Raw genomic sequence first — 288,358 nt, 5'->3', positions numbered from 1 at the left:
ACTACAATTCCCACCATCCCTGAGCACCGATCCTGTTAGCTAGGGATGATGGGAGCTGTAGTCCCAAAACATCTGGAGGGCCGAGTTTGGGGGTGCCTGGCCTAGGGGAACACAGCAAGAGGTAACTCCTCCCCTGGAGCGTTCACAGATCAACAAGTTCAGGCAGCCAGGGAGGCTGCACAGCACTGGAGAAGGGAGTTTATAATAAGATAAATAATAAGATAAATTCAAAGCACCACGTGGGGGAAAATTCTAAAGTGCCCTGAGGAATGAGGCAGGAAAATAGAAGCCTCTTTTCACAAGAAAGTTACTAACTGGAGGGCAACAGATTTGGAAACCACGCTACCAAAAATGTTGTTCTGTTCTGAGACAAAGGAGACACTTGAAAGGAGCTTTCTGTTGCCTGCATCTACATGAATGTCCACACTGTGAAAGTACGTGTGGATCCAGAATTGGCCTCCACAGTCACTTACGGACTCACTGTTAAAACCGTGTTTATGGAAGACAATCTTACTCGGCTACGAGTGATCGCCAAAGAAGAAGAAGAAGACGGTATAAATTGAGCTGTGCATGGACTTGCATTCTTATTCTTAACTACAACATGGAAAACTGCCTTATAGTAAGTCAGACCATTGGTCCATCTAGCTCAGTAGTGCTTACACGGACTGGCAGCAACTCTCTAGGGTTTCAGACAGGGAGACATTCCCAGCCATATCTGGACATGGTTGGGGATTGGACTGGGAACCTTCTGCATGCTAACACAGGAAGACACTCTCCCTGCCGGTTTGATTGTGATAGATATGATTCAATTGAAGCGAAGGGCATTTAAATCCCATTGATCTCAAGGGAGAAATTAACCTTGCTTGATGAAATCAATGGGATCTATTAAAAGTGCTTCATTTGGGCTGGTTTGTGACCTTTCAGACTCAATGAAAATGTAGCACCAGAACTGTGGAGTGTAAAAATATGCACTTTTAAAAATTGTTCATTCAATTGAAATAGCCCACATTCTGTAAGCTATTTCCTGTATTACGGGCACCGCGGACAATATTCGCAATCTTTTATTGTTCCTTTCTTTTTTAAAAGTCCACATTAGACCTTATTATAGTCACTCGGGGAAATGTCCTTTAGTGAACCAGGGAGCAGGCAGCTGTCTTGTGTAAATGGAATTCCTTTTGAAACTAATCTCGAATTTCTTTGGCTTTACAAAACGCTGTCAAAGTGCAGGAATCGCCTCGGGACCGGATGGCTTCCTATGTGTCAAAAAGCAAGTGGGGTTGTTTTTCTCCTCAAAGTCAGTTTTCCATCAAGGAGCTAGTCCCTGTGTCAAAAGGGTGAGAAGCCAAGTAATCCTTATAGGCCCCATCGATCAGTTTCTCTGCGTTGTTCTTGGCAAACCAGCAGTCCACTTCCTGCTCGCCATTGTAGATCTTCCTCTGCTTCCATACGACGGGAATCAAGCGCCCTTTCAGCTCTAATGCGTTCCCAGCATTTATGTCCATGCTTTTCGTTAGATTCCCACTGGACATTTGGTGTCTCTCCCCAAGAGGCTTTTGGGTAGTGAGCTTAACGTTTTGGTGTAAGAACTGGCCTGTGTAGGAGGAAAGCGAGAGCTTGTCAGAGGTATGAATACAGATAAGTCTTGCAGTCATCCTGCAGCCACTCATAGCAGGGCCTTCACTGTGGTGGCTCCTGCCATGTGACACATTCTCCCCTTAGAACAGAGGGGGAGCAATAAATCACACGGCGTCTGTCAAGTTAACTCTTTATTCAAGGAAACAAGTCGACTCAGGGGGGCAGTCCTACTGAACACAGCAGTTTGTCTCAGTAGATCTTGCACCTATGACACAGTTGGGACTGAAGGTCCTTGTCTTCCCACAGTTGTCCTCCTCCCCCGGGTCCTTCCTAGGTAATCTGAGACTCCCCCAGCATGCCTGTCTCTCTTCCTACCTCTTCCTACCTCTTCTGGTCCTGGGAGACCGGGGTGGGGGAGCTAGTCACAGCAGCAGGAGGAGACACCTCGGCTTCTTCACAAATTTGTGTGATGGCCTGGGATTCAAACTCGGAGGCTGAACCTGAGGAATCCCAGCCTGCACAGAAGTCCCTGCCTCCAGAACCAGCTGAGCCGGGGCTGGGGCCTGAGCCTGAAGGGTCCTCACCTGTGCTGGATCCTCAGGTGCAGGCACCAGCTGAGTCTGCTCTGGCTCCTGAGGTGATGGAGGACCCATTGCCTGCAGGTGCTCCACTCTCAGCCCCGTCAGAGGAAGCTGAGGTTGCCTCTGGGTTTGGTAACCCTCCAGCCTCTCCTGAGCTGCAGAGGCTCAGGGCAGAGAGGCGGAGGGAACTAAGTTCCCGCAGGAGGAGTGCTCGCCTGCAGGCCAGGAGAGGCGAGTCACCTGTGGACCGGGGCCGCCCCATGCCTCGGGGCAGATAAAAGCCAGCCAGCCCCAGGTTGCAGGAGCAACATTGTTGCTAGCCTGTTCCTGCCTGCACCCTATCCTGCTCTTCTGCCAGAGTTCCTGACCTCACCTGACTCCCTGACTTGGATCCCACTTCAGCTTTGACGGACAGCCTCCATACCGCACCCTTGACCTTGGACTGGACTCGAACCTTGCCGCATGGTTAACCCTCGGGACCAGCACAATTTGACTCGTCTCTGCCTCTTGGCCCCCCTCCTCTTTTGCATCTGCCTCTGATTCTGGACTGCTATCTGCCACAGCCTCTTCCTGCTCACTAAGTCCTGTAACCTCTTCTATTAAAACTATAGCGTGATTAGTTTTTAGATGCAAAAAGAGTCAAAGGTCTATCACCCAACCACCACTGACACAGGATTCTTTATAGCTGGGATATATTCCGAAAACATGAATGTGGTAGGATAATGTAATAAATAAATAAAAGAAGGGTGCTCTCTTGCCCCTTAGGTAGCCAAAACACTAGCCCTCTGCTGCAAAAGTGTGGCTTGGTGGAACCCCAAGGATTGCAAGAATTCCAAAGATCTTTGGGCGGGGGGAATCCTAGAGAGGTATACCTCCCATGCTGAGTGGCCACTAAATGCTAACTTGGGGGGTGGGGAACGGGGAGAGAACAGGAGAGGGAATTGAAGGAGGAGCAATAACCCTGAACAGAAGCATTCTACGTTGCAACATTTTGCAAAATGTGCAAAAACGGCAGCTGGGGGGCACAGGAGGGTGAGTTCACGTGCTCTGCTGGACCCCTAGGATCCCCACTCCTCCGTGGGGGCGCCTGGCCCTGGCGCTCACCCCCAAAGCTCTAGCCGCCAGAACCGTGCCGTCCTTTAAGCGGATGACACGGAGCGCGCAGCCATTACCTCCGCAGCGAACCGGAAGTCCCCCATTTGCCTCATTCTTAAAAGGATAATAATAATAATAATAATAATAATAATAATAATAATAATAATTTATACCCCGCCCTCCGCAGCCAAGGCTGGGCTCAGGGCGGCTAACAACCAATAATAAAAACAAGTTGACTGAATACAACTTAAAAACAATATTAAAATACAACATTAAAACATTAAAATGCAGCCTCATCACAGGAGGAGAAAGGAAAAAAGAAAGAGGGGGAGGGAATCAAACTGATTCTAAGCCAAAGACCAGGTGTGACAACTCTGTCTTACAGGCCCTGTGGAAATAAATCAGATCCTGCAGGGCCCTGGTCTTATGAGACAGAGCGTTCCACCAGGCTGGAGCCAGTGTTGAAAAGGCCCTGGCTCTGGGTGAGGCTAATCTAACTTCCTTAGGGCCCGGGACCTCTAGGGTGTTGCTATTTATGGACCTTAAGGTCCTCTGTGGGGCATACTGGGAGAGGCAGTCCCGTAGGTACGAGGGTCCTAGGTCTTAGGATAGGCATTGTACCAACTCATTCTTGCACAATTGGGATCTTCTGATTCCCAGTTTGAAGTTCCCTGTCCCTAATTCTTGGAGAGGGTGCTGGGATAAGCTGGAACATCCGCTCTAATTTAGACTCCATGGCCTGGCACTATAAGTTCTCAGAATGTTTCCCTCTTACCGATCAGCCCATGGGAGCTTGGGGAAAGGCCTTGGCTGTTGGAGATGTAGAAGCCCAGATGATCCTTTTGGTAGGGAGCGGGGTTCTTGTAGTGGTGGATCAGAACAACGAAACCGACGTTGCCCCTTATGGCCACGGTGACGTTGGAACGAGCCGCAATGGACACCTCGAGGTTCCTGCTTGCTACCGTGGCGCTGCGGTCGCAAGGCAGGATGAGCCTCTTCCCATCATCAATGATGACCTTCGTGGGAGTGACCTCCAGGTAGGACCTTTCTGGTTTGTTGCTGAGAATGGTGATGCTTCTGAAGTAGGTTCTTTGCTTCTTATGGCCTCTACGAGGGGCAGGGGCTCCCACCAGCTGGCCATTCACAGTCACACCTTAAGGGGCAAGGAAGAAAGGCAATGGTTTGGATGCTGAGCCAAGAGGAACGTTCAGGAAAGACAAGCTTTTGTAGAGTCTGCAACATGAATTGGATTTCTGAGACACACTTTTATTTTTGAGGATCATAAAATTTCAGAGTTGGAAGGGACCCCAAATATAGTCTCTTCCAACCCCTTGCAATGCAGGAATCTCAACTAAAGAATCCATGGCAGATGGCCATCCAACCTCTGCTTGAAAACCTCCAACGAAGGAGTGTCCACCATCTTCCGATGGAGTCCGTTTCACTATTGAACAGTTCTTCCTAATATTTAAACTTCTTATAGACTTTCTGCATGGAAGGGAAAATGAACTTGTAATATCTGGATTTGAAGACTGACAAAATATTGGTTTATAAAAAATAGAACAGTTGGATGTTAATGAATGAATAGTATATTTAGCCGCAGGACAGAGAACCAAAAATCATTTTATTTTATTTTATTTTATTTTTATTTATTTTATTTTATTTTTATTTATTTTATTTATTATTTTATTTTATTTTATTATTTCTCTATTTTTCTTTTTCTCTCACCCCCACCCCACTTTCCCTCTTTTCTTCTTTTTGCTTTTCGTTCCTTTTTAGGTTAGATTGTTAAAAGCATTTCCTTTATTCTGGCGTATTACAAAAAGAAACTTGCATTGGCTATGGACTTTGGGCAAGTATCGATCAAAATGGATATTTGCAGAAAGTTCTTCCTAAAAGAAAAGCACATACTTGGGTAAAGTATGCATAAAAGGAAAAATTGGAACACTGAATTGTGGAGTGAGTGGAACAAGGTAGAGGTCATAAGATAGATTCCTCTTAAAGGTCTTGTTTCCCTTCTCTTTTGTAAAACTATGGTTGCCTTGTCTTCCTCACTCTCGTGGTCACACACACACACCCCCCCACTGCCCTGGCTGGTCAAGAACTTTGCTGCCATATAAATAATCCTCTTACAAATCACAGGTGCTTAGGAATTCCAGGCCAGATCAGAAGCTCAAGACCTCTAAAACCATTAGGACGGAAACATTTTAACTCAAGAGCTCCCATCGGCTTGATTTAATCTGCTTCTGGAGGCAAACTCTACCAAAGGAATTGGGGGGACGGGGGACACAAGGGTCCAAATCCACACAGATATTCAATGACATAGCTGTCAACATTTCCCTCCCCCCCCCTTATTCCGAATAGGATTCCTCGCAAGAAAAGGTAAAAGTTGACAGCTATGTTCAATGATGACAACATGGTTGCCTTTATCAGGTCATTCAGCCATCAGAAACAGGAAGTGTAGGTGGGGAGGCTTGCCCCCCACCCTTCCCTCCGCGGTGGCCCCGATCCAGATAATTCCCTCTGCATTTTGGAGAAGGAAATTATAGGGAGGTCCAGTCATGGAACTCCACAAAACTCTGGTGTAACATGTTCTTTGGAGGTTCCTGGCATTTGACACTGTATGGCACGGGTAGCAGTTAGTATTCATTGCTATTTTTATCTCCATTCCTTACCTGTTGTTCAGCACAAGGTCCCAGTGTGGGTGACAGCAATGGTTTTGAACCAGTGTGCCATGGCACCCTGGGGTGCCATGACTGATGGTCAGAGATGCCATGGGCGACACTGGCCTCTGTTCCTTTTTCCTTCCCTCGTTCCTCTGATTCCCTCTCACATCTCTACCTCCCAGCACAGCTGTTTGTTGCAGCAGTCTTGACTACAAGCTCCCCAGGAGAATGGTGCCTCTCGGGCTGGCCAGGAGGTGTTTCCCAGGCCCCTGTGGGGCAGTGTGAGAAGGCACCTATCTTTGGGGACAGGAGGGCAACTCAGAGACCCAGTGCTTCCTCCCCAATCACTTTCAAACGAATGTTTGGCGCCACTGCTGAAGGATAAGGAGAATGACTGACTTTTTTTGCACGCTGCTAATCTAGCTCTACTGGGACGTGGGTGGCACTGTAAACCACAGAGCCTAGGACTTGCAGATTAGAAGGTTGGCAGTTCGAATCCCCGCGACGGGGTGAGGTCCCGTCGCTCGGTCCCTGCTCCTGCCAACTTAGCAGTTTGAAAGCACGTCAAGCGCAAGTAGATAAATAGGCACCGCTCCGGCAGGAAGGTAAACGGCATTTCCGTGCGTTACTCTGGTTCGCCAGAAGCGACTTAGTCATGCTGGCCACATGACCCGGAAGCTGTACGCCGGCTCCCTCGGCCAATAAAGCGAGATGAGCGCCGCAACCCCAGAGTCGGTCATGACTGGACCTAATGGTCAGGGGTCCCTTTACCTTTAATCTAGCTCTAGGGACGCGGGTGGCACTGTGGTCTAAACTGGATGAGTTCCTGAGCAAAGATAATCATGCAGACTCAAAATTCACTGAAAAGCTGTGGGCCTACATTACCATCAACCAACTGTTGGCTGAGAGGTGAGAAGGAAAGCACTCAGTGGATTTCTTAGAACCTTCCCAGAAGAGGAAGAATTTCTATAATTCTAGCTCTGAAATAATGCTAGCTGGGACCCAGTACTAGTGATTCTGTGTACTGCACAGTTAGTATGCATTCTATGGAGTGGGATTGTGACTGGCTCAGTTTAAAGGCAAACTTGCTTAAGTCACCCTTTAAGAAGTGCGGGTGGCGCTGTGGGTTAAACCACAGAGCCTAGCGCTTGCCAATCAGAAGGTTGGCAGTTCGAATCCCCGTGACGGGGTGAGCTCCCGTTGCTCGGTCCCTGCTCCTGCCAACCTAGCAGTTCGAAAGCACGTCAAAGTGCAAGTAGATAAATAGGTACCGCTCTGGTGGGAAAGTAAACGGCGTTTCCGTGTGCTGCTCTGGTTCGCCAGAAGCGGCTTAGTCATGCTGGCCAGATGAGCAAGAAGCTGTCTGTGGACAAACGCCGGCTCCCTTGGCCTATAGAGCGAGATGAGCGCTGCAACCCCAGAGTCGTCCGCGACTGGACTTAACTGTCAGGGGTATACCTTTACCTTTAATCTAGCTCTGCTGATACAGAAACTAAACATTTCTTTCTTCTTCCAACATACCAGAGTTCTTATGGTCGGAAACCAATCTGAGGATGTCTCCTGGCTCCCCATCAATGTTGAAGCAGACCGTTAGCTTGCTCAAGGGGAAATCGACGACAAAATGAGGGTCCCCATCCGCTGGAAAGACAAGAATTAAATAAGAATAATTATGGAGTCACAGATTTCAAGGCTCCCACCCAAACCAGCACACACAGCCCCAAACAAAAATGCTACCACCACCAGACCCCATTTGTGGAGAGACCTCTTGCTTCTCCCCTCCATCACCAGCACCACCATGAACATTTTGTAGCTTTGGGGGTAAGGTTTTCCTAAAAGGAAAAACAAACTAGACTATAGTTAAGACTCCAAAGTAAACCATCCACAACGGACTACTGTTGAATATAGGGAAATGAATTTGAGATGCCTTCAAGACTACGATTGGGGCAGATGTTTTTGTGGGTTTTGTCTGATCCAGCTTGGAACGAGCCTCAAGCTCACTCTAGCTTCCAATCTTGGTTGTGTGCACAAACCATAGCCTGCCATGTTTTGGATGAGACAAAGAAACTATGGTTTGTCTTGAAGCAGGATAGGCAGGAGGAGGTCATTGGGCATTTAACAGAAAAGGGGTGAAGAGTTGAGGCTCAATCCACACCCCTTAAAAAAAATTATTTATGCTTTTCAGATTGATACATTTCACTGATTTTACAATCATTTTGACATTTCTAAACTCGACTTCCTTCCTCCTTTTTCTACAGTTCCTTAAATTTATTTTTAATATCGTCTGCATATCCAAATTATCTTAATTTCCTCTTTTATTCATCTACTTTAAATATAAACTCACTATAAAACTGCAGTTATTACAATAATCTTGCCAATGTCCTTATCTGTTTACAATTTATCTGTAAATATTCAATAAACTATTTCCATACTTTTATAAAACGTTTGTTGTCTTGATTTCTTATTCTTCCGGTAAGTTTCACCATTTCTGCATATTCCATAAGCTTCTGTATCCATTCTTCCTTTGCTGGGACTTCTGCTTCTTTCTACTTATGGGCAAGTAACATTCTCGCCACTGTAGTAGCATACATGAATAGATTTCTATACATTTTAGGTAGTTCTGTCCCTATAATTCCCAAAAGAAAAGCTTCTAGTGTTTGTTTTCTACAAAGGTTATTTTAAAAATCCTTTTCATTTCATTATATATCATTTCCCAGTAAACCTTAACCTTACTACAAGACCTCCACATATGATAAAAAGAACCTTCTTTCCATTTCCAACACTTATTTGATTTAGATTTATACATATGAGGCTCATGCTGTTCTTGCGGATGTAACGTTGATCAACCCCACTGTGACATTTCTACACAAAGCTCAAAACATCCGACGAAAGGAAAGCACTTCAGTTATTGAATTGTTTTGCTGCAACATAAGTGAAATGGAAGTTGTGTTCACTTCTGGGTCAAAACTGGTAGCCCAATCCACCATCAACATATGGGAACAGCTCTTCCATGTCACACTTGAGACCAGCAGATGAGGGGTCACGGTTTAAGGTGCTCCCAACCCAACTTGGAAGAAGTGGAGGCAGTGAGGGATTTTACTTTCTTGGGCTCCATGATCACTGCAGATGGTGACAGCAGTCACGAAATTAAAAGACGCCTGCTTCGTGGGAGAAAGGCAATGGCAAACCTAGACAGCATCTTAAAAAGCAGAGACATCACCTTGCCAACAAAGGTCCTTATAGTTAAAGCCATGGTTTTCCCAGTAGTGATGTATGGAAGTGAGAACTGGACCATAAAGAAGGCTAATCGCCAAAGAATTGATTCTTTTGAATTATGGTGTTGGAGGAGACTCTTGAGAGTCCCATGGACTGCAAGAAGATCAAACCTCTCCATTCTGAAGGAAATCAGCCCTGAGTGCTCACTGGAAGGACAGATCCTGAAGCTGAGGCTCCAAGACTTTGGCCACCTCATGAGAAGAGAAGACTCCCTGGAAAAGACCCTGATGTTGGGAAAGATGGAGGGCACAAGGAGAAGGGGACGACAGAGGACGAGATGGTTGGACAGTGTTCTCGAAGCTACCAGCATGAGTTTGACCAAACTGCGGGAGGCAGTGGAAGACAGGAGTGCCTGGCGTGCTCTGGTTCATGGGGTCACGAAGAGTCGGACACGACTAAAGGCCTAAACAATAACAACCCAACTTGTCTGAGGTCTCATGAATGGTGACGAGATCCAAGGCCTTCTTGGTAATATTCTCCTGCGCTCAAAAGAGTCCTGCTTGCTCAGTGTACCAACGCCTTTTGGAGGAAACTGTTAAGATACTTCCAGAAAGTTTGTGCTAAGTTAAGAGAATATGCTGAACAGAAACGACCTGCCTTGCTAGGGGACTTACCTGACGTTTTAGTGACTTCAACTTTTTGTTTCGCTGGCTTTGCAACAACAGGCCCTAGATAGCCAGGAGAAAACAGGGAGGAGAAAACAAACATGATAAGCAATAGCATGGCTATTTCATACTGTAATTTAAGGTTCCCTTTTGTCCAAAGAATATCATAGAACTGTAGAGTTGACTCAAAGAGTTGACTCCAACCTACTGCAATGCAGGAATCACAACTATCTGAAGTTTCACTCCTTTTCCCTTCTCTTCTTTAATTTCTGTGTTTTAATAAAATGCTTAATATTTGGTGCTTATTTCTGTATACTGTTTTTCCTTTGTCCTTTCAAGCTTTAATGGTAGTAAAAAGGGAATTGCAACAATATACTGTATTGGCCTGAATATAAGCTTCACTTTTTTTACCAAATTCTGACCGTGAAAAGTTCAAGTGCAACTTAAATTCGCGACCTTAAAAAAATTGGCTTTTACGATATTGATGCTGAAACAGACATATGGTAAAACGGAACGGGTGTGAGTGCCTGCAGAATATTAAGTGAACGGCTTATATTCGGGTACAGTGAACTTAATTCATTCCTGGGGTCCGCACTTACCCCGAAAAGTCTGCATCCGGAGGCGCCGCTTTTGCGCATGTGCGATAGAGTGCTTCTGTGCACGTGTGAAGCATGCTGACTGTTTCTGCGCATGTGTGTGCGGCAATACCCAGAAGTATACACTTCTGGGTTTGCTGCATTTGTAACTCAAAATTGCATTACCCAAAGGTAACGTAACCCGAGGTACCACTGTATTATCTTTTTTCCTTCCCCCCCCCCTTGAATTTTAAAGGTACGGCTCATATTTGGGTGCGGCTTATATTCAGGCCAATACGGTAGTTGTGGCTCAATTTAAATGAATCCGTTTATGTGGGATTTAAATGACATTGCCTGCTCCACAGTTCTCCATTTCATTTCCCCTGCCATCGAGTTTTCTACTCTCCCCACCCAATGATCGGTCAGATTTCCATGGCCACTCAGCCTTCCTGGGGCTGTTTTGAGGCCTCTGCCCCCACCATATATTTTCCTAACTTCTATAAGCCTTGGGGTCCCCGAACCTGCTGAAACCTTCTCCTTGTACATGAATAGGCTACATAAAGCCCAAAACTTGAAGAACCAGTGTGAGAAGAGCCAGTGTGGTGTAGTGGTTAAGAACGGTAGTCTCGTAATCTGGTGAACCGGGTTCGCGTCTCCGCTCCTCCACATGCAGCTGCTGGGTGACCTTGGGCCAGTCACACTTCTCTGAAGTCTCTCAGCCCCACTCACCTCACAGAGTGTTTGTTGTGGGGGAGGAAGGGAAAGGAGATTGTGAGCCGCTTTGAGACTCCTTCGGGTAGTGATAAAGTGGGATATCAAATCCAAACCCCTCTTCTTCTTCAAACCAAGACCACAACTAAACTGCATGGTGACAGACACATTGCATTCCCACATCATTTGACATAATACCTGCAAACCATTCAGAACATAAGAAAATACGCATCATGCTTACCTGATGGTGCCCGGTGACCTTGAAGTCCCTGTACGATCTCCCCAACTCCTTCGGTTGATGGGCCGGTGTAAACCTCCTTTGGGAGGTCCGCCTGGCTCGCAAGCTCCTTCATCTTCAGCGTGGTGAAGGGGGTGACGAAATTGTACGCGAGGGCCAGCTTCTCGGCTCTCTCCCTCAACGTCTCCTTCTCCTCACTGTCGTCGCTTTTCAGCCAGGAGGTCATCAGCTCCTTGATGGTGAGGTAGCTCCAAGTCCGTTCGACGTAGTTCTGATCATCCGTGGGGTCTTGGGCACCACTGGAGGCCAGTCCAACGTGGTTTTTGCCAGAGAGGTCTACGGCCACGTCCGTTTTCAAGAGGACATACTTGTCGCTGTTGCTGGCTGTCACCTCCACATGTAAGCGGTCGGCTGTCTTGTTGAAGAGCTTCCCGGCGATGACAATTTCAGAGCCATTGAAGTAGTTGGGGAACAGGTTCTGGGTCACTTGCTCCACGCTGTCCGTAGGGTAATCGATCCGGATGTCGGAAAGAAGAGGCGTCCCGATCTCGTCATAGAATCTGCATAGGTAGGTACAGTTTGTTATTAAGAAGCTCCAAGGGGTGACATTACTGATATATAAGCAGAGCATAGTGGAAGCAGACAGGCGTCCTTACAGCAGATAACAAATATAATAGCCCTGCATCAGATTCCTAACGTGTGCAGCGCTGTGGTCTAAACCATTGAGCCTCTTGGGCTTGCGGCGGTTCGAATCCCCGTGACGGGGTGAGCTCCCATTGCTCTGTCCCAGCTCCTGCCAACCTAGCAGTTTGAAAGCACGCCAGTGAGGGGAGCACCCTGTTGCAACAGTTCAAGAAAGATCAGGCTTACTAGCTGCTTTGCTTCTCAATACAGTGGTACCTCGCAAGACGAATGCCTCGCAAGACGGAAAACTCGCAAGACGAAAGGGTTTTTTGTTTTTTGAGCTGCTTCGCAAGACGATTTTCCCTATGGGCTTGCTTCGCAAGACGGAAACGTCTTGCAAGTTTGTTTCCTTTTTCTTAACACCGTTAATACAGTTGCGACTTGACTTCGAGGAGCAACTCATAGCACGCGGTGTGGTAGCCTTTTTTGAGGTTTTTGAAGACTTTGGTGATTTTTGAAGCTTTTCCAAAACTTTTCCGACACCGTGCTTCGCAAGACGAAAAAAATCGCAAGACGACAAAACTCACGGAACGAATTAATTTCGTCTTGCGAGGCACCACTGTATTCTCTGGTTGGCCTCTGTTATTTTCTCCGACCAATGGAGAATCTGCAAAGGACTCTATAAGGGCTCTTGTGTCCCCCATAAGGGAATCAGGGCAGATTTTAGTTTATTACAGACCAGTGGTCTGACTCGCCAACTACCTATGTCCCTATGAGCAGCACAAAGTCCACAGCAAACTGCCTTGTGGAAGTTTTTTGAAGTTTGATAGCTTGCTCTCCTTTCCCAGGCTGAGAGAGAAAGATGGCAGAAGCAGGGTTTTTATGGAGACAGTGTGACTTTTGCAGCTGCTGCTAAAGTTGCAAAACAATGAAGCAGGGACGGAGGAATGGAGAACTTCTGGAACAACAATGGGACACTAGCCCAGCAAGAACTGGCAAAAGACAGACATAATATTCTATGGGGACGGGAAGAAACATTACGGACAGAATAATTGCCACACACAGGAAGGAGTGAGTTTGAATGCTTCACCTCTGTAGGTGTACAAATCATTTAATGTGTTGATACGAATGGAAGTCATTAAAACTGCAGTTGTGATATAAGGGATTGGTATCTTGACTGGAGCGTAATTGAAATTTATAAGAGTTTGGAACGCAGAAATAAAGTAAATCATCAAACCATTAATTCTAGCACCGGGGGGGGGGGTCACCTAGATTGTATAATTTGGCATCTCAGTGATTGCTATTATTAATTTGGCATTGTTATAATGATGCATTGTTATTAGATTGTTGTAACTGAAAACTAATAAAAAATTATTATTAAAAAATAAAATAAAAAATAGTGTAGATTAATGTATTTTTAACCTTCTGTTGGAAGCCGTCCAGAATGGCTGAGGAAACCCAGCCAGATGGGCGGAGTAGAAATAATAAATAATAATAATAATAATAATAATAATTATTATTATTATTATTATTATTATTATTATTATTATTATCCCCACAGGAAACCAGAATGTTTCTCCACAGACTTACTAACTGAAAACAGAGAACTGGAAATATATATTATTAGGGACCGTTTAGGGGTGGAGGGAAGTCAATATATAAATCAGGGAGTTGAGTCAGAAGAAGCAAAAGGAGATATTACTAAAATAGAAGAGGACCATAAGATGGCTTGTATTCCTTATATAAGATGTGTATCTGAGAGTATTTTTCTTTTAGTATTTCTTTTCTTTCTTTCTTTCTTTCTTTCTTTCTTCTATTTTGTTTGTATATGTAATATGGATATGTAAAGGTAAAGGGACCCCTGACCATTAGGTCCAGTCTTGACTGACTCTGGGGTTGCGGCCCTCATCTCGCTTTATTGGCCAGCGTACAGCTTCCGGGTCTTGTGGCCAGCATGACTAAGCCGCTTCTGGCGAACCAGAGCAGCACACAGAAACGCCGTTTACCTTCCTACGGGAGTGGTACCTATTTATCTACTTGCACTTTGACGTGCTTTTGAACTGCTAGGTTGGCAGGAGCAGGGACCGAGCAACGGGAGCTCACCCTGTCGCGGGGATTTGAACCGCCGACCTTCTGATCAGCAAGTCCTAGGCTCTGTGGTTTAACCCACAGCGCCACCCAGGTCCCAATATGGATATGGATATGTACTTAATTTAAATAAAAACAAAAATAAAAAATAAGCTGACCAACGGTCCGACTTTGCAACTTCCTACGTTGCTACGAGCAGCAAGGAGTCCACAACTGCCTCATGACAGTGCCCCAGGCCCCACCAAAGTCCACAGCTGGATTTGCGCCCAGCAAGCAGAACATCCAAACAGCCATGGCGAAAACTGGTTGTGTTTTCTCCACTCACCCTTTCAGCTGCGCGGCAGCATCCTCGTCTTCCTGTATCCGCCGCGTCATCCCGCAATTCTCCAGCGCCAGCCTCTCCAATAGTTGGTAGTCCACGTCGTTGCCGATGCCGATGGTGAAGAGGCAGAACCTGTTGCGGATGGCCTCTTTGGTGTTGCTGACGATCTTGGCGGACTGCGTCTCTCCAACCGTCGGCCGCCCGTCCGTCAGGAAGATGATCAAGGAGACGCTCCGAGCTTCGATGTCGTTCTGGGTGATGTAGTCATTGAGGATCTGCGTGCTGATTTGAAGGGCCCCATTTATGTTTGTGCCTAGGAAGACACAGCAGAATTAACCTTTTGGGGCACGGGGAATAGGGAGTTAGTTGCTCAGCCCCTTCCTCCGCCACTGATACTGCTGTATGGAAAAACACATGAATCTGACCTTTGAAGCCTTCGTAAGTAAACCATTTTTAACTTACCCAACATGTGGTAAGTGGGTAGTTTTCGAAGCAACTTAAAAGGCAATATTTTAAAGGTCTAACACAGAGCTTTCCAAACTATGTGTCATGACTGCAGTGTGTCGGCTGCAGTGTATGGCTGTGTTTTGCGAATGGTCCACACACTCGTCCCAGGGCTGGTCCACTAGTAAAACTGAACTACTGTGTCACAAAATTTTTATTTTTATTTAGACAAAAATGTCTAAAAAGTGTGTCACCAACATGAAAAGTTTGGAAAGCTCTGTTCTAATAGCCTATATTTTCATGCTTTACTTTGCTGCACGTTTTATGATTTTAAATCTCTGCTGGAGCTCTCTCACCAAAGAGTGCTTGCCCCAAACCTGGATCTAGTCTTCCAGTGAAATCTCCTTCTATCAATCTATTTTTTTCCCCTTTAAACAAAATATTAACATAAAGTACATCAGTGCTGAGTTTGCTGTTCCACGGTTGGACTAAAGCTACCTAAGGTTCTTTGGAAATGTCCCACTGGGCGAGAAAGCTAATTCTTTCAGTATGCGTGTGTCAACAACCAAGTTGATTCCACCCTACCCCTTGGCTTCACAGCTCTACATGGTACATGCCAAAAATTATTCCCTCCTGTGATGAGCCAATACCCAGAGCCTCGTAACAATGTCTCTTTTTTGGAGGAACAAGAGACTTTCCTAGCGTTCCAGGAGAAGGCAAAATTCATTTTCACTTGTCTCTGTATGACATGTGGATTTTCACAAAGGGGAATTAAGACAAATTCATGGAGGACAATCCATAGCCACTAGTCATGGTGGTCTTGTGTTCACAGAACCTGGATTTGGAGATGGAGAGGAGACAGGCCAACACATTTGGGTTGCTTTCTCCTCTTGTAGGAGGAGGCAACCCCTCCTTTGTTTCCAAGTTGCAGTACCTTGTCTCTGTGCCTTTAAGATCTGCTCAAAAGGCAGACATCCAACAGGTATAGCTTTTCTCAGCCTAGAGATGCGGCTCTGGAAGAAAGCTGCACCTGCTGAACTTTTGGATCATAAGGTAAAGGTAAAGGGACCCCTGACCACTAGGTCCAGTCGCGGACGACGCTGGGGTTGCGGCACTCATCTTGCTTTACTGGCTGAGGGAGCCGGCGTACAGCTTCCGGATCATGTGGCCAGCATGACTAAGCCACTTCTGGGGAACCAGAGCAGCGCACGGAAGCGCCGTTTACCTTCCCGCCGGAGCAGTACCTATTTATCTACTTGCACTTTGACATGCTTTCGAACTGCTAGGTTGGCAGGAGCTGGGATCAAGCAACAGGAGCTCACCCCGTTGTGGGGATTCGAACCGCCAACCTTCTGATCGGCAAGTCCTAGGCTCTGTGGTTTAACCCACAGTGCCACCCATGTCCCTTTTGGATCATGTTGTTGTTGTTGTTTAGTTGTCTAGTTGTGTCCGACTCTTCGTGACCCCATGGACCAGAGCACGCCAGGCACTCCTGTCTTCCACTGCCTCCCGCAGTTTGGTCAAACTCATGCTGATAGCTTCAAGAACACTGTCCAACCATCTCGTCCTCTGTCGTCCCCTTCTCCTTGTGCCTTCAATCCTTCCCAACATCAGGGTCTTTTCCAGGGAGTCTTCTCTTCTCATGAGGTGGCCAAAGTATTGGAGCCTCAGCTTCAGGATCTGTCCTTCCAGTGAGCACTCAGGGCTGATTTCCTTCAGAATGGATAGGTTTACTTCAGAATGGATAGATCTATGTGGATCATAAGTGTAGTCAAAGTGTAGAGCGCCTCTGTCGCAGAAAGGATTATTATTTAGTAATAATAATAACAATATGGAATTTATTCCGCTGGTGCAGCCTTCCTTTGTGTGTTGTGCCATAAATGAAGTTGCAGGCTCACTGAAAAAGTACAACCCCACCCCCCTGACACCAGGAGTACCTCCAGTAGGTGACATGTTATGGATGTAGATCTTGGCATCTCTTATGTTGTTGAGAGTCACAGGCACCAGCTGGTCTTGTTGCCAGACTTTGATTCGATTGGAGAAGCCAATAATATTGAAGTGATCCTCAGGCCTTAAATCCTGGAGAATAGTGAAGAGGGCATCTTTGGTCTGAAACGAGAGACACAACCTGGATGTATGTTTACACTAGATACAGCAACGTATACATGCACTTTGCAACAGTTTAAAACTGGTTTTTTATTATTATTATTTCAATTTTATTGATTCTACTTTGTGAGCCGGCCTGAGATCTACAAATGAAGGGCAGTGTCTGCAAATTTAATTAATAATAAGAACAATTACCCAAGTACCAAGAGATTACATGTATGCATGAATGTGCAGTCACAGACAAAACACATTACTGTAAGCAAGTTGTGCTTCCTTTTTTGTGGTTATTTGGCTATACCTTTTGATAGAATACAGGGAATTGAACAAACTTTGTTGCATTACATTATTCATTAAATTGTCATTCCGTTATAATAATTTTATGGTGTTACTAAAAATAAAAGTGGTGTTATGAGCCATCAAACCCCAGAAACACACTTTCCCCAAAAGGTTTCTGCAAATTTGGCCACTAGTGTACTTTGATGAGCCTTTCCTGATTCACAGTACGATTACTGCTTTGCAAAAAAAATCCCTACTTTAACTGTGCACTCTCTCCACGCCATGCATATTTTAATTAACCTATGTCATGTCTCCTCTTATTTGCCTTTTCTCGGAACTCAAACATCCCCAACGCTGCAATTAGATTCCCAGGATTCCAGATTTGTCTGGATTCCCCCGCCCCCAATACAAAGATACTTTTAATACTTCTGTAGTCCCATAACCTCTTTTCTTCCCATACAACCCCTAAATCTTCTCCAAGGGTAGTGGGAACCCCCAGAACAGATCTGTGGCAGAAGGAGGGGGGCAGGAAAGTCCCATTGAGCAGCTAAATGTCCTTGAACTAGCAGGGCAGTTCATTTAGAAGGGCTGTAGCTCAGTGACAGAGCAGCGGCTTTGCGTGCAGAGGGTTCTGGGTTCAAATCCCACCAGAGGAAACCCTGGAGACAAAACTGAGCTAAATGGACCAATTGTCTGGCCCAGTATGAGGTACCGTATTTTTCGCTCTATAAGACGCACCAGACCACAAGACGCACCTAGTTTTTGGAGGAGGAAAACAAGAAAAAAAATATTCTGAATCTCAGAAGCCAGAACAGCAAGAGGGATCTCTGTGCAGTGAAAGCAGCAATCCCTCTTGCTGTTCTGGCTTCTGGGATAGCTGCGCAGCCTGCATTCGCTCCATAAGACGCACACACATTTCCCCTTACTTTTTAGGAGGGAAAAAGTGAGTCTCATAGAGCAAAAAATATGGTAATTTGCTTTGTTTCTGGATACCATTTATTTATTTATTTATTTATTTATTTATTTATTTATTTACTTACTTACAATATTCATATGCAATTGATTATAGTAAAACCTCTGAGTGGTTTACACGAAATATTAAAAGTATCAGTAAAAAAAAAAAGTTTAAAAACTTTTTTTTAAAAAAAATGATGGTTGCAGGTTTGATCTGCATATGGGACAGCTACATATTCCTTCACTGCAGGGGGTTGGACTAGATGATCCTCAGGATCTCTTCCAACTCTATAATTCTATGATTAAAATCAACAGTAAAAGAGATGAAAAGGGCATCAACATCTATGTGTCTGGAGAGACTTGCCTTAAAAAAAATTTTTTTAAAGCAAGCACTGAAAAGAGTACAGCAGAAAAGACTGTCTGGTGTCAGTAGGCAGGGAGTTCCAAAGTTTGGATGCCACCACACTAAAATATCAATTTCTTACAACTGTGTAATGAGTATTTTATGTGGCACCTTTCTAAGTGTCCCTACTGACTGATGTGCAATCATTTACGTCACTGGGGTCTTCTAAACCTGATTGGCTCGTCAGCCACATTGACTGTCTCTGGAATCTTTGACATGTTCTTTGTTTAATATAATGTTTTCTTTTCTTGCTAATGATGCTGTTATAAATGTGTATTTTGCTACTCTCAGCAGCCAGAAACATCATAACCAGACACTGGAGAGACCTGTCAGGAATAAGCATGGACCAATGGTACCAAATAATATGGGAAACAGCCCTACTAGAAAAATTAACCAATAAACTGAAACTGACACGGGAAAAAATAGAAGAAGATGCCTTCACCCTGGTATGGCTCCCCTTTATCACATACACAGCCCAACAAGACAATGACAAAAATCCACCAACGGCATACAAATCAATATGGCTAACCTGATCCAAAACACACACACACCTCGCTCACACATGAAAACAAAGACGACCACAGCCGACCACAAATGAACAGCCACACCCTCTGCCAACCCCAACCTCTCTCACCACCGAAGGAACACAAGGGAACAGCAGAGAACCTGCACAAGCGACGCTGACACAAAACCCCACATATATTAAGTATAATAGAAACATCACCACCCGACCCCACCCCCACTCATCTTTCCCCCTATTCTTCCTAATGTCTCAACAAATGAAATTGATTTGTAAAAAAAAAAAAAATGTTACATGGGGAAAAAAATATGAGAGAGAGAGAGAGACATTGCACATACATTTGTAAATCAAGAAAATCTTTAATAAAAAATACATTTTAAAAAAATAAATAAATATATGTGTATTTTATATTTGACCTCCTTTAGCAATGCCTTGTTTTGAAATGTTTAAGGTAATATTTTCAGTTCCCTGTTAATCATGTTGCTTTGAATGTATATTGGATTTTCTTCTGTAATGCTTTGTTTTGATCTTTTAACGTAGGTTGTAAACTGCTTTGAGATTTTTCTTTTCTTAAAAATATAAAGGGGTATAGAAATAAAATGAATTATAATGATAATATTTTCAAGGCGCCTGCAAGGAAAGAGCCCAAAGTCAAAAACGTCCACCCAGATGAACGTTTTCTACATTTGGGGTTATATAATTTGACAGACTCAAGTGCTAAATGATTGCTGCCTGTAATCTGATATTTAACACAACAGCTTCCCTGAAGAGCCCTGTGCCAAGTCCATTCCCTCCCTTTCCATCTTCAAATATTGAAGGCTTCTTGGTCCCAGATGCAAGGATAAATTTGGAGAGCATCCGAAACATCTTAGTCGTCTCTGTTCAGCTTCCCTTGTGATCTCGGATGGAAGCTGATGATGTCATGGCAAAACACATTACCCACCGCAATGGAATCTGGAGTCATCTCACCAGCTGGCGGCCTTGGGGTCAGATCCAAGGGCTATCAAGGACAATGGAGGGGGTTTTTGTGTCTGTGTTTTTTTAAAGAAACTTTTCCAGCACTGATGTGATTCAGTGAAATCCTTGCTCATGTACATGCTGTGTGGCTTTTTGAACCACCCATTCTATCTCTAGCCTCAGTGCTCCATCTCAAAAATGGAGACATAAGACCATAGGGTGTGGTCAAAAAGTAATCTAGTCAAGCATTCTGTTGAAATAAAAAAATTAAATTCATATGTATCACTGCAGATGGTGACAGCTGTCACGAAATTAAAAGACGCCTGCTTCTTGGGAGAAAAGCAATGACAAACCTAGACAGCATCTTAAAAAGCAGAGACATCACCTTGCCGACAAAGGTCCATATAGTTAAAGCTATGGTTTTCCCAGTAGTGATGTATGGAAGTGAGAGCTGGACCATAAAGAAGGCTGATCGCCGAAGAATGGATGCTTTTGAATTATGGTGCTGGAGGAGACCCTTGAGAGTCCCATGGACTGCAAGAAGATCAAACCTCTCCATTCTGAAGGAAACCAGCCCTGAGTGCTCACTGGAAGGACAGATCATGAAGCTGAGGTTCCAATACTTTGAGAAGAGATACTCGTGAGAAGAGAAGACTCCCTGGAAAAGACCCTGATGTTGGGAAAGATTGAGGGCACAAGGAGAAGGGGACGACAGGACAAGATGGTTGGACAGTGTTCTCAAAGCTGCAAACATGAGTTTGCATGAGTTTGCGGGAGGCAGTGGAAGACAGGAGTGTCTGGTGTGCTCTGGTCCATGGGGTCACGAAGAGTTGGACACGACTAAACGACTAAAAAACAACATATATATATATATATATGCATAAATGTGCCGGCCACTCGCGTACATGGATATGTGGACCACATGTCTGGAGCAGCACAGGAAAACCACCCTGAAACCATTTTGACTCCCAAACTGACCAAATGTTTTCTCTGCAAGGAGGGAGGGGGTGAGGGAATCTTCCCATTGTCTCAGGAATTGGGAAATCAACATCTCAAAGCAATGGGCAGGAAAGGCAATCAGATAAAACATCAGATAACCTGACAAACAGGAAAAACAACAAGATTCAAATTTCTGTTGTAGACCACCTTTTCTGTGATGTAGGTATGATGTTTGTGGGGGGTGGTCTTGACCTACACCCCTTCTGTGATGTATGTATGATGTTTCTGGGGTGGTCTTGAGCTCCAAGGAAGGCAATTTAAAATGTCTATTTAGGGGCGGGCACACCTTGGTTCTGGGTCCTCCTCCATTCCTGTTTGTGAGGGGAACACCCTGTTGCAACTGTTCAATAATCATTTAATCATACATCCTTTAAACCTGCTTGTAATTCCTCAGCACATGTAGTATTCCAGAGGTCGTTGTACTCCAGATCCTGTTACCTCTGACCATTTGCTGTCTGGGGCTGATGGGAGTCGGAGTTCAACAACCACTGGAGTGCGCTAGGTTCTCCATCTCTAGTCCAAGTCGTGGAGACCAAAGGCAGTTGGGAGAATGCTAACTGAGCACTTTCCACCTGTCCAAACTAGCAACAGGCTCATTCCCAGAAGCTGAGGTGACGGCATGAGGCCAGACGGAGGTCCCTCTGAAATGGGAGCCGTTGTTGGTGATATTTGTCTCACACAATCCCTCTGTTGTTACGCAGCGTGGGCCGGGGATTGGGGGCGGGGAGGTGGCCCCGGCTGGGAAGTGGAAGTCAAGTCAGTTCATAGGGACACAAGAGTTCAGCTGTTCAGAACGCACTCGCTTTGCCTCACGCAGCAAACTTCCTATGAAGTAATGGCCTGGCAACAATAACCCCATTCTGGTGCCTCGTCCATCTTCTTTCATCCACTCGGAGGCTAAGGGCCACTTTCCTTTGCGTGTTAGGTGACTATTATCTTTCCATTCTGTAGGCAGAGCCAGACCAAAGAAACTTAGGAACACAGGGAGCTGCCTTATATACTGACTCAGCACTGTATACACTGACTGGCTGAGGCGGTTGTGTTTTTTTCAGTCCGACCTGGAGAATGCTGTGCCTCTCTCAAGTCTCAAGGCTGGATAGCCATCCATCATGGATGCTTGAGTTGAGATTCCTGCTGCGGCCTAGACGACACTTGGGGTAGGGTTACCAGATGTCCCCGGTTCCCAGGGACAGTCCCTGGATTTGCAAAGCTGTCCCCGGACAAATTCCGTCCCCACAATTTCCCCAGATTTGCAAATCTGTCCCAGGGAAACATGGCAGTGGCAGTCTCAGCAGCCCGGAGCCAGCCTGGTAGTGCAGTTGGTTCTGGCTGGCTTCAGGAGCTGCTTGCTGCCGTGGCGCCTGCCATCATATGGTGACTTCCAGTGAGGAAAAATGGCAGGTGCCATGGCAGCGAGCAACTCCTGAAGCCAGCCAGAGCCAACTGCACCACCAGGCTGGCTCCGGGCTGATGACTGCCGCTGATGCCACCACTGCCGAAGGGGAACTGGGGACGTCCAGTGGTACAGATCTCCTGCCCCCTTCCCCCTTTGTTTTGACTGATCGGGGGAGGCTCGGGAGTTGTGGGCAGGCGGCCATTGCCCAGTTTTTTAAAAACTCTGGGCATTTATGTTTCACAGGGTGGGAAAGAAGGGCTTTGCACCTTGCCTGGCAGATAAACCGTGCGCCTTACACCCCTCCTGGGCAACGGCCACCCGCCCACAACTCCTGAGCCTCCCCCAATCTGTCAAAACAAAGGGGGGAGTGGGAAGGCTATCAGGGAAGGCTCGGGAGACACAGGTGTGTGAAAGAAGGGCTTTGCACCTTTATACAATATGCATGTTTGCTTGGGCCCAGGGTTTTTTTGCCTCACCATCCCCACTACTGACTCCCTGTTGCTATTCAGCTTCAAAAAAAAAAAAAAAAGGGTCCCCAGATTCACTGAAAAAAATCTGGTAACCAGAGCTTGGGGTCCCTTCCAGCTCTACAGTTCTCTGAGTCCATGTTTCTCAGCTGTCTATTGTTTTAACTGGTGATGCCATGGACTGAGCCCGAGATCTCCCGCAAGGAGAGCATCTGCTCTAGCCCTGAACTTTGTTCCGGAGGCTTTCCAGGGTTTCTGGCAGGGAATATCTCCCATCTCCCCTCTGGAGATGCCAAGGACCGAACCTGAGACCTTTCACATGCAAAGCAGACGCTCTACAATCGAGAGATGGCTATCCTCTCCATAGCTCCTCATTCATCGCAAGACTCGCAGCTTCATCTGTTAGAAACAGACACAGCCGTCGCATCCTTCTGATCTGCCCTTGGGAATACAGTGGCGCCTTGGTTGTCAAACGTAATCCATTCCGGAAGGCTGTCCGATTTCTGAAACATTTGACAACCGAGGTGCAAAGGGCGATCGGCAAAGCCAATGGGAAAAAATTGAAAAAGCACGCAGCGTTTGACTTCCGAGGCGTGTTCAAAAACGGAAGCAATTACTTCTGGATTTTTGGCTTTTGGGTTCTGAATCGTTCAGCTTCCAAGACGCGCAAAAACCGAGGTACCACTGTATAAGAAGAGCCTGCTAATTTGTCTGTTTCTTGGGTCTGAGCAGTTTTTCTTTTGTTCATCCACTTTCCATAGGAAAACCCACAATTTACTGCTCAAGAGAAAACATCCGTACGGTGGTACCTCCAGTTGCAAACGGGATCCGTTCCAGAGGTCCGGCCGCATCCTGAGCAATTCACAACTGGAGGACTGCTTCTGCGCATGCGTGCAGCGTGGTTTAGCACTCCTGTGCACATGTGCGGCATGTAGAGCGCTTCTGCGCATATGCGCACGGCGAAACCTGGAAAAATACTTCTGGGTTTGCTACGTTTGCATCCCGAAGTTTACGTATCCAGAGGGATACGTAAGTGGAGGTACAACTGTACACTGAAAACTCAGTTGACGTTTGTTCCAATTCAGCAATAAACCCAGGGAAAGCAGCGGGGGAAAAGGAAAACCTTTCAGACCTGTGTTTAGAAATCGTGGGGCAAACAGAAGTGGGCATAAACTCCTTGCCCATGGCCCTCACATGCCTCGTGGCACATGTTATAAGAATTTTAAGGTCTTAGATATATAATAAATGTTCATAGATGTACCAAGCAAACACGTACATAAATATATAAACCACATGTCTGGAGCAGCACAGGAATACAGTCCTGAAACCATTTTGACTCCCAAACTGACTAAATGTTTCTCTGCAAGGAGGGAGAGGGTGAGGGAACCGTCCCGTTGTCTCAGGAATTAAGTGATTACCATCTCAAAGGAATGGCCAGACTACCAGGAAAGGCAATCAGATAAGGCATTGTCAGATAACCTGGCAGACAGGAGATAAACAAAAGCACTCAGATTTCTGTTGTAGACCACCTTTTCTCTGATGTAGGTATGATGTATCTGGGGGTGGTCTTGATCTACAGGGTGGCAATTTCAAAAGTCTTTATAAGGCCTTGCGCGCCATTTTTCTGGGTTCCTCCTCCTTTCCTGCGTGTGAAGGGAGCACCCTGTTGCAACAGATCAATAAAGATCAGGCTTACTAGCTGCTTTGCTTCTCAATATTCTCTGGTTGGCCTCTGTTATTTTCTCCTACTGATGGAGAACCTACTAAGGACTCTATAAGGGCTCTTGTATACCCCATAAGGGCAGGTTTTGTATCCCATAAATTTATTTCACCTAGGAAAAGAGGGATACAGTAGTTCATTTCATTTTATCCTGCTAAACCAACTGCATGGGATGACCTCAAATTCTAAGACTGTCACCCTTTTCCAAAGCCAAATCTCCAGTGTCTTTAACAGCAAACTAAATCAGCAAATGCTCTCCCTCATTTCCTGGAAGATTTAAACGTGCAGGAAGCGTCTCCAATTGAATGTCTACCTGGCACACATCCCTGAAAGGCGCAGAAATCCTGCCAAGAAGCCATGCGGATAACCTTTAGCCCCAAACACCTTCCGCAGTCCAGGCGGTTTTCTAATCATCCCTCCAGGCAGGCTATCTGTAATTTAAATTTAACCTCCAGCCCATTTCCAAAACTTGAAATCTGCCTTTCTCAGCACTTCTCACATTCCTCTTCCCGTCTTCGCACTCCCTCATTCGCGCTATCGCTTTCCCCTCCAGCAAAGTGTGCAGAACTGAAGTTAGCAAAGTTTCCCCACGGCCTCTGATAATAAGGGCTTTGTTCCAACTTCCTAGATTGCACTCCCAGGAAAGAAACAGGACCTGCGTCTAGCTGGTAGAGATAAGCCCATTTCTGTATTGTTGCCTCCTGCCCTTAAAATCGCTTCCTAGCAAACATGGCACCTAGACATGATGCTTATTGTGTGGTTGCAATGATCAAATATAGTTTGAAAATAACAGTGGGGTGGGGAATCGGGGTTTTATTCCTTATTCCTGCTGTAAAGGTAAAGGTAAAGGGACCCCTGACCATTAGGTCCAGTAGTGGCTAATTCTGGGGTTGCGGCGCTCATCTCGCTTTATTGGCCAAGGGAGCTGACGTACAGCTTCCGGGTCATGTGGCCAGCATGACTAAGCTGCTTCTGGCGAACCAGAGCAGCGCATGGAAACACCGTTTACCTTCCTGCCGGAGCGGTACCTATTTATCTACTTGCACTGGTGTGCTTTCGAACTGCTAGGTTGGCAGGAGCCGGGACCGAGCAATGGGAGCTCACCCCATCGTGAGGATTCGAACCGCCGACCTTCTGATCGGCAAGTCCTAGGCGCCACCCGCGTCCCTGCTGTAGTTCCAATTAAAATGGCTCCTTCCCCAAAAAGTGTAGTTCACCCCAGAGAGGGAAGTGGTGGAGGCTCGTCTTTTAGGGTGAGTGGCACCATGCCCTACCAATAGAAGTCTGCCCTCAGCCAGACACCCACCAGTAGCCTGCTGTCATTCCAACAACCAGTCAGTGCGTGCTCTAGCGCCACCGAGTGTTGAGCTCCCTGCCTTCTGCCCAACCAGTCCTAATGAGCACTGCCCCCTACTGGAAGGAAGGTTTTGTTGCTGCCTTGGGTGTGAAATTTTCATCAGGGGCAGAAGGGTTAGATCAGCCATAGGCAACCTTCGGGCTTCCAGATGTTTTGGACCACAATTCCCATCATCCCTCACCACTGGTCCTGTTAGCTAGGGATCATGGGAGTTGTAGGCCAAAACATCTGGAGGGCTGAAGGTTGCCTATGCCTGGGTTAGATCCCTCTCATCCTACATTGAGCAAAAGATTCCTTCATTAAAGGAGGTTGTATCAGTTCAGGGCCCCTTACAATGCTACAATTTTATGATTCTAGGAGGATCACAATTCCTCCATTAAAGGACTAATAGGATGAGGTGTGGGTCATTGTTGTTGTTTTGCAATTTTCATTGGGACTACAGGATGGGAATAGGGGTTAACGTTAAACCCCCCTTATGCAGCCTGAGGGTAGCAGGGGTTCCTCAGCACCCTTAAACTACAGCTCCCCGAATTTGGGGGGGAAAGCCATGGCTGTTAAAGTGACATAGCAGTGGTATCATAGCACTTTAAACACATGACACCAATGTGGCCTAAGCGCTGTTCATGTCTATTACTACTACTACTACTATTATTATTATACTCCACCTATCTGACTGGGTTGCCCCAGCCACGCTGGGTGGCTTCCAACAAATATAAAAGCTCAATAAAACATCAAACATCAACAGCTCCCCTATACAAGGCTGCCTTCAGATGTCTTCTAAAAGTTGTATAGTTAACAGGGAAAGATATAAGAAGAAAAGACTTTAAACTCTTCCAGTATGCAGTTACGGCAGCAAGAATTCTTTTGGCCCAGAAATGGAAACAAGAGGAAATACCGACGATTCAAGAATGGAGAATGAAACTGACTGACTATGCGGAACTGGATAAATTGACTGGGAAAATAAGATATGTTCGAAACCAAAAGTTCATCGAAGATTGGGGAAAATTTGTTGATTATCTGAAAAATGTATGTGAGGTGCAAACAACGCTAGTGGGGTTTCAAGAAGCACTGTAAAAACTTTTTAAGAGGTATTGCTGAATGTAAATAAAAAAAGGAGGGAAGACAAATGGCAATGCAATTAAAGAAATGCGCATTAAAGGGTAAAAATGGATGGTTGTCAGGGAAGCTGAAGGAAGTTCAAAATACGAATTTTGTTAAAATTTGGTAAAATTTGGATAAATGATCTGAATGTATGGAAAACTAATAAAAATCTATTCAAAAAAAAAAGTTGTATAGTTAACAGTATTTGCAATATGTTCCTTATCTGGGGGCTCTTGGGGTGGCAAACGCTTTAAGTTCCTCCCTTCCAAAAACATTATACATACATGTTTTGCTGTCTTCATGCTTTAAGATTATGACAACGACTCAGTGCACCATTGAAGCACACACACACCTTAAAAAAATAAAAGCAGCAAGATCAAAACTCACTGCTGGTGTTTGAGCACAGCTCTTTGAGGGTTAACCGGAGACTGTACTGTGCAAACCAACCCTCCTCCTAATCTGAGCCCCAACAGGAGGAAAGTAAAAGTGCTTGCAAAGGTTAATCCCTGACCTAAAACAGAGCTGGCCTGTTCACACCAACTCCTGGCTGGAAAAAGACTTAATCCATTGTTCCCGGCCATAGGTGGCTAAGCCTTTAGTTGTTCATTTCTGCCCTGTTCAGCAAACTGGGTTTAATTGAGGTGAGGCCGCGGCTTAACTTTGGGGAGTGAATTTAGGGGACCCAGAGAGGTGAAAGACCCCTTTGGTCCATGCAAATAACTCCAGAGCAACACAATCTGATGCAAGACACAACACCAACTGCCTTCGTTCTAGCAGGACTTCCTTCATCTCTAGATCATCAGAAAGGAATTTCCTTTACTCCCATCTCTTCACCAAACCATAAAGAAGGCTGATCGCCAAAGAATTGATGCTTTTGAATTCTGGTGCTGGAGGAGACTCTTGAGAGTCCCATGGACTGCAAGAAGATCAAACCTCTCCATTCTGAAGGAAATCAGCCCTGAGTGCTCACTGGAAGGACAGATCCTGAAGCTGAGGCTCAAAGACTTTGGCCACCTCATAAGAAGAGAAGACTCCCTGGAAAAGACCCTGATGTTGGGAAAGATGGAGGGCACAAGGAGAAGGGGACGGCAGAGGACGAGAAGGTTGGGCAGTGTTCTCGAAGCTACCAGCATGAGTTTGACCAAACTGCAGGAGGCAGTGGAAGACAGGAGTGCCTGGCGTGCTCTGGTCCAGGGGGTCACGAAGAGTCGGACACAACTAAACGACTAAACAACAACATTCACCAAACGCAGTGGGAATGCAGGTCCAACACTCCCCCCCCCCCCAGAGAAGGAGCTTTGATGCCATCAGGCAGAGGGTCAGGGTAACGAATTGCCAGAACCCCAGACTCTCACCTGCCTCAGCTTGGTTCCCACCATGGAGGCACTGCTGTCGAGCACAAACACCACGTTCTTCGGCAATGGAGGGAGGTCCTTGGGGGCAAAATAGTGCACAAAGTATCCATTCAAAACCTGGTGGGATGAGAAAGAAAGAAATCAGGAGCTTAGCGCTGTGCCAACCACCTTCAAATCAAATTTTATTAAACGGTCACAGACCAGATTAACTCGTACAGCTAGTCAGCAAAGCATAACACCGGAAAAAACAAAGGACAATTTCAATACAGATTAGGCCATAACAGCAATTTAAAATTTGACAGCATAAATAAAATTAAGTATTTGCCTTCGCCTGCATATTGGCATTGGAAAGCTCTTGTTTCCTGCGCCTAATAGTGGCTACACAGAATTTGGCAACATTGATCGTAATTTCAGGAACCTTATCTTCTACCAAGGCTCTGCCAACCACCTTGTAGAACTTCAGACCCAGGAAGTCCCACACAGCAAAGCCTAAAGGATGCTAGCAGCCCAGGTGTCACTGCAGAACTCTGGAAAAAGGCAATGAAAACTGGTCCATTAAGAGCATAGGAAGAGCCTTTTGAATTTCTCTAATCTTCTTCTAAAGCCATCTAGGTTGGTGGCCCAGACTGCCTCCTGTGAAAGCAGGTTCATCAGTATGTGCTTTTTCATCTCTCCCGAATCTTCCAACAGAATGGGAAGAATAGGGCAAATCGGAATTGGTTGGCTGCGTCTGTTGTTGGCTCCGGCGCCCCCTACTGTTCACCTCCCTCCTTCCTGTCCTACCAATTGCAATGAGCCTCAGTCTCCAGTTATCGGCCAAAGATCTGGGCGTTGCTTAGATCTCAGCAAACTGTCCGCGCCTTCAGATCCATGACTACAAGGTAACTGGCCAGGTCTGATCCAGGTTTGAATAGCAGCTTCTAGGAACTAGTTGCTGTTACAGGCAAGATCAAACTTTGGGGAAGGGAAGAGATTATCTCTATCCCCTTGACTGTGCCCATTGCATAAGAAAAGGTTATGCTTAATTATACGTTCACAAAGTTATTTCCCAGCGTGGTTAGAGGTGGTGTCCATTGCTGCCCTCTGACAGATTTCAGGTTCGTCCTCCAAGTTTAGTCCAGATAATATTGTATTTTGTGGGGAAACAAGGCTGATCCGGGCATTGAAGTCGCCTCCCAAGACAAGCCGGGGGTTGGGTGACAGAATCTATACTTTCGAGTAGGTGGTCAAGTTTTCCCCAATATGATCTCAGTTCCCCACAAGACTTTACTGGAGGTATGTACATGCAGATACAGTAAGTATCTAGGGGTGGTCAACGAGGGACACTGTTGAATTGATACATTAAGAGAGGTTGACACCAGCACGGCCAGCCCCCTGCTAGGCCTTCCATACTTTACAGTTTTAATCATGCATTGCTTCTGGAATTTCCCAAGAGGCTTAAATCTACCAACCCACCCATGCCGATTTGCACTGTGTTGGCCAGGTAGCCTTTTCCCTTCAGAAATCGATTTCACGAATTGCACAGCAAATAATGAAACGAACGGCAGGCCATGCTACCTGGACATCTCCAACACTCAGCTCCCTGTTGACGTCGTATCTGACAACAAAATCTCCCAGGACGCCATTCCGTGCGATCTTTGATTGCTGGACAACGTTGGGGCTGAAGGTCACCTTGGCTAAAGTTTTTGTCTGGCCAACCACCGTCGAGGGTGGCGGGGAGATGTCATCTGGTGGGGAAACACACCATTAAGTACCTAAGACAAGCTTCATAAACAAGATCACAGCATGCTGTAACATTTTGTCGCAGTACCCACTTGTATTGCTGACTCTGGAACCCTGCAGCAAGCTTGTTCGTGATAACTCTGGCCCTTAATTGATCCCTGCATTGCTTTGGGATCCTTCCAACTCTATAATTTAATGATTATTACTGTCAAAAACGGTGGTGCAAAATTCAAAGAGCACTTGGTTGTTTTTTTCCAACCTTAAAACTGGTTCTGCACAATTCTTTTTTTCAATGAAAATTTGAATGCAACAGTTTAGTGCAAAAGTCTCCTAATGTACACATATCTGTATGCTGCCTTGCCTAATAGAAACATTTTTGACAAGACAATTTTCTCTAATTTATTGCATTTTTGTATGACATTTCCAGCGATATATGCATATTGTGCACACCTTACCGTAGTATATACATTCTGGTACACCTTTAGGGTTGCCATAATTTGAAGAGCAAAAAATGGGACACATTTGCCTACTTCTGCTTTTAACTATTCATTGCTACGACAACTCTACCTGGAAAAAGAGGACATGTCCTGGAAAAAGAGGACATATGGCAACCAGCTGGAGAATTGCGAGGCAAGCATCAGATAAGTAAAGGTAAAGGTAAAGGGACCCCTGACCATTAGGTCCAGTTGTGGCTGACTCTGGGGTTGCGGCGCTCATCTCGCTTTACTGGCCGAGGGAGACAGCATACAGCTTCCGGGTCATGTGGCCAGCATGACTAAGCCACTTCTGGAGAACCAGAGCAGCACACGGAAACGCTGTTTACCTTCCCACCGGAGCGGTACCTATTTATCTACTTGCACTTTGACATGCTTTTGAACTGCTAGGTTGGCAGGAGCTGGGACCGAGCAACAGGAGCTCACCCTGTCGCGGGGATTCGAACCACCGACCTTCTGAACGGCAAGCCCTAGGCTCTGTGGTTTAACCCACAGCGCCACCCACATCCTTACAGATAAGTAGCTCATTGCAAATTGGGTAAGTTCAACTTTAAATGTGAACTGAATCTAATTTCATAGAATTATAGAGTTGCAAGGGACTCCCAAGGGTCATCTAGTCCAAACGCCCTGGCAATGCAGGAATCTCATCTAAAGCATCCATGACAGATGGCCACCCAACCTCTGCTTAAAAACGTCCAAGGAAGGAGAGTCCACCACCTTCTGAGAGAGCCAGCCCTGCTGTTGAGGAGTTCTCACCATCAAAAAGTTCTTCATCCATCTATAGCTGAGAATAAAATGACATTTCAGCAGGGATGGAGAGAGGAACTCTGGAATAAAGCCTGGGCATGAGATCATCCGAAAGGGCAAAACATATTGGCTTCAGTTTCCTATCCATCATTTTGTTGGTGGCAGCCCAAATCATTATAATAACTAATTTTTAATAGCCCAACACCTGCCTGGCTAAGAAAACAGTTTTCCAAAAGTTGGTGGCTTGCAAGTTTCCTGCGTGGGGAAAACAAAATAGCTGGGTTCGCACGTATCTTACTGTCCATTTGCAGCCAACTATTTCATCGTCAGTCCTTCCTGACAGCTAATTCTCCCCTGGTCTCCTCGCTGGCCCAAATAGGACTAATTTAGCCAGATAGCCTTGGTGATCATCTAATGTTTATTGGATGGATTTCCCCCCTAAATTGATTTTTGAATTCTAAATTTATTGTTATTCACATTCTATAATGTATTTTATGCTGTTGCATCAATTAAGTGTTTTAAATTTGTTGTTAGCTGCCCTGAGCCCAGTTTTCTGAACCGGGAAGGGCGAGGAATAAATAAAAATTTATTATTATTTATTATTCCTCTTCTTGTTCAAGACGTAGCATTTTTCTATCCCTCATTAATAGAGGGTTTCCGGGACATGTGTGTGCAATTGATGTAAAAGCAAGCCAGCTGGGTCTTAATTTAAGGGTCCATCAGGGAAGGTTCATGAAGGCAGCAGAATTACTATCTGCAGAGGAAGACTAATGGGGTAAAGGGACCCCTGACCATTAGGTCCAGTCGTGGCCAACTCTGGGGTTGCGGCGCTCATCTCGCTTTATTGGCCGAGGGAGCCGGCGTACAGCTTCTGGGTCATGTGGCCAGCATGACTAAGCCGCTTCTGACAAATCAGAGCAGCGCACGGAAACACCGTTTACCTTCCCACCAGAGTGGTACCTATTTATCTACTTGCACTTTGAGGTGCTTTCGAACTGCTAGGTTGGCAGGAGCAGGGACCGAGCAACGGGAGCTCACCCCGTCGCGGGGATTCGAACCGCCGACCTTCTGATCGGCAAGTCCTAGGCTCTGTGGTTTAACCCACAGCGCCACCCGCGTCCCCCAGAGGAAGACTGCAGGAGCCTTTTTTCATGAATGGAGGAGGAGTTCACTGTGGAGGGGCACTGGGACGAGTGAACCCTTCAATTCTGGTTTCTCGCAGTTTCCATTCCTAAGTTCAGTTCTCCATAACATTTCCACTCACTTCCTAAAACCCTCGTAACAACCCACGAGCACTTAAAGGTGAATTTCCCATAATACACAACTGTGTGACACAGTTTTGTATGCAATTTTTGTATACATTTTTGCAAAGCAATTTCCCCTTAAACAATGCATGTCTGCATGTTCCCTTAACCCAGTGTTTCTCAACCTGTGAGTCCACAGATGTTGTTGGACTACAACTTCCATCATTACTAGCCAGCATGACCAGTGGTCAGGAATGATGGGAGTTGTAGTCCAACAACATCTGGGGACCCACAGGTTGAGAACCGATGCTTTAATCAATCAATCAATATATATATATGCAATTTCATGCACAATTAAACCCAGCGTGTGACTTTTTGTGCACACTATTTGGCTGCAGAACTGCATTCTAAATTTGGCAAAGTGTGAATTTTGAAGGATGGTTGCGTTTCGGTTCACGTGTTGCCTCAAATATTCAAATTAGACAGGTCCACCTTTAAATGAGAACGGAGTCAAATTTACTCCCATCCCTGCATCCAGAGACAGGGGTGGAATCTAGACACATATAAAAAAACGCTGTGGAAATGCTTTTTTTAAAAGCGTTTTGAAAAATATATCGAATTTGCCATAAGCTCACCATTGCCATCTAGTGTCACATTTGTATACTGCACTTAAAACATTGCATTTGCAGCTGTAGAACTGAGTCCTGAGTCCATCTGAGCATCTTACAAGCAGAACATGAAGACTACCTTCTGTCTCCAGAGGAAAATTACAGCCCCTTTTCAATGCATGGAAAGGAAGTTTAAGAGTAGGATTTTGAATGGGAAATGACTGGAGGGAAAGGGATTTTTTTGTTGGTTTCTCAAACTGGAACGTGTCCAGAGGAGGGCAACCAAAATGGTCAAAGGCCTGGAAACGATGCCTTATGAGGAACGGCTAAGGGAGCTGGGCATGTTTAGCCTGGAGAAGAGGAGGTTAAGGGGTGATATGATAGCCATGTTCAAATATATAAAAGGATGTCACATAGAGGAGGGAGAAAGGTTGTTTTCTGCTGCTCCAGAGAAGCGGACACGGAGCAATGGATCCAAACTACAAGAAAGAAGATTCCACCTAAACATTAGGAAGAACTTCCTGACAGTAAGAGCTGTTCGACAGTGGAATTTGCTGCCAAGAAGTGTGGTGGAGTCTCCTTCTTTGGAGGTCTTTAAGCAGAGGCTTGACAACCATATGTCAGGAGTGCTCTGATGGTGTTTCCTGCTTGGCAGGGGGTTGGACTCGATGGCCCTTGTGGTCTCTTCCAACTCTATGATTCTATGATTCTATTCTATGATTCTAGATCATAAACACCCACAGTTGTTTTCCATTGTGAAGGCGGCTGCAGCAAAGAGACGATTACACCCATCTGCCATGTAAACATCTTGTTTGACTCCAACACAGCAAGAAGTGAGGATGGGATCTTGGAAAAGACCGTCGGCTAGTTTATTGCCACCGAATTTCTTGCAACAGACACAGGCTGCTGTTCTTGAAATCTGAGCGTTGGCACACGATACAGGTTCAATCCCCACCTTGGGTCGTTTAGCAAGACAGCCTTGCTAATTTAGCACGGTGTTTGCTAGGCTAAGCGACAGCGTCCTCATCCTTTCCCGCAGAGCTGCCAGTGTACAAAGGAACTATAAAAACTATGGACGGGGAAACACAGAGGAGTGGCAGAATGCCTGTGCGTCGCCTGCTGGCTACTGCTTTTGGCAAACAGGGGGATTTCCATCACTGTAGAGCAGCTGGACTTCCTATGCGATTTGGCACAGCCAGATGGAAAAAACAATTTGCTTAAAATAAGCACGTTCCCAGGAGGAGATCAGGAGTCAGGGAGAATCGTTCTCAGATGCCGAAAAGTATTTTATTTCTCTGTTTACGTTTCCATCCCATCCTACAGCAGGGTGACATGCATCTCCCCACTCTCTGCACTTGAACCTCGCAACAACCCTGTGGGGTAGGTACTGCTCGAGAGTAAATAATAATAATAATAATAATAATAATAATACCCCACCCATCTGGCTGAGTTTCCCCAGCCGCTCTTGGCAGCTCACAGGATATATAAAACACAGTAAAATATGAAACATTAAAAACTTCCCAATTCTAATTGGTCAATTTTGGTTTCTCTCAGGGGGTTTTCTTCTTCTTTCAAACTTAGATTCAGTTCCACAAATTTCTGCACCCGTTTCTGATTTATTTGTTTATTTAAAATCCACATGTGGTGCACATCTACCAATTTACTAAAATATTTGTATACCGCTGTGTCGCAAAGCATTCATTGAAGTGGTTTGCAACAATAAAAACCATATAATAAAAATCATTAAAATAGTAAAACCCAGACATTTAATCATTGTGGAAGGAAATATTCTTAATTGCCTGTATAGGCCTGGTGGAATAGAAAAGAAGAAGAAGAAGAGTTTGGATTTGATATCCCACCTTTCACTCCCTTTAAGGAGTCTCAAAGTGGCTAACATTCTCCTTTCCCTTCCTCCCCCACAACAAACACTCTGTGAGGTGAGTGGGGCTGAGAGACTTCAAAGAAGTGTGACTGGCCCAAGGTCACCCAGCAGCTGCATGTGGAGGAGCAGGGAATAGAACCCAGTTCACCAGATTACGAGTCCACCACTCTTAACCACTACACCACACTGGCTCTCAGTGGGCATTTAAAAGCTGGCACAGAAAGCATCCGCTGAATCTCTAATGGCAAAATATTCAACAGTACTGGGCCACTTTCTCCTAATACACAATTTTGTGTCTGCAAATTTGCAAAACACACGCAGGCCCCGCTATATGTCCATGCAAAAATTCACTTATCCAGACACAAAAAATTATACCCAGACCTTGCTACCTGCACAGCTGATTCAGATATCCGAACAGATGGAGCTCGCCATCTTCCTTACTGGGTTGTGCCCTGCTAGTCAACTGTGGCCACTTGTGGGCAAGAGCCATGGAAAGAGGGAGCAGGAAGCGAGAACGGACAAATCAGGGAGCAGAACAGTTTGGACAAACCAGTGTGTCTTTTGCCTCTCTTTTGCTGGTTGGCTGGTTGCCATTTTTGGAAGAAAACATGGCAGTGGCAGAGGTGGAGAAACCATGGATTGGAAATGTTCCCATAGGAAATAAAGGAAGCCATCAGCCCACTAAGCAAACCCTCAATGAATTAACGGTTTCCTGGCAACACATTGTGTTCAGTAAGAGGGACCTGTGCGTATACATATATTTTAGGTTTCCTTGAACTCTGATAGTGCCTCTTGCTTGCCTGGAGGAAGAAACTATCCCACTGTACAGAGGTCAAGGTTGCCTCTGGCCATGCCCTCCTCGCCCAGCTGGCCCCTCAAAGATTGCCTAGAACGGAATTTGGCCCTTGGTGTGATGGCCTAGGACTCAGGCTCGGACTAGGAACCAGAGGAGTCTCAGTCCGCACCGGATCCTTTGCCTCAGGCAGCATCTGAACCAAGTCTGGGGCCTGATCCTGAAGAGTTCGAGTCTGCACAGGTTCGCCTGCAACAAGCACCAGCTGGGCTGAGTCAGGGGCCTGACCCTGCCCTGGCTCCAGATGCGGGGATTACCTCGTTGCCTTCAGCTGAGGAATCTCTTAGAGCTGCTCCACTACTGGTTGGGTCAGGAGAGGCTGAGGCGGCCCCTTGGTCTAGTAACCCACCGACATCTCCCGAGCTGCAGAGACTAAGGTCTGAGAGAAGGAGAGACCTGAGTACTCGCAGGAGGAGTGCTCACCTTCGGGTGAGACAGGGAGGTGAGTCAGCGGGGGATCAGGACCGGCCGTTACCCCGACAGAGATAAAAGGCTGTCAGACCCTACCCCAGGTTGTAGGAGCAACGTTGCTGTTTGCTAGAACCTGCCGGAGTTCCTGTGCCTGACCTTGCCTGGTTTCCTGCCTCATGTCCTGGCGGACTGACTCCTCGCAGAACCCTTGGACTTGGGACCGGGCCTGGACTGCGTTGCTTGGGTCCAGGTTGCCTCTGGGCCCAGGTCCAGCACACTTGGCTGAAAAGCGTTCCTTGCCCCCGTGTTAAGTTCTACTCACCTTCGCTGCTCCCATTGCCCCTGCTCTTCCTGTTTTGGAGAGGCAGGACTTCCAGAGAGACGATGCCTGAATTTTCAAGGATGTTCACCTCCACCCGTAGCTTTCCTACCAGCTGCTGAGGCCGGATGCTGACCGTGTACTGATACTTCCCCAACCTTCTCTGCAAAAGCTCCTCATAGTGCAGCAGGAAGACGGCTTCCGTTTTCCGGGGAATTGTTCCGGAGGCTTTGAATGTCTCAACTCTGTGTTCCCTACCAGGAGAATTCAAAGGTGCAGTTAGCATGTGGGTTTCAATAGGGCGCATATTTTCATATACTTAGGACCTCATCCCCCACAGAGGCAATAGGGCAGAAAGGAGACTACTTTGGTTTATATAGGTCTCAAAAGCCAGGAGGAGGCGGTAGCCATCGAAGCAACCACAGCTCAATGGTACAGCATTTGTTTTGCGGGCCTTCATTGCAGTCAAACCATCAATTCATATTTTGCCAGATAGGCACATGAAGGGCTAAAGCCCACAGAGCTTTCCTGTAAAATTTGCTAGAGAGAGCTCTGTGAGATCACTTCCTTTGTCTGCCTTGGCAGGAAGCTGTAACACTACATCCTTCCTTCCTGCCTGGGCATATCTTTTCTTCTTCCTCATGCCTCCAAGCTGACCGCATGTGCTGCCTGAGCTCTGCGGCTCAGACACTATTTTCAACACAGACTTTTGGGCTTGCCAATCAGAAGGTTGGCGGTTCGAATCCCCATGACGGGGTGAGCTCCCATTGTTCTGTCCCCGGCTCCTGCCAACCTAGCAGTTTGAAAGCACGCCAAAAAGTGCAAGTAGATAAATAGGTACCGCACCAGCGGGAAGGTAAACAGCATTTCCGTGCACTGCTCTTGTGTCAGTGTTCTGTTGCACCAGAAGCGGCTTAGTCATGCTGGCCACATGACCTGGAAAAACTGTCTGTGGACAAACGCCGGCTCCCTCGGCCTGTAAAGCGAGATGAGTGCCGCAACCTCAGAGTCGTCTGCAACTGGACTTAACTGTCAGGGCTCCTTTTACCTTTACCTTTTTTTAAACCTAGATGGTAACCATAAACCTGTCTTCGTATTGCTGCTGCTTCAAGACCTAGCTTATGTAAGTAAATACTACTTTTATTTCTTCACAAAACATTTTCTGTTTGGTTGTTATTTTTAAGGGGGAGAAAAGGGAAAATCCAGTTTGCCATAAAGTAGCCTGGATTATTGTTTCTAGAAGGTTAAATCAGGCAGAGGGCCTTCTCAGTAGTGGCGCCCGCTCTGTGGAACGCCCTCTCATCAGATGTCAAGGAAATAAACAACTACCTGAGTTTTAGAAAGTATCTGAAAGCAGCCCTGTTTAGGGAAGTTTTAATGTTTGATGTTTTATCATGTTAATATTCTATTGGGAGCCGTCCAGAGTAGCTGGGGAAACCCAGCCAGATGAGTGGGGTATAAAATTATTATTATTATTATTATTATTATTATTATTATTATTATTATTAGCCTTGTTTTAGCTTCCAAGTTTAAAGCTGCAAAGGATGGTACTCTGCTGATCTCACTCATGTGAGCAAGAAAGGATAATAACTAAATAATATATCCTCTCCTAAACCCATTCCTACATATTTCGCATGCAGAAGGTACTGGGTTTAATCCCTGACATCTACAGGTCAGGCTGGGAATTTCCTGTCTGAAATCCACGGAGGGCTGCTGCCAGTCAGTGTTGACAATGCTGAGTAGATGGACCAACGCTAATGCTATTCTAGGCTGTGTCAACAGAAGCGTAGTGCCCAGATCAAGGGAAGTAATCGTACCGCTCTATTCCGCCTTGGTCAGACCCCACCTGGAGTCCTGCGTCCAATTCTGGGTACCACCATTTAAGAAGGATTTTGACAGGCTGGAATGTGCCTGAATCCTGCCTTGAAGGTTTTGATTGAGGCATGGTGACAAGAAGTCTCACATGCAAACTGCAAACAGCTTGGTGGTTTCTGAAGCTTTGAAACAGGGTTGTTTTTTTTAAGAAATGGAAAGAGTGAAATCCTTGCATTGCCTTGTAAGTAATGATCCACCCCCTTTTTCACATTTGCATTTCCACATGAATTAGCCAGGATTTCCCCTTAGAAATCTGTCCAGAGACCAGATGGGTCAAGTCCCCCATGTAAGACCTGGAACAGCTCAAACTGCAGGAGGTCTGCCCCTCTCTTTGCAATACCTACCCGTTATCTGTGGGTCTCGAATATCTGTTCTTTCTGTCCGTGCCCCCATACTTCTGGTCCTTCCCGATTACTTCCCCGTGGTAAACCCTCTCACCGATGACCCTGGAGCCACGAAAGAGAGAATGTTAGCTGTTGAAATATACATTTATTAAAAAACCAGAAGCCTTTCTACTTGGAATAATAGGATTGGAATTGCCCAGAAAATATGTTAGATTGTTTTTGTATGCCACAACTGCAGCAAGAATTTTGTTAGCTAAAAACTGGAAATTGCAAGAAATACCAACAGTGGAGGAATGGCAGATGAAGATGATGGGTTTTCTGGACCTGGCCGAACTGACTGGAAGAATCCGCAATCAGAAAGAGGAGATACATCAAGAAGACTGGAAGAAATTTAAGGACTATGTCGCTAGATATTCCAATATAACATAAGTAGAACTACCGGTATTTGTAAGTACCAATTTGGCCTAGGAGTAAAATATGTTGAATTGTATAACATTATGGACTGAAAATATTATGAGGAGAAAGAAAGATAGCATCTTGATTAAGTTAATTTTATTAGAAAGTGGATACAGTGGTACCTCAGGTTAAGTACTTAATTCGTTCCGGAGGTCCGTACTTAACCTGAAACTGTTCTTAACCTGAAGCACCTCTTTAACTAATGGGGCCTCCTGCTGCTGCCGCACTGCCGGAGCACAATTTCTGTTCTCATCCTGAAGCAAAGTTCTTAACTTGAAGCACTATTTCTGGGTTAGCAGAGTCTGTAACCTGAAGCGTATGTAAACCGAGGTACCACTGTATTGGAAAACTGCTACAATGAGATCTATGGAAACTCAGTTAGGGGGGATTCATTTAACAATGAAAACTAAATTCGGCTCTCAACAGATAGGTGTCTATATGTCTGTTTGTTTTTTTCCTTTTAATATTGTAGATTTTTTTATGTGTGTTTTGTTGTAAATTTGGAAGGGGGAACGAGAGAATGTTAGCACGAAGGGGCATGGGATCAAGTGGATTCTGCCAGATTTGGAGGGGGGAAAGAGAGAATGTTAGCACGAAGGGGCATGGGATCAAGTGGATTCTCCCACCACAGCTTTCCTTGTGGTGGTAAGAAGCACTGCAGCTGGGTGAGCATTCCAGCCTTCTTATAAAACTGTCATTTTAAAAAATCTGAAATATTTTTTCCACCAGAAAGGAGATTTTTATGACTGTTTTTATAGGAAGGCTGGAATGCCCAGATGCATCGCATCTCACCATTGTGAGGATCGGCTTTGACCCATTGGCCTGTGTGCCTTCTTCGCCTGCTGATGATGGGCAATTTCAAACTCTCCCTACCCCAGCTTTCCCCCACATAAGATTCTTCACTGTCAAATAAAGGACTGTTTCTGCAAAGTAGGCCACACGGCCATGTAGCTAAGTGGTCAAGTTTACACCTGGGCATTCCAGCCTTCATACAAAATGGTCATGAAAATCTCCTTTCTAGTGGGAAAATTGGTTATTTAAGTACGGTGAGCATTTTTGAATGCCGTTATACGACTGATTCTAGCAGGAGTTCCCAAATTGAGCTGGGGGGAGGCCGTGGGATAACCTGGGAGGGGTGCAAAAGAAGCAATGGGGTACCAGGCAGATGTTGGAGGTGTACTTGACTATCAGACTTTGAAAAGCAGGTCTCAATACATCATGTACATCAGTTTTGATGAATTAAGTACACTGAATAATTTGTATCGGATGCTGAATATTGCTGGCATCCATGTGTCTTGAGAGGCAGTAGAAGATTGCACCATCGGGGGTAAAGACAAACTGTTGGAAGGTTTTGATAAGATGTGCAATTAATTATTACCGGTTTGAAACTTATTGTGTTATTGTCCTTAGCGGGTCATGCAAACTGCTATTCTGAATAACATTTTTTAGCAGAGACATCACCCTGCCAGCAAAGGTCCGTATAGTTCAAGCTATGGTTTTCCCAGTAGTGATGTATGGAAGTGAGAGCTGGACCATAAAGAAGGCTGATTGCCGAAGAATGGATGCTTTTGAATTATGGTGCTGGAGGAGACTCTTGAGAGTCCCGTGGACTTCAAGAAGATCAAACCTCTCCATTCTGAAGGAAATCAGCCCTGAGTGCTCACTGGAAGGACAGATCCTGAAGCTGAGGCTCCAATACTTTGGCCACCTCGTGAGAAGAGAAGACTCCCTGGAAAAGACCCTGATGTTGGGAAAGATGGAGGGCACAAGGAGAAGGGGACGACAGAGGACGAGATGGTTGTATAGTGTTCTCGAAGCTACTAACATGAGTTTGACCAAACTGCAAGAGGCAGTGGAAGACAGGAGTGCCTGGTGTGCTCTGGTCCAGGGGGTCACGAAGAGTTGGACATGACTAAACGACTAAACAATAGGGGCACTAGGGATGAGTTTATGGAACCAAGAGGGCAATGGCCCGGAAAAAACTTGGGGGGAAACTGGTTTATATAAATGCTGGAATACCCGAATGCACTACATCTCACCACGATATACAGTGGTACCTTGGCTTAAGAACAGTCCTGTTTAAGAATGTTTCGGTTTACAAACTCTGCAAAACCGGAAATAGTGTCCCGGTTTGCAAACTTTACCTCGGTCTAAGAACGGAATCTGAATGGTGGAAGGGCAGCGGGAGGCCTCATTAGGGAACATGTGCCTTAGTTTAAGAACAGTTTCGGTTTGAGAACGGACTTCCGAAATGGATTAAGTTCGTAAACAGAGGTACCACTGTATATGAAAAGGTATCCCTACTTTCTATTGTGAGATCAAATTCCAGAAATTTGGTGTGCTGGGGGTTTTTGGGGGGTGTGTGTTACCATTTCAGAAAGTGCAAATATGTTAGGCTTGTCTTTAAATGCAAACTGAGCCCCTCATTCCTAGCCACAAGTACCTAGCTCAGCAAAACCTCTCACCTACATGGTAAAATTGGAGATGAAGGCTGTGATGGGTATCTGCGTCTCAAACTGGCCCTCCCTAGGCTCCGAGCCACTGTTCACCAAAGTGCAGGAGACGGTCGTAAATGCATAGCGAGAAATGATTGTGGATCTCACCGAGAATTCAGACATCCGGGGCCTGGTCTCCTGTTGGAAGAGAGCAGCCATTCCTTAGCGGTATTGCAACGTGTCGCTGCACCTCCAGCAATCCATTACAGCTCTCTGAGCTTTGAGTACAAACGGCTTTCATTCATAACTGACTGCCAAGCAAATCCCTGCATGAAAGGCCCATAGGCAAAGGAGTGTTGGACTCTCCTTGGGTGTGAATGGAAGTTTGTGAAAGGCGGGGAGCTCCGCTTAGCAGTTGCAAATCATTCACGAGAGGTGAAGCCAGGACGTGGCACGTTCCTCAAGATCATTGATTCCGGGTGGGTGGTTCAAAACGCTACGAGAAGAAGTGCAATTGGTTTTCCACGCTGCTGGTGATATCCAACTTTCTCCTCTTATGTTCTGCTACCCCTGGTGGGTGTGGCATAATCGCTCGTAATTATTTCCAAATGTGCCTCTTCTGATAATTGCACTTTTTCAAATGCTTGTAATGTATGTTCCTTCCCCTCCCCAGTTTTTTTGGTTTTTTAAACTGCTTTGAGGTTTTCTTAATTGTAAGCCAGGGATGGGGAACCTGCGATGGTCCAGGTTTTGCAAGACTACAAATCACACAACCCCCTTGGCTCCACTGGCCATGCTGAAAGGGCTGGTGGGAGTCCCGAAACATATTGAAACCCTCAGGTGTAGTACAGGTGTCTCCCCACATGATTGTGTAGATCAGGCATCCCCAAACTCAGCCCTCCGGTTGTTTTGGGACTACAACTCCCATCATCCCTAGCTAACAGGATCAGTGGTCAGGGATGATGGGAATTGTAGTCCCAAAACATCTGGAGGGCAGAGTTTGGGATTCCTAGTGTAGATGCATAGAGAAGGAAACTCCTTCTGGACTAAACAGCCAATCAGAGTGCCTCATGTCATGCTGCCTGGTTGCTAAGCAACACCTCCACCCATCTTCCCCCTTGGCTGTTAGTGTTAAACAGGATTAACCTTTAAGTTACAAACTGAATGATCTCTGCTGTTGCAACACAGGATATTGCCGGCTCGTAACTCCGGGGCTTAAGAGCTTGCACACAGGTTACCAGCTAAGCTCAAGGATCTTGTATTAAACTGCAAGTCTTAACAACATGAGTCCAGGACACCTTGAGGACTTCATCTCCCTACTCAATCACTGAGATCCTCGGAGGAAGTCTCTGTTACGTGCACCCAATGGTTTAGATGTACAGCTTATCTCTACCAGGAGCTGTTGTGGCCCCAATTCTGTGCAACTCTCTCCCAGCCAAGATCAGACAAGCCCCCCTGCTGAACTTCAGATACTTGATGAGGACCTTTCCATTTCAGCAGGAGACTTAAGTAAGTTGCGCTTTATGTTTTCACGTGCAGTTTTTGTTTGTTTTAAGCGTCGTATTACTTTGATGGATGAGTTGATCTATGGGTTGTTGTGTGAACTGTTTTGTGACCCTCTATGGTGAAAGAAGTCTAGAAATATTGGGAACATAACAAGCAAACAAACTTGCAAACTCGTCCTTTCTTTTCTTGCAAAGACAACAGCTTTTTGTAGGGAAATAGTAAGTACTGTGAACCTACCAATCTCTGCAGAAACCGGTTATGCCTTGGGACTCTTCGAGCAACCTGTAAAAGTAGGGACACTGTTATTCATCGTGGATTCCTTTTCAGGAAAAACAATGTGGCAGGTGCCGAAGAAAGATTTGTTGCAAGGAAATCAAGAATGTTAACAAGGTGGCCAAAAAAGAGATCACACCAAGGAAGTACAGTGGTACCTCAGGTTACATACGCTTCAGGTTACAGACTCCGCTAACCCAGAAATAGTGCTTCAGGTTAAGAACTTTGCTTCAGGATGAGAACAGAAATCGTGCTCTGGCAGTGCAGCAGCAGGCCCCATTAGCTAAAGTGGTGCTTCAGGTTAAGAACAGTTTCAGGTTAAGTACGGACCTCCGGAACGAATTAAGTACTTAACCTGAGGTACCACTGTATCATGCAGAAAGAGAGCTCTCCATCTGAGATGGAGAGAAGCACAGCGTTGGAAGGGGCCAAAAGAGTCATCTAGTCTAACCATCTGCAATGCAGGAATTTTTTTGGCCAACATGGGACTTGAACCCAGAATTCTGGCTGGATCTAGACACACACAAAAAATGGTTTCAGGAAAATGTGTTGTAAACCTCTTAATGGGAAATCACGTTACCAAAAGATGGGACTCCACAGCGCCATCTGGTGTCACAGTGTTATAACGTATTTTTTTTAGAAACACAAACATAACGAAGCTGATTTCAGAATTAAAAAGAATTTCAGAAACAGACTTGAAAGAGAAATTGCTGAGTTACAACTTATCACTATGCTGAAAACTATGGAGAGACCTGGTCTGAATAGAGATACAGTGGTACCTCGGGTTACATACGCTTCAGGTTACAGACTCTGCTAACCCAGAAATAGTGCTTCAGGTTAAGAACTTTGCTTCAGGATGAGAACAGAAATCGTGCTCTGGTGGCACGGCGGCAGCAGGAGGCCCCATTAGCTAAAGTGGTGCTTCAGGTTAAGAACAGTTTCAGGTTAAGAACGGACCTCTGGAACGAATTAAGTACTTAACCAGAGGTACCACTGTATTGGATTTTTGTCTCATTACATATGCTAATCCTGCCAACCTAGCAGTTCGAAAGCACGTCAAAGTGCAAGTAGATAAATAGGTACCACTCCGGCGGGTAGGTAAATGGCAATTCCGTGCTCTGGTTCGCCAGAAGCGGCTTAGTCACGCTGGCCACATGACCCGGAAGCTGTACACCGGCTCCCTTGGCCAGTAAAGCGAGATGAGCGCTACAACCCCAGAGTCGTTTGCGACTGGACGTAATGGTCAGGGGTCCTTTTACCTTATGCTAAAGCTATTTTTGGTCATCTGCATACTATCCCTTGATTTTTCCTGTAGGACTAATTGCAGTCGTTAACGGTCAGTGTGGTGTAGTGGTTAAGAGCGGTAGTCTCGTAATCTGGGGAACCGGGTTCGCGTCTCTGCTCCTCCACATGCAGCTGCTGGGTGACCTTGGGCCAGTCACACTTCTTTGAAGTCTCTCAGCCCCACTCACCTCACAGAGTGTTTGTTGTGGGGGAGGAAGGGAAAGGAGAATGTTAGCCGCTTTGAGACTCCTGAAGGGGAGTGAAAGGCAGGATATCAAATCCAAACTCTTCTTCTTCATCATCATCAGCAGATTTTCCATATCCTTTGAGTCAATCACCCATCTCCTACTACCCTCCTGAGAAAAACCCCACCCCACCCCCTCACTATATATAAGGGTCTGGTGACTTCTGTTTCAGTGTATCTGAAGAAGTGTGCATGCACACGAAAGCTTATACCAAGAACAAACTTAGTTGGTCTCTAAGGTGCTACTGGACCTTTTTAATATATTTCTAATGAAGCTGAGTCTCCCAAGATTAAGAGTCTCATGTTCTACCAATTGGAATGGTGATTTCTTGCACTTCTCTGCAAGGGATGGTTGCCCCATTTCGGAATTTTTAGTTTAGAGAGAAAGCGAGTAAAAAGAAACATAATGGAAGTTTGCACAAATTATGCACAGCATGGAGAAAGCATAATATCGCAAGTCTTTCTCCATCTCTTATAACACTAGGAGTCAGGGATAGCACACTGGCAATCCCTGGTGAAGGAAAGAAATCATTTTAACTGAGAAATAAATGGTTGCAGTCATGGACAGTTTTGTACTGAGGAATTGCTTGTTTAACTGTCAAGTTCTCCTTATATTTATACACACACACATGCGCTCAAAGGCAAACAAATTCACAGGACAAAGCTGCGAAAATGGAATTGTGATTGTATTGCCAAGTTATCGCCGGGTTGTGTCCTGGTTTGAATGCTGGAACGTGCAGCAGTCCAGCTCAGGAATGCATGGTCCTTGGCGCAAAGCCAAACTATCCCCATAAAGTGTACACACACACACACACACACACACACACACACACACACACACACACAGCCAGCTATGCAGGGAACCTTTTAGAATTCTGTAAGTCACGTTACAGCCGTGCTACTGCGATCCATGCTCTGGTAAAATACAGATAAGACCCCACGGATCTGTTATACATGGGGCTGCCCTTGGAACAGCTGTTGTTTCTGAGATGTTTTCATATTTATTTATTTATTTATTGCACTTATAGCCCTCTTTTTTCTCTCGAAGGAGCTCAAGGGGAAGGGGTATATGGCTCTCCCTGTTGTGGCAGAGAATGAGTGACTGGGCCAAGATCACCCAGAGAGCTTCATGGCCAGGTGCAGATTTGAACCCTAGTCACCCAGGTCCTGGAGATCTATGGCTGGAGGGCGGTATACAAATTTAATAAATAATAATAGCTATAACAATTGTCCAGTGTGGTGTAGTGGTTAAGAGCTATAGACTTGTAATCTGGGGAACGGGGTTTGCTTCCCCGCTTCTCCACATGCAGGTGCTGGGTGACCTTGGGCCAGTCACACTTCTCTGAAGTCTCTCAGCCCCACTCACCTCACAGAGTGTTTGTTGTGTGGGAGGAAGGGAAAGGAGAACGTTAGCCGCTTTGAGACTCCTTCAGCCCAGGGCTGGATTTAGATTTGATGAGGCCCTAAGCTACTGAAGATAAAAAAGGTAAAGGTAAAGGGACCCCTGACCATTAGGTCCAGTCATGGCCAACTCTGGGGTTGCGGCACTCATCTCGCTTTATTGGCCGAGGGAGCTGGCGTACAGCTTCTGGGTCATGTGGCCAGCATGACTAAGCCGCTTCTGGTGAACCAGAGCAGCACACGGAAATGCCGTTTACCTTCCCGCCGGAGCGGTACCTATTTATCTACTTGCACTTTAACGTGCTTTCAAACTGCTAGGTTGGCAGGAGCTGGGACCGAGCAACAGGAGCTCACCCCGTCGCGGGGATTCGAACCGCCGGCCTTCTGATTGGCAAGACTGAGGTTAAGAATGGACCTCCAGAACGAATTAAGTTCTTAACCTGAGGTACCACTGTACAAACTAACAAACTGCTGGCTTGCATGAGTGTTACTTCTCCCACTCAGCCATCTAGTCACCACATAGATAAGACGCTCTCCACACACAGAGTCAGGCAGTCAGGCAGGAGCAGAAGAGTAGAAGAAGAAGAGTTTGGATTTGATATCCCGCTTTATCACTACCCAAAGGAGTCTCAAAGCGGCTAACATTCTCCTTTCCCTTCCTCTCCCACAACACACACTCTGTGAGGTGAGTGGGGCTGAGAGACTTCAGAGAAGTGTGACTGGCCCAAGGTCACCCAGCAGCTGCATGTGGAGGAGCGGGGAAGCGAACCCAGTTCACCAGATTACAAGTCTACTGCTCATAACCACTACACCACACTGGTTGGTTTCCACCCCTTTTTCTCAAAAAGATCAGGAGATTCTGTCAATGGGAGGGGTGAAAATATCAACACCCACCACCTCCTGAGGGAGTCCATTCCCCTGTCGAACAGCTCTTACTGTCATAAAGTTCTTCCTGACGAGGGTGCAATCTGAATTTCGCATATTATATGCAATGTTCTGGCAAGGAAGAAAGGATTGTGTTCAGGGAAAGTGTTTCTACAGAATTCCCCTCTTAAAAGTGAGCAGTAAGCCCTTTCCCCCTTTCCCTGGTGAAAAGGAACAGGAACTTCAGGAATGTAAGGGTATATTTTGCCTCCCACCGACCCTACAATTTTCCTTGCTGTCAATTTATATCTGCTGATTTGCCTCCCAGAAATGAGATTTTTATGACTGTTTACATGGAGGCTGGAATGCCAAGATGCTAGAGCTAAGTCACGCATTCTCCAGTGTCAAAACACATAACGGCCTCGGTCCAGTATATCTGAAGGAGCGTCTCCACCCCCATCATTCAGCCCGGACACTGAAGTCCAGCTCTGAGGGCCTTCTGGCGGTTCCCTCCCTGCGAGAAGCCAAGTTACATGGAACCAGGCAGAGGGCCTTCTCAGTAGTGGCTCCTGCCCTGTGGAATGCCCTCCTACCAGACGTCAAAGAGAACAACAACTACCTGACATTTAGAAGACATCTGAAAGCAGCCCTGTTTAGGGAAGTTTTTAATGTTTGATGCATTACTGTAATTTTGGAAGCTGCACAGAGTGGCTGGGGAAGCCCAGCCAGATGGGCGGGGTATAAATAATATATTATTATTATTATTATTATTATTATTATTATTATTATTATTATTATTAGACCTCCTCTGCATCTGTTTCCACCCTTCTCTTGCAGACGCAGATTGGAAGTGATTTTGGTGCCAAGTATGGCACCTTCATTCATTTTCTTTCCAGCGATTTGACTCATTGAGGGTGTGGGCTACCTCCATTTGTGGCTGGTGCCTATTGGAACTGGTAGGGCGGAAGGAAGGGAGCTCAACAGTAGGGGGAGCCAGAGCCAAGGGCAGGCAAAGCCGACTAGATCCAGCTTTGTCCTCATCCGCATTCCTGCTGTGTTCTACAAGTGGAACACTGAAAACCAAGGAGGAATCCAACAGCCAAGGCTACCTTCTGAACTGGTTGTAAGAAAGAAGATTGGCAGGTGAGGACAGCCTGAGGCTGTTGAGGCGCTGACCCATTTGCCCTAATGGACTACCCTCCACTGACCATGTTTCTTCATGGTCAGCTGTCATGGATTGGATGGAAGAATAGGAATGGTGGGAGACACCAGCTGCGGAACCCCAGGGGAAGAAAGCTCAGAGCCTGGTGGGACGACAGTGTGTGGTCAGAAGGAGAAGAGGAAGCAGACTGGGAGGAGAAGGAAGCTGAAGAGGCAACAGGGCTTAGTGAGCAGGAAGAGTCTGTGGCAGAGAGCAGCCCAGAATCAGAGGCAGAAGCAGAGGTTGGAGAGGAGGGATGCCAAGAAGCAGAAATGAGTCAGGCTGGTCAGGAAGCCAGGCTGTCTCCCCTTCCTGAAGCAACCAGCTCCCTTCCGCCAGGTCTCCCAGAACCCAAAGAGGTATGAAGAGAGCGTAGCAAAGACAGGCAAGACAAAGGAGCCTCAGATTGGAAGGAACCTGCGGAGAAGAGTTGCTGCGCTCACTAGGCCTGGACTCCTGAGTTGTTTCTTTGAATAAAGAGAGAGAACTTCACTGGCATATGTGAGATATTGCTGGCCTGCTCCTGACACCAGCCCTCCCAGGACTGCATGCCAAGGGTGGTCGTGACCAGAGGCAAAAGTGGAAGGAACATGTTAAGTTGTGGGTGAACATATCAGACGATACAGCGATTCTTCAAACAGCCTTTGTTTATTCACAGGCCAGAAGAGAACTGGGCTGAAGGGTTCAGCCAACCTGCTTATATAGAGCTCAACTACAAAGCAGCAGTAACAACTTTCTGTAACTATCCAATCACTGAACATCACTTCCAATTTCTTATTTGCATATGTGGACCTGAGTGAAAACTATCTACAGTATCCCCCTGCTGGCCCAGGGTGAGAACTTCAGTACATAACAGAACAAACATGATACCTTTGTACAGCAGGCTACATCCCAGCCATGCAAAAGTCACACTCACCTCTCCATCCTCAGTCTGGGCAAGAAAGAGATATTTTCTCAGCTCCGGAACACATGCCGTTGCTGTTTTTAGCTAGTTTATTTTTATTGTCCTGTGTTCTGTGATGATGTTTTTAAATGTTGTAAACTGCCAACTTGGAAGAAAGGTGGAATCTAAATATATTTATAATTATAATAATAATTGCAACGAGACCAATGCACTGGAGAAGAGATAGGAGAAGTGCTGACGGGGGCTGTAGCCCAGAGAGATGGGTGTTGCCTAGGGAAGATTCTGAGGGCCATATAGTGTGGCCTGGGGGGCCGCATTCACACACACACACACACACACACACACACATGGCTGAAGCAGAACACCCTTGTTCTAAAGGTTTTCTAGAATTTGAAGCAGATATCTGGCGTGTGAAAATGTACACTTGCCAAATTATCATGATAGTGCTGTGTAGTGGTTACAGTTTTGGGATACGACTTGGGAGACCCAGGTTCAAATCTCTACTCGGAAATGAAACTCAGCTGGGTGACTTTGGGCCAGACACTGTTTCTCATCCTAACCTACCTCACAGGGTTGTTGTGGAGATTTAATAAGCGCGGAGAACCACGTGCCCCACTATGAGCTTCTTGAAGAAAAAGCTGTGTTTTTAAATACAAAAAATGCATCATGCAATACAACGTTATTAATAAATAAAAAATAATTCTCCAATGAAAAACCCCAGAGGGCAGACCTGTCAGCAATTTGGCTGGCCGGAGGCCCTTTCTGTAGAACTTCCTGCTAAGAAACAAGACCTGCAGAGCAGATGTGTAGAAAACGCAATTGCCGGACCGTTTTGCAGATTGCACTTCTGTCCTTGCAAAGCAATAACCCACAGGAAGGGCATGTGAGCACAGCAGCGGGCCGGGCTGACAGCTTTATAAACCTCGCGCTGGAACAGATGATGTTAACCAGCGCTACCACAACAACCCCTGGCAACAAGTGTGGGCATTTGTTTATTTCTGCCCCGGGGCGGAAAAGTGAATGACGTTAATATATCCTACAGCCAAGTCATTCCTTTGCAATGTCTCCCGCCCAGCTAGCAAATAAGCTGCTCTCTCATTTGTAGTTCTGGAACCCCGTTTTGATTGCAGCGAAATCCCCTGGATTTGGAAAGGCTTCTCTGACTTAAATATAGAATGAACCGGGGGGAGTAAAGCCCCCTCGACTAGGCTGGGGAAACCTGGGCCCAGATTCCAAAATATTGCAAATAGGAAACAGAGCTCTGTAAAACTATTTCAAGCAATCCACATGGACCTGTAGCCTTTCAGATGTGGCTGGAATTGACTCTCATCCTCCCTCCCCACTGACCAGGCTGGCTGGAGACGATGTGTTATGTACTGAGTTGAATAGGATCCAAAATGCAGCAGTCTGATTGGTCCTAGAACAATAGGATCCAAAATGCAGCAGTCTGATTGGTCCTAGAACAATAGGATCCAAAATGCAGCAGTCTGATTGGTCTGCAGGAGCCACCCAATCCGGCTCCAGGTGGAAGTGAATCCACAACCTGATTGGCCTACAGGAGAATTCCGGAATTAGCCAATCACGTGCAGCCCATTGTGTAAATAATGTATATAAAGCAGATACTTTGAGGGGACTTTCATTCCTCCTCACCACTATGAGCTGAATAAAGAGCATGAAATCCACTCTCGACTCCGAGTATATTTCACGATTGGAGTTGGAGTCCACCAACATCTGGACGTGGGGATATAAGAATATAAGGAGAGTCTGCAGGATCAGGCCAATGGCCCATCTTAGTCCAGCATCCTTTCCTCACAGCAGCCAGCCGGATGTCCGTGGGAAGCCCGCAAGCGGGATTCAAACACAAGACCCCTCTCGTCTGCTGTGGTTTCCAGCAACTGGTATTCAGAAGCACTACTGTGGAGGCAGGGCAGAGCCATCGTGGCAAATGAACATTGGTAGCTCTTTCCTCCACGACTTTGTCCAATCCTGTTTTAAAGCCATCCAGGCTGGTGGCTATGATTCCGTACTGTGGAAGGGAGTTCCATAGTTTCGGTTCCTCGTCTTTGATGAATACGCTATAAACAACTTTAGTTACATTAACTGTACCCCAAAGCCACTTCCGCCCTGCAGAGGAGGTGGGATTGCGGGTGTCACAGCCCCACCATGCGCATGGCGGCTGGAACCCAGCCCCCGCACGATTGGAGGAATCCCCGGCCACGTCACTCCCTGGCCAGCCAATCGGCTGGCTCTGGGGGCGTGGCCTGCCCTATTTAAGGCAGGCGCGGCTGGGGATCTCCCTCTTTTCCCGCCTGCCAGCTGCTCTGGGTTTTCCCACCCTCCCGCCCTTAAAGGTTTTTTCGTCTTTGACCTTACTATGGACCTTGGTTGGTCGCCGTTAAGGGGCCTGGTAGGAATTTTTTCCACTTGGCCAACTGGCACCAGCCACTTGGTTTTCGCCTGCCTCGTAGCAAATCGTCACATCTTTCTTGGTATTGGTGGTTAGGCATTTGTATAGTTCTGTAGATGGAAGAGGGGAGGAAGCGCCATCACCTGCCCCACATATTGAAGGGTAGTCCGGTAAAGGATTCTGGGGGGTGTGGCCGCAACCCCAGAGTCATCTGTGAATGGACCTAATGGTCAGGGGTCCCTTTACCTTTAAGTGGCTGCCTTAAGCTGCCAGGTGGGGGAGGATAAGGCTTGCTTAACCTTTACCCAGCCTGCTGCTGTTCAAGCCCTCTTTTCAGCTGTTCCCCCAAATGGAGTCATCCCCCACCCCCTCACGAAAGATGCATAGGTAAAACATATTGAAAACTGCCCCTGTGGCCAGTGGCAGAATTGCAAAGGGAAAGCAGTGGGCGTGGAAAGGGTTAAACCTGTGGTGGGCAACCGGCAGGTGGGCCCTCCAGATGCTATTGGATTCCAGCTCCCATCATCCCCTGCCTGTTGCCTTTGCTGGCTGGGGCTGATGGGACTTGGTGTCCAATAGCCTCTGGAGAACCTGCATCTCACCTCCAGATCACTTATTCCCCCCCCCCCAGTAAAAGTTGTTATTTCCTTTTGTTCTGTGTGCTTGCCTCTCACCTGCGTTTCAACCCAGGATTTCCTAGTGAATTCCTCAGGCTTGTTTAGTTAGGTGTTCCTGCGGTGTAAAGGACAACACACCCCTCGCTTTGCACGAGATCCCAAACAAAACACAGAGAATCTATGGAAGCTGAGAAAACAACCTGTGGATACCAGAGATAGCACCTCAAAATTGTCCGAAGGGGCGAGGTGCAACCTCAAGACGGACGAAGGGATATTTGAGCATTCTGACCTTGGCTTCTGAGAGAGTTGGGAAGGGAAGGACAGCCTTCCTAGCTCAGACCAAAGGTCTATTTACAGTAGAGTCCTATGTCTACCTGGGAGAAAGTCTCATCAGGATGAGTGGGCCTTACTCTCGAGTAAGTGTGCAAAGGATCGCAGCTGAAGCCAGATTGATTGAAATTCCAAAACAGCCATCATCAGGATGGGTTGCAGGGCAAAATGAATCATAGTATAATACATCATATCTCATTTATCCTTTAGCCCAGAATAAAACTGAGAGGCAAGGAAACTATATTAAGCAAGCAGAGAGGGCTACAGAAAGCATCCAAGCTGGCTGATGAACGTCCTCTGTTGTTTGTCCTCAGTACCAAGGTATACTGCAGATGCCTTATGAGGAACGGCTAAGGGAGCTGGGCATGTTTAGCCTGGAGAAGAGGAGGTTAAGGGGTGATATGATAGCCATGTTCAAATATATAAAAGGATGTCACATAGAGGAGGGAGAAAGGTTGTTTTCTGCTGCTCCAGAGAAGCGGACACGGAGCAATGGATCCAAACTACAAGAAAGAAGATTCCACCTAAACATTAGGAAGAACTTCCTGACAGAAAGAGCTGTTCGACAGTGGAATTTGCTGCCAAGGAGTGTGGTGGAGTCTCCTTCTTTGGAGGTCTTTAAGCAGAGGCTTGACAACCATATGTCAGGAGTGCTCTGATGGTGTTTCCTGCTTGGCAGGGGGTTGGACTCGATGGCCCTTGTGGTCTCTTCCAACTCTATGATTCTATGATTCTATGATTCTATGAAAAGGGAGGTTTTATTTAGCTACCTGGGGTGGCATCATGCATGTTTAAGCAGGGCTGTCAAATCCAGCCTTCAAGAATGGGGTCCTCCTGCACCTTAAGTGTGCATATTGGTTTATTTATTTGCCAGGTGTGACTATCACCCCTCCAAAGTTAGGGTTTTCTTTAGCTGAGATTCCTGCATTGTAGGGGGTTCGACTAGATATTCTTTGGGGATTCCTTCCAACTCTACAATTCTATGGTTCTGTGAAAGAGCCATATGGACTGTCTCGCCAGAGTGGTGCATGCTCTAGTTATCTCTTGCTTGGACTACTGCAATGCGCTCTATGTGGGGCTACCTTTGAAGGTGACCCAGAAACTACAACTAATCCAGAATGTGGCAGCTAGACTGGTGACTGGGAGCGGCCACTGAGACCATATAACACCGGTCTTGAAAGACCTACATTGGCTCCCAGTATGTTTCCGAGCACAATTCAAAGTGTTGGTGTTGAACCTTAAAGCCCTAAATGGCCTCAGTCCCGTATACCTGAAGGAGCGTCTCCACTCCCATCATTCAGCCCGGACACTGAGATCCAGTGCTGAGGGCCTTCTGGCAGTTCCCTCGCTGTGAGAAGCAAAGTTACAGGGAACCAGGCAGAGGGCCTTCTCAGTAGTGGCACCCGCCCTGTGGAACGCCCTCCCACCAGATGTTAAAGAGAACAACCACCACCAGACTTTTAGAAGACATCTGAAGGCAGCCCTGTTTAGGGAAGCTTTTAATGTTTAATAAACTATTGTATTTTAATATTTTGTTGGAAGCCGCCCAGCATGGCTGGGGAAACCCAGCCAGATGGGCGAGGTATACCGTAAATAATAAATTATTATTGTATTATTATTATAAAGCGCTGCAAGAAATGGGAGCAGCTGGCTGCATTTCCCGTAGAACTCTTATTATATGATAAGGGAACCCTTTTAGAGGCTAAACTTGCCAACTCTGCATATATGGGACAATTGCGAAGGTCTTTTCTTTAATTAAGCTTGCCACTTTTCAGTTTTTTTCAGCTACCCCACCCTTTTATTTTAACAGCAGCTGGACACGCAGGAAGAAAACCAAGGAACTTTTACCCACTGGGCTAGGAGAAAAGCTTTGCTTGCTAAATTATGTCGGATTCCTCCTCAAGTCAAAAGAGCTGAGCTCCACACACCCTTTCTCAGTTATTCTGCTCCCTGCCCATTAACAGTCTCCTATAATCTGGCAACAAACCCAGACCAATAATAAAACCATTATTATTATTATTAAAAGATCTTACATTGTCAATGAGGTCGTAATCCAAAATCTCAGCTTCTTCTAGGTCCCTGGCTAGGAGTTCAGGATCTTGCTGTGCAGAAACGGCTGAGAGACGACAGCAAAGCCATACCAGCCAGATCATGGTGGAAAACACAAGCCAAAATTAGAGGAACTGGGTGGGAAATGATGGGAAAGTTGTGGAAGGGGGGAGATATTTGCTGCGGCTTCAGCCTACAGCTCACTGAGATGGGGAAAGATTCTGACAGCAGTCTGCTTGGCTGCTCGCCTCGCCCTACTCTCCTCCCCGGGACCCAGCCCCTCTGCCAGAGTTTATCGCCAAGCCCGGGGTTTCCTCGCTCAAGTTTAATTTACCAGAAAGGGAAACACAAGCTGATCTTGCTGGATTTCCTGATAAAGTCTAGTTCGTCAGGAGCACCGCTTGCTTCGGCCAAGATTCTGGGTTTCATTTCTTTCATATTCAGCTCAGTCCCAGATAGGGAAAAGGGAGGGGGTGGGATTCGATTCAGTTTGCATTTAAAGGTGAACCCACCTGTTCTGCACTTTCCTAAAGAGTGCACGAGCTGAAAACAAGGCTGCCCACCAAAATCCACGCTGTTCCAAATTTTGCAATGCAAAGGAATGTGCGCAGGAATGCATATACAGTGCCTACACACAAATGGCTATATTGTTTACAATGGCACACGAACGTGCATTGTCTTGCAAAGATGTGCAAAGCGGAATTCAAAAAGATGTTTGTGTGGCATTGTGTGAATTTTCATGGTGGCTTTTAAAAAACCGGTGGGGAAGTGCAGAAAGCTGAATTTGGAAAAAATGAGAAACTGGTATTGACAGATTTTCTCATCCCTGGTCCCAGATGTGCTCATGTCCTGCTTTTGGGCTTCCCTCAAACATCTGGTTGGGCCCTGTAAGACCAAGATGCTGGCCTGATCATCCAAGGCTCTTTATCTGTGCTCCCAGCATCAGGCTGAAAGATCTGGGTGATGCAAAGTAAGGCTAAGGTGGTGACTTGGTGCATGTGATGAGTGCTGTTATTGCTTACTTCGCACAGGGATTACAGGCCACAGCTTCCAGCAGAACTGAGCCCCACCACCTATCTTCATGGAAACAACTAGGCAGCCTTCTGCAGGAATTAATTGTGGGAAACCCGGCAGGTCCAAGACTCTCTCTTCTTCCACGTCCACCAAACATGGCAGAAGGAAAGGAAGCTTTCTGCATTGTCGGCTCAGAGGAGGACTGGTATATCAGGACAACTGTTATGTACTGAAGTTCTCACCCTGGGCCAGCAGGGGGATACTGTAGATAGTTTTCACACAGGTCCACATATGCAAATAAGGAATTGAAAGTGACGTTCAGTGATTGGATAGTTACAGAAAGTTGTTACTGTTGCGTTGTAGTGGAGCTCTATATAAGCAGGCTGGCTGAACCCTTCAGTTCAGTTCTGTTCTGTGTCTGTGAATAAACAAGAGCTGTTTGAAGAATCGCTGTGTCGTCTGATATGTTCACCCACAACTTAACAACAACCAATTCTCACGTTCCCCTAGAAACATAGAAAGCTGGCTTAAACGACTCAGGACCTTCAAGAACCTCTTCCCCACCCTATAAACCGACCCAGGCTCTGCATTCATCATCTGAGGCCCTTCTTCACGTCCCTCCTTCACATGAGGTCTGGAGGGTACCCACATGAGAAAGGGCCTTTTCTGCAGTGGCCCCCTGTTTGTAGAATGCTCTTCTTTTTCAACCAAGCCTTTGGCTGATTAATATTCTTACAGCCTTTTAAATGTGTTTGTGGGAGGAGGGTTCTTGTTTTGTTGTTTGTTTTATCTGTGCTTTATCTCGTGTTTTTATCTTGTGAACTGCCCTGAGATCTTTTGACAAAAGGGTGGCATATAAATCTAAATAATAATAATAATAATAATAATAATAATAATAATAATAATGTATACCAAGTCAGACCGTTGGTCCATCCAGTTCAGTAACGTCTTCACTGACTGGCAGAAGCTGTCCAGGATTCTAGATCAGGGTCTGTCCTAGTTCTGCCTAGAGTTGCCAGGATTTGAACCCCAGACCTTCTGCATGCAAAACAGGTGATCTGCCACTCAGAGCTAAAGCCTTTCCTCTTCTCCCTCTCATCTCCCTCTGAAATATACTCAGAGTCGAGTGTGGATTTCATGCTCTTTATTCAGCTCATAGTAGTGAGGAATGGAAGTTCCCCTGAAATGTCTGCTTTATATATATTATTTACACAATGGGCCCCACGTGATTGGCTAATTCTGGGATCCTCCTGTAGGCCAATCAGGTTGCGGATTCACTTCCACCTGGAGTTGGATTGGGTGGCTCCTGCGGACCAATCAGGCTGCTGCATTCTGGATCCTATTGTTCTAGGACCAATCCAATTGCTGCATTCTGAATCCTATTATTCTAGGACCAATCAGACTGCTGTATTTTGGATCCTATTCAAGTCAGTACATAACACCCTCTCTCCTTTTGATAGTCAAGAACAGCTTTTGAGTGGCTGCTTTGTTTGGCACTGCACGCTTCACAAACGAGAACATGCGGATGCGAGCTTGTTTCTGCTCTTTGGCTGCTCCCAAGGAACAAAACTGTGCCCAAACAAACAGGTGTGTTACATGAATGAGTACATGCTTGGCCGTGTGGCGTGTCTGCAGGGCTCGGCGCAAGAGGTGCGCCCTGCAAAGTGGCTTGCACGCTCCAGAATTAAACATCTGAACATGTTTCCACTCCAAAGTGACAGTGAGCTGTTTGTGCCATCTCCTGCCTTTCCACAGTAGTTGTCGGCAACTGGTCAGTCCTGGGCCAAGGCCAGCCCGAAAAAGGTTGCCAGCTCTCTCGGAGGTCAAATAAGAACACACACCCACACACTCTGTCCTGACATGCTGGCTAATCATGCAACCAGCTGTTATTTCTGCCTCGGAGCCAGTTCCATACCAGCAGGGGAAACAACTGCAGGAAACCGAATCGGAATTCCTCTTGTGAATTTATTCCCAGGCTTGCATGAAGCTTGCTATCAGCACCATTGCCAACTGACCAAATAACCCCCAACCTGGAGTGTTCTTGTGTCCTTAACAGCGGTCAGAGGTGGCAAAAAAATCAGTATGAAGAGCATGAAATGTGATAGCTAATGATTTTACAATTGGTGGCATGTTTTGCTACTGAAGTTTCTTGCTCCTGTTTTTTTTGGGGGGGGAGGGGGTTGTTTGATTGGTTATTGTATGGCTTGTATTGTAATGTAATTCCCCCCATAACTTAAAAAAAAAAGACTGCAGTATTCACCAATTCAAAACAAATTTGTGCAGGAGAAAAAACTGTTCTATGAGCTGTGCTTGAAAGTACCGTATTTTTCACCCTATAGGGCGCACCGGCCCATAGGGTGCACCTAGTTTTTTTGGGGGGGAATTAAGAAAAAAAAACTTATTTTCCCTCCAAGCGTGGGGCTGGGGCGGGGGAAGCCTGAGCTTCCCCCGACCCCAGCCCCCAGAACAGGCTGCTGTCCGCAAGCCTTGGGAGCCCGGCGGGAACTCCCTCGGGCTCCCAAGGCTTGCGGATAGCTTCCTGAAGCCTGGAGAGCGAGAGGGGTCAGTGCCCACCTACCCCTCTCGCTCTCCAGGCTTCAGCGAAAGCCTGCATTTGCCCCATAGGACGCACACACATTTCCCCTTCATTTTTGGAGGCGGAAAAGTGCGTTCTATAGGGCGAAAAATACGGTACTTGCAACGTTTGCAACGGCACAGAGAGAGCAGAGTAGCTGGAGGTCTCCTCGGGAGTGGAGAGGAATTTGATCCCGTTTGCATTCAAGGTGAACCTACCTAATTCACACTTTCCGACCACAGGAGGAAGGAACACTGGAACAAACGCCTTGGTGCATCTGCAGCAGCACAGCTGGACGCCTTCGCCTGCCCCAGCTGCAACAAAACATGTTTCTCCCATATCGGTCTCTACAGGCACAACAGGTGCTGCAACCTTCCAAAAGTTTGACAATGGCACACTCCTCCATTGTCTCCCGAGACAGGTGGATGCCAACAAGGAATGTAAATCGAAATTGAGCCATCCTTTGAATACCACACATCTTCAGATTTTGCAACGCAGTTCTCCAGTCAAGTAATTTGTAAAGAACAAAACACAAAGTATATCCTCGGTTGTGCATAAGTATGTATAAAATGCATCTATTAGTGAACAGACCAGAAAGAATGCATTATATTAGGTGAAATCGCTTTGCAAAAATGTCTATGTAAGGCAAGACTGCATACACAAATGTGTTTTTAGGACCTGTTATGTACTGAAGTTCTCACCCTGGGCCAGCAGCGGGGTACTGTAGATAGTTATGCAAATGAAGGATCGAAAGTGACGGTCAGTGATTGGATAGTTTGTATGCAAATGAAGGATCGAAAGTGACGTTCAGTGATTGGCTAGTTACAGAAAATGGTTACTGTTGCATTCTAGTGGAGCTCTATATATGCAGGCTGACTGAGCTCCTCAGTTCAGTTCTGTTCCAGCTTACAAATAAAAAGCTGCTTTGGAAGAATCGCTGTGTCATCTGATATGTTCGCCCACAACTTAACAGGACCCATCTTACTTTTATGGTTGTAAATCACAAGTTGTTTTAAATGCTTTTTAATATGGTTTTTATTTAATGTGTGACCTGCCCTGGGAGCTTACAGGGAAGGACAGGTAGTAATAATAATTTTAAAAAGCCAGTGCATTGCCATGAGAACATTTATTATTTAAAAAACTAAAAAAACTCACAGACTGATGTGGAAATGTGAAGAACCGGACTTGAGATCAGAAAAATGACAAATGCAGAGAAACAAAAATTGACAGATTTATTTATTTCTTACTCAGGAATCTGGAGCCAAGATCATAGAGGGGAGGTTTCTGGGTTCATATGTGTGGGGGCTTCTAGAGTTGGAGTGTGTTGTTTGTTTATGCAAGTTCTGGGAATGCCGTGTACTGGGATCAAAGTGAACAAAATCCGGAGCTAGACTGCTTTATTTGCAAATACAAGTACAAAAAAGCAGAGACATCACCTTGTCGACAAAGGTCCGTATAGTTAAAGCTATGGTTTTCCCAGTAGTGATGTATGGAAGTGAGAGCTGGACCATAAAGAAGGCTGATCGCTGAAGAATGGATGCTTTTGAATTATGGTGCAGGAGGAGACTCTTGAGAGTCCCATGGACTGCAAACCTATCCATTCTGAAGGAAATCAGCCCTGAGTGCTCACTGGAAGGACAGATCCTGAAGCTGAGGCTCCAATACTTTGGCCACCTCATGAGAAGAGAAGACTCCCTGGAAAAGACCCTGATGTTGGGAAAGATGGAGGGCACAAGGAGAAGGGGACGACAGAGGACGAGATGGTTGGACAGTGTTCTCGAAGCTACCAACATGAGTTTGACCAAACTGCGGGAGGCAGTGGAAGACAGGAGTGCCTGGCGTGCTCTGGTCCAGGGGGTCACAAAGAGTCGGACACGACTAAACAACTAAACAACTAAACCACAGAACTATAGTGGTACCTCGGGTTAAGTACATAATTCGTTCCGGAAGTCCATTCTTAACCTGAAACTGTTCTTAACCTGAAGCACCACTTTGGCTAATGGGGCCTCCTGCTGCCTCTGCCGCACAATTTCTGTTCTCATCCTGAAGCAAAGTTCTTAACCCGAGGTACTATTTCTGGGTTAGTGGAGTCTGTAACCTGAAGCGTCTGTAACCTGAAGCATATGTAACCCGAGGTACCGCTGTACAAAATGTGAAAGCCATAGCTAAATTGTTTCCCCCGCCTTTGAACTATAACTGAGCACATCCCGCCACCTAGTGGTGCCCTGGGTAAGTACTGCCATCGCACGCAAATAAGTTGGTCTGACAGCATTTGGTTTGCTAACTTTCCCTTGGGAGTTTTCTGCCCTGCAAGGCAGAGGATAGGGACCCTGTGGCCCTCCAGAGACCACAACTCCCATCATGCCCGGCTATTGTTGATGCTGGCAGCAGTTGATGGGAGTTGGAGTCCACTAATCTCTGGCAAACCACAGGATTCCCCCATCCCTGGTACATGGGCTCACACAGATTTGCCTTTGATAATTGAGTTTTCTTCCACTTTTTAGGTGATTAAAAAAAAATTCACCATGATGAAAGTTCTGGAAACCAAGCCTTGTGAGAGAACAGCAGATGAAGTTGGGTATGTTTAGCCTGGAGAAGAGAAGACTAAGAGGTGATATGAATGCCATCGTCAAATATTTGAAGGGCCTTCACATGGAAGATTCTTGGGAGAAAAGAAATGACAAACCTAGACAGCATCTTAAAAAGCAGAGACATCACCTTGCCAACAAAGGTCCGTATATTAAAAGCTATGGTTTTCCCAGTAGTGATGTGTGCAAGTGAGAGCTGGACCTTAAAGAAGGCTGATCGCCGAAGAATGGATGCTTTTGAATTCTGGTGCTGGAGGAGACTCTTGAGAGTCCCATGGACTGCAAGAAGATCAAACCTCTCCATTCTGAAGGAAATCAGCCCTGAGTGCTCACTGGAAGGACAGATCCTGAAGCTGAGGCTCCAATACTTTGGCCACCTCATGAGAAGAGAAGACTCCCTGGAAAAGACCCTGATGTTGAGAAAGATGGAGGGCACAAGGAGAAGGGGACAACAGAGGACGAGATGGTTGGACGGTGTTCTCGAAGCTACCAGCATGAGTTTGACCAAACTGTGGGAGGCAGTGGAAGACAGGAGGGCCTGGCGTGCTCTGGTCCAGGGGTCACGAAGAGTCAGACACGACTAAATGACTAAACAACAACAACACACGTGGGAGATGGAGCAAGCTTGTTTTCTCCTACTCTGGAGGGTAGGATGTGAACCAATGGCTTCAAGTTACAAGAAAGGAGATTCCGACCAATGAACAGGAAGAATGTTCTGAGGGTAAGAGCTGTTTGACAGTGGGATGGACTCCCTCAGGAGGTGAACTCTCCTTCCTCTAAGGTTTTTAAGCAGAGGTTGGGTGGCCATCTGTCCTGGATGCTGTAGCTGAGATTCCCTTCCAACTCTACGATTCCCCGCCTTTGGCCCCACCAGCCCCTGGTGCACCTGTAATTTCTGGTTCCTTCAAATAGCTGGAAGAGGGCTTTTGACACTTAGGGGCTGTCTGAATTGGACTTCCCACTCCCCCACTGAGCATGCTCAGTGGCCACTGAATGTTGACCATCTACTGCAGGGGAGGAAAAATGAATGGCGTGGCCGGGTTCCTGCACAGGGGAGCACCCTTGTGCTGCAACATTCTGTTGCAGGTCCAACTGATGTCTATTAACTAGACCAGGGGTCAGCAAACGTTTTCAGCAGGGGCCGGTCCACTGTCCCTCAGACCTTGTGGGGGGCCGGACTATATTTTTTGGGGGGGAATGAATGAATTCCTATGCCCCACAAATAACCCAGAGATGCATTTTAAATAAAGGCACACATTCTACTCATGTCAAAACACCAGGCAGGCCCCATAAATAACCCAGAGGTGCATTTCAAATAAAAGGACACATTCTTCTCATGTGAAAACAAGCTGATTCCTGGACCGTCCGTGAGCCGGATTTAGAAGGTGATTGGGCCGGATCCGCCATCCGCGCCTTAGTTTGCCTACCCAGAAGCAAAGATCCTTCCATGAATGTTACCAGCTAGGCCACCCCTGTTCTTTGGTGTTCTCCTTTGCAGCATGTTTCCACCCCCCCCCCTCTTGTTCTTCCCTCTCCACGCCATCCTGGGCCACGGCCAGGCTGCTCTCCCATAATAGCACGTGACTCAGTCCAGAGGCAGAGGGCAAAAGCTACAAAGAGAAGCGGAGCGGAGCCTATCCAAAGCGGAGCCATTATCAGAGGATGCGGGCATGGAGAAGCCGCTGTTTGCACAACCCCTAACCTGTGCCCCCACTTGCGTTACCGGGCAAATATTTGCCCGAGTCCGACCAAAGTTAGCATTTCTAAAGAGCCTTCAAAATACTAGAGAGCCTGTTTTTAACTCCTCCTTGAACTTGGTTCGGCAGAGCAGAGACACCCTCCACCCAGCCTTTATGCTTGCCGTTCTCAGGAAAGCAACAAAATGAAGCCTCTCGCTTATTTCTTCGTTTTGCTGTTTGCTTTGGAAATAAGGGGCTTTGATTTAATCATTGAAGAAAACCCAGAGGTAAGCGTCCATTTCCGTCCTGGGCCTTAACATTCTAAATCTACGGAGGAAAACAAGGAACAGGTTGCCTTCATTTCTCCCTCTGCTCTTTCTTTCTTACGAACTTTACGGCACAAGCCTCTTACAGGTCTACACAGAAGTAAGCCTTGCTGAGTTCATTGGGGCTCATTCCCAAGCTAATAGGAACAGGACTCTGCTGACTTAATCAGCACAGTTGCTTTAAGTAAGATGGAACCAATTTAACCAGCTGGCAGTGTGATTCTATACATATACCTGAGTTTGCTTTTTACCTCCTCCTCTCTCCTTCCCTTTTCCTCATGTCTCTTTGGTCAAGTCTCTTTTCCAGCAGAAGAGTGGGATGGAAAAGGCTTCTGCTAGTAATATTAACACTGAGTGGGTTGTTATTATTATCTGACCCATTCTCAAAAGACCTCAAAACGGAATATAGGGTCCTCCTCTCAACAGCCCTGTGAGTTAGTCAAGGCCGAAAAGTAATGATTAGCCAGAGATCACCCTACAACAGTTCTCAGAGTGCTTGATAAATCCATCTATCTTCCCAGGGAGCTTGGGAATTATAGGTCTGTGAAGGAAATTGCTGTTGTTGTTTAGTCGTGTCCGACTCTTTGTGACCCCATGGACCAGAGCACGCCAGGCACTCCTGTCTTCCACTGCCTCCCACAGTTTGGTCAAACTCATGCTGGTAGCTTCGAGAACACTGTCCAACCATCTCGTCCTCTGTCGTCCCCTTCTCCTTGTGCCCTCCATCTTTCCCAACATCAGGGTCTTTTCCAGGGAGTCTTCTCTTCTCATGAGGTGGCCAAAGTATTGGAGCCTCAGCTTCAGGATCTGTCCTTCCAGTGAGCACTCAGGGCTCATTTCCTTCAGAATGGAGAGGTTTGATCTTCTTGCAGTCCATGGGACTCTCAAGAGTCTCCTCCAGCACCATAATTCAAAAGCATCCATTCTTCGGCGATCAGCCTTCTTTATGGTCCAGCTCTCACTTCCATACATCACTACACTGGGGAAACCATAGCTTTAACTATACGGACCTTTGTTGGCAAGGTGATGTCTCTGCTTTTTAAGATGATGTCTAGTACAGGGTCTAAGTACAGCCCCCCAACTGGCCCTTGAAACAAGTAGTGTAGAGGCAAATGCAGATGTGCAAAGTTCCTTCATGATCATGCCCTTTCTGTTACATGCAATAATCTTAATTATGCAGTATTAATTAATTATGCAGTATTAACAATTATGGGCCTTTGTTGGCAAGGTGATGTCTCTGCATAGGAGTCTCCCATTAGTTCTCAGCACCCTGAATGAACTACAACTCCCAGGATTCCTTGCAGGAAGCCATGGCTGCTAAAGTGGTTTAACAAGGCTTTAAATGGAGCCTCAATCGGATGGGGATTTGTGCTTCTGCATCTGTCTTTTCTTGGCGAGGGTATATTCTCTCCTTAATAGCCAACTTGTAAAGTTTTGGCACCATCACAAAATTCGGATACGTGCAAATTTTGGAGTTTTAGATGTGTTTCGGTTTGCATATCATTTTGGAAAGCGCAGATTTGATAGATTTAACTGTGCGCCGAACCAAATGTCTCCTCCATCCCGAATCCCAGAACAACACTCTGATTCTTGACAGTGCAGCTAGGCATAACGTTTCGCAGATCAGTACGCAACGGGAGTAACAAACGCACATCAATTGTACATCCTGCACAAAGCGAATTGCTGTTGTCTAGTCATCTTGGGTTGCTTGCTGCCTCAGTTGCTTGACCATCTTCATTCGCTTTCGGGTGGAAAGTTCACCATTGGTGTGTCTTGAACTGAACACACACCTTGCTCCCCTGATCTTGGCATTGGGTTTTTTTCTAGGATCTGGTTGATGCGAAGATTGATGGGTTCTCTGCGAGATCCGCTCTGCACCATGGCAGATACCAGGTACAAGTTGCTCACTTATTTTACAAAGCACAGAAGGGAAAGAAGTGTAATGAGGAGGAAAAGAAAAACAGAATAGATTCCTTGCCAAGCAAAGAATTTATCTTAGAAGACATCTGAAGGCAGTTTTTAATGTTTGATGTTTTATTGTGCTTTTAATTTTCTGTTGGGAGCCGATTCCCCAGAGAGGCTGGGGAAACTCAGCCAGCTGAGCGGGGTATAAATAATAAATTATTATAATATAATTATTACTTAAATCCTGTGAGGTGATCTGCTCTTGGAATGTTGCACTCCCTCCAGTGGTTTGTTTTTTTAACAAATATTTTTTTACTTGGTTTTTAAACAAATCCAAATGCAAGAACCATTAAACACTTATCCAGCAGTACATCTAATGATGTTTGTTTTATCCATTGTCTCTAGACATACACATTCAGCATTCAAACATATTACTCAACGTAACCCCTCCACTGAGAATATTGAACGTTTTGGTATAAGAAAGTCTTGAGATTTCTGTCATTAACATAGTTAAAGAAAGGGGTCCGTGTTTCTTGAAAGGTGTCTCTATTCATTAGGCCTTTAATTGCCTTCCTGTGTCTGGTGAGACACTCAGACACAGACATTGCTATATCCCAGATATTATTTTCCCATATATTCAGGGGGATTTCAATCTGGTTCTTCCGTTGCTGAGCTAATTGTGCTGCGGTCAGTTAAAGGTAAAGGGACCCCTGACCATTATGTCCAGTTGTGAATGATTCTGGGGTTGCGGCGCTCATCTCGCTTTATTGGCCGAGGGAGCCGGCGTACAGCTTCCGGGTCATGTGGCCAGCATGACTAAGCTGCTTCTGGCAAACCAGAGCAGCGCACGGAAACACCGTTTACCCTCCCGCCGGTGTGGTACTTATCGATCTACTTGCACTTTGATGTGCTTTCAAATTGCTAGGTTGGCAGGAGCAGGGACTGAGCAACGGGAAATCACCCCTCGCGGGGATTCGAACCACCAACCTTCTGATCAGCAAGTCCTAGGCTCTGTGGTTTAACCCACAGCACCACCCGCATCCCCTCTGCGGTCAGTTAGAAGCCAGCTAGTTTGCTGTGGCGCAGGCTGGAGCCTAAGTCTATGTCCAAAGACAGTTGGGCTAAGGCAGGATTTGGAGAAATGGGTTGGCCTGTAATTGCAGGTAGAGTGGAGAATACTCTATCCCAAAAGTTTTCAGCGTAAGGGCTTTCCCACCAAACACGCATAAATGAATCAAGTTTGCCACCTCCAGTGCTGCAGGTTATCTGTTTCTCAATGCCAGATGCAAGTTGGACGGGTATTATTATTATTATTATTATTATTATTATTATTATTATTATTTTATACCCCACCCATCTGGCTGGGCTTCCCCAGCCACTCTGGAGAATCAACTCCCAACAGAAAATTAAAAGCACAATAAAACGTTTTTCTGACCTACTTTTGGGGCTTCCTAGAGGCATCTAACTGGCTAGTGTGAGAACAGGATGATGGACCTTGCGTGTCTTCTGATGTTCTTTAGGTTCTTACATTCACACAAGCTTTGTGTGTTGGAGGGCTCTGAGTCAATTCCAGTTATAAAAGGATCAGCTAGATGATAGACCTTCCTCTGCCTGAGACTCTGAACTTCTGCCGATCAGTGTAGACCAGTGTAAAGGTAAAGGTAAAGGGACCCCTGACCATTATGTCCAGTTGTGAATGATTCTGGGGTTGCGGCGCTCATCTCGCTTTATTGGCCGAGGGAGCCGGCGTACAGCTTCCGGGTCATGTGGCCAGCATGACTAAGCTGCTTCTGGCAAACCAGAGCAGCGCACGGAAACACCGTTTACCCTCCCGCCGGTGTGGTACTTATCGATCTACTTGCACTTTGATGTGCTTTCAAATTGCTAGGTTGGCAGGAGCAGGGACTGAGCAACGGGAAATCACCCCTCGCGGGGATTCGAACCACCAACCTTCTGATCAGCAAGTCCTAGGCTCTGTGGTTTAACCCACAGCACCACCCGCATCCCCTCTGCGGTCAGTTAGAAGCCAGCTAGTTTGCTGTGGCGCAGGCTGGAGCCTAAGTCTATGTCCAAAGACAGTTGGGCTAAGGCAGGATTTGGAGAAATGGGTTGGCCTGTAATTGCAGGTAGAGTGGAGAATACTCTATCCCAAAAGTTTTCAGCGTAAGGGCTTTCCCACCAAACACGCATAAATGAATCAAGTTTGCCACCTCCAGTGCTGCAGGTTATCTGTTTCTCAATGCCAGATGCAAGTTGGACGGGTATTATTATTATTATTATTATTATTATTATTATTATTATTATTTTATACCCCACCCATCTGGCTGGGCTTCCCCAGCCACTCTGGAGAATCAACTCCCAACAGAAAATTAAAAGCACAATAAAACGTTTTTCTGACCTACTTTTGGGGCTTCCTAGAGGCATCTAACTGGCTAGTGTGAGAACAGGATGATGGACCTTGCGTGTCTTCTGATGTTCTTTAGGTTCTTACATTCACACAAGCTTTGTGTGTTGGAGGGCTCTGAGTCAATTCCAGTTATAAAAGGATCAGCTAGATGATAGACCTTCCTCTGCCTGAGACTCTGAACTTCTGCCGATCAGTGTAGACCAGTGTAAAGGTAAAGGTAAAGGGACCCCTGACCATTAGGTCCAGTCGTGGCCGACTCTGGGGTTGCGGCGCTCATCTTGCTTTATTGGCCGAGGGAGCCGGCATACAGCTTCCGGGTCATGTGGCCAGCAGGACTAAGCCGCTTCTGGCGAACCAGAGCAGCGCACGGAAATGCCATTTACCTTCCCGCCGGAGCGGTATCTATTTATCTACTTGCACTTTGACATGCTTTCGAGACAGTGTAAACCACTGTATTACTGGGCTAGGTGGGCCCTGGTATAAGGCAGCTGTGTATGTTACTAGTCATTCAACCACTTTTAACCCAAGGTATTTATACGGGGCCGGATTTAGGTTTGATTTCGCCCTAAGCTGATGAAGGTAATGGGGCTGTCCTTTGTCAACAACGAATTGTCGCTGTTTTTTGTGTTGAATATATGCTATATGGTAATTTATGGACGTAATAGGTATCTAAAGCCATTTGCACATAACAAAATATGTATTTTATCAAAGTAATTGTTGAACTGAAATACAATTAAGAAGAAGTATATTAACAGTGAAATACAATTAAGAAGAAGTACCGGTATATTAATAGTGAAATAATTATTAAGCTCTAACTTAAAATGATTTTTTATCCATAACAAACTTAATAATGCAAACACATTGGCATTCGGCAATAACAAAAGTTTCTTTAGAAACACAATTTACAAAGACTCATAACCTAGTCTCTAGAAACTTGCTATAATGTGAAATAATAATAGCAAACCAGTGATTTTTTAAGGAGCAAGCTAGCAGGCGGGGCCCATTACTTACATCAGGCTTCCTCAAACTCGGCCCTCCAGATGTTTTGAGACTACAATTCCCATCATCCCTGACCACTGGTCCTGCTAGCTAGGGATCATGGGAGTTGTAGGCCAAAAACATCTGGAGGGCCATGGCTGAGGAAGCCTGACTTACATCATAGGAGCCTACACAACACAAAACACGGTTGCTGTTAGGTAGGTTTTATTTTATTTGTTTTTATCTTATATTTTGGAAATGTACATACAGTTTGTTTCCCTTTAAAATTTTTGGGGGGCCCCCAAGAGAGTGGGGCCCTAAGCTATAGCTTGTTTAGCTTATACATAAATCTGGCACTGTATTTATACAAGTATGAAGTCTAAGTCTTGGTTCTCATTTCATTCAACTCTCTCTCCCCCACACACACTCCCCAGAGAAGCACATCTGGTGATGACGACTCAGGAGAATTGGTGAGCCTGCCTATTGATTTTTCCTCTTTCTCTTCTATAATTTCCTGCCCCCACCCTAAGCCCAGTTAACCATTAGCAGGAGATCAATCCCACTGTTTGTTCAGATGCCCCCCCACCCAACCCCTTGATCTAGGTACCAAGATATTAACCAGCTGGGGTTTGGAAACAGTTGCACAATATTGTCCCAGGAGGCTGGAATGCAGATTGACAAAGCGCCTCACCTGGGGGGGAGCACGTCATAAGCCACTTGTGTTTTCCTTTCCAAAACATAATTACAAGATATTACAGTCTTTCGTTATTAGCCTGCAATCAATATATTTTTATAGGCCATTTTATTTTAATATGCAATCTGTTGTGCGATTTTATATTGTCACGTATGTTTATAAGACCACTGATTTTATTTATATCTTGCAAAACTGTAGGTTAACTTGTGGGCTGTTGATTTCTACCATCTGATTTCACCCGTAATTGTAACGTACGTTCTATATTTTCTGTAAACAGCTTAGAGGTTTAGATGATTATGTCTCTTGAATAAGTAGGCATCTGGGGTGGCAATGGCTCAGTTTGGCTTTCAGCGCCTTTTCATGTCGCTAGTCCTCATTTCGGGACCCCTCTGACGGCAGATCCATCTCTACTTTCAAAAAACTTCTCATGATCACTCATTGCTGGGGCTGGTGGCAGCTGAAGTCCAGCAACATGCCATGGCTTCCTTACCGCCTTCTCAAGATCCTCAGTGAATATAGGGGCACGGTCAGCTCAGCTGATGATCTCTAGGCTGGACTGATTCAGGAAAGGCTTCTCAAAACAAGTGCATCACTTGGCAAACCTTCCCCGAATCTCCCCACCCTAGAGATAATAAGCTGAGCTGACCATTCCCCAGGGCCGGATTTAGGTTTGATGAGGCCCTAAGCTGCTGAAGGTAATGGGGCCCTTTATATGTCCAGCTGTCCTTTGTCAACAACAAATTGTCACTGTTTTTTTGTGTTGAATATATGCTATATGGTCATTTATGGACCTAAAAGGTAAAGGTAAAAGGACCCCTGACCATTAGGTCCACTCGTTACCGACTCTGGAGTTGCGACGCTCATCTCGTTTTATTGGCTGAGTGTACAGCTTCCGGGTCATGTGGCCAGCATGACTAAGCCGCTTCTGGCGAACCAGAGCAGTGCACGGAAACACCATTTACTTTCCCACCGGAGCGGTACCTATTTACCTACTTGCACTTTGACGTGCTTTCGAACTGCTAGGTTGGCAGGAGCAGGGACTGAGCAACGGGAGCTCAGCCAGTCGCGGGGATTCAAACCGCCAACCTTCCAATTGGCAAGCCCAAGAGGCTCAGTGGTTTAGACCACAGCACCAGCCATGTCCCTTTATGGACCTAATAGGTATCTAAAGCCATTTGCACATAACAAAATATGTATTTTATCAAAGTAATTTGTTTTTTATTTTGGAAATGTACATCCAGGGTTTTTTTTTCTTTAACTTTTCTGGGGGCCTCAAGAGAGTGGGGCCCTAAGCTATAGCTTGTTTAGCTTATACGTAAATCCGGCACTGTCATTCCTCATAGCTTCAATTTGCCTTTTTTTCTATGATGCCTTTGGTTCTTGCTCACTTCTGTCTGGGTTGTCCAACATAGACCAAGAATCCTCTGACTAAGGGACCGTGCAGCATGTTTGCTCTGTACGCCACCAAGCGCAAGGGATCCAGTTGCTCAACAATGAGAGAATCAAAGCATCCCTTGAGGAAAGTTCTAGGGATATGCGTACAGTGGTACCTCGGTTGAAGAACAGTCCTGTTTACGAACTATTCGGTTTACGAACTCCGTAAAACTGGAAGTAGCGTTCTGGTTTGCAAACTTTACCTCGGTCTAAGAACGGAATCCGAATGGTGAAAGGGCACCGGTGACAGGAGGCCTCATTAGGGAAAGTGTGCCTCAGTTTAAGAACGGTTTCGGTTTAAGAACGGACTTCCAGAACGGATGAAGTTGTAAACCGAGGTACCACTGTATTTGGAGTTACACCTGTCCCTTCTCTGACTCCTGTCCAAATCTGTTGATTCCTCCAGGTGGCGGGCGATGACAACATAATCCTCCATAGCTACAAGGTCCAGTCCACCATCACATCTCGACTGGCCAACACGATGGTGCGGACCAAAGTGGAAAACCGAGCCAGGCACCCACAGAACCTGGTCTTCGATGTTCAGATCCCCAAAGGGGCTTTCATTCACAACTTTACCATGTAAGTAAGAGCTGGCCTGGTTCCACCAGTTGGTATACGTGCAGCTGACTGTCTATAGCAGGAGTGGGGAGACTTGAGGGGGGTACAGTCGTACCTCAGAAGTCGAACAGAATCTGTTCTGGAAGTCCCTTCGACTTCTGAAACATTCGACTTCCAAAGCGTGGCTTCTGATTGGCTGCAGGAAGCTCCTTCAGCTAACTGGAAGCCGCGGAAGCCCCATCAGACGTTCGGCTTCCAAAAGAATGTTCGAAAACTGGAACACTTACTTCTGGTTTTTGATCGTTTGGGAGCCGAAATGTTTGACTCCCAAGGCATTTGGGAGCTGAGGTATGACATTATTATTATTATTATTATTATTATTATTATTATTATTATTATTATTATTAATACCCCACCACTCTGGGCGGCTTCCAGCACCTATAAAAATAAAATAAAAAACTACTTTAAAAAAAACCTTGAACCAGGCATGAACTAGAGGTTCCTGCAGAAAAACAGACACCACTTTTTAATTTTATTAATTTATTTGTATACGTACTGCCCTTCATCCAAATATCTCAGGATAAAAAAATACAAAATACAAAATACATAATAAAAACAAGAACAAAACAAACCCATTCCCACCCCCCTCCCAGAAGCACATTTATTTCAAAAAAAATTCCGATGGCACATTATTCCACATCCTGGGACCTGAGGGAACCACCACTATTCTCCTTTCAGATCACAATCGTTCTTTAGAGGTATTTCTCGTGCTGCAGTGACAAAAGAATTCCCCTGCATTCCTCACACCTCCAGTGCCATTCCCCGTCAACCAACGAGAAAAGAAATCACCTTTGAGAACTGTCAAATTATTGTCAGAAAAATTTTCATGGGATTTTTGTCATGCTTAGCTTATCATTCCAGGAGGCTGAGGGACGCATGGATGAAATTTTGTGTGTGTGGTGATATCATTTTTGGATATATATACATATATATTTCTAAAAAGAAAAAGTAGAAAGAACAAGAAAATTCCCCTCTCCTCCTTCCAAGTATTTTGCAGTTGTTGATAAGATTTGTGACTGGCTTTCTGCCCCTCAGGAATGTCAACGGCATCACATTCACTAGTTCCGTGAAGGAGAAATCTGCAGCCAGAAGTCAATATGCCCAAGCGAGAGCGAAAGGCAAAGCTGCAGGAATATTGAGGTATGAACCTGACTTCATATCTATCTATCTATCTATCTATCTATCTATCTATCTATCTATCTACCTACCTACCTACCTACCTACCTACCTACCTACCTAGAGTGATGGACTAGGAGCAGGGTTCGAATCACCGCTTTGCCATGAAGTTCACCTGGTGACCTTGGGCCAGTCAGTGTCTGTTGGCCAACCCTACCTCACAGGGTTGTTGTTTTGAGGGTGAAATGGGGAAGAGGGACCTTGAGGTCCTTGGAAAAAATGTGGGAATCAAATGAATAAAATTAAAAAGGATGAATTCTCTCCTTGAGGGCCTCAGTCTCCAAAATCCAAAGGCCCATTTTAAATGGATGGAGAGATTGGTAGAAAGGCTTAGCTCTCCCAATACTTCTGGGAGAGTGGGGGGAGTGGGGAGTGGGGAATCTGTTGCCGATCAATGCCTTATAGAACGTATTTCTGTGGAATGCCATAGTGAACCATCTGCAGAAATGGCTTTTGAATAAAAAGTGTTGGTCACCTTAATGGGCAATAGGTGCCCCAGTGAGCATTAGACATGGCAAGCTAAGCCTGCAACAAATAACTACCGGTTTATCCTCACCTTTGAACAGGTGTGCAGACTGCCTGCCAGCCAGGCATTCCCTATTCCAGGATACTCCATTCCATGCCCCCTTCCCATGGCTACAATGCTCAGGTTTTTTTGGGGGGGTGTTGCCCCTTAGGGCTTTTAAAAACATGTCTTGTAGTCCTGCAAACCTCCCGAGTTCACTGCCAGAGCGATATTTAGTTCTGCAGCCTTCTTGTTCAAAGAACTACCGCTATTATGAACTGTTTTAGAGATTTCTAGGGGCGACTGGCTGACCACCATTGGAAACAGAATTCTGGCCAATATTGGCCTGATCCACATAGGCAGTCCTTATATTTGAATGCCAGAAGGATGACAAAGAACCAGCTCATTGATTCCTGGTTCATATAGGCTTATTTTTAATATGGCAGAAGTACAAGGTGTTGACTTGTCAGGGGACTGGTGAACCAGTCCTCCAAAAGCCTGTCCTGGCTTCACCCACCTTTTAATGATTTTCTGGCACATGATGACTCATCCTGTGTATCAGTGTTACCTTGAGTCCTTAGATGCTGTTGGACCACAACTTCCATCATCCCCTTGATTGTTGGCGAAATCAGCTGGGGATGATGGGAGTTGTAGTCTACCCAATCAGCTGGGAATGATGGGAGTTGTAGTCTACCCAATCAGCTGGGAATGATGGGAGTTGTAGTCCACCCAATCGGTTGATGATGATGGGAGTTGTAGTCCACCCAATCAGCTGAGGATGATGGGAATTGTAGTCCATCAAATCAGCTGGGGATGATGGGAGTTGTAGTCCACTTCTGGGGAACTCCGACAACGAACACTTATCTAGATGATCTTGAGATCCCTGGAAGCTTTCCCAAGCCTGGTGCAACATACATGATTAACAGAAAAGGTTAAATTGGTTATCAAATAAAATAAAATGGTTTTGTGGAAAATTTGTTTTCTGATGAACTGAATGGAAAATATTTTAAAGTGCAGAGATTATTATGAGATGTTTGAGGTCCTCTACCTGCCCCTGTCTCAATCTACTGCTGGCATTTCGGTGGCATGTTAAGGGCTAGGGTGTTTCTCCTCCCCTGTGTTTATTGATGACTGAATTCAGGAGCAACACCCTGGACATGGAGAACTTCAAAGCTGAACTCAACGTGCCAGGAGGAACCAAAGTCCAGTTTGAAATCCATTACCAAGAGCCAATTCGGAGAAAGCTATCGACGTACGAGCATGTTATCCCCCTTCAGCCGGGCAGGCTGGCCAAACAACTGGAGGTAAAGCAAAAACACAGGGCTGGAATTGTGGGTTTGGAGCACCACTTTAAAGACTTACCGTATTTTTTGCTCTATAAGACGCACCAGACCACAAGACGCACCTAGTTTTTGGAGGAGGAAAACAAGAAAAAAAATATTCTGAATCTCAGAAGCCAGAATGGCAAGAGGGATTGCTGCGCAGTGAAAGCAGCAATCCCTCTTGCCGTTCTGGCTTCTGGGATAGCTGTGCAGCCTGCATTCCCTCCATAAGATGCACACACATTTCCCCTTTTTAGGAGGGAAAAAGTGAGTCTTATAGAGCAAAAAATACAGCAGTTAATTTAATTTGCTATCATATTTCATCAGAAATCTCTCAACCAAAAGGAATCTGTGTAATACAACACGAATTCCGTGTTCGAACCAAAGGAGCGCTTGTGCCGCTGCTACTACTAATTTTATGAAATAAAATTTTTAAAAAACTAATTGCAATTCCACATTTTAAGTGCCGCAAATAAGCATCTCTGAACAATGTACACAAAACAAAACACAAATATAAATCATGCCCAATGATCAGAATATATTAAGATGCATCAAAACGCAGCGTAATTTTGAAGCCATCCTAAATTGGAGATTCTTCCTGGAATGCTTTGGAAAGATGCACCGCATTTTTCTAGAGATGTTCCTGTTATTTCACTGTTTCTATTTGTTGCTTCTAAACTCCTCTGCGCTGTGTGACCACAGGTGGACGTTCGCATCATCGAGCCTCAGGGCCTTCACTTTGTCCACGTCCCCAGTTCACTTGGAGACCAGTTTGAAGGTATCCATACCATCTCCAAAGGAGAGAAAAAGGTAATGCGGACAGTCTCCCTGTGGGGAGAAATGGAGCTGCTGTTGGGGCAGGATTCTGGGGGCAGGAGCGCAGGGCCCCACACAACAGGAGAAGCAGGAGGGACCCACAAACACAAATGGGTGGCTTTCCACGTTTTGAAGGAAGTGCTGTCCCCATCTAAAGAGGAAGATCTCCATAAGACCACAAAGTCCAGACTGGTGAACTTCAGAAATGTTAGAAACCTGGAAGGTTCAGGGGCAGATGAAAGAAAGTACTTTTTCTTGCAGTGCATAGTTAAACTAAGGAACTCACTCTCTCATGAGGCAGTTTTGGATGGTTTTAAATGATGTTTAGGCACATTCATGGAGTTTAAGGCGACCAGTGGCTACTAGTCACGGTTACTAGTCATAAGGGATGCGGATGGCGCTGTGCTCTAAACCACTGAGCCTCTTGGGCTTGCCAATCAGAAGGCCTGTGGTTCAAATTCCCGCAGCGAGGTGAGATCCTGTTGCTCTGTCCCAGCTCCTGCCAACCTAGCAGTTCGAAAGCACACCAGTGCAAGTAGATAAATAGGTACCGCTGCAGCGGGAAAGTAAAGGGCGTTTCTGTGTGCTCTGGTTTCCATCACACTATTCCATTGCGCCAGATGCAGTTTAGTCCCGAGTTTGCCTATGCCTGTTCTATATCCTCCACAGCTGTGTTTTGCAGTGGAAGGAAAAATTGTTTTGATGTTAAAGGGCCTAATCCAGACTGGGACTGCAGTTGGAGGGGGAGGAATAAAGGCCCTGTAACTGAAATCCCAATCTGGGTCATCCCACTTTATTTATGTGTGCATAAAATTGCTCGTTTATGCGAACAGCACTGCATGAAACCATCCTGAGAATATAACCGAGGAGCACTGTAAAAACATTTAGGATAGACAGATAGTTTTTTTTTAAGTCTGCGTCATCTGCAAATGAAGGACTGAAAGGGGAAAGGAGAGCTTTTAAAAATGCCGGCAGGTTTTGCATTCAAATTATAGCTGTGGTTTATGCAAATACCATTTGTTATGTACTGAAGTTCTCACCCTGGGCCAGCAGGGGGATACTGTAGATAGTTATGCAAATAAGGGATCGAAAGGGACGTTCAGTGATTGGATAGTTTTAGAAAGTTGTTACAGTAACGTTGTACTGGAGCTCTATATAAGCAGGCTGACTGAACCCTTCAGTTCAGTTTTGTCCTGGCCTGTGAATAAACAAGGCAGTAAGAGCTGTTCGACGGTGGAATTTGCTGCCAAGGAGTGTGGTGGAGCCTCCTTCTTTGGAGGTCTTTAAGCAGAGGCTTGACAACCATATGTCAGGAGTGCTCTGATGGTGTTTCCTGCTTGGCAGGGGGTTGGACTCGATGGCCCTTGTGGTCTCTTCCAACTCTATGATTCTATGATTCTATGATTCTAAGGGCTGTTTGAAGAATCACTGTGTCGTCTGATATGTTCACCCACAACTTAGCACCATTGGTTGCATGAAAATGCCTCATTTGTGCCATTGTGATCTTCCTTCAAGGCTCATGTGTCCTTCAAACCAACAGTGGCGCAGCAACGAAAGTGTCCCACCTGTTCTTCTACAGCAGTCGATGGCCATTTTGTGGTCACTTACGATGTCAACAGAGACAGCAAAGCTGGCGAACTGGAGGTACATTAGCTCTGCAGATGGGGAGCACTTTAAGAAATGGGGGCTAGATAGTCGTCTATCAATTGGACTCTCTGGCACCAAAGCAAATGGCTTGGGGAGACACAGGCTAAAATATTCCATAGGAATGAGCAAGCCATAACTGCTTATTATTTCGATTTCATGACCTGCAAGGGTTGCCAGAGGTCGTGCCCATTTCAGAACTTCCAAAAATAAGTTCCTTTTCTAGAATTGAAGCATCTGGGTTCCTTCTTTTTATTTTGCAGATCTTCAACGGGTATTTTATCCACTACTTTGCTCCTGAAAACCTGGATCCCCTGCCGAAAAACATCCTCTTTGTGATCGATGTCAGCGGTTCGATGTGGGGTTTGAAAATGAGGCAGGTATGTGGCTGAAGCAACGAGACATCCATTGTGGGAAGGTGTCTTCCTTTGGATAGGAGATGGTTTCATTGTTGCTGCTTTTTAAAGAAATCAGAGGCAGGGGAACCTTTTTCCAGCCTGAGGGTGGCATTCGTTTCTGATCTAGCCACAGGCAAAATTTTGCAGAGCTTTGTGAAAAAGACAAATGGAATCAGTTTGACCTGGTGAAAGGTAATGTGTGTTTAGAGGGGAATAAGACACTGCATGTCCAGATTATTTAAAGAAATATTATTACAGTGCTACCTCGGGTTAAGAACGTACGGTAATTCGTTCTGGAGGTCCGTTCTTAACCTGAAACTGTTCTTAACCTGAGGTACCACTTTAGCAAATGGGGCCTCCCGCTGCCACCGGAGCATGATTTCTGTTCTCATCCTGAAGCAAAGTTCTTAACCCGAGGTACTATTTCTGGGTTAGCGGAGTCTGTAACCTGAAGCATCTGTAACCTGAAGCATCTGTAACCCGAGGTACCACTGTATATGATGAACACACAAGCGGGATTTGAACTTTGAACAACAGAAGGGATTGAAGATTCCAGGAGTTTTGTTAAGGTTTAAGAGATAGGAGACAGAGTAGAGCAGAGGGAGAGGAACAGAAACACCTTGGAAAGGGGGGTTGAGAAGTCGGTGGAGTTTTTTATTATTATGTATTGAAATGTATGTGTGAAAATTGGGAAAACTTAATAAGAAATTCGGAGGGGGGTCTTTTAACAATGCAATAGCTTGATATAGGAGTTAAGATAAGGAGCTGTTAACGGTTCGGGGTTGTTTATTTTGTCATGCCTCTAAGAGGTTTTTAATGGAAAGGGAAAGTGTGCATCGGGGTTTATGAGATTCCATAGGAGTTAACACTGGGGGACCAGGTGCCATCTCTGCATACCTGTATCCCTGAAATATAAACAGATGCCAGAGGGTTTGCTGCATGTCAGGTGTCTGTGCATCAACCAGGGTAGGCTCTGAGCCATTAAAACTAAAATTTATCCCCTAATAATGAAAAATGTGGTCCATAATCTTAAACACCCTTACAAGGGAGAAATCTCCACTGAAGACAGTGAGTTTTGCATCTGAGAAAATATGCAAGGGATTGCATTTGAGGTCATCATCGCCGCAATTGTTGATGACCAGATAGCTCACAAGATGAAGAAAATTGCACAATTTGCAAAGTTGCAAAATACAGTGGTACCTCGGGTTAAGTACTTAATTCGTTCCAGAGGTCCGTTCTTAACCTGAAACTGTTCTTAACCTGAAGCACCACTTTAGCTAATGGGGCCTCCTGCTGCCGCCGCCAGAGCACGATTTCTTTTCTCATCCTGAAGCAAAGTTCTTAACCTGAAGCAATATTTCTGGGTTAGCGGAGTCTGTAACCTGAAGCGTATGTAACCTGACGTACCACTGTATAACAAAATTTAGTATCTGCCAGTCATTTTAGGCAATGCAGTGCTACAGTTGTGAAATGGATTAATGTCCTATGGTTTTACGTTACATGAATGGAGAGCAGTAACCATAGTTCTCACCACAATGGTTCATTTTACAGACGGTTGAAGCCATGAGAACCATCCTAGGGGAACTCCGCTCCCAGGACCAATTTTCAGTCGTCGACTTCAACCACAACGTCCGGTGCTGGAGAGACCAATTGGTGCAAGCCTCCAGATCGGAGACAGAAGCTGCAAAGAAGTACATTGAGGGAATCCATCCCAATGGAGGTGAGCATGGTACCAAAGTAGGTTTATGGAATGCATCATAGAAGCAATTAGAGTCGGAGGGAATCTTGCAGATCATCGTGCACGAGCCCTTGCTCAGCACAGGAAGCTTCAAACCACAGCATTGCTGGTAGGAGGTCACCTATTGTCTGTTTAAATGCCTCTGGTGAAAAAACCCATCACCTCCCAAAGCAAGCTCTTGCTTTTAATAATAATAATAATTTATTATTTGTACCCCGCCCATCTGGCTGGGCTTCCCCAGCCACTCTGGGCGGCTCCCAAAAAAAATATTAAAATACTGCAATACATCAAACATTAAAATCTTCCCCAAACAGGGCTGCCTTCAGATGTCTTCTAAAAGTCTGGTAGTTGTCCTTCTCTTTGACATCTGGTGGGAGGGCGTTCCACAGGGCAGGTGCCACTACTGAGAAGGCCCTCTGCCTGGTTCCCTGTAACTTGGCTTCTCGCAGTGAGGGAACCGCCAGAAGGCCCTCGGAGCTGGACCTCTGTGTCCAGGCAGAACGATGGAGGTGGAGACGTTCCTTCATGTTCAGCTGAAATCTGTTTCCATTAAATTTGCATTACTTAGATCCCTGGAGCAACCGTGAACTAGTCCAATCCATCTTCTCCATGACATCCTTTTTCCTTTTTGAAGACATCTCCCTTTAATCTTATATTCCCAGACTAAACACACCCTGCTCTCGAAATCTCCAGTGCCAGATGGAATAACAGCAAAATATTAACAAAAAACTGATTGAGCAGCTGGTGAACCCTTTGAAAGACACAATAAATGAGATTTTAAAAACAGGAGAAGTTCCAGAAACATGGAAATAGGCCTATATAACTATGATACCAAAGCAAGATTTGGATGTGACATTAGTAAAAAATTATAAGCCGATCTCATTATTAAATAATGATTATAAATTATTTGCATTTGTATTGGCAAATAGAATGATTTTTTTAAAAAAAGAATTCATTCATCATGACCAGGCTGGATTCCTTCCAGGCAGACAAATTAAAGATAATATCAGAAATGTATTAAATATTATAGAGTATCTGGAAGTGAGAAATGAGAAAAAAGCAGCATTAATGTTCATAGATGCAGAAAAAGCATTTGATAACGTTTCTTGGAGCTTCATGAAGAGGGTGATGGAGGAGATGGGATTTGGAGTAAATTTTAATAGGGGAATGCCCACCATTTGTAGACGCCTCACCATCTTGGGTAACCCCCTTTTGCAGGATATGCTCTAGTTCAGCCTTCCCCAACCTGGTGCCCCCCAGCTGTTTTGGACCACAGCTCCCCTTATTCCTGACCATTGGCCATGCGGACTGGGGCTGGTGGGAGTTGGAGTCCAACCACACTGGGGAGGGGCATCATGTTGGGGAAGGCAGCCCTACTTCACCAATATATATGAGAGAAAAATAAGCAACAGAGTCTCATGCATGCAGTTGGAGGCAGCAAGGCTTCTGAACAGCAGTTGCTGGAAACTAGAGGAGGAAGAGTGTTATTGTGCTTGAATCCTGTTTGCAGGTTTCTCACAGTCATCTGGTCAGCCACTGTGAGAATGGGATTTTAGTTTCTGTTTGCCACTGTGCAGCTGCTTGGAGTCACAGGACTCTGTTTACATTCCAGAGACCTTCCAGGCTGTTGGAAGTTTCATGGGAGACAGGATGTGACGTTAGTGGTTTCCTGTTCCTTTGTTGTTCAGTTGCTCTCTGCTTTCATAGAGAGAGGATGTCTTTTCTGTCTGCGTAGCTTAGAAATAAAACTCTTTGCAATAGGGCCATAAATCTCATCACTTCCTCATGCTGCTGGAAACTCTGCTTAATGGGAACGTGCCTGAGGCCTCATCAAAGGCTCAGGTCGTTAATTATTCATTGGAGGTGATTCCGAAGGCTTGGCCGGAGGATAACGAGGCTTTATCAGCTTGGCCGAGTGGAGATGCCAACATGGGATGCTAGACTTCATGGGTCTTTGGTCTAATCCAGCAGCCTCTTCTTGTGTTCTCATGTTCTTGGGGTCCACCTGCACTACAAGGAAGCTCCATAACAGGCATCCCCAACCTTAGGCCCTCCAGATGTTTTGGACTACAATTCCTATCATCCCTGACCACTGGTCCTGTTAGCTAGGGATCATGGGAGTTGTAGGCCAAAACATCTGGAGGGCCACAGGTTGGGGATGCCTGCTCTATAATCATTTAAATACAATTTGAATTGTAATAGTTTCGCCCAAAGAATCCTAGGATTTGTAGTTTGTTGAGAATGCTAAGCATTAGCTCTACTCTTGGGATTATCTGGGAGTGAGTGATCGTAGAATCATGGAATGGGAGGGACCATGAGGGTCATCTAGTCCAACCTCCTGCAACGCAGGAATCTTTTGCCCAACGTGGGGCTCAAACCCACGACCCTGAGATTAAGAGCCGCGGGTGGCGCTGTGGGTAAAAGCCTCAGCGCCTAGGACTTGCTGATCGCATGGTCGGCGGTTCGAATCCCCGCGGCGGGGTGCGCTCCCGTTGCTCGGTCCCAGCGCCTGCCAACCTAGCAGTTCGAAAGCACCCCCAAGTGCAAGTAGATAAATAGGGACCACTTACTAGCGGGAAGGTAAACAGCGTTTCCGTGTGCGGCTCTGGCTCGCCAGATGCAGCTTGTCACGTTGGCCACGTGACCCGGAAGTGTCTGCGGACAGCGCTGGCCCCCGGCCTCTTGAGTGAGATGGGCGCACAACCCTAGAGTCTGTCAAGACTGGCCCGTACGGGCAGGGGTACCTTTACCTTTTTATACTTGTAAAGCACATTTGAAGCGTGTTTCCCCCCTGAAATAATTTTAGCTGCTGTAGTTCGTTAAGGATCACTGGTAATTGTAACTTGAGGAGGAGGAGGAGTAAACTATTGTGCTCAGAATTCAGTGCTCCAAAATTAAGGGTCCAAAAGCCCCACTGAATACTATGCCTGCAATACTACGCTCACTTACCTGGAACTAAGCCCAATTGAACTCAACTCATTGAAGCCGCATTGAACTTGGCTTTACTTTTGAGTAGACATCTATAGGACTGCACTGTAACTCTCCCATTGATTGGGGGAAATACGGATGTCCTTAAATTCAATAGGATTTAAATGCGCCTACTTCCCTCTGTATCTGTCTGCTTATTGCCTCTTTCTCATTTTTCGAAACAGGAACAAACATCAACGATGCCCTTCTCCGGGCCATCTTTATTTTAAATGAAGCTACAAGTCTAGGATTGTTGGATCCAAACTCTGTATCCATGATCGTGCTGGTGTCAGATGGAGATCCTACCGTTGGTAAGAATCCTGCGGCTACAACATGGTCCTGTTGTTGTTGTTTAGTCGTTTAGTCGTGTCCGACTCTTCGTGACCCCATGGACCAGAGCACCCCAGGCACTCCTGTCTTCCACTGCCTCCCGCAGTTTGGCCAAACTCATGCTGGTAGCTTCGAAAACACTGTCCAGCCATCTTGTCCTCTGTTGTCCCCTTCTCCTTGTGGTCCTAAACATGACTAACTAGCCTGTGGCACCACTGAATTCAGTGAAACCTGTTGCATGCATGTGCACACACACAATATCCTTTCCATTGCCCATTCATGATTATTTGTGCTCATGATGCTCTTAGGGTGGTCAAGCGTTTGGGGGCAGGGGGGAGATTGTCTCACTTTTATTGTGCTATATCCCCTCTGAAGAGCAATAATGTGGTAGCACTGGGGAGAGCATCGCAGCGCAAAGGAGGTTTTTGGGTTGGGTGGCCAATCCATCAGGGATTCTTTAGCTGTGATTGCAAGAGATCGGAATAGGTCAGGGGTAGGCAAGGTTTACCTCACCCGGGCCTGTTCACTCTAGCGGAGATCCCTCCATGGACCGGACTGTGAGCGCCAGCGATTTCCACTGTCTGCATCTTCATCTGCGCAGACGTGATTTCCAGTGACTGCGTCTGCACAGACACGTTTAGCACAGTGTGCGGGGACTCACCGAGTGGGCGGCTCGGTTTGGGGGTGGCTCGTGGACCGATTAAATGACCCCCCCGTGGGCCGCTTGTGGCCCATGGGCCTTAGGTTGCCTGCCCCTGGAATAGATGATCAATCAATCAATCAGTAGCTGAACTGGGTTCCACACAGTCGTAAAAATGAAACAAAAAAGAGCTACAAAAACGCAAAATAAATAGCAAAAACAGACAGCGTAACACTCAAAACAGAAGTGTGGCACTCAAATCGGAAGCGTAACACTCAAAATGGAGCACATTCAGCTTCCAAAAAAAGTTCACGAACCGGAACACTTACTTCCGGGTTTGCAGTGTTCAGGGTCCAAGTTGTTTGAGTACCAAGGCATTTGAGAACCAAGATACCACTGTACCAAGAAATAGCATCTTGATTTATTCTTTTCCTTCATTTTCGGACTCACATGCAAGACTTTAATAGAACAGTCCTCGATGAATGTGACCATTTCCTTCCTTTCCATTCCCCACCAGGAGAACTTAAGCTGCCTACAATTCAGAAGAACGTGAAGAAGAACATTCGGGACGATATCTCTTTGTTCTGCCTTGGTATCGGATTCGACGTGGATTATGATTTTCTGAAAAGGCTGGCTCATGAAAACAATGGAGTTGCCCAGAGGGTTTTTGGGAACCAGGAGACCTCATCTCAAATGAAGGTGAATTTTCACCCTCTCTCCCGTTTATACAAAATTTCATGGAACACAAAGGAGGGTGAGAATGAAAGGAAAACATGACACATCCATCCTCTTTACAAAAATCACCATCATCATCATATTATCATCTGGTTATCTGTTAAATTATCTGGATTTAATAGAACCAAAGACTTGCAAGGGTCATTGGAGGACATCTAAACTAAGTTCTTGCAGGTGCAAGAAGTTCAGGATCCCTGAATCGATGGCTATCCAGCCTCTGTTTAAAAATATATCCTGTGACAATGACCCCGTAAACTCCTAAGGGAATCTGTCCCACTGTTGAACAGCTTATACAATTAGGACCTTTCTTCTAATGGAGGTGTTTTAGCTTGAAGGGCCAGATAACTGTGACAAGTCGGTGAGGCAAACACGCCTGTCCATCACATGACATTCAGGTGTCTCACGATTGGCAGGTGGGTTGTCCTACCTATCTGTTGAACTCCCTTGCCTGTGGTTTTCAAACACCCAGCAGCCAGCCAGTTGGCTGTTGAACACTTAGGAATCACGGCGCAAAGGACATTAGCAGCCCTAGGCTTATGGCTAGTTCACATTAGCTGAATAAGGGACAGGAGAGAGCAAGAAGCAAGCAGCTGCGCTTACCTGGTTTAGCTGGCCAGTTGAATGGTTGCACACTAAAAATAGGACACCTGGAGGAACCACTACAAAAAATAACTTTTATAGAATGAATGTAGAGGGTCTTGACTAAAGATCTTCGAATCCCATCTTCTCCTCCCTGTCCCCAGTTTCCCCACTGTTGTTCTGTCCTGTTCCTCTTAGGATACCAGACTCCCAGTACATTTCCGAGCACTATTCAAAGTGTTGGTGCTGACCTTTAAAGCCTTAAACGGCCTCAATCCAGTATATCTGAAGGAGCGTCTCCACCCCCATCGTTCTGCCCGGACACTGAGATCCAGCTCCAAGGGCCTTCTGGCAGTTCCCTCCCTGCGAGAAGCCAAGTTACAGGGAACCAGGCAGAGGGCCTTCTCGGTAGTGGCACCCGCCCTGTGGAACGCCCTCCAACCAGGTGTCAAAGAGAACAACAACTACCAGACTTTTAGAAGACATCTGAAGGCAGCCCTGTTTAGGGAAGCTTTTAATCTTTGATGCATTACTGTATTTTAATATTTTGTTGGAAGCCGCCTAGCATGGCTGGGGAGGCCCGGCCAGATGGGCGGGGTATAAATAATAAATTATTATTGTATTATTATTATTATCTTGCACATGCCTGATGCAAGTTTCTCTTAAAAACCAAGCTGTCCTCACTTCTCTTCCTCTTTGGATTTTGCAGAAATTCTACAACCAAGTCTCCACGCCACTTCTCAAAAAGCTGGAGTTCAACTACCCGCACGGAATGGTGTCCGATGTCACCCACAACACTTTCCAGAACTATTTTGGAGGCTCTGAGATTGTGGTCGCAGGAAAAGTAGACACTGAAAACGTGCAACACTTGCAGAGTATGATTACAGCCACTGCCGTGAGTGGAGTGTTTGCCCATTTATCTCATTCCGCAGTGCAGATGTTTACACCACTGTGGGGAGCTTTCTCAATAGGGGTGGGGATGAAATTTGAATCAGTTTTTTATTTACCAGGTGAACTTACCTAATTCACAGTTCCTGAAATGATATGCAAACCAAATTGCATCCATCCTTCAAAATTCACATCTGCAATGCAGTTCTCCAGCTGTTGCAACATGTACAGAAATGCATAGACTAGGGAAAACATATGTGAGAGACGTGTCTTAGTGAAAATAACAGGCAACAGATGCATTTTATTTGGAGGAAATTGCTTGCAAAATTAAGTAAATTAGCCAAAATTGCATATAAAAATGTGCATATATTAGGAGCAATTCTCCCTAAAATGCTGATGGATTTTATTGAGGACTTTTAAAATCAGGAATTCCCAAACCAATGTGGAAATGTGAAAAACTGAACTTTTTATTGGAAAATGGAGAAACTAGAAATGGACCGATTTTCCCATTCCTGTTTTTGAAGGATGGGTAAGAAACACTTTAACTGCATCAACAGCACCTGAGGGGAAGTTTCTCACAAAAGGTCTTTGTATCTCTTTTATTTCTCTTCTCCATTTTTAGTCCAATGCACAGCTGGTCTTGGAGACTCTGGCTGATGTTGAGGGACTGGATGAGTTCCTGAGCAAAGATAATCATGCAGACCCAAAATTCACTGAAAAGCTGTGGGCCTACATTACCATCAACCAACTGATGGCGGAGAGGTGAGAAGGAAAGCATTCGGTGGATTTCTTAGAGCCTTCCTGGAAGAGGAAGAATTTCTGTAATTCTAGCTCTGAAATAATGCTAGCTGGGACCCAGTACTAGTGATTCTGTGTACTGTACAGTTGTGTTCTGTGGAGTGGGATTGTGACTAGCTCAGTTTAAAGGCAAACTTGCTTAAGTCACCTTTTAAGAAGCGCGGGTGGCGCTGTGGGTTAAACCACAGAGCCTAGCGCTTGCCGATCAGAAGGTTGGTGGTTCGAATCCCCATGACGGGGTGAGCTCCCGTTGCTCGGTCCCTGCTCCTGCCAACCTAGCAGTTCGAAAGCACATCAAAGTGCAAGTAGATAAATAGGTACCACTCCGACGGGAAGGTAAACAGCGTTTCGGTGCACTGCTCTGGTTCGCCAGAAGCGGCTTAGTCATGCTGGCCACATGACCCGGAAGCTGTATGCCGGCTCCCTCGGCCAATAAAACAAGATGAGAGCCTGAACTAATGGTCAGGGGGCCCTTTACCTTTAAGAAGCAACATGCAAACCAAAACAGTTTGAGAAATTCTTCCCCCACCCCCACCCCTCAAAAAATATTCACATATGGATATGAAAGGGAGAGAAACAAAATTTGACAGATTCACTCATCCCTTGGTAGTGGAGAAGGTTCATAGAATCACAGAATCATAGAAGGGAAGGGACCTTGAGGGTCATCTAGTCCAACCCCTGCAATGCAGGAATCTCTTTTAAAGCATCCATGACAGATGGCCAGCCCACGTCTCCTTAAAAACCTCCAAGGAAGGAGAGAGTCTGCAAGCTTGTTAGGGAGACCGTTCCACAGTCAAACAGCTCTAACTGTCAGAAAGTTCTTTCTAATGTTGAATTGGAAATCTCCTTCCTTGCAACTTGAGGCCATTGGTTTGAGTCCTACCCCCCAGAGCAGGAGAAAAGAAGCTTGCTCTATCTTCCACAGGGCAGCCTTTAAGATCATTTGTTTTTGCACCACATAGAAACCTGGCCACTACGGCTGCCCTGAAAAGGAACATCACAAAGAAGATCTTGCAGATGTCTTTGGACCATCACATTGTGACCCCATACACAGCGATGTTGATTGAGAGCCCAAATGGAGACGAGCTGATGTTGGCTGACTCGCCCCAAGACCGCAAAAGAGGATGCTGCCCAGGTTGGTTCCACACTATTCCCAGTTGTCAGGGTACGACACGGCACTACATAGGTCTGTAGGTAAAGGACGTGGGTAGCGCTGTGGTCTCAACCACTGAGCCTCTTGGGCTTGCCGATTGGAAAGTCGGCGGTTTGAATCTCCGCAACAGAATCTCCCCTTGCTCTGTCCCAGCTCCTGCCAACCCAGCAGTTCGAAAGCACGCCAGTGCAAGTAGATAAATAGGTACCACTGTGGCGGGAAGGTAAACGGCGTTTCCATGCGCTCTGGTTTCTGTCATGGTGTTCCACTGCACCAGAAGCGGTTTAGTCCTGCTGGCCACATGACCCGGAAAGCTGTCTGTGGACAAACGCTGGCTCCTTTGGCCTGAAAATGAGATGAGTGCCACACCCCATAGTCGCCTTTGACTGAACTTAACCATCCAGGGGTCCTTTATCTTTACATAGGTCTGTTGTAATTCCATTCCCTTTTTCTTACAGGTGCTTTAGCTGTTGGCCACCCCAAGCCTGAGAATTCCATCCCAGCTTGGGCCAAGCCTACGTCCGGGGCAAAAGATCCTTCATCTCTCCTCATGGGCCCAACGGCATCAGCCATACATGCTGGTAAGAGAAAATGGGTCCCTGCATTGTGCTCATCACTTTCCCCCCCTGCAGTGATGATATGGGGGAGGAGAGTGCAAAGCCATCGAAAGCCCATTGTTATTTAGCCTGGAGAAGAACAGGCCAAGAGGTGATCTGATAGCCATCTTAAAACATCTACAAGGCTGTCAAATGGAGAAAGCTTATTTTGCACTGCTCCAAGGGGTAATATGTGAACCAATGGATTCGAATTGCAAGAAAGGAGATTCCAACCAAACCTTAGAAAGGACTTTTTTATAGTAAGAGCTGTTCAACCACAGAACGGTCTCCCTTAGGAGGTTATGGACGCTCCTTCCTTGGAGGTTTTTAAGCAGAGGTTGGGTGACCACCTGCCAGCAATGCTTGAGTTGAGATTCCTGCAGCGCAGGGTGGTTGGACTATCAGGGGTCAGCAAACTTTTTCAGCAGGGGGCTGCTCCACTGTCCGTCGGATCTTGTGGGGGGCTGGGCTATATTTTTGGGGGGGGGGGAATGAACGAATTCCTATGCCCCACAAATAACCCAGAGATGCATTTTAAATAAAAGGACACATTCCACTCATGTATATATATAGTCTTGCCCCCCACAAGGTCTGAGGGATGGTGGACCGGCCCCCTGCTGAAAATGTTTGCTGACCCCTGGACTAGATGGTCCTTAGGGGTCCCTATGATCCTATTTGCTGCAGAGTTTCGTCTGTGGGTTAGTAGGGACGCTGGTGGCGCTGTGGTCTAAACCACAGAGCCTAGGGCTCGCCGATCAGAAGATTGGCGGTTTGAATCCCTGCAACGGGGTGAACTCCCATTGTTCCGTCCCAACTCCTGCCAACCTAGCAGTTCGAAAGCACATCAAAGTGCAAGTAGATAAATAGGTACCGCCCTGGCGGGAAGGTAAACGGCATTTCCGTGCGCTGCTCTGGTTTGCCACATGACCCCGAAAAACTATCTGCGGACAAACACTGGCTCCCTCAGCCTATTGAGCGAGATGAGTGCCGCAACCCCAGAGTCATCCACGACTGGACCTAACGTTCAGGGATACCTTTACCTTTTCCGCCTGTGGGTTAAGGGGAAGGGATCGCACTGCGACTCTGGGGCTGACCCAACGCACAGTTGAGGAACTCGATGGGCAAGGATGGTGGGCAGGAGTCTGCTGAGGGAGTCTTGCAGCAGATTAAAGGGCAGCATCCATGAGAGGTTCTTGCTCAGTACCAGCCGGATGCAGCACAAAGAGGGGGACAGGAGTGAAAGTGAATGTAAACAGAGGAAGCTTGGAGAAAGCGAGAGTGAAGAAGGAGCCAGGAGGAGAGATGAAGGAGGAGGTGGAAGGGAACAGGACAGGCTGTGAAAGAAATTAGGCTGCCCCAAGGAGCCTAATGGAAGGGAGGAAGGGGAGGTCTGTGATGACTAAAAGCAGACGATATGTAAAGAGGAGAAGTCAGAAACTGGCCAGGAATTCTGAATGAAAACAAATTAACAGAGTGGTTCCAGAATAACAAAACTCTTGAAATAAGACCCACCACCACCACCTGCTGGTTCTCTGGAGGGGGAGAGACCACCTATGGTTCTGAGGGCTCCTGCAACCTTAGCCAGGTAGCAGCTGACATGGGTCTTACAATGCCTAGGTATTTTATATTTATTGCATTTATGTCCCAGAGCTCCCTGGGAAGGATTGTTAATCCACTCTGGAAACTGTAGCTCTGAGGGGAAAATGAGGTCTCCTCACAAGTCTCAGCAAACTACAGTTCCCAGGATGGTCTGCAGAGATGACTCTTTGAAGCGTTATATTACCTCTTTAAATGTATAGTCCGATAGTCCCTTCACAAAAACTACAATTCCCAGAGTTCATTGTGAGGAGGGATAGCTTGTTTAACTACTCTGAGAACTCTGTGAGGGGAAAGGGGGTCTCCTGACAACTCTCAGCACCCTTAACAAACTACAGTTCCCACTAGGGAGAAAAATGTCTGTCTATCCCTTTCACATCATACATAATTTTATATGCCACTCGTGTCTTCTTGTACTTTTTCTAAACTAAAAAGCCCCAAACACACAGGATCCCTGAGGGAAGGTTAGGCAACCACCTCAGGCGGCCAGGATCCCCAGGGGCATCAGATCTCAATGTAGATCTTTATTCCACCCTCTCTTCCCTGAGGGGGGAGAACAGGGACCAGAGGGAGCACCATTTTGTTTTGTTTTTCGCCTCAGGTGCCAAAATGTCTTGGGCCGGCCCTGCCCAAAGATTTCCTCGCTGTTCTTTGATTTCCTGTTGATGGAACAAATGCAGCAAAGGCTGCAAAGGCTTGATCTATGAGGGGGTGCTTAATGTCTTGTATATAAATTTTTTATTATATCATTTTATTACATCATTTTCAACAGTAATTAAACATACTTTTACATCTTATTCGATTTTTTTTACTTCCATCAATCCTGTCTGAAAATTTTCCAATCTAATCTCTTGGTATGCATTTCTTATCTTCCCTATTACATTTCAAACTCATAACCAATATCTCTATCTTTTTCTACTTTGTAACACTTCGTATATTTCTCCTTACAAAACTTATTGTAGTCCTACTAGCGTAATTTGTTGATTACAGTTGCTCTTCATATAATTCATATACTTCTTCCAATCTTCTGTAAATCTCTGGTCCCGCAGGTTTCGAATCCTTCCTGTCATTTTGTCCAATTCTGCATAGTCCATTAATTTCGTCTGCCATTCTTCTTTCGTCAGAATGAGGGGGCGCTTAATGTCGGCTTTGGCTGCTCTCCCACAAATAGTGGAAAAAAGTGTCAAAATACTCCTGTTAGGTATTATTTAGGACAGCGTGTCTATCTTCTGGTACAGTGGCTAATTCGTTCCGGAGGTCCATTCTTAACCTGAAACTGTTTTTAACCTGACGTACCACTTTAGCTATAGCGACGCAGGTGGCACTGTGGGTTAAACCACAGAGCCTAGGGCTTGCCGATCAGAAGGTTGGCGGTTCAAATCCCTGCGACGGGGTGAGCTCCCATTGCTCGGTCCCTGCTCCTGCCAACCTAGCAGTTTGAAAGCACATCAAAGTGCAAGTAGATAAATAGGTACCGCTCTGGCGGGAAGGTAAACGGTGTTTCCGTGCGCTGCTCTGGTTCGCCAGAAGTGGCTTAGTCATGCTGGCCACTTGACCCGGAAACTGTACGCTGGCTCCCTTGGCCAATAAACAAGATGAGCGCTGCAACCCCAGAGTCGGTCACGACTGGACCTAATGGTCAGGGGTCCCTTTACCTTATCCTTACCACTTTAGCTAATGGGGCCTCCTGTTGCTGCTGCGCCGCTTGAGCACGATTTCTGTTCTCATCCTGAAGCAAAGTTCTTAACCAGAGGTAATATTTCTGTAACCTGAAGCGTCTGTAACCCGAGGTACCACTGTATTGGAAAAAAAAGAGGATTTGAGCAAGCAACATCTGCACTGCCCTGTGCTCAGGAATGAACCCAAACAATTAAAGCCCTGTGTTGCAAACAATATCAGTAATATCCAAGGCAACACGATGACTAAGTACAACAATGCGGTGTCAATATAAACTCTTTATGTAATCTATACAATAGATAATCATCAAGAGTGCATATTTTGTGACTTTCAGAGATTTATAAGATTTCTGTTTATTTGGTTTTGCAGAGAATGCATATTTCATATATTTCATACTGTTTCATGTTCTGTATAGATTATATAAAGAGTTTATATTGACATCACATTGTTGTGCTTGGTCATCGTGTTGCCTTGGATATTATGGAAATGAACCCAGGCAGAATCTGGCATTCACCGGCTGTTCTTCACCAGATATTAATTTCTTGTGGCAATCTGGTTTAAATCCTTTGCTGGATCCTGGGGGTTTTTGCAGGGGAAAAGGAAGCGAGAAGCTAAACTGGCCTGGTCCCAGTGGCCCTACTGGCTGAGCTTTGCAAGGTATTATCTCAGCAAGGAGGCGGGGACCATCTGAGAAATGTAGGAGCCAAATGAGCTGGCAAAAGAAGTCTGATTATTGGCCCATTCGGTTCAGTGTTGTCTACACTGACTGGCAGTAACTCTCTCCAGACTTTCAGGCGGGGTTTAAAGGACCATCATCTGACTTCTGTTAAGGGTTTTGAACAGTGCAGAATCGGCACCATTACTGATGCCACAAAGTCATACGTAAGAAATCGATTCTTTTAGTGTGCCCTTTGGAACTCCCCGCCTATTGATATCTGGCAGGTGTGTTCACTGTACTCTTTTTGGCATATTTCTGTTTTAGACAAGCCTACCTGGGCATCTAGAATGCTGGTGTGTTCTTTAGTTTATTGCTGCTTTTCATTTTTTTGAATGTTCTGTCTGTTTTTACTCATAATTTTATTGATTTGTCCTTTTTGTAAACTGCTTTGAGGTTGTTGTTTGCAATCAAGCAGTGCATATATTTCATGAAATTAAAAATAAATAAACAACGGAACCCGCTGAGCTTTGCCCACAATGGGGCACCCAGTTTTGTCTGAGTACTGCTGTTTAAAAACAAACGTGGGAAAAGCCTGACTAATTGTATGCAAAATGGTCCAGATACAAAAGTATTTTATATGTATTGAAGAATCAAGTCCCATGTAGCCCTGCAGTCCTGCAACATAATTTCACAAGTATTAACACATACGCGTTTTATATGTGTATATGCCTTGTTGTTATGCATCTTTCAAAGTGCTGGTTTCTTTCAGGATAACTGGAGTGTATAATATTATATGTAACATAAGGGGTATGGCAATGCATGCAATATGGCAGAATTGTTTGTGTTTCTAGCAGAGGTGATTTAAGAAACACAGGCATGAAAAACCTTGTTTCTCATCAGGCTCTTGAGTTGTGATGGGAATTAGCGGGGGGGAAATTGACAACTTAAGTACATTGCCCTATATAGTTTTAGAAGGCCTTTATAATATGGCTTTCTTTATTTATCTTGTAAAATGTGTACATTCATGAGCATAGCTAGGGGGGCAGGGGGGCAGTTGCCCTCCTAAATCAAGTAAATACCGTATTTACTCGAATGTACTGCACACCTTTTTTTGGCCAAATTACATGGCAAAAATTAGCATGCACATTAGATTTGACGGTGCATTAAATTCGATTGCAAGCTTGAAAAACACCGCTGACATAGCAAATGCTTTCTGGGTTTCAAGGTTTTGAAAACTGAGGTGCGCGTTAGATTCGATGGCGCATTAGATTCACGTAAATACGATAAATAAAAATACTTAAACTAACCGACCAATCACTTGGCAGATAGCTGGGTTCTCTCCCCCCCCCCAACATAGATTCTGGCTACACCAATGTGTACACTGGTCAATTGCGAAAAAGAAAGGTTTATGAGGCACAACTCTTCCTTTTCTCACTGTCCTGACCAGGGCTGTCTTTACCCAGGGGTGCAAGGGGTGCGGGGCACCTGGGTGCCAAATTCTGGGGGCGCCAGGTGCCCGCCGCTGAATCCGCCTAAGCTCTTAACTATCTCCCTCCAGGATGTCCAACCGGTCGACCGTGATCGCTGGGTCATTTCCGTTCTCTTTTGCGGAAGAGCTGCAGTATCAATGTATCTGGCGCCCCCCTCTTACATCAAAATTTGGGGGCACTGGGCGGATCTTTGCACCCTGGCGGTGCATATGCTAAAGACGGCCCTGGTCCGGACACACCCTTACAGTGGAGAGAAGGATTCTCTTGCCAGCTGTCTCTGTGGTCATGCATTAAGGCAGTGATGGCTGGTGCCCTCTGAGGCTAGTTGGGCAGAAGGCAGGGAGACCAACAGCAGCTGGAGCCAGAGGCAATGTCTTAATTCTAGTTTTTCCCCTCTTCTGCCCTGCTGAGTTCCACAGGAGCCACACTGAGACTAAAGGGGAGGAAGATATTACAAGATGATGATAATAATAATAATAATAATAATAATAATAATAATAACAACAACAACAACAACAAACAACAACAAACAACAACAACAACAATAATAATAATAATAATAATAATAATAATAATAATAATAATAATAATAATAATATTTATACCCCGCACTCCCCAGCCAAGATCGGGCTCAGGGCAGCTAACACGATCAAAAAACAATTGATTAAAATACAACTTAAAAACAAGATTAAAATACATTAAAATGCAGCCTCATTTCAGTAGAAACTCAAATCAAAAACTTTTGGGGGATGAAAACATCAAATCTTCACCAAGGCCAACTATCCAGACTGGTCCTACGTGGGCCAGAAAAAAGCCAGGGAAGTCCCCAAATAGGAGCTCCATCACAGAAGGAGAAAGGAAAAAGGAAAGAGGGGGAGGGGATCAAGTTGATTCCAAGCCAAAAGCCAGGCGGAACAACTCTGTCTTACAGGCCCTGCGGAAAGAAATCAGATCCTGCAGGGCCCTGGTCTCATGAGAAAGAGCGTTCCACCAGGTTGGAGCCAGTGTTGAAAAGGCCCTGGCTCTGGTTGAGGCTAATCTAACTTCCTTAGGGCCCGGGACCCTAAGCAGAGCAAACCCTCCATAGTGGTTGTAAGTAAGGAGGCAGAGCAACAGGTGAACCGAGGGAGGGTTGGTGAAGCAGCGCCCCATTGGCCCAAATGGACCCGCCTCTACTGCTTCAAAGTTTGTACTGCTAACTCCTTTTTTTTAAAAAAAAAAAAAAACGGCTGCGTTGGGCACATTTGTGGTAACGATGCAAATGTTAGAATGAGAGCTGCACCATTAAAGCGAAACCCAAATGCTCTATGGACAATGCGCTAATTGCACATGACAGTTATCTTCTGGTTTATCTGAACAGGATCCTTAGTTATTGGCCCAGCACCGACTGACAATTCCATCCCATCTTGGGCGAAACCTACGGTGAAACCTCAGGGTCCGTTAGCTGCTGTCATGGGTCCAACTATTTCTGCCATACATGCAGGTAATAGATATTGGACTCTTTCCCTCCCCCCTTTTTTATCACCATCTGGGTTTCCTCACTTCAAGGTGGCCGTGTGTCCTCCTTTATGAAGGGCAGTCCTCTGTCTGAAGGGTTGTTGGCCCAAATCTAGATACAGAACCAGAGAGAGCACCAGGAGCATTAAAACTTACTTCTCTACTGCCGTCTGAGCATCTGCTAATTTAGAAATAGTTACTGTGATTTAAGGGACGCGGGTGGTGCTGTGGGTTAAACCACAGAGCCTAGGACTTGCCAATCAGAAGGTCGGCGGTTCGAATCCCCACAACAGGGTGAGCTCCTGCTGCTCGGTCCCTGCTCCTGCCAACCTAGCAGTTCGAAAGTACGTCAAAGTGCAAGTAGATAAATAGGTACCACTCCAGCGGGAAGGTAAACGGCGTTTCCGTGCGCTGCTCTGGTTCACCAGAAGCGGCTTAGTCATGCTGGCCACATGACCTGAAAGCTGTACATCGGCTCCCTCGGCCAATAAAGCGAGATGAGCGCCGCAACCCCAGAGTCGGTTATGACTGGACCTAATGGTCAGGGGTCCCTTTACCTTTACTGTGATTCAGATGCATCTCGTCATAATGGAGGAAACTGTGATGAGGGGCCTTGTCTAGCTGCTCAGACTGCAGCTACGTCCGGGTTTTCCAACACATTTTGCTGCCCAGTTCCCATGCGTCCAGGAAAACCCATTGATTGACCATTGACACTTAAAGTATTATGATGCATTCTGTTCCAGTGCTATAAACATGGGCCATTTTTTAATGAGCATGGGCCCATTAAAAAAAAAAGACACTTCAAGAATTAATTGTATTTGTTTGGGTGTTGTTGTTGTTGTTTTAAAAAAAACAGAAGCAGCCATAACTAAGAAATATGCAAGAATTATCCCTGTGTTGACATAAGAACATCCCTCTTTATATTGTGCAATAAGGAAATTTTTATACAGGCAGCATAAAACCAGGGTTTGTCGTTGTTGCATAGACCACTGATATCTTTGAGATAGAACGTTTTATTTTGCGTATTTCTTACCCTGATATATCCCCCATAAAGCATTAGCTTTTAGGATAAATTAAGAAAACAATGGGGATGCGGGTGGCGCTGTGGGTAAAACCTCAGTGCCTAGGACCTGCCGATCGTATGGTCGGCGGTTCAAATCCCCGCGGCGGGGTGAGCTCCCGTCTTTCGGTCCCAGCTCCTGCCCACCTAGCAGTTCGAAAGCACCCTTAAGTGCAAGTAGATAAATAGGTACCACTTTATAGCGGGAAGGTAAACGGCGTTTCCGTGTGCTGCGCTGGTGCTGGCTCGCCAGAGCAGCTTCATCACGCTGGCCACGTGAGCTGGAAGTGTCTCCGGACAGCGCTGGCCCCCGGCCTCTTAAGTGAGATGGGCGCACAACCCTAGAGTCGGACACGACTGGCCCATATGGGCAGGGGTACCTTTACCTTTACCTAAGAAAACAATGCCCAGCCATGAATGAAGATGGCAATTAGTGCGTTACTAACGATGCGGTTGGTTCTAAGTCATCGTTCTACGGCCAACGCCTCCAGTATTGCCAAGGACACCTTTGCTGCGATGAGTAACTGAAACGCAGCTGCGGTTTCCATTCTGACAATATTTCCTTCTTCCAAAAAGAGATTGCTCCTGATCAGAAGGATAATTATATTTCCCTGATCTTCTCCCACAACAGGACCTTTACTTTTAGGCCAGTCCAAGCCTGGTCCTTTCAACACATCCTTGGGCACAAAGAACCTACCTCAAAGCGGGATACATGCAGGTAGAAGATACTGTGCTGGATTTTCATCTTACTGTCTCTGAACTCAGCTGGGAGGAGGGCAGAGGCAAAACTAGAAATAGTTGCCTCTCTGGCACCACCTACTGTCAGTCTTCCTGCTTTCTGCCCTTGGCTCTGGCGCCACCTGCTGTTCATCTTCCTGCATTCTGCCACCACTGTACGGGGGTGAATGTGAACATGGGAGCGACTGAGTTTTTAGGGGGTTACATTTGAGTAGGGGAAAGAGTGTCCCTTGGTTTCAGCCTGGGGTGTACATGTTCTCTTTTTATTCCGTATCCCCAGCTAAACCAGGGGGCGTCCCACTGACGTAAATAGAAATGATGCGAGGAAATCAGATCTTTCCATGTGTTGCAATAAATCTGTGCTTTATTTAATAAATCTATGGGGGGAGAGTGTGGAGTAATAATAATAATAATAAATTTTTATTTATACCCTGCCCTTCCCAGTTCAGAAAACCGGGCTCAGGGCGGCTAGCGACAAATTTAAAACACTTAATTGATGCAACAAAAAACAGCATAAAATACAGTATAAAACGTGAATAACAATAAATTACTGTGGGGTTTAAGCTAGTCCAGCAAAGTTGGATGTGCTTTGTCTGCCCATTGTCTAATCCAGCACTGATGGGTACACAGAGAGGAAATATTTAACCCTCTTCCTTTGCCAATGAAGCTCTCCCCCACAGCTGCTACCCTCCACAGGAACTTGGGGGGGGGCGGTTTCAGAAGCATGGAAAGGGTTAACTCCTTGCATGCCACAATCCCAATTCTTTTTTGCATCTGTGGCTGCTATAGTTAAAGAACACCAGACACATTAAATGATTCAATGCAATTAACATCATGCGCTTTTCTGTTTGGTCCTAAAATCCAGAGAACAATTTAACGGATGCTCAGGCTGGGGTTTGTTGGTCGCACGTTGCAGAGGAGTCACATATTCTAACAATTCGAAAGAAGGAAGTCCCTTGCCACTTCCCAATAGTTTTGTTTTCGGAGGAACCACAGTGGTGCATAGACAAGTCAGTTGACTCAAAACTGGGTGTTATTTGTAAAGCGCTGGAGCGAAAAACTCCAAGATCAAGTTGGTGGTATTGAAAGTTTGTTTTCTCTTAGAGCTCCCTTTGGGGTGGGGGATTGTTTTCAATTACAGTGGTACCTCGGGTTAAGTACTTAATTCGTTCTGGAGGTCCGTTCTTAACCTGAAACTGTTCTTAACCTGAAGCACCACTTTAGCTAATGGGGCCTCCTGCTGCTGCCGTGCCGCTGGAGCACGATTTCTGTTCTCATCCTGAAGCAAAGTTCTTAACCTGAAGCACTATTTCTGGGTTAGCGGAGTCTGTAACCTGAAGCGTATGTAACCTGAAGCATATGTAACTGTAATGCAGTGTTTGGAAATAGCAAAAACCCATTTGCAGGTGCGATGTGTGTCGCACAGGGCATGATTTAAGAGTGCCATTGCAGGGTGTCATTCATGATTGCTCTGTGTATTCTCTTTTGCAGTTCAGTTTTGAGATCAGCCTGTCTGATTCTCGCCTCTGTCTTTGCCCTTTTGCCATTGCTTTGGGCAGTGATTCCCAAAGTGGGGGGTACTGCCCACCAAGGGTCAACACAGTTACAGAGGTGGAGGTGGGGCGGGAGGTGCCAAGAGGCAAGAAGGGTGGCAGGGAACTCTGCACATGACTAACAGACTTTACGAAGGTGGCATCACTGAATCAAGTTCATCAGTTTCGTTGACTTAATTAAACTAAATAGCTTTAACTGGATTTTGAATGAATGGCCAATTGATTGTTACTGTTTTGGGCCTTGTTTGGATTTGATATCCCGCTTTATCACTTCCCAAAGGAGTCTCAAAGCGGCTAACGTTCTCCTTTCCCTTCCTCCCCCACAACAAACACTCTGTGAGGTGAGTGGGGCTGAGAGACTTCAGAGAAGTGTGACTAGCCCAAGGTCACCCAGCAGCTGCATGTGGAGGAGCGGGGAAGCGAACCCAGTTCACCAGATTACGAGTGCACCGCTCTTAACCACTACACCATACTGGCTCTTTCATTGTTGTCTTATTACTGTGGCTTCTGCTATTCTAGATAAGGCTTTTTACAAGGTAGGGGGCGCTGCATTTGAGTTCATGGAACCAAGGTTTAGGTGGCCCAAAAAAGGTTTGGGACCATCGGATTAGGAACTTCTTTGCAGATGATTGACAGCTTTAGGAAGGACCTCAGTGCAAATTGTGAGCTGCCCAGAGTGGCAGGGGTACAAATTATTATTATTATTATTATTATTATTATTATTATTATTAATTTACATTCTATTGCATAAGCAATGGAAGATTTTTTTACTTAGCAAATACTTTTGGTACTCACCCGTGCATCGATCATACACCATTTGTTTCCTTCTGCAGTCGACAACGATCCCCACTTCATCATCAACCTGCCGAGGCAGCATAAGAACATCTGCTTCAATATAGATTCCGAACCCGGAGCGATCCTGAACTTAATTTCAGATGCCAAGTCCGGTAAGGGAGAAAAAGTGCCATTCTGCAGCTATTTTGCGCATTTGGAAACAGTCATAGAAACACAGGATTTCAGGGGGTTGAAATGGTAAGAGACCAAAAAAAGGCCAGTCCGTCTGCAGAAACGCCAACACTGCTTCCCTTCTCTTTCTCTTTCATAGGGATTGCTGTCAATGGGCAGCTGGTTGGGGCCAAGAAGCCCTTGAACAACAAGCTGCACACCTACTTTGGCAAGATCGGGTTCAATTTCGAAAAGAAAGGCTTGAAGATTGAAGTCAGCTCCGAGGGCATCAGCTTGAAGGATGGCTCCTCCACCACATCCCTCTCCTGGTCCAATTTAGGAAGCCTCATTCGAAGGAGGTAATAGGAAAATTGGATGAGCATCAGGGCTTCCCTAGGCTTGTTGATCTCCTTATGTGGGGGAGAGTTATTGTACGCTGTGTGCCCCAGCAGTGATCTTCAGCTTGCCTCTGTGTGTTCCTGAAATTTAATTGGAGTATTTGCATTCCAACCCACACCCACCTGCCCTACACCTGGTGGTGTCATAAACAGCCTCAGGTGTGGGGCAGGGAAAGAGACTTGCATGGCACTTTGTGAGCCCCCCAAATCAGCAATGCCACAATACAGATCTGCATTGGCTCCCAGTAGGTTTCTGAGCACAATTCAAAGTGTTGGTGCTGACCTTTAAAGACCTAAACGGCCTCGGCCCTCTATACCTGAAGGAGCGTCTCCACCCCCATCGTTCAGCCCGGACACTGAGATCCAGCGCCGAGGGCCTTCTGGTGGTTCCCTCATTGCGAGAAGTGAGGTTACAGGGAACCAGACAGAGGGCCTTCTCGGTAGTGGCACCTGCCCTGTGGAACGCCCTCCCTTCAGATGTGAAGGAAATAAGCAGCTATCTTCTCTTTAAAAGACATCTGAAGGCAGCCCTGTTTAGGGAAATTTTTAATATTTAATTCTGTATTGTTTTTAACACTCGATTGGAAGCCGCCCAGAGTGGCTAGAGAAACTCAGCCAGATGGGCGGGGTATAAATAATAAATTATTATTATTATTATTATTATTATTATTATTATTATTATTATAATATAAGGTGTGTGCTGGTTTGTAATCACACAGCTCAAAGTTGGAATTAACTCTTTATCAGCAAAGACACAGACTTGGTTGAGTGTCAGGCCTAATGAGCAGAGCACCTCATTCCTGGTGCTCTTATTGCATGAAAATCAGTTGCCAAGACTGAAAGTCCCATACTCCTCATAGCTGTTTAAGTTCACTACTCTAGCCACTTCACCGAGGGTAGTCAACATGCAATCCTCCAGATGTTGTTGGACTACAATTCCCATCAGCCTCAGCCATCACAGCCGGGAATGATGGGAGTTGTAGTCTGTCAAAAGATATGGAGTGCACTGCATGGGCTATCCCTGCTCTACACCAGGCACCCCCAAACTCGGCCCTCCAGATGTTTTGGGACTACAATTCCCATCATCGCTGACCACTGGTCCTGTTAGCTAGAGATGATGGGAGTTGTAGTCCCAAAACATCCGGAGGGCTGAGTTTGGGGATGCCTGCTCTACACCATATGGCTGCGGCTGCTCTTTGGATGATGATGCCATGTTGCAACCAAGACAGCGTTTGACAGGTTTACTGGACACGACAGCTAGATTCTGTTTGGTTCACAATGAGACGACCAAAGCCCAGCCAAATGCGTTTCTGAGTAGAGGACTCAGAACACACTACTCATGCATCTACTTGCCGTTTCTCCTAGAGTGCTGGTCTCTGTGAAGAGCGACAACAAAGTCAATATCACGGTGGATGGGGACTTGTCCTTTGTGGTCGTGCTTCACCGTGTATGGAAGAAGCACCCAGTCAATGTTGACTTCCTGGGAATCTACGTCCCTCCTGCAAGCAACTTCTCCTCCAGTGTGCACGGCCTGATCGGTAAAGTCTCCTTGGAGGCAGGGAGCAGGGTTCAGTGCTGCTTGTTGCTGTATATACATGGGTCCTTGAGAAAGCGATGAGCTTTAGGGAAAAGAGGAAATGCTCAAAACCAGGGTGGGTGGAAGTTAAAGATGGTGGTTCCCCTTTGTTGTGGTTTAGTCGTTTAGTCGTTTCTGACTCTTTGTGACCCCATGGACCAGAGCACGCCAGGCACTTCTGTCTTCCACTGCCTCCCGCAGTTTGGTCAAACTCATGCTGGTAGCTTCGAGAACACCGTCCAACCATCTTGTCCTCTGTCGTCCCCTTCTCCTTGTGCCCTCCATCTTTCCCAACATCAGGGTCTTTTCCAGGGAGTCTTCTCTTCTCATGAGGTGGCCAAAGTATTGGAGCCTCAGCTTCAGGATCTGGCCTTCCAGTGAGCACTCAGGGCTGATTTCCTTCAGAATGGAGAGGTTCAATCTTCTTGCAGTCCATGGGACTCTCGAAAGTCTCCTCCAGCACTATAATTCAAAAACATAGGTATCTAATACCTCATAGATACTTCATAGGTATCTAAAGCCATTTGCACATGTTGCCACGCAACCAGTCCATGCAGAATGTATGAATCCTATATATAGAAATGAGCAAACCAGTGATATTTTAGGGAGCAGGCTAGCAGGTGGGGTCCATGACTTACGTCATAGGAGCCTACACAACACAACACTGTTGCTGTATGTAGGTTTTATTTTATTTGTTTTTTATCTTATATTTTGGAAATGTACATCCAGGGGTTTTTTTCCCTTTAATTTTTTGGGGGCCCCCCAAGAGAGTGTGGCCCTAAGCTATAGCTTGTTTAGCTTACACGTAAATCCAGCCACTGAGCCATGGCCCTTCCAACCTGTGGTAAGTGTATATGGCACACGGGGTTAAATTGGCTACATTTACAACAGGTCCCCGATCCCACATCATTTTCAATGTAAAACAGATTGGGGAAACAATGGCTATGCTAGATCTGCAACCGTTATGACTCCTGCCTCCTAATATTTGGGGGTTATAGTTGTGCAAGGGGTAATCCTCTTTAACGAGTGTTTCCAAGTCTACAAATGCACTTGGGGGCACACACAGCCCCCCAGGACTGCCTAATGTCAAGTGGTGATTCTCCTCCCCCAGGGCAGTTCATGCTAGAGCCAGACGTGCACATCTATAATGAGCGGCCTGGACAAGATCCGGGGAAAGCTGATGCTACCATGGAAGTGAAAGGCCACAAACTCACTGTCACCAGGTAAACCACTTGAGTTAGCTGAAACCAAAGCCTCTCAACCTCAGAGATGCTCAGAATGGGATGTAAAGATGTAGTTTTGCTTACAGTGAATCTCTTTGTTCATGGTTTATTGTGGAACAGGATGGGGCAAAATTTCACACTGTAGTGAGGAGGAAAGCTGTGAGTTGTGTACAATATAAAATCCAACCACACGGCAGGTTTTCTTCAGGGTCCTCCCAAGCTTTGGGAAACACGTAGTTTACGAGTTCTTTTTTCAGCTGAACTCCACATATTTTTATACTGAATCAAAAGTTCCAAATCCTGCAAGGTTTTCCATTTCGGGGAATGGAGGTTCTGCCAGCCACCAGCACCCATGTCAAGAGTTCATGAGAGCTGACACTTTTCAACTGATTGTCCCATAGATTTAGTAAACAAAGCTGTTGTGAAGTTAGATTGGGACGTTTTGAGTATTTTGGTCATTCATTGACAAACCAGCCGCCAGACTTGGGCAGCCCCACCACAGGTGAAGAAAGGTTCCTCTTTTTTGAAACCCTGAAACGGTTCTGAAACCGTTTCCCCCTAACAAATAGCATCCTGGCAACTGCAGATTAGTGAGGGAGATGAGAAGACTATTCTTCCATTCAGCTTTGTTGCATGCCAGTGGTTTTATTTATTTGATTTTGCTTTTCCTACAGAGGTGTGCAGAAAGACTACCGCCTGGACCGTGTGTTTGGGACTGCTGTCCGTTGCTGGTTCGTGCACAACAGTGGGAAGGGCTTTCTCGACGGTCACTACACAGATTACCTCGTCCCCACTTTATACAGCTATCCGAAGCATCCTTGAAAGGGTGAGCGGGCCTAAAGCAGAGGCAGGAGATGGCCAGCATCTGATTGGCCAAGGCTCTTCTCCACCCACCCCGCTGGCGATTTGCTTGTGAACCTGTCTTTCCAGGTGAAAAGCCCTGGCAGGCTAGATGCAGCCTGCAGATCCCGCACTGCCCACCCCAGCACAATGAAACCTTCTCGCCGCTAAAGACAGCAAACATCTCTCTGCTCATATCTAGGGCCCTCCCCATAACCTTTCTGGGTGTCGTGGAGAAGCAGAAAAGCAACTGGCATGCATTGTGGAGTTTGAAAATAAGGCCAAGTAAGATATGGCCATCATATACATATGAAGATTAGTCATCTTGGTAGGAAAAATATATTTTTCAAAGAGAATAAAAATCTTCCTTTTGGGGATGATGTCGTCTGTTTCATTTCTTTGGCAAAGCCTCCAGGGCTTCCACCACTGCAGCTGGGACAGAAGTCACACAGTATTAGCTGCAAATCTAAACTAAAACATCCATTAAATCACTACAGGTATGTTTCCCTGCTGAGAGTACCACACTTACAGAGGTCCCCAGATAGGTTTCTGAACTGTGTCTGTGTCCCATTTCCCACACCTGACACACGTACACAAATAGCATCTCAGGGCAACATTTGCTTTAGGAGGGCTTATGGATGCTGAGCAGTTTGGGGACTGAATTAGTGGGGAGTAAAGACAAGTCCTCTTTCTGAAATTAAATTTAGGCTTGCCCAGCTGCTTATTGGAAAGAAAACCTCCCAATTATTTCACACCGTCTGCTGAGGCGGAAATATATATTCTTAACTCGAGGAGGTCCCATCGTTGTGAATGCGTTGTGGAAAAAGGACACACTGTCAAATATTCTCCTTTATTTTTAAACAGCAATAAAAAAAAGCCACTGTACAAGTCATTATACATTTTTTACAAAACTACTGACGGAAGAGCATTTTGAAGGGAGGGTGGAGGGCTAGATGCAGAAAACAGTGTGGAGATAGTCTGCCGTATTCCCTATTTCCCAAAAATAAACGTCTGTATCACCGGTGTTACACCACCCATTTCATCCAAGGATGGGGTTGGGGTTCAGACGAGAGGATCCAAACGGCTATGGGGTGCCCCTTCTGGGGGAGCTTTCGAGGATTTCCCCCAGCTACTCCTCAAGACCTCCAAACAGCTAACTGAGAGACCGCTTAGGAGCCAATGTTGCAGCAGGAGGAGGGGCTGTAGAAAAGGAAATCAGGTAAAAGCTCATGAAATGGCGAAAATCATGGACCCCGTGTGTTTAACTACAGTGCTACCTCAGTTTACGAACAGCCCTGTTTATGAACTATTCAGTTTACGAACTCCTCAAAACCAGAAGTACAGTCATACCCCATGTTACGTCCGCTTCATGTTATGTTCTTTCACGTTACGTCCCGCGGCAACCCGGAAGTACGTGAAAGGTTACTTCCGGGTTTCGCCGCTCAGGCAGATGCACAAAATGACATCATGCGCATGCGCAGAAGCAGCAAATCGCAAACCGTGCATGTGCAGACGCGCTGCTGCAGGTTGCACTCTTTTCATGTTGCGAATGGGCCTCCGGAACGGACCCCAACCAGAGGTACCACTGTAGTGTTCCGGTTTGTGAACTTTACCTCAGTCTACAAACGGAAGCCGAACAGTGGAAGGGCACTGCTAGCAGGAGGTCTCATTAGGGAAAGCATGCCTCCGTTTAAGAAGGGATTTGGTTTAAGAACAGACTTCAGGAACAGATTAAGTTCGTAAACCGAGGTACCACTGTCCTTGGTTCCTAGGCAGACTCTCCCATGGGGTATTCTTTGCCATAACCTGACTAACACAGGCTTGCCTGGGAGCGGATTCCTCCAAGTGTACTTTCGTTAATCACATTAGGGCGGTGATGGGGGAACATGACAAAAACTGAAGTGAGGACTGAGCCAGCACCGAAAATTGCCTCTTTCCTAGACCGCCCTTAGCTGGGAGGATGAAATGGGGTTTGGGCTTAGCCACAAACTGAGCTGGCTTAACAGAATGACTGCTTCGCATCAAACGCACTGGACAATTTGAAATTAAATACTACACTGTTGCAGAATTTTGATATGTAAGGGATTTTAGGCACAAAAAATCATCGGTTCATTACATAAAAATATAATAAAATTCTGGGTTTTTTTTAAATACAAGTTGTAAAACTCCGACACAGTGGAGTTGAGTGCATCACGGAATCCTTAGGTAGGGTACCTCCCAGTCCGTCTGCTCTTCCAATCATCTCAGGCCAACTTGGAAATGTCTTCATAGGGGATGCCTTCAACTTTACGTCCTTTCAGAGGTCCCTGGGAAGGGAAGTCAGGCAAAAGGAAACCTTCAGTCAGGCAGTTGCTAGAGAGACTTGCTTATGTGGAAATGTTATGACATTTGGGGCTTCCTAATTTGAAGATAAAAGATGAGAAAGGGGGGAAATGAGAGAAGGATATGAAATTCTGCATGGTATAGAGAAAGTGAAGGCGAATAGTGGGAGATTCAGGGCAAAGAAGAAGAAATACTTCTCCATGCAGCAGATAGCTGAACTATAATAAATAATAATAATAATAATAATAATAAAAATTTTTATTTATATCCTGCCCTCCCCAGCCGAAGCCAGGCTCAGAGCGGCTAACAACAGCAAAATGATAAAACATTCTAAAATCATTTCATTATAAAATTAATTCCAATCAAATTAATGGGCTAGACGTTCTGTGAGGATTGCCAAAGGAGGGAGTCAGGCTGTGCCCTGGCCAAAGGCTATGTTTGACTATGGAATTTTCTCCCAAAAAATTTGGTGATGGTCACAGACCTGGGTGGCTTTAAAAGTGGATCAGAAAAAACAATGCCGGATAAGGCTGTTAGTATACCACCCTTGCGATCGGCTGCTAATGATGCTGAATAGGATGCTAGGCTAGATGGGAATTTGGCTCGAGCCAGCAGAGGTCTTTTCATACTCTCTCTCTCCCTGCCAAACTACACTGTTTACTCAAGAGGAAAGCTCACGAAACTAAAGTGACCAGAAAAGGAAAATTAGGATAGAAAAACAGGCAAGGAGAGAGATTCTTTCGTCCATTAGGCAAACAGTACTGATGACACAGAAATCTTAAAACGACGTTAGCAGTAAATAGAAGCTGAAATGTTAGGAGTTTGCCAAGCTTTGGAAAAACGCACAGGTTACGCTGGGACTTGGCAAAGCGTTATGCAGGATTAGTGAGAAGATTGATCAAGAGCTCTATTCTAAGGGGGGTGCATTTTGGGTTGGGGAATATTTTAATGTTTCATTTATGGTGCCAAAATACCCAAAATGAGGCTTCGGCAGCAGTCCTGTACAATATTTACTTGGGAGTAAGACCCTCTGGACACAGTGGGGCTTACTTCTGAGTAAGCACAAGACTGCCTTGTTAAAGTTCCAAACAGCACGCCATGAGACAGCAGGGGTGAAAAGATACTTACAGTTTCAATGAGTATCGTTGCCGAAAACTTTTTCTCATGGATGCTCTCTAAGGTAGCTTCATTTCCTCTATAGCCCCCGTTTAGAACCAGCACCTTTTTGCCTGAAACATGAACACGTGTGAATCTGCTTTAGATCGAGTGAAACCCTGGGTCAGCCTAACTTAACGCTGTCTTTTCTGAATGCACAGACACTGGGGTTAGTAACTGGATTCTTCTGCATGCAAAACATTATTCTGTCGCCTGAGCTCACAGAGCTCCATCTCCCAATTTCATTGCTGCCTTCTGGCATTGGAGAGGTTGAGAAGGTGGGATTTGATCAGCAGGAAACATGGACCAGGGATGCGGGTGGTGCTGTGGGTTAAACCGCAAAGCCTAGGATGTGCCGATCAGAAGGTCGGCGGTTCAAATCCCTGAGATGGGGTGAGCTCCCGTTGCTCAGTCCCTGCTCCTGCCAACCTAGCAGTTCCAAAGCATGTCAAAGTGCAAGTAGATAAATAGGTACCGCTCCGGCGGGAAGGTAAACGGCGTTTCCATGCGCTGCTCTGGTTCGCCAGAAGCGGCTTAGTCATACTGGCCACATGACCCGGAAGCTGTACGCCGGCTCCCTTGGCCAATAAAGCGAGATGAGTGCCGCAACCCCAGAGTCAGCCACGACTGGACCTAATGGTCAGGGGTCCCTTTACCTTTACCTAAACATGGACCAATGGTACCAACTAGTATGGGAAACAGCCTTATTAGAAAAACTAACCAATAAATTGAAACTGACACAGGGACAAATGGAAGAAGACGCCTTCAGCCCGGTATGGCTCCCCTTTATCACATCCACAGCCGAACAAGACAACGACAAGAATCCACCAACAGCATATGAATCAATATGGCTAACCTGATTCAAAAGCACCCACCCACCCCACTCACACATGAAAACAAAGTCCACGACAGCCAATCACAAATAAACAACCTTCTTCTCTGGCGATCACTCATAGTCGAGTAAGATTGTCTTCCATAAATACAGTTTTTTAAGTATTTGCCAAGAAATTGTGAGGACTAGATTTTTTAAAATAAAAAATGAAGAGATATTTCAGGTTCTGATTACATGGCTTTCGGTTGTCAAAAGCAAGCGGGTCAGATCTTTGCAAGGCTACCGGCAGCCACAATCACCAAGGATGAACTATTAAACTATTTATTATTATTTATTACTTATTAAATCTCTATACTGCCCTTCATTGGAAGATCACAGGGCAGTTTACAATATAAAAACACAACAGGTACTATAACAAGCAAAAATAATGACCTCCATAGTATTATTCTTTATTAAAGTAATAATTAAATCAATAATTCTGTCGTGTGAACTGGGCCACTGTTGCATTTGGAACTGGAAATTGGTGTTCTGAAATAAGAGTCTAGCCTATGAAAGTCTGTCAAATGACTTCATAAACAGAGCTCCCCCCTCTGCTACAATTTTAAATTAAGGGTTAACTGATAGCCTAACCTTCCATCTAGTATCACTCCACCTGGGCTTCAGAGTGGTTGGATTCAACAGAAAGCAGCAGCAAGCAAAATTAGGCATGTGATGCTTAGCAGCTACAAAACCACCATCAGTTTTCTTAGTGATTGGGGCCCTGAAGCCAAGACTTGAGCAACATAGACCATTGGGCTGTACCTCAGTTTTTTGTTTCCTAGAAGCCTGAGACGATAATGAGTGTTTGAAAGTTTAAACGCCTAAAGACATGAAAGAGTCTAGAGCAGGCTTCCTCAACCTGGGCCCTCCAGATATGTTGAGACTACAATTCCCATCATCCCTGACCACTGGACCTGCTAGCTAGGGATCATGGGAGTTGTGGGCCAAAAACATCTGGAGGGCCGAGGTTGAGGAAGCCTGGTGTAGGGGATAGGAAATGGAAATCTCAAGTTGGTGGCCACTAGGCATTCTGGCCAGGCTCTATCTCCTGGGCCAGAGGCAGCCTGGGAGGCAAAAACTGTGCTCAGTGGCTGAGATGACTGGCAGAATCCGAGACCAGGGAGAAGAGTTGGTGGAAGAAGATTGGAGGAAATTTAAAATTTATTTACAGAAGCATTGTAAAATGTATGAATGCTGATGACATTGAAATAAATGAAGGGGTTCTAGTAATAAGAGATAAAAATTTGAAATTATAAATTTGGGAGGTAAAATATATAAGGACAAAGTACTAGGATATCAATTTGCTGAACTAATTGTTAAAAAGGGATATAAAAAAGGGAGGCGTGAGGAAGTCAGGAAAATAAGTTAATTGAAGTTGAATAATTAGAAAAGAGTGATTTGTGTTTTTCTTATTTTATTTTTTGTGTGTTGATTGTTCTTTTTTTCTCTTGTTGAATGTTAGTATTTTATGTATTGTGGTGTTTTATATTTTCACTGTGTTTTTATTGTTCTATTTCTCTATTGTTAAACTTAATAAAATATTATTTTTAAAAAAACAAACTGTGCTCAGATCCTGCTTTCAAGGCTTCCCATAAGCATCTGGTTGGTACTAGATGGGCCTGATCCAGCAAAGTCTTCTCTTATTGGTCAGGCAAGACAGCTTACCTGGTGCTGGGATCACCGTCTCCAGATGTGTTTGGTCAAGCTTCAATTTATCCCCAGAGTCAATCACCTTGACAACTGCTGTGTATTTGTCAATTACTTCCTATAATATTAATGCACATCATCATCATCATTTCAATTTATATACCATCCTTTATCCAAAGATCCCAGGGCAGTGTAGAACATAATTTACACAGCATAATAGTAAAAACATAATACACAGCTTAATAATAAAATAATCATAACAGTCCCCTCACACAAATATAATGGCCTATAGATTATTTAATGGCTAAAGGCCTGGGTAAAGAGGATTGCTTCCACCGGGCACCTAAAGACATGTAGTGATGGCGCCAAGCGAGCCTCTCTGGGAGGAGCCAGTGCAGAAAAGGCCCCTTCTCTAGAGCAGGGGTGTCCAAACGTTTTTCAAAGAGGGCCAGATTTGATGAAGTGAACGTGCGTGAGGGCCGAACATTTTGCCTGACGTTCTTCGAACCATTGAAATTAAATGCAAATTAAATTAAATGCAAATTAACTATTTCATGCCAAGTTTATTGCAAACGGCATAATTTTCATTTCGTCACATGGATGACAAATCTAAACAGGTGTTAAATCACTCTGCCTTTCGTATCTGAAGGCCAGGTGGAAAAAAATCCAGGAAGCTGAAATATATGTCAGGAACATTGTAAAGTACATTACATATTATTGGTAATAAAGGTTGTCTGTCAACTTTTAAGTTCAAAAAATATGAACAGGAACATAACACCAAGTTGGCACAAACCTCTTGATGAGGTTTGACTAGCAAATAAATGTTAAAGGAAGTGTGTGTGTGTCCCTCCCCCCCCCTCCTTAAAAGCACTTTCCTCTCCATTGCTGCAAATGGTCCCCAGGCCGGACTTTGGACATGCCTGCTCTAGAGGCAATGAAACACTTGCCAGGGTGAGGTGGGTGAATGGAACGGTGGATCTCCAATGTACCTCGGGTTACAGCTGCTTCAGGTTGCATTTTTTCAGGTTGCGGACCACCGAAACCCGTAAGTACCGGAATGGATTACTTCCGGGTTTCAGCGATTGCGAATGCGCAGAAGCACTAAATCGCGCTTTGTGCATGCGCAGAAGCGCCGAATTGCAACCCGCGCGTGCGCAGACGCGGGTTGCAAACGCTGCAGGTTGCGAACGTGCATCCTGCACGGATCACCTTCGCAACACAAGTGCCCACTGTTTAGGGGAGCTTTTAATGTTTGATGTATTACAGTATTTTAATATTTTTTTGGAAGCCGCCCAGAGTGGCTGGGGAAGCCCAGCCAGATGGGCGGGTATAAATAATATATTATTATTAATTATTATTATTATTATTATTATTATTATTATTATTATTATATCAGATGGGAAACTTGGGACTGAGCAGTGCAACTTTCCCAAGGCACTTGAATTTCCATGGCGCCTGGCTTTCCCAAAGGCACTGGATATGAACCCGGCCCTCACAGGTCCAATGCCGGGTTTTACCAGGGCTCTCTTGATTCATGAATGTAGAACCTGCAGCACACCCAGGGCTATTGGACTTCATCTCCCAGCCTGGCCAGGAATGATGGCAGCAACATTGCGGGGGGTGGGGGGGTGGGTACAGGTTCCCATCCCTGCCTAAAGTTGCAGCAGCCCATTGGGGATGCAGAGCAGTGTCTGGGGAAACCCTGAGCCCTGCAGCACCGCTGCTTCAACCACGCCAAATTCCTCCCCCCCCAACCATAACAAACATGTTTGCTGACAGATAAAAGGCCGGCGGGCTCACCTTGACAACTGCCTTCTTTTTGTGGTATTTCTCACCCAGTTTCTTCGTTATAATTTTGACCACAATTTCCTGGAGAAGAGAGAGAGGGAAAGGCTATTTACGTATGCCACTACCGCGGCCCGTGTTTCCTTAGCCCCAAAATGGAAAACGAGTGAGGTCCCAAATAAAGAAGAATGGCAACTTAAACTGACGGAATATGCGCAGCTTGCAGATTTAACATATAGGATAAGAGAACAAGAATATTGGGAAATTGTTAAAGAAGATTGGAAAATGCTTAATGAATATATGGGTTAAAATTGTGTACATTTGAAAACATTGGCAGCATTAAGATAAATTCAACAGTCTAAATAAGTTTTGATGGATGTAAAAGTGGAATAAAGGTAAAGGGACCCCTGACCATTAGGTCCAGTCATGGCTGACTCTGGGGTTGCGGTGCTCATCTCACTTTACTGGCCAGGTCATGTGGCCAGCATGACTAAGCAGCTTCTGGCGAACCAGAGCAGCACACAGAAACGCCGTTTACTTTCCCGCTGGAGCGGTACCTATTTATCTACTTGCACTTGACGTGCTTTCGAACTGCTAGGTTGGCAGGAGGAGGCACTGAGCAATGGGAGCTCACCCCGTTGCAGGGATTCAAACCGCCGACCTTCTGATCGGCAAGTCTTAGGCTCTGTGGTTTAACCCACAGCGCCACCTGCGTCCCTAAAAGTGAAATACTGAATGGTTTAGTTTATGTAAAATATGCAGGGATCTACAGCATGCAAATAGAAGCATGGAAGGAGGAGAAGGGAAGTCATTGGTATTTTAAGGTTGTTCAAATGAATATCCTAAAATGTAAAATAGAAAAACCTAACAAAAATTATGCAAAAAATAAATAAAAACACAAGCATTCTTCAGTCCCTTCATATTACCACCACATGCAATTTTTCTCATTTGTTCAAATTACAAATTAAAACAAATTCATCTGTTTCTGGGGGGGGGGGGGAGAGATTTAAAAAGGACAAAATATATTCAGGTAGGTTGCTCTCGTTTCATTTCTCATGGATTTCAGCAGATGCTGCCTTTGAGGCACTGCAGAAGGACCTAGGCTGCAACCCAGAGGCCCTGTTTATTTGGTTAACCGTTGTGCCACAGACTGCGGTCACAGCTGCTCTGGCCTTGCCCCATTGTCCACCCTTTCCTAATGCACTCCCAGCACCCTCAAAGAACTACACTTCCCAGCATTCTTTGAAGAAAGCCGTGACTATTTAAAGTGGCATCATACTACTTTAAATGCATCGTGCAGTTATGGGGCTTGAAAGTGGGCTTTAAAAAAATTCATTCTGAACCCAGATTAAAGTGCTACCCTTTCAATACTCCACAGTTTGGTCCAGACACAAAACCAGCACGCGAGCAAATCAATCATCTATTCCATTTCGGAGTATCGTTTGGATGGAACCAGCCTGAAAGTGAAAATGCAGCTTGCACGCTGAATGATAGGGTCCAGGTCCCCATTTGGATACTTACAGGCTGAAGCCAATGGTCTGTCCGGGAAGATTTCTTCTTCTCTTCCTCAAACTAAGAGAGGAAAGGACACACAACTGGTTCAAATTTAAGATCAAAAGAAGGATGATATTTAAAGGGTGCTGCTTCCATCTTTATTACGGTCATAGATCAGCATAAGTGGCGGGGGGGGGGCTTGCAAACATTTAAAATCTGTAAAACGTTTTGGAAAGCTAAAATTATTAAAACAGAAGGTATATGTACAAAACCTGTAGGACTCTAAAAGCAGCTAAAAGAATCTTTAAGAAGGGTTACGAGCATTAAACACATGTCGAAAAGCATAACAGGTTAGTATATAAAAGGCTACGGCTATCAATTTTCAAAGCACTTTGATATGTAAAGGATAAGGTAAAGGTAAAGGGACCCCTGACCATTAGGTCCAGTCGTGGCCGACTCTGGGGTTGTGGCGCTCATCTCGCTTTACTGGCTGAGGGAGCTGGCGTACAGCTTCCGGGTCATGTGGCCAGCATGACTAGGCCGCTTCTGGCGAACCAGAGCAGTGCATGGAAACGGCGTTTACCTTCCTGCCACAGCAGTACCTATTTATCTACTTGCACTTTGAAGTGCTTCCGAACTGCTAGGTTGGCAGGAGCAGGGACTGAGCAACGGGAGCTCACCCCATCGCGGGGATTCGAACCGCCGACCTTCTGATCGGCAAGCCCTAGGCTCTGTGGTTTAACCCAGAGCACCACCCGCGTCCCTTACATAAAACGTTTTGGAAAGCTAAAATTATTAAAACAGAAGGTATATATACAAAACCTATAAGACTCTAAAAGCAGCTAAAAGAATCTATAAGAAGGGTTAAGAGCATTAAACAGATGTGGAAGAGCATAAAAGGTTAGTATATAAAAGGCTATGGCTATCAATTTACAAAGCACTCTGATATGAGCGTTCATTAAATCCAGTATGTGGCACAGGTCATCACCGACGAATTGTGATTTTTTTTAAAAAATATGTTTATTAAAGTTTTCAAAAAAGTATAAAAGAAAAACAGAGAAGAAAAAAAAGAAAGAAGAAAGAAAAGAAAAAGAAAAAACAGCAGTTGAAAAAGTTTCCCTTAATTACATTCCATACCCAATTTCCTTGGCTTCCCCACACCTGCCCTTCTTGTATTCCAATTCCAATTTTTAGTTCAGCAATTTTTGTCCCCCCACTTTACCTTGTTTCCTCTAATTCCATTTGCTTAATCAATTTTAACTTCTAAACCTCAATCTTTATATTTCAAAACTTATTCTTAAAATACTTTTCCTAAATTCCCCCCATCAATTTAATTAACCTATTTTAACTTAAAAATCTCAGTCTTTATACACCAACACTTATTCTTAACAATCTTTTGCTAAGGTCGGCCCCAAATCCCTCCCCAAAATCCCCATTTTTATGTTAGTGGCAAAACCAACTTAATTAAAACAGAATATATTTATACACCCTTTGGATTCCCGAAGCCCTACCACCCCCTTTCCCGGTTTCGATCCCCAACCAAAGTCCATCAGTCCATCCAAAATCAGCCTGGCGATCTCACATCCGAGGCACTTAACCCTCTCTCAATTTCTCTCTGCCGGTTTTCTTGATAGTCCTTTATTTTAAATTCCGAATCTCGAAGAGGCTCTGTTCCAATAAGGTCCATATTTCTTCCAGCCAGACCTCCATATTTAACAATGGAGCCAAAATCTTGTTTCTTACTTCTCATAAGTCCAAATGTCCCAAAGGCTCCAAATTCTGCATTGGCCATATTTATATTCCATATGTCTTCAGATCCCCATAAGAGGAGATCTCTCCAATTTCCATTCTTCACTTCCAACCAGATTTTCATCGTCATGTTCTTATTTTCCTTTATATCCAGCTTCACAGGCCTCTGGCTCTCTTTAGTCGTCTGCAGCATCATAGCGCCTCCTTCTTTCTCATGTTCCTCTTTAAACTCCTCCTCAAATGACTCAGATTCCTTCTCCTGTTTGGCTGTAAGGATTTTTGGATCAGCAACAACACTTCCCTGTTCATCTGCAGGAGCTTGAATCATATCCTTTCCAGGCTCAGCAACTTTATTTACTGTTCCCTTCATTGTTATTACATTCACAGTCAAAACATTTGTCTGCTCCTGTAGTTTTCCCAAGAGAAGGAAGGTCTTTTCCAATTCAGCCAGTATTTTTCCACTTACAGCCATTTTTGTAATGTCCTGAACCCCCTCTAGAGGGATTCTAGTTACTTAATGTCTTCCAATAGTTAACCTTTTCTTCTTTATTTTTAACAATTTGTTACCAAATTGTATCAAATGTAACCAGCAAAGACAGCAGAGACAAAGTTCTCCTTTCCCCCCCCAACTTTGACAGCTAATTTGACAGCTGTCAAAATCTATAAACCTCTTCCGCAGGCTCTCTCCCCGATCGCTCCCGGGTTTTGGGGGAGGGGTGAATTCCGTTCTCAATGTTAGCTCTTATCCTCCAGCGCAGTCACTTAAATTGGCCCAATATAAAGTTAATTGCTTTTTTCCACAAAAAGAAAGGTATTCTCACAACCTTAGTAATAAAATCCTTGCTTTACGATGTTTACAAGGCGGGTAGGCTGACTTCCTTTTAAACACCTTGCCCGATCGTGCCGAATTCCCAGAAATAAATTTCCCTTTTAAATCCAATTACCGTGTTACTCACGGGTCGTTACTTTTGATCCAAATGTTCAAAGGAAGAAGTTAGCGCTCTCCATCCATGGCATGCGGCTTCACTCAGCAGGGGAAGCAATTGAACTCTCAGCACCACGCCACTCTCCATCCCCCGTTCCAGAGCCTTTAAAAAGGCTCCTTTGCGGGTCGGGGGGGCGCAAATGGTGCCCGCTGAGTCACCAGGTCCACAGGCTTCAAAGCCTGTGGTTTCTAAGGGTCCCCGCGTCGCCGCCGCAGCAGAACCCGACCCCTGTTGAGCAGATTCCCTCCGGAGCTCGGAGGGAATCCGCCATTAGACGATGGCGCCAACCCGGAAGTCCATCACCGACGAATTTTGAGTGCTGCTATGCAGAACCTGGTAACATTATATGTTGTAGCAGGGTTGCTACAACAGCAGGGGAATATAGAATTGTCCTATGAGCCCTGGGTACTTATGGAGTAGTGGGGAGATGAGGCTAATACAAATTTCTCTATAATATAGGCACTGGAGAAGCACATGCTCTGTTGTTTCGATTTGTCCAGAATCACAGGGGCATTACCCAGTCCCCAAAGAATGAATTTTATGACTTCCAGAGGGGTAGGATTATCACCAACAACATGTGACCACACCCCACTTGGTAGGGATATGCTTCCCCCAACCCACCCCTCAACATTTCAACCATGAGAATCTGAACTTTTAAAAAAAACTATAGTCTGGAATATATTTTCCATACACTTTCCCAGACAGCAATGCCCCCGGTGGCCCTATCACATTTTACTCAAGGTGCAAAAAGAGCTGTTGTTTTTGAGAAAGGGGGATTCTTATAGTGAGAAGCGTGAATTAACGGGCTCTGGGAGAGGAGATGGGGATTGCTTTGCTCCTCCTGGTTAGCTCTCTCCAGAACAACCATGGGCTGCCATCTAGGTCCGCCCTAACGTTTACGTGTTGTGGTTTGCCCAAGAGGGCGAAACCAGAAGCCCAAATTTGAACGATGCACCAAACCATAGCTCAACAAAATGCAGTAGCAAAATGCAAAGCAGCTGTAATCTCCTTTCTAGAAATTCACAGGTTGGTGCTAAGCCATGATACGGATTAGTGTGAAGTGTAAACCTCTTACTTTTTCAAGCTATTCAGATGGAAATCTTAACCCCGCATGGCTGCTTTATATTTCTTGCAGATCTCCATGCTTTGTTCCCTTTTTTTTTCCTTTCACATTTGCAACTTAATTCTGCAAATTTCATCTCACTGCACCTCCATGATCTCGTCGAGGGCTGTTTTCTTCTTCTTCTTCTTCTCTTTCGACTGCTCTGAATTCTGAGGCATTTCTTTCCGCTTCACTGTGGGGGCTGCTCCTGCCTCCTTCAATGCACTGGATCCAAGCACACTGAAAAAAGAGAACACAGACGAACAATGCAAACCTAACCCCTGTCTACTCAGAAGCTAAGTCCTAGTGAATTCAACAGGGCTTACTCTCAGGTAAGTGGGGCTAGGCCTGCAGCCTTAGACTGCAAGCTTTCTCAGAGAAACATAACACTTAACAGGGGCTGCAAGGGCCCACCCCCCTCTCCAAGAAGCAGTTTGATTGGCCCAGCAGAGTGCCAATCCCACTGCCACTAAGAAACTCAAGTCCTGTGCTCGGACATTAAATGCTGCTCTGTACCTCTGCCTATCATGCTGGGTTTATTCCGTTCCCAAGTGAATAAGGGTTGAATTCAATGGAATTCTACTCAGAACTACTGGTATCAATGAGCCTATGTTAGGTATTCCCCATTAATTTCAATTGGACTATCCTGAGTATGGCTAGCACTGGATACAATTCTATGGCTTGGATTCAGCAGGCGTAGCAGTAGAAGGCAATACAAGGGCTTTTGCTGGCACAACAGGGCTGAATGAGCGCAAGAGCACAATGTTGAATTTCTCCCTGTGTTTTCAAACCACCCCTTCTATTTCTGGTCAAGGATCAGAAAACGAAGGTTGCTGTTGGTGCAACTGCGTTTAGGTAGGAGGGTGTTAAGAGCCCATAGGGACATGAAATGAAATTATGGAAAGAGTCGGGGAGATGGAAAGGAGGTGTCTTGAAATTCCACCCCTCCAACGCTGACCCGTGTTCTGTGCAATGCTGAAGGCTGACACCTGTTCCAGATTTTTCAAAGGAAAGCAGAAGCCATGCCAGTAAGCAACTCCCAGGCTTGGAGTACAATCCCCAAGGTTGTTCTCCTTTCTCTGAGGTGTGAAGGGAGAGGCAGAAAAGTCAGGTAATGGGGGGCACCCGGTGGAACAAACTTGTCGACTGGCAAAATATTCACAGTGCGAATAAGGGCAGATGAGAAACAAAAAATGCAGACTGTAAAGACACTGACCTGGCTTTGGAATGAGACGCTGTTGAAGTGCTTGCTCCTTTGCACAAATTAAACACCACTGAAATAAAGGGAAAAAAGACGTTCCCTCTTAGTTCATGCTCTCCAGACAATGAGTTCAGTCTCAGGCTTGCCAATTGGTTCCCGCAAAAGCCTTGCCTGGGGAGATCACAGGGTTCCATATCCATTTACCTTTCTCCTCCTCGTTTTCTCGGTTCAGTTCTGTGTAGACCGGTTCTCCCTGTGAGAGGAAAACAGAGCAACTTCAGGGCTTGAGCACACCACTGACAAACACGAGCCAGAGCAGTTCTGGGAGTTTAAACTTAACAGTGACCGAAGATGAAGGAGGGAAGTTAAGGAAGACTCTATGAACCAAGTGGAGCCCTTTTAGAGAACAGGCGGCTTTTGGGCAGATGAAAGTGGCAAGATCTGCAGCTGGGAAAGTCACAGGTCAGGGACGCACTGGGAATCAAGGAAAGGAAGACAGGGATGGTGGTGAATGTTGCCACCAACGCAGGAACCACTTGCCAGTGGAGCAGAGCAACTATGCTAGCTTCCCAGCAGGTGGGTCGCTGTTGCTTATCAGGAAGGGGAGCAGGGAGGTGGCGGGCAGGTCAGCAAGGTGCAAAGGCACCATCAAGAGCACTAGATTTGCTCTATCAGTGTGTCTGCAGCTCACTGGCCTTGTGGCTGACTTCCCCTCCCAGCAGCTGGGTCACTGTTGCTTACCAAGAGAGAGGGAGGCAAAGCAGCAGGCAGGTCGATGTGCTGCAAATGCACGGATAGGGCCAAGCTGGTGCCCCTGCTGAAATGTTTGCACCATGCCAACTCCTGCTGCTTACTGGTAAACAAGAAGACCCATCTATGCTAGGAAGCTAGCAAACTAGCTCCGCCCCTTCTGCACCAGCCTCCTTGGGCATTCTAGTTACACCCAAAGACTTTTGCACTTCGAATCTGATGGAAAAGACCTTTGCAGACCTGCTCTTTCCCCTCCAAGCCTCTCCGGACTTGTTCTTCAATGAATCGGGCTGTTTTCTCTTCATCATCCAGGTCCTGTTTCTTTTTCTTCTCCTGCTCTTGCTGCCTACGGATCGTCTCGGGGTCTCGGTCGATGTATTGGATGTACCAGCCTTTGGGAGTTTCGTCCACTTTGCAGAAGCCTTAAGAACACACAAAGCAAGAGAATGGTTATGGTCGTTCAGAAACAAGAAACGGCAATGTAAGTCCAGGAATTGAGATTTGGGTGTCCTCCGCGCTCTTTTTCAGTCAATACAAAATTAGTCACAGGTTGATGCTGTGGCATGACAAGCTATCAGATCTCTGTCGCTGTATTAAAGAGAACTGGGGTACTGTACAGTGGTACCTCAGTTTAAGTACTTAATTCGTTCCGGAGGTCCGTTCTTAACCTGAAACTGTTCTTAACCTGAAGCACCACTTTAGCTAACGGGGCCTCTTGCTGCCGCTGCGCCTCTGGAGCACATTTCTGTTCTCATCCTGAAGCAAAGTTATTTAACCCGAGGTACTATTTCTGGGTTAGCGAAGTCTGTAACCTGAAGTGTATGTAACCTGAGGTACCACTGTATTGGGGAAATAAGGGAATAAGCCAAAAACCTCCACTTCAAATCTCTTCCCAGTTACAAACCCAAGAGAGGGCCCATAACCCTTCTTTCAGCTGCAAATCAATTCCCTCTTCTCCCACACCTGGCCATCTGCACTGTAAGATGATTACAAGTGTATGGACCAGACTTCCCCAACATGGTACCCTCCAGGAGTTTTGGACTACAGTTCCCATCATCCCAAGCTAGCACTGCCCAACCTTCAAGGGTTATGAATCCACCTGTCTAGAGAGGGTCAAACCGTGTGAAGTCAAACCACTGTGTTAGCAGCACCGAAGTGACCTCCCCAGGGCACAAGCCTGGGCAGTGTGTCTGGAGGTCCTGAGTTGCCCAGACGACAAGACCCCCCTCTCAGCCTTGCTGATGTAGTCCAAAGGAAAGCAGAGCAAGACATTTGGCACCACCTTGGCTGCAGGAGTTGCCAGAAGGAGGCATACAAGGCACCATCCAACCGTCTTAGGGACTCTGCTCCAAATTTGTGTAGAGTTTACTTCTCTTGAAGATATTTCACAACGCAGTTGAGGTTTAGGATCAGTGTTTTCCTGCTCCTAGATGGGCTACTTTCCCAGGTTGATGAACCCCATCTGCCCCTCACTTCCTTCTACAACATGTGCAGAAACCGCCTTCTTGACTGCTGGACCCACTATTGGTCTCATCTGTTCAATCCACTAGAGCCTGTACAGTGGTACTTCTGGTTGTGGACGGGATCCGTTCCGGAGCTCCGGTCGGATCCTGAGGTTTCTGCAACCGGAGGGACTGCTTCTGCGCGTGCGGTGATAGAGCGCTTCTGCGCATGCGTGTGCAGCGAAACCCAGAATAATACTTCTGGGTTTGCCGTGTACATATCCCAAAGGATACGTATCCGGAGGTGAATGTAAGTAGAGGTACCACTGTATTTGCAGGTGGGGGAAAACCTTAACACATTGAGGGCTTGAGACCCATCGTAATGGCTAGGCCATTACTTTCAAACATACTGTCACAATCATTAAGTACTAGTAACTTGTTGCTGCTTTTTTAAAAAAAAGAAAGATTAAGCCTGTGCCCAACTATCCATTATATGACACTGTCGCTTTGGATTAGATGAATTTGGAACAACTGAATGAAAGATAGAATAATTCGCAACAGCAAGATAATGCTCTCAGACATTTTCAACACCAGAATTCCTAGATGTTTCTTGGTTTCCTTTTTGGAAGCCATCCATTCACAAACAGAAGACAGAATTACCTTCTCTCCCGAGCCACTTGGTAAAATCCGTCAGAGTTTCCCACTGGGTAGCATTCATATGGATGTGTTCACGGTGACTAATATATTCATTATATACTATATTATTGTGGACCCTCTTTGTTCCTAGAAGGGAAAAAAAGGCTCTTAATAACAAGTCTGAAGTTAGATAGAAAGCATTCTGAATTTTAAGAAATGTGGTTCTGTTCCAGCCAAGTGATTTACCAAATCTTCTTCTGAGAAGTTCTAAGAAATCATTCCGGAATTCCCTAGGGAAATATAAAAGGGACAATTGCAGCAAATGTATGTCTGACCAAAATCAGATATGAAGATAACTGCTTCCATTTGTGTGCAAGTATGCTAGCTTCTGAGTAAGAAGAGAAGAAGAAGAGTTTGGATTTGATATCCTGCCTTTCACTCCCCTTCAGGAGTCTCAAAGCAGCTAACATTCTCCTTTCCCTTCCTCCCCCACAACAAACACTCTGTGAGGTGAGTGGGGCTGAGAGACTTCAAAGAAGTGTGACTGGCCCAAGGTCACCCAGCAGCTGCATGTGGAGGAGCGGGGAAGCGAACCCGGTTCCCCAGATTACAAGACTACCGCTCTTAACCACTACACCACAGAACTCTTCCTAGGCAAGAGGCAGGATGCGACTTTGATCTCTTCATTATACTGAAATTCTGGCACATGAACAGGAAGATTACTTGGTCCCAATCACATAATGGTAGATCAATTCCCCATGGGGGAAGCCTCCACTATGCTCCAGTTTCACTCAACAACCATCCACATATTGAAAGTTCTTTGTATGTGCAAATCACCACACTGAAAAGGTTGTGCTGCTTGCTTAATTGTTTTTTGTCCTGGTATCTAAGAGATTTTTCTTTTTCTATAAAGTGTTTTAAAAGATTATGGATACAGGTCAAATCTACAAAAAAATGCAGAACGAGAGAACACCATGCAGGAAAAGTAAAGGTGGGAAATTATTTTGTGAGGCAAGCTGAAAAACATGCACAGACCAAATGATTTCCCTAGTATCGCACTGAATTCCATGATATGCCTTTGTATGATTATAATATATAACAATAATTAGCAAACAGCAGTAAAAACAGTACCAATATATTGGCCAAACTCACTCTGAAAAATAATCCATGAATTGCTGAGGATCTTCAGATGCCAGCAGCAGCTGTCGCTGGTGAGATTCTGACATGCAATGACATTTAAAGCCATTCTAGGAGAGAAATGTAATAAGATGGTTGTACTCAAGAGATGACAAGCAACCCGCATTAAAAAACCCCACAATAAAACTTTAGATAGAAATGCAAAGTGTGTGAAGCTTTTTCCTTGATCATTTTCCGGAAGGACGTTGCTTACGGCTTATGTACCCAGACACAAATATTTTATGTTGTTATTACTACTACTACAGTACAGTGGTACCTCGGGTTAAGTACTTAATTCGTTCCAGAGGTCCGTACTTAACCTGAAACTGTTCTTAACCTGAAGCACCACTTTAGCTAATGAGGCCTCCTGCTGCTGCCGCGCCGCCGGAGCACGATTTCTGTTCTCATCCTGAAGCAAAGTTCTTAACCTGAAGCACTATTTCTGGGTTAGCAGAGTCTGTAACCTGAAGCATATGTAACCTGAAGCGTATGTAACCTGAGGTACCACTGTAATTGAATTTATATACCACCCTAAACTTGGGGGTCTCAGGGCGGTTCACAGGATGTCATTATTATAGCATATTTATTAAAGGTCTATACTGCTCTTCATCCAAATATCACAGGGTAGTTTACAATGTAAGACACAAAAATACACACTATAGTAACAAAAACAATAACCTCTGCCTTCACAGATACAGTTTAAAAGGCCGTAGGTTATTTAATTAGCCAAAGGCCGTAATGTTATAAGTTCCAAGGGTGCACGGTATCCTAAATTATCAGAGATATTTAACCTGAGTGGATTTCCAAAGGATATATTACTTGAGAACAACTCCAGAAGATACACAAGAGTCCTTTCTTGCAAAGGTGATGAGCCATTAATGTCAAACAGAGCCCCCATGTGCAGGGGCAACATACCTGCGAAGCTTCGCCTGTCTGCAGCTTTTCAAATGTTTGTGGGTGGGTGGGGATATGAATGCTTCGTTTTCGTGTCTGCTTTTGTTATGTATTTTGCGTTCTCGTTTTGTATTTTCTTTTTTTCTGTTGTGAAACGCCCTGGGATATTCGGGCAAAGGGCGTCAAAGAAAATAATAATAATAACATCTTCAAAAGTTGAGACATCACCTTGTCGATAAAGGTCCGTATAGTTAAAGCTATGGTTACCCCAGTAGTGATGCATGGATGTGAGAGCTGGACCATAAAGAAGGCTGATCGCTGAAGAATGGATGCTTTTGAATTCTGGTGCTGGAAGAGACTCTTGAGAGTCCCATGGACTGCAAGAAGAGCAAACCGATCCATTCTTAAGAAAATCAGCCCTGAGTGCTCACTGGAAGGACAGATCCTGAAGCTGAGGCTCCAATACTTTGGCCACCTCATGAGAAGAGAAGACTCTCTGGAAAAGACCCTGATGTTGGGAAAGATGGAGGGCACAAGGAGAAGGGGACGACAGAGGATGAGATGGTTGGGCAGTGTTCTCGAAGATACTAGCATGAGTTTGACCAAACTGCAGGAGGCAGTGGAAGACAGGAGTGCCTGGCGTGCTCTGGTCCAGGGGGTCACGAAGAGTCGGACACGACCAAACGTCTAAACAACAACGGGGATATTAATGCTTTGTTTTCGTTTTTGCTTTTGTTATGTACAGTGGTACCTCTGGTTACGTACTTAATTCGTTCCAGAGGTCCATTCTTAACCTGAAACTGTTTTTAACCCGAAGTACCACTTGAGCTGATGGGGCCTCCTGCTGCCGCTCCACGATTTCTGTTCTCATCCTGAAGCAAAGTTCTTAATCCGAGGTACTATTTCTGGGTTAGCGGAGTCTGTAACCTGAAGCGTCTGTAACCCGAGGTACCACTGTGTCTTGCATTCTCGCTTTGTATTTTCTTTTTTTTCTGTTGTGAACCGCCCTGGGGTATTTGGCAAAGGGTGGTAAATAAGATAAATAAGATAAAATAATGATGATGATGATGATGATGATGATGATGGCAGTGGTGATAAAACACGAAACAGATATGCTGCGCCTGGCTCTGGAGGCTCTACTGGGCACCCTTCCAGACAACAAAAACCTTCCTCTCTCACCTCATCCCGGCACTGCTTCTGGCACATCTGGCAGTACCAGCGCAGCTTCTGCAGCCCCTTCGACTTGATGCGGTTGGCGATGGCCTTGGGGCTCAGGAAGTCCGTCTTCCCCATGGCGGCGACGGCGGCGGCGGAGCGACAGGGCAGCAAGCAAACAACAATCCAGAGCCGCTTCCGTCTTCTTTCCTTCCTTAGGAAGGGCCGGAAGCGGAAGTGACGAATATAACCAACCCTCATGCGCATAGAACGGGGACGACCGAAAGTGTAGAGGGGTAGACAGACGCTGACTTCCGATTCCAAATTTGGAAATAAGGGCGCGGCTGCAGCAAGAAGGACGCCAACACTTGCTGCAGTGGAAGCAGATGCGGTTTTTTAAACATGATGGTAGCATGCGGGTTTTTTATATATAATTGTTTTTGGGTGATGCACAGTCACACTCAGAGCAGACCCGCTGAAATAGAGTGGTTGCAATAGGGCCTGGCCTTGATACGACTACAATTGCACTGTTAAAGCAATTCTTATAATTATCCCTCTCTTTTTTCCCCCTAAAAGAAGTGGCAAACACCTGATCTATATATCTATCAAATGTATTTAGTCTACATATCCTTCATATACATATATATATATATATATATATATACACACATACACACACACATATATATATATATTATAGATTACATATAGATGTGAAATATTTTTATATATTAAATATAATATTTTATATTATATTAAATTTAATATTAAATGCACTAGATCTATAGATGCGCAGTCTGAATGTCTATATAGATATATCTAACAAATGTTTATATATATATATATATATATATATATATATATATATATCATAGCTGTCAACGTTTCCCCTTTTTTAAGGCAAATTCCCTTATTTCGAATAGGATTCCTCGCAAGAAAAGGGAAAAGTTGACAGCTATGCTATATATAGACATATATATACAGTATATATATGCAGTATATATATATATAGACTAAAAACATTTGATAGATATATCTATATAGATATCCAGACATCGCATCTATATCTATCTACCTATAGATCTAGTGTATTTAATCTATAATGTATTTACACACACACACGTATGTACAATGTATTCAGATACTGAAATTTATTTATGGACCATCTCTATGGGATCACCTGGGAGGAAGGGCCGCTCTCGCCCCTCATCTCTATGGTCCGCCCCTGCGCGGCATAAGAGGTTTAAACCGTAGAGTCCGGAAGAGGTAAAACCCGACCGGTTTGCCCTTGTGGCGGACCATAGAGACGCACGTAGAGCGAGGCTCCAAGTTCCGGCGCCCTTTCACCCGGAAGCTGTCCTCCCCCCCTCGCCTGCCGTGGCCTTCTCCTCCTTTGCCATTCGCCCCGCGCCCGAGGTGGAGCTCTTGCGGCGCATGCGCGGTGGGGGCTCTCTGACCTTCAAGCCGCCGGGTCTGGGCGGGCAGCGCGCGAGGGAAGGAAGGGCCGCGTCTGGAAGAGAAGGAGAAGAAGGGAGGCCGCAGGCGGGGAAGGAAGGAGACGAGGAAACAACGCCGCCGCCATGCTGTCCCGGGGAGCCGCCTTCGCCGCCGCCGCAGCCCTCTCGCAGCCGCAATGGTAGGTGAAGGCCCTACCATAGGGGGCATAGGGAGGGCACTCTGCACATGCTCAGAGGTCCCCACGAGCCACGGTTGAACCCTGACCTGCTGCTGCTATTATTATTATTATTATTATTATTAGGCAGCAGATATGTCCCGTTCAACCTCCAATATCTTCCCTCTCAAGGTTATAATTTTTTTATATTTCAGGCTGCTAGTTGCATTTTCCTGTCAGAATGCAAAAAAGAAAAAAGCAGCTGGTCTGTCATCATCATCGAACCTTTTATTGGCATCACATGCAGACATCCGAAACAAATCAATACAGAATTACCACTTCCCCAGTGGCACAAAACATTTGCTAAAAGGAAGGAGGCAGAGCAGTCTACAGCTGATCTGTGAAGCTTAACCTTCATCCTCTTCTTTTCCTCTCCTCTCCACATCCTGAGAAGGGGCAGCGTTTAGAATTGTCTTTCAATTTGTTCCATTCCCCGCAGGCATTTTGCTGTTGCACTGCAATGCTTAACCTGCATTATTTCCACCGCCAGAGTAAGGAGGGTGGTGGGATTTGCGGGGCAGGGGTGGCGCACCCTTGTATCTGTGCCAAATATCTCTTTTCCCTTTGCAAAAGGAGTGACAGGGTTGCCCTCCTCCTGTCAAGGTTTCTGCCCAATCGTTTTGGCATGGGTTGTCCACTTCCCAGCTTGTTTTTCAGCCACTTTGCTTGGCTGTTTATTGGAACTCCACAGTTTTCTACCTATAGCAAGTGGGCCCTGCAACAAAATGTTGCAGTGTGGAGTGTTCCTAGTCACTCCACTCCCATAACAGCAAAGCACCAGTGCTTTGTGACTACTGAACCTCAGGCTGCCTTGGGGGGATTTTCCCCCCTATTGATTTATATATTTTTGTACATCTGCCAACTTTGGGGCTCACTCATGCCTGCTGCTATCTGCCTCTCATGCATAGATGCACCTGTTTTGGTTGCAGAGAATGGGTTCACTGTTGGCATATATATGAATATGATAAATATATACAGGCAACTCTCAGCTTACGCTGGGGTTAACGTTCCAGGGATAGCAGCTAAAGCCAAAATCACGTATTCTCAAAAAACATTGGGTTCAGTGGCAGGTGGGATTGCCAAAGTCTTTCTCTCCAGATGCCTGCTGGCTTTATTGTTGTTATTATTATTGCCAAGTACCGCCTGTGAAATATTTTTTTGGTACCTACAGCAGTTCTTTAGGTCTTCAGATGTGCCTCTGAACCTAGAAAAGCTGTGAATCGCTGTTCTACCAGCGGGAAATAACATTTAAAGAAACAAAGTATCTGTTTTGTGTTTAATTTTTCAGGGTCCAAGTCAGGAATATGGCAACTTTGAAAGACAGTAAGTATTCCGTTCTAGATGCATACCCTGAAATGTCAAAAACTACTGCAGAGAAGGTAAACCTGTGATCTTCTAGATGCTGTTCATCTCCTCCTCCTGTCAGCACAGACAATGGTCAGGGGTGATGAGAACTATAGTCAAACATCTGGTTATTCATCCCTGCACTGGTAGATTTGGCTGCATAAGCCAATGCTCTACAGATGGGTTGATTTTTACTTGTTACAGAGACCAGTGCTTAATTAGATCCTTTTTTAATGCTTCTTTTTCTCAGTGTCTCTTTGAAATCCTCCCTTTGTTCATTCACTCTCATCTGTGCAGTTACCCGGCGTTTAAAGTCCATCAAGAACATCCAGAAAATTACCAAGTCCATGAAGATGGTTGCCGCAGCAAAGTATTCCAGGGCAGAGAGAGAGTTAAAGCCTGCCAGAGTTTATGGAGTCGGGGCATTGGGTAAGCAAAGTTGCCTCTCTTGTGGCTGATTTTGCAGCAGTAGCCTTTAAATCATTTGGGGGGGGGGAGGTGTGAGATTTTGATCAGCTCCTGCTCATCTGGAGCTGATACAGGCTCGTCTTATCTTGAGCCCAAGCAGAGCGTAACCACGCAACGAAAGGATAAGCAGATAATGTGCTACATGATGAAGTTTATTTACAAGCTATGCTGAGAGCATACAGACATACATCTTGCCTCTGTGAGAGCAGAGAAGCAACGCCCTCTCTAACAAAGAAACGACAGAACACTGAAAAACAGGAAACCGGTGTACGTCACATCCAGTCTCCCATTCCCGTGGGAACCCAACAGTAACTCTGACTGTGGAATGTAAACATTGTCTTGTGACAAGCATTTGCTGCACAGTGAAGAAAGCAGAAACCAACAGGAGGGATAATTTTCTGACCTATAACTTTCTGATGAACTACTTCTAAGTAGACTTGCAAATCATCTTTAAAATTTGCATTAACTATAGACCATTAGAAACGATGATACATTAAGTTAGCTCAAAAGTTTGATGTTTCTCTAGATTTATAAAGCCCTGGTCCTTTAAAGCAGAGATAGAGAGCCAAAGGTTCCCTACCTCCTTTCTTGTTTACTTTCATATATTGCTTCACACATTGAGAGATGCCCTAAAGTGATTTACAATTGTTGTTGTTTAGTCGTGTCCGACTCTTCATGACCCCATGGACCAGAGCACGCCAGGCACTCCTGTCTTCCACTGCCTCCCACAGTTTGGTCAGACTTATGTTTGTAGCTTCGAGAACAATAATTTACAATAATAAAATACAAAACTCATAAAGAATTCAAGAAAATGAAACAAATATAAAATACAGTACCAAGTTTTGTTTTAAAGAAAGTAATCCAAAACAACATTAAATATTGTTCTAAATAAATTCAAACTGCCAAGCCAAATTCTATACCAAAATAGACTGAATTCAGCAGCCTCCATAAATGTATGGGAATCAAGCATATTTTTATATATTGGATTGTTCCCAACAAAGTCGTCCCATTACTGCAAAGATGTTTGGGAACCCCCAGAACCGGGGAGCGGGGGATGACATGGCAGGAGGGGAAATAAATTTGAAGTTATGTTGTGCAAGTGACACCAAAGAACTTTGTTGGATACAAGCCATTGTAATTTTACATTGTTTAAAGTATTTCTCCTACAAGGGGGTTGATAAGAAGCTATTCAAGATGTTGAACCACCTACCCCATCACTATTGGAAAAACTTCTGAGCCCCCTTTGGTCAACTATCGCCCAGTCTCAAATCTGCCATTCTTGGGCAAGGTGATTGAGCGGGTGGTTGCTGAACAACTCCAAGCACGCCTGGAGGAAACGGACCATTTGGATCCCTTCCAGTCAGGATTCAGGCCTCACCATGGGACTGAAACTGCCTTGGTCGCGCTGGTTGATGATCTCTGGCGGGCTAGGGACAAAGGTGAGAGCTGTTTCCTAGTTCTGCTGGATCTCTCAGCGGCCTTTGACACCATCGACCATAACATCCTTCTGGACCGTCTAGAGGAGCTGGGGGCACTGTCATACAGTGGTTCCGCTCCTTCCTCCTGGGCCGTGTCCAGAAAGTGGTGGTGGGGGGATGAGTGTTCAGACCCCTGGGCTCTCACTTGTGGGGTGCCTCAGGGTTCTGTCCTCTCCCCCATGCTTTTTAATATCTATATGAAGCCGCTGGGAGAGATCATCAGGGGGTTTGGACTGGGTGTTCATCAGTATGCAGATGACACCCAGCTCTACCTCTCCTTTAAATCAGAACCAGTGAAGGCGGTGAAGGTCCTGTGTGAGTGCCTGGAGGCGGTTGGAGGATGGATGGCGGCTAACAGATTGAGGTTGAATCCTGACAAGACAGAAGTACTGTTTTTGGGGGACAGGGAGCGGGTTGGTGTGGGGGATTCCCTGGTCTTGAATGGGGTAACTGTGCCCCTGAAGGACCAGGTGCGCAGCCTGGGAGTCATTTTGGACTCACAGCTGTCCATGGAGGCGCAGGTTAACTCTGTGTCCAGGGCAGCTGTCTACCAGCTCCACCTGGTATGCAGGCTAAGACCCTATCTGCCTGCGGACTGCCTCGCCAGAGTGGTGCATGCTCTAGTTATCTCCCACTTGGACTACTGCAATGTGCTCTACGTCGGGCTGCCTTTGAAGGTGACCCGGAAACTGCAATTCAGAATGCGGCAGCTAGACTGGTGACTGGGAGTGGCCGCCGGAACCACATAACACCGGTTCTGAGAGATCTGCATTGGCTCCCAGTACGTTTCCGAGCACGATTCAAAGTGTTGGTGCTGACCTTTAAAGCCCTAAACGGCCTCGGTCCTGTATACCTGAAGGAGCGTCTCCACCCCCATCGTTCAGCCCGGACACTGAGATCCAGCGCCGAGGGCCTTCTGGCGGTTCCCTCATTGCGAGAAGTGAGGCTACAGGGAACCAGACAGAGGGCCTTCTCGGTAGTGGCGCTCGCCCTGTGGAACGCCCTCCCATCAGATGTCAAAGAGATAAATAATTACCTGACATTCAGAAGACATCTTAAGGCAGCCCTGTTCAGGGAAGTTTTTAATATGTAACGCTGTACTGTTTTTAACACTGATTGGGAGCCGCCCAGAGTGGCTGGGGAAACTCAGCCAGATGGGCGGGGTATAAATAATAAATTATTATTATTATTATTATTATTGTTATTATTATTATTATTATTATTATTATTTTAAACACTTTGCTAGGTATTGCTCACACACTCAAGAGCGTATCTATATGGTCATGACTAGAAACTTGAGAGTGGCTTTTGTTGCTAAGATGAAAATTTCAGAACATTGTATTCTGTCATTGACATATTCTGTGCCTGTGCGGAAAATACCTTGTCCTTGATTGCATATAGTGTCTCGCTGCTGTTACTAGGGGTGCAACAGTCCCTTCATGCTGATGTAATAATAATAATAATAATAATAATTTATTTATACCACGCCTATCTGGCTGGGTTTCCCAGGCCACTCTGGGCGGCTTCCAACAGAATATTTATTAAAATACAACAGTCTATTAAACATTAAAAGCTTCCCTAAACAGGGCTGCCTTCAGATGTCTTCTAAAAGTCTGGTAGTTGTTTGCTACCAGTTGGGTGCCACTACTGAGAAGGCCCTCTGCCTGGTTCCCTGTCACAGCATGTAGGCTGTGACTTAATCTCAAATGGTGTGTGCTGCAGTTTTGCTAACTCAAACATTGGGTCGTCAACAAGCTTTCAAAATGCAGAAAAGTAAATCATGCTGAAGAAGCTCATAGTTTCTGTTGCGTGATCTTGATCTGTCTGTTGGAATTTGATTAAGTAACAGAGGTGGTGGGGCAGTATTTCTTGTAGAAGTGGTTCTTATTGGAAGTACTGTAGTTCATAGAATCTTAGAGCTGGAAGGGACCCAAGGGTCATCTAGTCCAACCCCCCACAATGCTGGTACCTCAGCTAAAGCATCCATGACAGATGGCAGGAAGGAAGGAAGTTCTACCATGTATCTTTGATGCCGCTGTGTTTTGATGGCTGCTAATGATGCCTGCTGTTGGCTGTGGCTTTTCTCTTTACTAGCTCTTTATGAAAAAGCGGAAATCAAGGCCCCTGAGGACAAGAAGAAGTATCTTCTCATAGGGGTGTCTTCCGATCGTGGCCTCTGCGGTGCTATCCACACTTCTGTGGCTAAAAATATCAAGAGCCAAGTCACCGCCCTCACAGATGCGGGTAAAGAAGTCATGTTAGTCGGAATCGGTGACAAGCTGAGAGGCATCCTTCAGAGGTAATGGGGAACAGCAGCCCTTTCCTTGAATTTGAACCTTGCTTTCCACTGGTTAAAAGGAAAAGGGACCCCTGACCATTAGGTCCAGTTGTGACCGACTCTGGGGTTGCGGCGATCATCTCACTTTATTGGCCGAGGCAGCCGGCTTACAGCTTCCGGGTCATGTGGCCAGCATGACTAAGCTGCTTCTGGCGAACCAGAGCAGCGCACGGAAACGCCATTTACCTTCCTGCCAGAGCAGTACCTATTTATCTACTTGCAGTGGCGTGCTTTCAAACTGCTAGGTTGGCAGGAGCTGGGACCGAGCAACAAGAGCTCACCCCGTCACAGGGATTCGAACCGCCAACCTTCTGATAAGCAAGTCCTAGGCTATGTGGTTTAACCCACAGCGTCACCCACATCCTTTTCCACTGGTAGTTTTGCATTAATCCCAAAGGCTGTAATGAGCTTCCTTCTGAGAAAGCTGTCTTAGGAGCAACTGAATATGCTCAGAATTGTAATGTAAGGCAGTGATACTTACCCGAAGACTGCTATGGGCGAGCTGATGTGTAGGATGCATTCAACAGGACCATGGGACCACTGCACCTACGCTTAAGGGCTAAGGCTTAATTGCTCAGAAGCTCGAAGGTTGAGGCAGGTTTAAGCCCCAGAATGTAGTGGATGGTGAAAAGGATGGAGGTGCTCAGTGGACTGGAATACAAAGAAAGAAGGGGAGGGGAACTGGGGGGGGGAGACCTTGGTGGTGGTGCCAACACTGCTGCCAGGGAGACGAAGGCCATCAGGCAGGCCTCCACGTCGTCTCCGGGCGATCTCCCGGTCTCCCGTTGGAACAGTATCAGTCAATTAGCGACACGAGCCTCAGACACATTCCAAGACTCTCTGCAGAGTTTCCACAACGGAAGATTCAGCCAGGAGAGCATATTTACATATTTACATTCAACGTAGATCAGAACAAAGGAAAAACATGACTGCTTGCATCCGTGTCCAGGAAAACAGCCAAAATAAAAGCTATATACAAAATGGAAATTCCCAATGAGCAGGAAGTAAACAGGCATGTGACACACAACAATCATGCCTGACCATTTAAGGTGGAACGGAAATATCCTAACAGCCCAGTCGGTGCTAACTTGTGACAGGACCTTTTCAGTGGTGGGTCCCCAGTTGCAGAATGCCGTCCCTAGTGGGGAGTATCTGTCTCCCATCATCATCATTAACTTTCATTAGGTATTCGTAAACATTCCTGTCTATGCCGTTGTTTCAGTAAGGGAGAAGCACACTAGCAATGGGTGCGGCCCTCATTAGCCGCTGCATTTATGGGCCAGGGGATGTTTCTGGGCGCTTCTCAAAACCAGCCCCGTATAGAACTCATAGCAGTTGGATAATATCTCAAGCATGTTTCACTGTGGCTGGATCTACTTTACACGCGGGCTCGCTTTTGTTTTAGGACACACGGCAAGAACTTCTTGATGAACTTCAAGGAAGTGGGGAGGAAGCCTCCCACCTTTGGAGATGCGTCAATCATTGCCTTGGAACTGCTGAATTCTGGGTACGAATTTGATGAAGGAGCAGTCATCTATAATCGGTTCAGGTAAGAGAAAGCATAAATTCCATCATTTTCAAGGGGAATAAAAGAATTGGGTGGGAAGAGGTCAGTAGATTTGAATATAGTTTAGCGTTTTAATGTGGGTTTCTGCTTGGTGTCTGAATGGGGGTTTCTGCTTGGTGACTCCAAGTGCCACCAGGATAATAGAGGAAGTTCTGCATGCTGCTTAAGTGTGTCTGGATTTTAACATTTGGCAGGCAGATCCTCTCAAGCCATGTCACTAAAACTGTTCAGCAGAGCTTTCTTTTTCTTTTAGGTCCGTCATCTCCTACAAGACAGATGAGAAACCCATCTATTCACTTGAGACTGTTTCTGGTGCTGGTAAGTAGACTTTGGCTAGTTAGTGGAGTAAACAATTGAATTTGGGGGGGGCATTTCCCCTTGTGTGCTATTGCTTCTTATGCTGATTAAAGTTTGTGTTTCCATAAGTGCTTAACTGCAAAAGGCCAAACCATGGAAGCAAAGAATTTTAGTCTAAAATTATCGATGCTGTATATAGACACATTGTCGTTACTACTACTCCTGCTACTGCTACTATTATTACTATTGTATTCTTTGCCTCTTATTTTGCTTTTTAAAAGGCACGATTAGAGCTAACAGTCTGCAGGTGCCAGTTGAATTTTGTAAAACAGAAATTGCTTATAGCTGGAAAGCTAAGGATTTCCTGTGTGTTTTTCTTTTTTTTAAAAAAAACCGATTGCTAATCTACAGTGGTTTTGAAATTCCATCATATATGCGTTTGGCTTGCTATTGCTGTATCTGATAAATGTTAACTAATAAACCACCTATATTATTGTTCTTCGTTTTTCAGAAAGCCTTAGTATCTATGATGATATTGATGCAGATGTCCTGCGAAACTATCAGGAATTTACATTGGCAAACATCATCTTCTACTCATTAAAGGAGTCTACTACTAGTGAGCAAAGTGCAAGGATGACTGCTATGGACAATGCCAGCAAGAATGCTTGTAAGGAACTCTGCATGCAGTTTACAGCGTACTGTGATAAGTTAGCAGCAAAAGCAGAAACTACCAAAATTTAGATAAGAGGCCCAGTGGAGAGCAGACAAGATTCTGTTTTGTGGGGATGTTTAGGGAGGCAGGAGAGGATATATTATTTAATGATCTCCTTCCTAACTTGCGCTAGCAAGTTCCATATCCTAGCACAGTTCCAAACATCCCCATTTTTAAATTACTGTATTTTTCGCTCTATAAGACACACCAGACCACAAGATGCACCTAGTTTTTGGAAGAGGAAAACAAGAAAAAAAATATCCTGAATCTCAGAAGCCAGAACAGCAAGAGGGATCTCTGCGCAGTGAAAGCAGCAATCCCTCTTGCTGTTCTGGCTTCTGGGATAGCTGCGCAGCCTGCATTCGCTCCATAAGACACACACACATTTCCCCTTACTTTTTAGAAGGGAAAAAGTGAGTCTTATAGAGCAAAAAATATGGTACACAGCGGTTAGCTTGTTGCTGGCTTGTCTGAGCCTCACTACTCAAGATTCCTGGTAAGATCCCTTCTAATCCCTCTTAAAAAGAATAGACGTGAGAATCTGATTAAACGTAATATAAAAGTAGTTTACTCACAGATTCATTCAGGTTCACAGATAGATCCCTGAAGTCAGGCTTAGGTTACACAAGTATATAACTATATAAACTGCCCCATAAGAGTATAGGTTCCAAGTGACTGCAACTGAGCAGTCACTTCACCTAACATACAGAAACACAAAATGGAGAAGAAGAAGAACAAAACAACATGGAGGAACGTCTGCTCCTCTGCCCAGAATAGGCTATACCGTCTTCAAGTCACAAGCAGTGGAAGTCTGTCCCAGCTCAGGAGGAAACAGGAAGTTTTCTCCTGAGTGGTACAAAACATCCCCCAACATGTCCACTGTAGGAATGTTGTACTTGACTGCTGTAAGTTTCACATCCCACATGTTTACATACCAGCTAGAATAGCTGCCTTTTAGTTACTTGCTTTACAAAAAGACCTTGTCTTTGTTAAGACAAGCCTACGGCTTCAGTCCTAGGCACACTTACTTGGGAGTATGCGCCATTGAACTTAATAGGGCATGATTCTGAGCATTGTAGATAGGACTGCACTGCACTTGCCTGAGGACAGTCTGGCTAGAGTTCATTATAATGGAAAGCGATAACAGAAATTGCCATGGATAGAAAAGACAGTATAGAAATTAGCCCTTGGGCCAGAAAGCAGCCGGTAGAATCCTTGATGCTGTACTCTTTCATATTCAGCGATTTACAATATTTACAAAATTTCAAGTTTAAAGTAACTTAAGTCCTTGGTTCTGAGCAAGCAAGAAAGCAGATTATATAAAGTACTCAGAACGCTTCCTTACTTAAAACCAGTGGGCAAAGTAAAATGGTTGAGTAGCTTAAGGTTTATTGATACTTTTGTCATTGAACTTCTCCCGTCTCCCTTTCTAGCTGAGATGATTGACAAGCTGACTCTGACATTCAACCGCACCCGCCAAGCTGTCATCACCAAGGAGCTTATTGAGATCATCTCTGGTGCTGCTGCTCTGTAAGTATTGGCATACGAGTTTCCAACCTTTAGGCCTTCTGTTCCGTGCGGTTGAATGTGGCAGCAAATTTTCCATTTGTGCTTTAAAAAAATCAGTGATCAGTGCATGGTACAGTTTGGCACCACCCCCTCCCCGTTAATTCCAAACGTACAGCAGTGGTTGTTGGCTAATACTGGGGTTTTCTTGCAGGATATTGCTTTTCTTCGTGTCCTGCACCTGAGTTGATGCACATGTATTTTTTGGCAGGGTGCTTATTAAGGCTGCACACTAACCGCATTGCCTCCAAGTTCCCATTGTTAGGTCCTGGGTGGGTGAGGAATAATGGAGAGGAACCCTGCTTGCCTTTGGCAAGACAACAAACAATAACGGAATGCAACAGCCTTCAGTGGTCTTTGCTCCCCAGCACCTTACATTCAGTGGTACGCTGCCTTGGAACACAGCGACTCCATGTAACCATTATGGTTAATAATCATCAGTTTAGATGGCTGTCAGTGGCCGTCTCCATCTCCCGTGGCAGTGAATTCCCTATGTCGGTTCTATGCTGACAAACTTTTCCCGCCTGAAAAGCTCAGTCTGCAGCTTTCCTTTGGATCAAGCTCTCTCCACAGAATGCAGAAATGCATCCTCAGCATGCCTTGAAATCATGCAATTAAGCTGGAGAAAAATGGCATTTTGTATAATGGAAAGCAATTGTGACCTTAATCCATGTGTTAATCAGTATATCTCTTCAGCTGATCTGACTTCCAACAGTGTTTTTGCTATGCATTGCATGTTTTGCCTTAATTTACATTGCTAATTGCTTCACTGCATGTTTTTGTATGTTTTTTTTTACCATTCCACAACTAGGAACTAAGGGGTAATCAGAAAGTGAGGGTCGTCCAAAGTCAACAGGTAAAGTGGTGCTGGAAAATAGATGTAAAGGGTGGTGAAATAAAAAAAAATAGAATGTAGTTGAAAGTACTTAGGGTGTTTGTTCTAGAAGCGCTTGTTTATGAATGTCTGGTATTGCATGAATACTTGCATCCTGCAAAATTTTGCTTAAAATCAATCCACGCATTTGGCAGAAATGAAATCAAAGTGCAATGTTTTTCTAGACAACATTAGAGAGATATGGTGGAAGGGTGTTGTAGAGACATGCTTGATGCTATCTTTAACTGTGTAGCTTCAAATGTTCTGGAAATACTACATTGCAGTTGCACTTAAAATTCCACAGCAAGATGTTCAGTTGTCTCATCGTTAAGGTGGGATTATCAGTGGAGTTCAAAAAATAACCGGCTGGCAAATAATTGAAAGGCAGTTTCTTTCTTAAATATAGTCCTGCCTCATCTCTCCCCAACTCCTGAAGCCTGTGCTGAAGTGTCTGCAAAGTGGGAGTTTTGAAAGTGCTTTGAGGAAACAAGCAGCAGAGTTTCTTGCGCTTAGGTCATGGCACTTATGATGACCACATTGCACAAAGGCAAAGGATTTCCTTCAGATCAGGCTGGTCTTTGAAGTATAGGCATATCTGCTGGTATATTTCCACGGTTACTTTTTGTGGGCTACCTTTTACAAAGGACTGTCACCCGATTCAAGAAACAGAAATCAATTAACCACAAGCATTTATCTCTTAAATCTGTACACATTTTCATATGACAATAGCTGTGACGAAAACAACAACACATACTTTATGTCTCTTCTGAGATGATGCCTTCCAAAAAAAAATAATTAGTTGCATAAACATTTCTATTAACAATACCTTTATTGTACTGTACAATGCCGTATATACAGTTTAAAAGTTTCAATAGACTGAGATCAGTGTGATGTAAAGACTGCTTCCCTAGTTTAAATTACTTATTAGGCCCATTGGATTCTATGGAATGTTTTACAGTGCTGTCGTGGTCTGTTTAGAATTTTTAAAATGAAACTTTTAAGAAGGAGAAAATGAGAAACCGTTCAGGTTCTGCAGCAATTTAGCAATTAGTAAACAAAGCTGCCGATCCCGTCAGAGTGACATTCAAACTTCCCTTAATGCAATGTTTTTCTCTGTAGGTAAAGAAGAAAAGCTGTTCTGGCAAGCAGTTTATCCCGCTTCCTTTCTAGAGAGACAAAGTTATTGGTCTTGTCATTCTGTGAAGGATTTTCAGGCAAAGAATCCCAACTGTTTGTAAATCATATTATAATAAAGTCCTACATGAAAAGAGCTGGCATGGTTCTTTGGGTATGTGGAACTGGGGGTGGCTGGACTGCAATACAAGTAAACAACAGTGTCTTATGCTCTCAGCCAGCATGTCAATCTCATTGAAAACGTTCTTCAGACACCTTGAGAGAGAGACAGAGAGGGTGTGTGTGCAAAAGCCTCTTTGATGTAAATGAGAGCTATGCACAGTTATGGTAGCATCCAAAATCTCTCCGTTGTAAGTTTGAAAAAACTTTGTGAAGTATTTTGGTGTTAAGGTATTACAGCCTCAGTCCTAAATTTGATAACCTGAGTCTGCCCACCTGTCAGATCACCTGACGTCACCAACACTTTCCTTTTTTTGGTGAGGCTGGAGCTGCCCTTACAGATGAAGATTTTTGAAGCCGGCAATTCAGAGGAAGAATTGGAAAATCGATAAGCATGCTCTCAATCTGTTGCACGAAGAGGTTGGAGCTTTTGAACTCGGCGCTGCCTTCTGTTCCCATGCGGGGCTCTAGAGAAAGCCGCCAGATTCTAAAAGTGTGGATTTCTTGATGCAAAGAGTAGGGACCATTTTAGCTTCAGATCACATGATGGCAGGTGTGAGCAATGTGGCTATGGTTTGCAGTCCAAGCCCTGAGACTTGCCGGGCTAAATTAGGGCTATGGGGGTAAAGGTTCTGCATTAGAACAGGAAGCGAAAGCGTGTAACCTTCCAGATGTGTTTGGACTCCAACTCCCATCAGCCCCAGCCACCATGGCCAATGATTGAGAATCATGGGAGTTATATTCGTCCGATAATATCTGGAGGGCAACAGCTTCATCAGCCGTGCCCTAGGGTGAAGACAATGCAATAAGTAGGTTAGATGTGCTCACACGCCTTCCCTATGTTCGATATACACCTCAAGCCACAGATTCTCACTGAATATTGGCATGGAAGCAGGGGAACGACTAATACGGATATAAAATTTGCAGCATGTTATGGTTTTAAGAGAAAATTATATGAAGATGTTATATAGATTGTATCTAACACCTAGTAGACTGGCAAAAACGTACAGTAAAAATCAAAATCAAGTAAGTGTTGGAAATGTAAAGAGAAAGGTACATTTTTTCATATGTGGTGGTCTTGTAATAAGGTTAAAACTTACTGGGAAATGATATATAATGAATTGGAAAAGATGTTTAAGATAACATTTGTAAAAAAAACAACAACTAAACCAGAAGCTTTTCTATTGGGAATTATTGGATCAGAACTACCTAAACAGTATAGAAATTTATTTAGCTCTGCCATCTAGAATACATCAGTGTTAGATACATTTAGCAAGAAGAAATACCGTATTTTTCCATGTATAAGACTAGGTTTTCCCCCCTAAAAAATAATGTCTGAAATTTGGGGGTGTCTTATACATTGATAGATCTTCCATTTTCTTAAATCGGAGTCCCCCCAGATAGGGGCATCTTATATGTTGGGAGTTAAGTCTAGGCTTGAACCCTTCTTGATGTGCTAATTTTCTAATTGCAGGGAGTATATCTTTTATAGGGAAGAGTATTCAGCCATGCAAGGGTCCAAGTGGTATAGCCTACCAAGGGTCAGCAAACTTTTTCCGCAGGGGGCCGGTCCACTGTCCCTCAGACCTTGTGGGGGGCCGGACTATATTTTTTGGGGGGGTGAGAATGAATTCCTATGCCCCACAAATAACCCAGAGGTGCATTTTAAATAAAAGGACACATTCTACAAATGTAAAAACACGCTGGTTCCCGGGCCAGATTTAGAAGGCGATTGGACCGGATCCAGCCCCCAGGCCTTAGTTTGCATACCCATGGCCCTAGCCTAGTGGGGTGCTTTGGAATTAACTAGGAGTAAGTAGCAGATGGGCACTAGAGGTGTAAATGACTCTTGACTGCAAAAAGTTCGCTTCACTGGATCAATCAGTTTTGTTGAATTAATTAAATAGTTTTAACTGGATTTTGAATAAATATGCAATTAGTTTTTACTGTTTTGGATTTTATTGTTCTCTTCCTAAGTGGATCTTGCCAACTACTTTTCTGAACGATGTTTTTTATAGGGTAGGGTGTACTGGGGGTGAGCTTATGGAACCAAGGGGCTGGTACCCCCAAACCTTTGGGAACCACTGGCCTAAACCCAGGTTTATCACCTCCGTGGATTGCTTAGGTATTTGTTACGGAAGCAGCTATAAGAGAGTTGCCAAGATGGGACTAATTGCCTCTTCAGAGTATCAATTTGCCTGCTGCTGTCCTCAATTAAAACCCAATTGTGAGAGATGACATTTTTCCCAGGCTTGCCCTAAACTTGGATTCAAAACGTAATGCAGACTAGAAGGTAATTGTTCCAGTCCAAGCATGCTTTAAAATGGGACAAATGCCCAGCTTTATAGTTGGCATGGAAAAAAAGCAAATTCCCGACAGATATGGATAGCTAATGCAGAAAGGGGGGGAGTTTTGGCTAACTTCTGCCCCTTTTTAAATATTAGAGGAAAAAATATATATAATCCTTCATGGAAAATTAAGGCTGCTTCTTCAAGAGAGAGGGAATTGGATCCTCTTAGTGCCCAAACTATCCAGCAGTGAGTGCGGCTGCTGCTTGGTGCTCTCATATGCATATGGAAGAGAAAAGACTCCTTAAAAACTCTCCCTGTGCTCTTGTAATTAAAAGCCATTTTGTTTCTTTTAGCTTTGGGGCTGCAAAGATGTATTTTATATCATCTGAATGTTATGTAACCTGGAAAGGTACGGTACCAGTGTTCTATGTGGTGCAGTGGTTAGAGTGTTGGACTAGGACCTGGGAGACCAGGGTTCGAATCCCCACCCAGCCATGAAGCTGGGAGGCTTCATGGAGCTCAAGGAGGGGAGAACCACCTTGAGCTCCTTGGAGCCAAAGTTGGCATATATATGTACTCTGGTTGAGCCATATTAAAGTGAGAAGGTGCCATCGGCATACCTGACCACCATCTTGGCTGCGAGTCCTGGAAGACCTCCAAACTCTATGATTCTGTGATTCTAAATTGGTGGCCCTCAATGCCTCTAGTGGCAGTGAGTTCCAGAGCTTAGCTACGATCAGACAACAGCAGCATCCATAGAGTTGGAAGGGACCTTGAGGGTCATCGAGCCCAAACCCCTGCAATTTGTAAGGTTAAAAAAATAAAGGACCCCGGGATGGTTAAGTCCAGTCAAAGGCGACTACGGGGTCGCAATTCACAGCGCTTTACGTAGACCTAAGACAGAATGGGGACGCGGGTGGTGCTCTGGTCTAAACCACTGAGCCTCTTGGGTTTGCCGATCGGAAGGTCGGCAGTTCGAATCCCCGCAACGGGGTGAGCTCCCGTTGCTCAGTTCCTGCTCCTGCCAACCTAGCAGTTCGAAAGCACGTCAAAGTGCAAGTAGATAAATATGTACCACTCCGGCAGGAAGGTAAATGGCGTTTCTGTGTGCTGCTCTGGTTTCGCCAGAAGTGGCTTAGTCATGCTGGCCACATGACCCAGAAAAACTGTCTGCGGACAAACGCCGGCTCCCTCGGCCAGTAAAGCGAGATGAGTGCCGCAACCCCAGAGACCTACACGACTGGACTTAACTGTCAGGGATCCTTTACCTTTTTAAGACACAAAGAGATTCAAAGGAGTCTGCTGTGATCCGCAGCAGAGGCAGGACAGCAACCCCAAATAAAAGCATTTTGGGAAGTTTGTAATGTTTAATGTTTTGTTATGATTTCCTATATGCTTGAAGCTGCCCATAGTGGGTGGGGCAACCCAGTCGGATGGCTAGGGTACAAATAATAAAATTGTTGTTGCTACTGGACATAAATAATAAATAAGACTAATAATGTTTTTATTTATACCCCGTCCTTCCCGGTTCAGAAAACCAGGCTCAGGGCAGCTAACAACAACTTTAAAACACTTAATTGATGCAACAAAAAAGAGCATAAAATACAGTATAAAATGTGAATGATAAAATTGGGTCTAAATAACAAAATTGTTGTTGGTGGTGTTGTAAACCAAAATCTGCCCTTTTCCCTTATGGGGTATCCAAGAGCCCATATAGAGTCCTTACATAGGTTCCCTATTGGTAGGAGAGAATAACAGAGGCCAACCAGAGAATATTGAGAAGCAAAGCAGCTAGTAAGCTTGATCTTTATTGATCTGTTGCAACAGGGTGCTCCTCTCACCCGCAGGAGAGGAGGAGGAACCCAGAAAAATGGCGCGCAAGGCCTTATAAAGACTTTTCAAATTGCCACCCTGTAGATCAAGACCACCCCCAGATACATCATACTGTACCTACATCACAGAAAAGGTGGTCTAATTTGAATGTTGTTTTTCTCCTGTCGTTGTTTATCTCCTGTCTGGCAGGTTACTTGATTGGATTTCCTAGGGAGCCTGGCTAGTCTTTTGTAATGATAAATACTTAGTCCCTGGGCCAGGTCACAGTCTCACACCCTATTCATATCTTAAATGTGACCTTAAGACAGGATTTGTGAGGAAAGAGACAATGGGGAGGTTTCCCACTTCGACCTTGCAGCGAAAACATTTGCTCAGTTTAGGAATCAAAATGGTTCCAGGTCGGTCTTCCTGTGCTGATCTATGTACAAGCTTGGTTGGTACGCTTATGAACGTTACCATATATCTAAGACCTCAAATGCTTTCGTGCTTTTTTTTGATGCTTTTGATGCTTTTTTATGCTTTTGAATTCTGGTGCTGGAGGAGACTCTTGAGAGTCCCATGGACTGCAAGAAGATCGAACCTCTCCATTCTGAAGGAAATCAGCCCTGAGTGGTCACTGGAAGGACAGATCCTGAAGCTGAGGCTCCAATACTTTGGCCACCTCAGGAGAAGAGAAGACTCCCTGGAAAAGACCCTGATGCTGGGAAAGATGGAGGGCACAAGGAGAAGGGGACGACAGAAGACGAGATGGTTGGACAGTGTTCTTGAAGCTACCAGCATGAGTTTGACCAAACTGCGGGAGGCAGTGGAAGACAGGAGTGCCTGGCGTGCTCTGGTCCGTGGGGTCACGAAGAGTCGGACACGACTAAACAACAACAACCCTTCGCCCGCCTCCTTCCCTCCGTCTTCCTCGAGTGAGGGAAGAAGAATAATAAGAAGAAGAGCCGCGGCTGCAGAAGAAGGAAACGCCCCTCTCCGCGTGACGTCACGCCTCCTCCTACCCCCCCCCCCGGCCTCCTGGATAGCCGACGCCGGAGCGAATCGAGCGGCTCGCTCTCGCTGCTGGCTCTGGGCTCGGCCGGCGCGGTCTGCCCGGGCGACCCCAAGATGGCGGCGGCGTCTTCGTCGTCGCGGTGGGCGCTGGTGGCGGCGGCGTTAACGGCGGGACCCCGGGGGGCGTCTGCTGCTGCTGCTGCGGGGCTGGCGGCGTCTCCGGCGTGAGGGGGAAGGCCATGGCTGCGGGGCCGTGAGGATGTGCGAGAGCTACTCGCGCTGGCTGCTGCGCGTGTCGACGGCGCAGGTGTGCCAGGCGCTGGGCTGGGACGCCGTGCAGCTCTCCGCCTGCGACCTCCTCACCGACGTCCTCCAGAGGTACCTGCACTCTCTGGGCCGAGGCTGCCGGCGCTACTGCGAGCTCTGTGAGTAACGGCCGCGGGGGGAGGGGAAAGGGGGCGCGGGGGGTCGCCATGGCGACGGGGCTGGCACGGGGAGGGGGGAGGAAGGAATGGGGGCGCACGTGAGGTGATCCTGGGGGAGGGGGCCCTGGGGCTCCAGCGGATATGGGGGAAGTGGCTGTGGGGTTGGCGTGGAGGCGTCACGACGTGGCAGTGGGGCTGGAGCGGATATGGGGAGTGTGTGGGGGTGTGTGAGGGGCAGAGGAGGGCCTTGGGGTTAACATAGTGGCACGGTGTAGCTGTGGGGCTGGAGTTAGGTAGGGGGAGCGTGGGGTTGGCATGACGTGGCTTTGGGACTGGAGCAAATATTGGGGGGACGTTGTTCTGGAGTGGGCATAGAGGTGTCAGGATGCGGCCATGGGGCTGGAGCGGATATGTGTGGGGCATGGGGTTGTTGTAGTGTGCTAGAATAGATAGGGGGGAGCGTGAGGTTGGCACAGTGGCACGGTGTAGCTGTGGGGCTGGAGTTAGGTAGGGGCAGCGTGGGGCTGGCGCGATGTGGCTTTGGGGCTGGAGCAGGTATGGGGTGGGCGTGGGGTTGTTGTAGTGTGCTAGAGTAGATAGGGGGGAGCGTGGGGCTGGCATGCCGTGGCTTTGGGGCTGGAGCGGATATTTGGGGGATGTGGATATGGGGTTGGCATGGAGGTGTCACGACGTGGCCATGGGGCTGGAGGGCGCTGCTTCTTTTAAATTGTTTTTTATTAGTTTTTTAACTGTTTTCAGCTATGCCCTTTTAAAATGTGTTGGGATTATTGGGTTGTTTTGGTTATGTATTTTGTGGTTTTGTATACTAATTTTATTCTGTAAACTGCCCTGAAACCTGCGGGTATAGAGCGGAATATAAATTCAATAATAATAATAAATAGGGGGGGCAGGGCGGCGGGTTGTTGCAGTATGGGAGGCAGAGGAGGGCTGTGGGGTTTGCTGTTCATTTATTTACTTACTGAATTTCTACACCGTCCTTCATCCGAGAATCACAGAGCCGTCTACAGTATAAAAACCGCAAAAGGCATACCACAGTGACAAACAACAACAAACACACATACAGTTTTAAAGACCTGTTTCATCAGCCAAAAGCCTGGGAGAAGACGAATGTTTTTGCCTGGCACCTAAAGATCTACAACAAAGGTGCCACGCGAGCTTCCCTGGGGAGACCCCCCCCCCAAAATTGGTTGTTATAGTGGTGGCATGATGTCGCCATGGGGCTGCAGTCGATGGGCGGCATATGGTGTTTTGGAGAGCGAGGTGACTGGAGTAGTGGACACTGGTGTACCATGGAGTTGTTATGGTAAGAAGTGGGTGGGGAGGACCATAAAGTTGTCATAGTAAGAGAGTGATGCCCACGTGGGTTGTTGTCACTTGACTAATATTGAATGTAGCGGGGGAGTAGGGTCACTATGTGGTTGTCTTCAGAGGCGGAGGCGGCACATGTGTCTGTCAGGTTCATGGAGTGAAGGGCTGGAGTTGTCTTACATAAGAACATACAACGAGCTGGCTGGATCAGGCCAGTGGCCCATCTAGTCCAGCATCCTGCTATCACAGTGGCCAACCGGGCGTCTACCAGAAGGGAGAAAAGGGGTGGTTATAAAGATGACAGAGAAGGGGTGTAGTTATGCATTCCTGGACTAGCATTTATTTAACACTGTAGTATTTATATAGCCCTGCGTAATCCTCGAAGCACTTCACAAACATTATGTTGGCATTCTTTACAAGAGTCCTTTATGGTACCCCCGTATGATTATCTCAGTATTGCAGAAGTGGAGCTGAGGTGGAAAACAGCGGCCTACTTAAGTTCACGTGTGCTGCACCCACAAGCATGACGAAAGAGAAGAGGGACTTCATCCCAGGAAGACGTGTGTAGGATTAGAGCCTCCACGAGTTTGTCGCTGAGGGAAGATTCCACATTTCAGTCTCTTATTTATTTATTTTGAAATTTCAGTGCCACCTACCACATCGGTCCGGTATACATAATTTTTAGATGTAATATCAGCATTATCAATCAGATCAAAAATAAGAATGCCGCTGATAATCCAGGGCAAAATTAAAATCTAACAACCTTCTGGTATCACATGGGTGAAGGCCTGAAAATATACACTTTTAGTAGGTGCTGAAATGTCATGAGGGTTGGTGCCTGCCTGAGATCAGATGGGAGGTAGTTCCATAAAGAGGGTAAAAACGTAAAGGGACCCCTGACCATTAGGTCCAGTCGCGGACGACTCTGAGGTTGCGGCGCTCATCTCGCTTTATTGGCCGAGGGAGCCGGTGTACAGCTTCCGGGTCATGTGGCCAGAATGACTAAGCCGCTTCTGGCGAACCAGAGCAGCGCACAGAAACGCCGTTTACCTTCCCACTGGAGCGGTACCTATTTATCTACTTGCAGTAGAGCCAAACTAGGCATAAGAAGTTCATGCTACACTACTGGAAGGGCCTTGTCAGCTGATTGTAAGGTACCCCTGCCTGTACGGGCCAGTCGTGTCCGACTCTAGGGTTGTGCGCTCATCTCACTTAAGAGGCCGGGGGCCAGCGCTGTCCGCAGACATTTCCGGGTCACGTGGCCAGCGTGACGAAGCTGCTCTGGCGAGCCAGCACCAGTGCAGCACACAGAAACGCCGTTTACCTTCCCGCTATAAAGCGGTACCTATTTATCTACTTGCACTTCGTGCTTTCGAACTGCTAGGTGGGCAGGAGCTGGGACCGAAAGACGGGAGCTCACCCCGCCGCGGGGATTTGAACCGCCGACCATACGATTGGCAAGTCCTAGGCACTGAGGTTTTACCCACAGCGCCACCCGCGTCCCGTGTCAGCTGATTGTAGTAGTGGTTGCAGTAACTTCAAGTAACTTGGTCCCAAACCGTTTTAGGCTCTATAGGTTGGAACCAAAACTTTAAACCTAGTCTGGTAACTAATTGGCAACACATGAGCAGTAGAAACCCCAGTATGGCTCACCTGCCATATTTTGTAGCTAGCTGCAGCTTCTAGAATCGCTTTGCAAGCAAGCCCTGCATAGAATGTAGCCCAATCTTGAGTTTATCAATGCATGATGTTACAGTGGTCAGGCTCTCCTTTAGCTCTTTACTTTTTGGGTATGGAGTTCAGTTTTGACAGAAGGGGTGGATAAGAAAGAGGTGCTAAAGGTAATTGATAGGGTTATATTCTCTGTAAGTGGTGGACCAAAGACTGGGGCTTCTCACGGCCTAGTTTCCCTGTTTGCTCCCTATTTGGGAATTATGGTTGAAGGGGAGCGAAGAGATGAGGATTCTGTTAGACGAAGGAGAAAATGGATGTATTTAATGTTAGAACAGGGTTGACTTAAGTCAGCCTAAATACCAGATAGCTCCAAAGCAGCAAGTGAGCTGGCAGAAAGAAGGATGGGTAGAAATATTGGTGGCACAGCAGCCTTTTCCTCTCCCAGCTTGCTTGTTTGTCTTGAAGGAGGTAATCATGTAAGAGGGGCACAGATTTAATTGCCATGGGGAACATTATTTTCCTTTCTGGAAATGCAGTGCTGGGTATGACAGGGATTGGTTCCTATTCTCTTCTCCAGTTTGGAGGGGTGTATGAAGACTTACTCTCTTTTTAAATATAATTTTGTTTACAATTTTCATTTATATAAATCACAACAATTATTTAACCATAACTTTAACATTTCCGACTTCGACTCCCTTCCTCCTCTTTTTGCGGTTCTTTACATTTATTTTTGTCCTTTCCTGCATGCTCCAAATTTTCTTAAACTTATTCTTTTACTTGTCTATTCTCATATATTCTTGAAACTGCAGGTTTTTACAATAATCCTGCCAATGTCTTGATCTGTTTACAGTTTATTTGTATATACTCGATAAACCATTTCCATTCCTTTCTTTTAAAAATTGTTATCTTGATTTCTTACTCTTTCGGTAAGTTTCGCCATTTCTGCATACTCCATTAGTTTCCGTAACCATTCTTCTCTCATTGGGACCTATGGAGAGTTATTCCCAGTTGATTGGACTTTGGATATGAGGTTGGTGGAGGCAGTCAGGGTTTGGGCAAGTACACAATTTGACTGCCTGCCATTACCAGCCAGTGTGGTGTAATGATTAGCGTGTTGGACTGTGACTTGGGAGATCAGGGTTCGGATCCTTACTCAGCCATGAAACTCACTGGGTGGCCTTGGGCCAGTCACTGTCTTCTCTCACAGGGTTGTTGTAAGGATAAAAGGAGGAGAGGAGAACCACCTTGAGCTGCTTGGGAGAAAAGGGGGGGTATATAAATGCAATAAACACAAACACAAATATTTGTGGGCCTTTTTGTAATTGAGATAGGAGGAATAAATGTTGCAGCTGTCAACTACTGTCAGGAATGGATGGGGTGCCCTCTGGTGGTGGATCCGGAGATTAACAAGGCAGTAGTGCATGTTTAGTCGCGAAGAGTCGGACACAACTAAACAACAAGTGCATGTTTAATGAATGAAGAGGATCATAGAATCATAAACTTGGAAGGGACCTGGAGGTTCATCTCATTGGGATAACTTGTAGCATTCGGATTGTTAGAGCAGATGCCATGTTTAAGAAGGAAGCAGGTTAAATAGGATTCTTAATGGACTTGGGTTATCACAGGGAAAGAAGTGCTCCCTAGAGACACACAAGGGGGCATACATGAACATAAAATGGTATGAAGTTACGAACGCAAAATAAATGGCTCATTGTAGAAATAAGTACCAATACAGTTGATGTAGGTTGAGGGGACAGTATTGGGCTAAGTGCACTAAGAAGGTAAAAAGCAGATCCGTACGTTCTTCTAAGGACAGTTCATCTGTCCCAGGGATAGTGGAGATCTTGAACTGTTACATGGCCCAAATCAGTAGTTCTGTAACTTCTCATGGAGCGCCAGAACAGGGGGCCCATCCCTTGCTGCCCCTGTCCTCCACCATCCACATGTCGAGGGGAAGGCCTGACAAGGGGAGTCTCCTCTGCTTTTCTAGGCTCCCCACCTTGATTTTGTACCCTCATCATTCAGAGCTCTTTTGTACCCTCATCATTCAGAGCTCTAAACGGGTGGGTGGGTAATGTGCCTAGAGTAGACCTCTTCCTTTCAGACCTTCCCCTAGCACTGGGGAGATGGGACTAGCAGGGGATGTGATGGTACTCCATACAGATGGTCCAAATAAAACTAGTGTCTGTGGTGGTGGTGGTGGTGAACTAACAAGGGTAAACTGTTCATATTTATATGGCTGCACAATAACGTATATACTTTCAGCTGCTAAAAAGGTGACTGTCTGAGGAGTCATGTGAGCTTACATGAGCCTAAGACACCTGCAGCCACATGGACACCTCGTTGTCTTTAAACTCTACCACATGGTGAAATACATATTTTTATATCCCTGCAACCAGATGGGTTTCCCAGAGGGGCTCCCTTGGGGAGGTCGTGTTGATGGTGATGAAGGAATGCATTGGAATTAAAAGAGACAGGAAGTCTTCCAGGTCCCTTCCCGTCCCCTTCTGTTCCCCACAGATTATCACGGGACATCACTTTTCTGCATCTACACATAGGTTGAGCCACCTGCATGCTGACTTGCTTCTGTAATTCTTGGCCACCTGAGTTTGACTCACCATCATGTATGGATATAAATTCTTCCAATGGCGCTGTAGCCTTGTGTGCATATATTTTTAAAGTCTGAACCAGAAGTAGAAACAAATATTTCAAATGCTAGTAGTGCGGTATCAGGTGTTTAGGACCTAAAGAACCCTGTGGAAAAGTGTTGATATTCCTAGTTGCCAGAACCAGATTTTTGGACACCCAGGCAATGAGGCAGCTGGGACTTTTCTTGACAGTGATTTGCTGCTTTTCCTTTTAAAGCTACTAAATCAACATATTTCTTATGCACTTGCAATGTTTGCTTTCAAAACCTTTCTTGATTCCTTTTTTCCTTTTCTTTTTTAACAGATGGCCGGACAGATCCCATTTTGGAGGATGTCGGTGAAGCCTTCAATCTTATGGGGGTCAACCTGCATGAGCTGGAAGATTACATACTCAATATTGAGCCAGTCACTTTTGCACATCAAATCCCCTTATACCCTGTCAGCAAGAATAATGTCCTGCAGTTCCCCCAGCCTGGAAGCAAAGATGCAGAGGAGAGGAAAGAGTATATTCCTGATTACATGCCACCCATTGTCTCTTCTCAAGAAGGTGAGAAAGTAACAATTTATTTGCTTTGTTTTTATCTGCTTGTTTTTGAGAAGTAATGCCTGCTCGCTTGCATTTCAGGAAGCCTGGAGTCTGCTACCTTCTGTTTCGCATCGTGAGGATACATTACAGCTAGCAGCAGAATTGAGCGTTGCAATAACGTGTAGTGGCAGGCAGCACATTTTGCTGTTCAGGTTTACCATGGTAGTTCCACTGGCTTCATTGACAAATGGCTCAAAGAGCTGCCATTGTAGGAAATGGAGCTGGGTTAGAATCACTGCCCAGCCCTGTTAGGTTTGGGGCAATTCACTAACGTCCCAGCATTGGTTTCCCAGATAAAAGTTGTGAAGAACCTGAATTAAAAACATTGTAGGGTTAAGATTGGTCGTGGGGTGCATTACAACTTGGCATGTGAGCAAAGCATATTGGGATGTGTATTAATGAGCCAAATTTCCGAGTAGACATTCACCTGGTCACTATGGGTGAGTAAGAATAACAGGGAAGTGACCAGGTTTTGTACCGTGGGAAAAGTAGGTTCTCATCTCCTCCACCTCTTTTCAGGAATCTAATGTGCTATGAATTGCTTCAAAAGACATGACAAGTAGGTAGGCTGGTGAAAATTATTGTGAGCTACTAACTTCAGCTGATCGGTTTGGAACACTGAGTGAACTGTGCCTCAGAACCCACTTACACAGATGAGCAGTAATATGTCGGTGAGGATAAAGTGGCGCAAAGAGTCCTTGTACCTGAGAAGGTTTTAGTTCCAGTGATAGGAGTGCTATTGTAGGGTTGTATGTTTGCTCCTCTTGAAATGTTGTGTAGGGTTCGTGAAACCTGGGGGGCGACTGTGGCTGCATATTTCATACAGTTCTCTTGAACATAAAATAAAAAGTTAGAAATGTTTCCTTTTTCTACAAAAATCAAGGTGTCCCATCCCAAATCAAATCTCTCCATATTTTTTATAATTTGGCAGGTTTAAGCCACTTTTGAGGGGCTGCTATGCCTGCAAATTTCATCCACTTCTGTCTGCTTTGATTTCCTATTAAAGTGGAATTTGTTTTCAGTGAAGCTGCTTCAGATCCCAAGCATGAGCCAAATTGGACAGACCATAGAGCAACTCGGAACAGATTGGGCCAATTCCTAAAATGACAAATATAAATAGGAACCAAACCTTATGCCTTGTGCAGATTTCATGGTATTGGTTGTTGCATTTTTTGTGAGTTATATAGTATTAGACATCACTTGGCTAGCAATTTCAGTTATTTATATTACAGTGGTACCTTGGGTGAAGTACTTAATTCGTTCCGGAGGTCCGTTCTTAACCAGAAACTGTTCTTAACCTGAAGCACCACTTTAGTTAATGGGGCCTCCTGCTGTTGCCGCACCGCCAGAGCCCGATTTCTGTTCTTATCCTGAAGCAAAGTTCTTAACCTGAAGCACTATTTATGGGTTAGCGGAGTGTGTAACCTGAAGCATATGTAACCTGAAGCGTATGTAACCCGAGGTACCACTGTATATTTTAGTGTTTTTGACACCTGCTTTGAACTAACGATATGAGAAAAGCCAAGGTAGAAATAAATAAAAGTTCCTATGGGCTGTGTAAAATTTGCATCCTAAAGGCACACATTCGTCATACAGTTACATTCAGTTCATCTGAAGCAAAATGTGGCAGCTCTATATCATATGAATCTGCCTGGACCATATGATCTTTGTCACACCCTGTCCTCTGAGTCCTGCCATGTTTTGAATTTAGGCACAAGATGACCAGAAAGGGGGCTTTCCTCCTTGTGGTGTAGTGGTTAAGAGCGGTAGTCTCGTAATCTTGGTAACCGGGTTCGCGTCTCCGCTTCTCCACATGCAGCTGCTGGGTGACCTTGGGCCAGTCACACTTCTCTGAAGTCTCTCAGCCCCACTCACCTCACAGAGTGTTTGTTGTGGGGGAGGAAGGGAAAGGAGAATGTTAGCCGCTTTGAGACTCCTTAAAGGGAGTGAAAGGCGGGATATCAAATCCAAACTCTTCTTCTTCTTCTTCTTCTAACTGGAAAACCCTGAACAGCAAAATGTGCTCCTGTCTGCCACTACTCATTATTGTAAACCTTCCTTATATTGCTCCAGCTCTGTGATCACTCCTTTCTGCCTCTTTTCCAGGCTTGCGACACCCACTTTTCAATGCAGCCACCAGAACTGCACATAGTATTCCAAGCATGGTCACACCATAGATCTGTGCTATGTATTCATTTAATGCTCGAATGTTGCGGATGCATGGAACCGACACACAGAGAAGTGTTGCCAACAACATAACACACCTGTGAATTTTTGCAGGTTCCCATTTCCAGGTACATAATTCAGAATCTGAAGCGCTTTCTGCCAAATAGGGCTGACCGTGGGTTGCAGTCAGTGTTCTGCACATGTGGCTCCGCTGGCACAATGAGACTTAACATTTCCTCTCCTTCTGTGCACCACAAAATCTATGGGACTGTGTGTCCCCCAAACCCAAACCCCAAAGCTGGTTTTGACAATATGGGAGGGGCCTGCACCAGTGGAGTTCCAGTATAGGATACAGCCTCACATGCTATATTCTTGAGCCAGTGTTGGCTGCAGTGTTGTGAGTGGCCCTTGAGAATTTATTTGTCCATACATTTATCATGGGTGAAACTTGATAGTTTCTTCTCACTTTATTATCTCTCTCAAATATTTTGTATGTGTGTAGCTATTGAGAAGTGAAGTTTTTGTTTTTAGTGCCTATTGCTTGGATAATTTTTCTGTGGTGGAGACTTTTGTATATTTACTATAACCCATGGCCAGCAGGTGTTGCTCTGCTACCTTATAAATGACTGGGGTTAGCGCTCTTGTCTGCGGCGTGTGCTGGTCTTTGTGAGCTGAAATACCACATTCAAGCTTAAACAAATTGCTGTCTTCTGGATATAGAATTAGTTTATTTTGCTTGCCATTTGACATAAATAGATATGATTGCCTCCATATCTAGGGAGGAACAGATCTTCCCTTTTCTCTGTTGAGACAGAGATTCTGTTTTGTATAATCCTGATTAGATAAAAGATAGCTGCTTTGTTTAGCATGAAAGGCCATGGCAAGAATGGAGGACCATTACTAAACGGTGGATTTAGTATTACTTAATAAGCTTGTAGATATGAGCACAGTGCATTAGGAAATACAGTGGGTGGACGTATTTCATATATAGTGCCTTGAGTAGTCTCCAGTTGAGTTATATTTAGAGTAGACCTGTTGAAATTAATGAGCCTCAGTTATATCTTCAGTTTATCTGGGTCTACTCTGAGTAGGACTAACATTGGATAAAACCCATTGTGTTTTTAGGGTGTCTGTCTCGATCATAGGCAAGAATGAGGTACCCTATGAAAGCAAAGAACATGCCACTGTGTCAAATACCAATTCTGTCACTTTGCTGGAAAAACTAATTCAAGACTAATTCAAGAAAAGGGACAAACCCCCAAGGCTGGTTGTTACCCAACTACCTCTCTTCAGTTGTTGGCTAACCTGTGATGAGACAGAAGCCCGGTGGAATGGAAGGCAATAGTGTGTGTCTTGAAACCTGTGTGTCTTGGGTCTCTGCAGGAGACCTTGCTGAGCTGCTGTTATGTGTCACAAATTTTTGGATGAAAACCTAACATGGGCCAAGTGGACAAAAGGGCTGTGGCTATTGCCCGCCTATGTGACTTGCTTTTGGGAGACACAAAGCCGCCATTACACAGAAATACCTGCATTGTGTGTCACCCTTTGGAAACAGTGAGGAGTGCCCATTTCTCCTTCTCGCTCCCCATTTTGAATCGTAATTTTAGTAGCCGGTTTTCAGGCAGCATGTTTTGGAGGCAGAGAAGCTTTGCAGTGCTACGCTCTTAAGTCTGTATTGTATAGCCAGCCTTCCTGTCTCCCCGTTCCCTTGCGTTTCTGGCTAGGAGGCCAGCCTGAAACAGCTTCTCCTGTCAACTACCCATGCCTGGTGGTTAAGTACTGTAAAAGTCTGTGTTAAGTTCCCTCTGCCATTCCACTTGTCAAGTGCCAGACACTGATTGCTTTTTGTACAAATGAGCTTCCATGTATGCATCGACCTAGCAGGGAGAAGCAACAGGAGAAACGGACAAAATGAGAAAGGCAGCCAAGCTTGAGAAGCGGACAGACGATGCCGTTAGAGGAGAGCCAGTAGGGAAGACAGATTTCAAAGGGAGAATAATATGGGATGTGAGCAGAGACTGGGCAGGTGGGGGGGGGAGAGTCTGCTCAGTATCCCCCCCCTTACAGAGTGTCAATCAAGTGGTCCTTTTGAAAATATTGTTAAAATTTGCCTGAGATCTTGCCTGATGTAGTTAACAAGGAGAATACTCCAACAATACTGATCAGAAGGATTTGTTTGCCTTAAAAACACAGCTGAAGGTGCATGATGAGCCTAGATAGGTAGCTACCCCAAGACTGGGAAATTCAGGCTATTAATCAATCTATGGGATAAGTACAAGTGAGGGATGCAGCCTGTTGCTACTGTAGCATCATTTTGAATAAATTAGGTGTTGCATTGAAGGTTAGGCTTAGGTCTCTGCAGTGGCTGGAATTTTTATTTACTTCCATGCAAATTCTTTAAAAAATTAAATGAAAATTGCCCGTTTAATGCTTCAACCTATATAAAAGGACACAATTTCAGAGGAAGAGCGTAATAGTTTTTCAGTTCAGCCACCTGCTGGAAAAAAAAACCCTGTTCTATGGTGCATAAAACCTGCTAATTAGTTCCTGAATTATTTACATTGAAGGAGAAATTGCACTGCTGAGATACAAAATGCTGTTTTAGTTTCATTGTCATGGGGTCAAGAATAAAGGAGAACAACGCTGGCTGAAAAAGAAGCCCATTATTCTGTATATTTGGGGCTAATAGAAAGAGCGAAACCAAATAGTCCATTGAACACAGATGTTACCCACACAGGAGGGAGAGCATTTTTAATCTCTATTTAATTCTTGGAATAGCTTGGCAATGAAGTGTCTGCCAGTAACCTTCCCTGATATTAAGAATACACCTTAATGCCTCCAGTTACAGAGGGCAAAGTCAGAAAGCTTTTTCAGGATCTTGCTAATAATTGCATCTCATGAGGATATGGTACCCCCCCCCCCCAATTTATATACAAAATATTAATTGGTGGGCCCCAGTACTTCCAAAGCTTTTTACTTATTTGTAATTCTGGTAAGATTCCATTTTGATGGGAGTCAAGCTTTGTATCTATTCCAAGAGAGACCCAAGAATTATCGCTTCGTAAGTCTGTTGGATTTCATATGTAAGATTTAATCCCTATATTGCCGAAATTAGCAATTGATGCTGATGAACACAATACTGTAGTGGAAGAATAGAATGGATTCTTTAAAGGAAAGCCCAGAATACATAGGTGCTCTGTTTTGGTCCATATATATCTAGAAAGGGCCTATAGCTTTATGGGGGGGAAAGAAAGTTGTGTAGCACCTTAAAGACTAATAAATTTTCTTTGACATAAGTTTTTTTTGGCTCATCTGACACAATGTGGGTTCACGTGGCACGCTATAATCTGTGGGTCTTTAAGGTGCCACGGACCCTCTGCTGTTTTTGCTGGAAGAGACTAACACAGCTACTCCTCTGAATATGTGCAATTTTAGATCTGTTTTCAGATTTTGATTTGTCAGACAGACACTTGCTTTAAGTTGTTCAGTACAAATGTTGTGATAAGAGAGTCACTAAATTTAATTAAAAATCTTTCTTCTTATATTGACCTTAAAGCTGGTTTAACTGGCCTATACAGTCCCTGCTCTGAGGACCGTAGGACATTGATGTCTGTGCCATTTTTGTTTAATCTTCAGCATTTATCTCCCACATTTTTTGATGATGAAGTTTCCATACTAATTTCTGAAGCTGGCATGGTGCTTGTATCCATTACAGTGCTAACTATGAGGCATCTTCGTAGAGATCTTGGATCTTTTTGTAAAAAGAAACTTCTTCCTTTGAGCTGTGCTGATACTAAGTTTAATGTGATTTGATAAAAGGCCCAAGCCACATAAGTGGATGGTGGATAATATTAAAACCCTTAACTTGTTCCCTATTAAGTATGTAGGAATTTTGCTTAGGCAGAATCATATGCAGGCAGGGCATCTGGAATCGACAAGACTTCTAATGGTAGAAGTGACTAAGACCCTGTTAAACTTTGCCCACTTTCAAGAAGGTCATTTAGACAAGATCTTAGACAAGTGGCACATGTTACAGAAGTGTGGGGTGGGCAAATGTCATCAAACTGGAAACTCCCCAAATTTCTTTTTGCTCTTAAACCTCCCACATGACGCTCCTGTTCTCATGATGAAATTCGAGGTTGGGTTTCCTTCGCTATTGCCCACAATTTGTACAGTTTTGCTTCCATAATGGTTAAATTAAAGCATATGCTCTATATGAGGTTGCCTAAAAAATGTTACACAGAGCAAATTTCCAATAGATATGTACAAAATTGTTGTTGTTATTTAAATTTATATTCTGCCCATCATTTGCAGGTCTCAGGGCGGTTCACAACGTATAATTACGTTGTTTTAAACTAGGCAATTCTTACTATTTTATTTTTCTGTTAAATCTGATTGTGGTTTTCCAGACAATTTTTTTCCACATTATGCGATGAGAGCATTTATTGCTTTGATGCGTCATGCTGTGCTCACAGCATATGTTTAAGGTCTGTGTGTGCTTATTGTCATCTTTACATTTGTGGCCAGAGAGAAGTAGAAGATAATTTCCCATTATATATTGTAGTTCTGCCTATATAATTCCCCTTGGGAAACGACTTTGAAAGAGATTACTGGGCCAGTTGCTTTTTGGAACAGTAGTGAGATAATCTTATTGGTTGATAGGAATAAATATATTTATGTACAAAGTTTCTGTGTTTACTCTATCAGCCCAATAGATCAGACAAAAATGTATAGCACAAAATGGAGCCCAGTGTAAAAATGTACATTCCTTACAACTTGTGTATATTTCCATTTTTGTAATGACCACTGGTTTTTGGCAAATAAATTTGACTCTTGGGGGGCTAATGATTTTAGTTTCATAGCATGATTATTTCAAGGATATATATATTTTTTAAATCCCATAATTGAGCCGTCATTCCATTTTGTTCTCTCCCACTGCATTTCTTGTTAATGTTTTGCTTTATTTGGTGGTCACTTTGCTTCCTGTACTGTGTACAACTTGAGGATCTCATTACATTTGGAGCATCAGGAACCTTTCTCCCCCAGAATCCATCTGTTTCAAATTAGTCTAATAAGCACAGTCCACAGGGAACTCCCTTGTTCTGTGTATAGAGCTCTTGAGGAGTTCCTATTCATTTAATAACGTCTGTTGATAAGTTCCAGGCAGATTGTGCCCATTGTATAGTGGAGGCATATTTCCCTTCTTTGGTTTCGCACAACATTTTTTTTTTAAAAAAACTTATTTATATATTTTTAAATAAATGGGTGTTTGCTGGGTATCACAAATAAAAACTAAGCATAAGCAATTAAAAAAGAACAACAGAAAATGCAGTGTGCAACTGATTTTGAAAGGAAAATCATACATCAGTAGTTTTTTCAGTTCCCGTTCATTTCTGCCTTATTTTCCTTGCCAGTCCCAGTTTGCATGTTTTGTGTTTCTGCACATGTCTCTTCCCAAAAGCCTTAAGGTGTTCCAAGCCTGCCACCATCTTCTGCTAAAAGAACAGGAACAGAAAACCCCAAATTCTGCAAAACCAACACGGAATTGCATGAATGAATAACGTCCAGATTACTTCCCTGTTTTCTACTTGTGGCATATGTGAGTTGTACATGGGGTTTACATGTAGAATATGGGGATAAAAATGTAATTTATTAACCACCACTGCCATCACCACTGATAATGTAGTTACTACATTGAAATGCTAGGTGCTGTTTTTTTAGGGCTCATATATGTGGATATAAAGCCTTCTGCTTTATTGAAATCATGAAGTGTTCCATAAATTGTCTCCCCCTTCATTTCTTGGTGTTACTTGAGCCAGCAAGGATGTATTTGAGCATCTTCAACAGAAATGTGGCATCTATGGGAATATTGCACCTTAAGTGGATGGACACATCACACCTCTGATTTGGAGGTTGAGGGCAAAATGCATGAGCAGGTTGTGGAGTAGACAGTTGCTTTTGCTGCTGGGGTATACTGCCAGCAATAATCACACTAGAATATGAACATAATCCAATACCAATAACGGGGTTTAGTTATAAATTAACTAAGGAAGTCACAATGCATTAGCCGGAAAAGAAGGAGATGGTAACTTTATAGTGACATGGCAGAAGACCTTCTCGGTTGTGGCACCCACCCTGTGAAACGCCATCCCATCAGATAAAGGTAAAGGTACCCCTGCCCGTATGGGCCAGTCTTGACAGACTCTAGGGTTGTGCACCCATCTCACTCGAGGCCGGGGGCCAGCGCTGTCCGCAGACACTTCCGGGTCACGTGGCCAGCGTGACATCGCTGCTCTGGCGAGCCAGAGCCGCACACGGAAACGCCATTTACCTTCCCGCTAGTAAGCGGTCCCTATTTATCTACTTGCACCCGGGAGTGCTTTCGAACTGCTAGGTTGGCAGGCGCTGGGACCGAACAACGGGAGCGCACCCCGCCGCAGGGATTCGAACCGCCGACCTTTCGATCGGCAAGCCCTAGGCGCTGAGGCTTTTACCCACAGCGCCACCCGCGTCCCTATCCCATCAGATACCAAACAGAAAAATAACTGTGCGACTTTTAGAAGACAGCTGAAAGCAACCCTGTATAGGGAAGTTTTTAATGTTTGTTTTATTAGGCTTTTCCAGTTGTACCTCTGTTTACGTAACCCTCCGGTTACATGAACTTCGGGGTGCACACGTGGCAAACCCGGAAGTATTTTACTGGGTTTTGCCATGCGCACATGCGCAGAAGCAGTCCTCGGGTTGCGGAAACCTCGGGATCCGACCAGACCTCCAGAACGGATCCCATCCGCAACCAGAGGTACCACTGTATATGTGTTGGAAGCCACCCAGAGTGGAACAGTTCTTTCCCCCAAGGAACCTGTATCTGCAGGGTGGGAAGTGGGTAAATTTGGTTGAAAAATCAATAAAAGATATTTCTGAAAACCCACAGTGTTCAGTTATGGTTGTGAGGAACATTGTGGTCCTGAGTGTCTGTGCTGGGAAGAAGGGAAAGGGTCACTATGGAAGGTGCTTAGCTAATGCAATTGGACATTTTGGATGTGCCGGAAGAACACCTTTCTGAGGGCTGACTTGGGTAGGTTTTCTTTCTCCTTTTTAGCTTGGGATACAAGGCATGTATATTTGGAAGCAGGTTCTTACTGAAAATTAATGATGCTTGCATCCGAGGAAGTGTGGTTGAGAATTGAGGGTGTTGGATTGCTTCCCCACCCTACCCCACTGGATCGGGGCAGGTTACATCATTTCCTTATCTCATGTTAAGCTGCAAGAGAGTTGAGTTTGCCAAGACCACCCAATGAGACTCCAGGCTAAGCAGTTGCATGGCAACTTTTGCTATACTCCTTGGCTTCCAGTGGGTGGACTGGAAAACTCCCCTGCATCCCACCCTCCTCCCCAGTATTGGAATACCGTATTTTTCGCTCTATAACACGCACCCGACCATAACACACACGTAGTTTTTAGAGGAGGAAAATCCGTAAGCATGCCACCCGTAGGCATTTCCTCCATAACACGCGCAGACATTTCCCCTTACTTTCTAGGAGGAAAAAAGTGAGTGTTATGGTGCAAAAAATACGGTAAATATGTGGTATTTTGTTAATGTTCTGGTGTCTCCTAGATATATGTGTGTGTGTTTTCTTTTGGCTTGTTGTCAGTATCAGTTTGGCTTTGTGATTTTAAATATTGGGAGGAGGGGGGGCTCATTTCAGATAATAAGAGTTTACAAGAGTCCTTATATTGTGTAAAGTACTTTTTCCTGTGTTAGCTTTTGGTCGTCCCCCCCCCCCCATGCGTGCCACTCTAACTCTGTCTGACAGACGCAATTGGGAATACCAAGGAGGAAATGGCAGGTTTTGCCCAGTCAGCTTTGCTCAGGAAGTGTCCGTGCCATAGGAAGGGAGAGAAACTCACCTTTCATTTCCCCTCAAGTCCGGCATGTTCAGATTAACTTTAAAGGAGAACGTGGTGCTGTTTGGCGGAGTTCGCCTCCAGTAGCGCTTTGCCTCTGCGTGGAGCCCATCTCAGCAGGCGATGCTGAGTCCCTGGCCAGGAAAGCTCTTTTAGCTAAGCTGCTGGGTATCCTATTGCAAATTAAATACGAAACAAAGCAATGCTTGATTTTGTATGGGAAAACTTAAAAGCATCCATTAAAGAGGCTTTTATTTCTGTGCCATGTGCCTTTAAAGCCACAGCGGCACCAAAGGTGCAACTTTTTCTGGATTTTTTTTATTTATTAGAAAACAGTATCCGCCAAATGACGGAATTTGCATGCATAGCAAATTTATATGTGTTGTTAATGCAGACGCCAGTGTTTCAAGAATTGGAAGCGCTGCAGAGAGGAAACAATTTTATATATGATTTTGGGTTTTGTGGACCTGACCAAATCTTCTTAAACAGCAAAACGACGAAATAGAATGACATTTGGTGAAAGAAAACCTGCCGGGTTTTAGTAATAACACCATGGCTGTTATTCCTTAAGAAATGTACGTACTGCCTTTCCATTTATTAGAAAAAAATCATCAAGGTGTCTTACAAAAAAATAACCCTCACAAAATACTAAAATAAAAAACAGACTGAAGCAAGGATCAGTACTTAATTATAAGATTGATACAGTTCCTTAGGGTGTTCAAAGTGTTTCATCAACATTGCTTAAGTAATTCCTCACTGACCAGGCACCAGGCACAGACTCAACTTGATCATGCCATTGATTTTGCCCTTCTGAATAATTGTGCAATGCACAGTGATCTCTAGTGTATTTGTTTGGTGTTGGGTTTTTTTTGGGGGGAAGCACATAATAGAATATGTGATTGATAACTGAAGGGAGACTTTCCTCCTCACCTGAAATAACTCATGTTTGCTGACCTTTAGGACATATTTACATTTTTCCTCTGTAGAGAACTGTTTGTTCGGAAAGGCAGAAACTTTCTTTATTTCGCTTTTCATTAGAGTTACAGAATGTGAGGCTGATCACCCTTTTTTCTGGATGTGAAGGAAATCTGCCGACCCTGAATAAGACACCTTGGTTCAGAGGTTACTGTACTTCTGTCTACTACCTCACCACCTAACCTCAGGTGGTGGGAGGACATTTTTTTGTGAAAAGCTTTAAGGACATAGTTGAAAAGCAGAACCATGGCATTGTAGAATTGGAGGGGATCCTGAGGATCATCTAGTCCAACCCCCTGCAAATCAGGAATATGCAGCGTGTCCCTTACGGGGATCAAACCTGCAACCAGTGGCGCTGCTGCTAGGAGGCTGTTGCTGTGGCTGTGCCCCACTAGGGCAGGCCACTCCAATTGAAAAGCAAATGTGAAAATTCCAAATAAATCAACCTATGCGAGCGAAACTGAGGCCAAGAGAGAGCTTTTAATCCACGTGGCAGAAGTGAGAAGGTTTGGGGCTTTGGGCTATAATAGACACTTACTGATGAGAATCCTGTAAAGTGCTAATTCTACATTACACATAGGATGTAGGATGGATGTCCGTGCTGATAGGCCATGGGCCTATCTGTGGGTGCAGTTAATTGCACGGCAAGATTTCCTTCACAGAGGAAGGTTTAGAAGATGAATGCACAGGACTGGTTTGCAGTTTTGCACCCTCTTGTGCCTGCACATTCGAGAGTAAAGAAGCAAATATAACCGATAGCAAATGAATGTGATTATTTATTTCATAGAATCATAGAATCATAGAATCATAGAATCATAGAGTTGGAAGAGACCACAAGGGCCATCGAGTCCAACCCCCTGCCAAGCAGGAAACACCATCAGAGCACTCCTGACATATGGTTGTCAAGCCTCTGCTTAAAGACCTCCAAAGAAGGAGACTCCACCACACTCCTTGGCAGCAAATTCCACTGTCGAACAGCTCTTACTGTCAGGAAGTTCTTCCTAATGTTTAGGTGGAATCTTCTTTCTTGTAGTTTGGATCCATTGCTCCGTGTCCGCTTCTCTGGAGCAGCAGAAAACAACCTTTCTCCCTCCTCTATGTGACATCCTTTTATATATTTGAACATGGCTATCATATCACCCCTTAACCTCCTCTTCTCCAGGCTAAACATGCCCAGCTCCCTTAGCCGTTCCTCATAAGGCATCGTTTCCAGGCCTTTGACCATTTTGGTTGCCCTCCTCTGGACACGTTCCAGTTTGTCAATGTCCTTCTTGAACTGTGGTGCCCAGAACTGGACACAGTACTCCAGGTGAGGTCTGACCAGAGCAGAATACAGTGGCACTATTACTTCCCTTGATCTAGATGCTATACTCCTATTGATGCAGCCCAGAATTGCATTGGCTTTTTTAGCTGCCGCGTCACACTGTTGGCTCATGTCAAGTTTGTGGTCAACCAAGACTCCTAGATCCTTTTCACATGTAGTGCTCTCAAGCCAGGTGTCACCCATCTTGTATTTGTGCCTCTCATTTTTTTTGCCCAAGTGCAATACTTTACATTTCTCCCTGTTAAAATTCATCTTGTTTGTTTTGGCCCAGTTCTCTAATCTGTCAAGGTCGTTTTGAAGTGTGTTCCTGTCCTCTGGGGTGTTAGCCACCCCTCCCAGTTTGGTGTCATCTTTGGTGTCATTTAATTTATTTATTTAATAAAATAGAATAAAAACAACAAGGTATTAAAAACAAAGTTGGGAAAGATATCTGTAAGAACTTAATTTTAAAACATCAATAAAGACTGATTGGGTTACAAAGAAAATGCATGTTGCAAAGGCCTGTCCAAACAAGAAAGTATTCCGGAGACATCTGAATGGAGGGAGGGAAGGATGGTACCTTCCTAGCCCCTGCCGGCTAGGAGTTCCATAGGGCAGGTCTGCCAGACTAGACGGCTCAGTGTGAATTCAGTTACTCTAAACCGGCAGTAGCCAACATGGTGCCTGTTGGATTACAACTCTTAACAATTGGCTATACTGGCTCCGGCTAATGGAGTTGGCTTCCCTTGCTCCAAACAGTGTATGCACCTCTTTAACCTGGCCTTTGACACCTGAGATATGTGTTTTTGGGACCCACCCTATTCCTGTGGCTGTTAATTTGTTTTAAACTGTTTTCAATGTTGTATTTTAAATGGTTGCAACCCAACCTGGGACCTGCTGGTGAAGGGCGGGAAATAAATTGACACTGTTGTTACATTGTCTTTATAGTTGTTGTTTTCTATACAGTTCAACAATATTTTAATATGTCCTGATAAAAACGTCTTCATTCAGGTCTGATCGCTGGTGCTGAATTGCTAGAAACATCGGTGGCATTTCTCTAGACATATTAATATCGAGCCCACATGCTGTATATATCTCTGTATAATATCTGTCATCTCTGTATGACTCCACATGTCATTTATATTCCAGGAGCACACTTTCAATATTATTGAACAATAATTAGGCATTTTATCTAGCAAACATTGAACCTGGGGAGAATATTTTGATGCGATCCAAATTATTTTGGAATATTCTATGGACTGTGGCTGATCTTTTCCTCTCTGCCACAAACATGTAACACCGGTTGTAAAAGAACTGTACAGTATTTCCAAATTTCTTAGTTCAGGTTGCTACATACCTCTTCAGTTGAAACAGGTTATTGGCTAGGTCCTCTCAGAAGGGTTCGAGTTAGAATTTTCCTACCCGTAGAATGGCAGCAAAGCAAATACAAGGCTACTTTTCTTGGCTATTGTGACATTCAAAGCGACCTCTTTTCTCTAAATGTTTGCATACGGATACGCGAGTATTCATTTGTTGGAACAATAATCTCTGCTGCGCTTGTTCCGGCTAATGCAAAGTAATCAAAGTTTGTTCTGTGGTGCTTTCCTCAATTGGGACTGGTGTGGCTTTGGGAGCAGCGAAGGAGGAAGAACACCCATGTTTGGGAGCTACCCATATAGAGTTGCGTAAGAGCATGTGCTATTTAAGCATTTCACAACATGCAAGTTGGCACCGATGCCTGTGAAACACACAATTATTCTGAGGTGGCGCCTGTAGTTTACTAAAGGCTGGGTGGACAGATACTTTCAGATTCTCTAAAGTCCATTTTTCTAGAGCTTTTGGGCCAACTTGCGGGATGGAGAGATGAAAAACATCATCGTCGGTGTCAAATTGTCCTGCTGTGCAAATCAATTGCTACGGTGTAGATTTCTGTTGTTGCAAAGAAGTGTTGTGGCCAGAGGGGAGCCATTGGCATGTGGTGGGCAGCAGGAGTTTACACGTGGACCACCATAACTGGAGTCTGTGTTGGAAAGACAGCCTTGCAGGTTGCCTGACAATGTGGAAAGAGACGCCATGGGCCAGTGTGGTGTAGTGGTTAAGAGCGGTAGTCTCGTAATCTGGGGAACCGGGTTCACGTCTCCACTCCTCCACATGCAGCTGCTGGGTGACCTTGGGCTAGTCACACTTCTTTGAAGTCTCTCAGCCCCACTCACCTCACAGAGTGTTTGTTGTGGGGGAGGAAGGGAAAGGAGAATGTTAGCCGCTTTGAGACTCCTTAAAGGGAGTGAAAGGCAGGATATCAAATCCAAACTCCTCCTCCTCTTCTTCTCTATGCCAGCTGTGGGAAATCATGAAGACATAGATGCATTTTCATCTTAAGGGCTGGAGGGGAATGAGTGTTGTTGTTTTTAAAGACTGGGTCCAGGAAATGAAAAGCAACACAGGCCTGTGCCTCTTGGATGGGAGACCATCCAGAAACCACATTCAAGCTTCTTCAGATGCAAAACAGCATCTGAAGGTGAAGAATGCAAGTGGGATCTTCTTTGTTCGCTATATTCCCAAGTTCTCAGGGCATCTTACAGCAAGGAGTTAGTATGCAGATGACACTCATCTCTGTTTGTCCCTGTCATCTAAATCAGATGAGGCCATGCAGATGTGGCTTGGCTGCAGCATTGAGCTGGATAAATTCAAGCTTATACCTATCCGAACAAGATGGAGCCGCTGTAGGTTGGTGGCTTGCGTGTCTGGGAATTGGGTTAGAGTCCTGTTCTGTGCACAGTTGCGCATGCATATATGCACACACAAAGGAACAGATCCATAGCTCGGGAGCATTTCTAGATCAAGCTCCATGCTCTGATAACCTCCAGGCTAGATTACTGAAATGCACTCTATTTGGGGCTGCCCTTGAAGATGGTTTGGAGGCTACCCAGCTGGTGCAAAATGCAGAGGCCAGAGTGACTGGTGCTCAGAACCTTAAAAAATAATCAGTGGTTCAGAATAGTCTGAGCCAGCTTACTATACCCACAGAACCATACTCAAGGTTTTAGAGTTTACGTAGAAATCTCTGAGTTTGGACCCAGTTTTCTGATGGAGCACCTCTTTCAGCATTAATCTGCCTGGGCTTTAAGACCAGCCAAGGAGGCCTCCCTTCTTATTCCATCACCAAGCAAATCTCAAGGTGTTTGGGCTCAGAGTAGGACTTACTAATGGTGGCACTGACTGTGGAACATGCTTTCCCGCCCGAGGTGTATCTGGTTCAGCTGAAAACCCTCCTACTCCTCCAGGCTTTTGGTGGGAGGGAGAGATATTGTGCCACCTGATAAGTGGTATAGGAAGCCGATTACTTATTTAAATAATGTATATAACACTGAACTGCAATTGTCTCTAAGCAGCTTGCAAAGATACCACACACAAAAGATACACGCTACAAAAATATTTAAGATAGGCATGCTTTTATTGACTGGTTTTGTTCTGTGTTTTGCGTTTGCTTTATTTGAATGTGACTTGGCCCCGAGATTGTTTGCCATGAAGGGCAAGAGTATCAATTCGATAAACAAATAAAATTCAGTAACCAATTCCACAGAATGAGAGCCGCAGAACAGATGAAGCTGTGTCCGAAAAATAATGCAACCCATTTGAGGGGGTTTGTTTTATGTTTTGAGCACCCGTGTGTGAGGAAATTATCTTATGCTGTGTGTTTTAAAACCTTTGCACTATTGGTTGTTCAAATGAAAAGTAAAATTTTCATTCACTCGCATTACATGGTTTCTAGCAATATGCTATTAAACCAGTAGAGGGCACTGTTGTAGCACTAGTGGCTGTTGGAGTTGTCTTCAGGGTTGGTTGTGGGTTTTTTTCGCTCTCCCCCCCCCCTCCAGTTTTGGAAAGCGTTTAATGTTCTCTCTGTAATTAAATTCAGTTCCCTGAATAATTAGCAATGGAGCCTTATTCTTTGTGCCATTGCTGTGGATAGTGTTGTTTTTCAGCCTGTTTGTCTTCACTCAATGGAAAACACTGTTGCTCATCTAAATGTAGAGGTTTTGTTGCACGCTCTCTATCAGCTAAGCACTATCTAAGGAGGAAATAGAAAACTTTATGTATCGTTTAGGTGCCCAGAGTGAAAAACAGACGTGCAGAATTCCTGCAGGCACTTTTGCAACAATACTGTTAATGTACAGTTGTTTGTCTTGGCATTCAGATGTTCGAGTAATACTGGGGAATATTATGTGTATGAAGAGACACAAAATCGTACATGTGCAGAACACATATATGGTTTTTAATTAAGTGAGAAAGCGAAATGCCCTCTGCTCTTACCTGGCACACTTTCCCTTCTAATTTGCTTCATCTGCATTTTTTGCAGAGCAGTTATACAATATTGTTCAAGGCGTTCAGCACACTGAAATCTAAATTATACTACACCCAAGCGTAATTAACACTTGTTTAATGAACAGCATAAGTAGTTATTATGGCTATAACTAGTTCACTTTGAGGCATCTAAATTCCCCTAAATAGCCTATTATTAATAATTTCAAAAAATATTGGTGCTACGCCCTCCCCCTCCCCAGGGAATGCCAGAATAGCACATAGTGTCTTACGGGCTCGAAGAGGATACAGCACACTTAGATCTCGTGGCACATTTTTTTACATCATTGCAACATTCATTGTAACATTAAGAGGGTTTTTTAAAATAAAATTTAAAAAATCAGAAGTTTTGCTACAAGTGAATCTTTATAACTGCTGCATGATTAATTTTTTGCAGAAAGGTTCTGTTATCTCCCTCTCTCTTAGCTGAAAGAAAAACTTTTCAAAATAGCTGAACTCTGCTCCTGAGAAGTTTTGACAGTGCGATTAATGTGGACGACCTCTGGACAGCGAATTCTCTTGCATTTCCTCTGCGAGCTTTTAATAAACGAGGCTTGGAGGAAGCTGTTTAGATTGTAAGCACGGTAACTAAAAGTAGAAAGCATTAGCCAAATATTATTCTTCTGGAATGTCAGCCTGTGCCCCCAACAGTATAAAGAGATCATTTCGTGGGAATGGACAGAAGCTTGTAAGTGGGGCAGGAGATAGTTCTACAGGAAAACCCCAAATTGGACCATAGGCTGTTAGAATAGGGTGCTCTTGAGCTCTTGTTCATGAAAGCCACATATGCTCTTGGAACACTTTGCAATTGGAACTTGATTCTTTTGTGCTGTTTTTCCCCATATAAAATGCACAGCGTTTGAAGAAGACCTCTCTAGCTTTCCCCCCAAACGAAAACAAAGGCTTTTGTTTTTACCCATTTTCCTATTGCAAGGGGAAAAATGCTTTCTTTGGGAAAGGTGGTACTGCTTTTAGATTTTAATTAAATGGACTTTGGGTTATTTTTTTAAAAAAAACTCAGTTACGGAAGAACACTTTGCACCTTGTTCAGGACTTTGCTTCTTGTGGCACCCTAGGGATAGGGCTATTTTTATTTTATTTTGCTGGGTGCCTGAGCATCTGATGGGATTGGGTAACTTTTCACATAGGACTCCACACAGACTCTTCAAGTTTAGCAAGCTTCACGTGTGTTTTTTTCTTAATTTTTCTTTTCCCCCTCCTTTGAGAAATTTCTGTTCTCTATGAGTAAATGGTAGCATATGTCATTTTGGGGTGGGTGGAAGAGTGAAGGTAAATTCCCATTTCATCCAATACATTAATACCCATGTACTGTTCTGTACATCTCTGTGTTATCTCTGTGTGTCTGTTTCCCCCCACAAGGGGCTATCGTAGGATTGGTTGTGTGTGGGGTGGGGGTGTGTGTTTAAGTCCAGACTGTTCGCATTTGACAAGGTCAAGATAAGTTTTATCTCCCTAGATAAGTCAAGTGCTTTGCGATCAATACTGTTACAGTAAAATACAGTGGCCATATTTATTGCCAAGATTCTAATGAATTTTTAAAGCTTTCAGGAATCTGTCTTTGGTAAGTACCTTGTTTGCAGAGAGAGGGGGGGTGGAGAAAGAGAAGCAACTGGCAACTTAAAATATATACCAACACAAAAGGCTGCTCATGCATAGTTTTTAAACTGAGTTGCTTGAATCTTTAATGAATAATTATGAGCTCATTCCCCAAAATTGCTCCCCCACATTGTGGAAAAGGCTGTCATGGGTGATGTGGATTTTTCTGATATTGCACGGAGTGTAAGAATTGAACTTCCTTTTCCATTGTCAGTCCCTTACCTGCCTCTCTTTGAACCTGCCACGTCACTATAAACAAACCAAATCATCTTTTTATAACGTCAGTCTTTATCATTTAATACCTCTGTCCAAAACTTTATAGCTAAATATGTTTGTGATTCGGGGCATTTTTAATTTTTTTTTTTTACTGTCTTCAATGCACATAGCGTTGTTGTTTTTTGTGGGAGTGTTTCAAATTTAGCCGTTCAGGTAATGCGGAGAAATGGTCCAGTAACTGGTAAAAATGATTCTGGGCTAAAACAGCCTTCCAAGCACCGTTCATGCATCTGTTTCCATTCCTATCCTGCTGTTCTGCCCATGGCATTGGAAGTGTCTTGAATTGTCCCCAGAATAGCTATGCATAAAGACAGAGATGGGACACAGTGTCACTCCAGACTCAGCACCCAGCAGATTTTGCCACATGAGTGAGAATCTCTCGGCTCAGCGCCGCTATGTGCCTCCTCCTCCTCCACCCTCCCCCATCTGTTTTATGGCATAATGGGTTTGCCATCTGCATAACTGTTTTATTCCCAGAAATTAAAATCAGTATTACTTAATGTGATCATGTTGGGAGGCAGCTACGTAGCTTCAACTCATTGTTACCACCGAGGTTTGATACCTGACACTTTTAATTTAATTTAATTAGGAAGTCAGAACCCCATCTTGGTGGTTCATTAAGGGGATTATTCCTCAAAGTTATTGCTTCCTTGATGGAGAATAACAATATCACTCGCAATGGCTGGTGTTGCTCCCCTAATTATACTACTTTTCTACTATTTTTCTCTCCAGGGCTTTGTACTCAAGTCTCTTAGTTAAATGTTTTTAAATAGAGGAAGATGTAAACTTCTGGTGCTGTGGATTCATGAGTACCGTGTCTGCACATAGCAAACCCATTTCTTCATTTTGCTTACTCACTTCAAAGGCATTCAGAATTTGCCCCCAGTCCTTTGATTTGCGGCCCATTTACCTGCATGTAGGTGAAGTTCCCTGTGTGGTGGACCTGGGAGAGGGCTGGCCAAAAGTGAGCTGTGGTTTTCTCTCATTTTTTGCTTTACTGTGATCCCTGAGGCCCACTGCTGTGTGTTTTAAATTTACAAAGCGAGGATGTCACCAGGGAACTCATAGTTCAGGCAAAACTATCTGCGCCGTTCTCTGAAAGCATGCATTCTAGCTCCACGGCATGAGAAGCTGTTTGCTGAAGGAGACCAAGTCCTGCAGCCAACAGGTCTAGGTGGTCCACCCGAAATTGGTCAGTTGACCACCACCTACCTAGCTTAGACCCACACGCATCATTGTGCGCACAGACCAAACTCTGTGTACATCGTCTCTGGAGCAAAGTTTTTTGCGGGGTTAAGGAGTTGTTGATGAGGACTTCTGGGATTGAGCTGGAATTTAATGAGCGGGTGGGGAACCAAATACCACCAGACCGTTTTTGCCAAAGTTATCTTTTGTAACACAGCGCCTTAATCCAATATTCAGAAAAACGAGAGCTTTAAAAATAGGAACAATCGTCCTTTTCAAAATGTAATGAGTTTTCTTAATTTACCCCAAAGTATCTGGTGTCTGTGACTCAGGAAAAAAAAAAGGAGGGTCCTTATCTCTTAAAGGGGGGCAGATAGCATTGCAGAAAAGGTGACAAGTTTTTTTCTCTCCCCCCCCCTTCCTTGGAGAACATTTTAATTCCACTTTAATCAGCCTGCCAATGAAAGCGCACTTGGCTTTCAAGGGGGAAACGAATCAAAATGTGCATTTATCACTCTGAAGGCAGAGCTCATTCACTCCCAACCGATGAACTCCGAAGGAACGACACCAACGTGAGCAGGCTGCTTTGCTTGTTGGCTTTGTGCTATCAAAGAATACAACACCCCCCACCCGACACTTGCTATCTTTCCCTACCACACCCACTGTTTGACCGTCATCCTTAATTACTAGGCCTTTCAAAGGAAGATGGCTCATAATTGTTGCTAATGGTCAAAATAAAATAAAAGTGGAGATAAGTAGTAATCCTGGTGCGCTTTCTTAAATTTATATGCTGCTGCTGTGTTCGTAACTGTAGTTCGACAATGCCAGCAAAGGCAAGGGACAGAGAAGGGGAGGTTGCTAAGAAACACCATCATTGTCACAGGATGGAGCCTCTCAAAGGGCATGTCCCAGGGTCAATCTTATTAAAATAAACTTAATTTTCCTCCCGAATAGAGGACACTTAGGTTCAGTATTGTTTTGTGCAGGAAGGGACTCTCTTCCCCCTGTTCAGATTCGCCTGCTCTGCTTTTGGCTGAGGGAAGAGAACCCAGGTGAAACCAAAGTTTTTTTGAGTGCTCAAGACAAGTTGCTTGCTTGTTTTTAGGATGCGGAAATCTGTAGGAGGAGGGTTACTTTAAAAAACAAACCACTTTTAAGTACTCAGTAAGGGTCAGGCAGAAACACTATACTGTGACTGCTATTTAAAAGTGCAATAACGTACCCAAGCTGGAATTTTTCTAGTGGGTGAAATTGCCTTTAGAACAACTCCAGCCCAACTGGTTCACAGTTCTTCTCTCACAGTTGCCAACCAAGCAGGACCTGAATGTAGTATTCCCCTTTGGCGTTCCCAGCAACTGATATTCAGAACCATCCTTTGGGCTGAGCTGCCTTGCTGAACCAGTGCTGTTGAATACATAGTGGGCATTTTCATGTGTGTGTGTGTTCTTTAAATCAGCATCCTCTTCAAGGCAAATGTCTGTTCCTGCCTTTCTGCGACCGTGACTCTTGAACGCATCACCAGAAAGGAGCAAACGGTGTTGGGCCCTTTAATTTCAGGATTGCCGCTGTGGAGGGCAAAGCCTTTTCATGTCATTTGTGAACCACAGGTGGTGAGACTTCCCCATGATGGTTCTTCTGCCTGTTGCCAACATACTCTCTCTGCAAACCTCCCAGGCTTCCCTCACTTTATCCCATAACTGAATACTTTTAGAGCAGTTAGTTCACAGAATGAACAAGGCAGGTAGGCTGATTTCCTGCTGAGCGTTCTGGCCGGATCAGTTGCTGTGGGTTCTGGCACCTGGTTTCTGAAGTCAAGTTGGTAGAGTTAGTAAACGCTTCGAGACTCGATATCTAGCTGCCCCCAGTCAATTTCCAGGGATTTTCCGTTTCACCTGTCCTGCCCTACCAGTTTTCTGACCCACTGTTTCAACCTTGTCTGGAACAAGCTTCTTTGCACTGGGTTTGTTGATGTCTTCTCACATTCTCTGGCATTTAGAAGAGTACATAAAAATACTGTTTGCTGTTGACCTTGCGATACAAACCTGGCTGAAGTATGGGCTGGTTAAAAATTATTTTTAAAAACAGAAACGGAGGGGGAACCCGACAACTCTATATGGCTGCCTTTTGGTGTGTATGTATTTGGCAAAGCCTTGTGCGCAACAAATGCAGGTCTTGCTTCTGTTGCTGCTTAACTGGTTAGAACAGTTCTGAATAATTGCCAGGCCTTCACAATTAAAAATAAAACTAAAGCTGCACAGCCGACGAGGCTTCTCTTCTGTAAATAATAAAAGCGTATGGGTTAATGCTTTAGTAAAACGCAGCTAATGGAGAGCTGGTTTTACAAAATATCTTGGCAGCTGTTGCTTAGATACCCTTTAGGCATACATTGAGCGGCGGCTGCGAAGAAATACTTCTAACCACGATGCGTGATCTGGAGTGGGCTGCAGGATCACAACCTCAACAGCCCCCCCCCCAACCCTCCTTGCATGTGAAGTCCTCCCATCTCACTCAGTTCTTCTTTGGCATTGCGCCTGACATTTCCATGTCCTGGTTTGGAAACCTGGCTCCCAATTGCTGAAGCGTGGTTTGTGTTTCAAGCAAATGACTCTCCCCCCCCCTTTAAACATGCACAGCAGAACTTTTGAAATAGCTGGGAGGCAGCCTTGTTTGTTTGAGGAACTGGCCCCGTAGAGAACGGAGGAAGATAGTTTGGTGCCGTTAATATCAAATTCTTAGGAAGAAGAGTTTGGATTTGATATCCCGCTTTATCATTACCCGAAGGAGTCTCAAAGTGGCTAACATTCTCCTTTCCCTTCCTCCCCCACCACAAACACTCTGTGAGGTGAGTGGGGCTGAGAGACTTCAGAGAAGTGTGACTGGCCCAAGGTCACCCAGCAGCTGCTTGTGGAGGAGCAGGGAAGCGAACCCAGTTCACCAGATTACAAGTCTACCACTCTTAACCACTACACCACACTGGCTCTCAGTGGTGCCATGGCAGCCAGTCATTTAGGATGTCCCCGCTCCTAGCGGATTATGGGAAGGGTTATGGTTCGGTGGTAGAGCACCTGCTTCGCATGCAGAAGGTTCCAAGTTCAATCCTTGGCTGGGAGAGAACCATGTTTGAAACCCTACAGGGAGATACTAGTCTGTGTGAGCAAGACGGACGGTTTGTCTGTATGATTCCACACAATGTATTTATGTGCGTAATGTCCTTGGGAGAGAGGGGAGAGGCCTGTAGCAGGCTTGATGATTGATTAACGCTGAGGAATTAATAAAGAACCCTGGAAACCTTGTAAAACAGAGTGCTGTATTATCTGCTCATTGCCCATTTTCAGGCACTGGAATATTTCTGTGAGTTCCTGCTGAGCTGGGAAACCTACACAATTACCTGATGTGGACGTTTGCGTGTTAAAATGTTATCATGCATGCAAGGGCCTTCTCAGTAGTGGCTCCCTCCCTGTGGAACGCCCTCCCATCATACGTCAAGGAAATAAGCAGCTATTCTGTTTTTAAAAGACATCTGAAGGCAGCCCTGTTTAGGGAAGTTTTTAATATTTAATGCTGTATTGTTTTAAACACTCGATTGGGAGCTGCCCAGAGTGGCTGGGGAAACTCAGCCAGATGGGTGGGGTATAAATAATAAATTATTATTATTATTAAAGAAAGATTCTAGGCTCATTATAGAACAGTTTTTTTGTAGTACTCTGGACATAAACTCTGGCCAAAAGCAAATGACACAACAGCGTGTTTTGAAGAGGAATGCAAAGTGACCAGTTAACTTCAGGATTTTTTTTAGGACAGGAAGGCTAGACCTACCTTTGGTGCATATGCAGTATTCCTGTAAAGCCCAAAATTTCTTTATTTCTCTCTTCTCTCTCTCTCTCAAATTGGAACACAGCAGAGCTACCTTAAACAAGAACTTCTTAACTTGCAAACTTTATGGAACAACATGTGTTACATTTTGTGTTGGTGTTCTCTAAATGTTAGTTAAGACAGCCCACGAGGCTCTGTGTGTGAAATTAATCTGGGCTTCAGCTTCCTAAAGCAAATGAAGCTGGGAAAGGTTGCTTTCCCCTGTTTTTATCTCGGCTGCATTGGGTTTCAAAAAAGCAGACCACAGCAGTAGCCCGCAGTGTGGTGGTAACCTCGGGGTCAAGTGAATTTGAATTTTAGCATTGGGTCTGTCACTGTGTCTATCAAGCTTTCCTGTGAAATGCCTCTCGCGGCGCTCCTGGCTGTGTTTTGCACGCTGCCGGCTAGCCGTGAAACTTTAACTGGGCCTCTGTGATCTTATTATTGCCTTCAGCTTGAAATCCACTTTTTCTAGTAAATGGGCTTGTGTCTTTGGGGCAGAGCCAGGAAAGGAGTGCAGTGGTCTGCGTGTAACTTGAATGTATAAAACTGATTTCACCCATTGTAAAGGGAGTGGAAAATGCGCTTCAGAGTAAATAACGACTTAGATGTGCATGCTAGTGTATGATGATGATGATGATGATGATGATGATTTATTATTTATTATTTATACCCCGCCCATCTGGCTGGGCTTCCCCAGCCACTCTGGGCGGCTTCCAAAAAAATATTAAAATACTGTAATACATCAAACATTAAAAGCTTCCCTAAACAGGGCTCCCTTCAGATGTCTTCTAAAAGTCTGGTAGTTGTTGTTCTCTTTGCTATCTGGTGGGAGGGTGTTCCACAGGGAGGGTGCCACTACCGAGAAGGCCCTCTACCAGGTTCCCTGTAACTTGACTTCTCGCAGTGAGGGAACCACCAGAAGGCCCTCAGTGTCCAGGTAGAACATTGGGGGTGGAGACGTTCCTTCAGATAATAAATATTATTTATTATTAATAATCTCAATTCTATTTATATCTCAATAAGTTTAAGGCAACATACATGGTGTGCTGCTGGCCTCTGGCCTCACAAAGCAGGTTAGGTTGAAAGACAGTGGGAAGAATATTGGCTTGGTCATGCTTAGGGGAGAGGCCCATTGAAATCAGTGAGACTTAAATTAGTCAACACTATCATTAAGGGTAAAGGGATCCCTGACCATTAGGTCCAGTCGTGGCCGACTCTGGGATTGCGGCGCTCATCTCGCTTTATTGGCCGAGGGAGCCGGCGTACAGCTTCCGGATCATGTGGCCAGCATGACTAAGCCGCTTCTGGCGAACCAGAGCAGCGCACGGAAACGGCGTTTACCTTCCCGCCGAAGCGGTACCTATTTATCTACTTGCACTTTTTACGTGCTTTTGAACTGCTAGGTTGGCAGGAGCAGGGACCAAGCAATGGGAGCTCACCCCGTCACGGGGATTCAAACTGCCGACATTCTGATCTGCAGGTCCTAGGCTCTGTCGTTAAACCCACAGCGCCACCCGTGTCCCTGAACACTGTCTCTAAGTCCCATCAATTTCTGTGGTCTACTCTAAATGTGACTCCATTTGGCTCCAGTGTAGTGACTGGCTCAAGGTCACACAGTGAAGTTCACGGCCGAGTGAGGCTTTGCATCTGGATGATCTTTGTGGTCCTACAGTGGTACCTCGCAAGACGAAATTAATTCGTTCCGCGAGTCTTTTCGTCTTGCGTTGTTTTTCGTCTTGCGAAGCACAGTCCGTCGCAACTGCACCTCTTCAAGCGGCTTTAAGAAAAAAGGAAACAAACTCGCAAGACGTTTTCGTCTTGCAAAGCAAGCCCATAGGGAAAATCGTCTTGCGAAGCAACGCAAAAAACGAAAAACCCTTTCGTCTTGCGCGTTTTTCGTCTTGCGAGGCATTCGTCTTGCGGGGTACCACTGTATTCCGCCACTCTAAATTTTGTTTTGTGAGCCGCCCTGAGGTCTCCGGCTATAGGGCAGAAGATAAATAAAATTAATAACAACAACAACCCAGTGTTAGAAACTCAGATATATAAGCTAGGTGCCACATGGCTCTTTAAACCAGGGTTACAGTTGGTAAAACGGAATGCCCAGTTGCCATTTGCAGGTCAGGCAGCTTGAAAGTTGTATTTTTCAATACGACTTCTTGGTTCATTCTGATTGTGCAGATAAAATATAACGGAGAGAATTCTAGTGTGTGAAAACAGTAAAAATTCAGGGATCCCCAGGCATGCACCTCCAGATGGGGAGATGTCAGGCGCCAACATGGTGCCCGGATCTCTTTACTTGGTCACAAATGGCCGATAGCCAGATGTGAAATGTGCCTGGTGAATTTTGAACGCTGCTTGGTAGCCAACCATTGTTTTTTTCTATGATGACGATGGTGATGAAAATGACTATGCATAAGGTTATCCATCAGCTATAAAAACAATAAACACACTCAAATACACGCAGTTTCCCATGAAGCAATCTGTAAGGGGGTTGTTGAGGCAATAAGGGTAAACTTGCATCACTTTGTCTATCTGGGGGCTGGGCGGGGGGGGGGAACCCCAGATAATATACAGTTCTATATATTTATCATATTTCTGATAATTGCCGTATTTTTCGCTCTATAGGACACACTTTTTCCCCTCCAAAAATTAAGGGGAAATGTCTGTGCGTTCTATGGAGCGAATGCAGGCTCCTTGGCTTCAGCGAAAGCAACGTGAAGCCTCCAAAGCGCAGAGGGAGCGCTTCCTCCGTGCTCCGGAGGCTACGCGTTGCTTTCGCTGAAGCCTGGAGAGCGAGAGGGGTCGGTGCGCACCGACCCCTCTCGCTCTCCAGGCTTCAGGGATAGCCGCCTGAAGCCTTAGGAGCGCAGCGGGACATCGCGCTGCGCTCCAAAGGCTTCAGGGTTAGTTGCGCAAAGCCTCCGCAGGGCAGCGGGGTGAAGGCACCCTGCTGCCCTGTGGAGGCTTGAAAGGCTGTCCCCGAAACCAGAACAGCGAGACGGAGCGGGGTATAAATAATAAATTATTATTATTATTATTATTATTATTAATTATTATTATTATTATTACCTCTGTTGGAAGAGAATCCTGTGCTAAGTAGGCCTTTGGTTTGATCCAGGAGGGCTGGTTGCACATTATTGTGAGTACTTAGAATCCTATGGCATTTTCACATTACAAATTTAAACCAATTCGAAACCAGTTTAGCAGAAGTTAGAAGACCAATGTATATATATAGGGCCAACCGTAATTACCACCTAACGTGGGTCCAAAGGCTGCCTCATCCAGTTAGAGCACACACCTAAGTTCCCCTGTGACGGTGGGTAAGAAAATCTTCAAGATGGTGCTAGATATCAATTATGTGCACATGTCTTAGACAAGTCTCATGTACATGTGGAATCCGTTTGGTGGTGCACCAGTGCCCTCTCCCTCTCCCATCATGCTCCAGTCTTCTTCCCAAAGGGAGCCTAGCTCCATCATACGACTAGCCTTGCATGAGACTATACGGTATATATTCTTAGTTGGCTCATACTTCTGCCGGTTTCCCCTGGAATTAATGAAACTAGTGGCTGGGGAGCTTGGAGAAGAGCAGAAATTTGTACAGCCCGATGATTTCTTTACAAAATAAAATTTGAAAACATGCTGAATTTTTGAAGATTTTTTTTCCCCCTGTGCCAAAATATTGCTTTCCTTATCAGATAAATGAAATGCCAGATGAGCCTGCACATTCTCCATCTTGTTAGAGATTTCTGTGTCTCAAGAAGTCCTAACTGTGGTTGATTGATTACAGAGGTATGAAAAACATTCCTTCTAAAAATACCAAAAAGCAGTCGTCCCCCCCTTTCCTGCAAGCACACACCCCTTTGTGGTGTTGATTGAAAAACAAAACTTCTCTCCACCCCCCCTAAGATGTTTGATTATGGCGTAATGCAGCTAATTTAAACATCTGTTTATCACTGCCTGGCTACTCTGAATGTGAAATTTCAATTGAATTACCTCCCAAGAGAGCTTTTGAGCTCGGAGGGTAAAACAAATCATTTTCCCTCCGCTCCCTTGGGATTGGCAGTCAAAAGAATTCATCTAAATAGTTTACATGCGATTTGAAAACGTTGCATCAACTGGCCTGGGTCTTTGTTGTTAGTGGAAAATTGCCAGTGTAAATGGCATATCTTGCGCTAACTTGACCGCAACAGCGTTACACGCTTCTACCGTGTGTAAGTAGTGTTAGAGCCTTGAAAGCCTTTTGCGGTGAAATAATTTGTGTTTGATTAAAAAAAACACCACCTAATTGCGTGTTCTATTGTAGAACAGAAGGTAGACTATAAGACTGTGACCTTGAGACATTGGCTTGTAGGAAAGGGATTGGGTCTTCACTTCCATGGCGATAGGCAGCGCTGCAAATTGTTGTGATGTGGGGAATGTTGTCCCACTTTCAAGGGTATCCTTCTCTTCCTACCTTCTTTATTTTGCCTTCCTAGTTACTGATATTTTTTTGCTTCCATTTTGCCAGCCTTCCTGAGATGTCTTGAAACATTATTAGCAGCTTTCCACAATCTACACATGGATGGAGACTTGGTGCCTGCATTATGGGTTGTATCTGTGTATGCTGTGTTACTTTTATTGTTGTTAGCCGCTCTGAGCCCAGCTTCGGCTGGAGAGGACGGGATATAAATAAAATTTTATTTATTATTATTATTATTGTCTGATTTAGTCATCCATGGACTAGACCTGCTGAAATCAGTGGACTTACATTAGTAATGCCCACCAAGTTCTACTCCGGTTATGATATATTTGGATACAACCCTATGTCTCTTTAGGCTACTGAGGGATGAGACATTGTAAGCCTTCCCTTATATGTAAAAGAAATCCCCTACAAGTAATAATAATAATAATAATAAATTTTATTTATATCCCACCCTCCCCAGCCGAAGCCATGCTCAGAGCGGCTAACAACAGTAAAATAATACAGCATTCTAAAATCAGTTCATTACAAAATCAGTTCAAATCAAATTGATGGCAACCACTGGGCTAGAGTTCTGTGAAGAATTACCAAAGGAGGGGGTCAGACTGCACCTTGGCCAAAGGCCTGGTGGAACAGCTCTGTCTTGCAGGCCCTGCGGAAAGATGTCAAGTCCCGCAGGGCCCTAGTCTCTTGTGACAGAGCATTCTACCAGATCGGGGCCACAGCCGAAAAAGCCCTGGCTCTGGTTGAGGCCAGCATAACCTGTAGAAATAGAGTAGAAGTAGAAATAGAGGGGCAACTTTCTGTCCATTTCACTCCTTAAAGTGCTAGTGTACTCCCTGCAGGGAGTTGTTGTTGTTGTCAATATTAATATTAAATAAATTTATTTAGCGCCCTGTACCCGTAGATCTCAGGGCGGTTCCTGCCTGCACTCTGAAATGGTCCAGTCTGTTTTATATATCTCCATAATGAACAGATCCCAGCCCAAGTCTACATCTGTTCAACAGATAACAGTTGAGGATAAAACCTCCTAGAGCAGCCTTTCTCAACCTGTGGGTCCCCGGATGTTGTTGAACTACAACTCCCATCACCCCTAGCTAGCAAGGCCAGAGCTCAGGGGTGATGGGAGTTGTAGTCCAACAACATCTGAGGACCCACAGGTTGAGAACCGCTGTCCTAGAGGATCTTCGAATCTCGCAGAAACAAAAAACTGGCAAAGTAGGATAGCTGAAGATGTAGTGAGCCCTGTGATCCCAACTTGCTTGGGGCTGGGCCAGCAGTAGCTGTCAGCGGAGGAAGAAAAGGAGGAGGGCACAGAGGGTGCTATTGGCTGGGAGCAGCCTGAGTGGAACGAGCCCCCTCCCAGTTCCTTTGTCTTTAGAGACCAGGGAGAGAGAGGCAGTCCTGCTGGCTCCATGTCCTGCCCCATTTATGGAGTGGAGAGATCCCTTAAAAGCAGGGGAGGGCACCAGGCGGTAAGGAGGGGAGGATGGGCAGCTGGAGGAGGAGGAGCCAGAGGCGATGACCTCTGTCCCATCACTGCAAACTAGGTGCCACTTCTGCCATTAGGAAGAAACCCATGCCCCCTGGAGAAGCACGCTCCTCCAAGCACACCGTACCCGTGGGGAGGAAAAGTCTCACGAGTGAACACACCACATCTCACCTTTAAAAGCAACTTTTGTCCCGTCACAGCCTCTCTGATGCTATTCTCAAAGTCTCTAGTCGTGCCTCGAATAACATTTTCTTCCTTATTGACACCTAAGGGCCTCCTTGGCAGCATTTGGGGTGGGAACCAGGACAGAAGCAGGCTCTTTGTATCAGGTGGGGAGGACGTACAGTGAGGAGGGCTCTTGCCTTCACAGGCCACTTAGAAGTAAGCTGGTTGTTCAATGTAGGAAACTGAACACAACACAATGGCTCGTCATGCATTCTTGCGTAAGTGACGGCCCAAGGAACACAAGTGATTGGATGCATCTTGTTGGACTCCCAACTCCTATCGGTCCCAGCTAGCGCTGCCAAGAGTCGAGGGTGATGGGAGTTGTAGTCAAACAGTATCTTGAAGGACCACAGGTTCCCCAACAGTGTTGCATAAGGATAACCAAGTACCAGTGATTTTTTGAAAGACGATATGCGGTAAGGCAGCCCAGTTAATAATTGGGGTGAAATGACCCCTTCATTTGGTCATTGTTTCCTCTTCCTGTCTCTGCTTCCAGTCTTGTAGTTAAAGGGCTCTAGAAGAGAGAGAGAGTTATGTGTTCAGCCGCCATAGCTCCACTGTGGATTTAGCTGCCAGCTCATTAATACTCTTGGGAAGCAAGAAAGACGTAGCTCATCTCTGTCTTGTTTAGCACATAATTGAGCTGGTAGGAAGCAAGAGGGCAGAGCATTTATTTCTTGCCTCCAGAAAGAGAAAGGGCCAGCGGCTACTTAACCAGGTGCAGGTGTGGTTTCAAGTTTACATGTGCATCCTTTGGCTAGTTTTGGTGCTGAACACAGAGAATTACATTCCCCAGAGCAGACCCAACGAAATGTTGCTCGTAAGTTTGTTACGTCTGTGTCAGAGGGTCTACACTGAGTGTAGCTAACATTGGATACAGCCCAGAATTGTGCTATAGAGTTGCTGGGTGTTGCACACACTCTAAAGGGCTGCTTCATTTTTTTCCACAAAGGGGCAGAGGCGAAACCCACCGTAGGTGACTAACAGACGTCAACGTGGCCCTGAAGCCACCCCTGAAATGCTCTGCTCCTGGTGGACAACATCAAAACGAGCAACATAACAACATAAAAAACAAGCCTGATGAGCAGTTTTGCTAACAGCGTCAGAATGCAATAAAAATTAAAAGTTCCTTATCTGCTTCTTAGCCTTGAAACAGAACCCACTGGTCCTTCTGTCCCAGTATTCCGAAATGGCAAACTCTTGCCATGTCAGTCCCAAATGTCACTATGAAAATTGTCTTCTACCTTCTTTATGTTGAGAAATTTCCATTTTAGGAGGCAGATTTCCTATATCTTTCCATAGTGCCTGCCTTTCTGCTACCTAGCAACACTTCTCCTTTCCCTTTGGCCATGAGTGTTCAAGGCTGCTATGTCGGAGCACAGTGGGAGTTGAGTTTTAATTTGCAAGCCTTTCAAGCAGTCTTCCTCTTAATGCACACTTTGCAAAGTGCAAGCAAACCAGAATCTCAGTCTATCATGCAACAAATGTAGCATAAAACAAAAACAACCCCCAGTTGTTGTTGTTTTAAAAAAATACCCTTTGTAAACTGCTTTGAGGGTTTTTTGTTTTTACAATCAAGTAGCGTATAAATTTTATGAGATAAATACAATAAACAGCCACAGGAAGCTTTGGCAGCACACTAATAATAGCATCATCTTATTCAGTCAGAGGCATGGGGAAAAAGAAGTCTTTATGTGGTGCAGGAAATATGTTAGCGAAGGTGGATCTCACTAGGTTCTGCGGATGGGACTCCACTGCTAAAAAGGCCCTCTCTTGTCATGGTGCTTCAGTACACAGAATGGAGAATCTTGGAGACTTGGCTTTAAGTGGCAGCTTTTGAGAGATTGTGTAGGGATTGTGTATTGGAGATAGCAGTTCACAGCTTCACTCAGCTAAGTCCGGGACCCTAAGATAACATTTATCCCTGTGCGTATTAAGGTGTTAAACTGTTGATTCTAGGCTACAAGGGCACATGGTGCAATTACGACTTGAAACACAACTTACCTTAGTTTATCCAAAAATGTGAGCAGGAGAAGGTCGAGGTATATATAAGAAAATTATCAAACAGGGTACTAGGGTTAGTTTTACTCCTATTTACAAAAGCTAGAAGAGGCCCGTGGCAGCAGAAATCAGGAGTTACCCTTGAATGAAGCTAATTACCCCCAGGGTGCATGTTGCCCACTCTTTAAAATTCTTATAAAAACAAGGAAATTAATTATCCAGTATAAAAATGGCTCGTATGTCCACTGGCAAACATTCAATTAACTTTTTAGTGCTTGCTACTTAATGTTGTGTTTGACCACCCAACCATTGAAAACGACTTTCCTTTGAAACGGGGCCTGAGTGGAACACGGTATTGCATTGCAGCTGAGTTTTGATAGCCTGTTGCTATTGGTCATCAACATTTTTTCCCAGGATCTTTCAGTCAAGTTTAGTTATATTTTACTCGGATATTGCGAGGTGCTGTTTATTTCTGGAAGTGTGTCATAGAGGAGAACAGCATCTTTTTTTAAAAAAAAAACTTCTAATACGGGTTTGGTTTTTGTGAGTGCGCGCGTGTGTTTTCTTTTTGTGGGGCCCAGCTAAATTGGGTTTAATCAACTATTGAAGCTCAAACATTGCCAGAACATAATACTTTAATTCCCATCTCTGGCAGACGGAAAATATGGAGACCACTTGAGCTGATTTGAATCTATTCTGATAAGCTTTGTCTTCACCTTTTCATTTATAATATGAAACATATGCAGATCATGTTTTCCTTGCCTGCCTTGCCTTTATTATTGCACTTTTGAATATGCTCCAAATAATGCCTTGTAGAATGGATGAACTTGGCCATGAGTCTTTATCAAACTATTAGTTTGCTTTGGTCTGTGGTGCCTGATAGTAAGCAGGTCAGAATCTAAGCAGTTCCTGGAAACAGCCTCCTCCTCCTCCTCCTCCTCCTCCTCCTCCTCCTCCTCCTCCTCCTCCTCCTCCTCCTCTTGTACTCTGCTGATCTGACTGGGTTTCCCCAGCCATTCTGAGCGACTTACAACAGAATATACAAAAACACAACAGGATATCACAAATTAAACGCTTCCAAATACAGGGCTACCTTCAGGTGTCTATGGAAGGTAGTATAATTATTTATCTCCTTGACAACTGATGGGAGGGTGTTCCGCAGGGCAGGCACCACTACCGAGAAGGCCCTCTGCCTGGTTCCCTGCAACTTCACTTTTCGCAGTGAGGGAACCGCCAGAAGGCCCTCAAAGGAGGAGCCCAGTGCCTGAGCTGAACAGACGGGGTAGAGGCACTCCTTCAGGTATACAGGACCGTGGGTGTTCAGGGCTTTAAAGGTGAACACCAACCCTTTGAGTTGTGCTCGGAAATGTGCTGGGAGACATTGTAAATCTTTCAAGACCAGTGTTATATGGTCTCAGCATCTTTGGAGAACCTCCACTTTGCAAAATTTTACTGGGATTCTGTATGGCTGTTTGTTCAATATTGTTAGGCATGCATTTTATGCTCCCCTTGGAAAGCCCTTGTGGGGACTGAGATACCTGCTTAGTCATGGTTTCTCAGTTGGCCTCGAAATCTCTGGCGAACCCCTCCCCCACCTGCAGTCTCCCACAGTGGTTCTGGGAATGCACTTTGAACATGAAACATGTTTAATTGCAATTATGAACACAAGTAACATTAATAATGTGTGCAGTGTGTTCTGCCAATTGACACTTGAGAGCTTTTATAAATTAAAAATACACAAAGGTGTAATAAGACCTTTGAAAAATCAGTCGGTAGCAATCATTATGAGCCAGTCTCTTAAGGTGCTTATATGTGCAGAAACCTTAATTGCCTCTAAATGGAGAAGCAGAAAGATGCTATCAGTGAAGTAATGGCTTTTAGAAAAAGCAAGGTATATAATATAAACAGTTTAATAAACATATTGCGCTTGGTTTGTGGGGAAGACGAGCCATTCTTTTGAATGTAATTGACATCAAGTTGTACTTTGGCGTAGAAAATATACAGTGGCTAATAAATCATAACCTTGACTCTTTTGCACAGTCAGGTTCTGCATTTTCCATCATTCTTGCCTTCTGTGAAGGTGGTCCCTGTTCCTCTTCGCTGTCTGGAGTTCCATAATAAAATATAACCACAGAAAAACACTTGCTGCCTATCAGCGTAAGATACATTGGCGTGGAACAGGGAGTGGAATCTGTGGACAGCTGCCCTTTGTAATGAGGTTCCAGGAGTAGGCAGGGGTTTGCAGTATATAGAATCCAAAGCACTGTGTGCTATTTTTTCCTTTCAGTGGCAGCCTCTTAAATGCTAGTAATCCCCCTCACCCCTGAAGGATTGCTGCAGCACCATGCAGGTGGCCAGTGACTACCCCTTGCTGGCAGCTATACAGAAGCTTTTTGTGCATTCACACGAGTCTCTTTGGATCCCAGCTATGGAAAGGAAGGAACCCAATTAAGTTTAGGAGTTTGGTTCTTGCCATAGCTACAGGCTTTATACTAGGTCTGGGAGAATGGTAGGCCCTGCAAATGTTGTTGGACTCCAACTCCCATCAGCTCCAGCCAGCATTTCCAATGGTCAGCAATGATGGGAGTTGCAGCTCAGCAGAATCTGGAAGACCAAACGTTCCCCAGCCCCGATTCTCTACTTTTATAGCCTTTGTGAAAATGCAGCATGTGAAGTGACCCTAAAAGATATCTCCCTAAAATATTTAAATGTGGAAGAATGAAAGTTCTTCGTTGGCTGGAGCGGAGCATCCTGGTTTGCCGCTTGAGGCAAAATGGGAAATGTGGCCCTACCCTTCTTATACCTGCACTGCCCGCCCCACTACCTCTGACAGTGGCGAAGAGGCGCCAACATGGGCAAGATCTCGTGAAGTTTTGGCAAGATCTTGCCAGAAATTGTCGCTGATGCCAGAGCCAGTCCTCCATCAGTGGCAGAGGCGGCAGGGCTGTCAAGGCACCCTCAGAGGTTTCTGCCGCCTGAGGCAGAGGCTTCACCCTGCCTAATGGCTGGGTTCGCCTACCTGGAACATGTTACGATTCTCCAGTTGCAAACTGACCACTTCTTTACATTTCGAAATTTATTGACTGTTAAAAAATAACTCTCGTGTCCCTACACGCTGCATCTTTTACATTCAGATTTGACTGTGCTGCTGATCAAAATACCTATTCGTTGTTTTTTTTTTTAAATAAAATCTTGTGGAAGCCCAATGCCAAGCTGCGATGTATGTTCGTATATTGGAGTGATTACATTGCAAGGCAGCAGGAGTTCTCCTAGAAACAGGGCAAATCATCAGAGTAACAACGGCTGCGAATGCAAAGGTTGGTCTGTGGAATACAAATAAAGTATTGAGCATGAGGTTCTGCCTCATGGAGCTGGCGCTTTAGGAAATGTGGCGATAAATGCACTGATAAATCCAAGGGAATGAATGCTGTTGTGAAAGCCCTGATGAAGGCTAGAAAGTGTCCAGTAAGTAGGAATTGTACCGCTTGGTCAGGCACAATGAAATTAAATAGAATTTGCTTTAGTGAAATTGCATCAAGGTTGATTAAAGGGGCTCCTGGGGAAAGGTGCTGATCGCTTTTCTCTGTGAAGCCACTTAAGTAAGTGAGTCCCCGGCTCACTGTGCCTCATTCCCCCTCCCCTTTCCCCTCGACTCATTTCCATGTCCTCCTGCTCCCCCTCCTCCTCATTCTTCTCCTTTTATTTCTGCGAGGCTTGCCTAATTCCCCTTGGCCTGGGCAACTTCATTTTGGAGTTGGTTCTGCTTTGGTTTTTTATTCTGCAAAAAGTGCTGTGGAAACAGAATGACTGACAAAACGGAATGAATCCACCTCGGTTGTCTCAGGTGTGAATCAGTTATACCGTCCACATACAGCCCTCTAATAATAATCATCATCATCATCATCATCTCTAATGAAAGCTTTTAGGAATAAAATACAATATGCATTGATAACCCCTTGTTAAGGGAGCCCACAGGCATATATATTACTCAAGAGTGGAGTCTTTTAAAAGCATGGAGCTAGCAGCAGAGAGTTATTTTCAAGTAGCCTGTTACTGAATAATTTTCTTCAAGTCTCAACCATGCAGAGCTATTATGGGGTGTGTGTATGTGTGTGTGTGGAATCCTGCTGAATCACTGAATGAGATAGTGCTTAGTTTTCAGTCTGGAGGAGGTAGTTTAACTAACATTGCAGCTTGTTGTACAGTGGTACCTTGGGTTAAGAATTTATGGTAATTCGTTCCGGAGGTCCATTCTTAACCTGAAACTGTTCTTAACCTGAAGCACCACTTTAGCTAATGGGGCCTCCCGCTGCTGCTGCGCCGCCACGCGATTTCTGTTCTCATCCTGAAGCAAAGTTCTTAACCCGAGGTACTCTTTCTGGGTTAGCAGAGTCTGTAACCTGAAGCTTCTGTAACCCGAAGTACCATCTCACTGCATGGCTATCTTAGCATTAAGGAAGTTTGGGTTTAGCAAGGAGAGAGCATAACCAGGAACCCAGATTCAGACAATATGTTTAGCCCAGCCTTGGCTTAGCTCAGTGTGCTGGGAAGTGAAAAAGACCAGGGAGGAGCAAAGCTATCACAAGGCTCTTTTCCAGGAGTCCCCATGTTCATGTGGTCCCAGTAAGCCATGGTTTGGCTTAACATGTCATGCGCACTAGGCCCGAGACCTGTTTTTAATCTCTGCTCAGCACTTAGCAAACTTTAGGCATTAGAGGATGATAAATAACTATGCAGGCTGATGAAATCTTACAAATCAAGTGAAACCACTTAGGAAATAAGATTTTAGGGAGTCTTAACAAAAATTCACAGGAAAGTGCTAGGTCGGTGTGTTGCAGCCCCGAAAGAAGCAGATCAAAAGCTTGAGATTTTTAGGAAAGGAATTGAAAATAAACCTCTACATAAATATCTTGTGCCCACTTCACAATATTGCATGTGATTCTGCTTATTCTGATACGTGACCAGGTGATGGGGAGTGTGGACTTTTTTAGTGTAGAAAGAAAAAAAGACAGAGGTTAGAATGTGTGGTCCATATAATGGAGAAATGGTTCTCAAACCGGTCACAAGGATAGCCACAGAAGATTCACAGTAAAAACAGATGCCGTCATAGCCCAGTGTGATTCTGTGTGGTAAGCCATTGCATTGGTAGACTCATCAAGTGCCTTTGGTTTTTTGGGTTTTTTAAAAAAAGAATTTCTCAGCGCACCAGAACTTGAGGTTCGTTCCATGAAACTGATTCAATGGCAAGTGTAAGGTAAACAAAAGGATGTATTTCTCTCCTCAACTGGGAGCTAACCTCTGGAACTCCTTGCCACAGTAGGGGCAGTGACCGCCGTTAATGGTGCACAATTTAAAAAATAGGATTTGGGGGACATCTGTCTCCATCCTACGCAGACTGTGAGTCTGAATGGATAACAGTTGGAAATTGCATGCTGTCTTGGCTACTCCTGCGGCCTGAACCTTCATTGTAATTCTTATGTTCCTAACCAACTTTTGAAATATATACATATATATTTTAAAACATTCACAATCTTGGCTGCAAAGTTAAGAACCAATTGTTGGCAAACTTGATCAAACGGAATAGTTTTCATGTCCTCTGCGCTATTTCACAGTTGGACACACTTTTGTCCTTTCCTGTGATGCGTAAGATCCTAGTTTTGAGGCGTATAAACAGTACCGCTTTCGCCCGGACTTAGCTGGAGCGCCATTTTCTACACATCCCTTTGGCCCTTTACCCTTACCGTTCCCTGTTAGCAGTTGTCGAACGAACTAATTATTTTCACAGCTTGAAATGTATTAGAGCTCTCCTTGGAAACTGTTTATTTTATGGGCACTCTTTGATGTCATGACCTAAACTTCGGCTCAGCCCTCCTTTGCTCCCCTCCAATTAAGGACACAGAGGAGAAGCATAATAGAAAGGGCAAATGAGATGCGGAAGCAGTGGATGGTGGGTGGAGCAGGGTCCGTGTTGTAACTACAGTTCTCTCTGCGGCTCCAGATTTCTCTCTCTAGCAACACCATGCTGTGAATCTCCTTGAGTTTCTAAGGGCAATGGAAAGTGGGCCGGCGAGCCGCCGCTCTCCATAGTAGGCCTGCCCTTCTGTAATTGTTGAATATGTTGGTGGAAGTTAATGCTCCTCCTAACAAGATTATCTTACACGCCATGCCTGTGTAAGCTTCCTGTTTGCAAAGGTGTAGATGGAGGGGAAAGAACTGCAAAACTATGCATGAACACCAGAAGAGCTGTCAGACAGGCAGATTTCTAGAGCTGTTTTCCTCTTGTAGCTTGCGTTGGAAGGGACCACGAGGGCCATCTAGTCTAACCCACTACAATGCAGGAATCTTTCATCCAATGCGGGACTCGAACCCACAACCCTGAGGTTAAGAGCCTCATGCTCTGTTGACTGAGCTATCTGGGCTGCACCAAAGAGAGAGCCCTTGCATGCCCCAAGAATTGATGGGCAGTAGAGCTTCTTCTTTTCCCAGTAGTATGGAAGTGAGAGCTGGACCATAAAGAAGGCTGATTGCCGAAGAATTGATGCTTTTGAATTAATGGTGTTGGAGGAGACTCTTGAGAGTCCCATGGACTGCAAGAAGATCAGACCTATCCATTCTGAAGGAAATCAGCCCTGAGTGCTCACTGGAAGGACAGATCCTGAAGCTGAGGCGCCAGTACTTTGGCCACTTCATTAGAAGAGAAGACTCCCTGGAAAAGACCCTGATGCTGGGAAAGATGGAGGGCACAGGGAGAAGGGGACGACAGAGGACAAGATGGTTGGACGGTGTTCCCGAAGCTACCAGCATGAGTTTGACCAAACTGCGGGAGGCAGGGGAAGACAGAAGTGCCTGGCGTGCTCTGGTCCATGGGGTCACGAAGAGTCGGACACGACTAAATGACTAAACAACAACAACACAGCTTCTTACAGACACCCTTCGTACGCTTCTGAGTTTGTTCCCATTAAATTGCCTGGCGTGAGTGTTTGCCACTCACTGACAAGTTGTAACTCTGTGCTCGTTGCTTGACTGTGCTCTTGAACACCACAAAGGTGCACGGTGTTCCTGTCAAGTTAGGAAGAAAGGCGACTAGTAGGCAAAGGCCAAAATAATGCTTCTCAGGGAGGAACACAGTATCCAAGCCTCCTTCTTAGCTGTGTTGCGTCCGCCACAATTCCCTCCTTGAGCTGGAGCTTGATAGCTGCATCTGGTGCTATGACATCCTTCGCTTCAGAGGTTCAGAACCCGCTGTGGGCTAAATCCTGATGTAGAGTCCCATCCAAACATAAGATAAAAATTCTCATGGTGGCTGTTCAGATTTTCTTGGTGCTAAGAACCAGAAAACTCGCAATCTCGTATTCAGAATATTTCTTTTTCTTGGAATTTCTGGGTAGAACAGCTAAGTATTCACCATTTCCCGCTGTATTCCTTTCTTAAATTTCTCTAAAAGAGGTGCTTACAATTGCTCCTTGCGCTAAACAATAATTTTTCATGTACCAAGGTGTATAATTCCAGGTCTCTGCCCAGAGGCAACCCAGTAAGTACAGCTAGACCTCAATCTACTGAAATCAATCCCAGCTGTGTTTGTTTCAGTGTGTGATCTTGTATATATGAGAACATTCAGACCCCGATCGGTGCCTTCCATTTTGCTCTCACGCTGCATGTTCAAATAAACTCTTCAGCGTTAAGAATAGGTAATCAATCACAGTTTGTTCCCTTTTCTTAAATCGGAGGAAATCCTAAGGAAAAACCGATACTAATATAACTTTATGGCTGAGAATTAAACACACACAGAGGACAGGAAATTAAGTTTCGTAGCTGCTGTACCTTTGGCTGCATGGCACGTAAAACGCCTTAGAGGGAAATTCTGCTCTGTGATCATACTCTGGCTTCTGACCTTGATAGTTTGCTCCAGGTATACATTAGAGGTTCACTGATGTCAGTGGAATGAACTGCTCATGTAAAGAAAGCAGCATGCCATAGATTTAATGGGGAAGTGTTTGCCTTGTAGGACATGATTTCTTTCAGAAGGGCAGAGAGCCCGCAAAATTCATCACAAGCTTGCAAGTGCCAAGAATTGTAACCACTGATGATTTATGCTGCAAATGCAACCAACACCATGGTGGGTTGGTTTTTTTGTTTTGCTGTTGGTTCTGCTGATTGGTTGTTTTTGTAAACCTAAACCATAAATATAAATTTAGTAAATTACTTAGAGTCTTAGGTGTTGGTGGACTGCATTAGCACTACCCAGCATGTGGCAGTAGTCAGGGAGGGTGAGAATTGCCCTCCAGATTTTTATGGAGTACAGCAGATTCCCACCCCCTGAGCTGGATCCTTCTGAACCCCCCTACATGGTGCTCTGGCTGTTAGCCTAATGCCAGCCATACATGCTTCTATTAGTGCAACATTTCTTCATCCTTGGATCCCTATATGTCAATGCACCCACGCACCAGCATATTTCCAAACAGCAGCTATTATCATTATTATTTATTAAATTTGTATACCACCCTTCATCCAAAGATCACAGGGTAGTTCGCAACATAAATAGGCAAAATAAGAACACAAAATACATAATAAAAGCAAAACAAACCAATAGCCCCCCATTGTAAAGGCAATAGAATGTTAATCATTCAAATGGCTGGTTTAAGAGAAATGTTTTCACCTGGCGCCTAAAGATGAAGGTGCCAGGCGAGCCTCCCTGGGGAGGGCATTTCACAAATGGGAAGCCACTGCAGAAAAGGCCTGTTCCCCTGTTTCCATCCTCTGGACCTCTCAAGGAGGTGACAGGACAAAAAGCCTGAGATGATGATCACAAGATCTGGGTCAGTTCATATGGAGAGAGGCGGTCCTTGGGGTACTGTGGTCCTGAGCCATTTAAGGAGCTATACATGCCTTCATGGGGTCTTTAGTGTATTATTTATTTATTATTAAATTAAATTTGTATACCACCCTTCATCTGAAGATCACAGGGCAGTTCACAACATAAAAATACAAAACGAGAACACAAAAAGCATAATAAAAGAAAAGCAAACCAATAACCCCTTTTCCCACAATCACATTTAAAAGGCCATAGAATGTTAATCAGCCAAAGGCGTGGTGTGTGTATCTTGATTTATTTATTACAACTCTGAGAAGTGGCTAAAGCCCCTGAACCAAGATCACCCAGCGTGCTTCTTAACTAAATGCGGATTTCAGCCTAGATCTTTTGCCACTCACTCTGTTCCATGCTCGCATTTTTAAGAACAAGTACAGAAAAGTAGTGACATCAGGATGTTCAAGTCCAACGTTAGCCTCCGTTGAATGTTTATCGGCATAATATTAATTTGTCTTGGAGCATAACAGCACCAGTGTCAGACGACCGCAGTATCCTTGTGACTGTTTTGAAATGCTTTTAAAGGAATATCCAGTAGTTCCTCCTCCTCTGCCCTCCCGGTACAGTAATAGTTTGCTTACTATGCCAGAACTAATATAAACGATACTATGCAAAAATTGTTTCATAGATATTTAATAGCTTTAGTTAGTCAGAAATGATAGAAGCCCCTTCCCCATGAAATTCATTAAAGCTTGAGCTGGAATACTTTCTTGAAAGAGCTGTAAAACTTTCCTGTTAGGATTGGTATTCAGTGGCCAGGGTTAATCGGGTGTGGAATAATCTTTATTTAATTGGCTATTTTGTGTTTTATTGTTTTGCATGTTCATTTAATTTCGAACTGTCATTACTTGCATTGAGCCTCTGGGAAGAGATGGGATGGAAACGAAGCCAAGTAACTAAATATTGCAAAGAAAAATGAAAGTTTCGTTTCTTTCCTTCCTTCCTTTCTTTCTTTCCTCCTCTTTTTTTTTTGTATAATGTTTCCTTTAAATGGAGGATCTGTGTCTAAAGAGGGCCGTAATGCAAATTAAATGGTGACAGTAGACAGTGATGGTTTGCATTACAGCAATAGCTTTGCAGGTTCATTTCCGTTGTATATCTTACTTGAGTTATGCAAACGTGCAGGGGGAGTTCTGCAGGTTTTTCTGTATACTTTTTGAAAGACTTTTGTTTCTAAAGATGTAGAGTGAAAAGAACGCCATTTCCACACAAAGGGAAGAAATGTTTATTTTAAGAACACCCAAGTACCCTGCAACGGTATAGCTTGTTGGATTCCAGATTGCCACAGCTTCTTCACTCCGAAGATGAATGAGTATTTTAAAAGGATCCATTCCATAGGGAGACATCCAGCTTAAAAGTTATAGCTTACATTCTCTCCAGTCCTCCTGGCATTACTTTCTCTGTAAGTTTTCTGGGGGCAGGGTTTTTTTTTCTTTTAAGGGGGGTGGTCTTTTAGTTTTGCAGTGCCTATTTGTACTTGCATAATAACATACACTTAAATTTATATTTTTTTGTTTATGCATCTGTACTAACCAAAGATCTTCTGGAGCTCTGCCAAATAAGAACACATGGGAGGTTGGAAGAAAACGTAACGGGAGCCTTGCCTGGGTCTTGGTATGACAGTACTTGTTGTCGTTTTGCATTTGGGACCCAGCTAGAAACACATTGGGTGAAGAGAGAGAAGTCATATTGTTTGTAGGAAGTTTTCCAGGGATTCTCCTGCTGACATTTTCAAGCCAAGCCAAGCTAAACTTACTCCAAATTCCCCCATTACACTAATAGTTGTCACCAGAATTTATCTGGTAATCATTTAGCTTGCGAAAAGGACTGAAAGGAGATGTTACATAAGTGGTTTTGCAGTTTATTTTTTTGCATGGATACCGGTAAGTAAACTAAGTTATGACGAGTTACACACAGCATGTGCAAAGCTCTCTTTTCATGTCATTGCTTCTGAACATGCAAGGAGATCCTCAGATCCTCATAAATTACTCTTTACAAATCCTTATGTTTGTGACCTGCTTCACAATTCACATTATGGAACAAATTCACATAAGCAACATTCACATCTCCTTTCGTAGCTATGCAGTTACATAGAGTTTCATGCCCGATAGCCAATTCTTCACATTCTGACTAAATGTGAACATCACACGAAATCGTGATCTGCAGTTAACCATAGGTTAAAGCTTAAAAGCATGATTTGCTTCCAAACATTCAGGTACATCATAATTTGAAGATTCTAATCTCCTTTCATTGTCTGTCTGTTCAGCTCTCCTGTTTCTGTAGGACAAGCCTTCTGTAGGTGGAGCAACAGCAGTAACTATGGTATGTCAGAGACTGTGTTCCCAGATCAGTAATTATTGAACATTTTTAAAAAGTAGCCTGCACAAAACAACTTCAAAATGATAACCATTAGATACTGGCTTCAGAAAACATTTGTTTCATTCAGATGCACATATTTATTTATATATCCACGTGTATCCAATTTGTTAAAGTCATTAAACGGGGAATAAGCTATCAGCCACTTGCTACAATGTTGTTTTTACGAAGTTATCATTAGTTGTTTTGCTCTCGTAATAGATTCACATTTAATTCTTAGGATACCTTGGTAAGATGCGTATTTTGTCAAATCCATCGTTAGCATAAACAATGCTTTACAAACCCTTGTCAAATCATGATTTCTGATTCTGTATTTCTGGTTGATTGCAAACAATTGCTTGTCAATTCTCACATCATATTAAACCATAGTTAAACTTGCTTCACCAAGGAATTTGTGGGGTGTTTGAATTGGAGCAATATCATCACTTTGTCATGTGTTGATCAGATAGGCAGCCTTTGGAAATAGTTACATGCATTATCGTCCTTGTTATGAGAGATTCCGTGGCCAGAGTTGCCTCTTCGTTACCAGTCTTATTTAAATACCACAAACATGCTCAGATGGCTGTGTTCTAAAAACAATAATGTGCTGGACAAAGATCGTCTGTCTTTTCCACCTTCTTCCAGATGCTGAGTTCTATTCCCAGAAACAATGCTCAAATTACATTGACTCGGGGCCTGTGGTTTGGGAGTGTGGGAAGGGAAGAAGAAGGGTCTCTTTTGCAACTGATGAGAAGACTGAAGTTCAATTGTTAATAGAATCTTGAGAAAAGTTAGGTCGGCATCTTATAGAAGGCACAGCAATATCAACTGTTGGCTGTAAGCCTGAGTAAGCGCATACTGAATTTTTAGGTACATTGTTGGAGGTTTTCTATGTTTTTTTTAAAACCCCATAATTTTTCATTGAGCATGGGGCTTTGTTTGCAAGACAACCTGTCAGGTGCTCCTCACTGAGCATTTGAAACAGACGCACCATTATGCTGGTCACACCATTTAAACACATTTGTATGTCCTGGGGGGGGGGGGAGAATCATAGTACAGAACAATTATCCATGGAGAAATTCTTTGGCATTCTGCCAGATTTAACGAACTGGTGTAGCATAGCACTTGGAAGTTTGAACTTGGCACTTCTCGGCTCAGATCCTCACCTCCACCTTGATCTCGTCACCTTCACGCTGTTTCTGCAGGCCTCGCATAACTATTGTTTGGCTGCTATGGGCTGGATGTCCAACTGGCCCTCTATTCTAGCAGGATTCCTATTACGGCTCTTTCCATTCCGACATTATTTTATGGCATTCCTTGCAACAACCCCAGTGTAGCTAGAAGACTTGGCCCATCAGCCACCTGTGACTATTGGTGGGTCACAACTTGCCATGTGGATGGTGGTTGAGAGTGGTTTGCATGGGAGACTCGCAACAGGGTTTTCCGTTCCTTCCAAATCTTCCCTTCCCGAATAATGCTGCCCCCTGCTTCCAGGAGGAGGTATCGCAGAAGTGAAGCTGCCCTGTCGTCACCTCAAGAAATTTCCCTTTCCCAGACGGATCTGGCCAAGTAACTGCTAAAAGTACATCTTATCTAGGCCAGAAATGACTGTATTTTTAAGAGTCGCTGGGATCAGCTCAAATCGTTTTCGTTGTCCTCGATAATGAGGGGAGAAGTCGTTTCTAAATGGAGCCTGTGAGTGCATTGACTGCAAATAAAGATAAAAATATATATTATACCAGTCTGTTTTTATTTAGTTAGTTTTAAATGATGCTTCGAGGGAAGCAGGCAGTGCTGTTACATGCCTGTTTTGCGCCAGTACCAATTCCAGCTTTTTTTCGAAGCACTTTCTATTTGCCACATTTAATGCTGCGTAACCTCCAAATTCAGAAGGTAATGCAAATGTATGTAATGCGTTTTGTGTGGTGCAGAAAAATACATGTATCATTAAGTTTTTAAAGCTAGGCTTTTGACAGTATATTGGACTAATGATTTTACAGTATAATCATTTTAGCTCATTTGAAAGCAGGTATACACCCAACTCATTCTGTTTTGGCATAGCAAAGTTTGCCATTGGTATTATATCTCCCCCCTCCCCTCCCATGGTAAACAAACTTTGTGAAACAGATCCAATGTTTTGCATGCAATGTAATTAGTCCGTTTTTGTTTTTTGTTTTTTAAAAAAGCTTTCCCTGAACATTCATTTGATTTTTGAATACCTTTTGAAAGAAGCTAAGGAGGGGAATGGTTGGATAATAATTCTTCTCTGAGCAAGTTTGGTTTTAATAAAATGACTTCATTTTTAATGCAATTAAATTGGGCTACACGGGTTTGTTTTCAGCTGTAAATGTGCAGAATTGAAAACATATAGGAGAGACGTGTTAATTATGAAGTTCTGCAGTTACTCTTAGTCTGGCGCTAGTAGAGATCTCGGGTTTTAGATTACTGTAATTTCATAAGGGGCACTTGAGCGAGATCTCGCTTTGCTTCGTGAAATGGAAGAAAATAATAATAATATTTTTGTGACCATATTAAAACTATGCTTGTTTCTGTTCTTGCCTCTCTAAGGAAGCCTGCCTTCAAATATTTATTAAAGTGGAGGTGGTATTCTTTTGTCCTTTGTCGCTGCATGCCAGTTTAATTGTAAAGAGGTTGCAAACATGCAGGCTGTAATGTTACACGTGGGTATGAAAGAGCAGATGGCAGTCAGCTGGGGTTGCTGAAACCAATGCCAGTCTCCCACTTAAGGTGAAATGTAGGAAAGAGGGATTGTCACTCCAGAGTGATTTGAAGCTGCCTTCTCGTTTGCTTGCTTGCTTGCTTGCTTGCTTGCTCCCTCCCTCCCTCCCTCCCTGACTGACACACACACACACACACACACACACACAGAGAGAGAGAGAGAGAGAGAGAGAGAGAGAGAGAGAGAGAGAGAGAGAGAGATACACCTACCTTTCTTCCCCTGTGGTATAGGATTCCTACATGAGGGCACATGCTGGCAGCTTTCATCTCCAAGGAATTGTTTTCTTGACTGCCGCCATCCACTGTTGAATAGCATAGCATGGCTTTGAAAGGTTCCTGTCTTATTAGTAGTCTAAACAGTCTCTTGTGTCTTTTGTGTCCGAATGACAGAGAGGTTTGGAAATGGTTTTGGTGCCAGGCACTCCTTCAGCAAAAACAGTCACCTCTTAAGGCCGTGGCGCTTCATAATTGATTTTTTTTCCCCTTTCCAAATTTCATTTTTGCTTGCCCCCCTGCCTGCCTCTTAAGAAGTTTGATCCAGAAATTCAGAGTAGAGATCTTAACACCATCCCATCCCACCCCCCAATTTGCAAAACTCTGCAAGTGTACGTTTACTGTTTGGTTGGTAGATATTCATTTCCCCACTACCACTTTTAAGTTCCTCCAGTGAAGAATGTGAACTTTGCCGTTTTATTGCAGCAGAACACTTTAAATAAAGCTTTTAGTATTCTTTCAAGGCTAGAATCTCCAAGAGTGCAATCTTATACATGTCCACTTAGAAACTAGTCCCAGCAAGTTTGATCAGACCCACTGGGAAACTGGGTCTAGGACAGCAACTTGAGTTATTTCTGATATGCACAGGAGCAAGCATCATACTTGCAGTTTTTGTATGTTCAAAAGTGTGCCATTTTCTAAACAGCACATTCCTTTACATGCACAAAATGATGTTTGTGCTTTGTTGCGGTTCTTTTGCTTGCTTCTCTCCAGCTTCCTTGTCTTAAACTTATGTAAAGGACACCAGAAATTCTTGTCCCATGCACAGCAACTGGTTGTAAATTTTAAAAGTATTTAAATGATCTCCCTTTTTCTCAAGCTGCTGGAATTATCTGAAGTGTTGATCATTCACACAAACTGTGTTGACATTAAAGTTTTTAAAGTTTACTGATGTCAGTGTATTGCAGTTATTTACCCCTCTGAACAACTTTGTGAGTTATCTCTTTTTTCGGTGTTAAAAATTACAGCTTGCAATCTGCTTGGATTACACAAGCCCTTTAAAACACTCCAGACAGGTTGTGTTTTTCACTCCGTTTTAGGTACTTTCGACAATTAGATGAACTAGGGGCTCGCTTTCTTCTTGCAGACCTTACTTTTATTGCTATCATTTATCAGTTGCAAGATGTAAAGTTGTAGTCTTCTCTGCCTGACCCAAATAAAACCAGCTTGTATTGATCCTTGCTCAGGACATAATGAACTGGCAAATAATCTCCGGCCATCTCCTCGGTGTTCATCAAAGCCATTTTTAGGGAATAAAGTCTGAATATGTACAATCTAAAAGCCTTATCTCGCTTACTTGATATACATGTGCAGGTTTAAAGCCAGAGACCCGATAAAAATCATAGCTAATTGTGTGAGATAGTACCTTTTTATTTTCATTATGGCTTCAATACAGTAGCTGCAGCTTAAAAGCTCTCAGATATTGCATGAAACTTTCTGGATATTAAGGTTAATGTTTCTGGGGGGCGGGGGTGTGTGTTTTTCTCTACTGACTGGGCTTTCCCCCTCCTCTAGTAGCAAATAGAACAAAATTAGTTTTCATTCATGTGTCAGGTTAATGATTTTCTTTTTAATTCTTACTCCCCTTCTCTTTTTTTAGAGGAGACGAGACTACTGCCGATTTTTTCGAAAGCCTTAAACGTTAGCTGACCTTCCAGCTGAACCCAACTTTAATGTAAACAGTTTCTTGAGATGGTTCGAGGCTGGGCCAGCAAATCTGGATGATATTAGTGCTGCTGTGTTGGAGGGAAGTTGGAATCCCTGGGTAATTCTCAGGAGCTTTTTTCCAGGCCTGGGCAGTCGTCGACTTTGCTTTCTTGTCGATTTTGTAGGGTTCGTTGGTAATTCTCTGTGTGTCTTTTGGAAATGTAATTAGTGAAATACATAATTAGTTTTACTTTGAAGTATAACATCCCCCCACTTCGGACCAGCTCTGCTATACTCTCCAAAGTGAAGTTTTAGGCCGGTGTTGAGTATTTGTTTTCTTGGTGCTGTGAGATTTCAAAGATAGGATCATTATTAATATTACTTTTTAGCGTTTGGATTGCTATGCAACCTGGGTTTTGTTTCCTGTGACTGGACACTATTGTCTTTTTTTTACAGGAGAACCAAGACAAATAGAGCAACCTTATACATACTTACTCAGAAGTAAGCATTGCTGTGTTCAATGGGGCTTACCCCCAGGTAACTATGTATAGGATTTTATTGATGATTTGACCAAACTGGAAGTTGAAAACTGAGATCTAGTTCACCATGCCTCACTTCTGTTTTTTTATTTTTGTTTTTTTACTAGAGATAGCATAGCAGAAGAATTACCCTTACAAAATGTTTTTGCGTAGCCAACAAAGAAGTTCTACACTGATAAACCAAAAAGCAAAATAAACATCCCAGGTGCTTATTTACAGCGGTTTTGAAAACTTTCATTTCACTGAGACTTTAGGGATAAACAGCATATTATTAGTTTGAGACACTCTTGTGATGTTCCATCAAGGATGAATTGCATTTGAAAGACAAAACTTGTCAAGCAATTAATATATGCGGTGTGATTGTTTTAGATATTCCACCGCTGTAGGGAAGTTTTAACATATTGCTTAGCTAGCGCCTGTGTTGTTGTTTTTTGCAAGGATAATTTCATAAGCGTTTCTCCACAAAAGCAACACTCAGCGGTTGCTCTGACGTGATTAACCGGGACATGATATTTAGGACTCCTTTAACACTAGCTGAGCCTCTCAAATACCCCCGTGTGCTCAGGACTTGTTCCTGCTCAGGATAACAAGCTTCTAGCTGATCCGTTTTTAGGCAGGTGGTCTTGATGGCCAGCAAACGTCAATCACTTTGGTGTGTCTTGGTTACCCATACTCGCACGCTCTGGTTTGCATTACAAGGAACTGTGAAACATTCGTTTTGTTTTGCACACCAGAAGAAGGGTGCACATGGGTGAGGCTTTAACTCGTGCTTATTTGACCTGTTGTAAGCATAGGATGCACCTTGGAAAGTTCAGCTTCCCATCAAAATGCAGGTTTGCAGCAATCAGCTTGGATGTTGCATTTGCTGACATTCCTCTTCTTTGCCTCTGTATGTTTTACCTGATTAACATGCACCCCAAAATCTGAGGCTCAGATCAGGCTATTGTATAACAGTTAACAGGTATTCTCCATTTGTACTGAGCATCTTGTTGTCCCTATGCATTGAAATGAATGTTATCCAAACCTGTTCTGCAAACAGGGTTGTGTAATCTCATTTTTAAAAAGGGGGCAGCTTCCTAGCTGTGAGGCGTCGAACAAACAAAACAGTGCATCACATAGACGCTTGTCCTGTTATTTAGTAAGTATATTTTTCAGTTTTCTGTTAATCTATCAGGGGCAGCATTTCCTATGGCGCGTAGAGACCAAGACTGCAATCCTGTGCACGCTCACTTGGGAGCAAGACCCATTGAAAAATAGCTGTGCTTTATTTAATATAAAGTACTATTGTTGGTCCAGGTAGAAAAGATGCCTTTGGGGAGCCTCAGCAGGAAGAGGAAGTGATGGAGGGAAATGATAGCTTGGCTTTGGACTGCTCCCAAACTCCCCACTCCAACAAAAAAAACCCCATCCCTCGGAATAAAAATTACTCATAAAATTTGCAGAGGAGAAAACCACAGCCAACCTGCTCTGTCTATGCAGTGTCCTCATGACATCATCATCAGCCTTTACATCAATCTCCTCTCTTCTCTCTCATGGGTTTGCATAAGAAAGGTCTCCAGCACTTACCTTTCAAGCAGCTGACCTGCTTTCCATGCTCTTAATGCAAAATATTTTCTAGTAACCTCTCATCTTAGATATCAGTAGCTGTTGCCTCTGGCATTGGCCACTTGCTCGACTTCCTTCCCCTTTTCCTTAATACACAAAGCACTGTTTACCTCCATTCCCTCCAAGCCAGAATTGCAAATAACAGTTTGAACCAGATTTTCAGTTACGGTTTGAGCAAACCATTGTTTGCCAGATTCAGGCAGCATGACAGCCTATGGTTTGCTGAAACCAGGACAGGAGGGAAGAAATCAGAGCTTAAGGGATCTGGCAGTACATGAACCTGAAGCCTATTCATCTGCCATAACCATGGTTCAGCTCTTAGGTCTGGACCTTATAACTCCTTATTGGTTAGTCTGTTGCATATTGGGAGCCTTACAACCACATTAAATGGAGTTTACTGCTTTTCAGATTCTCTTGAAACTTTTCTGCCCTCTGTGACCTCAAACCTCCAGTTTCAATCTTAATTATTTTGATCGCGCAATCAAAGAATTCTAACTTCTCTAGTTTCTCCTTGTGAATATTTTTTCCCCTTACATTAGATCTTTTTTGGTATGCACTACTGACTCATTGAAGTGTATTGTGTTCATGAATGTCCCACGTTTTTGTCACTTGAAATACGGTTTTGATTTAGCTAACACCCCCACACACCGGAATTTATTTTAAACCTACAAATGTAGCTAAAGTGTTTATTTTCTTACCTTAAAAATGTTAGCTGTAGCAATAATATATTTCCTGTTTATCAGCAAAGTACATTTTTTAAAAAAATCCTTTTTTCGTGACATGATTTTGAAATGGAACCCCTTCCCCATGCGTCGGTTGTACAGACATCACTTTTTGTGCTAAACACAATGTGTCGTGAGTGATGATAAAATTGTTGTTTAACCCAAATATCCCTGACTTCTACTCAAATATGCCAAATGAATTGGGCAGGTGGAGAAGAGAATAGTTTTGAATCAATATACAAACATCGCTGTCTGTAAGGTAGGCCATTGTATTGCCACAAATGGGAAGAATATATTGAATTTATGCACACATGGTTGACTTTTCATACAGCGGGCTCAGGTTAAACATCTCGAATGTGGAATATGAATAGAGCTAACATTCTCATACGAAGCAGTAATGAAAATGAACAGAGTTCCATTTCGACTGCTAGCAAAGAACATTTGATACTCCAAGGCATGAAATGTGTTTAGTACTTGGGGTTTTGTTCGCTTGACAGAAGCCAGGAAGTGGGACAGTATGACTTCTCTATAAAGGCTTATTCTGTACCTGATGACAGACTCAAGGACGTAACTTGCTCACAGCAGCCGTGCTACCCGGCAGCTCTTCATTCCATGCAGCAGACGGCGAAGACATTTCATAGCTCCGTGTCGTCAGTGGGCATTTCAGTCGTTGGGACATGCCGTTTTGTTTGCTGTTCTGAGGTTGGCGCCAGGGTGGGTGAATCCGCAGGGCAGAAGGGGAAGAAATTCTGCGCCAAAAGCACATGTTTTGACTAAGAGTGAAATCTGGGCTGGGAAAGAGGGTCTTTGTGATCAGATAGTCATAAGAATGTAAGAAGAAGAGCCTCCTGGATCACGCCAGTGGCCCATCAAGTTCAGCATTCTGTTTTCCCAATGACCAACCGGATGCCAGTGGGGAACCCACACACACAAGAGCACTCTCCCTTTCTGTGGTTACCAGCAACCAGGTATTCAGGAGCATTACTGTCTCCAACTAGGCAGGCATTTACCGTATTTTTCGCTCTATAAGACACACTTTTCCCCCTCCAAAACTTATTCTCCCCCTCTAAAACTAGGTGTGTCTTATGGTGGGGTGCACCCTATAGAGCAAAAAATACGGTATGTTCCTTTACCCACCTGATTATCACAAACCATATGTATGTGGGGTTGGTAGGGTGGGGGTCTATATAATAATAATAATAATAATAATAATAATAATAATTATTATTATTATTATTATTATTATTATTATTATTATTATTATTTTATTATTTATACCCCGCCCATCTGGCTCAGTTTCCCCAGCCACTTTGGGCGGCTCCCAATCAAGTGCTAAAACAATACAGCATTAAATATTAAAAACGTCCCTAAACAGGACTGCCTTCAGGTGTCTTTTAAAGATAGGATAGCTGCTTATTTCCTTCACATCTGAAGGTAGGGCGTTCCACGGGGCGGGCGCCACTACTGAGAAGGCCCTCGGCACTGGATCTCAGTGTCCGGGCTGAACGATGGGGGTGGAGACGCTCCTTCAGGTATACAGGACCGAGGCTCTACCATCCCTCTTACCCTAGCCTCATTAATCTGCGCCTGGGTGGAATAAAAATGCTTGCGGTGGCTGAGTGGGAAGAGATAAAGTGGGGAGAATTCAGCTTCTCTCACCTGTGTACACAAAACTAAGTGTGTGCCTCCTCCGCCACCCTGCTTTATAGATGCAAACATGAGACATACAAATTTGTTTGCCATATCACTTCTAGTTTGGCCCTTGTTTTAAAATGCACGTTATGGGTTGGATGCAGGCTTAGTCATTCTTAGAGGAGACTCATTGAAATTGATGGGGCTTAAGTTAATCAAGACAAGCTTAAATCTTACTCACTTCAATGGCCCCAATCATGACTTAATCTATCCAGTCCTATATCTCTTATGTGAACCCAGTGCTATCCCCCTTACTCTAGATCCTGACATCTTACTCTAGATCCTCTAGATCCTGACATCATGACCTTGTATATGTTTCCGTCTTTGCTCCTTGTCGTGCTCTGTGTGCGTGGAAAAAATGCAAATTATGACTTCAGAATTCAAGACATGAACTAGATCATGAAAATAGATGTGATAGTATTCATACTCAAGTATTTAAATTTACATATAAAATGTCTGTGGATTTCAAAGGAATTCGCCCCACTGTAGCTTGGGTTTGTTGGCATCTTAGCTTCACACAAGTTCTACTTCCATCTAATAGCACATCACAGTGGTGCCATCTAATTAGGCAGTTGGTTTCTTGGGACAAATTCCTGTTGCTGTTGAGTCTGCTTTTCCAACGCCAAATACAGCAGTGACCTTTGCGTGTCTCGCTTTCCTCTCCTACCTCTCTCTTATTTGTCTTCCTCTTTCGGTTGTTGTTTCCTTTTAATGATGCTAAATGTCATAGATGGCGAATGCTTTGGAAGACTTTCCCTCCCATTTTAAGAGTTCTCTTAGAAAACAAATTGAAAAGAGCTCTTTGGGGGTGGACAGATGAAACCAGGCACAGCAAAGAAGAGATGATGCCTGAGTCATCCAGGTCCTGTGTAGGCACAGAGAAACTTCCCCTGAATAAACACTCACTGGCCCACTGGAGGAATTCCTCTGATCACTGACTACAAGTCCCTCATAGCCCTGCACTGCGTACAAAAAAGCTCTGGTTTCAGCTGAACATACATTCTTGATAGTAACCCTGTGCCAATCCAAATGGGGACTTTACACATTCACTTCCTGCAAGGGAAAACTTATTATTCATGAGGGCACAATCAAGTCATGAAATACAGGGCTTGTTGGTCTTCTGGCGCCATTTTCCCTCCGGACCTTTTCATCTACTTGCAAGAGGTCAAACTGGAGCTTCCAAATAGATGCTACAGATAGAGTCCCAGGTGGTTCAGAATTGAATTTTAAACAGAACCGCGGAAATGGGCAAAGGAGCACACCCTTATTATTGAACAGACTTATTCAGTGATGGGTTGCCCATGCAGAAGAGTGTTTTGTGTGTTTTGGTTTTTTATGAGGCTAGTCCTTGTCTGTTATAGTTTCTTGCAAAGGAGTGATGGTTATCTCCAGGCAACTGGTGGCCAATACACATGCAAGGTGCATGCGCTCTTTTTGCCCTCTCAGGAGAAAGTACACACACATGCAGCAACCCCTGGATTTATCACGATAGAAACACAACGTAATAGTGTGTGGGCAACATGCTCTGGTGCATACAGTGGGAGGAACAGGCAACCAGTGTTGGAGTTATCACGTCAGTCATTTTTGAGGCTGTATTATTCACCTAATTTAATGACAAAGAACCTTTGGTTGTCCAGAGGTTGTTGCATTTCCAATTCACCTCTGCCCTAGCCAGCATGGGCAATGGTCAGGGATGGTGGGAACCGTAGTCCAAAAAAACAGTTGAGGACCACAGGTTACCCACCCCTGCTCTAAACAATGTGTGATGGTATCTAAGTCCTGAAGTTTTTAATGTTTGATTTTTTTTTGTTTTAATATATGCTACAAGCCACCCAGAGTTGTTATTATATGTTGTTGTTGTTGTTATTTATTTTATTAATACTGTTCTGTCAACTATCAGAATTAGGAAGTTGTTCTGAGCTAGTATGGGAAAACCTGTGGATTTTTAACGTAATGGCTGTGGTTTGAATTATTTCCATGGTTGTTTATTTATTTGATAGATGTACGCTACTGGCCGGTTAGAGTTACAGCGTGGCAAACAAAAACTGATAAAATACATGCCATCGATACGTAGAGCAGCAGAATAATACCGTATTTTTCACTCTATAAGACGCACTTTTCCCCTCCTAAAAAGTAAGGGGAAATGTGTGTGCGTCTTATGGAGCGACTGCAGGCGAGAGGCTCTGCTCAGCATAATAATAATAATAATAATAATAATAATAATAATAATAATTTATTATTTATACCCCGCCCATCTGGCTGGGCCTCCCCAGCCACTCTGGGCGGCTTCCATAAAAACCAAAAATACAGTAAAATATCACACGTTAAAAACTTCCCTGAACAGGGCTGCCTTAAGATGTCTTCTGAATGTCAGGTAGTTGTTTATCGCTTTGACATCTGCTGGAAGGGCATTCCACAGGGCGGGTGCCACTACCGAGAAGGCCCTCTGCCTGGTTCCCTGTAGTTTTGCTTCTCGCAATGAGGGAACCGCCAGAAGGCCCTCGCTGGACCTCAGTGTCTGGGCTGAACGATGGGGGTGTATACGCTCCTTCAGGTATACAGGCCCGAGGCCGTTTAGGGCTTTAAAGGTCAGCACCAACACTTTGAATTGTGCTCGGAAACATACTGGGAGCCAATGTAGGTCTTTCAAGACCGGTGTTATATGGTCTCGGCGGCCACCCCCAGTCACCAGTCTAGCTGCCGCATTCTGGATTAGTTGTAGCACTCCCTTTAAAGAGCCGCATGGAGCGTGTGTGCGGCTCTTCGGGCTGCCATTCTCTCTCCTTGGGGAAAAGCCCCGAAGAGCCGCACATATGCTCCGCGCTCTCTTTAAAGGGAGCGCGGCTCTTGGGGGAGCCTTCGCCGTGCGCAGCCTCTCCCGGGCAGGGGATGAAGGCTCTCCTTGCCCAGGAGAGGCTGCGTGTGGCTAAACAAGAAGCCAGGACAGTGTGAGCGGGATCGATCCCACTGGCTGTCTTAGTTTATGCACCTTTAATAGTGTTTAAAAAGTTGGAATCTTGTATCAATAGGGCTTCCAAGTTGAATTTTGAAAATCGCTAATCACATGAAAGTCATTAATTTATCAACTTGTAAAAAAGCAAAAAAATAAAATAAATCCAAGACCTGTGGAGGGTTTCAGAAAGATAAATCAATGGGAGTATCCCGAAACTCATTTAAAGCCCCTTCTGAATGGAGTCCATTTATTGTGCTGATTTCCATCTTTTGGAGCTGGAATTTATAAGGGTTTCAATTATTTCTTATGGCAGGAAGCACTAGATTATATTTTGCTTGTTTCTCACCTGAAAATGAGAAGGTTGTGTTTGTGCAAACTTTTTTTTTTAACACCCTTCCTTCAGACTAGATCTGATAAACTTCATTCTGATAGAAGGCTGTAAAGCTACTAAAAGCTAGTGAGGGCGCAGAATTTGAAGCAGGATTGTTGCAAGCGTCTCAACTTTAGTAATAGAGCACTTTTATTCTTTTTTAAAAAATTAAATTAAAGTTGGTCTCTCAACTTAGTGAATTTGCCAGTATTTGTTTTCAAATTGTATATACATTTTAAAAGAGATAATGCATGCAGTTCGAATGGTGCCTGATCTCAAACCATCATTTTTAATGTTTTTATGGAAAATCCTCAGATACCTTGTCACTCTTTTGACTGTCAGACTTGCTTGCTATTTTAAAAGGGAACCTGTAGTTTCCTTGTTAGATGTGGCCATTTGCATCATCGATACTTCTGAATTGTATCCGTAAATTTCATTCGTCATACTTGCATAAAACACATCAGCAGAAGGTAGTGGCTGGTCCGCCTTTTGTTTGACCTCAGCACCTGTGATTCGAAGGTACAGTGGTACCTTGGGTTACATACGCTTCAGGTTACATACGCTTCAGGTTACACACTCTGCTAACCCAGAAATAGTGCTTCAGGTTAAGAACTTTGCTTCAGGATAAGAACAGAAATCGGGCTCTGGCGGCGCGGCAGCAGCAGGAGGCCCCATTAGCTAATGTGGTGCTTCAGGTTAAGAACAGTTTCAGGTTAAGTACGGACCTCCGGAACGAATTAAGTACTTAACCAGAGGTACCACTGTATATTGCTTCTGAACATGGAAGGTCAATTTAGGTAAAGTAACCTAGTAGCACTTGATTGGACAACTTCATGGAGAATAGATCTATTTCTTTTTAAGGACTCCTTAGCAGTGCCTATTGCAGTGATGATTAGATTTCTTATTCTGGCCCTTTTACCATACACTCCCAGGGCAGGTTGCTGCAATTTAAAAGCACAACACTGTACGTTGTGCGAAAAAGAACTTGCATTTAGAGAAAAGTCATGTCTTAACTGCATTTCTGGGGGAAAGCAGCAGTTCTCTCTTAAGCCTTAGGGAGTGCAAATTCAGAATTATGTTAACTGCTGATATTCTGGAGTACATCCTGAAAACAACCTCTTGTGGTTCTGAAATAGAAATCACATAAGTAGCATCTCAAAAGGAGGATAGTCTATCTAATGTATAAGAACTGGTCCTACCCTCCTGCAAGCGGTATGCACATCATCACAGTTTCTTGAAAATGCAGTATTATCATGGGTTTAAAAAGAGTCCTACTGAAATTTATAGTAATATTTATTATTTAATCGATGTTTTAATGTGTTGTAAACCACTTTTATATTTTTTCTTCAAAATATAAAACAGTAATACCAGGAAACATACATGTTTACTTTCCACTTACTCTTAAATGTTAGTTTTTCACTATCTGAAAAGTCATACAAGCTTGACTTTTGTAGAAATGCAGTTAGGATAGCTTGCAATTTATTTGGGGAGGGGGAAAACGGATTAGAGAGATCAGTATGGTTAGTGGTAGTATTAGTGTTGTGTGGTGTGTGTTTTTCCTCTGCTGGGAATGTAACAAATTGGTTGGCCGCTGTAATTTGGTTTTTAAGTTTGTCTGTTGAATGAGGACCAATTTGTATAGATAATATATTGTGTGTTAAATTGAATGCTCTGCTTTTGTACATTCCATTCCATTACGAAGATGAGACTTTGGATAACTACCTAGTTTCAGATAATGTGGAATCAAATCCTTTAGCGAGCCGTACTGTAGCAAATCAGCACAATGACTATTTTATGTTTTAAGTGGAGATCATGTTTTGAGTTCCTGTAAATGCCTCGTTAGAAAAATCAATTCCAAGCATCCCCTTTCTACTCTCTTTTTGGTTTACTTTATTTGAACAGCATTCTGACACTTTAATCCACTCTCCCATATATATAAGTTTCAGCTCCGCTGATTTCAGAGAAGCCATTTCAGACCTGGGTCATTGTAACTTAGAATCATAGAATCATAGAGATGGAAGAGACCACAAGGGCCATCGAGTCCAACCCCCTGCCAAGCAGGAAACACCATCAGAGCACTCCTGACATATGGTTGTCAAGCCTCTGCTTAAAGACCTCCAAAGAAGGAGACTCCACCACACTCCTTGGCAGCAAATTCCACTGTCAAACAGCTCTTACTGTCAGGAAGTTCTTCCTAATGTTTAGGTGGAATCTTCTTTCCTGCAGTTTGGATCCATTGCTCCGTGTCCGCTTCTCTGGAGCAGCAGAAAACAACCTTTCTCCCTCCACTATGTGACATCCTTTTATATATTTGAACATGGCTATCATATCACCCCTTAACCTCCTCTTCTCCAGGCTAAACATGCCCAGCTCCCTTAGCCGCTCCTCATAAGGCATCATTTCCAGACCTTTGACCATTTTGGTTGCCCTCCTCTGGACACGTTCCAGTTTGTCAGTGTCCTTCTTGAACTGTGGTGCCCAGAACTGGACACAGTACTCCAGGTGAGGTCTGACCAGAGCAGAATACAGTGGCACTATTACTTCCCTTGATCTAGATGCTATACTCCTATTGATGCAGCCCAGAATTGCATTGGCTTTTTTAGCTGCCGCGTCACACTGTTGGCTCATGTCAAGTTTGTGGTCAACCAAGACTCCTAGATCCTTTTCACATGTACTGCTCTCAAGCCAGGTGTTACCCATCTTGTATTTGTGCCTCTCATTATTTTTAAAAAATTTTTTGCCCAAGTGCAATACTTTACATTTCTCCCTGTTAAAATTCATCTTGTTTGTTTTGGCCCAGTTCTCCAATCTGTCAAGGTCATTTTGAAATGTGATCCTGTCCTCTGGGGTGTTAGCCACCCCTCCCAGTTTGGTGTCATCTGCAAATTTGATCAGGATGCCCGTGAGTCCATCATCCAAGTCGTTGATAAAGATGTTGAATAAGACTGGGCCCAAGACAGATTCCTGTGGCACCCCACTAGTCACTCTTCTCCAGGATGAACTTGGCCAGCCCATTCTTGATGCTGTTGCAGTTAAAAAAAGGAAAGAAAGGTCTAGATCCATCGGTGAAAGCCTGACATAAATATGTAAAATTGGTATGACAAAAATTTAAATGGTCTGTAGTGTGGCGGGGAGGGGGGAGCGAGCGTTATTGCAGATTAGTCCACAAAGGTTACTTTATCCCACGAATTTGCTAGCCTAAATTTCAACACTCATTCAACTCATTGCAAGGACATTGCCAGCTTTAAATGGGATGAAAGGACAGCAACTTTCATACCTGCTGGATCATCTGGTGGCAGTTCTTATTCACCATAGGTGATTAAACGAGTAGCCTACAAGCCAATTTAATGTGTCATTTTCCAGTGCTTCAGGCTTCTAGCACTATCTCTATCTCAGCATCTTTCTCCCTACGGGATGCTTTGATAGCTAATGGTGCTTTTGAGAAAGGTGCGTTCAAAGGAGCAGTTGTATTGCCTTTCCGCACAGCCATTTCCATAATCAGTCTGAAATGGTCATAATTACAGCCCAAAGTGATAACAGCTGAAATTTGCCCGTGTGAATACTTTATTCGCCCCCAAAATATCTGCACGTATAACTCCTTTGAGAAAGGATATGAAATACTTTTTAGTTTAGGTTACAGGTTGGGTTACTAGTTGCTTTGCTATGCTAGAATATGAGCTTGGAGGAACTTGTTTTGACTTTTTTTCTCAGATCAAATATGCCAGTGTAATTTCACCGTTCTTGGTTGAAGAGCCACTGATGCTTTTAAATGCTCTCTGACTTTGTGTGCGTAAGACATTGCAAATAGATGCTTTTTGTCTAACGCTTATTCATAAACTGCTGCGGGGGAGCACGTGTTATGCCATTTTTTTCTGCTGATTAAGGGCACCAGTCACAGATTTTATTTCCTTTGTTATGTGTAAGAAGCTCAACAGGAGTTGTGCTTTCCAGGTTGTCTCCCTACTCTCAGACATATAAAATAGGATCACTTACAGCTTTTGGGAAAAAATGAAAAAGACACCTGAACAGATGGATGTGGCTTCTATCAAGATAATTTTTTTTATGCTACTTAATAAAAACCTGGACATTTTATTTTGTGCTGTGGCACACCAAAGCAGACTGAGGAGGAGAAATAGACAGCTTTAGGGAGGAACAAAATGGCAACCTGGATCATGATAAAATTATTGGCAGTGACAAGACCCAGCTTCATACTAGTCGGGGACTTCCCTATCCTCTATGACTTCCCCTTCCTTTCCTCCCCTGCAGTCCCTCACAAACACACATATCCATCTGCTTCTAGAGTCCCCCAGCCCTCCAAAACAGGCTTGGGCTTCAGGGGGGCATGAGTGGAACCCTGTTGCACAAGTAGACTGACGCCATTGGATGTCGCCCAATAAAGGGGAAATGATTCCCTACCTTTTAGAGAGCAGATACCTGTCTTCACAAGACGTTGCATGGCCCCAAGGAAAACGAAGGTACTAAACTTCTAAGTAATTGGAAGCATGAAGGAGCACTGATCTGCGCTTTTTTTTTTCTTTTCTTTTTTTAATATTTCTATCCCATCATTTAGGGCAGGGCAGAAAAAAGTGTTGGACTGAAAAACTGAACAAACATACCAGTAAATACAAACATTTGTAGAAGGGCAAAAGTAAGATCAGTGAAAAATTAAAAGCAAAATGAAAAAGTTCTTAACGACCACTTCAAAGTAGCGAGTGGCATTACGGTAGATGTCAGAAGACTGATATTTACTGGTAGGTTTTAAGAAAATCAAAAATTTGCCTATATTTGTCAGTGCCCATCAGGTGTTTTTCAGAAGTGCAGATGCCATCCTTGTTTGCTTAATTTACAGAGAAAGGACAACTGTTGTGCTTCTGCTGGGAATAGGTGTGTGCATACGCGCACACACACACACACACACAATCGTGACACATTTCTGAGAATGTTTTGGTAAGCTCCATATTTGCAATCTTCACATCTACTATTGCGCGCACACATGCACACCAGTTAGTCATTCTACTAGACTTTAAAGCAAATTTATGGGAAAGTATTTCATTTACAGGTTGTGTTTTACAGTATATGAAAAAATAGTAAGACCAGTCTCTGCCCTGAGGATCTTGGGGAGAGGAGATTGAGAAGAGAAACAGGAATGTGAGCACCTGCAGTTCAGTTACCTTAAACTTTATTTTAGTTCGGCATAGATTTAAGCCAAGACTCCACAGAATTTGAGCATGAATTTGAAGGAGGGGATGTAGCACTTTATGCATGGGTGTATCAGGCATAGGGGGAAAAGTTTCCCATCTAAGCACACCTTCCCATATTTTAAAGCATCGTGTTGCATTTGTCCTCCATAATACCTAACTCTCAAAATGAAGGTTACCAATTTTTAAATAAACCACATATGCACATAGGAATGCATCAGGAGTAAAATTGAATTGAGAGACAGGACTGGGATTGGGAACCTGGTAACCTGGGACGCGGGTGGCGCTGTGGGTTAAACCACAAAGCCTAGGACTTGCCAATCAGAAGGTCGGCGGTTTGAATCCCCACGACGGGGTGAGCTCCCGTTGCTCGGTTCTTGCTCCTGCCAACCTAGCAGTTCGAAAGCACATCAAAGTGCAAGTAGATAAATAGGTACCGCTCCAGCAGGAAGGTAAACGGCGTTTCCGTGTGCTGCTCTGGTTCGCGAGAAGCGGCTTAGTCATGCTGGCCACATGACCCAGAAGCTGTCTGCGGACAAACGCCGGCTCCCTTGGCCTATAGAGCGAGATGAGCACGCAACCCCAGAGTCGTCCGCGATTGGACCTATTGGTCAGGGGTCCCTTTACCTTTAACCGCTAGATGGAAATGGAAGTGGCTGGAGGAGAAAGCCTTGTCTGTGCCACTTAGCTGAAGAAGAGACTTTTTTTCCTTGTCACTTTCTCATTTTATTTTGTTTCCTGAGAAAGTAGGCGAGCCTCAAAATTTCATACTGGAGATCTGGGTTGGATCCTCATATCACTTTCATCGGAGTAGCCTTATTGACTCCATTGGCACTCCTCCAGAGTAAGCAGTTTGAAGCTTGCAATCCCCAAATCTGTGTTGGCCTGTGTCCTGCAAATGTTTGCGTTTCTGGGAATGGACATATTAGCGATATCAGTAAAAATAACTGTGCTGTATTTAAGCTGGCCAGAATAGGGTGAAAATCTCTGCAGTGGGAAGAAGTATCAGTTTCCAGGCTGGCCAGAAAATCATATTTCTCCTTCAAACACAGCACAAGAGCTCATTGAGCACCAAAACGGACCGTCTAAGCTCTGAGTCAGTCCACCAGGGAATGAAGTCTCAGTTTAAGAATTCCTTCAGATAGCAGGAATTCTGGAAGTCCTAAGGACAGAAATATTTTGCCTCAGCAGATGAACAGAAAAGTTCCCCCCACCACCGCCCTCTGGAGAGTCTGCTAGGCAGCAGTTGCGGGTCTTTAGTGAGGATCTGCAGGGCTCTTCTTCTCCATATTCCCTGCGCTAGTTGCCAAGGTAATTCCAAAAATAAAAAGGAAGCTGTTATTCATATGCATAACCCCAGCCTGGCAGGAAGACAATGTGTATCAGATGCTGATACACATTTCAATGGATATGCTGTACAAGCAAGACCTTTCAGACTCCAGCATTGCATTCCTTCAATACTTAAGCCTTTTGACATTGAGAATTTTAGCTGTGTAAAAATGCTTCTTGGAATATTGATTTATATGCAGATGTTGCGTCCTCTTCAGGAAATGATTTGGCATCTGTAAGGTTTTCAAACATATCTAAGATGTTTGTCTCATTCGTAACTGCCCTTCAAGGCAGCAAAACGTGAAGGTGCTCCATTAAAGGAAAAAAATCATCTACCACAACCCTGTGAAGTATGCTAGAACTGGGAGTTACTCACTGAACTTCATGATTGACTGGGGATTTCAGCCCAGGTTCGCCCAGTCAAAGTCAACACGCTATTGACTACCCCACCTTGGGTGTCATACACTGCTTATTTTATACCCCACTGTAGAAGGACATGTGGATCCAGAATTGGCCTCCACAGTCACTTACAGACTCATTGTTATAACTGTGTTTATGGAAGACAATCTTACTCGGCTATGAGTAATTGCCAAAGAAGAAGAAGAATTTGATACCGTGGCACACTGTCAACCCATATCAGCTGCCCCTGATCAGTCGGCGTCAATTAAATTCTGCCGCATGGCATCGCAAAAAGTTTTGTAGTCAAAGCCTCGCGATGATTTTTCCCGCAGCAGCAAAATGGTTGAAGCCGCTCAACTCACAGAGTACCTTCCCAACGTGGAGCCTAAATTCGGCATTACAAGTTCGGACAAAGCCACATTTGAGCCAATGAGGAACTTAAATGTTATTTCCCATCCTCAAAAGCTACTTTTCTGATAGATAACATTGGGAAGGATAGTTCCGAAGATAGGAGCTTAGTCAGTGGAAGAGTAAAGATAAGGTAGTATTAAGAACTTCTACAGACTTCTTACCAAAAATCAATTCTATCTTTTATAGTTCTCTAGAGATAATTCTTCCTTCTCTCCACCCTAATCTTCAGAAAGGGGGGGAAAGGACAGGAACAGAATGCTACAGCTATTAAAACTTCCAGAAAAGAAGTGCCAAAGTCTGTAGAACACCTTTCTGTGTAAGCACTTCATCTAAGCCTCAGCAATAGGATGGCGAGCGTTTCTGAATTGGCTATAACTCAAACGCTAGCACATTGCTAACAGACCTAATAAAATGAAAGGAATCAACACATTATTTCCAAAAGGGCTCTCTGTGCCCAGGGGAAACTGCAAGCGCTTTCTTTTAAAAATATAGATATATATCTTGATTATTTAACATGTATGCTCTTAGGGGGCTGTGCAATTTTGATATCTTCCCCCTTAATTGGGAATTGAAAAATGACTTTTTCACAAGCCATGTAGAATGGTCTTCAGATAAAAGTTGCAGGGCAAAGACCATGGCATAGTAAAGGCTGAGTAAAATGGTACCGTTTTGGGTGGGAGGGTGTTTTCTTTCTGTTAATATTTTTATTGAAGATTTTCTTAATTTTACACACACACACCTCCACACAACTACATCACCTGCATGAAACTAAGTCAAACCAGTAATGCTATCTTCCAGGACTAGAATATAAAATAATACAAATTGAAAAAGAAAGATTTTACACTGAAGAGTTAACATAGCATTATTATTATTATTATTATTATTATTATTATTATTATTATTCATACCCCACCCATCCAGCTGGGTTTCCCCAGCCATTCTGGGCGGTTTCCAGCAGAATATATATTATTATATATTATTTATTTTGATATTTTATTTATTGAATTTACATATATACTGCCCTATACCTGGAGGTCTCAGGGCAGTTCACAGAATAAAATCAAAATATAAAACCACAAAATACATAACATAAAAGCAACCCAAAAGTCCCTCCCCCCCCCGAAAAACCCCCACATTTAAAAAGGGTGTAACATGTCAATCAAATGAACCAAAGGCTGGTTGAAAAGGAACTTTTTGCCTGGCACCTAAAGATGTATGATGAAGGCGCCAGGCGAACTTCTCTGGGGAGAACATCCCATAGACAGGGAGCCACTGCAGAGAAGGCCCCTTCTCGTGTTTCCACCCTCCAGACCTCTCAAGGAGGAGGCACATGAAGGAGGGCCTCAGAAGATGATCTCAGGATCTGGGTAGGTTCATATGGAAAGAGGCGGTCCTTGAGGGATTGCGGTCCTGAGCCATTTAAGACTTTATAGGTCAAAACCAGCACTTTGAATTGGGCCCGGAAGCTAATTGGTAGCCAATGCAGTTTATAAAAGCATAAAGCCACAGGGTCACACCCAGAGTAGTTCTGCTTGTGCAATGGGATTTCCCCTCCCTCTCCACTGCCCCTGTGCTCCCCAAATCTGTTTTGGGGTTTTCCCAACCCTATGGAGCAGATTGGGGGACACGGGGAGAGGAAAGGTAGGAGAAGCTCCGTTGTGCAAGCAGAAATCCTGGCATTAGCTGAAGGACTTTATTGGATACTTCCATAAATAGCATTTCCATTGAGACTGGTGCTTGGTTCTTTGTGATCACTTGGACTTGCTATTATGTTTTGCCCAGTCAAAATATATATTAGCCTGCTCCAATCCCCCCTCCAGCCTTCTTACCTAAATTGTAGAAACTCTCTTGAGTTTTGAAATACTAGTAAATGCTTGCTTTCTTTGTAGTTGCATTGCTGCTTCTTGGATTCCTTGGAAATTACCCAGTTCTGCTTAAAAGCTCCCTCCCAATGTGTTTTCTGTAAGGTTGCTGTTGCCATTGAAATACATAGGCCTATGTTTGCAGAGTAAGCCTGTCCTCCTACATATGGGTGAATTGGCAATGTGGGGGCTTTTCCGTTTGGCTAGAGGACTGTAGTCAGTTACTCGCTAACTGTTTTCAATCACCATGTTAAAAAATCATCCTTATTTACCTTTAGCTTCTAGCCATGTGCACATCTCTTCTTCCTGCTCATTTACTTTTCCTCCACCTCTTGCTTCCCCTTCCTCTTCCAACTCCTCCATCCTTCCACTCCATATCATATTCCCTCATTTTGCTGCATTCTAGGCCTCCGTCTGCTACTTACTAAGGCCCTCTTTTTTCCCCTTCTGTGAAAGATCTGAACTCCTCCACCAGGCATAGGCAAACTTGGCCCTCCAGATGTTTTAGGACTACAATTCCCATCATCCCTAACTAACAGGACCAGTGGTCAGAGGTGATGGGAATTGTAGTCTCATCTGGAGGGCCGAGTCTGCCTATGCATGAACTCCACCATTGGCAGCCAGAGAACATAGGAACATAAGAAGCTTTCCTTATACTGAGTCAGACGGCCCTTCCAGCTCAGTATTGTTTATACTGACTTTCTTCTGCCTTCCAGTGTTTCAGGCAGGGGACATTCCCAGCCCTACCTGGAGATGTCAGAGATCCTCCACTCCTGAGCCCATGACCCTTCTGAGAAGGTTCTTCCTGGTCCTTCTCTGTGGTATTAGGGCAGCTCGGCCAGTTGCTACCAGAGACTTCATCAGTACCACCATCATAAAATTTCTCCGTACATTACAATGTGAGCTGTCGCCTGTCTTAAATCTCATATGTGAGAGATGGCCAGGATGTGTTGATGTTCTCTACATGTTAGAAAACACATTGGCTTTTAACTAGCTGATGAGGCTAGTAGATTTGTTTTATGGTGTGCTCCTGGGTGAAATCCTATTCTGTTCCTAAAAAATCATCTAGATGATGGATTGCCTAGGATACATTGGTTGGGAAAAGAAATATGGGTCTTTAACTTTTTGTGTGTGGTGAGAATGTTTTCTAAGGACTTGAAAATAAGATGGGCTCTTATTCAGCTTCCACCATGCTACAAACACACACACACATTGTACACTTTAAAAATAAAGTAGTCTTGCCAGAAACTCTTATCCAAAATTTCCTCCCTGCTTTATTTTGACTTAAAAGATTATTAACTATTTGGTTTTGAATTAGTGTTCGCCCACACATTTGGTTTCCTCGGTTAGTACAAGCCAAAATAGGCAAGATTCAAATGTTTTTGGAGACCTGTTGTTGAAAGAGAAAGTTGGCAAGGCAACCTCTGTTTCAGTCTTCTGAAGAAACCAAATGACTTTTAAAAAATTGAAAGACTTTCCCTTAGGGATTTTTTTTTGGGGGGTGGGTGTAAAATTTTCAAACAGTTATCTACACGCTCACCTTAAGTAAGCTGCAAGTGTCTTATTTATACACCATATTTTCCTAACCTTTGATGTCACTGTTCTTTCTTTCTGTCTTAATACAAACCTCTTGCCTGTTAAGAACTTGGGGTGAAGTCCTCCCAAACGTTAGTGGTGACTGGAAGCAATGAGCACCGTCCTTCCCCTAGATATGTAGGGCTGGCGCTGAAAGGCCATCTAATGGTTTCAGGAACATGTGAAGAAAAGTGCAAGAGACAAGGTCAAAGTTTCAGCCTTTCCTCCAGCTTAGCCACCGACCCAGCAGTAAATACTGCCTTGATTTATGAAGCTGCTAAGGTTACTATTTGCACTTTGCATTGGTATGTTCTTTGCTGAAGCATTCCAGACAAATTGGGGGGTGGGTTGGAGGAAGTGGGCAATGGCATATTGTTGCTAATAGGATTTGATCAAACTGCTGCTTACTGTTTGGCATGTAACTAGATTAATAGGTTGGGTGTTCCTCAACATGGCAAGCTGCAGCAAGAGGATAATCTCCCTCCTTTTCCCCACCCGGTTTTGAGCCTTGCTCATCAGCAAATTGTAAAGCAGTAGTGGAGGTTGGCTGAGCAGCCTCTGCAGCGCTCTCTTATCCATTAAAAGGGAAGCTTCCCAAGCAGTGGCTTTAATCCTAACTTGGAAGAAGTTGCCCAGCTACGGCTGAGAAGATTCACTCTTCATTCTAACCGAATCATGAGACTATCCACAGTTCACGCTCCATGCCATAAATCTCTTCTCCCCTTCCCCCCAATACGCTCAAGAAGTATGCAAAAGAAGAAATATCTTCCAGAACTCTACATTTTTAGAGTCAGAGTCTGTGGACAAAGTCTTGTGTGCCTTACACACACAAATGTCCAACCACCAATCGTTGGGAACTGTGGTGCTTTTTTAAATGTGGGGGTTTGTTAATTCCTGCTGGTGTTGACTTTTTTTCATTGCATGTGAAAGACTTGGGATGTTGCCCACAGAGTCATGTGGAATCTGCCATCTGCACATGAGCGAGGACTTTTCAGACTGCCCCTTCCAGGGGAAGTCTACCTTAAAAGGCCCATCCCAGAAGGTCAGGGAATCCTTGGGACTGGCTTTTGTTGAGTAATTAGAGGCAGAAACTGGCACTTCCTCTCTTTGCATGAACACAGAAGTGTTTTGCACATGCAGAAGAGCATCTTTGGATCATCCCAGACCAAAAGACTTGACATCATGTTCTCACAGTGGCCAACCAGACGCCTATGTGGGAAATGTGCAAACTTGTAGCTCCTGAGTGGGTATTTTTTGGTCAGTGCTCCTTCCAGCCTCAGGAGCCAGCAAGGAATTGATTTGTCTAACGCAAGACATGGATATTAAGGAGAAACAGAGGGAGGGGCAAGGCTATGCTTGCAAAGTCCTACAGGGCAGGACAAGAAGGAAAATAAAACATTATACTGCAGTAAAAGCACCAATGAGTCCAGCAAGACCTTAAAGTTTGTTTGTTTGTTTGTTTGTTTGTTTGTTTGTTGCATGGACTGTTGTGGACTCAAGCCCACTTCATCAGATGCCTGAAATAAAATCTGAGTATAGCAACTTGCAGTATTTGCAGTCTGAAAGGACTGTAGTTTGTACCTTCTCAAGTCTTTCTCCTCTGGAGGGGGTTTTGCTTCAAGATCCATGTATTATATCAAGTGTTGCACGCGCACGCGCACACACACACACACACAGAGCAAGCAAATAAATTACTTGCAAATAGGATGGAAGAAATATTTCAGATTCTTTTGATGCTAGTATCAATGTTTAGGCTGTTAGCCCTCTACAGGGTGGTAAACCATTTCAGGTCTCTCTCTCTCTCTCTCTCTCTCTCTCTATATATATATATATAAATATAACAGTGGTACGCCGCAAGACGAAAGCCTCGGAAGACGAAAAACTCGCTAGATGAAAGAGTTTTTCGTTTTCTTACCCGCTTCGCAAGACGCATTTCCCTATGGGCTTGCTTCGCAAGACGAAGCTTGCCCCGCAAGCTCCGGGGATAGCGGGGAAGCGCAGCGCGCCTTCCCCTCTGTCCCCGGACCTGTTCTGAAGGCTGGCGGCGGGGAGAAGATCGCTTCTCCCCGTTGCCAGCCCCGCAAGCTCCGGGGACAGCGGGGAAGCGCAGCGCGTCTTCCCCGCTGTCCCCGGACCTCTTCTGAAGGCTGGCGGTGGGGAGAAGAGCCCTTCTCCCCACCGCCAGCCCCGCAATCTCCGGGGACAGCGGGGAAGCGCAGCGCGTCTTCCCCCCTGTCCCCAGACCTGGTCTGTAGGCGGTCTCCATAGGAACGCATTAATTGATTTTCAATGCATTCCTATGGGAAACCGTGCTTCGCAAGACGAAAAACTCGCAAGAAGAAAAAACTCGCGGAATGAATAAATTTTGTCTTGCGAGGCACCACTGTATATAATATGTATAATATAATATAATAATATATAATATATAATATACAATACATAATATATAATATGCCTCTATTTCTTTTCTAACCCTGATGATTGCAATCTATCTTGATACATCTCTTGGCTGAGGCAGTGGGTTTAAGGCGTTTCCCAACTGCTAAGTGATTTGTCCCTATTGTTTAGTCAATGAGTGGGTGTTTTTCATTAACACTCTCAAAATTGTGCCTCTGATGAGATTTGTTTATGTATATATGTTTCAATTAGTTAATTAATCCAGTCTCAGCCAGCTACTACTCACTGGGTGGCTTTGCGCAAAACCCTTATCTCAATCTTAATTTTCCTATCTGTGCCCGGGGGGGTGGGGGTGGGGTGGAATCGCAACGTACCTTGCAGGGATGTTTTGAGGATAAATTAAGTAAGAAGATTTTTGCCCACCCAAAGGTTGTGACATGGGGTGGGCTTTGAATCTCTCTTTTTTAATATTTAAAAAAATGTTTAATAAGTTTAAAGACAAGACAGTTACGTGATTAAAACAAAAAAACTTTAGTTGACACCCCAGATAATATCTTGGATTGATGATCCAGGATATAATAAGCAAGGAATAAAAAAACCGAGAACAGTTCTTGAGGCATTCAAAGGTATAGACCTGCTCATGGTTTCTTGGTGGCCAAGAAGTATGATTTATGAGATGGAAAGGGAAGACCAAGTAAGCCCAACAGAAAGCTTTTGAGAGTCAGGATGTATAGGTGGGACAACGGGATTGCGTGTTCCTGCTCCACCAGTCAGGCACCTCAAAGCCCATCAGATATCCACACACAGGTGTACTGTTTGTGTGGAGCTGATACCTGTTGGTGTTGACTTGGACAGGCCCAATGCAAGTGTGATGCCTGCTTGTGGCTATTCCATGGGCCCTGATGTTGGACAGATGAGCCTTACTCATCCACCCAACATAGCCCCTGCGCACAGTGGAGTTTGTCCCAGCCACGTAGGAGTGTGTTCACAGCCCAGCATGTCCACCTATTGAAGAGTTGCTCATTGGGGTGCCAAAGCAGCCATAGTTGTGTGCGTGCACAGCTAATAGTGTGGAAAAGAATGTGAATTCCCATCCATCAGGGTCTCTCTGGCATTCAGTGGAGCCTAGGTAGATATTCCGATTTGGACACACGAAACAGGGAATCTGGGGTTTTGACCTCCTCATATTTCAGTTGGTTCAAATGTTAGATGGTGTAGCTGTTAGTTGCGCCACAGGTAGCAGCTGAGCATTGGAGGAGGGAAAGGGAGTTAAGGAGTTAAGGGAAATAAATTCTAAGCACGATTCAAAGTGTTGGTGCTGACCTTTAACTAGAATACCTGGAGGAATGTCTCCACCTCCATCATTCAGCCCAGTCCACTGAGGTCCAGCTCCAAGGGCCTTCTGGGGGTTCCCTCGCTACGAGAAATGAGGTTACAGGGAACTAGGCAGAGGGCCTTCTCGGTAGTCGCGCCCTCCCTGTGAAACGCCCTCCCATCAGATGCCAAGGAAATAGCAACAATCTGATTTTTAGATAGTTTTCTATTTAAGTTACATTGTTGTCTTTAGAAAGATTTTTCCTTCGAAAGCATTTTTTTAAAAAAATCCAATTTAAATTTTAAAAATCCGATTTTTTTTAATCATTGATTTTTATTCACCCTGACCTGCAGTTTCATAAGAGTATATATTTAAAGTAGGTGAATAAATGAACAAATTAATTTGCATATGCAGAAAATATTAAAAATAAATTTAAGGAACTGCAGAAAGAGGGGGAAGGAAGTCAAGTTTTGAAGTGTTAAAATGACTGTAAAATTATTGAAATGTATAAACCTGAAAACTCTTCTTATTCTCTTTATTCTTCTGCATTCCTCCATTGGGACTCCTCAAGTTGCAGGAGGCTAATCCATCTAGGGAACACCCCCCAGTCGAGGTGTTTTGCTCTGTATGAGCAATTCATGCCGGTTGCTGCCTTAAACCTCTCTTCTCTCTGGTTTTGTTGGTGGCTTCCCTTACAGGTGGCTATTGAGTAGCATCAGGGTCTTTGCCCTCTGAGGGGCAGATTTCTAAAAACTCCTTAAAGCCAGCTTGGCATGCATCATCTACTTTTTCCTTCCTTTCTGCTCTCCACTGTGTTCACATACCCCATTATAATCACAGAGGGGTGTATGCATGTTTACCCAAATATAATGAAGGCATGGAATATGCATCTTTGATATAGCGGGCAATCAATCATAGAAATTGAACTAAAACAATGGGCTCCCCCCCCCCCTTTAAGCCAAGCAACTCGGCGAAGACAGGGAAAAAGAAAACGTTTTACATTGCTAGATATCTGCCTGATTGTTTCAGGGACCACCACCGTACAAGCTCATCAGGAAATTTCTTGCCACCCTGAAAATTCAGATTCTTTAAGGGGCATCTATAAAGGTAAAGGTACCCCTGCCCGTACGGGCCAGTCTTGACAGACTCTGGGGTTGTGCACCCATCTCACTTAAGAGGCCAGGGGCCAGCGCTGTCCGGAGACACTTCCGGGTCACGTGGCCAGCGTGACAAAGCTGCATCTGGCGAGCCAGCGCAGCACACGGAAACGCCGTTTACCTTCCCGCTGGTAAGCGGTCCCTATTTATCTACTTGCACCTGGGGGTACTTTCGAACTGCTAGGTTGGCAGGCGCTGGGACCGAGCAACGGGAGCGCACCCCGCCGCGGGGATTCGAACCGCCGACCTTTCGATCGGCAAGCCCTAGGCGCTGAGGCTTTTACCCACAGCGCCACCCGCGTCCCAAGGGGCATCTATATTGCATGTTAAATACTGTCTTTCCTCTACCATCCTCTTCATGTTAAGGCCTCATGTCCTCTTTAACGTATTTACTAAGAATAAAACTATGTTGGTTTTAAACAGGATTTGCTTCTAAGTAAGCTTGCTTAGAATTGTGGACTTTCTCAAAGAATCTCTCTCTCTCTCTCTCTCTCTCTCTCTCTCTCTCTGTGTGTGTGTGTGTGTGTGTGTGTGACATTTGTCCACCAGCTTTTCCTATCTTTGGAATCTGAACTTGTTTGGTAACACACATGCAGATGTGTAGCTTTAGGCAATAGTCTCTTGTCTTTTGTGTGTGTGTGTGTGTGCGCGCGCGTGCTATCACCACTGCCAGAAACATCATGGCAAAATCCAATTTTGCATTCCTGTAGCTGGGAAAACAACACCTGGAGATCATCCGCCTGGGTTCTGCTCGCCATCATGAATGATTTGTGGCATAAGGCTGATCAGACTAGATCCTTAACTCCTTACTTTATATAGTTGGTCCCTTCAACAGCCTAATTAGCTTCTAGCAAGTGGAATGCTTTCCTTTTAATTTCTCCTTGGCAATCTGAATGTAGTTTTGTGTTGTGCACAGGCACAACTTGACTTAGTTGGATGCACTGCTTGAGCAAACCTTGGGAAACAATTAGGGTATCTTTCAAACTGACTCAATTTGATTGCATAATTACTCAAATAATGGTCAGTAATGGAATACGTAGGGTTATCTTCTGGCTAATCCTCAAGTAATGGAATTGTGTATCTCATTTTTTTCCTCCCCCCCCCCCTCTCCTTCTCAGCCGTTCCCAATGTGCAGGGGAAAAACTGAGACACAAGCGATTATGGGAAGTAGGGGAGCCACTGGAGGCCAGCAAGGAAAAGGAGACCTTATCTTAAGCAATTAATCAGGAAACTCATATTGTAGGACAATTATTCAAAGCTCATTCTAAAATAGTTTTAGAGCCCCGGGTCCTAAGATACTTTCCCGCCTCCCCCACCCACCCACTTTTCATTTGTCAAGGTCACTTGGAGCACCAGGGGCCAAGCCTTGCTGCAGTTTGAAGAGGGCTGTTTTTTAATTGTACTGCTTTGGACACCTTATCCTGTTCTCTCCCTCCCCCCCCCTTTTATTTTAAGTGGGTTACCTTCTGTTGGTGTTGAGCAGTCGCCAGTTTAGGAGCCAGCCATCATTTTCGTCAAGCAAAGTGGAGCAGCAGATAAACAAAAGCGCAGATTAGTGTGTCCCCCCCCCCGAACCCTGTGGCAAGAGGAATAAATTTCTTTGCAGATCTGAATCTCTTGCATCTCAGCCTGGAAGAATGCCTGTGTGGGTTCTTGCTCGGGTATCATACAGGAAGTACAAATAGAGGAAGGAGGAATTGCTCCTTGATCCTTTTGTATAACATCCCTAGATGCCCTTAGTCTTCCCAGTTCCTAAACATCAACTTGAATTCTCCAAAAGAAAGGCATGTCGAAACCATGCTAACCCTTGATTTGTTTTACCTATGGTTTCTTTCACAGACAAGCTAATAAGTAATGGCTTATCTATACAAAACTTGGTTTGTTTCCTAACCGTTCTTCCTTGTGCCTCTTCAGATGTCTGAGATATGGTAAACAAGCAAATTGCAGTTAATCAAGGTTGTTGAGTTTGTCCACATCAGCCCAGTCAACCCATTTCTAAGTGAGAACAGGCTTTGCCCCTCCCCTGATCTTTTACTGCCATGCTTCTTGAAGCTAAGCCATGGTTTGGCTTAGTGTACATGAACCAGGGCTCATCGGTTGTCTGGAACAGGACAAATCACGAGTGTAGGATCAGGCATAACAATAAGCCAAACCATGGCTTAGGTCTGAGCACTGTTGCAGCAGGAAGAACCAGGGAGAGTGAAGTGGGTACATGTTCTAGCTTAGCCATGGTTTGCCTTGGCATTAATTTGCAAACTGGGATCACAGAAAACAAACCATAGTTAGTGGGCTGGATCCAGACATACAAAAACAACAACAACAACAACAACAACAACCACAACAGCAACAACAACAACCACAACTTGGCTTAACAACAAGATGGCTTCATTGTTATGTGTGAACCAAATGGCTATTTTCTTACAGCTTCTGAAAGTTCAATGGAGTAACTTTAGTATACAGATAATAGGGCTTATGAGAATACAAGCGTTTGTATTATCTTAGTAGGCCTTCTCTCTTTGACTGGAGAGAGAGCCTTTTCTAAGGTGATGTCTTCCCCAGCACAGATGTGTGCAAGCTATTTATTCACTTGGTCTATTTATATATCTACCAACACCCAAAAATCTCCAGGGGCTTTACAGTAAATTCAGTGAAAACAGCGAGTCACCATTTAAAACTCAAAACAGAAATATAATGACGGCAAAGGCCTTAGCAAACAACTAGGTTCTTACATGGGATCTAAATTCCCACAGCATGTGAGCCATCTGAATTTCAAGAGGAAGTGGGCAGCAGAGCTGGGGTGCCACCACGGAAAAGGCTTGTCAGTGCCAAACAAGGGGATACCAGCACTGGGACATTTTAAGGAGGGCTACCTTGGCTGATGGGACACGGGTGGCACTGTGGGTTAAACCACAGAGCCTAGGACTTGCCAATCAGAAGGTCAGCAGTTCGAATCCCTGCGACGGGGTGAGCTCCTGTTGCTCAGTCCCTGCTCCTGCCAACCTAGCAGTTCGAAAGCACGTCAAAGTGCAAGTAGATAAATAGGTACCACTCTGGCGGGAAGGTAAACAGCGTATCCGTGTGCTGCTCTGGTTCGCCAGAAGCGGCTTAGTCATGCTGGCCACATGACCCGGGAGCTGTACGCCAGCTCCCTCGGCCAATAAAGCGAGATGAGCGCCGCAACCCCAGAGTCGGCCACAACTGGACCTAATGGTCAGGCGTCCCTTTACCTTTACCTTTACCTTTGCTGATACAAGGGCAGGTACATATAGGGAGAGAGTCTCTGAGTGTTTCATTTTATTTTGATTCTGAACTATACAAATGACAATTTAATTGACCAGTAATTTAATCCAGACCTTAGAAAATACATAGATAGGGTGTGCACAGCTGAAAATGCCACTTCAACTACTGCCCTTGCCCTCGACCCTCCTGCCTCTTCTTGCAACAGTTCTGCAGCCCCATTCCCGTCGCAGTTGCTCAGTTTCCAGGACCTGAGCAGAGAGATTTATCAGAAGGCGTTGCACTGATGCATGAGGTTCTGGGAGGAGAAGCGGTAGATCTCCGCAGCCCTCCTCCACAGAAAAGCCTAAGGTCATCGTAAACAGCGAGAGGCCTTTGAGTGGATGTGGTTTTAATTTTTCTCATGCCCTCTAAATTTCGCTGCTTGCTTGAGTGAGAAAACTACCCGCAGAATTATTACTCAGCGTGATGGCCCGGTGCTCTGGTAGCACTTTTCCAGGGGTGCTGACAGCAGCGTTTTGAAGCTGACAGAGAGTAGGGCTCTCCTCTCCAGTTTCAAATGGCTGCTGAGTGCCGCCTGAGAGGTGCTACTGTGTAGCTGCATGGAAGATCACACTACCTGATAATTCCCTGCCTGCCCGCCCCCTGCCCCCACTCCCAGTCCTAGGGGCACTTGACGCGGAATGGGTTAGAAGTAGAAAACACATAGAAGGAAGGAGACCAGCTGAACATGGAGAGAAGGGAACAGAGTTATTGTTGAGTGATAAAACGGGCGGCGGGGGGGGGGGGCTCTTTTCAAAGCTATGATCTACCCTCTTAAAGTCTTATGTTTGAAAAAGCATAGGTGGGACTCCTATTGCCTCTCCCCCCAAGACACAGAGCATTTAATGCTTTATTTTAACTTGAGCGTGCAATTTCTCTCCCCCTCTCCAGTTACTTATTATAAATAGTGTTCGGTATCTGTTCATGCATATGCTCAAGGACTCCTAATCGAGGCTTGAAAAATTCCAGGGCTGTTCGCATGTCAACCATTTTCAAACTAACAGCATTGTTGGCATCCGTCAGTCTCGAGAGACAATGGAGTGCACCTCCAGGGGTGAAGTCAAACTGCTTCGTTAGCAGCACCAAAGTGATCTCCCCAGTGCGTATGAAGACCCTCCTCTTGGCCTCACTGATGTGGTCCAAAGGAAAGCATAGCAAAACGTTTGGCACCAGCTTGGCTGTAGGAGTTGCTGGAAGGAGGCGTGCAAGGCGCCATCCAACTGTCTTAGGGACTCCACTCCAGATTTGGGTAGGGTTTAGCCTTTTCTTCCCCCAAAGATATCCTGCACTGCAGAAGAATTTTAGGAACAAAGTTCTCCTCTTAGATTACCTGACTTCCCAAGTTGATGAGCCACATCTGCCCCTCGTCTACCTCTAGAGCACGTGCAAAAACCGCCTTCTTGACCATTGGATCCACTCTTGGTCTCATCTGCTCAAATCTGCTGGAGCTTTGTATTTGCATGCCTGTCAAGGCTGTTCCCGGGATAGTGGCTTCTGTCGCATGCTGACAGCTTCTAGGAGCCACAGGTGAGAGCTGAGTGAAGGTTCTGGCGTAAACTTGCATTAACTGCAGAGGCCAATGTCTGCAGCAGCCATTATTCATTTTTCTACAAACCACTCACCATGTGCCTCTACACTGCATTCTGTTTTTTCCAGGAAATACTTATTTTTAAAATTTTTATTCTATTTATCAAAACATTCCTATCCGAGCCTTCTGGTACAAAAGCACTTCTCTAATTGGCTTCTTATCTTGCATCTCAGTTTGTTGTCCCCTTTCCATTTATCTACTTTCTGCAAGGAATCCATAGTCCTTGCTTGTTTCCCTAACTTGTCCCAGTCTTATTCTCTTGCACTGATGCCTCTCATTTGGGGGATGTAGGCGTGGGAACATGTTGACAACACAAAAACATTGCATGTCTCCCACTAAATCCTCTGGATGCTGTCAACTTCCTGCAGCGAACAAGATGTTCTAATTCTGGTCTTCTTTGGCGATCACTCGTAGCTGCTGAGTAAGATTGTCTTCCATAAACACCATTTTAACAATGAGTCCATAAGTGACTGGAGGCCAATTCTGGATCCACACATCCTTCCACAATGGGGACATTGGTTTCCTGGCGGGAGTTGATCATGGTGTGGATTTGCCGAACGTGCCTTCCTCTTAGTACGTTTCTCCCTTGCGTCCTGAGTTCGACTGTCTTCAAAGCCCATGACATCTTTGGTAAAGGCTGTTCTCCAATTGGAGCGCTCGCAGGCAATTGTTTCCCAGTTGTTGGTGTTTATACCTTTTTTTTTAGATTTGCCTTGAGACAGTCTTTAAACCTCTTTTGTCAACCACCAGCACTACGCTTTCCATTTTAAAGTTCGGAATAGAGCAGTTGCTTTGGAAGACGATCATCAGGCATCCACACAACATGACCAGTCCAACGAAGTTGATGTTGAAGAATCATCGCTTCAACACTGGTGATCTTTGCTTCTCCCAGTACACTGGTATTAGTTCGCTTGTCTTCCCAAGTGATGTGTAAATCTATTAAGGGCTGAGGAACAAGATCATAACAGTGGCAGTTCTGCCTTTATAGGCTGCTCTTTCCAAATCTAGCCCAGCCTAGATCTCATCTACCCTGCGCCAAAAGATACTTGGCTAATTGAGCTATGAATACCTTATTCTGATGCAATGTGCCAGAAGCGAAGCACCTGTATTGATACTTTTTTTTTAAAAAGTGCATTCAGTTTATTTTAGTGGGGGCAGAGCAACTTGTATGCGCACATAAGCAATTTGTCTTTTGCTGCCAATTTGTAGGAACACCTGGCAGGGGTGTGCTGTGCAAATTTCAGTATCTTTCCATCTAGGTTTTCATGCTGCCTCTCTCACCATGATCTCTGAAGCTGGCTTTGAACGAGAGCGTCTTTAACAAGAGTGTGAATCGAGAGTGGTATCATTAGCAGCCTGCTATGGAAGCAACCAGGAAGCAATGTTGCCTTTTTAAACCAGGGCTTGTGTTTAGGTAGGGAAGTTCATAAGAAGCCTGCAGAGGGTGTAGATAGATTGGGACTTACTGCAGCTGACTTGCCTTTTCTCTCTCCTTCTCTCTGCTTTCAGTAGCACATCCCTGTCCTTGAAAATATATGGCTGGGGCAACCAAGGGTCATGCCATATTATTTTCATTAAGCCTTACACCTAATACTTTATACCAAGTGTACATCTAAAACGTTAGGGTGGAAATGTGATAAACCTGTTTGCAAACACTTTTGTCAGGGAACCTGATTGACTGCCATCTCGGCTTGTTGGCAGATCCAAGTTTACCGCTGTCTTCTCTATTTTCAGACTAGGGATGCACCTTTAACACAGACATACATTGGGGGCCCCTGTTTCTTCTTTTTAAATATATATTTGTATGGTGGTAGTGCTGCTGTTGTAGACCATCTTAGATGTTTTAAACGTTGCCCAGTAATGCCATCGTGTAAATTGAAAGCAGGGTTTGTGAGGTAGGTCCTGGTGTATTGCATGAATTTGTGTCTCCTTACTAGGGAAAGAGAGGGACGCGGGTGGCGCTGTGGGTTAAACCACAGAGCCTAGGGCTTGCCAATCAGAAGGTCGGCAGTTTGAATCCCCGTAACGGGGTGATCTCCCATTGCTTGGTCCCTTCTCCTGCCAACCTAGCAGTTTGAAAGCACGTCAGAGTGCAAGTAGATGAATAGGTACCCCTCCGGCGGGAAGGAAAACGGCGTTTCCGTGTGCTGCTCTGGTTCGCCAGAAGCGGCTTAGTCATGCTGGCCACATGACCCGGAAGCTGTACGCCGGCTCCCTCGGCCAATAAAGCGAGATGAGCTCCGCAACCCCAAAGTCGTCCGCGACTGGACCTAATGGTCAGGGGTCCCTTTACCTTTTACTAGGGAAAGAATCATAGAGGACCTTGACCTCTTGTTTATGTGTGCTTTAAGTGATCTCTTTACCAAAAATGGAGGCAGGGAGATGAGTAGGGGAAGATGTACAGTGAGAAGTCCTCTGTCTGTGAGGGATTGGACATGGCATCCAGTTGAGACCAGCCTTTGGATAGTCTTATGCCATACTGACTTGCTTTTATTTTTAGCATTGTGCCGTTAAAATTGTCACCTAAGGCATGCTGACAGGGATTTTGCAGGGTGTGTGTGTGTGTGTGTGCAGTGGCCCATTTAGTTCAGCATTCTGTTCTCTTAGTAGCCAAACAGATAGATGCAAGCAGACCCCCTGAGCTCAACAGTGCTCTCCCGCTCCCTTCCTCGGTTTACAGCAACTGGAATTCAGAAGCATATTGTCTCTCACTGTGGAGAGCCATTGATAGTCTATGCTTCTGCTTTGCTACAGGTCTCCTACATTCCCTGTGGGCTTCCCTGGTGTCAAATAATAGGGGAGGCACAGCTGAGAGCAGGGCAGATAGATGGCCTTGTTGCGTTGGGTAATGCCTGTTTGCACCTATGTTTTAAAATGAGGGAATTTGGGGGTTTATTTTAAAATAAGACGTTGTCAGTGCTAACACGAAAAGCCCCTTCTCCACAATATTAAATAAGTAAGCACAGGCTGGGGAAACTAACTGTTTACTCGCCATCCCTCTCCCCCCGCCAGCTCACTCCAGTGGCAGCACACTTGAGAAGTGTAAATACTGCCTGAATTCCCAATCTACAGATCGTAAAACATGACCTTTTGTCAGAGGATCGGTGGAGGATCTTAGATGGCTCAGAAATTTCCAAGCCAGAAGCACTTGAAAAGGGAGATTATTGAAATACTCCAGATAGTGACATTGTCTCGGATGATCTCCAAATTCATATTTCTTTTATCGGGAACGAGCGGGTGTGAGAAATCTCACCTTAATGCACACTATTACCATAGCTGTGCCCCTATTATACTATTGTAATCGGGTCTGAACCAAGAGCAGTGATTAACGATGGCAATTTATTGTATCTGACGAGGGGAGAAAATGGGAGATGTTGTCGTTATCATAAATCATATCATAAATAACCAAAGAGAAGCCCTCGGAAAGCTTGTGTGGTGTCAGCAATGAGGCACTTTTCGGCGCGTTCGCCCAGGATGGTAGCCATAGAAACCCCAAAGTCATATTGTTATCTTAGTCTTGCTGCAGTTATGTGATACAACCATATTAACATATAGATTAGGCCATTTATAATACTAGGTGTCATTTCAGGTTAGCTTGCTTATATAGCATTTTAGGGCTCTCTCATTTTCATTCTGCAGAATGTTAGGGAAAGGCTGCGTTTCCACAGGTCAGTCTCGAGCCATTTATAACCCATCAGCGTCACACAACTGTCAGCCCTGTTAATATACTCCTGTTATTGATTGGTTGCAGTGTGCAAGTTGTCACTGCCTAATTACCTTGTCTTTGCTAATAATTTCATTTTTAACAGGGGGGAAAAATGAAATATGTTTAAACAAGGAATATAGTGCATATACTTTACTGAGTTCTTTGGTCCAAGAAGCCCAATTTATTGCTGAGGTGCAGATAGAGTGGGGGGGGGGGGGAGAGAGCCTGTTGCAAACATCCTAGGAAAACTTGCTCAGCTTTGCAGTTGGTTTCTTTCTGATGCTTTTTGACTCTTTTCTGTCCCGTCAGTCCCCCCCAGTTGGTTGTTGCTCTTCTTAAGGTGAGGTGCAGTGTAGGCTGCAGCTTGCAGAGGAAAAAATATGATGATGAGCAACTGGACTGTTGCCAGCATAGCAAATGAAATTATTTAGAATTATATGGGATTTGTGCATAGCTTCCTCTGTCTCTCTCCCTCTCCCTCCCCCCCCCCCTCTCTCTCTCTCTCTCTCACACACACACACACACACACACCATGTTTTCACATTTCTTCCTTTGATCTTCTCCAGTTTACAAATCTTAATTGAGCCATCGGCTTGCCAGGGATATCGGGCATACAGTGGTATTTGTTTGCAGATAAATATGGTGGTGGTTACATATGCCTGGAGAGAAAGTTCCTAGAAATTCTAAGATCGTGACAAGTCTTTAGAAGTGTAAATTGATTTTAAGTAAGATGGAAAGGTGTGAGAAAATGCAACTGCTTACAATAGCTGCTGTCGAAACTAATTTTACTAGATTCCATTTCCCCCTGTTAACGCAGCAACTATCAGATGAGTACTGAGGATTCCAGCCCAGGTTTCTGGGGTTCTCCAAAATGAGAATCTTGATGTGCAGGGAATACTTTGAATGACCACTATCCCACTGCCCCAGGAGTGGGGAACCTCAACCCCAGGGGCCAAATGTGGCTCTCCAGGCATTTCTATCTGGCCCCCAGGACTCTGCCCAGGCCACATGGCCCCTCATCAGGCCACGCTCCTCACCAGCCCTTATCCCACCCTCTTTGAATGTGTGCTCTGAACTATGATCATACCTATTGCTTACCTGGGAAGAAGTAGTAGGAAACTCTTCTCTTTTTTTGCATGGTTGGAATGTGTTTTTAACATTCTGTTGGGAGCCGCCCAGAGTGGCTGGGGCAACCCACTCAGATGGCTGGCATATAAATAGAAGAAGTTGTTGTTGTTAGTCCATCACCCTGCACGCTTCTGCTTTTGGTTCCGCTGCAGAAAGTTGCCCACCTTAGAATGCAGCCCTTGGGTAGAAAGAGGTCCACACTTCACTGCTTGTTGTTGTTGTTTAGTCGTTTAGTCGTGTCCAACTGTTCGTGACCCCATGGACCAGAGCACACCAGGCACTCCTGTCTTCCACTGCCTCCCGCAGTTTGGTCAAACTCATGCTGGTAGCTTTGAGAACACTATCTAACCATCTCGTCCTCTGTCATCCCCTTCTCCTTGTGCCCTCCATCTTTCCCAACATCAGGATCTTTTCCAGGGAGTCTTCTCATGAGGTGGCCAAAGTCTTGGAGCCTCAGCTTCACAATCTGTCCTTCCAGTGAGCTTCTCTGCTACAGCATCATTAATATTGGCTAACATTTTGCTTGCTCAAGCTCTTCCATTTTAGTAGTGGAGGAACTCAAGTCTTTAGGAAGTGTAAGGCACTCCATTGCAGCCCATGTCATACAAAATGGCTAGGATTTCTCTTTCTCTTTCTAATAACTGGCTTCTTGGGAGCTGCTGTCAGATTGTTGGATTGTAGCACTGCATTCATTCAGGGTATAACCTGGAATTATTTATCAGCTGTCCTGGGTATTGAAGAGCGGCAATGCACAATTACTCAAGCCTAGTGCTCACAAAGAACAGGTGAAGAGGTAAACCTGTTTTGAGGCTGCAGGTGGGGGCTCATAGGATCGAATCCTCCTGCATCCAGAAATATTTCCTGCACACGGAAAACTAGCGTGTCAGAGAGAAGAATTCAAACTTAGTTTTTCCCCTGACATTTGGGTTTCTGCATGTACAGTGCATTTATAGTCACCCAGAGAACGTGAGTTATAGGTAGCCTATAAATCGTATTGATAAATAGAAGAAAAAATTGTATTTTGCTGTGAAGGAACATAATCATGTGAAAGCTCACCTTTTGTCTGAATTGATACAATCTAGAAAGAGGCTTAGCTTTGCAGATGCTCTTGTTAAGAACGCAAGATACCTTGAATATCTTTGGCTTTTAGTAGGCCTGTCAACATCTGTCTGAAACACCTTTTAGAGGACTTGTTAATAACTCTTGATGGACTGTCGGAAGGAGGAGCTATTGAATGGTGTTTTTTGCGGGTGATCAGAGGTATCTTCTAAAGCGGGGTAGGGGCAATCATGGTTCTTTGGGCCCCTTGGAATTTGATGCAGGGAGCTATGCAACGCGAAGGCATTTTTCCAGGCCTGCATTGGGCTGACATCTATAACTTGGAAGCTGTTCCCTATGAATTTGAAATGTTTTTCCAGCACCACCACTCATTCCCCTCTTAATTCATACCATTATAGGGCAAGAAAGCATATTTCATTCCCATAATAAATCAGATAATGATTGAACCAGATTTGAGAAACCTGCAGCACAGAAACTGGCGGTTCAGTCTATTTCTAGCAGGTGCCGACTCAGTCAAGAGTGATTTGCTTTTTCTTTCTTTTCTTTTTTTAAGAGACAGAAATGTGCATGCCCATCCAAGCAAAACTGAACTGCCTAACACTTTTCTGTTTTTCACAGAAGGCTAAGGCTTTATCCCCGGGCAAAGTCTCCACTCTGGACTGGCTGCTGTAAATCCTCTGGGCCTTGGCAAAAGCTCGACTTGTTAGCTCGTTTTACTTAATTTGTGATGCTGGCACTCATTCATGCTTCAGCCCAGGGCTCTTGACTCAACTCTCCTAAATCGGGGCATTGACACATTTTAGAGGGAAGAAACATCCCCTCCCATAGCCTGAAAGGAAACTCTTCCAAATGAGATTCTTTAAGTTGGATTCAGAATAAAGGAAGACTTTGCACAGTTTCAGAATAATATTTTATTTTATTTACAAAAAATGTTTGTTAAAATAACAAAATTGCATACTCATTCCTCCTTGCAGCCACCTTCCAAAAACCGAATAATTCTGGATATTCCTCACTAATAGCATCTACAGGTTGCTTTCATGCTGGAGTTTTTAAAATTCTTGCAATTACTAAGCTTCAAAAGAGGGCTGTTATACAGTTAAGCAAAAGACGAGTGTGTACTGCACCCACTCTCATGTTGCTAAAGTCAAACCAGACAGACTTTTTTTTTGTGAAGTTGGGGAAATGAATGTACAGAGGTTATTTAACAGTAGCAGAGCGAGAGAATCATTTTGTGACTGAACCGTTGGTTGTATCCAACCAAGTGCTACTCAGAGTAAACCTGCTGAAATTAATGGACCTAAATTAATCTCATTCTTTGATTTCAGTTGGTCGACTCTGAATATGACTAACCTGCCTTCCTGGGCTCCTTTGGGAGGAAAGACAGGGGGGAAAAACATTGAATACAACTCCATGTAGCTACATTGATTTTTTTTAAAGCTACACACCCTGATATAAGCAAAAAATGTCACATATTAGGGGACATTTGATTCTAGATGACCAGCTATATTTTCTTGCCACTACATACATAAATGTATATATATACTCTTGGGATTGTATCCAACGCTGATGTTTTGCTCATGCAACACACTTTCGCTTGCACAATGGACTGCTCCTCCTACTTTCCCCTGCAGCTTCCTGCACACATGCGAAATCTGTTCTAGACAATTGGGGGACAATCTGGAACAGATATTTAGGGGTGCTTAGGGAGAGAACCCCTGGGAGAGAAACGGGAAATCCTGCTGTGCTAGTGAAAGTCCACTCACACAGTGCTGGATAAAACTGACGGTGGTCAACCAGAGTTGTTTATGTTTCCTTTTGGTTTATTTGGTTTGCTCTTCCTTCCTTGCTACTTTACATGTAACTTCAGTGAAACTCAGTAAAAATAAGGTTTCAGGTTGGTTGGTTGGTTGGTTGGTTGGTTTAAGGAAGGAAATAAGACATTTCTCTCTCTCTGAGGATATATATTTCCTTGGCCTGCTAGCGAAATCCAGCACACCTAGAATCTCTACTCTGGTTGTGATATTTTGATTCAAAGAAGCAGACAATCACTTGACATGGAGGGAGATGCTGCAATTGGCTCCAATTGAAATGGTAGATGTAATGGATTAAAAAAAAATAGCAGTAGAGAAATTGCTTATGGACCACAATTTGAGAATGGATTTCTCTGAAAATATGAAAATGATACTATATATATGTGGGTGGGTGGGTGGGTGAATAAAGTGCTGTTGTGTACCGTTTAATCTGTATACTGTATCTGATAAGTGAAATGCTTTGTTTTTGTACAGTTCTTAAACTGAGTCATTCAGTCCATGTGAGCTTACTTCTTGTGATCTCTCTAGAAAGTTGTGCCATTGTCTTAAGTAAGCTAACAACTTTCCCTTTACTTGTTTCTTTCAACAGAGGAAGAGGAAGAGCAGGTGCCCACTGATGGCGGGACTTCAGCAGAAGCCATGCAAGTACCTTTGGAGGAAGAGGGAGAAATGGAAGAAGAGGAGGCTGTCAACGATGAAAACTACTTGAGCAAGAGGCCATTAGAAAGTCCCGAATCTGAGGAAATGCCTGCCACGAAGCGGCCAAAACTAGCTAGCGTGAAAGGAGATAGTCCAGAGGGGACGGTGGAACCGCGTGAGCCTCTTAGTTCCATCAATGCCCAGAAGGTGCCCCCCATGCTTTCCCCGGTTTGCGTTCAGGATGGTGCCGATGTGGCTCCTCTCTCTCCAGAACCACCCATACTGGCTCCCATTGCAAAATCGCAGTTGCCGGTTTCCAAACCGTTGGAGCCCAGAGCATTTACACCTAAAGCAAAGGTGAAAACGAACTCCCCAGGGCAGAAGACTAAGGCGCCCAAAGTTCCTCCATCACCAGCAGTGGCCGGAAGCCCCATCCGCTCTCCAAAAACTGGACCCAAAGAGAAGAAATCGCCGGGCCGATCCAAGAGCCCCAGAAGTCCTAAGAGTCCAAAGGTTCCGGTTCATGTCCCTCAGGTAGCAGTTAAGCAGGAGACCCCGAGTAGAACGCCCTTGGCAGCATTGAGTGAAAAGATGGGGAAAGAGAATATCCAAATAAAACAAGGGCCAACCCCCGTTGACCCTGGGAAACCAAACAGTGAGAATCCGGCGAAGAAAGTGGCCGTGCTTGACAAGACAATTGATGATTCCATTGATGCTGTAATTGCTCGTGCTTGTGCTGAACGGGACCCGGACCCATTCGAGTTTTCCTCAGGGTCAGAATCGGAAGGGGATGTTTTCACTAGCCCTAAAAGACTGTCTGTGTCAGAGACTACAACCCCCAAAGCTTCTGTTTCTGCTAACAGCAGCTTAAATAAAGCAGGGAGCACCCCAGTTCCTCCCTCTGGTGGAACGTCAAGCTCAGACATTTCATGGACGATGGATGACTCCATAGATGAGGTCATTCGAAAAGCAAATATGGGTCCTCCTGCCAATTTGCCGGCAAACTTCCCTTATTTCTCATCTCCCTCTGCTTCTCCACCAACTCCAGAGCCTCTGCTCAAAGTTTACGAGGAGAAAACTAAGCTGGCTTCCTCAGTAGAAGTTATGAAGAAGCTGAAGAAAGAGTTGAAGACAAAAATGAAGAAGAAGGAAAAGAACAAAGACAAGGAGAAGAATAAAGAGAAGAACAAAGACAAGGAGAAAAACAAAGACAAGGATAAAGACAAAGATGGAGGCAAAGAAGTAAAATTTCCGTGGAAGGACTTGATCAGAGATGATGACTTGGATCCGTACAAGTTCAAAATTAAAGACTTTGATGATGAGCCAAAAGTCAAGGTAAAAGATGGCAGCACCAAGAAAGAACGAGAGAAGCATAAAGACAAGAAGAAAGATAAGGGCAAGAAAGATAAAGACAAGAAAGACAAGGAGAAAGTTAAAGAGAAAAATAAAGGCAAGAATAAAACTTCGTCAGTGCCTCTTGTTCTGCCTCCCAAAGACCTGCCCCTGCCCTTGTTCAGCACCCCGGCTGCCATGAAACTCCCATCGCTGTTGCCGGCCCTCCCGACGATCCTTCCCGAAAAACTCTTTGAGGAGAAGGAGAAGCCCAAAGAAAAGAAGAAGGACAAAAAGGAGAAGAAGAAGAAGAAAGAGAGGGAGAAGGACAAGGAAAAGGAGAAGAAGGAGAAAGAGAAAGAAAAGAAGGAGAGGGAGAAGAAAGAAAGGGAAAAAGAGAAACACAAACACGAAAAAGTAAGCAATTGGTGTATTTTGTGGTGGGGCTCTTTATTGCTCAGCTTCCCACTCCATAGCAGAATTATACCGGAGCAACATCTAAATATATGCTTCATAGGGTTCTGAAACAGTAAAATATTTAAACCTAAAAACTGAATTTATTGAAAGGATTTCACAGTAGTAAAATGAGGCTAACAGAATCATAGAAGCCTAGAATTGTAGAGTTGGAAGGGACCTCGAGGGTCATCTAGTCCAACCCCCTGCGATGCAGGAATCTCAGCTAAAGCATCCATGACAGATGGAGGTTAAGGCTTTGTTCTCCCTCCACTGTTGGCGACAGTATGACTTCAAATACCAGTTACTTGGAATCACAAAAGTGTTTTCAGGTCTTGGCTTGCAGGCTTCCCATGGACATTTGGTTGGCTACCTGGACTAGATGGGCCTTTGGCCAGATCCAGCAGGGGTTCTGTTTATGTTGGTCTTTTAATTATGAAAGTTTAAAAAGTTAACAGATCCCTAAATCCACACCTTTCCTGCAGTTTTCACCTTTACCCTACTCTAAGTCTTCTTTTAAAATTTGAGCACGTTCAAGTTAATGTACCTGTACTATTCATGTAGGGCAGGCATGTCCAAAGTCCGTTTTGAGAACCTAATCTGGCCTGCCGGTTGGTCAGGCCCCTGTGACAGTTTATTTCCTGGGGTAAAATCCCAAAAACACCTTAATAACATCAATCCTTAAAAAAGCTCAGCAACTCCAATCCTAAAAAAAGGTCAACAACTTACTTTGGTCGGCCCCTCATGGGTCGGCCCTCACTTCATCAAATCTGGCCCCCTTTGAAAAAAGTTTGGACACCCCTGATATAGGGGGACTACATACGCAGGAAAGCTTGCATTCTAAAAATGAATAGGACAACAGGGGTGTTGGAGGTAAGGGTAAAATGAAAATTTTATTTATGGCCTCTTGTCTTTACTGGTCCAGCACTGCATCTCCAAAAGGGTACTTTACATTTTCTGTCCTGTATGCCAATTTCCTAAATAAATCTGCTCTATGTACATCTAGCTTCTATTTTTCACTGACATTAGTTTGCTCCCTCCTCTTTATAACAACAACAACAACTTTATTATTTATATGCTGCCCATCTGGGCGGCTCCAATCAAAACATTAAAAACATCAGTAAAACAGTAAAACATCAACCATTAAAACTTCCCTTTAGGGATGCCTTCAGATATCTTCTAAAAGTGAAATAGCTGCTTATCTCCTTGACATCTGGTGGGAGGGCATTCCACAGGGCGGGTGCCACTACCGAGAAGGCCCTCTGCCTGGTTCCCTGTAGCTGTTTGTCTTGCAGTGAGGGAACTGCCAGAAGGCCCTTGGAGCTGGATCTCAACGTCTGGGCTGGATGATGGGGCTGGAGACGTTCCATCAGGTATACTGGGCCGAGGCCGTTTAGGGCTTTAAAGGTCAGCACCAACACTTTGAATTGTGCTCAGAAAGGTACTGGGAGCCATTGTAGATCATTTAGGACCAGTAACTAGTAACTGCTCCCTATTACCAGGCAAGCTGCCACATTTAAAAGTGAAACAAAACTCAGTAGAAGTTCTCCTGGCCATGCAAGAGAGGGGATGGGGCTCCCTCACGAGCAGTAAACAGTGGTTTAGCATTGCATGTAAACCAGGCTGCCAATACTGATAATAATAATTTATTATTTGTACCCCGCCCATCTGGCTGGGTTTCCCCAGCCACTCTGGGCGGCTTCCACAGAGACCAAAAATACACTAAAATGTCACACATTAAAAGCTTCCCTGAACAGGGCTGCTTTAAGATGTCTTCTGAATGTCAGGTAGTTGTTTATCGCTTTGCCTGGTTCCCTGTAGCTTTGCTTCTCGCAATGAGGGAACCGCCAGAAGGCCCTCGGGCTGGACCTCAGCGAGGGCTGAATTGGAGATAATTGGTGAGAGGCATCTGTATTGTCTCAGTTAATCTTGTCCCCAGTTTCAGAGAGGCAGCGGTCCTCCTCTCTGAGAAAAGAGAAGGTCCTGGGGAAAGAACAGGCTTAGGCAAGGGAAGTTTGTCTCAGCTCAAAGATACGTAGTCTGCTTGGGAGAGGTGCGTGACAAGGTGGTATCCTTAGTGAGAAAATCGGGTCATTTGGGTTTTGGCAACTGTGTGTGCATCTTTTCCAACCTTCCCCTTTTTCCATCCACCCCAGCCATTTGCCTCTTCACTCTCTCTCTCTTTACTTCTCTTTTTATTTTATTCTATTTAGCTTGCAAGCTTTGGGGTCAGAAATCGCACTTTAAATCCCCTTAATAACCAAACTAGGTAGGGGATTATACTTACCCAGTGGAAAACCATGTATAAATAAATACGTATAGATGACAATAGTTTTGGAATAACTAATCATAGCCACAGCCTTTCACAATACAGGGCAAGGGGTGGAATTACGTATACCAAAACCATACCATGCGAACAAACTCAAAAATAATTCATGTGAATGTAGTTTTCCACTCCCATTCCATAACTGGTTCTTGTCTAGGTTTTGTCTCCTGGTTTTTTAGAATTCGGTGTAACATTAGGAATATAATGGAACAATACCACCTATTAAAAGTCTATTCTTCGTAGCCCTAAAATATATTGTATTATAGGGAAAGCCATATAAGCTCGGGCAGATTACATTGACAAAGCTTCCTGTTACCTTGGTGAAAAGTCCCTGTCAAAAGATAAACTTTAAAGCCAGGCTGCATGAAAGAGTCCCTGGATAGAATTAAAATTTAAACTGATCTAGACAGATAAGCTTTGGAGGAAAAAAAAAAGTCGAAAAAGTCCACCTCTTTGCTGCAAGTCAGGATTTTGAAAATAAATTTCCCCCCTTTTAAATCTCTTGAGTGATTTTCATTTTTTGCAAGGCCGCTCTGCTGGTGTCCTGGAAAAACGGAGAGTTTGAGCTTTATCAGTTGGTGCCCTGAGGTATGTGGCAAAGAAGCTAAATCCTTGAAGATTAGCAAAAAAAGAGGGGGGGAAATGCAGCACATGGCAATAAGGGGCTTATATGACTACTAGTATTAGTTCAGGTGAAAGAAGTATTGCTTATACATAAAACTGGACAAATCCACTGACAATGTATTTTTAGTTAGCTACAAAGGAGTCTTATATTGCTGGACTTTACTTCTTTGGTGATTTGGGAAGCTTAGTAATCCACTGTAAATGCTCTTCTGCTGGCCCGAATTTCCAGTATTACTCCAGAATTGCAGCTCTTTAATTTTTTAACCAATGAAAGCTCATGTTCCCTTAACATCCACCTTTTCCGTAACATCCCCCTTTTCCTGCTTCTCTTGCATTTGCACGCATCTATTCTCTCTCTCACAGACATACAGAGGTTCTTCTAACCTCCTGGTTTCCTGTTAAATGCAAAGACTCAGGTTACCATTTGGAACCTTTCCGGATTGTGACAGTTGGACAAAAATTAGGAGACCCAAAAGTTAACCCTATAAGTAAGCAAGCTTTTGGGTGGGTCTCCATACTTGAAAACTAGTCATTAGGGAGAAAAAATCATAACATGATTTCTGTTAAGATTTCTTTTCTAATTAGATAAAATGCTACAACTGATGCTGACACTTGAAAATTTATTCCTTAAACAGTGTTTTTCCTACAGTTGTTTATACAGTGGCATCTTTGGTGGCTTCAGAACATCATAAAGCAACAAGCAGTAGGCTATATTTAAGGTGCAAACTAAACAGCACACTGTCACACAATTTTCTGCCTCTTCCATTTTACTAGAATGTTACCCCCAGAAACTGAATAGCAGGTCCTGAAGTCTCAATAGGATGTATTTCACCATTGTGCAGCTTAGTCACAAGAACAGGTGAGCTCCCATTGCTCTGTCCCAGCTCCTACCAACCTAGCAGTTCGAAGGCATGTCAAAGTGCAAGTAGATAAATAGGTACCACTCTGGCGGGAAGGTAAACGGTGTTTCCGTGCGCTGCTCTGGTTCGCCAGAAGTGGCTTAGTCATGCTGGCCACATGACCCGGAAGCTGTACGCCGGCTCCCTCGGCCAATAAAACGAGATGAGTGCTGCAGCCCCAGAGTCGGCCACGACTGGACCTAATGGTCAGGGGTCCCTTTACCCTTTACCTTTATCCAAAGGAAAGACTACCAACAGAATGGAACTATAACAAGTGCCTAGTCTCCCAGACACATAGGCATGTGTTCATGGACAGCAGTCCTACTCCCATCCAGGATGCTGTCTCCCCCCCCCCCAAAAAAAAATCTGCTGTCACCGAGAGATTTTGGATATAAGCACCACACACCCCTTTCCTTTGGACTCCCTATGAATGGTAGCAACCTGAAACAACAAACAATGGATTTTAGCTGTGAGAGCCAAGTGGAACTTCCCAGTGCAGTATATCTCTGAATGCCAGTTGCTTGGAACAAAACAGAATAGGAAGACCCCCGTCTTTACTCCTTGTTTGGAAGCGCAGAAGTGCCTTGGGTTGGCTGTTAATGAAACAGAACCCCGGACCAGATTGTCTTTGCTCTCAGCCCAAGAAGACAATTCCTGTGTGCGTGTTTGCCAGCTCCTGTTATATAGCGCATTGAATAAATGACAACAAACAATGACGTACAAGCCTAGCCTGCTTTGTGAGTGTCTGCACTGAATCATAAAGCCAAAGACTTGAGAGGAAGGTGATTAATGGTGTTTATTAGGGCACCTTGCTGATTCATCCACTGGCTCTCGGCCAATTAACTTTCAATACATTTTTGCAAAATATCAGTGCCTCCTGAGGATTCTTAAGGAAAGGGACAGTTTTAAATGCAAAGACATAAAAAACTGAGACGGGGAAAACTACCACTTGTTAGTAGAAGGAAAAACCCTATCTATCATCTATCTATCTATCATCTTAGAAATATAGCATATGAGGTTTTCTATTGTAGAAGAACACACCAGAGCCAGAATGACTTCAACATGTAAACAAGTTCAAGGGCCATCATTGTATTTATTTCAGATGCGCTTTAGCTTTAATCTACTACTTAGAATCCTTCCAAGTTTTCCTCTGACTGCCCTTGCCTTCTGAAGTTAGGTAGGAGGTGACCAGAGAGGGCCTTTTTAGTTGTGGCACCCAGTATGTGGAATGACCTCCCCAGGAGGGCTCAGCCAAATCCATCTTCCTTTTGACACCAGATGGCCTTTATATTTGGCTTCATCACCTGCATTGAAGGGGGTTGGACTAGATGACCCTCAGGGACCCTCCCAACTCTACACTTCTATGATTCTAAGAAGACTGTGATTCCTGGTCCTTGGCGCCATTTAGGTTTCATTTCAAACCAAGCTTTTGGATTCCAGGTATCTTGGGGATGGAACTGTGTCCATTTACACAGCGCAATGTCATACAAAGACAGCACAGTTTTAAAAATTCCAGTTAAATATCACACTAAACCATTCTGTCATGAGGAGTAAATGCAAAATCTGCTGCGCAGCCTTTTCTCATTTTAACCAGAATCTGTTCTGTGGTAAAGTTACGTGCTTCCTTTCCCGTAAAATACCGTATTTTTTCGCTCTATAAGACTCACCAGACCACAAGACACACCTAGTTTTGGGAGGAGGAAAACAAGAAAAAAAATCTCAGAAGCCAGAACAGCAAGAGGGATCGCTGCACAGTGAAAGCAGCAATCCCTCTTGCTGTTCTGGCTTCTGGCTGCGCAGCCTGCATTCGCTCCATAAGACGCACACACATTTCCCCTTACTTTTTAGGAGGGAAAAGGTGAGTCTTATAGAGCAAAAAATACGGTAATTTCCTGCCATGTCCCACTGTCAGTGTTACATTTCTCTTTAGGAGATGCAGCCCATTTAACAGTTAAATGTGTTCCCTTTAGCAGATGAAAGTGGAACCTGTTGTTCCTGCGCCGTCTCCCGTGATTCCGAGGCTGACACTGAGAGTGGGGGCTGGTCAGGACAAGATGTAAGTATAAAGTAAACCCCATTTGATAAAATTTTGGTGGTGGGTGGGCTGGGTGCAGTGTCATCCCATTTGTTTATTTCCTCCTCCTGGCAAATCCTGTTTAAAGAACTATTCCCCGATTTCTAATGAATATATTGCCTAGACAAATGTGCATGCTAATTGGCTTCCGTCATGATTTAGAATGTTTAATTTTGCAACCAAATAGAGCCTTTATACTATTCAGGAGTAAGGGACGTGGGTGGCGCTGTGAGTTAAACCACAGAGCCTAGGACTTGCCGATCAGAAGGTCGGCGGTTCGAATCCCCGCAACGGAGTGAGCTCCCATTGCTCGGTCCCTGCTCCTGCCAACCTAGCAGTTCGAAAGCACGTCAAAGTGCAAGTGGATAAATAGGTACTGCTCCGGCGGGAAGGTAAATGGTGTTTCTGTGCATTGCTCTGGTTCGCCAGAAGCGGCTTAGTCATGCTAGCCACATGACCCGGAAGCTGTACGCTGGCTCCCTCGGCCAATAAAGCGAGATGAGCGCCGCAACCCCAGAGTCGGCCACAACTGGACCTAGTGGTCAGGGGTCCCTTTAGCTTTACCTTACTATTCAGGGGTGCCATCTCCGGTCATACAACCTGCGTGCATAAATTCAGGGCTTCTGTTTGTTTCTCCCTGTACACAGACAAGGACACTAAGCAAGAGCTGCTACTTGAAAGACTAGGTGCGCAAGTGTTTTCTAGAAATGATGTCTGGTGGTGCAGCCTTCCTTTGTATGAGGGAAAGGAAATGTCTATGACAGTGGTGGGGAGTTTCCAGCCCATCAGCCTAGTTACGTTTTCCAGGCCATTTGAAGCAAATCCTGCCCCACTCCCAGTGGCCTGACATCCTATATGACGTCCGGTGCAAGAAAGTTCAAGCTCCCACTAGAAAATGAAAGCCACCCCTAAAAGCAAGAAGCTTCTGGAGCAAATCCAGGGTGCACCCTCAGTTCTTCCTTTGCAATGTCCACAACTGTCTTGCTTTTATATTCTGCATAATGCACCCTTGTCCTTGTGTTGTAGAAAGAGGAGTATCCAAATTCTACACGCCTCCCTTGCACCACATTCACACTGTCACGTACGGGGTTTGTTGTTGTTGCTCCTTGGAGGTGGAATTATCCCTGCAGTCGCACTGTACTGTGCTCCCAAAGGGCATCATGGCCGCAGGGACAACCCTCCTTCCCTCCTCAATTCCAGGTTTGAGAGGAACGCATTCCAGTCAGTGGGGGGCACACTTACCATGGTAAGTGAAGTTGTGCCTCGCTCCTGTCAGCAATCGTGCTGTAGCATTCAGCACCAATGGCAGCTTCCAGATCATGCGCGAGGGAAGCCCCACATGGAGTGCATTGCAGTAATCCAGTCTTGAAGTAACCAACACATGAATTACAGTGGTATCTCGGGTTACATACGCTTCAGGTTACAGACTCCGCTAACCGAGAAATAGTACCTCGGGTTAAGAACTTTGCTTCAGGATGAGAACAGAAATTGTGCAGCGGCGGCAGCAGGAGGCCCCATTAGCTAAAGTGGTGCTTCAGGTTAAGAACAGTTTCAGGTTAAGAACGGACCTCCGGAACAAATTAAGTACATAACCCGAGGTACCACTGTGCTGTGGCAAGGTTTTCCCAGGAATGGCCATAGCTGTTGAACCAGTCGCAGTTGGTAAAAGGCCTTTGTAGCCACTGAAGTTACCTGAGCATCCCCAAACTGTGAACCTTCGCCTTCAGGGCAAGTGCAACCCCATCCAGGGTTGGCAACTGTCCCAATTTCTCGGACACGGGAACTATTCACCCACAGTGCCTCCATCTTGCCAGGGTTCAAGATCGGCTTGTTGAGAATGAACTCCCTAAGGTAGCCTTACTTCCAGCTCAGGCCTTTTAAGGCAATAACCACCATGACATGTAGAATTAACCTCTTGGTTTCTGTGCCTTTAGCATCTTGTGTTGTCAGTATTTACAGAGCATCTTTCAACTTTGCCATTTCATTAGTATCTGTGTGGGGAGGAGGGAACCGAAATGATGTAGAAACGTCTCTTTTAAAAATAAAAAATAAAAGCTGAAAAGAAGCAGGTTGATTTGAGGGATTTATGCACTCTACCAGAAGGATGGAATTGGAAATTCTTTGCACCAAATAAGCAGAGCAACACCACTGTGGCTCTGCATCCCTCAGACTGTTTCTATTAAGGTCCGTCAATCCTGTCTTACAGAGCCTTTCTGTACAGATAAGAACATAGCTTGCTTTTTCGGCATTTGGTCGTCTCTGCTTAGACAAACAGCCAGCAAGAGATGGAGATTTCTAATTTCTAACATTTATTTAAAATGTCCATCTAAATTCCTGGCTTTGCTTCATCTAAATAGGTGCTTTGGTGCCCAGAGCAGGAGTCTCTGTTTTCACCCGCTTCTGCAATTCCCCCCCCCCCCATATTTGCCAATTGCCTATTTAAGTCTGCGCTTCTTAGTTCTCCTTCCTTCTGTGTCCTCTAGCCTCTCTTCCCTCCTTCATCTTGGAGGTGAGGTCAGTAACTTGCTCTCACAGGCATGGAATTACTATAAGTCTCCCTGCCCCTTCCTTTCCTGGTCACTTATTTCAGATCACATGTGATTCTTTCTCAGGAGCACCTATGTACTTGGCTATTATTCTGTCGTATGAAAGAGATAAGAAGTGTTTCCGGACAGCTTAGAATTGGGAACCTTAAGGTCCGACTTCTCCAGTTCTTCTACCTGAACCTGTTGTTGTTTAGTCGTGTCTGACTCTTTGTGACCCCCTGGACCAGAGCACGCCAGGCACTTCTGTCTTCCACTGCCTCCCGCAGTTTGGTCAAACTCATGCTGGTACCTTCGAGAACACTATCCAACCATCTCATCCTCTGTCGTCCCCTTCTCCTTGTGCCCTCCATCTTTCCCAACATCAGGGTCTTTTCCAGGGAGTCTTCTCTTCTCATGAGGTGGTCAAAGTCTTGGAGCCTCAGCTTCAGGATCTGTCCTTCCAGTGAGCACCCAGGGCTGATTTCCTTCAGAATGGAGAGGTTTGATCTTCTTGCAGTCCATGGGACTCTCAAGAGTCTCCTCCAGCACCATAGTTCAAAAGCATCAATTCTTCGGCGATCAGCCTTCTTTATGGTCCAGCTTTCACTTCCATACATCACTACTTGGAAAACCATAGCTTTTACTATACGGACCTTTGTTGGCAAGGTGATGTCTCTACTTTTTAAGATGCTGTCTAGGTTTGTCATTGCAGGTTCACCTGAACCTGCTCGTGTCTTAAAATAGTCATCAGAGGTGGATAGTCACTGGGGGAAAGTCTCTAGAACTCCACCCTCAAGATACTGACCCAAACCAAAGATCTCTTTGACCACCAGATGGACATTATCCCTGTCCCCAAGCTTTTTTGATCTTGTGGTATGCTAGTCTGTTGTCTCCCGAGCTGCTAAATTGTATGATTTCTGTTTTATTGTTTATGGATTTATTTCTTTTTAAAATTGCTCTCGTAAGTCACTCTTCTTCAGATTGAACAAGGCTGGATCAGGCCAAAGGCCCATCTGGTCTAGCATTTTGTTCTCACAGTGACCAACCAGATCCCTATGGGAACCTGAGCTCATCAGTGCTCTCCCCACTTGAGATTTCCAACAAGGTGCCAAGAGATTTCTAGTAACGCACACTTCTTTGGGCAGTTAACCTTCAGCATGTCTGAGAGTGGGTGGGTCCTGGACTTTGCTCTGAGCCTCTTGCCATCTCTCTCTCATACACACTCACTCTCACACACAAATTTCTTGGCCCACACTAAAATCCACTCTTCCTCAAGGATGGAAAGCCTTCAGCTCCAGCTAGCATAGCCTATGGTCAGCGATGATGAAAGCAGTAGGTGCAAAATGAAGTCTCCCGTATCCTGTCAGGAAAAGAACCAGAAGGCAGTAGACTACTATCCAATGGGTCCATGTACCTTTATGCAAACCCCATTATCTGGACAAATGTCTTCTCTGCCGCCCTGGGCTCCTTTGGGACGAAGGGCAGGATATACATTTGATAAATAAGTTGCTACTCATTTACTTGTTTTATCAGGGGCACCTTTTCGATCAATCAATGAGGCAGCATTTGCAAAATAATGGTTAACCATTTATGTATTTGGATAAGCGGCGGGTGATATGCACCATCTGAAAATAGACTTTTGTTTGTTTTCAGCAGCTCCTTTTTTCACACCCAGGGGATTGCTTATTCCAAGATGGTGCCCGCTATGGTTCATTATATGCATCAACTAAAAACAGATAGAGCGCCTTCATTTCATAACATCTGTCTTATCCACAAGCAAATGCATAAAGTTCATCTACTGAGTTTCATATAACCCCCCTGCTGCTTACTCCAGCCTTCCCTGACCTGCTGTCTTCTAGGTGCAGTTGGACTCTTTAACTTCCACCAGCATGGACATTTTCAGAGTTGGAAAAAATGGTAGTCCAAAATATCAGGCGAACACCAAGCTGGGAAAGGCTGACCTACTCTATTGGGTGAACCACCAGCAAATAAACATGCACTAACTTATTTAAAAACTGAATTTCCTTTGTAATAATTTAAATGCAAGTTTGGGTCGCTAGATATTCAAATCTAGCTCTAGCAAAGTGTAGAGGACATGTTACATCCCAGGTGGTGGTTTCTTGCAAGTGCTTTGACTGCACACTAAAACCAAGTGGAAAATAGATTATAATCAGAGCATTTCTATCTTTGTAGTAAACAATTACAGCAACACTTGCATAAATGCCACATTAGAAGAAATTTACTGGATTCCATTCTAATGCAATTAGAGCTAATTTTGTTCTTTAAATGAATAAAAGGTCAACCAGTAAATCTATTTTATCTCAAGCCCAGGCCTCAATAAATTGTTTTATTTAATTTATTGTGAAAGATCTTATCCTTAATGGATCTGGGACTTATTAGTTTGCTGGGTTTTAGAGAAATCTATGACCGTTTTTTATATGATTTGAATGATCTGCTGGTGCATATGTGTGTGTTTTCCTGTGTTATCAGGCTACAAGATCACTAATTCACTCTCTTTGGGGAGGCATTTAAGATTGGTTATCTGGAAAGGGCTTGTGTGGACTTCTTGAACTTAAATTGCCAATAGATTTTTGAGCAACTAATGTGTATCGTTGTTGCAAACTGGCTTTTTTTTTAGGACTATTGTCTGATTAACCTTTTTGCCAGATATATTAATATTTCACACAAAGCCAATGTTTTTCTGCCAGTGGGATTTCTTTGGCATCCCCATTCACTACTGTAGTTTTTTAAAAAAAATGTTTGAACCAAACCACTGGCCAGTTTCTGGTGGGCTACCAAATGATTACTGGGAATCTTGCAAAGAATGCTGGACTCAGTGGGCCTTGATGTTGCCCAATGAAGCAATCATTAAGCAAGAGTTCAGCATCCAGTTTAGTTTTACTTTAATCACTGGTGTCAACCTAGCTTTCTCCAGATGTTATTGGACTTTAGCCTCCATTATTGACTGTGTTAACTGAGGATGTGTAACAACATCTGGAGAGTACCAAGTTGGACATGCCTACGACTGATCCTGTGCATTCTTTGAAAACTTAAAGCACACCAGCTTGGAAGAACATGGCCAGTAATGATAATACATAGCATTTATATGACGCTGTCAAGTAGTCAAAATTTTTCAGAAAACCTTGCAACTAACTTTGTAAGGCAGGTTGGGGTTATTGTCCTCATACTGCAGAGAGGAAAACTGAGGTTGAAAGAGAATTGCTTGACCAAGAGGTGAGATTATTTATCACTGTAGCACAGTAATTTTCAACGCTCGTACAGTGTCTGCCTTCAATAGAGAGAATCATGAATAAGATCTGTGTGACTAAGGTGAAGCTCTAGAATAAAATTTTACAAAGCTTTTACAAAGTTTACAAAATAATTTAAATGTTTATGTTTTAAATTTAAAAATGGATTTAAATATTTTGAATCCATATAACAATGTATGGATATTTCACAGCAGTACAGTTTGATTTTGTCTTTATGGGATATATCTATATCTTTATGCACATTTCTGCATTGCAGTGCCTGCACAAAGTAGGAAATTTCACATGAGCAGAGCCTGCAATAATTTCACACCCTGTTCAGCAATTGCATTTGCCATGGTTGCAGTGGAGTTTGCTGTGGTCCAACACACAAAGTGTGACCGGTTGGCAGAGTGGACATGCACCAGGGGAGCTATGGCAAATTGCAGATCCCTAGCGCCTGCACCCCAGAGTTTGAAGGTATGGATTTAACAGAAGAGAAAACCCCCAGGGTGAAGTGGTGCTAAGGAACTATTAAGCCTTGAGAAGCTTTGACTCTGACTCAAAATGACCAAGACTGGGCAATACAAAAAGCAGGACAAACATAAGGGAAATAACTAGATCCTTATAGAGGAGCATATAAGATTTTTGGGGGAAGGGTTGTGTTACGCTCAGGTGCTGCAAAGCAGTGTAGTTGTAGTCCAGTGATTCTTATAAATTTAAAGCACTCAGAATTTGTCTTAGGATCCCTTCTTCGTCCTAGGCTCCTGGTGGGACAATGGTCCTCCTCTGAAAGTGCGAATAAGTAAGCCATTGTAAGGTTTCTTTTGAACTCAGTGTGCCATTTAGCGACAAGTTATTCAGACTTTGGTAATTTAGATTACTGGCTTCATAGTGTTTGCCCACAATAGCCAAATAATGGGGCTCATTAAGCTCCCTGTGTAGGCCTATCCAAATTGTGTTTGCCTCTAACCTTGGCTCTCCATGTGTGGCTGGGGAGGGGAGGGTTGCCTCTTTATTGACTTGTCAGGCAGCGGGATTCCGTTACAGGCCAAGCCGCCCACGACCCATTCCATTTAGTTCCTTGTTTTGTGGTGGGGAAACAGGTAAAGGGATCCCGCTGGAAGGCCCCTCCTCCTGCACGTTTTTATGAATCGGACCACTGTTTGCCGCAGTTAGGGCACCGTGACCAAATCTTCCACAAGCTGTAACGCAAGCAGGAGGGAGCTATTGTGGGACGCAGCTGCGGGCAGTGTTGGTTACCCCGCGAGACACTTCCCATTCAGCAGAAAGCTCTGGAGGAGAACTTGACTGTGGAATTAAATAGGAAGACAGGGAACAAGTGATACTTTGGGGTGGGGGGGGGGGAGAGGGAGAGAAAGCAGTAGAAGGCTTTAAGGCACAGCTGGGGCGGGAGACAGTGCGGACTTGGCAGCCAGTGTCTTCTGTTGATTACAAACCTAATGGCGAGCCCAATTATTGCACAAAGGAGCACTTAGCAGTGAATGGCTAAGCGCTAATGGTGGGATAACAGAATTGAAACTTTAGTGTGTCCCATTTTTCAGCCTTTCCCCTGGATCTCGAAAGGAGAATAGACTGGCTAAAAGCTACTTAGTGATAGAATTTTTCTTCAGGCTGGCATCTTTTGGGGGAGAAAAGGTGTTAAGCTGACAGATTGCGTGGTCCCAACATTTAGCATTGATTCGGTTCATTTTAATTTGTCTGCTTTGTGGCTGTTGTGATATATATTATTACCTTGCCCAGAGACTCCCAGGGATAAGATAAGTTAAAAATCTTCTCTCTTTTTTTATATGTAGAAATGAGAGGAAGAGGAAATGAAACGGCACATTGTCATGGAAGGCTTGGGAATGTTCCTCATGTGTGGACCTTTTCTCCCTTCCTTTCCTAAAAACATGCAGTTAAGTGAACAGAAAGAGGCAGCAGACTTGGATCCCTTTCCTTTTGTCTGGCCTTTTCAGAGCACAGTGGGAGTGAATGCTCCTCATTGTAGGCGCTGTGCTTGAGGGTATTAGCAAAGTCTGTCCTATCTCAGCAGTATATTGAAAGTTCAAATAGACATCTCTGGCTGCTGGTCAATGGCCAGCTCTGTCTCTGTGATGTCTAAAAAGGAGGTTTCTGCCTAACTCCTCTCATTCAAACTGTTACCCTTGAGATCAGGTTAGCCTATATGCAGGTGGGAGCTTCTTTCAGTTCTGGAGACTCCAAGGGACTCCAGGGATACCCATTTCTCAGAACAGGAAGCGCAGCTCTCCATGACTTGTAGACAAGAGGATTTGAACCTTATCGGCGCTGTGGGTTAAACCACAGAGCCTAGGACTTGCCGGCACTTCGGATCCCCCCGATGGGGTGAGCTCCCGTTGCTCGGTCCCTGCTCCTGCCAATCTAGCATTTCGAAAGCACGTCAAAGTGCAAGTAGATAAATAGGTACCGCTCTGGCAGGAAGGTAAACGGCGTTTCCGTGCGCTGTTCTGGTTCGCCAGAAGCGGCCTAGTCATGCTGGCCACATGACCCGGAAGCTGCACGCCGGCTCCCTCGGCTGATAAAGCGAGATGAGCGCTGCAACCCCAGAGTCAGCACAACTGGACCTAATTGTCAGGGGTCCCTTTACCTTTACTTTACATGTATCCTAAGGAGGGAGGGGAGATGCTATTGAGTGCTTAACTGGTGACTGGGAGTGGCCACCGGGACCATATAACACCGGTCCTGAGAGATCTGCATTGGCTCCCAGTACGTTTCCGAGCACAATTCAAAGTGTTGGTGCTGACCTTTAAAGCCCTAAACGGCCTCGGTCCTGTATACCTGAAGGAGCGTCTCCACCCCCATCATTCAGCCTGGACACTGAGATCCAGCGCCGAGGGCCTTCTGACGGTCCCCTCATTGCGAAAAGTGAGCTTACAGGGAACCAGGCAGAGGGCCTTCTCGGTAGTGGCACCCGTCCTGTGGAACGCCCTCCCATCAGATGTCAAGGAAATAAGCAGCTATCCTATTTTTAAAAGACATCTGAAGGCAGCCCTGTTTAGGGAAGTTTTTAATATTTAATGCTGTATTGTTTTTAACATTCGATTAGGAGGCGCCCAGAGTGGCTGGGGAAACTCAGCCAGATGGGCGGGGTATAAATAATAACTCTTTCACTCACCTCCACCACACTTTTGATTACCAAATAAAATTTTCCAGTAGAGATTGTTAGTTTACTCCAGGACATTATCAACGCTTAATCTCAGGGTCGTGGGTTTGATCCCCACATTGGGCGAAAATATTCCTGCATTACAGGGGGCTGACCCTCGTGGTGCCGTTCAACTCTGCAGATTCTATGGTTCTGTTATCTCAGAATGTATGTCAAGTAGCACATATGTTCAGATGCAACATTTGGAAATAAAGGATGTACTGTGAAAGTGAAGGCATGGGTGGGGGCAAATTATACAGTGAGCGGTTTTGTTTCCATATTATTCCCAGTATAGAAATATCCGCAGTCTATATTTGTGGTAATGCATACATATCCAAAGCTTGGGCAGGGGAGGGAAATTATTTTTATATATGTAGCTTGTCATCAGCATCCATTATTACCAGTGTTCGAAACTACCATTGTTCTAGGCTCATTTTGCAGCAGGGAATTTCATTAGCGCAAGTGGTTTCTGAGCTCTTGGCACAGTACTGCGCCTAGGATTTCAGATTAAAACTGCAGAGTGGAAGGAAAGGAGGACCATTTTCTGCCTCCTCACTTCCAGCCACTCTCTGGAGACTGGAGAAGAGACCTTCTTAAGAATATTAAGTGGGTGGGCAGGGGAAGGACTAGACCATGTGAAAAACGAACGTAATATTTTAGCTGCGGTTCATTCATTTTCAGCTTTGCATTCTTGTTATTAAAGAAATGTGCCTAGTCGTTCCATTGCTGCGCCCATAACCTCGGGTTTAAGGTGCCATTTAGATCCTAGCTTTCATATCTTGATTTCTAACACTGATTATTACTTTATTCTTAAACTAAATGTGACAGGGATGCTCCCCACAAATCCATGATCAAATGATGTCCAGTGGGGGTGGGTGTTTCAGTTAAGGAAGGCATTCCTTGTTTGCATGTTTAGATTACTGAGGAACCCATAAAGGTGTGAGCATCCCCAAAGTCCCTTCCCAGCAGGCTTAGGTCTAGAGTTGCTCAAACTCTGGGTTGAATCTGGGTTGGGAAAGGCAGCCTCAGAACTGATAGGGCCTGCCAGTTCTGACAAGGGCAAGCTGTGCTTCATGCAGTAATTTTCTCTGTCCTCCTCACACAATGGTAAAGTGTGAGGATTGCACATAGGCTGCTCAGGTAGCAGGTGAGATGTTTGCAAGGCCTGCATATTATGGTTGCAGAAGTCTGCATATTATGCCTCATGACCAAGAGAACCAGGCCATCTTTTCTTTCCGAGTAGATGTTTGCAGTAAATTATGCTGTTGTAGATAACATTGCCATTTCCAGAAGGTTTAAATAATCACCCTTTTAGCTTTCTCCTGAAGGCAACCTGGATTTTAAGCGTGAGAACATGTCCCAGTGTTGATTTAGGTCCTCTTCCCTCCTTTTAATTACAGAAGCCACCGCACCAATTATGCCGCTGGGTTGTGTTAGGTGGGGGAGCAGGTGCAAAATTATTTTCATTTTGTTGTTGGGCCGCACTCAAGCAGTGACTCCCAAAGTGAATCCATAAAGACGTTTGAGTCATTGGGAAGAAAAGACCAATTACTTGGATGCAAGATTCTTTGATTCTGCTCTCTGTTGCACAAGAGTGACGGAGGCGCGCTTGTGTGTGATGTGTACATCTCAATTATAAAAAATAATAATAAATGAGAGAGCTTCAGGCAAGTTGAGACATATACCTGCCTGAGCAGAGCTCCATGCACAAACGAGTCGGAGCCAACCAAACCCTTACCATGCCAAGGCCACAGAACTGAAGGTGGATGCCTGCAGGATTTCTTCATTACGAGCTTGGTGGCACAGGGAAGAGCTCTCCTAACATTCCTCCCTCAAATGTAGTTAATGTTACCTACACCTACCAATATGGTGTGGCCAAAGGTGCTCGAGAACAACTTGAAACATGTTTGCTAGTACACATCAGTGTTTCCTGCAGGGCAAACGCAGTGTGGGCAACAGACAAACATACGCGCACATCTTTGGCTCCTTAGTTACATATGTCTGGGAACCAGAATTGTGCCAAGGCCCCCAGCCGCAGATGCAGAGGTGTGGGCAGCATTCTTGCGCTTGCTTCAGAGAAACACCCAGAACCTGTTGTGCAGAGTTTGCATTCAAGCACAGTTTTATTTTTGAAAGGGCATCACGCAGCAGGGGTATTTTATTTCACTTTGTAGAGGTACAGGATTGTGGTTTTCAGTGTGTGCGGCTGGTCTTTCCGTGAAGGCCTGGCAGACACTTGCAGGAGAGTGGTGTCTCTCAGTTGACCCAACCTTCCTCCTCGATTTGTGTACCTTGATTTGGGTATTTGTTGCAGGTGAGGTGCTGGGCCATCCCCAGGTACACTGGTGCCAACATTGTACTTCTTTAGGCGTCTTTAAGTGTCTTTCCTCTGTAACCACATCTTTGGCCTTTAAGTATCTGTGACATTTTAGAACTGGGTGGGATGCTTTTAATGCATTTCTCTTTCCTCTCAATTTTAACGTATCTAGGCAGGGGGTTGTCTGTTTATTTGTTTGGTTGTAAGTAGCTTCAGGTTACCCTGCGAAAGATAAAGCAACTAACAAATTCTTATCATCACCATCACCCCCTGCCTCTTCCTGAGCAGTGCAAAAGAGTATTTATGGGCCTCCTTCAGTTGTACTTCTGTTGATAGTAAATAAGGCAGTCTCTGTAGTTATTGCCCTGCTTATAGGTTGGTACAGATTTGGTGGTGGTAGCAAATCAGCTGGGGGGTTGTTTTTCTTGGGCATCTTGCTTCCTTTGGGGTCCACCTCCCTTGAACCATAGGAATGTCGGAAGCTGCTGTCTACCCTTGGTTATCTATTCAGTTCACTGACTGCCAGCGGCTGCCCAAGGTTTCAGATGGTTGGGGACATTCCCAGCTGCACCTGGAGATGTTCAGACATTGAACCAAATGCTGCACCATTGAGTTACCACCCTTCCCCAAGGACTCATGGTCTTATACCACCTGCCACCCTCTTATTGTCAGCCTACTTCACCCCAAACCCATGTGGAGAGAGAATGTCATATCCCAAACACTTGACTTGTGTGAACAAGCATCCATGTTGTAGATAGCTGCTATTTTGGAGCTCCACTTTGACTTCTGGAAGCATACTTCTAGAACTGGTGGCGTTCAGTTACAGGTGCTAGGTACTTTTTCAGAATGGCTTTCTGCGTTTGACTTAAAGTTCAGTTCCCAAAGCATGAAGACGTCCCCTGTCTAGTTGGATGTGAGATAGTGCCTTGTAAGTCTCAGAGGTCATATCAATCAGAAAGCACGACAAGAGCTTTATTGTGTCTTAAACAAGAACAGAACAGCAACAGGAAGCTCCAGCCCTTCACCCGGATTCAACTAAGTTCATTGCCGCCTCATGGCTAAACTGTATAATGACACTTTCTACACGTCTCTCCCTTTAGATTTAAAGAAAAGCAAGTTGAAACATCTGGTGGTTCACCCATTCAGTCACTCATATCTAAAAATACTCAAAGGTTTCTGAATAACTCAGCAGGAGTGAGTGACCTTCTGAGTAGTAACATTGCTTTCGGTCCTTCAGGATGGCTCTGGCAGAATCTCAGTAAATAATCTTGGAGTTTGGGAAACTACTCGTGCATTTGGTGATTGTACCTTTTCAGGAATAAGATGATGGTGTTGGGTTTCACTGTGTTGATCTCCCAACGTAATATTATCTGTGTGTTTCCTCATTTCTTCCATGTACTTGGAGTTTGCTATGCTACTAATATTGTAGTTCTGACACTAAATTGCAGCAGTTGTAGAAATGTTCGTTACCTCTCCTGCCTAATCTGAAACAGCATTTTCCCCCTAGGTCAAGCCACTTTGGAATGAGATTCTTCTGTGGAGTTAGAAGCCGTGTTTGTATTTATTCTCTCATTAGCTACTGGATATAGCCCAGAATTGCTATCAGTAGAGTTGATCTGGAACTTACATGAGAAATGCATGGGTCTTTCTGTCTCTCTGAAGTCTGTCCAGCTCTCTATAGCTCACCTTTTGTTTGAGTTCAATAGTAAAGGCCAGTGGTAATGTGGTGGAAATTGTAGGATATCTGGAACGTCTGGAATTCTGATCCTATAATAGGGTTGCATGGTCCATCACAAGTTCGTCTGGAGCACCAAAGCAAACAAAAGTATTTTTCAGTTGAGCAACAACACTGCAGGAGGTAATTCCAAGAAAAGGGCATATATCAATATGCATTGAATAGTAATCAATAACAGCTGAATAGTATTGGCATCCCGGATGCGCAATTGCCAGCTGTTGGCTTTTTACAAGGCCTGTTGGGTAACAGTGTGGTGATTAAAGGTTCCTTTTGTGTTGTGTTGATCTATTTCTTCGGCAGTAATCTCAAGATAAGATTTTGTTCTCTATGTCATTTCCAGTATCAGCCCCCCATACTTTCTGCTTGGCTCAGATAAGGACTAGAATTTCCTTCATAGACGATGACACATCAATATGATTTCCTTCTGTTCCTAAGTAGATAGATAGATAGATAGATAGAGCCTTTAATTCATTCATTAGTCCATGGTTAGCAAAGTACTTTCTAGTCATCTCTGAAGCATTGCTGAAGTATCCTGATTTGATACGGAGTAAGATTTCTCAAAGTTCTGGGCCTCCGTGAATAGCCTGTTTTCAGTTGCTGATGAGGAAGCATACACAGCATGGACAAAAGCCTCAATGTCCTCCATTGACTTGTGTCTATTTGCATTGTGCAACTGTCTGATGAGGTGTCCGTTAATGACCAGCTTCTTTCTTATTAGAAGGCACACGGGTACTGTAATTGTGCTTGGTCCAGATCTTTCCCTTAATCAAGGTCAACAAGGATTCTTGGACTGTGAAGAGTCTTCAAGAAGATACATTGCATTGGTATCTGTAGAAGGCTTCACTTGCCCACAGCCTAGGAAGATACCCCTTTTCAAGTTATGTTTTGTGCTTTTCTGCTTTAATAACAGTTCTGGCTCAGAATGCAACTGTCTTCATTCTGAAAATTGCACAAAAAGTAGAATTTCACTTTGTAGCTGCTTGCTTCAGCAGTAACTATTGTGGGAATTGTTTGCATCATAGAGCAAAGACTGAGGTATTAAACCTCGTTTCCTTTTTCTTTGTAAAGGCAGCCTTCTTTGGTGACAGGTTTAGTAATTGTGCCTCTGCAGAGAAAGACACCGTGCCATTTTCCCTTAGTCTTATTAGAAATCCGTTGGTTCAAAACTTGGACTTCTGGCTTCTTCTTCTTTGGCGATCACTCATAGCCAAGTAAGATTGTCTTCTATAAACAAGGTTTTAACAGTGAGTCCATAAGTGACTGTGGAGGCCAATTCTGGATCCACACATCCTTCCACAGTGGGGACATTGGTTTCCGGGCGGGAGTTGATCATGGTGTGGATTTGCCGAACGTGCCTTCCTCTTAGCACGTTTCTCCCTTGTGTCCTGAGTTCGAGTGTCTTCAAAGCCTATGACATCTTTGGTAAAGGCTGTTCTCCAATTGGAGCGCTCGCAGGCAATTGTTTCCCAGTTGTTGGTGTTTATACCTTTTTTTTTAGATTTGCCTTGAGACAGTCTTTAAACCTCTTTTGTCAACCACCAGCACTACGCTTTCCATTTTAAAGTTCAGAATAGAGTAGCTGCTTTGAAAGACAATAATCAGGCATCCACACAACATGACCAGTCCAATGAAGTTGATGTTGAAGAATCATTGCTTCAACACTAGTGATCGTTGCTTCTTCCAGTACACTTCCGGCATAGTCATGTCATAGAAGGCTAGAAGACACATTAGTCAGGATGCTAGAGAAGAACTTTATCACCTCTCTTAAACAAGAAATGGAAGCAACAGGAAACTTCTGGTGCTACTCAGGAAATTGGCTGCTGCGGGGTGTGAAACAAAATGGATTCTGTGGGCCATTTTAACGGGTGTACAGGACCTCATATGATCTTAGGTAGTTGCATAGGCTTATCTTCAGTCTTAGCACTAAGCACCACAGTGCTAAGTAAGGTAAGTCTTAGTGCTTTGGTGCTTAGTGCTTTGACCGGAGAGAAGATATTCCTTATCTCTTACCTTATTGCTTTGATCAGAGATAACAGGTCTCCACACCTTATATATTATGTCAAGGGACTAATATGTTGGTGTGGTTTGGCCAAAATGGCCTCACAGGCCAAACTTAGTGACTTATCAGACCTAATTAGGAGTATGGGTTTGAGGTTCCCTGCTGCTGCAGTAAACTATATAATGTCACTATCCACAAAGGCAGACATGCACAGCTAATTCTTTTTGTGTATTCGGTGTTGATAACTATCGAAATAGGTCCTCAAGCAGTCATTTCTCTGAGTCTTTCAAAGCACGCCCCAAACCCATTTTTTCCCCTTTGCACAAGACTCCCACAAGTCACCTTTTCAGTCACAATAGTAGCTGCATTTTCCCATGTAAATGCTGTTTACTTGCAGAGCACTCAGAAAGTGCAGTGTCCATGGAACAAAATCATACTCTTGAGAATTGTGGGCAGTGTGAAAAACAAATGCATATTTATTGTGCAGTGAACTCGTTTTTTGAAAGACTCTAAGCGGGCCTCATTTGGACAGAGTTTTGAGAATCCCTCGCTTACTAAGGTATGTGGCTTACTAGTGTGGCTAAGTACACGATACCACTATTTATCTCCCGTTTGCCCTAATCTATATAGCTTTTCAATCTATGCACATGTAAGTTATATATTAAATCAGTGCCAGCTTTGGGTAATCTTTTAGGGCGCTTTCTGTGGTTGTAGAGAGCTGAGTTGAGGTATCATATTTAAGCAAGAACACTGAGATTTTGAAAAACATAGTGGTTTTGCAATTTATCCCCGCAATCAGATAAACTCAGTAATAAAACTAAGGTAAATGCATGTCTTTGAATTCCAGCATCAGTTGATTGAAATGAGACTTTCATAGCTGTGGTGTTAAGGAATATTACAAACATTCAAACTTTTCACAATTTAGCATTCTAGGCTAGGGTCAGAAGGGGTTTGGGGCTGTTGATGAGAAAGGAGGTCAGCAGGAAAGGCAGCAGTATTGGAGCAGTATTGTTGGTCAGCTGCTAGCCTGCATTTGTGTGTATTTATAAATACAATTATTGCATGGGTGTGTGTAAGACATTGAGGGCAGAATGGATATAGGAAAGGCCTTGCCCACAAGCACACATTTACAAAGTTACATGGGTTTCTATTTAATCCAAATAATGACCACAGAACAGAAATAATAACAGAAGATGAGTAAATTTACAAAACTGCCACAGTTCTTTGCACAGAATTTAGATTTATTTACTTATTTAGATGCAGTCGAAATATATATAAAAAATAAAAAATATTATCCAGTAGCACCTTAGAGACCAAATAAGTTTGTTCTTGGTATAAGCTTTCGTGTGCATGCACACTTCTTCAGATGCAGATCTTAAATATTTCTCAGAGGGGGGAAAACATCGTTTACGCCTTTTTGGTAATGCCTCACACTTGCGCTTATGGATCACTTGGCACAGCAGCCTTTGAGGCCTGGGAATCAAATCTGACTTTCAAAAGCTGCTTCCTTTTTAGCGTTTGTGGGGTGACACTCTCCCCACCCCCGTTTATTTTCATCAGTCATGATGCTTTGGGCCTGCAAAGGATGAGATTGAAATCAAATAAATTGTTTCCAAAGATAGGAAATGATTTCACATCTCAAGAGTCTTGCTGTGCCTCAGATGCAGCATGTCACGGCTTGCGTCTCTGCAAGCCAATTACATCCCAAACAATCTGCCTGCCTGCCTACCTACCTGTGGCATCATAATGACTGGTAGAACTCGCTCTGCCCTTGCAGGTTTAAGGCTTTGCCTTCCCTGGGAAGGTGTCGTGTGGGGAGCTCCGTCCTGTAGAAGGGAATGAAAGTTCCAAGTCCAAGCTGAATATGATAATAACGATTTGCCCTCGGCTACTTTGGAAAAAGACTGCGCTCAGAGAGCCAGTGTGGTGTAGTGGTTAAGAGCGGTAGTCTCCTAATCTGGGGAACCGGGTTCGCGTCTCCGCTCCTCCACATGCAGCTGCTGGGTGACCTTGGGCCAGTCACACTTCTCTGAAGTCTCTCAGCCCCACTCACCTCACAGAGTGTTTGTTGTGGGGGAGGAAGGGAAAGGAGAATGTTAGCCGCTTTGAGACTCCTGAAGGGGAGTGAAAGGCGGGATATCAAATCCAAACTCTTCTTCTTCTTCTTCTTCTTCTTCTTCTTCTTCTTCTTCTTCTTCTTCTTCTTCTTCTTCTGGTGTGCCATGACGGGTAGTGTTTTATGGCTCTGGAGCCAGGCAGCACAAGACAAATGTCAGCCTAAGGCAGGGGCGAAACTGGGCTTTATTTCACCTGGGTCCAAGACCCAGATTGGCACACACCCCACACTCATTTGCTTACACACACACACACCCCTTCAATGGCGCCCCTCTGGAGGCAAAAATGACAACAACCAACCAGCACCCTCCCCCCAAATAGTTACAGCACTGCCCAAGCTGGCCATAAGGAAAACCATCCACTTTGTTTGGGATATTAGGCTATTATCTTGTGAATTTGTTGGGGAGGATAAGAGAGCACCTCAACGCAGCAGTTGTGATGCAGTTGTGATGCAGACAGATGCTTTGGTGAGCGTGGCAATGATTTGCATGCGCAGAGGGCGAATCCCCCAAGATGGCGGTGGGAACGCCCTTGCGTACATAGAGCTTTCAGTAGTTCCCAGTGACCATAAAGCGTTTTGTCTGATACCAAAGCGGAAATGTATGAAAGAAATATCCACGCTCCGTTGCAGCGTTGGGAACTGTGCTGCTTGTGTTCCAGTACCCCCTTTTTCAAGAAAAACGATGAGAAGTGTACTTAGAGCAAGACCGTCTCCTTGCCAAAGCCTTTCTCCCATTCCCACATCACAGGGGAAGGGAGTGGTGTGTGTGGTACCTTGTTAACTTTGGGTTGATGTGGTTGCTTGGGAGACTCATCCCAAGAAGGCTTCAAGGCTTTTCTCACATACACCTCCTTCGTTCTGGGGTGGTGGTTTTTGTTGTTGTTAATTTACTTTTTATCTCTTAATGAAGGGTATCGTTGTGTCAGAATAAACCCTGCCTGGTAAAGCAACCCATCAAGGAGCTAATCTGTGATCGCAGTGCTTTGAGCAGATTCTGTGTGGGCCTGGTTGGTTTTGGGGTTTTTTGGGGGGTTGCTGTTGTTGTTTTTAAAGGAGTTGTCACTAACTACACATTGAGAGATTCCCATGCTCACTCCTACCGGTTCAGAAAGAATGTGGCATGGTGACATGTTGGGAAAGCAACAGTGTTTTTAATTGGTTGGAGGGAGTCTCCACCTTCGCCATGCACTATGGAACCTGATGCACAATTACACTTTCTCGGGGTTTTACTTTAAAAATGAAAAAGGCCATAGTCCTCATGACTGCAGACCACGCATGTGGATGTTATCTGCTGAAGGCTCTGGAAGCAAGGGTAGTTTGGGGGAGAGTTTTATGAGTTTGAAGTAGAACGTGTCGCATTTTAGCCCTTGTCCAGATCTCAGTCCCTCCCTCTGGTCTTTAGCCAGCCAAACGTCTTCCATTTCCAGTTATTACCATAAATCTTGCAAACAAAAAGAAAAGGAACGGAAAATAAGCAGCGACAATTAAAATAGTGCGCATGAGCACTCTGCATAATTTTTTGTTCTTTGTATTTGTGTTGGACGATACGTATTGTACACCAATGTTTGGGGATGTGGTGCAGCTTGGGGTTTCTGACTGGAAGCCGTTTTTATCTGCAAACCATCTCTTCTGTCGGTGTGTGAGAGCTTTCTACCTACATATAAAATGAGCAGCAGAATAATCTCCACTGAAAAACGGAGTATGCTTGCAATGTATGGGAGCAGCAGTCCACAGGCTAGGACATTACTGAGTTTGCTGTAATATTTATTATGTTTATTTCAGAAACTCTGTGACAGATAGGATGCATCATTACGATGAATTACGATAGTTTTTTAAAGGGGGGGGGGAATAATTGTGTATAAATTGTGTGAGTATAAGCCCTAAGACTGAGGCCTGGTTCAGATGTAGCAGGAAACTATGGTTTTCAGCTGCAAGAATGAGCCTTAGCCTCATATATTTCCCTCTCCTCCTCCTCTTTTTCATGAGCCTCACAGGGTTGTAGTGAGGATGAAACGGGGAGGAGGAGAACCATGTACACTACTTTGTGATCCTTGCAAAATAAAGGTGGCCTATGAATATAATGAACAAATAGATAAATAAAGGATTTATAGATCAAATCTGCAAACAGTGCAGTTCTCTAAGTGGAGGTGTCCAATGCTATCAGGATCTACCGTAAGAGAGAACTTTTTAAAAATGCAACATAGATGGTACTTAACACCTTGGAAACTTTCCAAGATGTATAAAGGTATCCTATGCGATTGCTGGAGATGTGGAGAAAAATCAGGCACTTTTTGCCATATATGGTGGCAATGCTAGAAAATTGAAGTGTTTGAGGAGGGCATCCATTTAGAATTGCAAAAACTGTTAAAAAATTTTTTCAATAAAAACTAGAAGCTTTTTTTCCTGGAAATTACGAACTTGAACTTTCCTAAAAAGAACAAAGGATATATTTTTATACGCTACAGTGGCAGCAAGAGTCCTAATTGCTGCAAATTGGATATTTGATAAACTTCCATCTATGCAGGAATGTATTCAAAGATTGATTGAATACGCGGAACTAGACAGTTTGTCTGAAAAAAATAAAAAACAAATCAAAACAGGTATTTGTATCCAAATGAGAAGTCTTAAAAATATATTTGAAAAATAATTACAGTAGCTTAAACACTGTCACAGCATTTCATTAACTTCAGTAGTAGCTTTCAGAATTAAGTGAGCCCTAAGATAAATTAAGATGCAGTTAAATTATGATAATAGTTTGTATTGGCAACAAGTTTGTGTACTTGAATTAAGGAGTAGACGGGAAGTCATTTGTGTCTTTGAGTCGGTTTGTATTAAGTCTATTTGTTTTTGTATGGTATAGGTACAATGGGTGTTTTTTCTTTTTCTTTGTGTATTATATATAAAAAAAGCTGTCAGGATCTCACTTCTGTCACCAACTTTGCTGCAGCATTCTGCACTGGCTGCAGCTCCCAGATGAAGTGCACGGAACACAGCTCATTGCAGTAATCCAGTCTGGAAGTCACCCGTGCCTGATCTACTGTGTCAGACTCTCCTGGTCCAGGATCTGTTGCAGCTGTCATACCAGGCGCAGCTGGTAAAAGGCTCTTCTAGCCCCAGAAGCCATCTGGGCCTCCGGTGGCAGAACTGGGTCCAAAAGCACCCCCAGACTGTGAACTGAGCGTTCTCCTTCGGGGTGGGGTGGGGAGTGCAGACCTGTCCAGAGCTGGCAACTAATTTCTCGAGACACAGGACCCACAGTGCCCCTGTCTTGTAAGGATTCTCGATCAGCTTATTTTCCTTTCTTCCATCTCACCACTGCACCCGTGCACCAGTCCAGGCCCTGCACGGCCTCTCCTGATTCAGGTGTTACGGAGGAACAGAGCCAAGTGTCGTCTGCACACGGATTGCACCTTGCCATAAAGCTTCTAATGACTTTTTCCCCGGCTTCATGCAAATATTAAACAGCACTGGGTATAAAATAGCACCCCATGGTGTAACTGCCAGGGGGCTGAAAAGCACTCTCCCAACTCTGCATTTTTGGACTCTGTCCTGCAGGTAGGATCAAATCTGGTGTAACGCAGTGCTGCAATTACCATTCCACTGACCTGAGCCAGGAAGATGCCATGGTCAATGGCATCGAAAAACTGCGGATAGATCAAGAAGCAGGAGCGAGGTCATGTGTCAGGGAGCCCCAGGGCAGCTCAGTCCCATGGCACTCAAGGCATGATCAAAGGAACCTTATTAATCATCATTAGACTTGGCTCTGTCTCCTCCTGCATGTTGCCACACTCGCATCCTCTGCCTTCAATAGGATGACGAGTCACCATCCCCCTCTGAGATTGCCCCATCGCAATCAAATGGCGTAAGCCAAAACCATTTCTCTGCCTGCTGTGCCAGAGCTTCATTAGCTGAAGGGAGTGGTGGCCAGGCTGCATTGGGTGCTCTTCGTAGCGCAGATCTTGGATGTGATACCTGAGATAAACAGGCCAGGCCTGTTGTTGTACACACGTTTGAAGCCTGCACTTCAAACAGAGCCAGTCAATCACTTCCCTGTTAGTAAAATTGGGATTTGAACCTTGCGGACATGCAAATCAAAAGTTGGGCATGGGAGAGTGCAGAAGTAGGTCCTTGCACATGGGGAGAAGTGAGCAGGTGTGCAGGAAAATGTCATAGAACCCCTTGACTTCCACCACACCCCAGAAAAGTGACTAAGAAAGCTATGCATGCATGTTGCCTTCCTGCTGCCAAAGAACTCTTCCAGCAAAGAGAAAAGAGGTTCAAGCTCTCTTGTTGGCTGAGTTGGGAGCTTAACAGACTACAGGGAAGCAAACTGGGTGCTACTTGCAGCCTGGGACCTGCACTATGGGGAGGGAGGGATTGGGCTGGAAGCAGGTGCAGCCTCAGGTGCGCACCCATCCAGCCCACATGCCTCCATTAATAAGCTCCTTTAAACTGCACGGGGGAAAAGATTCCTTGCTATCTTTCGGATCTGGGGTGGGGAGGAATGGGCCTCAAAGAACATGCACCTAATTTAGGGCATGGTGTGCACTCAGATGCACCTCCAAGCACACAGTCAATTGCAAACAATGCAGTGCTGACACTTAATCAACACTGCACATCGGAGTGCAGGTTCTAACCATCTCCACTGCATTGTTTTCAACCGAATTTGCCCACGGCTGAGTGTTAGAAGCAGTTTGGTGCAAATATTATTTGTTTATATGCATTTGCACTTTACAAACAGCAGGCAGCAATCCCTAACTCCTAAGGAGCTTTCAATCTAAAATAGACAGAGTGATACAATGGGGGGAAAGGGTGTTCAGCAAAGTCCTCCTCAAAGTAGACGCACTAAAATGAATGAACCTAAGTTATCCATGCCCTTTAACGTCAGTAGGTCTTCTCTGAGTAGGACTAGCGTTGAATACCACCCTGTGTGATCATGTCAGTTATATGGCTTAGTCACAATGTCATAGACACCAAGGGGACAATCTACAATCATCCTGGAAATGTGAGTTTTGAGGAGAGGCTGGAAGGAATTGAGGCAGGTGGTTGACCAGAGGCATTTTGAGAGTCAGCTACAGGCAGAAGGAGCAGTATGGGAAGATGGGTGGAGCTGTTTCAGGCAGCAGGAGACCTTTGGATGGCTGAGGGAGGCTGGTGTAGATACATAACATCATCATCATCATCATCATCATCATCATCATCATCATAAATTTTATTTATATCCCGCCCTCCCCAGCCGAAGTCGGGCTCAGGGCGGCTAACAACAATAAAACAATACAAAAGTACAACACAAACAACACTCTAAAATCATTCATTATAAAATTAATTAAATTCAAGCCACTGGCCACCATTGGGCCAGAGCTCCGCGAAGATTGCCGAGGGAGGGAGTCAGGCTGTGCCCTGGCCAAAGGCCTGGCGGAACAGCTCTGTCTTGCAGGCCCTGCGGAAAGATGTCAAGTCCCGCAGGGCCCTAGTCTCTTGTGACAGAGTGTTCCACCAGGTCGGAGCCACAGCCGAAAAAGCCCTGGCTCTCAGTTGCGCACATCAAGTACTTTGGCATATGCAGCAGAACTCTTTCACACAGTTGTAATATTGATTGATCACCACTTAGCATTATCAGTTTTGTAAGTTGCGTTCATTATGACACCTGACTATGTAATTTACATTTCTGTAACATTTTCCCTGTAACCAAGACGTGATTAAGCCTAAGCTGGGCTTCTACCTTTTCCCCATATATATTTAGATCTTTCTATACCCAACAGCTCAGGCAGATTACACTGAAATCTTACCTTCATATATCCTATCAGGCAGCTTTGTAGATTGCATTAGGTTGAATTGCCCAATCTCTATCCACTCATTTGGTTTTGGTTTCGTAAGTGAGTACTGCATGTCGGTCTTCCACATCAGATGCAGCACCCTGTTTCACTGTTCTCCAGACTGTTGCGTGCAGGTTATATTATCAAGGCTGAAAATGTCCTGCATAGCCAACTAGCGTGCATACTAATGACTGTTTAAAATGTTTTTCCGTTCTCTATTCAAACTTACCAGGTGCTGAGGACCAATCTTGGACCTTGAGCATGAAGTTCACTATAGACACTTGCTGCTCACTATAGACACCAGGAATCCCAGAAGGACAGGATACCCGTTAAATGCAATTTGCTCTGTGTCATACCTGATTTGGCATCTCCTCTGGCTCTTCTATATCTTCCTAATTGCTAATTTATCTGTCTATATAATTTATATCCCGCTTTCCCTCTCGAGTTAGGCACATCATAGCAACCAACGCTGATGCTCTCACACGCTCTTAATAAGAATACAGCTTGGAATCTCCACTTCCCCCCACCCAAAGGGAGTCATGCTGTCTTGTTTACTAAAGATGATGGTCTCCGTTGGCACTTTTTTGGAGAAGGCGTTCCACATTGAGAAAAGTCCTCCTCTTTCTCTTTGCTTGTTCTAGAATTGTTCATACCTGTGAATGACACTCTTCCTCCTCAGCCTAGAATTTGCAGAGCTCTTGTGTTTGTTGCTGCTGCTGTTTCAGCAGGGCAGCGGGGAGCACAAAATGCCTTCTGCTTCCAAAACTTGACAGCAGCATAACCATAACTTTTTGTGGTGGGAAGATATGTGTGCAAATGCCAGAGCTGGGCAACTATCTTTATATCTTTAGATAACAGGCGAAAACATTTCTCTATAACCAGGCCTTTGGCTGATTCCATGGCCTTTTAAATATGTTTGTGGGTAGGGGGCGATGGGTTTGTTCTTGTTTTATTATACATTTCGTGTTCTCATTTTGAATATTTATGCTGTGAACCACCTTGTGGTCTTCAGATGAAGGGCGGTATTCAAATTTAATAAATAATATTTTTCCCCCTTGGAGGCAGGTCTATGGCTGAAGCTTTTAGCCCCACTGTACTTTAAGCTGCACAGAATAGCTGCAGTGTAGTGTTGTCAGCAAGAGTTAGTTGCGTCATTAAAGGATCCCTTATCCCCTTTTAATGAAAATATTCCATGTGCGTTGGTAGGCATTGTTCTGTTTACTTCCTCGCAAAACAGAAGTGGGATTTTGAGTCGTATTGAAAATCCAAAGTTGCGTTAGTTCAGCATCTCCTCTGCTATTTTTATGCACAGCTACTACTAGTAGTAGTATTTATTGATATTGGGATGTATCAAATGCTATTAGACCCATTGACATTGATAGGCATGACTTAGGCCCATTAATCTAATTTAGCTGGAAATAATCTTTTATTTATTTGTCCTTTGGGCAACCCGTGTTGACTGGAAATGCTGGTTTGTATGTGAAATGGCAACTCCAATCTGCTTCCTGTCTTCCTTCAGTTCATGCTTGGGATCTTTTTCTTTCCGTTCGTAGGCAAACGTTGCAAAATCAGCATCGTTGCCCTGCTAGCTAAGCTTTCGGAATCGAGACAGGATTGGGTTCTTGACATAAGCTCGTTCTGATCAGCTAAACAAGTTGTAATCTTTTGATATGGCCTTTGTCCATAAGCTGCTGGTTCTGTAAGCTCCACCCTAGACTAATCTTGTGAGTTCTCTCCTCTCCCTCATCAGTTGTGGTTTTCTCTTCCATTTGATAACTTGTCTGCCTGTTTCTGTGTAGGAAACAGTTGTCTATAAATAAATATTGATTGCCTCAATCCTTTGCCAGCGCAGTGTTTTACTTCTAGCATGTATTTACCATAACAACACCCTGTGATGGATTCTAGCAAAGGCAGCAATTAATATCTGGGTGCTGATTATATATTGCATATATACATTATTGATCCTAAACAGATATGGCTGCTTTCATAGTCATCTGATGAAAGCCATAATGCAGATTTTTCAAATTTTATTTATCATGTGACTTTGGGGACATTTTGATATAGAGCACAAAGAGTGAGTTCTCCAGCCTGTTCCCCTGTTTTAGGAGCAGGTTTTCCATTCAAAAAGATCCTCAAAGCAGTGTGAAAAAGATTTAAGCAAGCAAATTTTCAAAATTTGGTTTTAGCACTATATGGTTCATGAATGGGAAGGAAAACTATTCAAGGGCTATCTTGCCTTGATAAAAATCTGTGGCGGGTTTTCCTCTATTTTTTTCTGGGCATCATTGTAGCGCACTGTTACATCCGTTCTTTTTCCCCCTTTTATCCAACAGTGTCATCAGCAAAGTGGTGTCGGCACCGGAAGCTAAGCCATCGGTCATGGCTCGGCCCAAGACGCCACCGCCTCCACCATCCCCGGCACCAGCTCCTGTCCACGTGACGCCGCCGCCTCCTCCGGTGGTTCTCCCTATGCCTCCTGCTATCATTTCCCCAGCTGCGATTCCACCACCGTCTCCTGCAATGCCTGCTGTGGGAGGCTCCAAGGGTCCCGTTAGGAGTGTGGTGACGGAGACTGTCAGTAATTACGTGGTATGTACATGGATGCTTTTCAGTATAAAACGCGTGTCGATTTCCCTCTTGCAGAATGCTCTCCCCAGGGAGCCTCACCAGCCGCCTTCATTAAACACCTTTAGCAGCCCAGAGAATATGTTCCTCTTCAACCAGGCCTTTGGTTGATTGACATCCGGTGCTGTGTGTGTGTGTGTGTGTGTGTGTGTGTATGTGTGTGTGTATATATATATATATATATATATATATATATATATTCACACTCACACATATAAATACACACATCACACACACACATATATGTGTGTGTGTGTGTGTGTGTGTGTGTTTGTATGTGTATATACATATGTGTATATGTGTGTATATATATATGTATGTACAGTGGTACCCCGCTAGACGAATGCCCCGCTAAACGAAAAATGCGCAAGACGAAAGGGCTTTCCGACATTTTTTCTGCTTCGCAAGACTTTTTTTCTATGGGGCTTACTCGCAAAACGAATTTTTTTCCGTGGTCTCCCTTTTTTTTGCCTTTTCTGAAAGGCGCTAAGCTCCTTATCTCTAAATTGCCGCTAATCCGCTAAGCGCTAAAAGCCGCTAAGCCGCTTATCAGCTGTTTTACCGCTTATCAGCTGATCGGCTGATAGCGGAGCTCCGCAAGACGAAAATCCCTGCAAGACGAAGGCTCCCGCAGAACGGATTATTTTCGTCTTGCGGGGCACCACGGTATGTATGTGTGTGTGTGTGTGTGTGTGTGTGTGTGTGTGTACACACACACACACATAATTTTTATTAAATTTTCTGTTTTACAATTTAGAGTATTCATTTAAATAACCTTAAAATATCAGTGACTTCCCTTCTTCTCTTTCCATGGTGCATTTTGCATAACACAAATCCCCACATATTTTACATAAGCTAAACCATTCAGTATTCCATTATCACATCCATCAAAACTTATTTAAACTGTTGAATTTATCTGAATGCCACCAACGTTTTCGAGTGTACCCAATTATTCCCCCCCCCCCAGTATGTTCAATAAATATTTTTTCCAACCTTCTTTAAACATATATTCTTCTTGTTCTCTTATTCAATACGTTAGGTCCGCAAGCTGAGCTTATTCCATCAGTTTAAGTTGCCATTCTTCTTTAGTTGGGACCTCACTCGTTTTCCATTTTGGGGCTAACAAAACATGGGAGGGATTTTTGGTTTCTCTTTCTTGTTGTTTTTTAATGTATTTTGTGCTGTTTATATTATAATTTTATGCTGTGGGCTGTCCTGAGGTCTATGGGTATAGGGTGCTATATGAATTATTATTATTATTATTATTATTATTATTATTATTATTATTATTATTATTCCAGTTGGGGGACTCTTTGATAGCATGTCCATAAGTCCACCTGTTTCCAACAAATCATTTCAATATCACATAAATAGTTGTGGAAATGAGACTTAAGAGCTATTAATTTTTATAGCAAACTGAACTCAAATAGCCCGTGCTAAATTTAACTTATTTGTTATGAGACCTACATGTTCAGGCTTTGATGACCTCCTTCAAAACGATTTATGCCAAGTTTATTAAACATCCTTGTTTTCATGTTTGTAACCGTGTGAATAAAACTTAAAGTGCTATTTTGCTTTGAAGCACTTCCTGGGTTTTAGAAGGAATACACCTTTTATCCCACTTTATTTGGCTTTTGAGTGTTAAGCAATAGCCCATATCGCCTTCTGAATAAAAGAATTTTATGTGCATTGAAAAGATGGTAGTAATCTTTGCTTAAGGACGACAGCAACAAAGAGTCAACAAGAATGTTTATTGAGAATGTTTATTGTGAAACAGGAAACTTTACTGAGGCTTATTGGTGAATGTCCAAAACAAACTACAGTACATGAGATGTGCATTGCTGATGTTTACTGATAAATCTGAAGGCTGACCAAGCAGCTTTGGCCAATAACCAGATTTCAGCCTTATTCAGGTGGAAGTCCAGCGTTTGCCATGATAGATTCACCATATTACCCAAACCAGATTTATTTATTTTTCCATCTTGTTTTCAGCACTTGCCTCTGCCCTTCGGTCGGTGACAGTTATGGCAGAAATTAAATCTGCTTATTTACCAGAGGCACTTGGTTGGCATTAAAATAACCAGTGAATATCCAGGTTTTGGGCACTTGGCAACTGCCTCCTTAAAAACCTTAAGAACTCATAGCAGAAATGATCATTCACAGATTTGGACATTTATCAGATGTCTGTATGCATGCTTGTGTATAAACCTGTGTGTGTGTCTCATTTAAAACTGAATGGTAGAGCAGAAATAAACAAGGAAAAGTACACAAGTGTATGACAGAGGATGGAGATTTATATGCCCAAAATATTAATGCACCTGTTTGATTTTGAAATCCTTTTCATAGTTATGAACTTTTAAGTAATGCAAGGCTTATGGGATCTCATTTTTTATTACTTTGCTCTTTTCAGTACCTGTAAGAGAATTCAGATCTCTGCATTTCCAGCTTTTATCACATACTCTCTCACTCTCTTTTTGCAGCAATCATTGGCATTTCTCATAATAAGCACATAAAGAGTGAAAAGCAGATCTGTAGCTCTAAACAGAGTAGGCTTGTGCTGGGAGTCCTGATTGACTGCCTGTGTTTGCGTAATATTCACATTTCACATGTAAACATAATTGCTGTGGTGTGTTTAAGAACAAATGTTTAGCCCTCCGGGTTATACACTCAGGATTAAAGCCAGGGCAAGCTAGTTGCACCCATTGAAGATATGCTAGTTATGAATAACTTTTCACATTGGTTTCAGTAGGACCTAAGTGCAGCTAACCTGCTCTGGTTCCAGCTTAGAAACACATAAACACATCACTTAAACACACAACACACACAGCAGAAATACTAAAGTCTAAGCGATCCATAAAACGAAACCTGAATGCGTGACTTTTAGGATTTCATGAGGTTTTAGCAAACGACCACAGCTCTTTTTGCTGGGTGCCATATAAATCTGGCTCAGAAAATATCAGACCTCAAAATGAGGTCTAGGCAAAGAGATTCAGAGAGAAAGGAAATAGAAAATAGGAGTGTGAAAGAGAAAGGAAGTTCCCTCCCCATGTCACAGGTGAACAACTGAACCATAGGAGGAGTTACTGATCTTGTATCCAAACAGGAAGTCTGAGGTAGGGATTTAGCTCCAGTTCATGTCTTAATCACAAAGCCACCATCTCCGTCGGTGAGAACTACGGTAGAGAAACTCAAGGCCCACTTTCTAAGCCTTCTCAGGCTATGTAGCAGGAAGGAAAACCTTGCAAATCGGTTGCTTGTAATTGATCCTTGTTTGCCTTTGGCCAGAAAGGCCCATTTTACCCAGTGTTTCCGTAACACAACTGGCCAAGCAGGTTAGACACTTCCCCGGCACTCCTGTGGACTACAGTCATTCTGCACCTGCAGTTTTATGCTTTCCAGTAGGTGAGGCTTTCCTCCTCCGCTAGCAAACTGCAGTGTAATTTCTGCACGTGATCCAGTAAACTTACAGTAATATGCTTCACCGGGGGACCTTTTACCTTTGAGAAAACTCATCGTAGGTACCCATTCCATACAATCAAAGTTCCCTAAGATGGTTATTGGTTGAGGAGGGACCATAGGCTGAAGGTAGAGGCTGCACAATCCCAGGTAAAAGGCTCTGAGGAAGAAGGAGAAGGAAGGTATTATGCCATTTTAGTTGGAGGAAACAATATTGGGCTAGATCATGGATGGGGGATCTATGGACCTACAACTCTCATCATCCTCTGATCATTAGGCATGCTAGCTAGGGCTGATGGGACTTGGAGGCACTCCATCCCTGCACTAGAGTGACCAGTGGCCTACTTCAGTATAAGGCGACTTGATTTCATGTGAGGGTTCAGTCATTCATTTTATTTTATGTCTCGCCTCCTTTCCATCGTGGAGCCCAAGGTGTCATGGTGTGGACTCGTAATCTGGTGAACCGGGTTCGCGTCTCCGCTCCTCCACATGCAGCTGCTGGGTGACCTTGGGCCAGTCACATTTCTCTGAAGTCTCTCAGCCCCACTCACCTCACAGAGTGTTTGTTGTGGGGGAGGAAGGGAAAGGAGAATGTTAGCCACTTTGAGACTCCTTCGGGTAGTGATAAAGCGGGATATCAAATCCAAACTCTTCTTCTTCGTCTCCCATCTGGGCACTGACCAGACCTAGAATAAGAATAAGAATAATTTATTACTTGTACCTCGCCCATCCAACTGGGTGGCTTCCAGCAGACTGTTAACAACAACCACACATCAGACAATATAAGCTTCCTGGTACAGAGCTAAGGCAGACATAGTGGTCGCTTCCTGTGCTTACGTTTACATCCTGCCTTTCCTCTAAGGAACTTGAGTCAGCCCACTTGATTCTGCCCCCCTGTTTACTTCCGCAGCAACTCTGCGGTTCGGGGTAGGGTGAGAGGTGAGCAACTAGCCCAAGGTCACCCACCAATCTTTGTTGAGGAGTGTGGATTTAAATTTGTGTCTCCCCAGCACTTAGAGACCCAAGCTGTGGGGTTTTCTTTTTCCAGTGAGAGCACTCGACACCTTTTGCATTTGCATCCATAGAAGCATTTTAAACCCCCCAAGTTATAAAACAAAGCAGCCACGAGGAAGAGTTGGCTGTGTAGCAAAAAGGACGACGCAAATCTCTGTGTGTGTTCATAATTATCTGTATCCTTTCTCAGACGTGAAGCTTTTCACATAAGTTATGAAGTCATCTAAGTCTCAAAAGGGGTGAATTTCATGATTTCTATCAGATATTTATTCAGTTAATACTTGCTTTGTCAACTGTTTTGTAAACCTACCCCTATAATTTCATTTATCAGATTTATCGTTATAGAGCTCTATTATTTTATTTATTTTGTAAAAACAAACTTTTAAAGAGCAATGACATGAGAAGCTCGTTCTACATGCTATAGAAATTACAGGAAGCAGCTTGCTATGGAGACAGCTGCAATTACGGCATGGCTGGAAACGTTATTTTGTCATATTCTGAATATGCTTCCATATTGAATGGAATAGGCAGATTCCACCAGCCTGTTTCTGAATGCTGTAAACCTTCTATGTCTCTCTCTCTCTCTTTTTTCCATTTACCCTTCAGTAAAAGGAGCCACGGCACAAATGTCAAAGGAATGGAAAGTTACTCAGTAACAATTTTTATACCCTTGATCTTATCAGTTAGTTGAGCTGGAAGAGTTTGGCTAATAAGTAATAACACAGCAATACCTGCACCCCAGACTGTATATATTAGGGACACGTCATCAAGATTGTCTTCTGCAGTTTGTGCAGCACTTGAACCACTGGAATAAACGAATGGAGATTTTTTTTCATTCACTGCGGCAAGCAAATATCAAAGCTATACCCCAAAACAGTTAGTGGTGCCTCTACCCCACCCACCAGTCAGAAATATTTTGCACACATATCGACACGCAGGCAGAGATGCAAGATGAGGGCATATATGGGTCGTGATCTTTTATGGGTAAAGAAGAGCCCCTCCCTGACTTACAGAAGATCCACCACCTTCTTTCTCTTTCTTGTTTGAGAAAAGGCAATGTCCCCCTGCACAGCATTCATTACATCTTGTGGGCAGCTTAGCGGTCTCTGCTGGCCTGGATTATGAGATAAAATGGCACGTCACAAGTTTCTACCATTAGATTTGGGAAGTGAAAGTCCCGTTTTTAGACTTCTAATAATCAGGATATATTGGGCTGTGTGTGCACTGGGTTTCTACCTTCCTGGAAGTGACATGGAAATACTGCAACTATTTTGGGGTGCTTTCTAGTATTCAGGAGGTCTGCACAGGTACCAGATTTCAGCTTCCTGAGTCATGTGGAAGTGCAAAGCCGTTATGTATATGTATATATTGTTGTTGTTTAGTCGTTTAGTTGTGTCCGACTCTTCGTGACCCCATGGACTAGAGCACGCCAGGCACTCCTGTCTTCCACTGCCTCCCACAGTTTGGTCAAACTCATGCTGATAGCTTCGAAAACGTTGTCCAACCATCTCATCCTCTGTCTTCCCCTTCTCCTTGTGACCTCAATCTGGAACAGGAACCGGCAAGCCACTCCAGTATCCCTGCCAAGAAAATTCCATGGACAAAAACAACAGGCATATGTATATATAGAAACAGCTTATAGTAGAGGTGTGTGTGTGTGTGTGTGTGTGTGTACACACATTCATATATTGAGTCTATGTAAATAGAGTGTGGTGGCACATAATCTTCTCTCTGTTGAATAGCTTTGGGAAGTAATTGGCTGCATGAAGTGCCTTTAAAAACACACACACACCCCTAAGCCATCAACTTTTCCTTGCCTTTTTATCCCAGATCCGAGACGAATGGGGGAACAAGATCTGGATCTGCCCCGGCTGCGAGAAGCCAGATGACGGCAGTGCGATGATAGGCTGCGACGACTGTGACGATTGGTACCACTGGTGAGTGCCTGCCCTTTAAAGTCAAGCTGGAGAATAACTTTTATCTGTCCCTGGCTACCTCTCTCTTTTACAATCTTCCATGCCTTATATGAAGCAGGCAGTATTTTCACCTGCTTTTGAATCCGGCCATTCCTGAGGCAGCAGAGGCCAACAGTGTGATGGCTCCAATGTCCCAACCAACTGCTGGTTGACTTTTAAAGAGACCAGATTGTCAGTAGTGACAGAGACGAGAGTTGTGTGCTGGCTGTTTGCCCTATGTGCAGTACTGAACTCCCTTCACACGGCACTGAAGTCAGGATATCAAGCTATCTGAACTTAATTCTACGCTTAGCCAAATCTTAACGATTTTTTTCCAACCGCAAAATTAGACCCGCTCCACAAGTTGGGGGACTGGATCAGTTAACTGATATTCTTAATCATCTTGTGCATTTAGAGTTATAACTGATCCGCCCAAAGGGTACAAAAGAAACCCGAAATGTTTTTTTCGCTAACCTGCATCATCCTAAAATAAGAGTATCAGCTGCTCTAAAGTGGGTGGGATTTTTAAAGGAGTTCAAGTGAATTCTGGGGAGTGGGTTGAGGGGAGAGAGCGAAGTGCAACACAGCACAACCAATGAATTGGGCGTCTGAATGGCCAAAATATAATGTCCTAAAGAAAGTTACATTATTTAATTGCAGGCACACATTTTGAATATCGCATAGTTGTTATAAAGGACAGCTACAGAACTACTCATAAACTACAATTCAAACAAGGTGCCATAAACTTAACACATTAATACAGTGACACCGTGCCATTTAAATAACTTTTTTTATAAGGGAGTAACTTGGGCTGACCTTAATTTTACCCATTCAGTATCTTACTTTATTCATAGCCAAGAAGGGTTTAAAAGGAAAGGGGATAATAGTTCATGAGTTATTAGGTGTACGTGAGAAATTAAGATGGTTATAATGGAACCCAGATATCATCCCTTTATCATAAGCAAAATAATGCCTAATGCAGTGCCCAGAGGTTTTAAATAACAGGAGTTATTTATGTCATTGGGTTTTTGATTATCTGTGATTTAATTTGGCTGTCTGACCCCAGTTTTAGATTAGTGAGAGGGTCCCTCCCCGCAATATAACTGGGTCAGATCTGCAAAAGAAGCTTCTGTCGGTTCCTTCATTGCAAGGGTTTGGACTACAGCAGATGACCCGCAGGGTCCCTTCCAACTCTTCCATTCTAGGTTTAATCGCAAAAGAGTAGAGCTTGCAGCCCTAGTTAAAAACGACAGCTGGTGTTTCACTTATTGGGAACCCTCGTTCGTTTTCTTACATTTGCCTCTTGTGTTCTCCCATGCGCAGGCTTTGCGTCGGAATCACAGCTGCTCCCCCGGAAGAAATGCAGTGGTTCTGCTCCAGGTGTGCCAGCAAAAAGAAAGATAAAAAACACAAGAAGGGGAAACACAGAGCACACTGAAGCCACTGGGGAGACCGGTCGGACTGTCGCTGCAGCACTTCAGCCCTGACTCCTTTCGTCGCCATCAAGTATTGAGGGCGATTCTTGAGAGAATTGGGGACAAACGCCCACTGTCCGCCTTGAGCTGGCTGCTTGCCCTTCCCTCCTTGATGCTCCTTCGTCAAACGGTGTTGGCCTAGATCAGGAATTCTCTGCCACGAACTCACCGGCTGAAGAGCCAAGAGAGTCTATGGCCAAAGAGAGCTGTGTTGATCGGCCACGGCTTTGCTGACACTTGTACATATTGCTGCCCTTCTTCCAGCTGCTTCCCCTCCGCCACCACCTCTTCAGAATTCTGTCCTTTCAGAAACAGGAAAGTCTTCCCAGATGTGGGCAGCTGTCCCTTGGGAGCCACTCAAATGATTTCCCCGCAGCTTCCTCTTCCGCATAGCCAGATAATCATTAAAGCTTGCTGGTAAATATTTTTCTGACAAGAATATATGAAACCTCTTTCCTTCTCGCTCCTCCTCCTCCTGCCCCTCCTTGATTTTTAAGACCTAACCTTAATAAACATGCTTGAGCTTTTTGTGAAATAACTTCTATTTTTTTAAAAGACGGGAAAGTTTCTATGGTGGCCAACTTCCTTCTTTTGTGTGTGTGTGTTTTTGCGCTCCTTGAGCCTCTAATAATGTGATATAGACTCTTGCCCCCTCCTCCCCCCCATTCTGTCCTCTTTGTCGCTTGCACATTTCACAGGCGTGTCCAAGTTATTTGCATAAACAGATTTCTCCTCAGGCAGATATTCTGGAGGTTCTGTCATTTTCAAAGATTGCAGCAGGACGGTTTTCATTATTTTTAAGGTACAGCATAGCATTTTCTAGAATTCCCCAATATTATACTGATGGGGCGTGGGGCGGAGCTTAGAAAATGCTTACCCAGGTGCACCTATAGTTTTCAGTGCTTTAAAGATGCAACCTTCTGGGTTATTCGCATACCTGAAGATACTTGCAGATGTGAGAATGACCTTTGGGTTTAAACAGCAGAATGCATGCACAGTGTTGGCAATTCTGAGTGGTGCCTGCATGCTTTCAGTGACCTTGGAACCAATGCTTTCAAAATGACTAGGCCTAACACTTCCTTGCGTATTCTGGGAAACACGGTCATTTGAACACGGTCATTTAAGCACACATGCAACATTTGCAATGGGTAAATGCCATGCAATAGCTCCACCGCAGTTCAAAAGAGTGAGGTGCGAAAGAACGGAATGGTGCATGCAGAAGATACGGTTTGGGATGAAGAAGAAACTGAGGATCTGAGGAGGTCCATCTCTTTTCCATGAAACGCTTCCCAGGGGAAGACCGGTCTTCTTCCAGCCAACTTTACGTGCCACTGTGCAGGTCCCCATTTTCCAGAATAAATCAGGGGTCACCACCACTGGCATGGCTTGAAATGTGTTTCTGGGTGAAGACTCCCCACTGCTTATCTCAACCTCCTGCACCTTCTATATCTGCAATCTTTATAGGGTTGCCTTCAGTGGGTGGGGAGAGAGATCAAAGTGTACAGTTGCTACCAACCATCTGCCCATAGCCCTGCAATGCCAGGAGGTTGTTCCAGCAACCTCTCAGCTTCCTCTCCAACCTGGAAAGCTGAATGCCACATGCTGTGGCGGATCCACTGTGCGTGAGGCCTTCAGCGTGCTGCTTCTCTCTGAACGACATCTGCTGCCCAAGCTCTGACATATTAGCACATCTCTCTTTAAAAAAGTTGACACCTGCAGTTTTCAAATACGGTCTGCCAGTTTCCTGTATATAAAGCCCAAATGCCAGAAAGTTCACCAGCTGTACAAAAGGAGAGTTTACCAAATTTAATTGTACCAAAAGAATTTTGACCTGGGATCATATTTGCTTGAGTCAGCACTGCAGCCACAACTTTTCCTCCTTTGGAGCTGTAGTTGTTTTGTGAGCCTTTTTACATTGATCCTTTTTTTTTTAAAGGCAAATGCAGAGTGTTCATGAGGTGTATGTTATCTGTGTCCATTGTCAGAGAGCAGAAAAACTAAGGTTGCCATAAAACTTGTAAACGTTACTGGACATCCCACTGCATTTCTTGAAGAGGTAAATAAACTATTGTAAAAAATGTGAATCCTACCTCCTGCATTGCATTCAAGGAAACCTAAAAGGGAATGTTTATAACTTAACTGTGTTGTTTTTCTATAAGAATCTGGCTTCTCTCTGGGTCTAGAATCTTGGTGCACTCAATATCACTTGGCATTGGTCCAGCTCCACCATGAAAAGTAAATAAGTAAGTCCCACTTTGGTTGGCAGACTCCATTACCATCACCTCTTGTCACTTAAAGGGTTGTGGCTGCCACAAAAAGTGGGTAGAATTGAGGACTGGTAGCCCCAGTCAGAAGAAGAAGAAGAAGAAGAAGAAGTAGTATTTGAATTTGATATCCCTCTTTATCACTACCTGAAGGAGTCTCAAAGCGGCTAACATAACCGGGAAGGGTGGGGTATAAATAAAAATTTATTTCTATTTATTTATTTAATCTTTTAAAGTTGTTGGCCATCACTGCCTCCTGTGGGACAGAGTTCCATAGTTTATTATATATATCTTTATTGCAGTCCATAGACCCACAAAACAGTTTCAAAACAAGATACAGTCAAGACAACCAAACAACGGGCGAAAGAGTCATTTTTTTATGTCTAGGCATGATTTTTTATGTCTTGCAACCTCCGAAAGAAACTTTGCCACGGTCAGTGTAATATCATATGACCTATCCTCCAGAAGGTATTTAATATGGGAGGCGTCAGAATTTGCAAGTAAGGGTTTGGTCAGTTGATCAATTGCTTGCTCATGCTGCCCACAATGCAGTAGGATATGGTTCATGCAATCAATGTCCTGAGAACATGAACAAAGCCGATCTGATAGGGGATGCCTCTCAGTCTACCATTTAAAACTTCCGAAGGAAAGTTTTAAATGGTAGACTGAGAGTTCCATAGTTTAACCATGCGCTGTGTTGAAGAGGTATTTTCTTCTGTCCTGAATCTTCTAACATTGGATGTCAATAATAATAATAATAATAATAATAATAATAATAATAATAATAATTTATTATTTATACCCTACCCATCTGGCTGGGTTTCCCCAGCCACTCTGGGTAGCTTCCAACAGAATATTAATATACAATAGTCTATTAAACATTAAAAGCTTCCCTAAAGAGGGATGCCTTCAGATGTCTTCTAAAAGTCTGGTACAGTGGTGCCCCGCAAGACGAAAATAATCCGTTCTGCGGGAGCCTTCGTCTTGCAGGGATTTTCGTCTTGCGGAGCTCCGCTATCAACCGATCAGCTGATAAGCGGTAAAACAGCTGATAATTGCTTAGCGGCTTTTAGCGCTCAGCGGATTAGCGGATAAGCGGCAATTTAGAGATGAGCTTAGCGCCTTTCAGAAAAGGCAAAAAAAGGGGAGACCACGGAAAAAAATTCGTTTTGCGAGTAAGCCCCATAGAAAAAAACGTCTTGCGAAGCACAAAAAATGTCGGAAAGCCCTTTCGTCTTGCGCATTTTTCGTTTAGCGGGGCATTCGTCTAACGGGGTACCACTGTAGTTGTTTATCTCTTTGACATCTGACGGGAGGGCATTCCACAGGGCAGGTGCCACCACCGAGAAGGCCCTCTGCCTGGTTCCCTGTAACTTCACTTCTCGCAGCGAGGGAACCACCAGAAGGCCCTCGGCGCTGGACCTCAGTGTCCAGGCAGAACGATGGCGGTGGAGACGCTCCTTCAGGTATACTGGACCGAGGCCGTTTATACTGGACCCTACTTTGTTGGCCACCACCCTCTGCTCTCCTCGCTTTTTCCATGCCACGGATCCTTTTTTAAAAGCTGCAAGGGGAGCCGGGGGCCTTTTAGAAGCCATTGGACTATCTATACCCCTGTTGTGAACCGCCCTGTGATCTTCGGATGAAGGGTGGCATGCAAATTTAATAAATAAAAATGAAATCCATGGTCACTGGCCATGCTAGCTGGAAGATCTGGCCCTTCCACTTGTCAGAGTGAGGGAACTGGTGAGAGGTGGGCAGAGTTCTGGGTGCCCCCCCAACAGTCTCACATCCCATAAACTTGCCTTCTGCTCTGGTGTGTATTTGCAGGAGAATGCCCCATCGCTAGTGTCAAAGGAAGGGTGAGCTACCAGTCTGGGCTGCTTTTGTCCACGGAATTGGAAGAAACACATTGTTATTCTTTGCCTTAGATGACAAAACACCCTGATTCCAATGCCACCTGGTTCCCCATTCCTGCTGCAGAGCAGGGGGAAAGCGACCATCTGAACCCACCATAAGATCACGGGGAGAAGGCCACAAACTTCTCCATCGCAACTTTTTCATGGAGAGGCATTTGTGCAGAGCTGAGCGTCAGGCACTTAACCCGAAAGTGTAACGCAGGCATTCTTTTGCAGAGATAATCTTCCTTTGGAACAGTCTGTAGAGCTGAGAATATAATTTCTGTGGGTGACAAAGTGTTTTCTTTCTCTTCTCCCTCTCCCCCCCCCAAAAAAAACCCCGCTCTGGAAGGTGTCTGCCACTAAGTACAGTGGGGATCTTTATCATCTCCTGCCTGATTTGTGATTCCAAATGTCCTGGGGAGAAAAGAGAATCGGAGAGTATCAGAACCTCCCCAGTTTGCCCGAGCTTTCGAGAGATAAAATATAGTGCATTACCCTTCTGTATCACCTAAACCTCTTTTGTTCCCTTTTGAATAGGACGATTAAACAAAGGCCGACTAACCAAATTAAAGTATAAAATGAACGCTGAGATATGGAGACCTTGCCAGCAAGAATGTTAATGAATGAAGTTCACTGAAGCCATGCTGGCTAAGTTTTCAATACTAATAGTTTTATGTGCAATCTTTAGATCGCCGTGGGGTATTTTCCCTCCCTCCCTCTCTCTCTGTTCAGAAGTTTTTAAAAGTCTAAAAGTGGATGCATTTCCGTGCCTGCAGAACGAAGCAGATAATGTTCTGAATAACGTCTCTCTCTCTCTTAACAAATGGTGTCAGTCACTCTTTCTCTCTTTAGGAAACGATCTTGATTTAATGCAATTGAGGGGGTAGGGAGCCTTAGGTCTGTTTGCCATCTCCAAGGCATGAAGCAACTGTTGAGCCATGTGCTCAGCAAATCAGATGTCCTAAAGTGCAGCCTGGCAGATTGCTAGCCAGATGGGTGCGAGGTGGAGCCTTGAAAAGACCATCACAATTCTTCCCTTGGCTCTCGGCATCCAATATTTCCTTGATTAGTAGTATCTATAACCTGTTCCTCTGCCCACAAGCTCTCATGGCAGCACACAACTCGTTAAAATGCAGCCACCACCTTGGACGGCTTTAGAATTAGACAAATTTGTGGAGGAGAAGACTTTTAATGGTTACTAGTCATGATGGGCCTGTTGTTTTTGTCCATGGAATTTTCTTGGCAGGGATACTGGAGTGGCTTGCCAGTTCCTGCTCCAGGTGGATCATGTTTAGTCAAAACTCTCCACTATGACCTGTCCATCTTGGGTGGCCCTGCAGGGCATAGCTCATAGCTTCTCTGAGTTATTTAAGCCCCTTCACCATGACAAGGCAGTGATCCATGAGGAGGACCTTGCTGACAAAGGTCCGTATAGTTAAAGCTATGGTTTTCCCAGTAGTGATGTATGGAAGTGAGAGCTGGACCATAAAGAAGGCTGATCACTGAAGAATGGATGCTTTTGAATTATGGTGCTGGAGGAGACTCTTGAGAGTCCCATGGACTGCAAGAAGATCAAACGCATCCATTCTTAAGGAAATTAGCCCTGAGTGCTCACTGGAAGGACAGATCCTGAAGCTGAGGCTCCAATACTTTGGCCACCTCATGAGAACAGAAGACTCCCTGGAAAAGACCCTGATGTTGGGAAAGATTGAGGGCCAAGGAGAAGGGGACAACAGAGGATGAGATGGTTGGACATGTCAGTGTTTGTACAAAGCAAAAAAAAGAAGGAAAGGGTTCTGACCTCCCTTTGTCTCTTCAGCCTGGTCCTCGGACCCTTGTCTGCATAAAAGAGTCCATGAGAATATCCTTGCAGAGTTTTATTCTTAAAAGTCTTTGTGCAAAACACGACTGAATAACTATACACACCAGCACTAACCAACCAACCAACCCAAACACCAGCCTCAGCAACAGACTAACATTTCTCACTATATATATACAACCTGCTGCAAGCCGCTGACTCATGCTGACCCAGCTTTATTCGCATTAAAGAAACAGTGGCCATTTTAGCCGTGACAGGACAGTGTTCTCGAAGCTACTAACATGAGTTTGCCCAAACTGCGGGAGGCAGTGGAAGGCAGGTGTGCCTGGCATGCTCTGGTCCAGGGGGTCACAAAGAGTCGGACACGACTAAATGACTAAACAACAACAACAGTCACAATGGGCATGTTCTACTAGAGGTAACTGCTAGTAGGAAGAGTGCTCTTGCACCCAGGTCTGGCTTTCAGGCTTCCCATAAGTATCTGGTTGTCCACTGTGAGAAAAGGATGCTGGACTAGATGCGTCAACATTGGTCTAATCCAACCATGGGGAGTCGGGGGACTTCCGGGTTAGCGCCATCGGCTAATGGCGGATTCCCTCCGAGCTCCGGAGGGAATCGGCTCCGCAGGATCCGGGTCTTGCCGCTGCGGCGACGCAGGGACCCTCAGAAATCACAGGCACTGAAGCCTGTGAACTTGGTGACTCGGTGGGCACCATTTGCGCCCCCCCGACCCGCGAAGGAGCCTTTTTAAAGGCTTCGGAAGGGGGGACGGGGTGAGTGGCGCGGTGCTGAGAGTCGACTGCTTCTCCTGCGGAGTGAAGCTGCATGCCATGGTTGGAGAGCGCTGACTTCTTCTTGTGAACAATTGGACTCTAAAAGCAATAACCCGTGAGTAATACGGAAATTGGATTTGTAAAGAAATTTTTTTTTTTGAATTAGGCACGATCGGGGAAGGCGCAAACAGGAAGTCCGTCTCCCCGTCTTATAAATAATCTAAAGCACGGACTAGCTAACTAAGGTCGAGAGAATTTCTTCTTCTTTATTGGGTAAAAGACATTAATTTCACGATTTGGCAGTATAAGTAATTTTACTGGAGGATAAGAGCTAATTTTGAGAGCTGAAGTGCCACCCCCCTGGACCCGGGAGTGATCCGCGAGAGAGCCTGTTGAGGAGATAAAGAAGAGTTTGACAGCTGTCAAATTAGCTGTCAAGAAGGAAAAAGAGAACTTTGTTTCTGCTATCTCTGCTGGATATATTTGCTACAATTTGGTTATATTTTGTTGAAAACAAGGAAGAACTGATACAAACTAACTTGATTTTTGGATTTGAACTGGAAGGAAGATAAAGTAACCAAAATCCCTCTAGAGGGGATTTTGGGACATTACAAGAATGGCTGAAGGAGGAAAAATTCAAGCTAAATTGGACAGAGTGTTTCTTCTCTTGGGAAAGTTACAAGGCCAAATTGATGTTTTGGCTACAAATGTTGCAACTCTGGACTTAACAGTAAACAAATCCATTGAATTTGATAAGGACTTGACTCATGAAGTCCATGCAGCTGGACAAGAAGAGAAACTTGAAAGATTTGAGAGTGTGGAGAAAGAGATATATGTTGTTTCTGAGGAAAAGGAAGGAGGAGATGTAATGTTGCAGATGACAAAGGAGAGCCAGAGGCCTGACATGATGGCTACAAAGGAAAATAAGTACTGGATGATGAAAATCTGTTTTGAATTGAAGATTGAAGAATGGAGAGATCTCCTTATGTGGAGATCTGAAGACCTATGGATTACAAATTTGATTAAGGTGAAAGTTGGAGCTTTTGGGACATTTGGACTTAAAAGGAGTAAGAAACAAGATTCAGGCTCCACTTTTAAGTATGGAGGTCTGGCTGGAAGGAATATGGACCCTATCGGGACAGAGCTTCTCCGAGATCTGGTGTTTAATATTAAGGACTACCAAAAAAACCGGCAGAGAGGAATTGAGAGAGAATTAAGAGCCTCGGACGTGAGGTCTCCAGGCTGATAGTAGACTAAGACTGATGGTCATTTGTTGGGGATTGAAACCGGGAAAGGGGGGGTGGGGTTTGGGAATCCAAAGGGTGCAGAATAATAATCTGTTTTTTTTTTATTTTGTTTTGTTATTAGTATGAAAATTGGGGAATTCATGGAAGGGAATTTGGGTCGACTTTAGAAAAAAGTTTTAAGAATGAGCACTGATGTTTAAATACTGATGTTTATAAGTTAAAATTGGTTGTTGTTTTTTAAATGAATTAAATATAAAAGGTCAAAAATTGGGGACAAGAAGTTGTTGAATTAACAATTTGAATTGGAATATAAGAAGGGGAGGTGTGGGGAAGTCAGGGAAATATGTTATTGAAAATAAGGATTGTAAACTTTATGTGTTTTTAACTTTTTTGTTTTTCTCTTTTTGATTTTTTAATGTATAAAGGTGGAAAAACTCAATAAATATTTTTTTTAAAAAAACAACAACCATGGGGAGTCGGGGAGCAAAAGAGAAGGCAAGTTGCACGACACCTGTGGCCATGGAAGTGAGAAGGGCAGGCACAGAGGAGGAAAAGTGGTGGTTTAAAACAACAGCAGATATTTGAATAAATCAGGGAGGGGGGTGGAGAACTGAAAAGAAAATGGCACCCTGATTTCATGCAGATCCAGGATTGTCATGTGGCTCTACAGATCCTCCAATCCGGGCTGCACTCTGACTTCATGCAAATGCAGAATTATTGTCATGGTGCTGCAGATCCTCCAACGGGGGCTGTGTGATGACAGCCTTACATTTGTATATATATATAGGAAGATATATATAGGAAGATATAGGAAGGTGTCCAACATGCTACTGGGGAAGAGCGGAGGGCAAGTACAAGTAGATCCAGAGCTGATGAAGCGGCTGGGCCAAAGCCGAAAGGACGCTCAGTTGCGGATATGCCTGGAAGCGAAAGGAAAGTCCAATGCTGTAAAGAAAAATATTGCATAGGAACCTGGAATGTAAGAACCATGAACCTAGGTAAGTTGGAGGTGGTCAAAAATGAGATGGCAAGAATAAATATTGACATCCTGGGCATCAGTGAACTAAAATGGACGGGAATGGGCGAATTCAGTTAGGATGACCATCACATCTACTACTGTGGGCAAGAAACCCGTAAAAGAAATGGAGTGGCCCTCATAGTCAACAAAAGAGTGGCGAAAGCTGTACTGGGATGCAATCTCAAAAATGATAGAATGATCTCGATACGAATCCAAGGCAGACCTTTTAACATCACAGTAATCCAAGTTTATGCACCAACTACTGGTGCTGAAGAAATTGAAATTGACCAATTCTATGAAGACTTACAACACCTTATAGAAGTGACACCAAAGAAGGATGTTCTTCTCATTATAGGGGATTGGAATGCTAAAGTAGGGAGGCAAGAGATAAAAGGAACAACTGGCAAGTTTGGCCTTGGAGATCAAAACGAAGCAGGGCAAAGGCTAATAGAGTTCTGTCAAGAGAACAAGCTGGTCATCACAAACACGCTTTTCCAACAACACAAGAGACGACTCTACACATGGACATCACCAGATGGGCAGCATCGAAATCAGATTGATTATATTCTCTGCAGCCAAAGATGGAGAAGCTCTATACAGTCAGCAAAAACAAGACCTGGAGCTGACTGTGGCTCAGATCATCAGCTTCTTATACCAAAATTCAAGTTTAAACTGAAGAAAGTAGGAAAAACCACTGGGCCGGTAAGATACAATCTAAGTCAAATCCCTTATGAATACACAGTGGAAGTGACGAACAGGTTTAAGGATTTAGATTTGGTGGACAGAGTGCCTGAAGAACTATGGATGGAGGCTCGTAACATTGTACAGGAGGCAGCAACGAAAACCATCCCAATGAAAAGGAAATGCAAGAAAGCAAAGTGGCTGTCCAACGAGGCCTTACAAATAGCGGAGGAGAGAAGGCAAGCAAAATGCGAGGGAGATAGTGAAAGATACAAGAAATTGAATGCAGATTTCCAAAGAATAGCAAGGAGAGACAAGAAGGCCTTCTTAAACGAGCAATGCAAACAAATAGAGGAAAACAACAGAATGGGAAGAACCAGAGATCTGTTCAAGAAAATTGGAGATATGAAAGGAACATTTCGTACAAAGATTACCATAATAAAGGACAAAAGTGGTAAGGACCTAACAGAAGCAGAAAACATCAAGAAGAGGTGGCAAGAATACACAGAGGAATTATACCAGAAAGATATGGATGTCTCGTACACCCCAGGTAGTGTGGTTGCTGACCTTGAGCCAGACATCCTGGAAAGTGAAGTCAAATGGGCCTTAGAAAGCACTGCAAATAACAAGGCCAGTGGAAGTGATGGTATTCCAGCTGAACTATTTAAAATTTTAAAAGATGATGCTGTTAAGGTGCTACACTCAATATGCCAGCAAATTTGGAAAACTCAGCAGTGGCCAGAAGATTGGAGAAGATCAGTCTACATCCCAATCCCAAAGAAGGGCAGTGCCAAAGAATGCTCCAACTACCGCACAATTGCACTCATTTCACACGCTAGCAAGGTTATGCTTACAATTCTACAAGGAAGGCTCAAACAGTATGTGGATAGAGAACTCCCAGAAGTGCAAGCTGGATTTAGAAGAGGCAGAGGAACCAGAGACCAAATTGCAAACATGCGCTGGATTATGGAGAAAGCTAGAGAGTTCCAGAAAGACATCTACTTCTGCTTCATTTTTTTTTTTAAATAAATTTTTATTAATTTTCCAATACATATTAAATAACAATACAAAAAACAATACAAAAACAAACAAACATATAAACATGTATACTTTCTTAACCTTCTTTTCCTTAAACCTTCTTTCAACGACTTCCCCATACCTCCTTTTTCTGCATCCTTGTTTTAAATTTTTCCAGCAACCCCTAATTTTATTTACTTATGGCAGTTCCTTTAAATCCTTTTTCCCGTATCCAATTGTTTATCGCTGCAATTCTATTTTGCATTACTCAGAACATTTTAGCACTCATTAATTTTACAACAGTTCTTAAGGTAAACTTTAAATTTCTTCCAGTCTTCTTCCACCGTCTCTTTCCCTTGGTCTCGGATTCTGCCGGTCATCTCAGCCAATCCCATGTAGTCAATCACCTTCGTCTGCCATTCTTCCAGTGTGGGTAGTTCTTGTGTCTTCCAGTACTTTGCTAAAAGTACTCTTGCTGCTGTTGTCGCATACATAAAAAACATCCTATCTTTCTTTGACACCAATTGGCCTACCATGCCCAAGAGAAAGGCCTCTGGTTTCTTCGCAAAAGTGCATTTAAGCACCTTTTTCATTTCATTATAGATCCTTTCCCAGAAAGCCTTAATCTTTGGGCATGTCCACCAAAGGTGATAAAAAGTACCTTCAGTTTCATTACATTTCCAACATTTGTTATTGGGCAAATGGTAAATTTTTGCAAGCTTGACTGGGGTCATGTACCACCTATAAATCATTTTCATAATATTCTCTCTTAAGGCATTACATGCCGTAAACTTTATACCGGTGGTCCATAACTGTTCCCAGTCTGCAAACATAATGTCATGTTCAATGTCCTGTGCCCATTTAATCATAGCTGATTTAACCATCTCATCCTGTGTATTCCATTTCAACAGCAAGTTATACATTCTTGACAGATTCTTAGTACTGGGTTCCAAAAGCTCTGTTTCTAATTTCGACCTTTCCACCTGAAAGCCAATTTTCCTGTCCTGTTGACATCTACTTCTGCTTCATTGACTATGCAAAAGCCTTTGACTGTGTCGACCACAGCAAACTACGGCAAGTTCTTAAAGAAATGGGAGTGCCTGATCACCTCATCTGTCTCCTGAGAAATCTCTATGTGGGACAAGAAGCTACAGTTAGAACTGGATATGGAACAACTGATTGGTTCAAAATTGGGAAAGGAGTACGACAAGGCTGTATTTTATCTCCCTGCTTATTTAATTTATATGCAGAATACATCATGCGAAAGGCTGGGCTGGATGAATCCCAAGCTGGAATTAAGATTGCCGGAAGAAATATCAACAACCTCAGATATGCAGATGACACAACCTTGATGGCAGAAAGTGAGGAGGAATTAAAGAACCTTTTAATGAGGGTGAAAGAGGAGAGCGCAAAATATGGTCTGAAGCTCAACATCAAAAAAACGAAGATCATGGCCACTGGTCCCATCACCTCCTGGCAAATAGAAGGGGAAGAAATGGAGGCAGTGAGAGATTTTACTTTCTTGGGCTCCATGATCACTGCAGATGGTGACAGCAGCCACGAAATTAAAAGACGCCTGCTTCTTGGGAGAAGGGCAATGACAGGCCTAGACAGCGTCTTGAGAAGTAGAGACGTCACCTTGCCAACAAAGGTCCGTATAGTTAAAGCCATGGTTTTCCCAGTAGTGATGTATGGAAGTGAGAGCTGGACCATAAAGAAGGCTGATCGCCGAAGAATTGATGCTTTTGAATTATGGTGCTGGAGAAGACTCTTGAGAGTCCCATGGACTGCAAGAAGATCAAACGCATCCATTCTTAATGAAATCAGCCCTGAGTGCTCACTGGAAGGACAGATCGTGAAGCTGAGGCTCCAGTACTTTGGCTACCTCATGAGAAGAGAAGACTCCCTGGAGAAGACACTGATGCTGGGAAAGATGGAGGGCACAAGGAGAAGGGGGCGACAGAGGACGAGATGGTTGAATAGTGTTTTCGAGGTTACCAGCATGAGTTTGACCAAACTGCGGGAGGTAGTGGAGGACAGAGGTGCCTGGAGTGCTCTGGTCCATGGGATCACGAAGAGTCGGACACGACTAAACGACTAAACAACAACAAAAGGAAGGTACACATCTACATTACACACACGCAATCCGTATGTTCACACAGAGAGAAGAAAGCGAGAGAAGCACCAACTGGAAGAGTGACACTGTACGTTGTGTTCTTGGCGCAGGGGCTGGTGTACAATTAGCACAGATCAGAACATCTCATATGCTACATGCCCACAAATTAAATCAGTGGTTTCTGTTCTCCTGCGTGTTCACATCAGGTGTGCTAGTGACATCTTCACGATACCCAGGGCTTCTTTTCTTGCAGCCAGAGCTCACAGGAGCACGTCTAATGATTTTTATTAAGTTTCCCATTTTAACAATCCGATCAAATCATATTTAATGTTCCAAATTATACAAATACATATAAAATAGTCCAAATATTCTGCCTAAATTATAATTTTTTTTGTTGGGACTTCCCATGCTTCAAGTTTGGGGGGGCTCTGATCATCCCATATCTCTGAAGAAGAAGAGTTTGAATTTGATATCCCGCCTTTCACTCCCTTTAAGGAGTCTCAAAGCGGCTAACATTCTCCTTTCCCTTCCTCCTCCACAACAAACGCTCTGTGAGGTGAGTGGGGCTGAGAGACTTCAGAGAAGTGTGACTAGCCCAAGGTCACCCAGCAGCTGCATGTGGAGGAGTGGGGAAGCGAACCCGGTTCACCAGATTACAAGACTACTGCTCTTAACCACTACACCACACTGGCTCTGCTGCCTTGAATAGCTCAGGGAAAAAGAAGAAGAGAGTTTGGATTGTATATCCCGCGTGATATAGATGCCTTATTGTAGCTTTCATCAACCTAGTGCGCTGAATGGAGTAGCTGTGCCCCTGTGCCCCTGAAGGACCAGGTGCGCAGGCTGGGAACATGGCCCTCATATTTCTGGCTACTGCCTGCACCTCAGCAACTGTCTCACTCTACTTCATCATAGGGCTGGCCCTGCATGCATGGCAGATGCACCGCCACAGAACCATAGCCCTTCCTAAAGTCGAGACATCCCTCACTTCCTCTTTCATTGAAGTGGCACCTCTACATTCTCGGCCCCGGATCCCAGAAACCCAGAAGTAGCAGAAGAAAACAAGGAGGAAGAGGAGGAGGAGGTGCATTTTCTCCAGGCAGTTGCATCACGATCTCTTCCTTGCATGGGAGATGCTTATCAGCCAATATGTCAATGGTAGCAATTTGTGGTCTTCGGGGAACGAAGAGCACTCTCTGGCAACTGCCAGCTCCATGGAAGACTCTTTAATTAGTAGTTGCGTTTGCTTCTAACCTAGATTAAAGAGAGTTGCCCGGATTAGGGAGGGAGCAAGGAAATGGGCTGTAGGCCGTCTTTGCTGAACCAAAGCCAGGACTAAGTCGGTGAAGAAGCTGGGTCAACAAATGGAAGACGTCTCGCTGACTCCACCACTGCTATTATTGGCCCTTCTTCCACCCCATCCAGATGATTTACGAGCTGGCCCCTGGCTCCTCATCACCATCCTTGTTATCTGCTGCAGATTATAAAATGTCTGATTGCTCATGGATTCAGGTAGTCACGCTACCTGCTCT

General features: G+C 44.5%; 5 protein-coding genes across 11 annotated transcripts in view; 3 read left to right on the top strand and 2 right to left on the bottom strand.

The window, feature by feature from the left end:
* ITIH5 (inter-alpha-trypsin inhibitor heavy chain 5) overlaps positions 1 to 55,083 on the bottom strand; it is a 55,688-nt gene extending 605 nt beyond the window's left edge. The window contains exons 1-14 of the mRNA XM_053407174.1: positions 54,860 to 55,083; positions 43,539 to 43,583; positions 41,830 to 41,993; positions 38,905 to 39,006; positions 36,689 to 36,939; positions 29,963 to 30,132; positions 28,406 to 28,522; positions 16,732 to 16,903; positions 14,354 to 14,663; positions 11,320 to 11,876; positions 9,802 to 9,855; positions 7,436 to 7,552; positions 4,027 to 4,404; positions 1 to 1,591 (exon numbers count right to left, since the gene is read on the bottom strand). The exon at positions 1 to 1,591 is cut by the window's left edge and continues 605 nt beyond it. Of these exons, the coding sequence (XP_053263149.1) occupies positions 1,296 to 1,591; positions 4,027 to 4,404; positions 7,436 to 7,552; positions 9,802 to 9,855; positions 11,320 to 11,876; positions 14,354 to 14,663; positions 16,732 to 16,903; positions 28,406 to 28,522; positions 29,963 to 30,132; positions 36,689 to 36,939; positions 38,905 to 39,006; positions 41,830 to 41,993; positions 43,539 to 43,583; positions 54,860 to 54,979 (2,853 nt within the window). The 5' untranslated portion in view covers positions 54,980 to 55,083 and the 3' untranslated portion in view covers positions 1 to 1,295. The remainder of the gene's footprint in view (positions 1,592 to 4,026; positions 4,405 to 7,435; positions 7,553 to 9,801; positions 9,856 to 11,319; positions 11,877 to 14,353; positions 14,664 to 16,731; positions 16,904 to 28,405; positions 28,523 to 29,962; positions 30,133 to 36,688; positions 36,940 to 38,904; positions 39,007 to 41,829; positions 41,994 to 43,538; positions 43,584 to 54,859) is intronic.
* Positions 55,084 to 62,684: 7,601 nt separating this feature from the next.
* On the top strand, positions 62,685 to 103,006 carry ITIH2 (inter-alpha-trypsin inhibitor heavy chain 2). Of its 4 annotated transcripts, XM_053406812.1 has the most exons (23): positions 62,685 to 63,018; positions 64,885 to 64,950; positions 68,782 to 68,817; positions 70,882 to 71,054; positions 72,129 to 72,233; positions 73,916 to 74,078; positions 74,799 to 74,906; positions 76,428 to 76,556; positions 76,820 to 76,936; positions 78,506 to 78,674; positions 81,845 to 81,970; positions 83,147 to 83,328; positions 84,653 to 84,838; positions 85,454 to 85,593; positions 86,592 to 86,764; positions 87,241 to 87,363; positions 94,160 to 94,282; positions 95,988 to 96,074; positions 98,481 to 98,594; positions 98,753 to 98,951; positions 100,356 to 100,528; positions 101,678 to 101,789; positions 102,464 to 103,006. In XM_053406812.1, the coding sequence occupies exons 1-23, from the start codon at positions 62,935 to 62,937 to the stop codon at positions 102,609 to 102,611; spliced, it is 3,036 nt and encodes a 1,011-aa protein (XP_053262787.1). In that variant the 5' UTR covers positions 62,685 to 62,934; the 3' UTR covers positions 102,612 to 103,006. The 4 variants fall into 4 exon arrangements, with proteins under 4 accessions (XP_053262787.1, XP_053262788.1, XP_053262789.1 ...); XM_053406813.1 differs by lacking the exon at positions 64,885 to 64,950; XM_053406814.1 differs by lacking the exon at positions 95,988 to 96,074.
* A 456-nt stretch (positions 103,007 to 103,462) lies between these two features.
* On the bottom strand, positions 103,463 to 123,199 carry KIN (Kin17 DNA and RNA binding protein). Its single transcript, XM_053406819.1, has 14 exons — positions 123,019 to 123,199; positions 120,922 to 121,016; positions 120,016 to 120,059; positions 119,794 to 119,916; positions 117,932 to 118,113; positions 117,146 to 117,194; positions 116,957 to 117,014; positions 115,848 to 115,980; positions 111,931 to 111,981; positions 110,425 to 110,493; positions 108,643 to 108,742; positions 106,080 to 106,180; positions 104,844 to 104,935; positions 103,463 to 103,829 (listed from the first exon to the last, which is right to left on the bottom strand). Exons 1-13 carry the CDS (start codon positions 123,130 to 123,132, stop codon positions 104,873 to 104,875), a joined length of 1,182 nt encoding a protein of 393 aa, XP_053262794.1. The 5' UTR covers positions 123,133 to 123,199; the 3' UTR covers positions 103,463 to 103,829; positions 104,844 to 104,872.
* Positions 123,200 to 124,368: 1,169 nt separating this feature from the next.
* ATP5F1C (ATP synthase F1 subunit gamma) lies at positions 124,369 to 136,581 on the top strand. Of its 3 annotated transcripts, XM_053406820.1 has the most exons (10): positions 124,370 to 124,630; positions 125,955 to 125,989; positions 126,308 to 126,439; positions 130,051 to 130,255; positions 131,700 to 131,843; positions 132,115 to 132,179; positions 132,670 to 132,825; positions 134,304 to 134,400; positions 135,248 to 135,292; positions 136,430 to 136,581. In XM_053406820.1, exons 1-9 carry the CDS (start codon positions 124,575 to 124,577, stop codon positions 135,252 to 135,254), a joined length of 897 nt encoding a protein of 298 aa, XP_053262795.1. In that variant the 5' UTR covers positions 124,370 to 124,574; the 3' UTR covers positions 135,255 to 135,292; positions 136,430 to 136,581. The 3 variants fall into 3 exon arrangements, with proteins under 3 accessions (XP_053262796.1, XP_053262797.1, XP_053262795.1); XM_053406821.1 differs by lacking the exon at positions 135,248 to 135,292 and having other exon boundaries at positions 124,369 to 124,630; XM_053406822.1 differs by lacking the exons at positions 135,248 to 135,292; positions 136,430 to 136,581 and having other exon boundaries at positions 124,369 to 124,630; positions 134,304 to 134,404.
* A 5,228-nt stretch (positions 136,582 to 141,809) lies between these two features.
* TAF3 (TATA-box binding protein associated factor 3) lies at positions 141,810 to 274,167 on the top strand. Of its 2 annotated transcripts, none has more exons than XM_053406818.1 (7): positions 141,810 to 142,145; positions 148,101 to 148,343; positions 232,771 to 234,569; positions 240,428 to 240,510; positions 265,799 to 266,054; positions 272,391 to 272,497; positions 273,839 to 274,167. In XM_053406818.1, the coding sequence occupies exons 1-7, from the start codon at positions 141,980 to 141,982 to the stop codon at positions 273,951 to 273,953; spliced, it is 2,769 nt and encodes a 922-aa protein (XP_053262793.1). In that variant the 5' UTR covers positions 141,810 to 141,979; the 3' UTR covers positions 273,954 to 274,167. The 2 variants fall into 2 exon arrangements, with proteins under 2 accessions (XP_053262793.1, XP_053262792.1); XM_053406817.1 differs by having other exon boundaries at positions 141,811 to 142,145; positions 240,425 to 240,510.
* The last annotated feature ends 14,191 nt before the right edge of the window (positions 274,168 to 288,358 follow it).

This window comes from Podarcis raffonei, chromosome 10 (assembly GCF_027172205.1).
Source record: "Podarcis raffonei isolate rPodRaf1 chromosome 10, rPodRaf1.pri, whole genome shotgun sequence".
Taxonomy (NCBI): domain Eukaryota; kingdom Metazoa; phylum Chordata; class Lepidosauria; order Squamata; family Lacertidae; genus Podarcis; species Podarcis raffonei.
The sequence above is the reverse complement of the archived record's forward strand: the minus strand, read 5'-3'. Positions and strand labels throughout refer to the sequence as shown.

Bases quoted from the DNA above. Each gene is read 5' to 3' on its own strand.
- KIN (XM_053406819.1), bottom strand. From the start codon at position 123,132: ATGGGGAAGACGGACTTCCTGAGCCCCAAGGCCATCGCCAACCGCATC. The intron at 117,195-117,931 runs GTCTGCAAAGGT...TTCCTCTCACAG, and splicing joins GCTTGGAGGGGAAAGAGCAG to GGAGAACCGGTCTACACAGA. The intron at 104,936-106,079 runs GTAAGTATCTTT...TTCCCTTCCCAG, and splicing joins CAACGATACTCATTGAAACT to GGACCTCTGAAAGGACGTAA.
- TAF3 (XM_053406817.1), top strand. From the start codon at position 141,980: ATGTGCGAGAGCTACTCGCGCTGGCTGCTGCGCGTGTCGACGGCGCAG. The intron at 148,344-232,770 runs GTGAGAAAGTAA...TTCTTTCAACAG, and splicing joins CATTGTCTCTTCTCAAGAAG to AGGAAGAGGAAGAGCAGGTG. The intron at 234,570-240,424 runs GTAAGCAATTGG...TGTTCCCTTTAG, and splicing joins AGAAACACAAACACGAAAAA to CAGATGAAAGTGGAACCTGT.
- ATP5F1C (XM_053406820.1), top strand. From the start codon at position 124,575: ATGCTGTCCCGGGGAGCCGCCTTCGCCGCCGCCGCAGCCCTCTCGCAG. The intron at 130,256-131,699 runs GTAATGGGGAAC...CTTTTGTTTTAG, and splicing joins CTGAGAGGCATCCTTCAGAG to GACACACGGCAAGAACTTCT. The intron at 131,844-132,114 runs GTAAGAGAAAGC...TTTTTCTTTTAG, and splicing joins GTCATCTATAATCGGTTCAG to GTCCGTCATCTCCTACAAGA.
- ITIH2 (XM_053406812.1), top strand. From the start codon at position 62,935: ATGAAGCCTCTCGCTTATTTCTTCGTTTTGCTGTTTGCTTTGGAAATA. The intron at 72,234-73,915 runs GTATGAACCTGA...GACTGAATTCAG, and splicing joins AAAGCTGCAGGAATATTGAG to GAGCAACACCCTGGACATGG. The intron at 83,329-84,652 runs GTGAATTTTCAC...TGGATTTTGCAG, and splicing joins AGACCTCATCTCAAATGAAG to AAATTCTACAACCAAGTCTC.